Genomic DNA, 218254 nt, shown 5'->3' with positions numbered 1-218254 from the left:
GCCGAACCAAGGTTTTCGGTACGACGATCGTCGAAGGCTTGAAATTTGGGGGATTCGTTGGAACTTACGATGCCGTGGCGAAATCGAGGGCGACACGGTTCGTACGTAGGTACACCCCCGGTTCCATAAGCGTTGAGACACCTGGTGGTCTCGTATGAAACGTGATGGGTGATGCAGATTATATAAGTTTTACTAGTTTTATGACATCGTATTAGGACGAATATACAGGGTGGACCACATCAGATTAGATATTTCTGCTGCTAGGTGTTCGATCGAAAATTGTTTTTGCATGCTTAACTGTCGGGGCAGATGTCATAATAGGAATTAACACGTTGACTGCCACAGTGGAAAAGGCAGTACGTAGCCAGACACACTTTATTTCGTTTTTTAAGTCATAAATCTTTGAAAATATATGCGTTTGATTAATAGAGATTGCTTGTCTTGTTTTAAATTATAGTGTGATATTAATCTTATGTCAAAATTTTGTAGAGGTATTTAAATAATCCAGCATATTTTCAATGTTTCAACTACGAGTTGTCTCGTAGCTGGCAGTCAACGTGTTAAGCAGTCGTTTCTTAACCGTTTATGCGAATGAACTGCAGCTAGTGGATATCATTTTCTACGTTTTAGTTAAGGTAAATGGTGTTTTTTTAATGTTTTTTTGTTTAATTTAAATTTGTTCATTTTCAAGGAGCTATCATGTCCTCGATCTGATAGAAATACACTGCGTGGCATAACTATGCAACCACCCTAAAGTGTTCAATTCTTATGTACTGTGGTTGAAATAAAAACGAAGCAAGTATGCCACGTTTGAAATCATGTTGCAAAATAATGTCGGTCCAGAAAAGGATAGTTTATATTCCCTGGAAAAAGAAGTTGATTATTTTTATTTTAACCAGAATCCATAAGGATCGACAATTTTAGGTTGGTTTTATAGTTATGCCCCGCAGTGTAAATATACGGTAACTTTAATGTTAACTCTTTTAATATATTCGGAGAAACCTAAAAATATAATGAAATTCCATTTTACCTAGTATTTATTTTATTTACTTTCACATGTAACATAAGTATCATTGTTCTTATTTTCCTGTGTAGATTGAACAAAAATGGGTGAGCAACGAAATGATCGCAGTATCTTGTCCGTTGATCCCTATGTATAGTCGCGTCATCGGAGGCGCAATTGTAGAGTAGGCAACCATCTTTTTACAAATTTCTTGTTCTTCGATCTTCGCTTCCTCGTTATAGTGCAACAGTGTAACGCTTCGTAGAATACCGGTCGGATAAAATTGTACGGACGCGGAACAGGACCGCAGTAAATTGCCGAGGTTCAGGGGGAGGTAAATGTTTCGAGCGTGTCGAGCGTGTTACGGGGTTTCGCTTCATCGATTTCACGATTCGTTCGCGATCGAGTCAGGTCGTCGGAACCGTGGCTTTTCGATAGCCTGCGGCCGAGTTTCTTGACACTAGTCCGCAATAATAATGGTAAATTTTCAGTGAACTTGAAACAGCCATTTGCTAGCCGCCTGGAAAATATTCTTCAGTGCAATATGTTATCTCTGTAGAGAATCCGAAATTTCGAAGAGTAGTTCTACGTAGACTAGTAATTTGCAACGTCGACTCATAGCAAGAACCAGCCTTTATTTTACAGTTTATTTAAGAGTACTCTTGACTTATAGGAAGATTCTTCTGGCACATAGTCCTCAGGTTTTGATAGCATATTTCGATTTAACTCAATTCTGTTCGGAAATATGTGTAAAATTTTTATTGCATATATTTTTGCTTCGGAACACTTTACGATTAATACTAATCATTTAAACCTTCGCCTCTATTATTACCTTTAGTCATCGATACCAATTGAAATTCGTCTACTACTGTTGATAGTAGTTAAACTTGACATCAGCCATTACCCTACGAAGTTAAAAATGCATACTGTTATTTAAAAACAAAAACATGAATGACCTTTAAATAACCTTGGAGATGACGTCAAACAGAAGATCTGTTTATATCCTTATATTTGCCACTTTGAACAGCTCAACCTTCCTGTTCGACATTTTTTCCTATCGTCAATCTTCACAAAAGTATTCAGCCGTTCTGTTTCCCATGACTCACCCTGTATAATTTCAATCATTCAGCTTACTTTCCAGACAATCATACCGACTTCATTCACTTCACCCAGAACATTAACGTACACTCCATCTTCGAGCTGGCCACTTTGTTCCGCTTTCCAGGAAGTCGAATGCATTTTTCTTTTACTCGCTCCTTTAAAAGCCCGGTTTCGCTCACCTCCGCGTAACATCTCAATTTTACTCGCTCCCGTGAAACCCAGCTCTCTTTCTCACTCGTTCTCTCCGCCGGTTTTTTTCGGACCAGTGTTTTTCACCGTGCCTCCGCTAAACCGCAATTTTCGCTCACCCTTTCTCTCGTCCCCCGTCGTCCGCCCGTCCGCGCGCAGAAAGCCGCAGCTCTACACGCGTTTCTGAAACCACGATTTTTCACTCACCGTCCCATTTCGGCTCGGTTCTCTGAAATCCGCCTGGGCTGCCCGCAGTCAAGCCAGTCCGCGGCAATTTCGCGAGCTCTACCTTCCCATAAAACAAGCTTCCCGGGGTGCGTGTCGAATAATTTTTCCTTTGACCCGGCTTATTTTAATTTGGTTACTCTCGGGACCGAATTTTCTGTCCTGCGCGGACTGGAGGAAGCTTTGAAAACGAAGTTTCCTCGACGTGGATAGTACGGCTCGGAGTTAGTGACCAGAGTTCATCGGAGTTTTATGTTATGTCCGCGAATGAGAAAAGATATTTGCGCAAGAGTTGTACGATTGATGGCGATAAGTTTGTGAAAGCTTTATTTCAGTCTTGGGCAACTTAGGGACTCCTTATGTGCCTACTTACCGTTTCAATCAGAGTAGGGCTAACTGATTACCTAGATAAAAAATTTGGAATAATGAATGAAAGATAAGAACAAGTTTTTCGTGTTTTTCAATCGAGAAAGACGTGGAAATTTCAATTTTTGTAATAAAATAATATTTCTTCTTGGAATGAGTAGAGAATAAAATTGTGCCCAACTGTGCTTCAAATTTTTCTTTCGCGTCGTGTTCCCTCGTAGACAGAGCAACTCAAACTCTTGTCTCTGGTATTCCATGTGTCCAAATTTGATTATCACAAAAATGAATCTCGAATGATTTCCGTTTCATGAACCAATGGCAGAAATTGGCCCAAGCTGATAGGACAGTATTGTATATTTTCTTAAGTTGGAGAATATTGATGGAAATTAATAAAAATAGATAAAATTAATATTTACTTACTGAAATGTGAATGCACAAGTCAGCGTTCCCAAATTATTTGAACGTCTAAACAGGCCTTAACTTATTTCGTTGTCTGATGATTCGTCATCGACTATTTAAAATCTGTCGAAGCATACCCTGTACAAAATCCTCATTAGTCGCGATCTCTAAACTTGTCCAATTTCTACCATTGCAGGAATCGAAAACCCAGTGGAAAAGGATCCACTTATTTTCCCATGTAGAATCATTACCAGCCCCTCTTCTATCACCATTCACAGGATATTCTCTGTACGTTTCTAATCCCTTGCATGTCACGTACGTCGCAATCGAATGTGCAGACGTCGAAATGCGCGCTTCCTCTCGCTTCATCAAAGCTTCTCGACAGTCACGGTCGACTGTGAGCAACGAAAGTCCTTTCAAGGCAACGCTCGAAGAAGGGCGCGACCCTTCGATCCACGTATTCCATGCGGTAGCCGTGGATCAATCACGATCCATAGCGATCGATCATCCCCGGCCCGTGGACCGTGGCACTGTTAGGGAGATTTCGGTGCATATAAGTGTCAAATTTCGATGATCGATGACCGGCAATAATTTAGTAGTGAACACACACATCGTCCGATGAGGGGTGATGTGACTGAGGGGTGGGATACATCAGCCGGTGGACACACGCGGATCAACTACCGGGGGAATCGATCTTTGCCACCCCGCGAGCTCTTTTTTTCGTCCAAGGGGGCCGTGTGTTCGACGAAACGGCCACCTGGCCAGAGACCACCCTTTTCCTCGACGATCAATTCGCGGAGCAGTCGAACGTATACACATATAGGAAGGTCGCTACTGGTCGATTTCGTCGCGAGATACCGCTACCTTTCATTTTTCTTTCGTTTCTCGAGACGTTAATAGGATTTGGCGGGAAAGGCGATCGAGATTGGAGATTTAAATTCGAAGCGGATTCCTGGCCGTTTCGAACGACGCCGCTGCGAGGTACGATATAAGAATCGCTGGGGTACTTGAGTTACGGTGGTACTTGAATCGGGAAAGTAAAGTATTGGTAAAGACGCAAGTACTTGTAGTATATTACATGCTATTTTCACCGAAATCATTGTAGATATCAACGTGAATTTTTTTTTTAATTGAATGGTTCAGAGATTATTTAGGGTGCAGAAGGTTTGGGCGTGGAAACTTACTAGGGCGGAAAAGGAACCCCCTTTTTTATTATTCTATTACTTTAGAATTTTTTTTGCAATTTCACTCACTCCTGACGCATATCGTCGTGTAAATGAATATTCACAACATGTAATAAGTAGTAGATAGTAGAATATTCAAATTTAAGGAATGGAACGAACGTTTTGAGTTTATTTTTTTACTGAATTCAGAATAATCCAGGTGTCTGAGCTTTTCATCTGTATTTTGTTTATATTCCGAGAAACATCGGAATTTTCGGGTTTAGATCTATTCTATGCACAACTCGGTTGTTGTATAGAAACCCGAAACTGTCTAGTCAAGCTTCTACTCGGGTTTGCAGCCCGTGGCTGTAGCTCAACGTGAACTATGCTTACGGACCTCCTTGCACTTCGTATGACTTGTACAATGAGTAACTAGGTATGAGTTAGTAACACGACTTTAAAACGTTTACGTAACAATCATCACCTAACACCTTATTTTACTTACTCTGAATATATACATTTTCTTAATTTAATAATCTTCTAATACTTACAAAATTCGACAGAAATTTCTTGCAATTTATATTAACGATAATCATTAATTATCACTAATAGATTACGGATCTTAACGCAAAGTTAGACATTTGTAGATTAATTTACTAAATCGAAGTTATATCTAGATATAAAATTGTCTGGATAAATAAAGATTTGTCTCCTTTGTCAAACAGTTCCATTAGGTCCATCGTAAAGAAAAATTTAAACGAATTATTCTTACAAAAAATTCGACTTTATTGTAGTTTGCACATTCACGATAAATTCATACAATCCGTAGTCCAGCCGCGGGTGTTAAGTGATTTAACATTTGCATACAGTATAAATAGCATAGAGTGAATCGTGGCTTCTTTATCCTACAGGCCATTAATTGAATTTCGTTGTTAACGGTCGCTCGAGTGACTTGGATCGGGTGGAATTCGGCAACAATTATACGATTTCCCGCGGCTGTACGCTTGCTGGCGTGCAATTAGACACCGTACGAATGTAATTAAACGAAATCGTAGTCGGGCGTTGCCCGCGAATCTCCAGCAAGTAGCTGTGCCGCTTATCGCGAAAATTAATTTAGTTCGCGTGACACGACGCGCGACAGCGGTCGCGAGCGTCTCGTTACCCGGTTACGGATTGCAACATCGCGTTCGCCTCGAAGTGGCAAGCGTAGTTGTTCCACCGACGATCATACCTTGCTGTTTCCGACCACCTGTCCCGGCGAAATGAAAGGATTTTATTTTTTGAAGCGAAAGAATTGAATTGATTTACTCCACGAACGATAAATTCTTTCTACTTGAACTGAAATGTAATATTAATGAGTTGAGTGTTTATTGTTGTTTGAATCTGTTATTACGAAAAATTTAGAATACTGTAAGCCTGTGTTATTGACAGACGTGGGTCAGAATGCTGTCTATTGTCAGTCGTTTTAATTGTACTATATCTGATTGTTAATTCGTTGTAGAAACAGTTGAAGGTATTAAAGATATTTTGCAATTGCAAGAGGGACGATAGTAACCTTAATACATTCAAACGGCCATTTATTGTATTTTCCGGAAATAGTAGTTCTTATCGAATTAGGTGCGTCGTATCATAGATGAAAATAGCCATTGATTCACAGATCGGTTCACATATGTTCAAAGTCAAAAGACGTTGCGAATACCGTGACGTTATCTATTTCTGTTTCGCTTTCGAGCTTTCATATTCGCAATATTGATAATAGTAATAATGGTATTCTACATGATAATCGACACTAATTCATAGATTTGTTCATGATTAACACACATACCAAGTAAGAACAGAGTATAAAACAGTCGCCTTACTTTCGTTGCTATCCCATTTTGACTTTCATTTTTTTTTTAAATATTTTAAATAGTTTTGAACAATTCTAAAAAATTCTTTTTTCACTCTTCCATAGATATCTTAAGAAAAAATAACTGCACGATATTTGTTTCATTTAAATGAGGGAAACCAAAATATAAAAGTTATTTTGAATGTCATTATAGTTAATTCAGCGAATACTAGCGGTAATATTAATTCTAAAAGGCGTGCTGTTTGAATAAAAGAAATCACGTAGTCTGTAGAAGACAAGAATAGAATTCCAGAAGCCGAGGCGTAGCATCTCCCCATACTTTTGGAATGACTGCGCCGAGGAATTTCTGTCCGTCGTGCCGCGTCACTTAAACCAACTATCGCAACCTTGTTCACGTCAGCTTCATCTGTTCCACCCACATGTCGACACGCGCCACGAGATGATGTTTTATCATACCCCCGCACAAATTGCGGCGTCGGGTTCAAGAACCGTGAATTTCGTGCATCGTTCGTTGACATGAACACTCTTATTAAGGACCAACTTCAATAATTTTCACGTGTAAATAATTATTTTTTACTTAGGTCACCAATTACTCGTAAATGGTGTTGTTTCATCTTTATTTTTCTATCTTCGTTACCCCTTTGGCATCTGTCGATTATTCATTTTATTCCATATGAAAACGTGGTAATAATTTGGATACCGTATTGACTGTATTATAGTTTTTCAATTGAAACTTATTCATATTTGATGTACGTATACAAAAATTAATTGTTTATAAACGAACATTATCTAAAGTAGAAATTCTCCAATAGAAGATGTATCACATGTTATTCAAGATTTAATTAGGAACTAAGTAACTACTTTTTCTTTTTTTAAGCAGAATATAGTATTACTTTATTCGAACAATAGATTAAACGAAATGCGACAATTTAAAAAAACTTATTTTAACATGTGAATCATTCAGAAAATTTCTCTCCACAAAAGTTCTTATTCCTCGTTAATTGCACACACTCTCCTATCAAATTTCTTCAATAAATATTTATGACAACCATAATTCTCTTAACACTTACATTGCAAATAGGGCTAGATTATTTAAATACCGTTACAAAATTTTGCATAAAATTAATATCACAATATAATCTAAAACAAGACCAACAGCTTCTATGAATTGAGCGCATATATTTTCAGCGATTTATTCCTAAAAAAACGAAATAAAGTGTGTCTGGCTACGTGCGGCCTTTTTCACTGTTCAACATTAAAACCTTTTCATCTTGTATTAATACTGGGAGGGAGGGGGGTGGTCGATGTTACAAAATTTTGAAACAATACCAACAGCCTTTATATATATATATTTTTTCGAACATTTTAAAACGAAATAAATCGTGTCTGACTACATATGGCCTTTGTGGCAGTCAACATGTCAAAAAGCTGAAAATCGCTACATCGATTGTATACTGATCGTTAAAATAGGCAACACTTCACCCTCTAAATGCCTCTTAACGTGAAAGGTCGTGAAAATGCTACCAGCAACAGTTCCGAACGATTATCACCAAAAGGACAGGTTAGGCTTGTCAAACGACAGCGTCACCAAAATAGTATATTCACGCCTGACGAGCGTGAATTGCGTGGGGTGGGTGAGGCAAGGTGGAAGAAACGGGGTGAATTCAGACGGGACAGGCTGTTTACGAAGCCATGGGGGACCGATTGCAATGCCCGGGGGACATGAATGACTAGGGAGATGCACATGTCACGGTGAACCATTTATTAGTGAATGCCTGGCGAGGCGAGACGCAGTAGAATGGCTCAGTGTATTCCGTGCACCACGACGAAGGGAGGGTCTTGATTAATGGCATCGTTTTGTCCGGGCACTTATTATCTACAACTCACGCGGGACCAACATGGCGTCCAGTCACATCACGCGTGTTTACACACGGTCGTGCACGCGCGTTACGCTGCTTAAACCAACTTATTATACCTACGAAGACCGCGATACCGCCCATAGGCATGCTTGACAGACCTTGTCTAGCAGTCACAGTTGAACGAAGTTCCGTTGACAGATCAAGATATCACTTTATCAAACGATCGTACATATAATTTCTCTATTAATCCTTAGAGTGCCGGCATTTCATTATAAACAAAGGAGTCTTCTTTGGCCAAAAATTGATGCGTCAATACAGGGTGTCCCACCTAACGGGAGCACCTTAAATATCTCACTTGTTTTTGATTTGCAGAAAATTTATTTTACCAAATCCTCAAAGTGATGACCATTAACTTCGATACATTTTTACACTAATCTCTTTATAATAGTTATTTTATTATTGAAATCTACTCCCTTACATTTGTGAATTTTTCTATTACGGATCAACTATTACACCACGATGATAAAAATATATAGTCCCATTTAAAAAAGGCATCAATGATCTTGAAATTTCGAAAAATACGACCTTGAGAAAAATTTGTTCTTATCATAGTATTTGCTCCTTCTAACCAAATAATACTTTCGCCTCGCATTTTTTTTTGTATCTTCAAAACCAATTGAGATATTAAAGGTGCTTACGTTAGGTGGGACAACCTGTATAATATGTGCACTGCGCTGAATTTCGAGTTTTGTCAATGCCTCAAAAGGGATGCTCCCGACAGTCTAAAGCTTAACGAATCGAATCACTATCGTCGTCGTTACGTCCATATTTGAATGCTAGGACGCAACTGGAATTCCACTGACAATTCTTACGCAGGTTAATAATTCTCGAACCGGTTCGCTTAGACAATTATTACCGACCAATTAGCATTCGGCAAGGCATACTGACTCATCCCTCGAGCGTTCGTTGCTCGATCTTACGTAACGACGTATAAATACAGGCGAGTACGTGTGTGTCAGTACCGAATTGTAGATTAGTTACAGGTGAAGCTGACCGGCGGTTATTCGATTCGAAATCTGGTTGTTCAACCGTCAATTAAATAACCACCGCGTAACAAAGATGTCAGCTTTATGGGTACGTGCACGGGGCCAACCAATTAAGGGGGTCCGTAAAATATTCGACGAGTATTTGCACGTTACACGTTTATAGTTCCACGTCGAGGAGGAGGGGGGGGGGGATACCTCGTAGTCGGTACCGTGAAATATTTAACAGCTCTCGCTGTGCAGATTAATATACCGTTCCCTGTTCCGCGGCGGAAGCTCTGTAATCGAGCGCCGTTTGTCCGGAATCCGTTTAATTAATCTTTTATGCCGAACGTTTGCTATTAAATTCATCCGATTTCCCGTCTTTGCTGTATTTGCAGCTACGTCGGGTATCGTTGGTTGTTATGTCAACGGTAGTAAGTGAGATCCTAGTCGCTTTAGTTTCTTTTGAAGCTTTATGGTTCTACGGATATTAGGTATTTTATTGTTTTAAGAATAAGTAAAACAGAATTCCTTAACAATTTTTTCTAATAATAATAATTACTGTACGGTAAAACCAGGTAGTACGCCCCCGTCGACAAAATTCCTTGCTATAGTTTTATTGCTAATTAAAATTTTTGTATACTTTTTTGAAAAATCGTATTCATAGCACTTACACTTTAGCAGTGTTTGCGGGAGATTGAGACAGTTTTCAACTGTCATTTGCAGAGGTGTATCCTTATTTCCATGCATATTTTTCTATTAATTTTGTTTTTTTAAATCTCTTAAGACATTGTGCTAAAACTAGGTAATAAACATTTTATGTGAAAACAGTAGATTATTCCTGAAAAAAATTCTTAAAGAAGGCTTTTTTTACCCGACTGTCATAGTGGTGTTTCACCTCAAGAAACGGAAGGAAATTCAATTTTTACATTTGCCTTGACTTCGAAAAATATTATTTTGCATAATGTTGCGCAGTGTATTCATCAGTACGGATCGTTACGACTTTGACATATGCATATCTACAGAATTTGTTAACGAAAACGAAGCCTCGAACGAAATTTCGTCATTCTCGATTTTCGTGTCAGTTTGGCACGTAGAATCCACCTTGTGAAAGTGTCTCGCATTTTTTATTACCATCCTGTATTTAGAGCGTGAGGAGTGTTCCGGTCGGTTCAACGACCATTCGAACAAAGCCCTTTTGCCCGCCTCTTCCTGCCCCGGCTTTCATGCTTCTTTCGCGCGAGGGGACCGAGATGAACAACTTCGATTAGCGATTACAAGCGGACAGGGGTCGACACGGTCATAGAGCACGGATCGATGCAAGACGAATGCTCGTTTAGCCTGGTGGCCGGTGGGCGAGCCGCTTTCCTGACCGAGAAAACGTGACAGGATGATGAATTTCGGGGAGAAACGAGGTTCCACGCGTCCCAGATCTTTTTATTCTAGTCGCGTATTTAAGACTGTCTTCCAGTTAAGTGCCTTGTGAATTAATTGTTCCGACGGAAGGAATGTTTCGTTCGTTTTACTTTGTGCGAGAAAAAGTACCATGTACTTTTGGGCTTTTTCGTTCTGATGTCGTTGTGTTATATCGACGAGGAGGTAGACTTGAGAAGAAGATGTGAAATGATGATTTGGACATCTTGATTGAAACAAATCCATGCAACTTGCAGAACTTGTGGTATAAATTGATACAAGTTCTATGGAAATATCAGAATGTTTAAAGGAAATCGGCAAAGTGATAAGATTCCAACAGTGAATTATTGATGTAACGAAAATACCGTAGATTAAATATTTGATACGATTTTGTGGTCGAAAAATTGCGATTCGAGAGATAGGATATTGTACATACAAGTACGTAATTTTATCTTTCACATAACTACTGCGTCATTAATAGCTGTTTTAATAGCTCTGCATTTCCTCACGGTTTTACTGCCATGCACCTTCCGAAGCATAACAGCTTCATACGTGAAATAATAAGAGCTAAAATCATTTTACACTTGTCGACATACATTAAGAAGCAAAGTATACAGTCGTGAATTGTGCAGTGTATTTTCTCTTGGCATCTGCGTATATAATTGTCTGACTAAAATAGAATAAATATGTACCTACTGTTTATTCTGCAAAAACATGAAAAAGATGTACGAAGTCGAAACACGTTCTGTATAAATACAAGTAACAGATATGATGTTCATAAAAGTAGTTTGTTTCTTCATTTTTGTCGACGAGTGTATATGTAATTTAAAAATGAATTGAAATCAGTCGAAGGAAAAACCAAATGTATTCGACCGAAGTGAATCACTTAGTAAAATTCGAAGATAAATTCTATGTATCACTGATACTTCACATATAAATTACCGGTTAATTGAATATTCGCCGTCTAAACTGTAGGGTCAATCGTGAATCCATGGTAATTAATATTTCCTGCCCGCAGAAATGATGATGAATATTTAATTGTCTTCGTACGTGTTGACGTTTCTATTCTCTATTCGTAGCCTCTTGTATTTCATACAATGCATTATTCTGTGCGATCTTTATTGGTATTCAATTTTCATTAATTGATGGAATAATATCGTCTGGTTGGGAGACGACTGATTCGCGCCCGTTTTCCCATGGCGAAACTTAATTATAACGGACAGGGTCGGTCGCGTTATAGGTAAAATACTTCGGAAGCAATTAGGTTAATCAAACGTGTGCTGGCCGCCGCCGTGGTGCCGGGACTTTCAATAACTTCGCCATGCGACACGTAGTGCGTACTGTTCTGAAATTTGATGCTGGGTATCGTTTAATCAACCTAATCACGTTTAATAGTGGTTTTGCTGCCGCGGTAATCCGGTTGTTGTTAATTTAATGAAACGTTTGCCCTAATTGCGTCTCCTACCGATATCCCCATCGTTATTGTTTTCGTATACGTTACACGTTTTTTTTAATACGTGACAGATGTTTCGAAAGGTAAAATTTTTAATTCAATTCTATGTAATCTTATGTTTCTTATTTTTCTATGTAAAACTAACTGCATTTTCAACTGAAGACAAACGTATATAATATAGTGTTTCCTTTATCGTAATAGGTCGATATGAAATATATTTCTAGAAAATATTAATCTTTAAAAACCGATTTAAATCCAAATCTTAATACAGTGATGATCAGAAGTGAATAAATAGTTAAGAATGGTGATATTGTCCTGTTTAATTTTAATTTCTGAAACTGAAGAATATCTGTATTTACGATATTATGTATCTTACACCATTATACAAAAGTAAGATGTTTATGATGTAAGTACAATAACATGTACAGAAGGTTGAGTGATGGTGCTGCATCAATTGTCCAAACACCTGGAGATAAGCACCGTGATCCAACGTTCTAAAAAAAGTATTATTAACATTCCATGACCTTGAAAATAATGAATTCTGAGAAGTACAATAAAAGTTTCCAAACTAATATATTGGGTGATCTAATAAATTTCTGTCAAAGATCTTCTGTATCAAAGTACTTTTTTACTTACCGTGCTTTATTCGATCTCCATAAAAATTTATGGGGTGCTCCGTTTAAGAACGACCAGTAAATACAGTACATAAACAGTGTAGCAGAAAAAAGGACCTCTCGTTTAAACTTGTCGTGCGATAAAAAAACATACGACCATCCCGAAGTCATATCGTGTTTTTAACTTCACATACCAGAAACACCATTGATAAATCTTTTCCAGCACCTGTTGATGTCATCTTGCGTAATAAATGACGTTTACTGCCACGATGCTATAAACCGCGTGAAACAGTTCCATGAATAGTTCGATCGATCGAAGACAAGCAACGTGTGTTCCATTTAAACGTCCAAGCTGTTCAAGAGGCAACGATAGGTGTGTGGTAACGAACTGTACAGGGTGTCCTTCTTAACCGGAAACTAATGGCCTTTATAAGAACATATCGTTGAACGTATAATAATATAATATATAAGATTTCATAACGTATACAAAAAATATAGCTATCCATTTAAAGAAATTAACTTAATCGTGAAATCTCCCACACACCTGTATAAAAATAATTTATACCACATAATGTCTCCCTCCATATCAAACAACTTTCGTAAGAACATTTTTTTCATATCTTCACTTCTTCAGAAGATATTCCACCGTTTCCAGCTACAAAAGGACACCCTTTATATACAGAGATCGTGGAAATTCAACGGTTTTCCCAAGCTACGTATGCCACCTGTACAGTCCACAGCTCCAGAAACTGGCGCAAACTAGTTAACCGTGTAAAGTTATGAACGGTGGATTTATCGTTCCCCTATTAATCCCGTTAAAAATGGTACATACCTTTACGTGCCGCCCTCCGATCGATTACGCCCCCCCCCCCACCCCCATGAAATTTGATTAAACCAGGCAGGGAACGAGAAGTAGCCTCAATTTTCCATTATACACCGCGTTTTCACAGATTTTTTAGACCTGAGCTCAACTTTACACGGAGCACAGTCCCTTTTTTTCGTCGTAGTTCCCTGTAAAACCGTGTCAGCGAAGTTCCCCATGTTGAACGGAATACTTTGCGGATATTAAACGAGTTCCCTGTTTTTTTATATACTGGGATGTTTTATTAAACTGTTTATTAAAAATTTTCTGTTTATAAAAAATCGAAAATTTTAATACAGTGATGTTATGGTCTTAGATGTAGGTTTTTCGTAGGAATCTTGAACGAATTCAGAAGCTGTAATTCGTAGTAGGTATAGGTTTTTTTTAAGACGATAAATTGTAATATTAATTTGTTGCCACTCGCCCTTTCTATTTCCTTTTCTTCTGATACGAGCTTTATTAGTGTTCATGATTACGTTTTACCTGTTGGTACTACATACAACGGGAATTGAGAGAATAAACGAAGCAGAATGTACAGAATGGCTCGAAGTTAATAATACAACCGAGAACATGGTGTTTCGGTGAGTGCAACATAAATTAAACAGGCATTACGAAGTCTTTTCGTATGAATTCTAGAAATTCCTCTAGTTTATCCATTGTTTCTATGTACGGTAGAAATTTACATACTTCCACATACTTTTACCATTTGTTTAATCGATCAAATTATTTCAAACATTTCGCATTTATGTGAAATTGTTACAACTATTGTATTCCGACTGTGGACCGACCTTTTATCATCTCCATTCAGTTCTCCAAAGCTATATTTAAAGTATAGCACGAAAACATATTTCATGCAGCATTAGATCCTGAAATGTCAAAGAGTTAGCTCGCCTCGATGCAACGCTCGATTCGGTTATTTTCGCGCGGCCGTCGAACAGTGTCAAACGTGAAATATAAGAGCGCCGTCATACCGACCCCGGGGAAAAATCGCGAAATGTCAGATTTGTCGAGGGGAGGATCCGTAGAAATGCTTAGGAGCATGTGTTACGCCGAACTTATTCTCGACGGCGTGTGTTGGGATGCGTGAACTTTGTCCTGGTTATCGTCCGCTGCTCCAGAGATCGGAGCAGGATCAGAGCGTTGAAAACAGGAAGCTAAGAAAGATAGAACGGAGGCTAGAAATCAAATAGGAAGAAGGGAACTAAAACAGAAGAAGACTAAAGACGTAGGACAAATACAGAGGTAGCGCAGAGAAGGTGAGTAGAGAGTAGGTTTTCGTGGGTATCAATACGAAAAAAAGTAATTTGTTCGGTGAAAATTGGTATTTATAAGTTTGATCTTTAACACGTTCCGTGCCACATGTACCACCGGTGGTACACGCAGCCTGAATGGGAAATTGAACGTGTACCATCGATGATACATATGGCACGGAACGTCTTAATGTAGAACTGTAGTTTAAAACAAGACCAACAGCCTCTATTAACAAAAGACACACATTTTCGATAATTTATGACTTGAAGAACGACATAAAGATTGTCTGGCTACGTACGGCCTTTTTCACTGCGGCACGGAACGTGTTAAATGCTTATTTTAACTACAATTTTTTTATATATCTCATTACATTCATCGTTTCCGAATGTGATACACATTTAGAAAGCAATATACATTCGTTAAACATCGATATGAGGAATTTGATTTTTTCGCAAATGAACAGCTAACTCTTCGATCTGGCCCACTGTGGGGCCCCCGCGAACGACCTTGTTCCCTATCCAAATTAAGAATGTTCCTCGCGCGGTATCGCCGTTCCCGGATAATTTTATTTCCGTGTTCCGGAACAGAGCGGCCGGGAACTTTACAACGGCGGTGGAGTGGTGGACGAGGCTTATCTGCATCGTGTGTTGCATCGCTCGAGCAACATTCGAGCCGAGCGTGATTAAGTGGATACGTCTGCGCGCTCGCTCGCTGGCGGCCTCCCGCATGTAGGCGTGAGCATGCTCGCGGCCAGTTCCGCGGGATGGGGCGAGAGGAAGAAAGGAGTCGGCGAAAGATCGGCGCAGCTGTATCTTCGAAAAAGATTGCGCCTTGGGATAACGATAAATTGTCCGTTACTGGGGATTCGCGCGCGCGCCCCTATGTTTTTTGGGAGCAATTGCTCACGATCGGCGCGAGAAAGGCTTCCCACGATGTGTCGCGTATTGCGCAATTTTTGTTTTTGGCCCAATTTCAGTTCTTTAGGGTGCAAACATCCCTTGAAGGTAAATAGGTGATTCCATATTTCCCTGTATATCATTAAAACTATCGTAGACATAAAAAAATGGTTAGAATAAAAATTGAACGGTTTTTTATGCTGTATAAAACGATGCAATTAAATTTTTATTCGCTGTCTAGGTTAGATCACAATTCCTGATTTTCATTTAGACGTTTGTAGTAACTGCTAGGAACCTTACTTATGTTTTTTAACCGAAAGAATTGTATTAAAATGTAAATATATAAAGATATTAAAAGCTTATAATATTCATTGTAAAATCAATTCTTTCGGTTAAAAATCCCGTAGATTACAAGCAAATTAATGTACATCTTTATAGCCACTACACATAAATCGATAAATCCAGAAGTAAATATTAATATAATTAATGTAGTAGTATATCTGTATAACAATGATATATTCCCAGAATAAATGACGAGGGTAATAGTGACGAATAGGCGAATTTCTGACTGAATCAAATGGATTCTATAGTTGAGAAAACAGTCTGTCAAGAAAGTTTTAATCGAGCCCGAAATTCCGTACAACAATTACAATAGGCGGTCTCAGAAGCTGTCGGTTTCTCGAATTAAATGCAATTAAGCTTGGGTATCTGCTTTTCAGGCAGCTACAAAAAGCCTCCCTACGAGCTTTGCTTTTCCGAAAGCACGAGATCTCCTTTTGCTTGGCGATCATCCAACTTCTATTTCGAGCCGAGTCTTCTGTTCATTGATTCCTGGAATACCAAACAGGTGTTCGTTTACCGATAAATAGATCGTGCCGGATGAAATGTTCACGCGGAAGTGGTTAAAGCTTTCCCTCTACAATGCGCTTACATTTCCGTGAATGAACTATCCAAAGAACGTTCTTCTATAAACGGGGATAACTGTTGCATTTATGATTTTCTTTTCTTAACTCTCGATCAACACACCTATTTTTTCATACGTAAAAAGCCAATTTTCCATGAGCTGTTGTTTAAAAACTATCTGCTAAATTAAATCCGGAAAATTTTTAAATAAAGTTTGAACATTGTGGAATATATTTCATTGCAAAAAATTAGCATTTAAAGCATCATGATGTACAGTGTGAATCAATAAGAACTACAATCTAAAATAACTCGTTACTCGTTGGTTGTATCACAAAACGTGTTAATGAATTATGTAGCATTTTAAGGGACGCATAGGACGGATACAATTTGATTTTTAAAGACAAATTCAGCGACCTATGGCAAGGTGGTATTAAAAAAAAAGATATAAAAAATTCGAATTGTATCCATTCGATACGTTCCTGAAAATGTTCCATAATTCATTAAAACGTTTTTTAACGCAACCAATAGCTGACGAATTATGTTAGATAGTAGTTCTTAATGACTCATCCTGTATACAAAATTCCGAAACAAAATTTTTGGATACCTGAAGTTACTACCAGAAGGCGCCAGTAGTGCCATTTTCATTGATGCCTCAAAAATATTTAACCTGAAGGTTAAATTTTTGGTCATTTCGATCCCAAGGGTTAAAATAACAATTACGAAGGTAATCGTCGAATAATTATATTTCTTTATGTAGACGTAAATCGGTCGATTTGCTTCAGTTTAGCGATCCAGCGATCAGAAAAACGGTACACGAGACGCGATCGTGTTGCGGGAAAGGTAGTCAAAATTTAAACCTGGCACGGATCGTGCTCCAATTCCCCGCATTACATGACTCGAGGTGGCTGACCAACCTGTTGGCCGCAAACCACATGTAGCAAAATTCTCGATCAAAGTTCCGCCCGGCGCAACGTGGAAATCGCGGCAAAACGACCGACGATCTGTCTCCGATTCTTTCGTTCCGACGGAATTAACCTGTCACACACGCGGGCACGACAGTGCCGCCGGACTGTTTCTGACCGAGTTCATTATTTCTTCCGCTTTCGATGACATCTGAATCAGGAGGGACGTTTATTCCTGTCGCTGACTCGACCCGTAACGCGACCGTGGCTGTCAAGAATTTTCAATAAAATGTCGTTGCAATGAACCCAGTGAATTATTCGTGATGCATTCTAAATTTAGATTAATTATAAGCTGGATTCGCTAAATTGGTAATGGTTTGCTTTCAGATACGTATAATGTGTTTGTGCAGCTATGTTTTGATTAATGCAAGTAAAAATACCAAAAAACCATATTGATACTAGGTCGCATTTAATACGAAGAAAAATTCAGTTAATGCGAGGTTCGCGAAACTTCATTCATTTGATACAACTGTGGAAACAATTAATCTCTCGTTTCAACGGTCTTTAAATTGCTTCTGTTTCGTAGAGACGATTCGTGGACGTTTTTGAATTTTTTCTGTTATATACTTACGACGCGACGTGTTAGGCTTTATAATTTAGTAAAATACATATAAAAAGGTGTACCTAGAAAATTTTTATTGTATATTTTCTTTAGTTTTCTTAACGCGATGAATTTATGGAATTTATTAATTGTACTAATTGAAACTTACCTGTATCTTGTACAATAGTTCGAAGCATGATTTTGTTTATTGCACATTATTTTAACCCTGGAACAGCGTTGCCTGGGTCTATTCCGACCCCAGTGTTTTAGAGATTTATTTCTGTCATAAGCTTATGACAATTTATTTGAGCTAGCAGTTCGTTACAATAAGCCTATGGATTGTATGCATTTCATCATTATCTCAGTTCCATTATTCCTTTCTGGTCAATTTTTCTCAATTTTGAAGAAAATTTCGCAATTCGATCAAATACATGTGACTGCCTTCTGTGAACAAATTCGTGAGTCACTCTATGCGAGACGCTACAATTTTTAAAGTAGCATACCTACATCATTCGATAAAAGCAGAATGTACTTTGCAATATTCACCCCACATTTTATCTGATTTATTACCTCTGTTTTATGTCTTTTTAACCCTCCGTCGTTACACTTGGTCAACTTGAACCAGAATTTATCCTCAAAAAACTTTTCAACATTTTCTTTCTTTTCAAGAAGTTTTTCTATACACGATGAAACTTTCAATCTTAATTGTGAACCATGAAAATATAATCTGTAATGTTCAAACTTTATCTCAGAATTTTTTCGACTTAATTTAACAAATGGTGTTTAATACTTTCGCTGCGAGCGACGCACACGTTGCATTTAGGCAGTTGTTTCAATAATGCTGCTGACACACCATGTGCGTTGCGACGAAAAAAGACAAAAAAAAAACAGTGACCAATCATGTAAAAACCAATATTATTCCATAAAACAAAACCATTTACGACAATAAAGTTAAGCCGTCCCTGGGAAAGAAAATTAAATGTCGACCAGCAGTGGAAGTATTAAACAATAGCTGATTGAATATTGGCTCGAAACTATAGAACTACGTCAAAATGCACGGATTGTAGATTTCTTATTGTACGATTACTGAAATTATAATGGTGTTTTTGGTGGACTTAATAGTGACTTTTAATTTCCTGTAAATTTTATGTTATACTATATTAACCTAAATTGTACTGTAGATTATGTATATTACTATATTTTACAATTTAATTTAGTATACATTCAATACTGGTAATTATACTGTTAACATTCAATCAAGAAAGTAAGAACATTCCACTGAATAGAATGATGGACCCCGAGAGTGGTCCAATACAAACGTCTTCGAAACAATATAACGGTAGCGAACGTGTCCAAATCCATTGCTCACGATCATTCAGATTCTGTCTCCTACCCCTCTAGATTGCACCCAAACACCCGTCAAATGGAATCCCCCTTAAAACGTGCTCTTGAATGGTCCCAAGTCAGGGATCGGTATCTCTGCCAATGCCACGTTTAACACACATCCGTCCCTTGTGTCAATTTTCTACATTGTTCTCCTAAGAAATGATAATATTCTGTCATGAGTAGGTGATTTTAGTCGTGACTTTCATCTTAAAGAATTTGAAAATCTAACTATTATTATTTTCTTAGCACTGTGTTGATTTTACATCGAGGGATAAATTAAGTTGGGAAAATGACGGAACACATGAGTGTTAACGTCCAGGTCAGCGAGCTGGTTATCGCCTGACAAAGCATCTGGCTCTTTCACCTGGCTCTAACGACGAGTCCACATCCGCCGGAAACCGTACAGGCGGCCTCGAAGCCGTTCTGGAGGTGTGGGCAAGATGAAATGGGCGGAGGGGCGAAGCTTTCGTCGGGTCAGCTTGACACCTGCCGCGCTAGAGGGACGACAGGCTTTATTGCTCGCGTTCCTCGGGTCTCGTCACAATGAATTCTTAATGTCTCTGCGCTTCGTCGTCCGCGGAAAATAACGGGCATTAAACCTGGAGGATGGTGGGGCCGGTTAAGTTCCGCCCGGAAAGGAAACTTCGTTAAGGGCGACCGTCCTCTCCACGAACGGAACGACTTCCGGGGTGGCGCTAACGCGATTGAAACTTGGAACGATCACCTCCGCGCGCGTCCGTGCCTCTTTTTTTTTTGTCGTGTCCTCTTCCCCTGCTTCTTCTGTCGCCTCAATTTGCCCGGGCGACCGCGAGAAATTGAATGTACGCGATATCGGGCCGCGTAACCGAAGCCACGATCGAGGTTACGAAAAGGGGGCGCGCAGGAAGAGGAAGTTTCCTGCACCGTAATTTAATTCCTGTTGGCGTTTCTCCCTTCCTGGCGTCGATATGTAAATAGAATTAATTGTTTTTGGCTGGGAACGAATCGATCTGAGGCGGTAAACGGGAGGAATTGAACGGTGTCGGGGATATTGTTTGAGGTGGAATTATACGGATGCTATCTAACAATTTGCTTCCCACTGTTGCCATATGGCTACGTATTATAGATTATGAAATAAAATGTTGGTATTTTGTATTTCTTCAGATCTGTGAGTGTGTAATAGTTTCTTTTGGTATGGAACAAATTTGAATGGGCATTTAACGCTAGAACTAACAGCATTGAATGTATACTATGTTAAATTGTGTAATGTATAAATACATGCAATATAGCTTATTGTTAGGATTTTTTAATTGTAAAATAAAAAATCCGGAATCCTTCATTTTGACAAAAATTCAAAAATTCAACAAAATATTTCTTTGGTAATTTTTAAATAATTTTTAACTCAAAGGGTTAAGTTTTAAATGCATAATTTTTCCAATATATAGTAAAATATTTAGAAATGACTGATTTATGGAAAAAAATTCCATCTTATTTTTATGTATTATTTTATTTGAAGAAAGCGTTCGTTGCGAAATGGCTACACCATGTGCAGAACATATAAGCAAATCGAAAGAATGATTGAAAAAGTGAGAAATACTTTTTTAACTATGAAAATTTGAAACCATTCTGCTAGCTAACTAGAATGTTACAGATGTAACAATGGTTTGCTGGCGTAAATTCGTATGAGTGTAGTGTTTGAGGGATAAAATTTAAATGCTTAATTTACAACTGCACAAATTACAGAATGTTTTAAATATCTAAGAATATCTACCACGTTGTGGAGAACGAAATATGGCGAAAAAATGATTTGTTACATTCTTGTTAAATTGAACATAGATATAGCACATTTTGCATGACGAACGGTTCACGACCTCGCCTTAATATATCCATACAACGTAGCTTTGCTAGAGCCCTGTCAATTCCTTCTCCATGTCAGCAGGCAGCTCACTTCTGCTTCTCGAAGCCTGATGTATGCGTGCATTCAGGGGTGAGATTCCAAGGGATGATGATGCACCTGCCGTGCGCGTTATACGTAGAGACGCGCGCAGACGTGGCGAGGGATCACCGACGGAGCATTCGGGATATTTCGGGCAATTGTCAACCGTTTAATCGTTATGTTCCTGCAATCGGTGCAGTGTGTGGGGTTCGCGACCTCTTTGACGTTTCCTGGAAACGTAAAACTCTAATTGATAGGCTGACATTTGTTTGGGAACTTGAGTATATACGTTGACTCTTCTTCAATGTCGATTTCAGTAACTAAGAAAGTTCGTGCCTTTGTAATCAATGGAGATAAATGGTACAGAATGTGGGTCGAACAATACTTCAGAAGAATGGTGACCTTTGGCTTCTATTACATTTTCCCAGCGATTTAACAACCTTTCTAACCTTTCTTATAAAAGTTTTCCTTTCTGATATCAAAAGAGTGCTTTAACTCCCCTTCGAAGTTCTGCCGATTTTGGAACCGTTGATTTGGTAAATGTTTATTTATATCTAAGAAGTAATGATTGTTCGAATACGCGATTTCTGGGGAATATGGGGGATGGTCCAATTGTTCCCCGGTGCACAATTTGAATTCATAAAATAAACAACAGTCAAACTGAGGTCACTGTTTCAAAACTTTAAATGATTAATTTCCGTAAGTGTCATACACCAGTAAATTCCCTGTTAAATAAATTCTTGTTCAAGCATACATAACAGTACTGTCAATATTTCGAATATGCACATTTGACAATGACGACATGTAGAAACGGCAAAAACTTTTTTACTTACCAGATATTTGCAATTGAGCTACATAGAGGGCAGTGTACTCCTTCGAACAGTCAGTTAAAACTGACCGAATCGTCGATGCGAGTGGTAACAATCACGCACGAACAAATTCCCCCCTTGACCGTGCTAACCCACGTTTCGCCGGATGTCCGACCAAGCACCGCCCCATACCACTGCGCGCGGGACGGTCTAACCGCCGCGCGAGACGGTCTAACCGCCGTGCGAGAGTACATATCGATCTGTTTTACCAAGCAGACCACCACGGGTTGACATCGCGCACCGGTTCCCACCGCTTGCTGGCGGCACGGCCGTTGTCTTAGGTGGAGAAGGGAGGATGGAAAGTCCCCTTGACTTAATCGCGCGACGTAAGTTAGCGGTCCCGGGTGTCGGTGACGTCGGTCGACATCGTCTCGGAGGTTTGCGGTGTCTTGGGGACGCCCATTCCCTACCCTCGAAAGACCCACCCACGACCCCGAGATACTTTGACCGACCATGATAAACACGCGGTATCCTGAGATTAACACGTTACCCGCATTGTCTTCGCGGAGGTTCCTTCTACCCAGCGCACATGCGCGCGCAAACATCGGCGAAACTTACGCACGGCACGATCTTGGAGGAATATGGTGGGAAATGTTGACTAGAAGCCCTGATAGATATTGAGTGTACGTCTATGTGAGAACGGATTAATCTGACATTTTGATGCCACGAGCCTTCCGACTTGGCCAGGTCTTAGCGGGCCCGGTGTTTAATATTGAAATTCGTGGAATACTTGTTACTTCGTGGTTTCCTGCCTCTTGGTCTCTTTCGAATACATCGAGGCTTTGTTCGGGCCTATTTATCACAGGTTTTTATTCAAATTTAATTTAAGGATTCTCCTTGATTTACTTAAATAAAATTTTATTCATTTTTGATACTCGATTGAATGACAGATCGTAATAATAGATGACAGATTTGACTTCTCAAATCAGTTACTTCTACGGGTGTTAATATTTTCCGAATACAACACGAATATCTCATTTCCCGATGAAAATTCAATTCTACGTTCTACAGTTCGCAAATAACACGCAGCAACATATTCGTTGCTCGTTCGATACAAGAAAGTCCTGGTAGAAAATTGGATTCGATAAAATATAGTTTACCGACCCGTCCCGGAAGTTTATTTCTTGTTTTCCGGCGAATAATAGCATTATTAAATTGACCTAATCTTTCGAGAAAACGGAAATCCAATCTCCGAAATCCGCTCTCAGATTTACATCTATCGTTTTAGCTTTACCAATTTCCATTTCTAAAAGAAGACGATTAAACCTCCAGGATTCTCTTATTTTAACCTTCTCGGAATATTATTAATCATTCTACATTTTACCGTCCATCATTTCTGTCCGAAATAATTTCATTCGGTACGGGCTACAAAGTTGGATCGTCTGCAATTCTAGCACCAACAACAGCTATTTAAAAAAAAAGAAGAAATCCAAAAGATATGAAAGGGAATCACGTTTGGTACGGAGGATTCGAAAATTTCATTTCACGAGACACGAAACTTCCCCTCGGCGAATTGTGTAATGAGTAATGACTTGTTAAACCAGTTGAACGTGGCTCGCTCGCATGCTTCATTTGCAGCCGACTGAACACGGGCAACACCGTGAAGTTCGGCCAGCACTTGGCGGATCTTCGCCGCCGACACACCGTCCCGCAATACAATCGGGGAACCAAACTACCAACTTGTTTCCGTTTGCACGGTCCACGGAACGGAATGCCCGTCTACGAGCCACGTAAACTTGTTCAATGAATTCGGACAGCCTTGTTCCGAAATCGATTTAGGATGTATCAAATTCACTGGCCGATTGGAGATTCTATCTATACTAGAAACGAAATTTCTAAGTAAAATCGGACCGAAAGTGAATAGAATCAACGTCCGAGAAATTACGTATCTAGCAACTGGTGTCAAAATATGTACAGATATTTGAAGAAATAGTTTTAATTAAAAATAGAGGGATTTTGAAGTTTCGATTCATTATCTGTCATTTTAACATTTCTGTGGTGGTAAGATTACGAGGAATTCATGGACGGAATTGTGACACGTACAATGCAAATAGGGCTAGATTATTTAAATACCGTTACAAAATTTTGCATAACATTGATATCACAACATAATTCAAAACAAGATCAACAGTCTCTATTAATTGAACGTATATATTTTCGACGATTTATTACGTAAAAAACGAAAAAAGTGTGTCTGGCTACGTACGGCCTTTTTCACTGTGGCAGTCAACGTGTTAAATGAAAACTATTCAAACCTTTTCATCATGTTGTAATACTTTCGATTTAATTATTTGCATTTCGATGAATGTTATATTTTTACGAATATTTGTATCACTACTCTCAAATCAGTCTGTACATATACAGGGTGGGTCGCATAACTCGACGATTTCAAATCACTCGTATGGTATTCGCTATACGAAAAATTTGTTTGAAACGAAAGCTGCATGATATCAAGGGGGGCGCGTATTAAAATAGTTATTTTATTCCTGTATTGTTTATACATAAAGTTTTGAAGTTCGCCTTGTTTTTTTAGAAGGTATGCCCTATATTCCACTGCGGAAATTAAATAAGCATTAAAAACCGAGTAAATAATGGTAAATAAATAACGTGTTAAGTATAAAAACAGTACAAATACCAAGGATATATAAACAGTAATTTCATAACAATTATCACAACTCAATTGTTATTTGAAACGCGTGAGTCCATGTATTTCAAGTTTGTTCTTCCCTTAATTCCACCGTCATCGCCCGAACATTCTTCCGCATGGTTCCAAACCAATCCCATCTTATTACTCTACGTTCTCTTTCGTTTACATGTCCCCCTGTCGTTCGGGTCCCTCCTGTTTCTCCAGCTGACTGTTTAGCTCTTTGTTATTTCCCCGTCGATCCTTAATCCGTTTCGTCCCTCCGCTTCTTTTTCTTCGTCCCCTGGCAGGACTGCAAGCGCCGCGTCGAACCGATGCGCCGGCAGATACGACCTTTTGTGAGATCAGGCCCCGCTCGTTCGCCAGGTACAAAACAAGATCAAAAAAGTCTTCACCGTTACGATAAGGGGGGGAAAGGGCCTAACCGCCTCCGTGAATCTTCGCAGTTCTTCAAACGGGATGGGGTGGCGCGGTGTTGGTGAAACAACGTATTTCTTTGTAGTCCCACTCAAAGGAACTGTCGGTCTCCCTTAACGCGCTTACTACCGCGTTACTCGCGTCTGACGCATCGTTTTATTTGCCCGACGACGAAGGACGTTAATAAGGATATATGTAAAGCCGAACACGCCTGAATCGACGGTAAGAATATTATATTGGGAATAATATTAACGGTATATATTTTATCCTGGAAGGAATTTTTCAATTGGCAGCTTTTATCACTGCGTCAGACGAATTCGTAATTTCTATCGGTGACAAACGTTGATAATGTATTTTGTAATGAGAGTCACCAACAGTCACGGATTGACAGTATTTTTTATAGGTTCTGGTAAGTGTTTATGGGGGTTTAATTGAATTAAAAGGAATATGAATTGCGACAGTATATTGCAACAGTTTTTACTAGAAGTTTAATTTCATTTGGAATATGATTGTCTTGATTAAATATTCTATTAAGTGAATGCGGAATTTTAGTCATAAATGATCATGGAAGACCAAGTTACATCGCAACAATCATTGTTGACTATTTACTAAACCAGAAGGAAATCTGGTTAATGCATCTACCGAACTATCAGCTCAACTGAAATGACTGGTTCCATACCGAATAATATTGTATAACCCTTCAGTACTGCACTTAATTCAATTCAAAGCAATTAACTTCTTTCTATACCACATGTGTACGTCTACTTAACAATTAAGCTTCGCATTTAAGTCATATAGACCCAAACAATACATTCCATAAATCCTAGAAACCAATGTCTGAGCAAATTCGATTATTCTCACATCGGATCTCGTCACATGACTAACTCACGATCACAGTACTCCCAGAGAACTGTGTTACTTAGCCTTTAGACAGGGATTCGGCAAAAATCCAGCTACGATTGCCTGCCAACGAGATTACGGTAATTACCTGCCACGAAGAGCAACAGTTTCATTACGGATAAGACCGCGTGCATCCGGCCTCCGTTCGCTCTCAATCTCACTGTCTCTTTCTCCCTCGAAAAAGTACTTTCAACGAGAAGGAACTGTCCTTGCGCGGTTCGCGTGCGCATTCCGCTGCCCTCAGGAGAAACCGCATTATCATGCGTCAGCGAAGCGAACGAACGAACGTACGCGCGCGCAGCCCTTCGAACGCTGTTCGCTACAGATGCCGCGATGGAATTTTAATGAGATCTTATCCGACGTCTCAGGCGAATCTAATTAAGCATCGGCTGCCCCGTACGACGATGTTCCGCGAAACAAATTATTGCACGGGGCTCCGTGTTTCGGCCGCGAAATCGTAAACGGCGCCGCGGACGGATGCAAGAAACGGACAGACGTTGCCCCGCGGTGGCAATAACAACGTTGCGTGTCAAACGATGGTGTTCCCTAGCTATACAGGGTGTTCGATAACAGGTGTCAGTAATCTTCAGGGGCGAAAGTAAGACGAAAGTATTCTATGTGCCAAACTAGGATGAAAATCAAGAATAATGAAATGTTAAGAATAATTCTATATTCCAAAACAGTCAGAAATGAGAAAAATTTAATTATTCTAGATTTTTGTCTTACTGTGGCCTGTAGAATGAGCTTTTATATTTTTGACACCTGTTTTGGAACACCTTGTATAGTCACGATTTTGGGATCTCGTTATATTATAGGATGTTGACTATCGAAAACGTTAATTATTTGGAATACCCGTTATGGAAACAGTTACGAATGTTTTCTAGAAGAATAAGTTTAAAATATTGTGCCTACTCGGTGGACGAAACAAATTTGAAGTAAATTATTCAACACTTATATTGATAATGCGATACACTGAATTCGAAAATTGCAATTTAAATGACACTCGCGGAAGGAAATATAAATAATAGGTATCTACTGAACGGAAAAAGAAACTTTGAGATATCCGTTCAGCCAAGAAGTTTTCTGTAACGAATAAATATCCGTAGTGAGACTAACAGCGTTTTAATCGTCAATCCTTTGAGAAGTTCTTCGAGAAAGTTTATTCCGTTTCAAGCTAATTACTTGCCAGTAATTATGTTCTTGTAAATAGGTACTTTTTCCTTCGTTCACTCATGAAAATCTCAACTTTAATTCATGTCTCTTCTTGCTCGTTTGTTAATCATTCTTGCACAAGAATTCTTTTTTTAATTGCCAAGCATTTGAATGTTTTCTGCGTATAACGTAACTTTTCCCATCCTATTAATATTTTCTAATTAACAGTTTCATTTCAACGTATTTTATTTCAATCATAATGTCACGTTGCAAAGGAAATTGAGATGGAAACGTTCCAGTGCCGTTTGGTCTTACTAGGAGACACTTTAATTCCCGTAAATTGCGACATTCCGATGCTTATTAGTTTGTGCTTGAATATCCACTGAAAGATACTGTTTGCGGCGCGAGTTCGTTAATTAAATGCGAATTAAATATATATCGAAGAAAAAGAAAACCGACATTAACTCGTTCTTGATGGCATCGCCCGTGAAATGTTCTCCATTGGGTGTCAATGCATTTCTTCTTCAAGATCCAGTCGTATTTACTAAATGCTAATTAGCCTCGTACTGTCCAGAAATTAAGCCATTGTTATAAAACATACATTACAAGTTCTTAATTGACAAAGAAAATGTAACTACACAATTGAGATTCCATTTACACCCAGATTTAATTCTACACACAACAAATGTTTGATTAGACGACATTCAACATGTATACATTTCTGAGTTCCAGGCATATATCGAAACATTTCATAACATAAACATAACAGTAAAGAAACTGGTTTTCGTTTTTTAAAGTATTATATTAGTGCAAATCAAACACAAAAGCAATTTGCCACATTTCTGTTCTTCTGCAATACCTGTCCGCGTAAATCGACTTCAAACTTGATGAAATTAATGTGTAAAGTCGAACAATGTTATTAAAATCTACTGAACGTAAATTATTTCACACAGCTCGTTAACGAGAGGTATCACTGGTACCACCTTCTCAATATCATTTATAAAATGTTAACCACAAATTTTTCGATCACCCAGTGCATGGCTCGATCCCCGACAAGGAAAGAAATGACCGGGAAAACTCCATTTTCCGTCCAGCCCTCCTTTGAATTGCTGGGTGGTCGGGCATGTTCACATATGTGTCCATTCACGACGTGAATTTGCCTGGCTTTAAAGTACTTCCACCGGTCCAATTTTCCGCAAGAATGTGACACGTAGCAATCTTGGTAACCTCGGGGCCCTGGTGCACGATTTATTGGCTACCGAGTGTACCTGCGACGATTTATCTTCTTCCCTGCCCTCCTCTCCCCGCTCCCTTTCCCCCCGTCGCCCTTATTTCCTTCATGTGCCATCCTCTTTCGTTTTCTTCCCTTTTTTTCTCCACCTCCCTCTTCCACCCCCCCCCCACCACCCCTTCGATCTCACTTTTTTCCTCTGTTTTCAGGTATTTCTCGCGTCCTCCGACTGAGTTTTTCTTTCTCCTGATTGTCCTTTTCTTGATCCACGACTCCCTTTGTCTCTCATTGTTCCCGTCTCGCATACTTTTTGGAACGCGTCCACTCTTCCTGCTAATTGCCGACTCCCTTTTGTCCGTCTGTGTACGCTTCTTCGCTCCTTTTCTGCGCCCGTTTTTCAGACTTTTTCGTTTCCGTTGTGCCCTGCCCGTATCCACCCACCACGTTTCTTGGACGCCCTGTTTATGCGTGTTTCGTTAGCTCGCCGCTTCTTTCCGTTCTTTGGAACTGTTTATCGTGGAAATCAGGTTGAGAGAGTTTTTGTTCGCCGAGTTTAAGAGCAAATCTTGGTGTAAAGGAATTCTGAGTAGTTACAAGACTCGAAACTTGCAGCTGTTATTTCTCTTGTTCTATATATAAATTCTCAAAATTGTCCATAGCGTCAATTCCCAAAATATTCCATAGTTTCGATTTCTCGGAATGTTCCGTAGACTCAAATTCTCAAAATTTCCATAGCCTCAATTTGTCTAAATATTCCATAGCCTCAAATTCTCAAAATGTTCCATAGACTCAATTTATCTAAATATTCCATAGCCTCAAATTCTCAAAATTGTCCATACTGTCGATTCCCAAAATGTTCAATACTTTCAATTTGTCGGAATGTTCCGTAGACTCAAATTCTCAAAATTTCCATAGCCTCAATTTGTCTAAATATTCCATAGCCTCAAATTCTCAGAATGTTACTTAGACTCAAATTATCAAAATTTTTTAATTGCTATTGAAAAATTCTTTAAAGATCTACAATAGTTTGAATGTCATTAGTAGCTTGAATTTTATGTGTTCGTTGAACATATGATTGCCGGTTATATAACATTATAACTATTAATACGTTAATTTTAATCAGCTGTGAATCAGATGAAACCATTACACGAGGGAGTCACTTGAAATTGCATGTTTGCAATGTAAATTTACCTAATCGTCCGCAACCTACTAATTATCCGATAGAGTCATAAATGGAAGTAATAGCCAGACTGCAAGTACGCAAGAACGGCGTACAGAAGCGTGCAAAACACACTGAAACGAAATCTTTAACCCTCCTTAACCTTTTCGCTGCTGACAGTGATTAAGTCGCTTGTGGGTAATACATTCTCTTGCTATCGAGGTCGATTATATTCGATAACCTGATTAATGTGTGAAGCAAGTGACCAAATAATGCAGTGTTGCCACCATTGAGGTGAATGGTAACATTTATTCTATCCTGTCTATGATGAATTACTCGCCCAGATTTTTATCATATTCTCAATATTATAAGCCAAATGATACGCTTCATTGATTGCTGTTTACCTGAAATTATCATCCACACAAATTATTTCTATAAAGTCTATAGTATAGTATAGACAGTTATCCATGAAAAAAATGTTAGATCTATCTACACATTATATGTCAAAACCGTCAGTTCACAAAAGTAGTTAAGGACCGTACGGACACCTTGTATTCTCGACAGCGATACACGCGATTCACCACCGTGAAGCACTCGACCGCGTTTACCCTCGGGCAACCGGAAGTCCTGACCAAAAAAAAAAAAGTAAAAAAAGAACAACGAGGAACCACGCTCTAACGCCGTACAACAAAGCGTTAATTACCTGAGTTACGTTTCACCGTGGACCTCGATTCATTCTGAACCCGGGGATAAGATATCAAAGACCAGATGCAATTTGCGCTCCCATGTTCTTGTTTCTGTTTTCAACCCTCTTCGCCATTTTCGTGTCACGTGATCCTTCCGTCCAGCCCACCTACCTGTGAAAAAAAAGGAATCTTAGTTTCCCAGCCTGTCCCGTTACTTTAATTAAGGGTATCGCCGCGATTAAGCGGTTGTAATTGTGGATCTTGATAAGGTTACCTGACTGACGAGTGCCCTACGTGGTCTCCCGGGGGGTGGGGGTTGGGGGAACCGCCGCGAATCGGTTGTTACGCGATCGTGTTGAGAGCTTCGAGCTACTTCTGGTCGATGTTTTTAATTAGTTCGGGTATATTGGTCGCTGGCTACGCGGTTTAGGGTGACGTTGGTGGATAGTCGGTTACGTAACTGGAAGGGTTGGTCGGGGTAGTTTTGTTTGGAGTTGCTGATTAGTTGAAATCCTATGGGATGAGGCGGCTCGAGGCTATCTTTCGAGTGTATTTTGCGCGCAATTTAGTCGAGAAATTATTGTGGATCAGTGACTTGTTTTGCAGTGGGTGGGTGGGGTTAGAAAGTACCCCGTTTATTTGCAAGTTGTTCGTGATGAGAAATGTAAGATAACTCTTTTAATAAAGAATATTATTGGGAGTATGTGAGTGCAAAAAACAATATTGCTTAGTGTTCATTTACAAGCCATATGTAAACATTAACTCTCAGAAGGTTGGGTACTTTTACCACATATACGTTATACATTCGTATGCAAATGAAAATGTGCCGTGAATTCCTCAAATAAATTTTCATTTGATTTAGAGTATGTTGATATTTTTAAGAAAGACAAATCATGCATGTTACAAGAAGAGTATACGCTTAACCAAACCGTTCAAACAGTCCAAACAACTGTTAAAGGTTTAAAGGCGACCTTTAGTGTGGACATCTCGCTATGACCGAACTCAATTTGTACTGTTCACAAAAGACCAAACACGTTCAGATCCATTCGAATTCTTTATACTTCTCTTGTTCATAGAAGGATCACACATTTGGACACGTTTGAACTGTTCAAACTTCTTGTGTTCATAAAAGATCAAACATGTTTGTATCTGTTTGAACTCTCCGCTAGTCGTCGGTATCGTCGCGAATTCATAAAAGGCCAAATATGTTTGGATCCATTCGAACTGTTTATATTTGTGTTCGCCGAAATACGAAACACATTTGAACATGTTTGAACTGTTCGAACTTATGTTCATAGCAGATCAAACACATTCGGACACATTCGGACTGTTCAAATTTCTCGTGTTCATAGAAGACCAAACATGTTTGCATCTGTTTGGACGTGCGCAGCTAGTCGTCGGTATCGTCGCGAGTTCCACGAAAACCTCGTGCACAGGGAGGATCACGGGCCGCCTGGGAGGTGTCGGGACAGCGGCGTGGCGCATCCCTGTTCGGTAGCAAAAAGAACAGAAAATCGCGGGCTCTGCAGGTGTAACGCCCGCAGCGACCGGGTGATAAAATGCGAGCGGACTTTCGATGCAACGGTGTTCGGTGTGGACCGGGCCAGAGGAGGTGAGGTGGGGAGGGGGTGAGAAACCTTTCGCGATGCCCCGGGCTCGATAAAAAATGCAGTGATCACGTTTCGGCAGAGGCTTCGGAATCTCCAGTCTGCCTGCGCTCCTTCTGATTCGCGTTTCGCGCTCGCCTCGCCCCGATCGGCCGTATCGTTTTGTCGGTGCACTCGGCTCGATTCGGGACCCTCCCTGATTCAGGGCCTCGAGAGGCTTCGGACAGGTGTTTCTTTTACTGCGCCGCGTAACTTGTTGATGTATCTGATCGCGCCTATTTACGAGGGTCTGTTCTCAAAGGCGTGTAGATAACGAACTATTGCTTCTTCGAACCGGTTCTTGATAAGATTACAGTTATTACTAGACTGACTGACGGATATTTTTGCAAAATAACATTTTCTAAAGTAATTTTTTACGACAACAGCAAAGGCAGGAATTTAGTTCTTCTTTTAAATACCTTATTGGGTTCAGAAGAAAGTGGAAAAAACGTTGCATCTGACGAACTATTTTTCTCTTTGATATTACAGAAAGTCCTATCTATAAATACATAAAATCCGCAGTTTAATTATTATTGCATGGTTTTCACAGGTTCTCTAATGCGTGACATTCAACCTGTTCTGCTTGCTTTTCATCAATTCTTTTTGCTTATGATTGATTTTCCTTGGACAGATTATGCAGACCATGGAGAATCACGCCTGGAAGTGCGTATATTGTAGGTGGTTATATTCGATTCTGTTTCGTCATCATTTATTGATCGAATTAGATCATGGTAGAACATGTATGAGTCCATTTAGTTAGTTTGATTCTATGTGTGAAGATGATATTCTACTATATGTTGTCGTAATTGAAGCTAGATGTTCAAATTTAATTCGTCGTCATGGTACTAAAATCTGCTTGGGCAAGCTTAATTCTGTCTTGTTCTACTTTATTCCACGTAGGTAGATTTAATCCTGCGCGATCCTTCTATATCCTACTAGGATAATTTTGATTCTACTTTATCCTGCAAAATGAAATCAAATTGGTAAAACTTAATTCTATACTTTCTCACTCCAATTTGCTTGAATAAACTCTGCTCTATTTTACCTGCGATGATTTGTTTCTTCGTGTCTGAGTTTAACTTGGACTTGTCCCTGTGTGATCTCAATCTGAAAAGTAATTGATCATAGAGGGCCACGGATACTTTGATGACTTTAATCGATCGAGAAATTGACACCATAATTGTAATTAGTGATGAAAAGTGGTCTGCTCACAGAGACACGTTATTCACACTTAATGTTTTAATTTACACGCATTTCTGAGATGCAGATGAACGTTCAGTTAGGCTTTTCGCAGTACCGTACGTTACCGGGAACTGAAACGAAGTATAATAAATTTCGTCCCGCGATACATTTACATTCCGGTTCGCGAATATGCATGAGAGACGAATTTGCAACTACTTTACGTGTGGATTGCTTTTTAAAGAAATGCAATATGCATCGACTCGTGTTTGTACAAAATACGTGTTTACTCAAAATATTTAATATTCTCTCGTTCAAAATACTTCTGACCAGTATCGTTCGAAAAGTTATGCAAATAAATTTCTGTTGAACTCCCGTAGCAAAAGGTATAATATTCGACTAACATGTCAAGTAATTCTTTGATCCACATTTACTCCTTTGTTTTTATTGTTTCTCGAGTATCAAATGAAACATCAAAGTTCCGTTGAGATTCAATGGTCAAGTGTATGAATTTTCAATCTGGTTTAAGTGTATACACGTTATTATTTCTCTAACTACTGAAAATACGAAAAACTATTTCATATAAAAGTTGTTTATGGAGCTAAGTTACTAGAATTTTTGAATTTTGGTTGAATTGTTATTTACAGAGATTTTAATAACAATGTAATTTCTGTTAAACAGAAGTACAGATTTTTATTATTGCCGCATTATTAAGCATTTCAAAATGAATTCAACAACATATTTCAAAATTCTATGTGAATAATAATTTGTCAAATTCGGTTAGCGTCTTTTGCCAATAACGTGTAATCTGCCAGACAAGAAACAATGAAATCGTTTTGATATTATTGCTCAAACAGCCCTTTCAGATAGTCAATATTAAAAATATGTAGTTCCTTTTAAAAAACATACATTATCATTAAAATCTGTGTAAATAACAGTCTAAAAAAAAATCGAATATTTCATTATTATAAGTTTGCTCCATAAAATCAAACAACTTTTATATGAAACATTTTGTCGCATTTTCAATAGTTAGAGAAATAATAGCATCTACCCACTTAAACCGTACATACTGTAGAGAAATTAATTGTAAAGTCATAAATGCTGGTACCTTAGCGCCCTTTTCAGCAAACAGAGGGGAATAATTCCACGGTTTTCGGACCCCATCTTTAATATTCGACTCGATTTCAAACATTTCCAATTACTCCACGCCCCCATTCGTTCGTTCCTTTCTGAATTGAATTTTCCCGCTTGTAATGACCGTGCAACGTTTCCACCGATACACAGTTCGAAGAGTTACGGTCAGGGACGAGCTGCTCCGCTACCCGAATAACGCTGGAGGGGGCGACATTGTTCTCAATTAAAAGTTAAGTTGATAACCCGGCTTGATTTGTTAATTTGGAAATGTGATTGCCCGGTGTATGCGTGCGCCTGGTAATCGAGAAATACCACGGTGTTCGGGTGGAAGCCACTTTATAACACGCGAAGTGCGTTAAATGCATATTGGAAACGTTCGAAAATGCGTTTCATTGATGACTAGGCAATTACGCAACTCGGCTCTGTTCAGTGGTTCCTATTGTTTTTAAATACCTTTGGTCTCGTTCTCGCTTTTAATACCGACTGATAATTTAAATTCCCCCCCCCCCCCTCCTTTCTGTATCACCGTATCATTGTGTGCTTGTAAAGGAAATTGAAAATGGCAGGTAAAACTAGTTCTCTGATATCGAAGTGATATTTCATACAGTATTCATTGTAAGTACATCGGAATACTTTTACGGTTCACACAGAAACGTAATAAAATATTGCTTAAATTGAACACCCAATACCTTTAGGAGATCAATACAATTTGTATTAGTACAGCGAACTCGAGAACGTCGAGATATTATATCCAGAGAGTGCGCTATTTCTGTTTGAAGTTCGCAAATACGATAATGTCAGATTTTTCCATATCTCGTGACGGGTATTTCTATAACATGACGGTTTTATCGCGTTTCGTTAGAACGATCCCCGAACAATTGTAGAAGTCTATAAATGCCGCTTAATCTGACAGTTGGAATACCAGACAGGTTACGGAAACTTCCTGTTCTGAATAATTGCATTTCGAATCTCACTAGGAAGAAAAATCTATTCTATTATAAATCAAGTTTTATGATTGAGGAAGTGACCCGTATACAAACTAGGCTCTAAATATGGGCTAGTTGATGTATAGATTCATGTTAGATGCTTCATCTTAGCGGAAATAGTATGAAACTACGACTCAGAAACAAAACAAACTTATTTGAAGTCTATATCATAAAGCAAACATGTTTGAAAAAATCTTCAACGGGTTTAGCAATATGTAAGTCCTGAAGTAAAAGTACTAACTCAGATTTAGACTACCTAAGTAACAAAAGTGTTGTAGGTCCCTGAAATGGGTCACTCGTGAGATGCTTTGAAACAAGATTTTCCTTAACAAAAAAGTTATACGAAGCTTTGTTAACGAGATATTAACGAAAACCCCCGACCAGTTAGAACTCGGCTGGCAGACTAGCGCTCCGATTGGTCGGGGTTTTCCGTTAATATCTCGTTAACAAAGCCTCGGTTAACATTTATGCTAAGGAAGAACTTTTGTTACACCCTGTATGTATTTAAATCTCGCGAAATATTGAACGTTAGCTTAACGTTACACGTTAATGATAAGCTTATCCTCTGAATTAATCAGTGCGAATGAAGTTGTATTGTACGGAATCAATTCCATGCTGAAACATTTAATATCCAGGCACGTGGAACACAACAATGGGACTGTAGAGTCTCGAGTGTAATAAAATGGAAAAAGATCGATCGAACGCGAAAGCTTTCGTATCGCACGTAATCACGGTCGAAACGTAGTCGAACTCACGGAACGAGCGCCGGTCCAGTAACAAAAGAACATTTCCTTTGCGGTCGTTCCCCCGTTGAACACAATCAATCGTTTCTCTCCGCAGCTGCCAGCAATTTCGAGGCTTAACCAGACAGGCAGGCACCCGCGTCGTTGCGATCGAACCAGCGGGACGTTAGCTGAAAACCCGCGGCCAGCCGTCTGTTGAAGGCTACTTTAAGCGGTCGCCGAGCACTCGTCGCGGTGCTCGAATTACCCACAACAGGTGGCACACAAGTAAGTCGCTCCGATTTTCGCACCCCTGGTGATCCACAATCCTCGACGGGAACGTTGGTCGACTTGATGCTACGCGTCGACTCGAGATCGTTAATCCTGTGGCTAGATCTCTACAATGAACACTGACTCGAGCCTCCTGCGGTTTTGGTCTCTCTTTCGATTTTTAACTGTATTATAATTCTTCAGTTTTTTTCCTAATTGTATTTTGATTCCTTTAGAAATTACTCCTACTACAAGGAAACGTCCTGAATTGGCAATCGTTGATTTTTATGCAACTCTGTGAGATTGTAGTTTTCATAGAATATTTGAGATGGTTTTGTTTAGCTGCTTTTATCCACGTTGAAAGGGTGAGGATATCCCTCAAATTTAGAGGTTTGAACTGTATTCGGACGAATATCGCGGAAACTGGTAGAGATATAGAAACGATATAAATAGCAATATTGTGTGCTTTTTGATGAGGAATCTAGCTATATGGTTTGGTTCCAGAATAATCGATTTGTTTGAACTGGAAAGAAGGATCAACCAGCAAGGCATACTGTAACATAATTACCTAAGAATCGTAAACGTGCACTATCTGTTTGAGTATGCGCATTCAAGTACTCCATCGTACACAAATTGTGGGAAAAATTAAAATATAATAGCTGTTTTAATTATGGAAAAGTCAAAATTCCAATTTATCCGTATTTTATATTTGGGTAAATAGTTTTCATGTACAAATGTACGAGAAAATGGATTAACATTTAACCAGAAATATTAACAAAAAACACTATCTCTTAAATGTATTGTTTAATTCAATGAACTATTCTAGAATCCAATCATATAGCTGGATTCCTTATAAAAAAACACACAATATTGCAATGTATACCATTTGTATATCTCTAATAGTTTCCGATATAATCGACCGAATACAGTGCACACCCTAATATTTGAGAGCTGTTTTCGCTCCTTCAACGTGGATGAGAGCAGCTAAAAGAAAATACGTATCAAATATGTTTTTATAAAAACTACAATCTCACAGAAGTTGCATCAGAATCAGCACTTGTCAATTCTGGATGTTTCCTTGTGAGAAAGATGTAAAGAAGGTGCTACTATACTTGAGATCACAAGTTCTGGCTAGTCAAGGAAATTGTTGGCTAACTCCTACCTATAGTTAGCTCTACCTAGAGGCCTAATCATGTTTAGAAGAACAACCATGCATACGAAGAATATTGTATTGGTTAGTTTTGCACGAATGATCAACTGCATAAGACTCTTCTTGTGTAACTTGTATACTGTCGTAAGTTACACAAGTACTAAGTTGCTACAAACTTATCTTATAGGTAGAGTCAAGAAGCATCCCTGTTATCTCATGGTACCTATCGGATGCTCCACAACTGCATGCGATAAACACGAGTAAGACTACCGAAGAGGGACTTGATTTCCCCACAGTCGCTTCAGACGTGGCTCTAATCAGCCAGAACTGGTGAACTCGAGTATAATATGTTTGTTTCTAGTGTCTCAACATTATGATAATTGTCTAGATGTAGTAAGGGCCGCAGAAGTGTTAAGAGCAAGTGTCGAAGAGATATAGATATTGCTCTGGTATACTGGGTGTCCCACATAAGTGTCGCCACGAAATTTCACGACTTTTCTTAAACTTTACAAAAAATTCTGTCAAACGAAAGTTGAACTATGTTTAAATGTGTATAACTTTCGGGAGTCATTCCTTTTATTTTTTAAATAAAACTATAGCAATTTGTATATATTTTTCATTAAAACCAATTGTGACTAATCCAACGACTATATATATGTTATAAAAAAGATACAAATAATGTAAAAAAAGTCAACAGAAAAATTGATTTTTTATCTCATTCTATGTCGCATCGATGTATATTTCAATATTATGAAAGAACGTTTGATAATTACCGGCACAAATGTACCGTGACGTTGCTTAACTTCTGTTGACTTTCTATATGTTATTTGTGTCTTTTTGGTACCATATGTATAATCATTGAGTTGCTCATGATTCTTTTCGATACAAAATATTTAAAACATTCTATAGTTTTAAAATTTTGTGACGTCACTAACGTGGTACATGCAATATATAGAATTATATTTATCACTCTATTTAACTCTATTTTTAAGAGTTATGCTATGTCCATCTGGAAGTAGGACTTCTACAAATACCACTGTCATGAGTGAAGCACAATCACATAAACAGTGATACGAGAACACGTGCTCGATAGTTTAAGTGCTACAGAAATTACTCACATGACTATAGTCGTACTATTTTCAACTGGACAAAGACGTAGTAACTATTCTCAGGAATTAATGCATAACGAGTCACTGCGGCACTCGAAATAATCTCCAATTATCCCAAAATGTACTTTCGAATTCGCAATAACATCCAACCCTATCCCCAATTCTTCAACCACCAACAACCCTCTATCCCCTCACCCCACCACAAACATCCTTCTCCCTAGCCAAAATTCCTCCGAAAAACTCGCACCGTATCTACCCCCCGACCATCCCCCTCATGTACACGGACCAATTTACTCTATTCCGTTGAACGTTCAACAGAATCCCCCAGCACGAGCGTAGAGCTACTCCAGTAACCATCAAGCACTCGTGCGTCCCGTCGATCATCGAAGCACGTACACACCGAGTGTGAACGGGACGAAAGAACCAGAGAAAGATCGTGCAAAGTTGAAGCAAATAAAAAGAACCAAACACTCCGTGTCCCCTTGTTGGACGAGATTAAGAAAAGAGGATCTTTTTCCGGAGGTGAACGCAGCCCCGTCAATACGAGCGAAACGTCCGTGACTCCGGGCGGCTTGAGGTGCAGCAAGTGCCTGGACGACATGAGGCTGATGCAGAGACTAGCGATCAGCGGTCTGCTGTCCGTGATTCCGTTGAACCCGGCCTGGATGCAGAACAACGCGATCCCCGGCCAGGACGAGACACGAAACGAAGAGAAGGATCGACGTGTCGAGTTCTCGAACAGACAATCCGAGCAGTCCGCGGTCGGACCCCCGCCGGTTCCCGTGCCCGGACCGTACGTCATTAACCCGCCTAATCCACCCCTGGATGACGTGACTAATCAGCGCCGCGAGAAGATCAAAGAGGTAAGCGGGCTCTTTCGTTTTCTACACCCGGCTACCCGCACTTCCCATCCCTATTTTCAGCGTTGCGACGAGGGTAATTATCCATGCGTGCTTCAGACCCTCTCGTGACCGAGCGTCCGGGCGGGGGCTTATTTTGCGGTGGGTTTTGGAAAGTTTTGCGCCCGGATCGGATTCCTCCACGGGTCTGACGTTCGATCGTGGATGATTCTTTTCGGCAGTGATTGATGGAAATTGGAACGGGCACATCGTGTGCGCCGATTGTGATCATTGCGAGGGGCGTGTAGAGTGAAATGTTGAGTAGAATATTGCACGGGAGCTGATCTGGGCGTTAATTTGCCGATGATCGATCGTTCGATGGACATTTTCAATTTTTTGTGTTACAAGATCTTAGGGCTTTGGGGGAGAGGGGTTTATAGAAGGGTCATTTGTGTTGGGTGTATGCAATGGTAATGATTGGTTTTTTGTTTTGTGGAAAATATTTATTTATATGGAACCATTATTGTTGAGTCTGTTGTTTCATGTTGGTCCCTCTATTTCCTGTAACTTCTCGCTATTTACGTGGCAAAAGTTGAATTGTCTATTGATAGAATGGAATAAGAGGACGATTTCTTTTGCGTACACCTAATATTTCGATGTCACTGCAACAGATGAACGTTACATAAATTAAAGGTAAGGTTAAATGTATAATCCATTAAAAACGATCTCAGTAGCGTTAAGATTATTTTATCAACGGAATTATAAGTACGCTTCTTCGTTCAGTTTTCATCCAACGAAGGGATTACCAACCGGGTCTCGGATTAAAGGTAAGTCCGCCATTTCCACGGAGAAACGACTTTCTTCTCGTTGAATCCAGAGTTGGGCGAAATGTAATCTAATTACAAAATCGATATTGCAATTACGATGTAATTGCAATATATATTCATGTAATTGATTAAAGGTGAGTAATCTTTGTCCCCAGATTCTCCCGTTAGTATACGTAATCTTCGGAACCGTAATTGAAGCCCTGCTGGATCTGAAAACATTCCAAATTTTTATCCTAGCAATGATTTAGCGATTAATTTCCCTGTAGCTCAGATTTTTACGTTAGATCGCGCCTTCATATGAACAATGTTTATTTGGACAAAACGTGTTTTCACACTAAAATCTCATGTTAAAGCTGTCCATCGAAAAAGACGAGTTTAATTCGTCATTTGCATTCGATATCCCTCGATAATTATCAGATCTCTTTGTTGTTTTCTCAAAGATTTTCTACATTTGATTGCATTATAATGTCTGCAGTAGCATAAATTACATCGTCAATGCGTTTACCGCGAGCAAAGCAATCTGCAATTTTGTCCATATACACGGTGACCAATAAATCCTCGACACACTTTGGAAATACTTTGAGCAGACACTACAGTATTAAACAATGCGATTAAGGTGTTTATTATGTTTTCGCAGTTTATTTTAATTTATTTGCCGTGAGCTTCCACCTCAATCATTTACATGTGAAATTTTTGGTTCAAGGTCATTTCAAGGTCATTGTATGGTACATGGTTGAATTCCTTCTAAATCTCACATTTCTATTGGTAAACGAAAAAGTAGATCATTCCCTTAAAAAAAACACGTTCACTATTCGTAAAATTTCAGAAGATATGACCTTGATCTGACCTTCAATCTCGTACCTTAATTTCCCTCCTGAAATACAATACCTTTCTCTCGAGGCATTTTTTTTTGTATCATGACAAGAGAATTCTTAAAGGTCTTAAGTTGGGACACCCTGTTTATGAGAATTAAAACTTGATATGGAATTTCGTGTTCAGCAACCTTGTTCCTTCCAGAGCAAACAACTTCATTCTCGTCGTCGAACCGCACGGCTAATCAAACGCGGCGGCCGTTAAGAACACGAGAGCGCAAGACACAGCGCGAACAGTAAATTGAGATCTATCCCGAAACGCGGTTTGCTCATTTCGTGAATTATGCGAGTCCACTCGGAAAGCAAATTGCTTCGTTCGGAATGAACGATGTGTACAGGTGGTAGGAGAGGGGGTTTGGCAGCGGCGGAGGGGAGGGAGGAACGGCGCGTAAACTCCGGCTCGAAACATTTCGCAACTGCGAGGCGGAGTTTCCAACGGCGAACTCGGTGGCCACGCGCGACTGTATTCGCCCCGGATCCAATTACGGAACTAATTATATTTCGCGATCGTAAAAATAGCATCCTATTAGTCGAAACGGAGGTGAAATGGAACCACGGTTTACACAGAATTTACTGTTAACTTCCCTATAAAGGATGAAAGCGAAAGAGGAAAGGTGCGTATAGACAAACCCGTGAATCATGGATAATTAGCGTTAGTTCAGGAATAGAAATTTTTTGAAGTTTTTGAAACTGTAATAACGGGAGTTTATTCAAATCGTACGCGATTTATGGGTAACCAAAGTAATCGTGAATTTGATATCCGTGATGTAAAGAGGGATCGGAGTGTATATAAAACTTTACGATCGGAGTATTATATGTTAGATGAAGTTGTTGTTCGAGGAATTTTTTTTTTAAGAAATCGATTAAATGGGCTGCTTTTAGTGAGATTAAGAAAGATTGTTTTCAATGTGAACGGGTAATGGTTGAAATGAACTTGAACGCATTCCTTCTTAATTACCCGTTCCCTCTTAACTGCTTTTGATTAACCCCTTTGTGTTAGATATACAAAAAACAGGATTCCTTGGATCAATATAAATAAGGTTTCGAGATCTTGAATATTTCACTAAATGGATTCAGACTCCAAAGTAGACAAGTTTAGTTCCCTTTTATTGTAACTGGACGTCAGTTAGGTGCTATTTCATTCGTTAAAAGTATCACGTGACACATTGAATGTTTAAATTTAAAGTCAACGGATCATGGCGATTTCAAGATGACAATGATTGATACCGATCGCTGAGAATAAATCTGAAACGGTATTAAACATACTTGTGAAAAATTGAGCAATTTGAGAAGCTTCGAATAGAATGAAAACGTTCTTTCTACTTCGTTAACATTTCAGAAGTTCCCTGCAGATCCCGGGCATGATTGCATTTACCGGAGCCAATAAATCGGTTCGACAAACTAGATAATAGCACGGTTGACCGTTCTTCAATAAAGTCTGGCTAGGCAGGATATAGAGGGTATCGGGTAGAAGTCGATTAAATTCTAAATCAAGGAAGCTAGATTTGTCTATTCGTGCTCGATACACCATAGAGAGGATGCAATCGTGCCTGACTCGCTGATATGATCAATCCCCTGCCGTTTGCCAATATGTTCCTACAAAAGATATCCAGAACATTGACAGCTTGTTACAGAATTTACGTATAAAAGCAAACGATGAAAAATTGTGACATGTAAGTTGTAAAAATTCATTTTAAATACATCGAATCTGTAGTCACATTTGTTTCACCAAACTATTTATCAAACTGTAAATTCTACGACTTCACACTTGAGAAAAATTGTTCTGAACAGAATATTGGAACTAAAGATAATGAGGATACCCAAATAGGATAACGCCAGACCCCTCTGTCATGTCCATTACAGTAAATCCTCAATGAGTGTTCGAAGGCTCCTCAGCACTGAATATTAATTATTTCATAAACTAATAGCCATATACGGCTGAAACGAATATCATTGGCTTCAGAATTCCTAGTTCTATCACTGTGCTAAACCTCATTAAAAAGTTAAGATTACACCTGGAGACTTCTCCTTGTCAATGCCGAGAAGCTTTCGAACACTCATCGATGATTTACTGTATTCGTTTTTATCCTCTAGTTCCGTGATTTCTCGATCTATGCTAGTTCCAAAATAATCGAAAATCAGATCGAACGGAATTCGTTCCAATTTGTCAAAATCAGAGCGAGCGGATCAGACCGGACGTGTGCATAGCCGGGCACGGTATTGAACGTTTTCAATTAGCAGATTCGGCCCGAGACAAATCCATGGTCCACAGGCGATTGATGTGGACAACGATAATCGATCGGTCGAAATAGATTTACAGGGACAGACAAGCAGACACAGACGGGGACGTGCGCGTTGACGAACGGGTAAAGGCGGGCTTTCAAAGAGATAATCGTTCCGGCAGAGTTCCGAGGAGCCTTAATGTGATTGACTCATTATCGCTCGGATCTTGCTCCGCGAGCGGAATTATCGCCGATATCCAGTTTACTGCTCTTCGCCGAATTAAGCACGCGGAAATGCCGAAGCTTCGAGTTTCGACTTCGACTTCGCCCGAGCCACGCCACGAAAGTTTGCCGTGTTTCTCCTTCCCCTACATCCCGGGGATTCCCGTAATTCCGTCAATTCATTTTCAATGATACCCACGCCATCGATTTTCCCCACGATCCGCCGATCTCATCCTTTTCGCAGTTAGGGCACTCTTAATTGGCCAAAGGGAACTTTGCACCCCATCGCGAACGCTTGGGTACTTTGCGTAATATAATGGCGGTTTGCGTTCACGTCGGGCGTAGAATTGGTTGGAATGTACAGGGTGGTTCATTTAACTGTTAGAAATTGTGTTTGCTGTTAGAATCTGGGGATTTTAGAGGTGAGAGGAAATGGGAAAGAAATCTGAATGTGTCCTCTGCTATTCTGAAAGGTCTGCGTTGTTAGTGTCTAATTGTGCTTGGTGCTTTGTCAACGGTGTGCTGAAATTTCTTGATTAATTTTGTTTAGCTTCTGAAAGAGATCTGAACTACCAAAGTAGTCAGAACGAATACAGTAAATCATCGATGAGTATTCGAAGATTCCTTGGCACTGAGTGTTCAGACTTCATCCCCATCACTACGAAAGTCCCCCATGAAACCAGTTAAGAGCCCAGTGATGGGGATGACGTCTGAACACTTACTGCCTAGGAGCCTTCAAACACTTTTCGATGATTTACTGTAGTTCGTACATTTTTATAAACGTTATGGAAATGTTAGGACAGTGCGTCTTCAGAGACTCTTCGCAGCCTTTATCGTGAGATATGAAAATAAGAAAATTAGGTCATCTATAAATTTGTACACTTTCAGAAAGCTGACAGTCAATCTGAAATGTATTATGTACGTTCATTATTGGTATTCAATTCATAAGCCGAAGTTAGAATAAATAAAAAATTGGACGTGGCGAAGAATAGAAGAAATAGCAAAATTATAAGAAGAAACGGTATTTATTAGTTGTGAAAGTAATGCAAGCTCTGGATGTCCTCCACATCAAGTATTTCAGAGGTAGCTAAAGGTAATGCTCAAACATTATTGAAATCTTGGTACTATTTAAAAATTTAAATTCGCACTCGAGTAAATAGCAGCGCGAAAAGTTACACTAAACACAAACAGAGATCAAGGCAGTCAAAGCTTTCGAGACGGTGCTTCGGTTGAAACTCTTGGAAACCTAGAAGGCTGATCGCATAGTCTGTTTCGTTCCAAATTTCATGCCAGGTTCCTCTTGCGTTCCAAGACCCAGCCCAGTAAGCTTCAAGTAACGTCAGATTCGATCGAACGCAACGTCAATCTGATTACGTACTAATCCCTATGTATTAGGAATCGCGCTTGAAAGTTAGCTTTAATTATCGGCACAGGACCGTATAAACTAACTGATTCGATCGAACGCAACGTCAATCTGATTACGTACTAATCCCTATGTATTAGGAATCGCGCTTCAAAGTTAGCTTTAATTATCGGCACAGGACCGTATAAACTAATAGTAAACGACCACCTAAAATGTAGTGTACAACGCGAAAGGAGGCTCGCGTGATCTCCATCTAAAATATTTATCGACCCATTACTTAGTCAGTAAACGACCACCTAAAATGTAGTGTACAACGCGAAAGGAGACTCGCGTGATCTCCATCTAAAATATTTATCGACCCATTACTTATTTGTTTCACTTCGTTCTTCGTGTGTCTCAAATTAGTTCAGTCTCATCCTCAAAATTTCAACTTAATCCTGACGCCGTAAAAAGACTTTTCAAATTTCTGTTCCGACACACGTATTCATTATTCAACCGTTAAATAAACTTCCACCATTTTGCTAACCTCAAAGGGTCTAATTGTAACTCTCGAACACGATCCTCCTAGGGCAAACCTTAACTAGCTGCCTCTGAGGTAAACTTGCTACGTCTTCCTGCTATGATTTCACCAGACATATGTATGCTCCCCATTAGTCAAAGATGATATCCTTACCCTATCATACCACGGCCGAACAGTTATCTAAGCAGCCTGTACCGGCTGCAAAGAAGATCTCGAAGTTTCTCTTTTAATTATTATATCCGGTCCGTGATCCAAGGCGAATCAGTCCTCGCGACGATATTCGAATTGACGCACCTCCCGACAAAGTCGCTTTGTTCGACGAACTGGTCTGGTACAATGGAGGCGATTCCTTTTAATGAGACGCTAGTTAAAGGAGAGATGGTATACGGCAAGTTGGCCCGAACGAGGTGAGGGGATGGGAACTGGTACAGGGTGTTCCATCAATCGTGGACTCGTGGCTAATGAGACACTCGAAGGTACTGAAGCATAAGGACATCTAGCTAATGAGAAACTCGGCAGCACTGAAGGATCGAAAGAACGTCTGATCACTATTATTGACAAAATTATTCAAATTAAAATAATAGAATAAGAAGCTGCAATGCTGTAAAAATTTAGAGTCAGTAGAATACTCACGAACATAATTCAATATCCTGTTCATTTACGACTGAACAAACGATCACGAAGACATTTTTAATTTAAACAATATTATCATTGTATTAATTGGTATATTCAATATTGCAATCGTTACCAATTTATAATAAAACTAATAAGGCAGAATAGAACAAAGTAGATAGTTCTGTGATGTATAAGGAAGTCTTCATTTCTAGTTTTCCTAATAAAATCATGATTACAAGAAATTTACAAAAGATGCAAATTTGTGTAAATATTTGCAGTCTACTAATATCCCATCGGATCCGACACGTTCACTGCAGAACACCCAGTACACTCGGAACCATAGGGAAGCAGAAAGGGCGAGGCAACCCTATTGAGGCGGGCTCTCATTCACGAATCAGAGAATAAGATCCGCGCTGGAAGGACGGTGGTGTCGGTCTCGTCCCGTCAAAGAAATAATTCACGCTATTAGCCTGGAGACGGCACAATGCGGCTCGATCCACGACAATAAACAAAGACATAATTATCGTATACCACCGGAGGGTCGTCGTCGTCGGTGTAGAATTCCGGTCTTCTTGTCTTTTGCCTTCTCTCCGTCTCGTTCTTACGTTCACATATCGCAGTCAATCCGTGCAAGAAATAGTTGCCCGAGTCCCCGTTCCACACCTTCGAGGTGTTGCTTGTTGTGCTTGTGTGTGTGCGCTGCGCGGGCGTTGTTGTTGGGCATCTAAGCGCAAAGAATTCCGTGTCCCGCCCTTATGCCGCGTTCCCATGGTGTTGCCGCTCTCACGTCCCGCGTGACCGGTCTGAATAGCGTGTTCAGCGAGCTACGACGCTGAGCGACAGTCTTCTGCGTTGGGAGAACTCCTTCTGACGAGGATTTTAGCGAACATCTCGTTGTTCGTACGGAAAGGGCTTTTTGGTGCAGCTGAAGAAAGCGTTCTTGAGAATTCGTCTTTGTTGTTCTGTTTTCTGTATGCCAAACGATGACTATCGAGGGAGTTAGGGACTATCGAAGCGATTAGAACTGTTTTTGGAATCTCGATAGATTTATAACAGGAATTTTCTTTGCGATTTAATTCTCCGTATGTCTGTCCTTGTATTTTCCTGTTTTGGATATATCAAATTGTCCGCGTCTTTTTACTTATCCTCCTTTGACTGATTTTTCAACGAAGGAGACTATATTATTGATTAATTATGACGGAGAAAATTGGATTATTGATGAAATATATTGTTACTATTTAAAATGGAAAAAACTTTTCCACCAACCCAATACGTCATAACTATTGACTTCAACAAAAATTTGCACATTACAAGAAATACAGGTGGAATGACATATTTTGAACACTGTGATTTCGAACGAATGCAAGGAATTCAAAAAACTTTTATTTTTAAAAAATTATTTTGATGAATGTTCGTAATTCGATTATGGCCGTTATTCCTGCTCTGTATTTACTTTGGCCATGACGTACATATACGAAACAATCAGTTATTACTTCGACTGCCACATCGCCCAAATTTTGGTAACGTGTACAATGAAAATAATCTGGATTATGTAGATATCGTTACAAAATTTTTGGCGTAAAATTAATATCACAGTATAATTTAAAATAAGATCAACAATCTGTACGAACTAAACGCACATATTTTCGACGATTCATGCTTTAAAAAACGAAGTAAAGTGTGTCTAGCTACGTGCGGTATTTTTCACTGTGGCAGTCAACGTGTTAAAGGGTTAACAGACTTCCACTTCCCCTATCAAAAGAAAATTCAACATTCTTTCCAAGAAAAACGAAACAAATCTCGTAGTTTTGCATTCCTCGAAGTATTCCCGTTCACCCAACAGTTCCGCCAACTGGCGAGCATCCTTGACAATGAAGCGAACGATTTTCCAATCGAAGGCTCGCCGGGAAAAGGCAATTGCGGCATCGTTCCTCCTTGGATATCATTACATCCGGTAACGAGTTGACGCTATAATTGGGCTCGTCCTGCCGAGAAGATGAGTTCCCGCCTCGCTGAACAGGCTGATCCTTTGGGACGTCGAAGGAACCTCTCGTTGCACCTGTATTTCTGCGCCTGCACTTGCGCGCGCCCACCCCCGATGGGTGTGGAATGAGCCGAACGTAATTTTACGCTGAACGGGTAAGAAAAATTGGCAGTAGCCGGTGATCGAGTTTTTCCGGAACTCGATGCGGTAGGTACCCTCTCCTCTACGACGTTGCTCCTCGTCGGAAGGGTGAAAGTTAAATTGCTTCCAGGAATTAATTTACACTCCCAGTAGTCCACAAGTGTCTAAAAAAAATAGTCCAGGTCCGAGTACAGGTGTTACACACCACTTTATTCACTGCTAAGTAAAGGTATGAATTTTTTAAGCGAAGTCAGTGATGGGCAATTCAGCGCCCGCCAAACTCATTAGCGGGCAACACCGTGCAGATTTCCCGGTTTCAGGCGTTTCTATCCCCAATTTTTAACTGTTAATTACTTAAAAACGAAGCTAGGCACAAAGTTTCATCATTCTTACTTTTCGTTGTATTTTGACATGTAGAAACACCCCTTAAAGTTTCTGATACCGGTTTCCCGAACACTCTGTACAATCGTACAAGAAGCATAATACTATCGATACTTACCAGTCGAAGGTCCACGAATTCACCCTAAGCTCATTTTATACTCGGTCTGTGAATGTTAAGTAATCACGTCGAAGTTTTGAATATTATAAAGTAATTATGTCGAAGTATTGAATATTATAAAAATTGTTCTAAACTCGTAAATATTCGTTATATCAAAACTTCACAATATTGTGTATTCAATGCAATCATTTCATGATTATATCACGGCTACGAAGAACTAGATGGAATGAGTATTTCGTCAATTTTCTTCTAAGAACGTACCGCTGGACAATTTCTTCTTTTTCATCAGTTCCACCTTGATATCCTCCATTCCCGTTTACGTTGAGAGTTCGCTCTGGTCATTGGCCCGGATTGTACAATATTTGCGGAACATTTTTCTGTATTTTCATGCCGGCCTGTAATCTTCGAAAGATCCACCGCGATATTTTTAACGAAGATCTCCGGGGCTGCCGAGGCGGGATACGATAAACTTACAGTGATTCTGGAACAGGGAAAAAGTTTTCAACGGCGGTGGAAACAACTTGCGTTTCCATTCCCTCCGGATATAAGGGAACTGAAATTTTAAGTTCCTCCAAGCCGTGTCCAGCAAACAGAAACAAAATTCAAGGAATATTCCCGGCGAACAAGTCGTAGTAATCCTCGATCCTACGCAGTAATTTCTTGACATTTACAAGCAACTTCTTAAAAGAAACTTATCGAACTGAGAGCCGAACTTTCTGCATCTTTTCGAATGAAATATGGCTGCAGGTGCTTTTTATAAGAGTCCACGAAACTGAGGTACTCTGAAAGTAATCGAGTCAGAAATTAAAAAATTAACACTATTACTCAGGAAGGTAATAATGCTCCATTCTTTTTAAATTCTCTGCTCAATAGTGTCATAATTAGACGGTGGATATTAATGAAAATATAAACATTTATGTACCAATTTACAGAAACTGAAGTGAAATTCCTTCCTTTCGGTAGAAGACCTATCAAGTTCCCAATGGAATAGAAACCTCGCTAAATTTTTATTAAACATTCATACTATACTGAATTTAAAACAATTATGTATTTTATAAATGCATTCAATCCGCAGTCTAATGTTACGATAGTCTTCCAATTAGTTTTTAAAGACTTTTATAATCCTATCAGAAAAAAGGTTTCAATAATACTGACGATTCCATTCAAGTAAGAATTATTTAAATATAAATATTTGTTAAGTAATTCATGTATTATACAATTAACTGTTTACGCCCATCAGAAAGTTCGAATCGATGGAAGGAACTGACAAACCGATAAAAAAATATTTGCACCCCTATTTCCTCGCTCCAATTCGATCGCTACTTCTGTTCCTTCCATTGTTTGCTTCCAATGTCACTATCCTCGATCTTCGTCCGAAATTCATGTATCGGTGATATTTCTTCAAGTCTGATCAATTCGGTCCGAAGATCGAGATCGCGGAAGCATTCAAACAGTGGTCGAGTTCTTTGTATATACCGCATCAGACGGTTTATGATTCACCTGCCGCTGAGATATTACGCGAGTGCCCGACCCCCCTGCCTTCTCTTTGGCTCTATTAAATTTTGCAGGCATGCAGAAGAATACCAGTCACTCGCCCATCCCCCTACCCGCTTCCAGATACCCTCGTCGTAGTTTATGCGTTTCCGATACAGGGGGTTTATGACAAATTCGGGTCGAGTTCGTTTAGGTGGTATGAAGAGCCCCGGAGGATCGTCGATGGCGTCGATCTGGAAGATAGTACACTAGGTGTCTTGCTGATCCTTTAAAATTTGGCTTAAATCGGTTATTAATCTGTCGCGATGTTCGTAACTGCAGAGGCAAGTCGAAAGTGTACAATAAAATTTGCTTTCGAGTAAACTGAATTGAAGAAGTTAGCGCGTAGTGGGAACAACTTGAAGAAGGACACAGGAATGCGACACAGAGACGCAAATGGAGATAAATGAAATTCAGATGAGATATATACAGGGTGTCCCAAAAATATGGATCAGTCTAAAACATGGATATTCCTCATGCAAATACAAATCGAAATTGTCCTTTACCATTTTCTAATCTAGAGATATTTGCAGTTAAACTCATCAGGATTTGAAAGTAGGTCTGCGAATCCCTAAACCATGTATACTATTTAATCCCGACGCCCAGTTTCTTCTACGAACTCACAAGGAGAGGACTCCAAATGTACATCACAAATTTGGTTCAAACTCTTCTCACTTAAAGTATAGACTATGCACAAACAAACCCTACTGGGGTTCCGCCACATAGGCCTTCGTTGTTGAGAAAATTAACAATAAACATTTTGGAGACGGAAAATGAGACATAATTTGAAACACTGAATACAAGAGCGGTGTAGCTGAGGCGATTAAAGCGAGTGTCTCGCAATCCGGAGTTCGGCTCCCCGCCTACCCTGTTGGTTTTTTTCACAGGTATTATTTTTTTTTAACTTCTTACGTCATTTACATTTATTACTGTTCCGTTGAAATTATTCTGAAGTAAAAAAACATTTATAAAATTACATTTCATTTTTGTCAGTGTCTCAAGTTTAGAATCACCCTATACAATTAGAACACCAAAAACTCAATGTGGTCAATCTACATTTCGAACGAAATACTAGAAGAAGAGTGAATATATCCCTGAGTATGTTTCGGAATACCCAATTATCATTCAAGCAGCCAATAAATGTTATCATCAGCGATCTACATAAGGCAGTAATAAAGCGACGTGGTTAGTTCCGAATACCTGAAAACGTGAGATGACGCGTTTCCAGGTTGGTTTGAGAAAATCAATTCTACCCGCGAATCAGTTTTCATCAGTCGTATCCTGGCGAGATCGGATCACACGGTGATTGATTCCCGACTCATCGTCGCACACACGCTGAGTGTACCAGTTCGCGAACTCAAGTGATCTCGACAATCTTTTTTTTTTCATTCGATTTGCGTGCATGCCCAATCGACCGGGCGGCGTTTCCTCCCGTCTTCGTGTTTTTCCGACCACGCAGTGCCTCGCGTCTTCTTGTTTATTAATGGGGAACCAGCTTGAAAAGCAGATCTCCAGGGCTTTCGAGATCGAGAAGAACCTCTCGAGCCGACCGTCGAACCGTCTCTACCCACGTTACTCGGCAAATTGGTTGCAACTTTCACTACACACGCTTCTGGCTTTCTCTTGTACAACCCTCGTGTCTGCGAAAGGTACCAACAGGTGAATGTCGGACCTTGGATATTAATGAATTGATTAACAAAATTGGTGGACTCGATGGATACCCAGGGAAATCTCGGTTATTCCATTTTGAACTGCAGTTCTTATGCTATCGTTAGTATATTCCGAAAGAGTTGCTGTTTGAGTTTCAGCTTCCGATGTAAATCTCGATGTACGGGATCGATTCAAATTATAGCAGGACTTTTATGAAATACTTTTATTTAGAAACGACTAACAAGGTTACACTTGACGATTACTAGCAAATTAAACACTTGCATTATTCCGTAACTATTCTTCAGTAATTTCAACGTCAATTCAAAGTCTACGGATCGAAATCGATAACAAAAACGTTTCGTGATAATCGTTCGCGACCCAGTTCTCCCGTCGTAATCCACGTCGTCCTGGCGCAAACACGATCCCGCAAATCTTCCTGCTTTAAGAGTTCGCTGAAAGGGGAGAGAGACCAAGTGTCACGGGGAAGAGAATAGCGTAACAGAGGTAAAGTAATCGGACAAGACCGCACGTCGCACACCAGCAGTGCCTCCCTCCTCCCTTACCGTTGTTCTTCCTTCCGTGTCCTTTCCCGCCAGGCTAATGGTTTAATCCTAACACGGATGTTAACCAGATTACCAAGAACGGTAGAGAGCCCAGACGTGGCGGTCTTGGGTCCGGTGCTTCGCCTGGCTGCTGCGGTCGTCGTGGAACAAATTAGCCGCGATTACGTGGATAACGACAAAAAGGGTCGATCGTCGCGATCGCGCGCCACCGTTAGCCACGATGGCTGACTTCTGCAATTTTCTGCAACGTCGCTCCCTTCTACCCAGCTACCGGCGTACCCAGGATCCGCCCCATCCACCTTCTTCGTCCTGTTCTACCGTCTTCCCTGCCGGATTACCCTCAACCCACGTGCTGTCGACTTCGCCGAGAATCTGTAGGGATTTTCAGTGAAAAGGAAGACGCGTGAAACGAGGGAAACAAACTTTCTGTTACAGCTCTCGAGACGACATCCTCTCGCAGCCTGTTAGCTACTTTTTGTCATTCGGTGCTAAAAGGTCGCTTCTAGAACTCGTATCGATTATTTTTAGGTGTATTCGGAACTGATAGCTAGACGCATTTTAATTGGTGTGGCGATTTTCTTTCTTATCTTGAAATTCAATTTCTGATGGTTAAATAGCGCAACACTAGAGAAGATTACTGTAATTATCAATATTCATCGAAATTTTCGAAAGTGTTCAGAAGTATGCGATACAAGTCCCTGGTTTTCCGCAATTTTACAACCTACCACAGAACGAGAAGTGACTTACAATTAGTATGTCGCCCCAACGAACGCTATTATATTTTATTATGAATAAAAAAATATAGTATTCTGTTTCAAAAATTTAGTTGACCTTAAAATCTACCCGTCTACTCTATCTGCGAACAAATTATGTATACCACATTATGTCCCCGTTCATAGCAAAGAACTTTTGTAAGAACATTTTTATGATACCTTCAGTGTAGCATGAGATATTCCACTGGATCCGGTTAAAACGGACACCCTGTAGATTAATTTATGGTATAAGAACAGGATTTTTTTTTATATAATTAGAGGAACTGAATTTCTCGCAGGATGACGCCAGACGATCATAAATTAAGACGAAGTAGGAAAATTTTACGTTTTCTATAGGATGTCACTGTAACATCCTATTACACATAATTCACTAGTAGTTGCAGGATCATATTCGTTCATTTCCCAGTTATCAAATTTTATTCTGTTTAGGTTCCTCGCGATCTCTCTCTATTTCCCTCTCTTTTGCTCTCCGCCGTTCCACCAATTTATTGCTTTTTTTCCCGTGGCTACCGCAGAGCTGCAGGGAAGGACGCACTTCTGCCAGTGCCACCGGCTAGGGACCACAAATATTATATTGCCCCTGAATTATACCATCATAAAAACGTGATGAAGCGGCTCGCGGAGTCCGGCAAATGGCTCGAAAAATCAAAGGGAACGGGAATAATGGTCAACGAACGGCCGGACAGGTTAATATATTCGTTTTTCTCTTCGTCCGAGGATCCCTGTCCATTAATTCTGTGGCGACGTCGCGTTTAATCAATCTTCGACAGCGGTTCCTCCGTTTTCTGTTAATTGTTCACACGTGTAACCTATGGATCGAGTTCCCGGTGACTTAACGCGTCGACTGTTTAATTGTCATTGGATCGCAAGAACATTCTATCGAAATGTAGCTTCCATAAGCTGAGATTTCTTATAATTCCTATCTACTTTTAGCTTTACAGAATTTTATGAATCGTGAACAAGTTTACTTTCTTTACCTTCTCAGTTCGCAGCGTTAAGAGCCATGCCTCCCATATATTTAATACAACATTTCATCCAGGTCTACGAGATTAATTCTTTAATATTATCCAAAGTTTGACTGACGTTGATTATCTAATGAGTCTAAAAAAGAATTATTGTGCTAAATCTTAACGTAGAAAGTCTCTATTTTATTTGAAAGAAAAGACTCTAACTCTGATGGATGTTGTGTGAATATTGACATAAATGTCAACCTGATGAAAGGTGATTTATCTTCGTAACGGAAGTTCTGTCGCTAGTAATGTGAATGACAAAGGATTTAGTTTTTCGTGTTTGGAATGAGGTTAATTTATTGCAGAAATTTTAACTGATAATTGACACCTGCGTTATCCTTCGTGTCAAATTTCTCTATTGACGTGGAAAAATGAACACGAGTATCGCTCTTAGCAAACTATTGGCTTCCGAATACATAAACTCTGGTATTTTTCGACAGCCGCTTGTGCTGATCCTCATCAAGGGCTCGTTTAGCTCTGGATAATAGACACACCGAAAACAAACATTTCCCGTCTCTAACCGACCTACATCCGCAACACCACGAAAAGCAGGTACCATTAATCACAGTACGTGACATTCATTGTCGTTTTGTAAATTCTGTGAGCCACACGAACCCTATGTAACAACAGTATCAAATGCGTACCTGACAGTCACCTCTAACTTTCGATGAACCACAGTCACGTGCGTCGAGTAAATGTCACATACACTTGCAACAGTTTTGAAGTTTACAGTGTTTTCGTGATGCTTCAAATAAGTTTGTATCTGTAGCCCATCCTTCTAATAGTGACATATATTTGTGACATTTTCGAGAAAACCCTGAGTATACTAACAATGATCAGTTTCCTTTCAAAAGTTTCATTCTGGACGTCCATTAAACCCGAAACTAGAAAACCTTTCCAAATATTTCATCTGTCACTGGAGATATCTAAGTCTGTCTTATTAAAATAAAGAAGATATTATTTTTAGGAAATCAATTTATCCTTTTTTTTTTAAATCCAATCTATTTTCAAATTATGAAATGTCTATTACTCCAAATGAATCACGAGAATATTAACTGCACCGAAATACTTCAAAGATCAAATCAACTATATGGAGTAGAATGTCTGCATATACATATAGAGGGTAAAGTGGTCGAGGAAATCGAAGCTTGAAAACATTTCCAACCGTGTCGGTGTTCAATACGCGTACAAAATGCAGGGAAGCTTGCATAAACCGAAACTATCCAGCCGAGGTTCCCAGGCCCCGGAAAAGAAAAGGAAAACTTCGGAACTGTCATTAGCCGGTTTACAGTCGGCGAGGTATCATTCTGAGCCTCGATACTCGAAGTTCGAACGCGGCAAGAACACGCCCTCGGAACACGCTTCAAAAGCCAACGAGAAATAGACGTACTTCCTGGAAATCTTCGTGGCAAAATTCACTTCATTTCGAGGAACGAAATACGTTCCCCTTGAATCGCAAGAAACCGCGTCTGAAGAACAGGTTCGACGACGGGGAACGCGTATAACCGACCATCGATCGCTGAATCTCTCTGGAGACTGTTAGTTTTTCCTGGTGTCCCGCGCGGAAACTCATCTCGCCGCGTAATTATCGACGTGCACAGGTAAAAGCATGCAGACCCGTGGCTGTAATGGAACCGCTAATGCCGTCGCTTATCTGAGAACGTCGAGATCTATAGCTGTTATTAGAATACACAGGGGGATAAGGAGATAATGTGATGCGATCGAAGGATGTGTACCGGATGATGAGGTACAAGCGTTATATTAAAGAGGAATCTTTTTAAGAATTTTGGAAAAATTACTTACTATATGGTTTGTTGATAGTGTAAGCTTGCCTAGTGGTTAGAGAACTAGGTTTTAGATATTCATGTGATCGAGGGATGTGTAACAGACGATGAGATTAACGTGGTGTGATTGGAGAGGAATGTTTCTAAATGCTCTAGAAAATTACTATATGGTTTGTTGATAGTGTAAGCTTGCCTAGTGGTTAGGGGACTAGGCTTTAGATATTCATGTGATCGAGGGATGTGTAACAGACGATGAGATTAACGTGGTGTGATTAGTGAGGAATTTTTCTAAATGCTCTAGAAAATTTATTTACTATATGGTTTATTGATAATGTAAGCTTGCCTAGTGGTTAGGGGACTAGGCTTTAGATATTCATGTGATCGAGGGATGTGTATCAGACGATGAGATTAACGTGGTGTGATTAGTGAGGAATTTTTCTGAATGCTCTAGAAAAATTACTTACTATATGGTTTGTTGACAGTATAAGCTTGCCTAGTGGTTAGAGAACTAGGTTTTAGATATTCATGTGATCGAGGGATGTGTATCAGACGATGAGATTAACGTGGTGTGATTAGTGAGGAATTTTTCTGAATGCTCTAGAAAAATTACTTACTATATGGTTTGTTGACAGTATAAGCTTGCCTAGTGGTTAGAGAACTAGGTTTTAGATATTCATGTGATCGAGGGATGTGTAACAGACGATGAGATTAACGTGGTGTGATTAGTGAGGAATTTTTCTAAATGCTCTAGAAAAATTACTTACTATATGGTTTGTTGACAGTGTAAGCTTGCCTAGTGGTTAGAGAACTAGGCTTTAGATATTCATGTGATCGAGGGATGTGTATCAGACAATGAGATTAACGTGGTGTGATTAGTGAGGAATTTTTCTAAATGCTTTAGAAAATTTATTTACTATATGGTTTATTGATAATGTAAGCTTGCCTAGTGGTTAGAGAACTAGGCTTTAGATATTCATGTGATCGAGGGATGTGTATTAGACGATGAGATTAACGTGGTGTGATTAGGGAGGAATTTTTCTAAATGCTCTAGAAAATTTATTTACTATATGGTTCACTGATAGTGTTCCTAATATTTCAACTGGTTTCGCTGGTAGTCTGATGACTGGACTTCAGATGTTCATATCATATGGCCGACGGGTGTGAATCTGATAGTGTGATCCAACTGTTGCGTTGGAGATTACTCTATTATTGATTGAAGTATTCAGAAGAGCGTGTAGTTAATATGTCAGAACGTCTATTATCACTACTAAGTCCGTAATTTCGTACACAAACTGATAAGAACTATTGTGATAATCGTCTTTATTATGCAATTTCGTTATGAATAATCAATATAGAAGACAATCGTGAAAGTCAAAATCTATTTAAGGCGCTTTTATACAGGGTGTTTCATAACAACCTCCGAGATAGCTACAACTCGATACCAATAACGCAACACACATTTATATGACCCCTTTTCATTGGTCTTGTATCTTAAAATAAAGTAAATTCCAGGTGTTATGAAGTACTGTATATTTACACTGCATTTCCTCCAAAGTCAATAATACTAGAACATTCTATTATTTAATGATAATTTCAACCACAGGTGCATCCATCAAAAGTGACAGATAAAACGAATCCATTCTAATCGTTTATTTTTCATTTGTACAGATGATGAAGCATGGCTGGGACAATTACGTGAGGTACGCTTGGGGTAAGAACGAGCTTCGGCCGATCTCGAAAAAAGGTCACAGCGCGAGCATCTTCGGCGCCTCGAACATGGGCGCGACGATCGTCGATGGTTTGGACACCCTCTACATCATGGGTCTTCACGACGAGTTCAAGCAGGGCCGGGACTGGATCGCAGAGAACCTTGACTTCGATATCGTGAGTACAAACTTACTTTTATCTTTCCACGAAATCCAGCCAGAGCTGGTATTTTCACATCCTGGGAAATGGTTATGTCGACGATGGAGCGTTCCGAAAGCTTCTCGTCGTCAAAGGCGTGGAGCATCTTTGTACCGTGTCGTGAGAGCTACTCGAGGCTTTATACACAGCTTCGAAGCGGTACGACCCTCTTTGCGCTTTGATTAGAGGCATGAAAATCGTTTTAGCGCGGGTTGGTGACAAACGTCAGAGGTCACGAATCTAACGATTCCGACGATGGAGGTCGTGAAGATTTTAGCGATTCTCACACGACGATCGAGAGATCGTTGAAACAGGGCCACTAAGAGGATAACACTCTAGCTCTTGCGTGGGAATGATTACAATTACCTGCGGCTAAAATTTCTTATCTGCGAAATATTTCAATGGCGAAAACACTACAGGCGACAGAATCGCCGAATATAATTTACGCTCTGTATATTTTAAAGCTTGTCATTTCTTTCGACAGTTTGAAACTTCCTGTTCTATTAGCGTGTCCGGTTCAAAGGACTTCGAACAATTGGAAGAGTTATCAAATATCCAGTCGAAAATGTCGATAAATAATTTCGTGACTATGAAACGTATGGTTTTAATTCTTTTGCAGGGGATGTAATTATTACGAAGTGAATTTTCTTTTATTACAAAGTTATGCTTCAACACAACTAGGCTGTTCGTCTCGCTTTTACATCATTTAATAATATATTTTCGTGTTCTTCTTTCTTTTTATTTGTTTTATTTTATCTTGGTTTCCTACGGTTTTTTTGTTCGATATCCTATTAATCAGTTTACTTTTATTTGTGGTGTAATAAATACGGTATTATTATTATTATTATTAATCGGAAGACGGATTAAATGGTGTTTTTCCGTGGATCAAAGAAATCAGAGCTGTCTGGCGTTCAAACGATTTAATTTTGAGTGACTGCGAGTAAGGAGTTTTAGACAGTGGGATTCAAATGTCTGCGGGGAATCGTCGAAGGGATGGGGGAAATGGGGTTGAGCGAGGAAGTAGCAAAAGCAAGAGATTCGCCGTCAGTGCGCTAGATCCCACGAGGATTCCACGTAATCCTTCGAGAATCGAAACCGATTAAGCCGGTTAATCGAGGTCTTCGCTACAGATACTTCCTACTTTTAGTTTCTCGATTAAAATTTATTTCATGACAGGGACCGTTAATTACGTTCGAATTTTTTGCCTACGTTCGTGAAATGGTACGCGAAATTTTATCTGTGCTCCATTATGTACCAAGATCGACGAAAACAGGGATAACTGAAATTTCTATTCACATTTTGTGCAATTATCTTTTGAATTACAGGGATACTGATTGTGAGTGTATTTAGAAAAATGTTTTATCATAATGTTTGAATATATTTCCGGATTCAATAACATTTTACATTTCTGTGTTTCTATCTCAGTATCTATTTAACTTAGTTTCTCACTACATATTTAAAAAGACGAAGCTTCTTCTTCCCTGACAAATTAATTTTTTGCAGTTTCGCAACTTCATCATTATGTATTTAAAAGCGCCAAAAAATAAATATAATTGGCCTAACACATGGCTAAAAACAATGCAAAGTGATTTCGCATTAATCGACAAACTGGTCTTCTCTCCAAATAAATTAACTTTTTGCTATTTTGCAATTTTACCATTGAAGCAACAATATAATAAAAACCAGGAAGACAGTTCCAAAGAAAATATAAATTTTTGTATCAATCGGTGTTGATCCTCCTTAAGAGAAGACCGCCTCGACTGATTACAACCACCCCCATTCCCCCGTTATAAATCCAGCTTTGGAGAATTCCCAAAGGATCGCGACTCCGCACCCCACACCATCAGCCTTTAACAAACGAAGAACAACACTCTGGAAGGTGGAGCTCGTTTAACTTGCCCGTTCGCAAGTCAAACAGCCCCCCCCCCTCCCCATGCCCCTAATAATTCTCGTTTTGCGGGGGTTTGGCGAGTAACGCCACGGGGACGTTCGACGCGTCGCGTCCTTCCACGCCTGGGATTAACAATCCGCCGGCAGACCTCGTTAATTAACTTAATCGTTATGTAAATCAGTGTCTCTGGTATTTCTCAAGGGGTGGGGGGAGTGGTGGAGGCGCCGCGAGGGAGACGGAATAAACTTCGTCCTAGCGTTTTCGCCGTGCAGGCTCCGGTGAGCGTCAGCCTGTAAACTTAACTCGGTCTGTCCGAACTTGGTAACAGTCCTGTTACTTCCATCCCTCCCCTAACCTCGAAACTCCTTGTTATCCACCATTCTTCCCCGTCCACCAACGCAGGATTCGTATAAGAGGGTATTCCTGAGTGGATACCTCGCTGTATCAACCGGCGACCACACTGTCCGTCGGTTCACAATTCATGGCCGCTGTCGTGCCGGTTATCATAATCGAATTGGGATCGTACGTTAAATTAATGCTGCGCCATTGGTGAGAACTTTTAATGAGGACTCGAGAATGAAGCTACGAATTGATCTTAACTTGGTGTTTATTTGATGCTTTGCTTCATGTTTGCGTCATGTTTACTTCATGTCTACTTCAAATCTACTTGATGTTTACTTGGTGTTTACTTAATGTTTACTTGATGTTTACTCGATGTTTACTCGATGTTTACTTGATGTTTACTTGATGTTTACTTGATGTTTACTTGAAAGTTATCGAGGGTCTACTGTAGTAAGGAGTAGGGGAGGTGGTACACACTATATTAATCCTCGTATGGTATGCACAAGTCGTATTATTGATGTGACGTTAAATGACCTTTAATTTGAAGTCTTCATCTGGCAACCATGCTAGTAATAAACTAATTTTTGAAGAAGGTCGAAACGCCTTGAGAATTCGCTTTTCTCCCTGATTGGCGAGAGTCTCCGTCTAAGGTATTCACTGATGTACAAATTATATGATTAGTTGAGTCCTGAAGGTGGAGGACGAATTCTAGAGTTTTCGAAGTTGACATGCTGGAGGAATCTATCCTTCAGGACAAAGCCCATGCTAGAAACCAATTAAACATTTGGTCAAGATTTTTCTTTATAACACGTTGTGTTAACCAGAATAAACTAAAAATTGCTCGATCTTTTATTTGATGTGTTACAAGATGATCGAATAATTGTCGCGAATTCACAAGCATCCGTGGACCTTGGGAATTGGGGACTGTTTCCTCCGCGGAGTCTCAACATACGTATTCCACAGTACGGCTCAAATATTTGGCTTCGCCGAGCGAATACTCCCAGCGGATTTCGATTCCTGGCATGGATAATAGGACGTCAAACATTTTCTTGGTCCGCGCCAACCTCAAGTATTTATGGTGGATTCCTAAACGGATAACTTCCCGTATTAGTCACTTCACCGCATTGGAAACTCGTGCGTGGAAACTGCTCCGTTGCTCTTGCCAGAATTCCTCTTGCCCTGGGTAGATACTTCGCACTTGTGTAATTCGCTTACCACGTTCGTCGAGCTTTCTGTACTCGCGAAGGAAATACCATTTCTTATCGACAGAGGAATCGGTCCCTCCCGGTGAACCGAAGAATTCTCTATGTTGTGATGACAGTCACGAGAATTTGTTAATTGGATTGTCACGCGAGCTTCGTTTCCAGAAGAACAAATTCATGTTATGGAGATAGTTGAAACTAGAAATGAAAAGAGTGGACTGGACTGTTGTTTGTTGTTGTTGACTGTGTTTGGACTCCTAAACGGTTGGGAATAGAAGATGTTATAAGTGACGGTTAAATGGTATCAGACGGTGCATAATATGCAACTAATTTTATGCACTTTTGTGCATCGGTGCATTAGAAAAATGCAACTGCACTTTTTTTAAAAATGGTGACCTATGTTTTTGACTACACCAATCGATGCAGTCAAAAACATAGGTTTTCATTTAAAAAAAAATGCAGTTGCATCTTTCTGATGCACCGATGCACAAAAGTGCATAAAATTAGTTGCGTATCTCAGCTAAATAGGATCACCTAAATATCTGCCTTATTTACCTTTGCATGAAAAAACGTCTCAAGATAAAGTTGAACTATTTTAAGGTGCATATGTAACGAGGTTCCAATGTCATCGGTATTTTTTTTATGGAATCCTATACCTTTTTTCGATTCAATTTAATTCAAACAATAGTAATGGAATACTTAATTGAACAGTACAACGAAGGTTAATGTAGATGTTATTAACAGTGTTTCAACAGTTTATCCTTAAATACTGTTTCAATCGTGGCAGTGGCATCGAATATTTTCCTCATAATTGATAGTTTCGATTCTCTGTAATCAATGTATGGGTATTGCGTAACAAAGGCACAGTTACAAAACCATATTTATCAGGCGAACATGAAAATGAATACATTTTTTTTTAATATCGCGATTCGATATGCGTATGCAGTAACAGATTTTCATTGAATATACGCGAGTCAACCGGTCACACGGTCTCGGGAAAGACCGGTCAAACACGTTTGTTCCATTAACCCCCGTAACGAATGCCTCATTGCGTTTTCAGATTCAAATGCTGTGAGCTATTTTCGGCGAAACAATTTTTGCCCCGGTCAAATCACTTCGCCAAGCCCCGGACATTGCGTTCGGCGCGCCTCGGGCTGGAAAAATATCCATATAATTCTGCTTTAAACAATCGCTCAATAGATCTCGCGTTTGTCGCAGAATATAATACTCTGTTGCATTTCGGGAGTGGTGGGGAAAAACAGCAACATATACAGTCTGTTTCACAAGAGCGTTGCAACCGTGTCTGGAAAAACAATGGATATTTTTCAAAAATTCAAAAACAGGTTTATAGTACATCTAAAACACTACGAAAATTACCTAATATCATGTAAGTTTTGTATATGACATTTTTTCATATTATTACAAATAACGGCAATATTCAAAGTGGACATAGTTATTGCCCCACCCTGTATACATATAATGTATAATCCCCTTAATTTTCAAGTATAGCATCTATGCTCAAATTTTCCGCGTACCTCTCAAGGAATGTCCTCCATATTTGTTTAATTTCGCGGCGTAGCTTCTTGATACTAAGTATATACGCCTTCCACGAAGCTTAAGTTTGATAATACTCCAGACATTTTCAATCGGATTAGTGTATGGTGATTACGAAAGCCAGTTCAGTGTTTGGATACCATTTTCCATTTTCCACGAAGTACACAGCCGGCTCCGGTTTTTTGAATGATTGACTGATCCTGTAACACCCAAGACAAATTATCTTCACCAAACCTCTCTATAATAGACTTCAGTAGACCTTTTTCTTTTAAAAAATTTAAACTTTTTACAAAGTTTTTACAAATTTTAATATGTTTTTCTCGTCTCTATCACTTTGCAGCTCTATACTGTTTCACTCATTTCCTTATAAACTCGCGTGACTTTTTCATGTAACGAGCTGCCGCTGTTGAGAAGATCAATTTTGATCCTTTAGGATGTATGGAAAGAACTCATTTTGAAATTCGAGTGTTTACAGTGACAGACGAAGCTCAACTGACAGATTCTTAATGACGCGTGGTAGTGTTTTACACGTATTATAAGCTTTTTTTTTGAACTTTTAAAAAATATCAATTATTTTTCCAGATACCGTTCCAACGCTCTTATAAAACAGACTGTATATCACGTATTTGCAAATTGTTCAAACAGCGTCGTCCCTCAATCCATTACGATCCAGAAAAAAGGTTTGGTTTCCATTTCAATGTTTGTTAAAGAACATTATATATCCTAAAGTCGTAAAATTATTTCCAGTCGAGTTTTTACTGCTCTGCAAAGAACAGGGACATATTAACGGTTTCGTGTATCGATATAACAGCAGTGGTGTACATCATTAACCCTTTCGATACGGCCATATCTGCCGCGAAACGTATCACACGATACGACTGTACGAACCGCAAGCGTACTTCGAGGCAATATAAAAGTTGGCAATGCTTCCGTAGGTTTAGATATTAAATTACGAGGTCTGTCGGGAAAGTAACGGGAATGACAGCGTGGAAATTTGTATTGTCGAGTTACCTACAAATCAACGTTATTTTCTTCAAGATACTTTTCTTGGGAAGCCACAAACCGCTAGAGATGTTTCCATTTCTCGAAATAGTGTTCGAAGTCTTCAATGGAAGTGCTCTGAATTCGTGCGTCGCAAGCTATTTAATGTTGTCCACAGTTCCAAGATAACGAAGTTCATTTTTTTATGTTTTAAAAAGGAAAGCAGTTACGTGGACTCATAAGGATTTACAAGGAGGCTCTGGTATCACAGAAATACTCTTTTCGGTCAAAAATTCGCTTACAGACAATTTTCTTGGTTGTTGCATCGCGATAAGGCACTTTGTCATACTGCACTCTCTGTGAACGAATTTCTTTTGCCAATAAAGATATTCATGTGGTTCCACAGCCCCTTACAACGTTGAGTTCGTAGTGGATTCGTCATTATGCTCTTTTCGCAAAAATAAAAAACCATCTTCGAAATCGTCATCTTGAAACTGTGGACAACATCCAACAAGTTATAACAGACCAATTGGAAGCAGTAACAAAACAACAGTTGTACAGTACAAGACAACATCCCTAGCGGTTTGTACCTTCCAAAGAGTACTATCTTAAACATGATAATGTTAATTTCTAAGTAACTTGACAATACAAATTTCTACGTTTTAAGTCCCGTTACTTTTCATACAGATCTCCAAACAAATATTCAGTACACTTAATCGCAATTAAATTTAATATTAAACCTACTTCAACAGTTCAAGAATATTATTATTATTATTTATAGTATACGGATTTCGTTTCCAGGCGAACGACTATACTCGCCCATAGTACCAAAAGGGTTGAATATCATCGTTAAAAAATGAAACCATAAAACTGATATCGAAAGTCGCTCGCAATGGAACCGCATAGGTTATCCGACACCGAAAAACGCAAACGTATTATGAGCCACACGGCGTGCACCGAATAATATTTGACCCCGACTGTAGCCATAATGGAGCGGCTTGTTTTAAATTAACTCTAATACAGCCTCGTTCCAGTTACGGGCTCGTTCTCGTCCGTAACGTGTAGAAAAATTGATATCATTCGTGGTCGAGCGAACGAAACCGAGAACTGCCCGGGCACCCCGGGTATCTATAACACCATCGTTTCGATCACAGTTTCAATTAAAATTGCTGCACGTGTCGTACGTGTATCGTCTATTCCCCGGGTTTTATTTCAGCGCGCTGGGTTATTGTAATCGTTTCATGAACGCGATTGATTCCCCGGGTGTAAGGTTAGATGTTGCACCAGGAATCGAATGTCTTTTTTTTTAATTATTGTTATCCTTTAGTGACGGATATTAGAGGATTCTAACCGACGTGTGTAATTCGAATATAGGAGTACATATGCGTATTCATATACTTGTATTTTAATTTGTGTAATTTTTAGTAGGGGTCCAAATACAGGCTAGGATCTAAATGTGAGCTAGTTGGAAGTTTAGAATCGTATTTCACTCATTTGGGAATAGTGTGGAACAACGATTCGAGAACGACAGAAGCTTATTTTAACTGTTTACCATAAAGCAAATATGTTTAAACATTTTCTTCGCATTTCTATAAAAAGATGTTCTCGTATAAAGAGGTATATACTATATTAAGTAATACCTCATTTTTTTCAGAATTTTTAAATAATTGTTTCAGTCGGAATTCTCGACATAGCAATATGGTGGGTATAAAGTGCACCCTCTTGGTGTTGCGTGGATTAATACACGTGTACTTAAATACACGTGAAACAGAGACCCTCCGGTCCAGAACAGTCACAAGAAAACGTTCTTAAGTCGACGCTGTTAAGAACGTCTGGCGAAATAACCGTGGCGGCAGAACGTGTTAAACTACAGTCTGCCTCTGTGAACGATGTACTCAGAGCGTCAGACACCGTGCCCCTGGGGGCGTACTAGCCGAGCAAAGGGTTAAATCTCTCCCTTTTCCTCGGTGTCGGGACGTCACGCTAAAAGTCGCGGAATTTCACTTGTACAGGTGAACCGACGTGTGTTTCACCTGCGTGAACTCTTGGTCACGCGCAGGAAACCGTCGTATACCAAGGTTTTGTTCTAACATAATTAGAGAAATGGAAAATCCCCTCAGTAACGCGGTATTCCTACAATACGGGTGCGCTCTAACACGGTTAAAGAAGTGTGTTGGATAGTGTAGTTTATCGATAAATAAGTTACACCGTAGAAGTTAATGAATCGATAAATAAGTTACACCCTAATAGTTAGTGAACCGATAAATAAGTTACACCTCCTCTGTGCAAAGAATACAATCGAATATAAGAAGCCTTTTTCATTACCAATGGAAACTACTACTTCTCAACATAGTCACAGAGTCTCTGTAAAAATTTGTTACGAGATACTAGTTCGCAAGATTTACATTCAATTTCCTATCGTTGCAGTTGTCTGTTTCTTTCCTCTGGTCATACGCTTGGACGCACTTTTTACATGACGCGCCATGTTTAACACTAGAACTACCAAATCCGTCAAAACGACGAATCGAAGATTTCTTCTCTCTCAAATTATAATAGTGCTTTTGACAGAATTTTTGTTCATTTTTAAGTTACTTTACGTTTTATAATATACTATATTATGTTAGATTGTATTATCCACTTAAGGACATATCCTTAGGACATGTCCTTTATCCCCAGTTAACTCTAGCCTGCTGCATGGCTTGAATTTATACGAAACCGACTATATCACGTGACAGAACGTTTTTGTTTTCAAGACAGTAGTTTCAAGTTCCTGTAATAATAAACGTGAAATTTCTTCTTGTACAATGTTCCATTTTACAATTTTCAATACGAACGAATTAACTCGGTTACATTTTGGCGACATTTTTTAAACTAATAACTATTCTGCGATTCTAGTTATGTCATATTCTTAGGCATATTATTCTCTTAATAAATCATCAATTAAAAACAAAATAGCCGATTTGCTGTCAGGTTTTTCTAAATAGGCTGGTCTTTAAGTAGATAAATATAACGTATACTAATACAATTTAATTTAGTACACATTCCACGCTGGTAGTTCTACAGTTAACATACAATATGACCGACGCAATTGAGTTGGAACTTACCACGTGTCAACAAGAACGTTCTATCCGTCCAGCCACCTAGCGACAGCTCCATATAACACTTTTAGAACGGAACGTTGGCAGGGATGTGCAACTTGCTTATCGACCCACCCCCGCGCATATCAGTTCCTAGCTTCGTCTAACACAAATTCGCGTAACATGATTTTTTCGGGAACCGAAATACTATGTTCCACGGGGATTTTACCGTATATCCAGATACGGTGTCGCTCGTCTCTCCGATTTGGACCACGTGGTACCCCGGCGAGCGGCATAATGCGGGACGTAGTTTTTCGTTTTACCCGCGGGCCAGTTAAGGGGCTTCCTCCTTGAATTTATCGCCCGTCCGAATCACGGACCAGTCCATATAACCCGTTCACCGATCGGTTCCCACCTTGGGCCCACGGTAGGCGCTTCCCCATACTCCTCTTCCCCTCCCCTATCCACCGGTCCCCGCGCGCGCACTGTTTTCATTCTTTTATAAATCTCGCGGATGGTAATATATATCGGCGTTACGGGTGTATTCACTCGCGGCCCCGCGTTTTATGCGGGCCCCCGATATCCCCTTATGCATACGCGCTGCATTGAAATTGATTTCGGCCTGCGCGCCGGATAGCCACCGGAAGATTAATACCCGCTGCGTGCACCCCTCGATCGTTATTTTTTTTTTCTTTTTTTTAATCCGGCCTTCATTTCTTGGGGGAATTCCACGAAGTTCCTCGACGTGGAAAAACACTGTCTCGATCTTTTGTGTCAGACCAAACGTCAGTATATGAATCGTTAAGTGCAGAAAGGGGATACCTTAATTTTCGAGGGGCGGTTTCACCCCGTAAAGTCTCGTCTCAGCCGATAAAAAAAAATACGTATCCCTTACTTTTGACTGGCTAGCCGACATACCAAGTTTCATTAAAATCGGAGAGGGATACTTCTGTGCCTTCCTTTGTTAGTACTACAAGCCCCTAATGTAACTATTTTTTTCATTATCACTCCGTATATCCAGATAATGAATTTTCCCATCTCTGTTAGAACGCCTGTTTATTGACCGCCGTTATGTTACGCCAGTGCATCCGAGTGTGTTCCCTTCGTTTCTGTTTGAACGGTGCTCTGCATATTTCGTGCACGCATTGTTCCTCGGAGACGGTGCGCTCGCGCGCTCTGGTGCATTTTTAATGAAGTCCCTTTCGAGAGGAGACCCAAGGGTTTTTCGGCGCCTTTGTGACTAACCGTGGCCCCAGCACGCCTTCTCCCGGAGAATTTTGCTTTATTTGCCGGCCTCGAGAGACACCTACTGCCATTGAATGTCGACCTTGCTGCTTTTGCGTCCGACTACGCAGCTCGCGAACGGTTCCTCGAAACTCCCGCGAAATCCCAATCCTGTGGATTCAGTGAATAATTTCTCATTTTCGGGTATCCGTTTTTAAACGTTTTCTTCGTTGGTCCTTTCGTTCGATTCTGACGATGGTTTTCTGTACGCAGTTACAAACAGAGATTAACTTAGAAGGCTTGTATTTTAGTTACAAAAAGAAGTTTAAATGCGATGGTGGAAGTGACTTTGTTACCGTCTTTGGCGTCATTGGCAGGTAGTGATGTAGGACCATAGTTCGGTTCATCGATCGATCAGTTCAGTTGTCCGTGATTCCATTTGGTATCGCGTTGGTTCGATTCCCTTGAAAGTATATTGAAATATGAGTAATTTAATTTAAGGTATACTAACTTTAATTAATAAGATTCCCACGTCACATCCACAATGTTGCGGGACCTAACCTTGTGCCCTACCTGGTAACCTTGAAAACTTCGAAAAAACAAATGACTTACAGAAACTAGAGTAAAGACAGCGTATACAGGTCCCTCTGAATCAAGATATTTAAATACAAAGAATAATTTTAAATGGTCCAGCATTAATGGAAATAATTCTGGCGATCAAGTTACGTTCTCCCCCCTGTACAGAACCGAATCCAGATCCTGTCGAACCCCCGTGTCATCATACCCAAGCAACATCCCTCGAACCAAAGATCAAGGTGAAAAAGGAGTTAATCAGGTTCGAGCCTCGGATCTACAATGCTACAAGACAGGGTTAGGCTAATCGCGCAAGTTACGGGAGAGGCTGTAACAATAACCAGCTCTTCGGGGATCAGAGGTTCTTATCTCAGGCACTATAAATAGCGTGTGGCGTCGCGGGAAGCTTCCGTTGGAGCCTCGCGATTGGCCCAAATCATCCCACCATGTCTTCCCCTTCTTTTTTGCGTTTTAATCAAGACACACGCACTCGCGAAACCCGTCATCAGGCCCGATTCGAAGCGGCGGACTGGACGAAATTGCGCGTCAATTTCATTTATGTTTGCAAATTAGTCGGAACGATAATCCGCAAAACGACCGCGGCGCCCTGATTCAATGAGAATTGGGTACGACGCAACAGGGCGATAATGAACCCCGAGGTGACTCTCTCTGGGCCAGCTATGCCCGATGGGCCATCGCCGCCGCTGCGTTGGGCCTCATCGAATCGGCTCGAGCGAACGATAAAAGGGAGCTTATGACCGGACGACCACCGAAGGAGCAACGTGTCCCGATTGAACCGTTCAGTTTTCCGTTTTTCCTTCTTGGTCCCGCGGTCTAAATGGCCGTTTTAACGATCCTTCGACCGATTACTGAGTGAAGTGAGACCCACCAAGTTCATACCTTGTGTAATATTGTTTATAACGATTTTAAACCGCTGACTGTATTTTTTTGGTATCTTGTAAAATTTTGTTTCGTAAAATCAAGAACCAATAGTCATTTTAAGACTGTTTCAAACGTTTACAAAACATTTTTGTTAACATACACCGTTACACCGTTTTTCTAATGTTTCGATGTCACAATTTAAGTTACGCGAACGCATACTAAGCCTTCAATACATTCGAAGCATCGAACAGTAGATTATCTTTAACAAGGATCATTGCGATTTTCTCGCCATTATGTTTACTCTCTTAGTCATCAGAAGTCCAAGAATATATAGAAAATCGCGATTAATCGAATTGAATGTATAATTTCTTGACTGATGTAAATTTTAAATACAGACTTTTCCGGGCTAGTTTACAGAAAATTCGTTTGCTTTGATAAACGTTCTAATCAAATCCCAAATCGAATGTTAATCTCTTCAAGCTTTATTTGCACTGTGTCATAAATAGTGTATGTTGCAAACATATATAAATCCATTAACAACAATTTTAACACAGGAAAAACATTTAAATTATATTTAATTGTCAGTCAATTCGATCGTTACAGAGACTGTAAATTATCTTTTGAAATAGTATCGGTTCGCCTATCGATATCAGAAAACAATGTACGAACCTGAATGCCTTGTCAAACCTGGAAACAAGAAACCGTGCGTAAATCACGATCTCCCGATCGCGATCCTTACGGCGTCGGATACATAAAATGAAAACATCATAGTACTTACATGATAAAGGAACAGTCGAACGGTGGCCACAATCCAGCAGTCGTTAAGATGAGAAATCGTATCCTTGAGCCATGTTTGCAACAAAAGATCGGGCCCGATAGATCCTCTCGAGGGCTTTTCAAAGGAGTGTCATGATGCCGTTATTTTGTATCGATATCGGTACGCCTACTCGCTATGATTCCCGTAACTTCAAGGCCCTACACGTCCCCGTTCAAACTGCCGTTTACCTTCTAACTGGTGAATTAAAAAAATCAACAATATCAAAAGTTCAAAAACCTTGCGTGAGTAAATAACCGAACGTATTAATTTCTGAAATAATCGTGCACAAATGTTTCACAAAAAATAGGAAGAACAATTACACAAAATACTGTTTCATAATGTCAGGCCAGCATTACAAAATAATTTCAGACCCAGTACAGTACTTTTCGATATACTGCAAACAAGCACAGAAATTGATATTTGTTAATCAACGTAACGATTGTTTTAATAAATCCAAGATATTAACTCTTTTTAGACTTGAAGTTATTATTGGAACTATTAGTTTTTAAGTAACTTACACTTAGTCCATTATTAATGAGCTTAAAGTCGTACGATGTTAAAATAGAGCTTTCTGAGGTAATCCCACTAATGGTTTAATTTTTTTAATGAGAAGACTACTGACACTGTTGTACCTACCACTTCTTTTTGAACATTTTCAATGAAAATAATACGTATAACATGCATACAAAGAGAATAAAATATCAAATTTCCGTACCTGAATATAATACTTTCCGCATTGTAATGGATTTTCATTTACGTAATTCCCTTTACGAATTATTATTCGTATTACGTCCGCATCCTCGATTATCGCCACATTTCCATCATCATTGTCGACCCTGTAACAAATTAAAGCTCACAAGTTTAATATTACTTGAGATTTGCAGTTTGTTTCAGTTTTCAAACATTTCGACGCTAATCACATATAGTTTTTTGTTGCATAATCTGAAATTCCTTCCGTAATTTTTACACCGTATAGAATTCCAATGCTGCCAGCGATACCGTACATTCCGAGGGGATTTTATTAAATTACCACGTCACCAAAACTATTCTAAAATTGTATGGCAATTTTTTTTTCCTCGAAGCTTTTCACGTGGAAGGTTTATTAAAAGCAAATATTGGAAGGTTTATTAATAGCAAATATTAGATAGCTTCTTGACAGCGAATCTTGCAACTACATGGTATGTGCAATACTTTACCTAGTGGAATACACTTTTTGCTGTCTGAATGGAATTTCCTTTAGTGATAAGATTTCTATAATCCTGCAGAGCTAGTCTGGATTCCACAGGAGATGTCTCGTGGACAAAACACAATCCAAATTAATAATATTCTCATTGGAATTACACTTAGAGGATCATTCAGGATTAGAAAATACAGGGTTTTTTCAATTGCTTCCACGTGAAAACTGACTTGACAAAGCTTAACTCTATTCTTTCGATCTTCACTCTGATTCTCACTCTGTCAAACTACATGTTGGTTCACTCCTTCGATCTTCTGTACCACTACCGACAATTTTTATGCGTACATGAAGTCAATTTTAATATTTACTTTTAATATGTATTAAAATTTAATATGTATATGTAAGTAAGAAAGTGAGTAATTGTTGCATTCTTTTGAGCCAGGTGTAATTACAACTTCCACGTACCTCTCCTTCGAAAAGTGAAGTTTAAAATAATCTCCATGGACATGCGCATGCTTCAGTTAACAAATACTTCCGTACTTGTAATCTTTGTAACACTAATAATTCAACAATCATTTGAAGTGACATCCACGTTTCAAGAAATATGAAGCAAGGTCCGATATGTTCGGTGTCAACGTTGATTCTAAGAATTACCAGCAGAGGTTAAAACCCCGGTATCTTTTCTCCGCGAGAAAAAAAGAAAAGAATAAAAGAAACGTTTTATTTTCTCTTTGCGTGTCTCAATTTTCTCAGATTGCATGTTTCATGTAAACAATTTTCTGGATTGCGCCGATCAAATCGATCGGTTCCGACGGAAGTCTGTTGTACGAGCGAATTATAGACAATTTCAATAGGCAAGCTACATTCTGTAACTGCCAGCCCTGAACAAGAGTTGATGAATGAAATATGATGCGGAGGTGTTGTCGAATGGTTCCGCGAGGGTTGTGCGCACACGTTGTTCAGCGACGGTCAAGAAGATGGACGTGATCGAAAAAGAATGCTCTACGTATTATTCCACTTTCTTGTCTCACGATTCAGGTAATAAAAATTCGTCGTATCACCTAATTCTTATGTAACCTTTTAAATGATCTCTCCTGAAAGCATTAATGATGTACGTCAGTGGATATGCTTTTATGATATTTAGAGGATTTTTATTACTGACACTTCTGTCGTGCCCTGAGTATAATGAACGATATTTTACAGATATCATTAACTATCTCACACGCTACGTTGAAAAATATATTTTTGGCAGTAACGTTCGGTGACCCTATGTTCTTGTTCCTTTGCCGGTACATTGGATTTATCTGCACATTCCCAATCGTAAGTGACGAAGAATACAAATATTTTCGAAACTGTCAACGTAAATACCAACGCAATAGTAACGTCCTTTTTCTGTGTGACTTCAGATCAGGCTCATTTTCGAAAGCTTGCAAAACGACTACTATTCGCTCAAAAACCCGGTCGAACTGGAGATATTAATGAAACAGATCGATACGTCGAGGCGTATAATCCTGGCAGTCGTGTGTAAGAGTTTCGAATACAAATCTAGACCCTTATCGTCACTTGTCCCCTAATTTACTATAATTTGATTTGAACAATAGAAAAATGGTGTGGCACAAAACAACTTTATCTCTGTAATCATTACAGTCGTTATACCTTCTACAGATACGACCAATTTTCCTGAACTAGTTCTGAATTTTAGGTATATCAAGCGCAGGAGTATTTTACGTCAACACTATTCTTTCTGTCCCTGTAATGCTCGATTTGTTGATGCCTCTGAACGAGTCTCGGCCCCGCATGCTGCACTCCTTCGGGTTTCAAGTTGACGGTAACATATACGTCGATTTGATATCCCTGCATGTCGTATCGACGTGTGCAGTAGGAATGGTGATAATAGTCTGCACGGAGTCGACTTCAGTCATTTTTGTCTGTTACATTTGCGGACTATTTAAGATTGCTAAGTACGATAAAAGAATGAATGTGAACGTTCTTGATCGATTATATCGTGTTCCGTTCCGCGTATTATGCGGTATTCCTTCCTTGTAACAGTTCTCAATGTGTCCCTTTTGCGACTCAACACAGGTGCCAAAAATCGCAATGATCGTAATCATCCACTTTCTTTAAAAGAGTCATTTCTTTGAACTCGAAGCTGATTTTAAGGTATCCACAAAAAAATACACTTTTTGGCTCCACTTCGGTTTCACAATAAAACCACACCCACAATGATATACATTAACTAGAAATCTCGGCTTCCACCGGCACCCGAATTCGTACAGTTAATCCGAAACTAAACCGCACCGACGAGCGATTATTCATACCAACATTGAGGGGAACATATTTAGTACTGATTATGAACACATACGTCATTCAAAGAGAACACAACTAATACACACCCCGATTTCTGCGGTGTGTGGCTTGGAGAATTTGTAGGCTTGTCAAAAGTGTCAGACGAGAGCGAATTGGCGAGAGTACATACGCAGGCAGCTTGGCAACGAACGGCGAAACCTAGTTACACCGTGTCAGACCATGTTAAACCGCCTCAAACCATGTCAAACCGTGTCAAACCGTGTCAAACCGTGTCAAACCAAGTCAAACTGAGTCAATTCGCGACCACGCTGACTGTTCGACGTGAAAACCCGGTATTGGTGATGCAATTGTCGTATCGTGTCAATTGTAATGTTCTATTTATAAACGTTGTGCTGTTATAAAGAAGGAATACCGCATTACTAGATTGTACCGATCTTATGTGCAATATTCGTTGAATTTGATTAATTAACCTTTAATTCCGTAGCTATCGAATACGAAGTGCCGTCGACGGGGCGGCCAATTTGATCAGTGGTTCAAAAGAAAGTACCTTGATGCATTTACGTCTATGCGATGCCGTGGAAGCTCACAGAAAAGCTTTGGAGTTGGTACTTTTATTTTCTTGACTTCGCGAAAGAGATTCAGATTGATTTGATTGTTAAACCTACTTTGTTCCCCTGCTACTTGTTGTCGCCACGATTGGACGTCATAATCCGTTCATGAACAAAGCTTGGTGAAGCGGTACGGAAAGGATACATGCACATCTTACCTTCTTGCGATCATAGCGGTGATAATATCGTTCGCATTAAATCTATTCCGTGTAAGTACATCTGGATTGAATGTAAGTACCACTGATGGAGTGATTCTATGCAGGGTAGATTATGAATAATTGGCACCATCAATATTTCTGGCACTACGGGTAGTCGGAGGAAAATGTTGCAAATAAAAGTTATTCGGTGTAAAAGAAATCATCATATGGTTGAAGCAAATTTACTAGAGAACAACTGCTTTTTGACAGATTTGTCTCTGACGGTAATTTTGATTGGTTCATCCTTGATACAGAAGTTTGTAATTCAGTGGATAGTTTTGTTAATTCATTGGAGTAATTGATGATAATAATCAGAATTTCAGAGAGCCTTATGGTTTTGTTAATACGTTGTTTTCTGAAATTAATGATTATTTATGAACCAGATTCTTCTTACACTGTTGCAATTAATTCAAGCAGAATAAATGAAATTTTTTGTTTTCCTATCTGACGATAGAAATGAAGATGTATCAAATTCTGTGTTAGTTCTTTTTAGCGGTTTTAGCAAAGGAGGAGCTGAAAGAATTACTGCTGTGCTTCGTATTTGTCAACGTGCATGTTGCGATAGTGTTCCTGTGTAACATAATCGGTCAGCTAGTAATAAACGGTAGTAGGGAACTTTTCTCTGAAACGTGAGTCTTCGCAGACTTCGTGAAGTAAGATGGCAGAAGTTCTAGCGACCAACCTGACCAAACATGATATCTTCCATTAAACGATGCAGATACAATTCCAAATGGTACTACGTACCAGTGAGGACGCAGAAAGTGTTATTACTGATAATGCTGAGGAGCTCGGTCGATTGCATGATTGATCTCGCCGGTCTGTTCGTTCCTTGCTGCGAAGGTTTCGGAATGGTACGCTCTTCGTCTTCGTCGTAATGCTGCGTGTCCAAACGTGAGAACTCTCGGGAGTTTTTTATTTATAATAATTGTCGCAACATATTACAATTCTCACGGCTAGTTCTGCTTGTGGATGGACTTCTATCCTCGTGTATTGAACTCTACTTTCGTCACTTGAAACGTTAATGTCTATGTCTCTGTCCATTGGACACGTAGTATTAATCCACAATCTTTTCTCAGATATTTCGCTACTAGAATAACACTCACTATATTTCAGATGATGAGCTCGTCTTTCTCGTACTTCACTGTGCTCTATTCGCTTACGTAGAAAGTGTAGCGATCACGGTCCCAGCAGTAAATGGAAACTTAGGTGACACATAGTTTAGAAAATGGAAGTATGGCGCCGATTTGTAGTTCAGTCTAGTTTCGGTCCAGAGATTTCTCTACACGAGGTAAATATATATATATATATATTCAAGACCGTCTGTCCCAGTCAGCAAGGTTGATTTTGTACGCCAGTCTCCTAAAATAATTAAAATTGTCTCGATCAGTTTTATCGAGGTTAGAATGTATTTGACATTTACATTTGTACACCTGTTTCAAATTTCTTCGTCAGCTGATACTCTGGAATTCTTCTGTTTCGTATTTATAAATATTTTGCAGATGAAATTCGTAAAATGGTAGTTAACAACTGGTAGACAATTTCATGTCATATCATACTGCATGATAAAGGAACAGTCGATCGGTGGCCACAATTCAGCAGTCGTTAAGATGAGAAACGGCACCCTTGAACCATGTTTCCAACAAAGGATCAGGCCCCGTAGATCCTCCCGAGGGCTTTTCAAAGGAGTGTCATGGCGCCATTATTTCGTATCGAGATCGGTACGCCTACTCGCTGTCATTCTCGCAACTTCGAGGCCCTACACGTCCTCGTTTAAACCATCTTTCATCTTGTAACTGGTAAAATACACGGTGTTCCAGTACCAACTGTATCAAAAACCTTAAACGTTCCCTCAAATCCTCAGTGATCGACTCCGTTTTCTCTTTTAAGACTGGATTAGAATGTGAGTAAAAACCGAACATATTAATATCTGAAATTACCTCTGGAGGATAAAGTGTTTAAGAATCATAAGAAAATATTTCACTGTTTATTCTCTTTCTTGATTTATCGAATTATTATCAAAAAAAAAAAGGGAATGAACAATTTGACAAAATACTATTTCAAAATGTGAGACGACCGTTACGAAATATTTTCAGATCTAATACAGTATTTCTGGATATACTGCAATGTAACGATTGCTTTAAACAGTCCTGAATATTAACCTCTTTTATAATATTTCCAGAAATTATTATCAACACTATTGCTCCTTAAATTACTCGATCTACTATTAATGAGTTTACAATCGTACTAAAGTTAAATTAGTTCTCTGTAAGAAAATTAATGAATACAAGACAATGGATTCTTGCAAATGACGTTTGCGAACAATTATACGCAATACTAGTGGAAAGTTTGTTTTAAACTTGAATAGCCTGAAAAGTTATACGGTCCATTTGCTAGAACATCATTTCCGAACACTCTGTATATACGTTCGCAACCGGTTTCCCCGATCGCATTTCGAGAAACGGTGTAAAAGTGACAGAATGTCGTTTCGCGGTGCGACCAATATTTCGGACCGGCTTCTGATTGAAATGTATTGGATTTTCGTGTTCTCTTTCACGATTGTTTCGCTGCCCATAGATATGCTCCTCGTTTTCCCGTTTTCATTGTTCCACGTAGATTTACAACAGACAGAAACGGTTCTGAATCTCTTTCGCAAACTATCGCCCACGGATGACACGTGTTTTATAGTGTTTGCTTCCCGTGGACCAGATTCATGGGATTGTCGAGTCTCCTCGACTTCGGATTGTCCACTAGAAACACCACTTTGACGAGATAAGTATGTTGAATCGTCGATTGATGTCCCGGTTAAGTCAAGTATTCCATAATTGTAACGTTTTTCGATTTGGAGTTATCGAAACTCTTGGCAGTTGAAGTCCGGTTCTCTGAACATATTCAGATCTAGTTAACTGAAATTCATAGATCGACTCCATAATAAAAATTTCTCCGATTTTTTCATGCTGGTTCAAAAGATCGGATTAGAAGCTGCTAGTGAAAATATCACTTTTTAATCAAACATACGTTGAATCGAAGATCTCACCGAGATGAAACAAAATAACTGATTGAAGGAACGTTGGGCCACTAACATCCATTAAATTTTCTGTGATTTTCTATTGTCTTGAACCATATTAAACAAGAAACAATACACTGTAAAAATACATAAACGTTAAAACCTCGTTATAAGCCGTCGTAAATAATCAAAATATTCGTGTGATTTTCTTTACATGAATTTAATGTTAAGGAAAATGACGCCACAGTTGCTGAAAACATAAATTTATCATTTGAATCGCTTATCGTTTCCCCCTTTTTAATGCGACGACGAGCCCTCGGGACGATTTTGCGTTCGGTACCGGTTTCAATTAAGATTTTCTAAGTAAATGCACACGAAGGGCGTCTCTAATGAAATGGTCTCGCGATCGAAAAGAACCGGTCGCTCAACGAATTTCCAATGGCGGAGATAAGTGCATCCGAGATGCAACGGCTCGAAAAACGTGGCACGTCCCAGCGAAAGTAATTTCGAATGGGGGCGCGCAATTTGGGGTTGTTCGATGCGGTTTCCGGGCCGCGTAAAGGTTGCCGGGTTAGGTCCGAGTGGAACCGAGTGCATCGTACGTGAAAAAGTTTTGATTTTTATGTTAGCCCTTAAGTAGTCGCATTCAGAAAATCACATGGGGCCCCACAATACCCCAAATGAGTATTAAATCTTTGTTCATTTACTTTTAAGAATAATGAAATAATACAGTGGCCAATAATTAGATTTTTTATTATTACTGAAATTCGTAAGAGAACAACTTAACATAAAATTTAAATATAAAAAATAATGAAACCAAAGGCCTTCAAAGTAATCGTATTTTGTCATATAAAGAGATTAATTGTTGAAAAAGTAATTAACCAAATGATGAAAATGAATCACTGTCTTGCATTCTTTGCAGTAAATAGTGAAGCGATTATTGTACGGCAGCTTTCTGCATAATTTGACCCAATTAAGGATACTGTTTGCAGTGTATTCCGAATTTTTCCGACTGTATCACACTATTAATATTGTAGGAAATAAGGGTTAGCAATAAATGAGTGTTATAAAACAATAAGAAAGTATATTAAAAATTAATAACCAAGTAGATACAGTAGCTTTACACTTGCTCACTGATTTCTAATACGATCTCTTTCAAAGTTTCTCCATCTCTTCCAAAGTTCATTCAACCTTTCATTCTCCGAATCTCATGATTCTACAATATTGTAGTAATATTTTTTCCAGTAATACTTTGAATGAAGATAATACGTATGAAACGCGTACAGAGAGAATTAAATATTAAATTTCCATACCTGAACATAAACTTTTCCCCGTTGGAATAGATTTTCATTTGCATAATTTCCTTTATCAATTATTATTGGTATTACGTCCCATATCCACGGTTCTCGACTCAATTTAACGGGACCAATTCCATCGTCATATCTGTTTACACTGTAACAAATTAAAACACGCAATATATACTTTTTACTTTACTACTTGACCATTTACAAATTGTTTCAATTCATAGACTTATCGACGCAAATGTGTAGGATTTTTTTTCTGATATGAAATTCCTTCTGTAATTTATGCACCGTATCTTCTGAAATTATGAAGAATTTTTTTTTCTACACAGAAGCTTCACACGTGGAGGGTTTGTGACATGCAAATATTGTAACCACATATAGTGTGGTATCGATAATGAATGTATGTTCAGAAAAAAATTCTTTAAAATTCAAGTCAAATTATAACGGTAATACTCGATAAAATTCTCGATAAAGTTCTCGATAAAATTCTGGATAAATACCTATTGATGTCCCAACACTGCCTACCAGTTGTTACTAATAAGTCATATAAACTTTCAGTTAACGTTTAATCTTAAACAAGGCGTTTCATTTGTCTTGACTACAACATAGCTGTGTATAAATATATCCTTCTTAACTGTTGTCAGGAAGAGTATTTCGTATGTAATTGAATTATATGTACTACACTGTACACGTAAAATTTCACTAAACAGAAAATTAATATCCTCCTATTACACTGAAGAGCGTGATTTTAGGAGGCTTTGAAGATTTTTTTAATAATTCGATAGTCTCTTGTCAGTGGAAAGGACTGTGTTTATAGTGTTCAAGTTTATAGCTATTTAAAGTTTATAGATCGTTGTTTAAAGACACACCAAAGTCGACTGGACGAAAACTCACAACAGAATGCCAGCGACATGCTTCAGAAGTGTCTCCCACTAGAGTCCAAAAAAGGATCGATAAGCCACTTTTTGCACCGTGCAATTTGTTCAATTTCACCTGCGATGGGAAAACACAAGAGTGGTGCTGGACACTTGTGTGTTTCTCACAAGAATGCACACAATGTGCAAGACATTTTCCCAAGAACTCCACAAAAGCTGAATCAAAATTGAAGCTCAATTATCTCCAGGATCGAAAAGCTTATTTCCACCAGAAAATCTTCACCGACAGTGTGAAAATGTTTATACAAAGAATTTATAAAAATATGATAATTTATACACTCGGTTTTGTCTTCGTTGGTCTAGACTACCAATCGCCCGCATGAATGAACCGAATGGTTCACTTAGAAGAAATTTCACACTAGGTATAACGGAAGCCCGACCCTAAGAGAGTCATTACGGTGCTAAATTATTAATAATTTCAGTTATCGCTGCACTCAATTATTAATTATACGAGATGCAGATTATACTACAACGGTTGCTATTACTCGCAGAATATATTACCTCCGACCGTGTGCTGCTTGTTGTATTTTACAGAGGAAAATTATATATTAACTAGCTACAAACTGTCATATTAAACATCGCTAAGATGCTCCCGGAGGACAGAATCTGGAATTATTCCTCATTGGTGAACCCACGACATGTCACTCTTCTCTTTACAAAAAAAGTTAATTTTATGACATTAGAAGAACAGATAAATAAAACGATTCCAATGGCACATTCTCATTTTCTTCTCTTCCATTCGTCGAGATGATCAAGTCGAACATTCAAGAATATTTTAACGTTATTTCAGTTAGAATAACACAAGAATAATTTGGAAGCCCTTTAAACGTTCAAAAATATTCCGTTACACAAGGAAGGAAGTACCTGGAAGGAGAGTAGTCCATTCCTCGCGCTCTTCATGTTGTAACTGAGACTCACCATCGGCGATGACAATTACCCTTACCCCTTTCTTTCCAGGAAAATACGCAGGAGAGGGACGAGGAACTGCGGGGAATGTCTCGCGACCCTCAATTCTGCACTATATAGCGTATGATATGTATATTTTTTTAGCTTCTCTATTAAATTTCCTCGGTGGCGCGAATTATATCGATCGGTTCCGGGACGAAGACTGTAATTTGAGTAAATTATAGTAAAAATCTATGAAAAAAAGCGCTCCGGCGGAAATTTGAGGCGAACAACACGGAACAACGTGAATAAAATATGATGGCGAGGTGTAGTCGGACGATGTCTCCGATTATCCGCGCATATGTTCTTTGGCATCGGCCGAGATGGACGCGTTCCGGAAGAATTACAACTTCTACTATAAAGTGTTGCGCCTCACCGGACTATGGCCCTTCAGCAACTCCTTGCCGACAAAGATTCAGAGAGTTGCGCTGTGTGTGATAATATTGTGGTGTATGGGGATCCAGGTGACACTCAGTTCACAGTAATACAAAGATTCTGAAACAACTTCTCTTTCTGATGCAGTGAAATGGTCTGATTTATATCGTATTAGTTGTGCCGATAAGGAATCCAGCGTTTCTAATAAGTTCGAATTTACTTGCACGGAAATGAAAAAGTCTGTGCTGCCTCGAGAACTCTGGTTACCCACATCGTTCACATTTGGGAGAACCAATTTTTGGATCTGAATCAAAAATCAACATTTATTATAAAATACTGAATGAGAATAATTTGATGAATGTCTATGGAGATTCGAGAGATTTGAAGGAATAAATGCTGTTACAAATCGTGGTTCAGAAATTACTGTTTGACAAAAAAGTGGTTTGACCTGTACTCGTCTGGCAGTCGGACGTTCACATTACGCGCAAACGTGTTACGTAAATATTTTTTATTTAAATTAATCGCTAATTTATTAGAGAGATGACGGATTACTCGTTCATACAACTGATATTCATTTAACAGATACTCTTAAACTGACTTGTTATTTTCAGTGTTGGCCACTTCTTTGTTGGAAACAAAACACGTACAGTTTTCATTTGTTTCATCGTTTCTTTCTATTTCGTCACGTAGGGTTCAACTAGGCGATTTGCGTTGAACTGACTTCTTAAAATCTTACTAATTTATCACTTCCTACTACAGGGAATGATATCATGTGGCAGTTCGTTGTATTCGTCTCAACAAACATTATCGTAATATAAATAACAAAATACAGGGTTCCATTTAAACAAATTAATTTGACTTTGATATCTCCCCCACTACTACACTTATAGAAAAATTATTTATACCACGTAATGTCCCCCTTTGTACCAAACAACTTTTGTACGAACATTTTTTTGATAACTTTAATCCTTCGTGAGATATTCCACCGTTTCCAGTTAAACGAAACACCCTGTATGTTTTTTTTATACTACCTGAATTTTACTAATGCGGCAGTTTATTGGAATCGAATAACGTCAATGTTTACAGACACTTTAAGGAAACTATTAACATCTTATTAATTCGATGAAACAAAATGCATGACGTTATGTTTGAAATTCAACGTTATCGTCATTTATGACATTAATTTCGTGATTTAAAAATTCCGTAAAATGGCTCACACTCGTGTATTTCCACACCCATGTACCCGCGTTATTAATAACTACACGGACTCAAATATGGGTAGATACACGTGTAATCCAAATCTCCATATGTATAGTACAGAGCTGCATAATTTCTACTCCCGGAGTCAATCTCCCACTCTTGGGGTAAACCCACTACACGGCTCAGGCTGGTTCCCTCGTTCCATACGGAAAGTCGCATGCTACAGGCAGAGGTCTTTGCAACAGGCTAGACAAAGAGGCTGCCGCTGGCGGTCTGATCGGAAGCCTCTCCCCCTATCATGCGACTTTCCATACGCAGCGAGCGAAGCAGCCTGAGCCGCGAAGTGGGGGTGAGATCCTGGGAGTTGGAGATTGACACTGGGAGTAGAAGTGATGCAACCATGGTATAGTATCTGTACTTTTCCAGTTTGTGTTGTTATTGTTCAATATTAATTATACTACAACACTATCAACGTTAACAATCGTTCACTCAGAAGTATATGACTGTTGGTCAGATATATTAGGTAAATAGCGTAATTTTTAGAAAATGCACTCGAATGAAACAAATGCAGACTGAATTCTTTGTTTACCTTTACTCGTGTCTCGTTTTCCTTCCCGAAAGTTACTCTTTAGAAAGGGATCTTTCAAAACAAAATAAAATACTTTTCAGTTAAAAGGACTAACAACAGTCAACCTCTCGATATACAATTTACTTACGATGTTGTCGTACTTTTTCCCGATGATGTTGTACATTGTACGATACATTGGTTTCATCTGCAATTTCTCATCAGTAAGTTCGAAAGTCTGCGATCGTTGCTTACCTAACGCCAAACGAATGAACGTTTCTGCTGTTTAATTCGAACTATTGTAATTCTACAGTTTTCTTTGCATGTAACTTCAGATAAGATCTATTTTCGAGAATATAGGGGCCGATTGCTGCACGTTGAAGAATCCGATAGAAGTGGAGCTGCTTATGAAGCATATAAGAACGACGAGGAAAGTTTTTCTGACATATTTGGGTAAGAAATCTAACAAATATATTCCTATAACGGCCGGGGAGTGGACCAGTATTCGACCATACGATTTCTTCGTTCTTTATATTCATCGTAGCAGAATAATCGAAATTTCATCGGCTTAATTCTGTCAGAAGCTGGCAACGAAACTTTATAAGTGAAATCCCAGCTTAATCGGACATGTTACTCTTACCTGAGTATCGCCATAGAAATATCATAATTGCTATTTTTATAATCACGGAAAGAACCAATTTATGGCAAAATTTACAACGATGGTCGATAGTTTTTCCTTTACGGATTCGATTCAGAATACTTTGATCCATGCTACCTTGGTGGAGGAGTGTGTCTGTCAGAACGACTTTATGAAATTCGTTTCGTGTAACAACTTCTCTGGAATCGATTCGCCAAAAATAAAATGATTCCGTATTTTAGGTTTTTCGTGTTTGGGAATCTTTTTCATGTCGATTCTGTTGCTGACCCCTACATTGCTAGTGCCAAAATATCAGATACGTGCACTTCGAATGGTGGGATTCTTTTTCGACAAGAATTCAACACAGCTCAATTGGATTTGCGTGCATGTCACAGTGGTAACTGCGATTGGTTTATTGGGGATAGCATGCACGGAAGTCGCGCTCTCTGTCTTCTCCTTCTACTTGTGCGGATTGTTCGATATCGCTAGGTACGTTGTCTCGAAACTTTGGCTTGCTGAGATCACTAGATTAATCCCTTTACACTAGTCCACGAGAACACAGTGCGTTAGAAAATGATATAACCACCTACGTTTTCTGGTGTAACTCGAGAAAGAAATCACCGATCCACTTCAGTTGTTTTAGTTGGTGATTCTAGTAGGCGGTACATGACAGTGACTGTCAAATCTTGACTTGGAAATTCATACAATATGATATGTTTTTTAATAATCTTAGAAAAAGGCTATTCGGGCATAATTTTTTTCAGACGCTTTGTCAGTCACAACCGTATTATTTCGCCGGCCATAACATTTTCCACTATCCTTTCGTTGTCTTTCCATTTATTCTCATTACGAGAACGCTTCTTATTTCATATTTCTACATTATTTGCTTCATATAATAACTAATTAAATGCGCCAGATGTCTGCATGTTGAAAGCAATGCGAAAATTATTCTTGTTTGTTTTCAAGATGGAGGCAATGTAAATAAAAATGTTTCTCCCTCACATCACAAATCGAAATAAATAAAAAAGACGCAATCATACATCTCTATACAAAATTTTTTACCCGAATAACTGTAACCTTTTTCTTGGATTGTTAAAAACCGTGTTACATAATATGAATTTTCCAGACAAGGTTTGACAGTAATTCTTATTTAACCGACTAAAATAGCTACGAATTAATACCGAATTTCCTGAGAAAGTGAATTTTCCTAAAAGTAGTTGTGTAAACTGATAGTACTGTGATATGTACCCCTTTTCCACTGAGCCCCTCAGATCACAATGAATCATTGGTGGACTTTGTACAATTGCCATTGCAGTATCTAGCCAGCAAGAAAACAATACGTGAACATATTTTTGTATTCCCCCAGTTATCGAATACGAACCGCGATCAACAACGGGGTCAAGTTAGCCACGTCGAATCCCATTGACATCCGGCCAACCGTGTTCATGCACGAGAAAGCTCTTCGGTCGGTAGTGTAATTATAATTTTAACACAGATAACATTCACTGCATCCGTTATTATCACATTATTACGTGTTTTATTAATCCTTGGACGGTGAACACACGGACGATTACGAATTCGCAAACGAAGAATCGTCAACGAGGTATCGACCGCACTCATGCTCCCTTATTTATCGGCGATACTTGTAGTCGTCGTTTCGTTCGCCATCAGCATGTGCCGTGTAAGTATCGTCACAATTAAATTACAGCATTGATATCGTGTATTTAGCACATGCTCGAAATACGACAGGTGTTTCTAAAGTTCTGAGAAGTGTGTTATACACTGTTTAATTTATTAATTTTCGTCCATATGACACTGTAATTTTTCAGTATATTTCCTGTTTAAGTGTATTCATTTGTCCCAGCGTGAAACTACTTTTTTTAAGGCATTTGAAAAATCTTTTCGATGTATTATTCAACCAGTTCGTAATTCCCAATACTTTGGAAAGACCCTTCGTAGATGTGATACATTCGTGAGAAAAAAGCGTGACTGATTTAGGTTTGTGATAGCTATCCTCGACGATCACGGAAATGACGGAACCGGATAACATCGTCATGTCTATTGTAATAGTTCTCATACATCTGATTATCATGTTCCTGGATAATTATGGCGGGCAGCAAATGATGAACTGTAGTAATGAGCTTTTCGATGCAGTGTAAGTTCATTTTTTGGTGTAAATGGATTTTTTCGTCGCAGTCGTGGGAGTAAAGAAAGCTGAATACGGGTACACTTATTATACGAAATTTGGCTACAATCGAGTAGAGAATGGGTTAGAAAATGAACGATTGTTTGACGTAGTACCCCACGTCTGTCACGCAACGCACAGATGATAAAAGAGATTATGCTGAGAAAATAACGGGATGCTGCTATTCAATAATACAGATGGAATAGTTTGTGGTACGAAGCACCAATGAATACACAGAAAATGGTATTATACATACTGATGCGATGTTCAACCGAGGTGCAGATTAACTTTGCAGGTTTATTCATTCCATCGATCGGTGGCTTTTCAACGGTAATTTCTTACGTTTCATTCTCTTCTTGATAATGCTCGAATCCAGATTAATACAGGTTCCTGTTTCAGATGATCAGTTCATCGTTCTCATATTTCACCGTTCTGTATTCAGTCCAGTAGAGCGATCAGACGTAATGATCGTAACAGTAATAACAAAGCATCAATATTCAGAGACATCGATGTTAACAAGTTATATGCTGCATTACACAGAATTCCGACGAATTACATTACATCTGCAGTATTAAAAGATTTGAGATACTGACTTAAAGTACCTATGAATTGATTGATTATATTGTTTTGTTTTCATTCGCGCACCGTATCTTCTGAAATTATGAAGAGTTTTTTTTTTCTTCACAGAAGCTTCACACGTGGAGGGTTTTGTCACAAGCAAATATTGTAACCACATATAGTGTGGTATCGATAATGAATGTATGTTCAGAGAAAAGTTCTTTAAAATTCGATTTAAATGAGAACTATAATACATTCTACTTAAATAAATACCTATCGATGTCCGAATACTGTTTTCCAGTTGTTATTAATAAGTCATATAAACTTTCAGTTAACGTTTAGTCTTATACAAGGAGTTTCATTTGTCTTGACTACCACAAAGCTGTGTATAAATATTTTCTTCTTAACTGTTGTCAGGAAGAGTATTTCGTATGTAATTGAATCAAATGTACTACACTGTACACGTAAACTTTCACTAAAAACAGAAAATTAATATCCTCCTATTACACTAAAGAATGTGATTTTAGGAGGCTTTGAAGATTTTTTTAATAATTCGGTAATCTCTTGTCAGTGGAAAGGACTGTGTTTATAGTGTTCAAGTTTATAGCTATTTAAAGTTTATAGGGCGTTGTTTAAAGACACACCGAAGTCGACTGGACGAAAACTCACAACAGAATGCCAGCGACATGTCTCAGAAGTATCTCCCACTAGAATGCAAAAAACGATCGATAAGCCACTTTTTGCACCGTGCAATTTGTTCAAGTTCACCTGCGATGGGAAAACACAACAGTAGTGCTGGACACTTGTGTGTTTCTCACAAGAAACACAATGTTGCAAGACATCTTTCGAAGAATTCCACAAAAGCTAAGTCAAAATTGAAGCTCAATTATCTCCAGGATCGAAAAGCTTATTTCCACCAGAAAATTTCCACCGACAGGTTGAAAATGTTTATATAAAGAATTTATACAAATATGATAAGTAATACCCTCGGTTGTGTCTTCGTTGGTCTAGACTACCAGTCGCCCGCATGAACGAACCGAATGCTTCACTTACGACAGAAATTGCACACTAGGAATGACGGAAACCCGACCCTAGGGGAGTGATTCCGGTGCTAAATTATTAATAATTTCAGTTATCACTGTACTCAATTATTAATCATACCAGATACAGGTTATATGACAATGGTTGCTATTATTCGCAGAATATATTACCACCGACCGCATGCTGCTTGTTGCATTTTACAGAGGAAAATTATATATTAACTAACTGCAAACTGTCACATTAAACATCAATAAGATGCGTCCGGAGGACAGGATCTGGAATTATTCCTCATTGGTGAACCCACGACATGTCACTCTTCTCTTTACAAAAAAAGTTAATTTTATGACATTAGAAGAACAGATAAATAAAACGATTCCAATGGCACATTCTCATTTTCTTCTCTTCCATTCGTCGAGATGATCAAGTCGAACATTCAAGAATATTTTAACGTTATTTTAGTTAGAATAACACATAAATAATTTGGAAGCCCTTTAAACGTCCAAAAATCCTCAGTTACACAAGCAAGGAAATACCTGGACGGAGAGTAGTCCATTCCACGCGCTCTTCACGTTGTAACTGAGACTCACCATCGACGATGACAATTACCCTTACCCCTTTCTTCCCAGGAAAACAATCAGAAGAGGGACGTGGAACTGAGGGGAATGTCTCGCGACCCTCAATTCTCCACTATGTAGCGTATGATATGTATATATTTTTATTTTCTCTATTAAATTTCCTCCGTCGCACAAATCATATCGATCGGTTCCGGGCTGAAGACTGTAATTTGAGTAAATTATAATAAATATCTATGAAGAAAAGCGCGCCGGCGGAAATTCGAAGCGGACAACGCGTAACAACGTGAATAAAATATGATGGCGAGGTGTAGTCGGACGATGTCTCCGATTATCCGCGCATATGTTCTTTGGCATCGGCCGAGATGGACGCGTTCCGGAAGAATTACAACTTCTACTATAAAGTGTTGCGCCTCACCGGACTATGGCCCTTCAGCAACTCCTTGCCGACAAAGATTCAGAGAGTTGCGCTGTGTGTGATAATATTGTGGTGTATGGGGATCCAGGTGACACTCAGTTCACAGTAATACAAAGATTCTGAAACAACTTCTCTTTCTGATGCAGTGAAATGGTCTGATTTATATCGTATTAATTGTGCCGATAAGGAATCCAGCGTTTCTAATAAGTTTGAATTTACTTGCACGGAAATGAAAAAGTCTGTGCTGCCTCGAGTACTCTGATTGTCCACGTCGACAACATTTGGAATACACAATTGTTAGTACTGAATTGAAAATTAACACTCATTATGAAATATCGAATGAGAAAAAGTTGATGAAGGTCTATGGAAATTCGAGAGTTTGGAAGGAATAAATACTGTTACTAATCGTGGTTCAGAAATTACTGTTTGACAAAAAAGTGGTTTGACCTATACTCGTCTGGCAGTCGGACGTTTACATTACGCGCAAACGAAGTGTTACGTAAATTTTTTTATTTAAATTAATCGCTAATTTATTAGAGAGATGACTGATTAGTCGTTCATACAACTGATATTCATTTAACAGATACTCTTAAACTGACTGTTATTTTCAGTGTTGGCCATTTCTTTGTTGAGAACAAAACACGTACAGTTTTCATTTGTTTCATCGTTTGTTTCTAGTTCGTCACGTAGGGTTCAACTAGGCGATTTGCGTTGAACTGACTTCTTAAAATCTTTCTAATTTATCACTTCCTACTACAGCAGGCATGTCAAACTCATATGATATTACGGGCCACATGATCTATTTTGTATTAAGTTTGGGGCCGCATGTTTTCAATGTTCAAAAAATTAATAAAATACGATTTTTAGAATGATTATATTATGTATTATGTATTTATTAGACTCAATGTCAAGCTCAATGTATTGTATATTATACATACATAGTCGTTTTATATTTCATGTCATTTTTTAAACTAAAAAAATATTTTACATTTTATTGTATATTATATAATATACAATACATACATAGACATTTTATATTTCATGTTATTTTTTAAACTTAAACTATAAATATTTTATATTTTTTATAAAAAACAAAAATAAAAGTTATAATAAGAAATAAACAAAATCACAATTTAATATTACTTTTGAGAAGATATTTGACATCGTTTTTCGCAAAGCAAGTCATCAAAATTTGGTTGAATATATTGAGCTGATGCAATTTTTAAAATTGGTGATAAATGTTGATCGGTTAATCTTGACCTTTCTGAATTTTTGTTATTTTTCATTAAAGAAAATTGTTGCTCGCATAAATAAGTGCTTCCGAACATAGCCATTATACGCGTAACAAACGATAACATTTTAGGAAACCGATCTACAGATAAATATGTATAAAAATCTGGAATTCCAACTTCCATACATTTTTGCTTCAGCAAAGAATCACATTGGATTTCAATTAATTCCATTTGTAAGTTTTCATCAACAATTTCAATATCGATAGATAGAGGTGAAGTAAAAAGACGAAATTGTAATTCACAGCTTTTAAAATCAGAAAATCTTCGATCGAATTCCGTTTCTAACAATTTAATTTGGTGAGCATATTCTGTAAATTTTAATTTAGGTGATTTAATCTATAGATATTGACAGCTTTCAATGTGAGACAAGTTTTCTCTTTCTATTTGTTTTCGCCAAAGTAATAATTTTTGTTTGAAAGCGTTAATATTATCAAATAGCGTTGTAACAACATGATTTTTGCCTTGAAGCTTAAGATTAAGTTGATTAAGATGACTTGTAATATCAACTGAGAAAGCCAGGTCCTTTATCCATTGTCCATCTTTTAATTCAGCACATTCATAATTTTCTGTTTCCAAGAAAATTATGATTTCGTCCAGCAATTTGAAGAATCGTTTTAACACTTTATGACTCGAAAGCCATCGAACTTCCGTATAATATGGTAGATCGGTGTATTCACATTCTATATCTTCCAGAAATGAAGCAAATTGACGATGATTAAGTCCACGTGCTCGAATATAATTTACAATTTTGGTGACTATTTTTAAAACATGTCCGATATTTAAAACTTTGGAGCACAGTACTTGCTGGTGAATAATACAATGAAAATGTTCAAAATTATTATTACCATGCTGTTTGCATGTTTCTTTTAATCTTGCAACAACTCCTTTAGTAATACCGGTCATGGTAGGTGCACCATCAGTTGCAAGACAAACGAACTTTTCCAATGGTAACTTATACTTCTTCAAAACTTCCATAAGTGCATCAAAAATATCAGCTCCAGTGGTTGTATTATGCATAGGAATGATTTCCAAAAGTTCTTCACTTATTTTTAAATTCACATCACATCCGCGAATAAAAACGGCCAGCTGAGCGATATTACGAATATCTGTACTTTCATCAATTGCAATAGAGTAGGCTTGAAATGTTGATATTGTTGTATTATGCTGATTTCTCAAATTCTCGGCTATTTCATCAATTCTGCTGGTTACAGTATTTCGACTTAAACTTCCACTTTTAAATTTCTTTATTTGTGCTGGACATAATACTTCCGGCGCTTTAATTAAGCATTCACTAATAAATTCTCCTTCCGTAAATGGTTTCGATCTGCTTGCGATTAAATGTGATAATATATTTAAAAATTATTGATTTCAATTCCGACAATTTGTCTTCACGAAGTTTTGCAACGTATTGGTCATAGTTTGTTTTATGATTTGTGTCATAGTGCCTTTTAAGATTATATTCCTTAGCAACTGAAATAGAGTTTTTACATATCAGGCATAATATTTTATTCTTGTTTTGGACACAAAAATATTGCAGTTCCCATTTTTCTTGAAAATTACGATGTTCCTCTTCAATTGATCTTTTCTTACTCATTGTTCTTGAAGTTCGATTATATTTTTATTAAATAACTTTTTAGTTCAATATGAATAAAAACCAAAATCCACTTTAGATTTCAAAATACCATTCGCAAACGATTGAGCAAACACTGCACTTTGTGACGACTTGGACAAACATGTGTCGTGTGTCGCATTAGATCGCTCCGCGTTCTATCATGTTTCTCATCGTCTTGTGTTTTTACCTCCGTTCGGTTTCGGCCGCCGCTTTTCATTTGACGCCTCGCGCCAGCGTCAACCAAAAAGTTCAAACTTTCCAACTTCAAGCGTCAAAGCTTGATATTTAACAATGTTTAAAATGTCTCGGCGGGCCATGGACCTACCTGAATTTTACAAATGCGGCAGTTTATTGGAATCGAATAACATCAATATTTACAGACACTTTAAGGAAACTATTAACATCTTATTAATACGATGACACAAAATGCATGACGTTATGTTTGAAATTCAACGTTATCGTCATTTATGACATTAATTTCGTGATTTAAAAGTTCCGTAAAATGGCTCATACTCGTGTATTTCCACACCCATGTACCCGCGTTATTAATAACTACACGGACTCAAATATGGGTAGATACACGTGTAATCCAAATCTCCATATGTATAGTACAGAGCTGCATAATTTCTACTCCCGGAGTCAATCTCCCACTCTTGGGGTAAACCCACTACACGGCTCAGGCTGGTTCCCTCGTTCCATACGGAAAGTCGCATGATATAGGCAGAGGTCTTTGCAACAGGCTAGACAAAGAGGCTGCCGCTGGCGGTCTGATGGGAAGCCTCTCCCCCTATCATGCGACTTTCCATACGCAGCGAGCGAAGCAGCCTGAGCCGCGAAGTGGGGGTGAGATCTTGGGAGTTGGAGACTGACACTGGGAGTAGAAGTGATGCAACCATGGTATAGTATCTGTACTTTTCCAGTTTGTGTTGTTATTGTTCAATATTAATTATACTACAACACTATCAACGTTAACAATCGTTCACTCAGAAGTATATGACTGTTGGTCAGATATATTAGGCAAATAGCGTAATTTTTAGAAAATGCACTCGAATGAAACAAATGCAGACTGAATTCTTTGTTTACCTTTACTCGTGTCTCGTTTTCCTTCCCGAAAGCTACTCTTTAGAAAGGGATCTTTCAAAACAAAATAAAATACTTTTCAGTTAAAAGGACTAACAACAGTCAACCTCTCGATATACAATTTACTTACGATGTTGTCGTACTTTTTCCCGATGATGTTGTACATTGTACGATACATTGGTTTCATCTGCAATTTCTCATCAGTAAGTTCGAAAGTCTGCGATCGTTGCTTACCTAACGCCAAACGAACAAACGTTTCTGCTGTTTAATTCGAACTATTGTAATTCTACAGTTTTCTTTGCATGTAACTTCAGATAAGATTTATTTTCGAGAATATAGAGGCCGATTGCTGCACGTTGAAGAATCCGATAGAAGTGGAGCTGCTTATGAAGCATATAAGAACGACGAGGAAAGTTTTTCTGACATATTTGGGTAAGAAATCTAACAAATATATTCCTATAACGGCCGGGGAGTGGACCAGTATTCGACCATACGATTTCTTCGTTCTTTATATTCATCGTAGCAGAATAATCGAAATTTCATCGGCTTAATTCTGTCAGAAGCTGGCAACGAAACTTTATAAGTGAAATCCCAGCTTAATCGGACATGTTACTCTTACCTGAGTATCGCCATAGAAATATCATAATTGCTATTTTTATAATCACGGAAAGTACCAATTTATAGCAAAATTTACAACGATGGTCGATAGTTTTTCCTTTACGGATTCGATTCAGAATACTTTGATCCATGCTACCTTGGTGGAGGAGTGTGTCTGTCAGAACGACTTTATGAAATTCGTTTCGTGTAACAACTTCTCTGGAATCGATTCGCCAAAAATAAAATGATTCCGTATTTTAGGTTTTTCGTGTTTGGGAATCTTTTTCATGTCGATTCTGTTGCTGACCCCTACATTGCTAGTGCCAAAATATCAGATACGTGCACTTCGAATGGTGGGATTCTTTTTCGACAAGAATTCAACACAGCTCAATTGGATTTGCGTGCATGTCACAGTGGTAACTGCGATTGGTTTATTGGGGATAGCATGCACGGAAGTCGCGCTCTCTGTCTTCTCCTTCTACTTGTGCGGATTGTTCGATATCGCTAGGTACGTTGTCTCGAAACTTTGGCTTGCTGAGATCACTAGATTAATCCCTTTACACTAGTCCACGAGAACACAGTGCGTTAGAAAATGATATAACCACCTACGTTTTCTGGTGTAACTCGAGAAAGAAATCACCGATCCACTTCAGTTGTTTTAGTTGGTGATTCTAGTAGGTGGTAAATGACAGTGACTGTCAAATCTTGACTTGGAAATTCATACAATATGATATGTTTTTTAATAATCTTAGAAAAAGGCTATTCGGGCATAATTTTTTTCAGACGCTTTGTCAGTCACAACCGTATTATTTCGCCGGCCATAACATTTTCCACTATCCTTTCGTTGTCTTTCCATTTATTCTCATTACGAGAACGCTTCTTATTTCATATTTCTACATTATTTGCTTCATATAATAACTAATTAAATGCGCCAGATGTCTGCATGTTGAAAGCAATGCGAAAATTATTCTTGTTTGTTTTCAAGATGGAGGCAATGTAAATAAAAATGTTTCTCCCTCACATCACAAACCGAAATAAATAAAAAAGACGCAATCATACATCTCTATACAAAATTTATTACCCGAATAACTGTAACCTTTTTCTTGGATTGTTAAAAACCGTGTTACATAATATGAATTTTCCAGACAAGGTTTGACAGTAATTCTTATTTAACCGACTAAAATAGCTACGAATTAATACCGAATTTCCTGAGAAAGTGAATTTTCCTAAAAGTAGTTGTGTAAACTGATAGTACTGTGATATGTACCCCTTTTCCACTGAGCCCCTCAGATCACAATGAATCATTGGTGGACTTTGTACAATTGCCATTGCAGTATCTAGCCAGCAAGAAAACAATACGTGAACATATTTTTGTATTCCCCCAGTTATCGAATACGAACCGCGATCAACAACGGGGTCAAGTTAGCCACGTCGAATCCCATTGACATCCGGCCAACCGTGATCATGCACGAGAAAGCTCTTCGGTCGGTAGTGTAATTATAATTTTAACACAAATAACATTCACTGCATCCGTTATTATCACATTATTACGTGTTTTATTAATCCTTGGACGGTGAACACACGGACGATTACGAATTCGCAAACGAAGAATCGCCAACGAGATATCGACCGTAATGGTGCTCCCTTATTTATTGGCGATAATTGTGGTCGTCGTTTCGTTCGCCATCAGCTTGTGCCGTGTAAGTATCGTCACAATTAAATTAGAGCATGGATATCGTGTATTTAGCACATGCTCGAAATACGACATGTGTTTCTAAAGTTCTGAGAAGTGTGTTATACACTTTTTAATTTATTAATTTTCGTCCATATGACACTGTAATTTTTCAGTATATTTCCTGTTTAAGTGTATTCATTTGTCCCAGCGTGAAACTACTTTTTTTAAGGCATTTGAAAAATCTTTTCGATGTATTATTCAACCAGTTCGTAATTCCCAATACTTTGGAAAGACCCTTCGTAGATGTGATACATTCGTGAGAAAAAAGCGTGACTGATTTAGGTTTGTGATAGCTATCCTCGACGATCACGGAAATGGCGGAACTGGATAACATCGTCATCTCTATTGTAATAGTTCTCATACATCTGATTATCATGTTCCTGAATAATTATAGCGGGCAGCAAATGATGAACAGTAGTCTTGAGCTTTTCGATGCAGTGTAAGTTCATTTTTTGGTGTAAATGGATTTTTGCGTCACAGTCGTGGGTGTAAATAAAGCTGAATACGGGCACACTTATTATACAAAATTTAGCAACAATCGAGTAGAGAATGGGTTAGAAAATGAACGATTGTTTGACGTAGTACCCCACTTCTGTCACGCAACGCACAGATGATAAAAGAGATTATGCTGAGAAAATAACGGGATGATGCTATTCTATAATACAGATGGAATAGTTTGTGGTACGAAGCACCAATGAATACACAGAAAATGGTATTATACATACTGATGCGAACTTCAACCGAGGTGCAGTTTAGCCTTGCAGGTTTATTCATTCCATCGATCGGTGGCTTTTCAACGGTAATTTGTTACGTTTCATTCTCTTATTGATAATGCTCGATTCCAGATTAATACAGGTTCCTGTTTCAGATGATAAGTTCATCGTTCTCATACTTCACCGTTCTGTATTCAGTCCAGTAGAGCGATCAGACGTAATGATCGTAACAGTAGTTATTACAAAGCATCAATATTCAGAGACATCGATGTTGACAAGTTATATGCTGCATTACACAGAATTCCGACGAATTACATTACATCTGCAGTATTAAAAGATTTGAGATACTGACTTAAAGTACCTATGAATTGATTGATTATGTTTTGTTTTCATTCGCGCAAGTATCACGATTGTACCTTCCTAGTATCTCAGGATTCGGAGCTTTAACCAAGATTAAGATGGATCTAGATCAAAAGACCGTCTAGCTAAGTCCCCCTTATAGAAAAACTTTCCTTTATGGATCCGATCAGTTTACTACCTCATTATATCGTCACCTTTGGCCATACCTTCATAAAACCAGGAAACGGGTTAAATGAACTCGAGGACCAATCTTTCATTGAAATCGAAGAAGATTCAGTGAACGAGTCTTCCATATTTGAGGCACACGCAACTTGATGATCAATGTAGTCGCCACTTTTCCTGGGTCTAGTGGTGCCTCTGAAAACGTCTCGTCCGCTTCACATTGTAGTAGGGAATTGAGGGTGGGGGGCATGACGGGCAGCGAGTAAGATGGGGTATTGTACATAAACGCTAACTGCTTGTCGCCGACACTAATGACTGGGAGAGCACGCGTCTTTTATATATAGCTGTGAAAGTTGGTGAAACTGTTCGCGTGCTACGTCGATCGTATTTTGTGTGACAAATAATGTTACAGTACATATATATTCAAGAATGGTAAGTATATTGTTTTTCTTATATTATAATCTTCATTTCATCTATTTTATTGTGAAATATTCAGAATTAAGATATCTTTTGAATGAAAATAAAATGTATGAAACGGGTACAGGGAGAATGAAATATTAAATTTCCATACCTGAATCTAAAACTTTCCGCGTGGTACTTGATTTTCATTTGCCTAATTTCCTTTATCAATTATTATTGGTATTACGTCCCATATCCACGGTTCTCGACGCACTTTAACGAGACCAGTTCCTTCGTCATATCTGTTTACACTGTAACAAATTCAAACACGCAAATATATACTTTTTACTTTATTACTTGACCATTTACAAATTGTTTCAATTCTTAGACTTATCGACGCAAATTGTGTAGGATTTTTTTCGTCATATGAAATTCCTTCTGTAATTTATGCACCGTATCTTCTGAAATTATGAAGAGTTTTTTTTTCTACACAGAAGCTTCACACGTGGAGGGTTTTGTTACAAGCAAATATTGTAACCACATATACTGTGGTATCGATAATGAATGTATGTTCAGACAAAAGTTCTGTAAAATTCGATTTAAATGGGAACTACAATACATTCTACTTAATTCTCGATAAAATTCTTGATAAATACCTATCGATGTCCGAACACTGTTTTCCAGTTGTTATTAATAAGTCATATAAACTTTCAGTTAACGTTTGATTTTATACAAGGCGTTTCATTTGTCTTGACTACCACAAAGCTCTGTGTAAATATTTCCTTCTTAACTATTGTCCCGAAGAGTATTTCGTATGTAATTGAATTAAATGTACTACACTGTACATACACGTAAAATTTCACTAAACAGAAAATTAATATCCTCCTATTATACTGAAGAGCGTGATTTTAGGAGCATTGAAGATTCTTTTAATAATTCGATAGTCTCTTGTCAGTGGAAGGGACTGTGTTTATAGTGTTCAAGTTTATAGCTATTTAAAGTTTATAGGGCGTTGTTTAAAGACACACCGAAGTCGACTGGACGAAAACTCACAACAGAATGCCAGCGACATGTCTCAGAAGTATCTCCCACTAGAATGCAAAAAACGATCGATAAGCCACTTTTTGCACCGTGCAATTTGTTCAAGTTCACCTGCGATGGGAAAACACAACAGTAGTGCTGGACACTTGTGTGTTTCTCACAAGAGACACAATGTTGCAAGACATCTTTCGAAGAATTCCACAAAAGCTAAGTCAACATTGAAGCTCAATTATCTCCAGGATCGAAAAGCTTATTTCCACCAGAAAATCTCCACCGACAGGTTGAAAATGTTTATATAAAGAATTTATAAAAATATGATAATTTATACCCTCGGTTGTGTCTTCGTTGGTCTAGACTACCAGTCGCCCGCATGAACGAACCGAATGCTTCACTTACGACAGAAATTGCACACTAGGAATGACGGAAACCCGACCCTAGGGGAGTGATTCCGGTGCTAAATTATTAATAATTTCAGTTATCACTGTACTCAATTATTAATCATACCAGATACAGGTTATATGACAATGGTTGCCATTATTCGCAGAATATATTATCTCCGACCGCATGCTGCTTGTTGTATTTTACAGAGAAAAATTATATATTAACTAACTGCAAAGTGTCACATTAAACATTAATAAGATGCGTCTGGAGGACAGGATCTGGAATTATTTCTCATTGGTGAACCCACGACAGGTCACTTTTCTCTTTAAAAAAAAAATTAACTTTATAGTGACATTAGAAAAAAAGATGAATAAAACGATTCCAATGGCACATTCTCATTTTCTGCTCCACCATTCGTCGAGATTATCAAGACGAACATTGAAGAATAATTTAACGTTATTTTAGTTAGAATAACACATGAATAATTTGGAGGCCGTTTAAACGTCCAAAAATCCTCAGTTACACAAGCAAGGAAATACCTGGACGGAGAGTAGTCCATTCCACGCGCTCTTCACGTTGTAACTGAGACTCACCATCGACGATGACAATTACCCTTACCCCTTTCTTCCCAGGAAAACAATCAGAAGAGGGACGTGGAACTGAGGGGAATGTCTCGCGACCCTCAATTCTCCACTATGTAGCGTATGATATGTATATATTTTTATTTTCTCTATTAAATTTCCTCCGTCGCACAAATCATATCGATCGGTTCCGGGCTGAAGACTGTAATTTGAGTAAATTATAATAAATATCTATGAAGAAAAGCGCGCCGGCGGAAATTCGAAGCGGACAACGCGTAACAACGTGAATAAAATATGATGGCGAGGTGTAGTCGGACGATGTCTCCGATTATCCGCGCATATGTTCTGTGGCATCGGCTGAGATGGACGTGTTCCAAAGGAATTACAACATGTACTATAACGTGTTGTGCATCACGGGTCTGTGGCCCTTCGACGACTCTTTGCCGTCTAAGATTCAGAGGGTCGTGATTTCTGTGCTAACATTGTGGTGTATCGGGGTCCAGGTGACAGTTTTGCAGTAGTTCAATGTTTCTGACACAATTTTTCTTTATGATGCAGTGAAATGATATGCTTCGAATCGTATTAGTTGCACCGATAAGTAATCCATCATTTTGAATAATTCTGAATTTACTTGCTCGGGAATGAGAAAGTCAGTGTTGCATCGAGAACTCTGGTTGCCCACGTCGACAATATTTGGAATATACAATTTTTAGTACTGAATTGAAAATTAACATTCATTATGAAATATCGAATGAGAAAAATGTAATGAAGGTCTATGGAAATTCGAGAGTTTGGAAGGAATAAATACTGTTACAAATCGTGGTTCAGAAATTACTGTTTGACAAAAAAGTGGTGTGACCTGTACTGGTCTGGCAGTCAATGTGTTAATAATACTTGTCTGACGTTTACAGTACGCGCAAGCGAAATGTTACGTAAATATTTTTCATTTGTATTAATTGCAGGTTTATTAGAGAGATGACGGATTACTCATTGATACAGCGGACAATTATTTAACAGTTACTGTACAGAGCGCGGTCACAATAATGGTGCTATTATGAATAAATGCGAACCTGAATTCATAGTGCAGATTCAAGTGTTCTTCAATTCGAATACGATAAATTGTCATAATTTCGTCAGTACGCGTATTATTGATAGACAATGGACATTCATACGAGATCCCGGTCTCATGCACTACTTTACAAAAACCTTAGTCAAAAATATGTATTCGATGTATCAAGAAACATTCAATTTGACAATTCGATCAATGCTTATTCATTTTCTGGTTTAAATATCTCTGTCCCCATTGTGTGTAATATTAGTAAATAAAATTTCCTGCCTATTTATTCATTACGATTTAGCTAATGTGTCTGGCCATTGTAGCTCCTTTCTACTTACTGCAAATCTTGACTTTGTTATAGTATCTGTAATTTCCCAGTTTGTATTGAGATTGCGGAATACCAATTATACTAAAAGAAGTAGAGTGTGTAACTGTTGCCCAGATACATTAGGCAAATTGAGGAATTTTAGGAAATACGTAGTCTCGCATGAAACAAATTCAGACTGAATGCTGCGTTTACTTTTACTCAACGAATCATGTGTCATTTTTCTCAACGAAGGCTACTGTTTAGAAAAAGATCGAAAGTCTTTGAAAACAAAGTGAAATACTTTTCAGTTAAAAGGACTAACAACTGTAGACTTCACGATATACAATTTACTTACGATGTTGTCGTACTTTTGCCCGATGTTATTGTACTTTGTACGATACGTTGGTTTCATCTACAGTTTCCCATCAGTAAGTTCAAAGATCTGCGATCGTTGCTTCGCTAACGCTAAACAAACGAACGTAACTGTTACTGCTGTTAAATTCGAAATATCGTAACCCCACAGTTTTCTTTTCATGTGACTTCAGATAAGATTTATGTTCAAGAGCATAATGGCTGATTGCGTTACGCTGAAGAATCCGATCGAAGTGGAGCTGCTTATGAAACGCATGAAAGCGACGAGGACAATGTTTCTGATATATTTGTGTAAGACATCCGACAAATATATTCCTATAACGACCGGGAAATGGACAAGTATTCGACCATACGATTTCTTCGTTCGATATATTCATCCGTCATGGCATAACAATTGAAATTGCATCGGCTTAATTCTGTCAGAAGCTAACAATGAAACTTTCAAAGTGAAATCCCAGCTTAATCGGATATGTTACTCTTACCTGAGTATCGCCATAGAAATATCAAAATTTCTATTTTTATTGACAACGATGGTCGATAGTTGTTCCTTTACGGATTCGATTCAGAATACTATGATCCATGCTACCTTGGTGAAGAAGTGTGTCTGTAGGAACGACTTTATGAAGTTCGTTTCGTGTAACAATTTCTCTGGAATCGAATTACCAAATACAAAATGATTCTGTATTTTAGGTTTTTCGTGTTTAGCAATCGCTTTGATATCGATTCTGTTACTGGTCCCTATTTTTCTACAACCGAAACTTCAGAGCCGTGCACTTCGAGTCATGGGATTCTTTTTTGACGAAAAATCCAAACAGCTCAATTGGATTTGCGTGCACGTCACACTAACATCTCTGATTGGTTTATTGGGGATAGCATGCACGGAGGCCTCGCTCGCTGTCTTCTCCTTCTACTTGTGCGGATTGTTCGAAATCGCTAGGTATGTTGTCTAGAAACTTTAGCCTGTTGATATCGCTAGATTAGTGCTCTTCGACTGGATCACTGCGTAGGATTATACCGCTAGTACACTAGGATTTTACCGTAGTACTGTTTTTTAAAAGCGTGTATACATAATATACTTGTCACATTTATTGTCAGTCTTCTTGTCATCCATAGATTGAGTTCTAACTTGTCCCATTATTGAATATATAGTATATTTCTCTATCCGAAAATGTGGTATATTTAAAATTTTTCTCATGTATTTATCTATACTTCGTCACCCATGATCTTAACTGTTCTAACTCCATGTTTCAAAAAAATGTAGTTAATCGATCTACATACGTCTCATTTGTCCAAAGAATACTAATTCACCATAATATATACAAAAGTTAACCGATAAAACAACATATATTCTTTTAAGTCCGAAATCCGAAACTTTGGAAGTTGAAAAAATTTTCTCAGGAAATTCGTTATTAACTCGCAGTTATTTTAGTTAGTAATTGAAGTCAGTGGTACATGGCAATTACTGTAACATCTTGATTTGATAATTCATATTATATGACATGTTTTTTAATAATCTTAGAAAAAGGCTATTCAGGCAAAATTTTTTTTCAATCGCTTCGTCAGGCACAACCGTATTATTGCGCCGGACATAACATTTTCCACTATGTCTTAATATTTTCCTTTCGTTGTCATTCCTTTTATTCTCATTACGAGAACGCTTCTTACTTCATATTTCTATATTATTTGCTTCATATACTAACTGATGAAGCAATGCAAAAATTATTGTTGGTTGTTTTCAAGATAGAGACAACATAAAGAAAAATACGGAAATAAAATAAAAGAGACACAATCGTACGTCTCCATACAAAATTTTTTACCCGAATAGCTGTAACTTTTTCTTAGATTGTTAAAAACCGTGTTACATAATATGAATTTTGCAGACAAGATTTGATAGTAATTCCCATTTAACCAACTAAAATATCTACGAGTTAATGCCTAATTTCCTGAGAAAATAAGTTTTCCTAAAAGTAGTTGTCGTGTAAACTGATAATTTTGTGGCATGTGGCCCCTTTTCCAGTGGGTCCCTCAATTTACAACGAATCATTGGTGGACATTGTACAATTGCCATTCCAGTATCAATCGAACAAGAAAACAATACGTGAACCTTTTTTTTATATTCCCCCAGTTACCGAATACGAACCGCGATCAACAGCGGGGTCAAGTTAGCCACGTCGAATCCCATTGACGTCCGGCCAGCCGTGATCATGCACCGGAAAGCTGTTGAGTCGGTACTTTCATTCAAACATTAACACAAATACCATTCACTGCATCCGTTATTACGACATAATTACGTGTTTTATTAATTATGAACGGTGACCACACGGGACGATTACGAATTCGCAAACGAAGACTAACCAGCAATATAACGAACCAAATGCTGATCCCGTATTTATTGGCGATAACGATAGTCGTCGTTTCGTTCGCTATATGCTTGTGTCGTGTAAGTATCGTCAGAATGAACTTAGAGCATTGACATCGTACATTTGACACGTGCTCGAAATACGAGGGTCGTTACCAAAGTTCTGGCAGTTGTGTTATTAATTGGTCAGAATTTGTATCTGAAATCTTTAGGCATTACAGCTGCATTATTCAGTCAGATCGCAATTCCCTGAACTTTGGAAATACTCCTCGTAGATCTGATAAAATTCATGTGAAAAAACGTTACTGATTCGGATGTGTAACAGCTAATCTCGACGATCACGGATCTAAGAGAGCTGGATAACGTTGCGATGTCCATTCTGATGGTTCTCGTACATCTGATTATCATGTACCTAAATAATTATAACGGGCAGCAACTGATAAACAGTAGTATTGAGCTTTTCGATGATGTGTAAGTACATTTTTTCGTGTAAATTGATTTTTCCGTCGCAGTCGTGGGAGAAAATAGGACTGAATAGTGGTTCAGTTATTATTGTAAATTTGGCAGAAATCGTGTAAAGATTGTATTAGAAAATGAACGATTGTCTGGCGAAGTATCCCACGTCTGTCACGCAACACACAGATGATAAAACAGGTTGTGCTAAGAAAATAACGGGAGGATGCTATTCAATAATACAGACGGAATTCTTTGTGGTACAAAGCACCATTAAAAACACAGAAAATGCTATTATTCATACTGATGAGAAGTTCAACCGAGGTGCAGTTTAACCTTGCAGGTTTATTCATTCCATCGTACACTGGCTTTTCAACGGTACTTTGTTAAGTTTCATTCTCTTATTGATAATGTTCGATTCCAGATTAATACAGGTTCCTGTTTCAGATGATAAGTTCATCGTTCTCATATTTCACCGTTCTGTATTCAGTCCAGTAGAGCGATCAGACGTAATGATCGTAATAGTAGTCATCACAAAGCATCAATATTCAGAGACATCGATGTTAACAAGTTATATGCTGCATTACACAGAATTCCGACGAGTTCTCAAAAAAATTTGAGATACTGATTTAAAGTACATATGAATTGATTGATTATATTGTTTTGTTTTCATTCGCGCAAGTATCACGATTGTATCTCCCTTATAGAAAAACTTCCCTTTATGGATCCGAACAGTTTACTACCTCATTATATCGTCACCTTTGGCCATACCTTCATAAAACTATAAAACGGGTTAAATGAACTCGACTACCGATCTTTGACTCAAATGCAAAACCAGTCAGTAAACGAATCTTCTATATTTCAGGCACAGGTAACTAGATGATCAATGTAGTCACCACTTTCCTGGGTCTAGTGATGCCTCTGAATACGTCTTGTCCGCATCACTTTGTAGTACTGATAGAGTACACTATGGTTCAAGAAAAGTCCCTTTTCTTGTTATACGCACACTTACTTACGATCTACGTATTCGGAACCAGTATGGTTGCCGCAACAAATTCGCTGATTTTTCTTTTCATACATTATCGTTGTGCAATGTTTCGTATTATAAGGTAAATTATACGAAGAGCACGCAACTAAATCTGTCTCACATACACTGAAATATCATTTTTCACTTATAGTTACCGAATAAAATCTGTGATCGACGATTGGCCCAGAATGAAAAATCCAGCTTCTAAGAACAGCTGCCAGGTATACCGTTAAAACTTGCGAAGTGATAGATATTTACAGAAACGTCTCGAGGTCGATACAGAGGCTGCCACCTGGAACACCTGTAACATGCGATTATATCATTTATACCAGTGTAGGTGTAGCAATATTTTTTTCTTCAGGCATCTTCTATTATATCCCATCATTTATATCAATAATATTTTATTCGCAGCACATCTTAGGCGACGTAGTAGAAAAAGAGGTTCATTCTGTTCGTAACTCTCCTCTATTGCTTCCGAGACAATAATGAATGTCAAATACTTATCAACTATTCCCCGAACGTGTTTCATGCTCCGTGAGTCGTAACACATCCAGGCACTAATACTGTCCAAGCAGAAGTCAGACTTTCGTTAGAACTATTGTAGCAATTCAAGGTACAACCAGGGACTTCTATCGAAACGTAAATACCTGTATTATACCAGTATTTTCGGTTGTACGTTCGCCCTATATAAGCCTTACACTTATAGAAACCGAAAAAATACCGGTATTTATTTCGGTTTTCGGTAATATATCGGTTTCGGTCTAACTTTGATGGCATAATACCGGTATCAAAATCATACCTGTATAAGTCCCTGGGTACAATACACGATAGCAATCGCTCACGCTCAGACTAAAGAAACTACTGCTTCAGGTACGTCAGCGGTGGGCTGCGTAGGGTCTCCTCACGCGCCTGCTTCCCCTTCCAACCGACTTTTGACTCTGTTACTCCATGGAAACGGCGGTCGGTGGTGGGGACAGGTTTTATCTCCCGGGAGCCAACTTTGCCTACCGCTGAAGTACGTCAAAGAACATCGAAGGGCTGCATTTCGTTTGTCGTTTGCATATGCACACATCGAATCAGGGTTTCGCCCTGGTGAAATCTATGTCGTTTGATTTCTCGCCGAGAACGCCCATTGGTATCGTTGATTGACAATATTCCAACGAAATATACTGATTATTAGAACACTAATTTAATGAGAAAAAGGCAAAGATCTGTGAGCAAGATTTGCTTCTAGTGCTTTACTATTAACTCTTTTTATTTTAGACACTCCATACATCCTTCTTGTACTTCACTATTGTGCGTTTCATCGGATACAGTTCGTAACTTCAATATCTGTCAGGCAACATACGAGACGTTGAATGAGAATATATTGCTGGAAGAGCTGCGCCATCGTTATACATAGTACTGCGACTACGATACCATTGTCACAACTGATTAACGTGTAATGTCGTCGCAGATTAAAGAAAATAAACGACATTTCCATGTACTGAACTGGCTTTAATGATCTAGCTAATACTAGAAATAGCTGATTAAATCCGAACCCGTAATAATTCGAATTATGATGTGAAACATTCACATGTTTTTAATAACATCATATGTTATTATTTAATATGAGTAAGAAAACGAATAGTTTTTAGACTCTTTTGAGATAGGTGTGATTGAGACTTGGAAGTACCTCTCTTGGGAAAAGTGATTTTTAAAACAATGAACTCGCAGATTTTTCAGTGTACAGTAAATATTCGATTAATGCACGGTCCCGAGTTGTAAAGGGTTAAATTTCCAGGAATCGTGCAATTAACGAACGACTGTTCCTATGGATCGTCCATTTACTTGTTGAACGTAGCTATATACATATTGGGTGGTCTAGATATACACACTTCTTGACCACCTGACCTATCTCCGTTATTTTTAGAGATATCGGAGAAGTTTATTCACAAAATTAGTTAGTATTGAAACATTTTATTAACACAGTATTAGACACATAACTTCTAGGGTGACAATAAGTGCTGATAAACAAGTCGAAACATTAATACTTTTAATGTTATAAACAATTTTTTCTTCTGGATAAAGCGACTGACTTTAACGATACCGATGAATATTTCTGCACTTGTACACTTCATCACACTAATACTTCAACAGTCCTTTAATGTGGCATTCCCGTTTCACGGAACAAGAGTCAAGGCCCGATCCGTTCAGAATCTACGTTCTGAAATAGTATGTCGAGCATTCCTTCCTCGATCCCGTCCATCTTCTTCACCGTATCTGAACAGCGACTGCGCGCAACTCTCGCGGAATCATTCGACAACACGTCCGTATTATATTTTATTCATCCACTCTTGTTCCGGTCTCATAATTTTTAACGTGTCGCTGTCTATTGAAATTGAACATAATTCTGCCAAATTACGGACTTCCGCCGGAACTGATCGATTTGATCGGGGCTCCCAAGGAAGCGTTCAAACATTTAGTTGAATAAAATATGATAAATACGCGAATGAATAAAATATAATACAGAGGTGTGGTCGGATGATTCCGCGAGGGTTCTACGCAGTCGTTGTTCAGATACGGTGAAGAAGATGGACGTGATCGCAAAAGAATGCTCGACGTACAATTTCATGCTGCGCGTCGGGGGACTTGTGCCGTACGCCAATTCTTTCTTTACGAAGATACACAGGACAGTTTTCCTTTTTATTCTGTTTTCTTGTCTTGCTATTCAGGTAATACGAATGCTTCGAATCACTAAACAATTATGTAACGTATTAAACGAGCACTTGAAAGCATTAATAATGTGAATCAGTGAGTGGTCTTTTGAGATATTTAGAGGTTTAAAAAACGCCATGAACCCTCAGACAACAAAGTGATGTCTAGTGTCGTGTCCACGTATAACGAATATTCTTTTCCAGATATTACTAATTATCCCGCGGTTTTCATTGAGAAATATGTTTTTGGCATCAACGTTCGCTTGCCCTATGATATTGTTCATTTGCCGATACATTGGATTTGTTTCTACCGTTCCAATCGTAAGTGACGAAGGATACGAATCTTCTCGAAATTATCGACGTAATTACGGAGAGAATCAAAAAATAAATGACTATAAAGTCTATTTTTCTGTGTGACTTCAGGTCAGGCTTTGTTTCGATAGCCTGCAAAAAGACTACTATGCAATTAAAAACCCGGTCGAAATGGGGATATTAATGAAACAGATCGATACGTCGAAGCGTATAATCCTGGCCGTTTTGTGTAAGAATTTCGACTACATAACAGTAGTGTCTTATCGTTACTTGATCCCTATTTAATAAGAGTTGGTTTAGAAATTAACGAAAACGGTGTCACAAATCAATTTTATCAAATTAATCTTCAAAGTCGTAATTCCGTCTATAGATCGAGCCAATTTTTCTGAATTGGTTTCTGAATTTCAGGTACATCCATTGCTGGATTATTTTACGTCTACGTTGTCTTGTCGGTCCCCGTAATGCTCGATCTGTTGATGCCTTTGAATCAATCCCGGCCACGTATGCTGCACTCCTTCGGATTTCTTGTTGATGGTAGCACATACATTGACTTGGTAGCCTTGCATATCGCAGCGACAACTACCATTGGGGTGGTGACACTAGTCTGCACGGAGTCGACTTTAGTCATTGTAGTCTGTTACATTTGCGGACTGTTTAAGATTGCTAAGTACGATAAAAGTATGAATGTAAACGTTCTGAATCGATTATACTACGTTCCGTTCCACGCACTGCACGGTATTGCCTCTTTGTAACAGGTCCGTACAGTAAATCATCGATGAGTGTTCGAAGGCTTCTCTTTTAACTAACCAGGAGAGTTCCCCAGGTGTAACTTTTTAATAAAGTTTAGTTCAGTGACAGAACTTAGAATTCTGAAGCCAGTGATATTTGTTGCAGCCGCATGTGGTCATCAGTTTATGAAATGTTTAATGTTTAGTGCCAATGAACCGTCAGACACTCGTCGATGATTTACTGTATTGGTTTCCACTGCAGTCAAATGTAGGTGCCAAAGATCGTAATAATAGTCACGTCATAGGCTCGTCAATATGGTCGACAAACCGCCGTAAAATTTCCCTGCCTTTAAAACAGTTATTTATTAGAAGCTAATGTCGAGGCATTTAAAAAATAATACATGTTCTAGCACCACCTCGTATTCAAAATACAACCACGCCCACAGAAACATCCATAAACTAAAAATCTGCACTTCCACCAGCACCTAAGTACGTAGAGCTAATCTGAAACTAAACCGCACCGACAAGGGATTACACATACCAACAATGAGGAGAACATATTTAGCACTCATTGAGAACACATTCGTGGATTAGAGAGAACACAATTAGTGCACGGCCAGATTTTTGCGCTATGTGGCTTGATGAATGTCTAGGCCTGTAAAAAGTGTTGAACTAACGCAAATTGGCGATCGGTGAACATTCCGACGAAACCGTGTCAAACCGAATTAAACCTATTCAAACCGAGTGAAACCTGGATAAATCGAGGCAAACAGAGTCAAACGATGTCAAACCTATTCAAACCGAATCAGACCGAATCAAATCACGACCAAACTCGTCATTTGCCGTGACACATAACGTGGAAATCCGGCATAAGTGAAACACAAACAAGTGAAACAATTGTGGTGTCCTGTTTATGAACGTTGTGTTATTATAAAGAGGGAATGCCGCATTGCTAGATTGTACCGACCCGATCCAACATTCCCAGAATTTTATTAATCAAGCCTTAATACCCTAGCTATCGAATACGATGTGCCGTCGACAAGGCGGCCAATTTGGTCGCTGATTCGAAAGAAAATACCTTGATCCATTTACGTATATGTGAAGCTGTGGAAGCTCACAGAAAAGCTATGGAGTTCGTACTTTTATTTAGATTTCACCGAAGAGGTACGGATTGAATTTGATTGCTAAACCTACTTTATTCCCTGCTGCTTGTTATCGCCGCGATGGGACGTTATAATCCATTCGTGAACAAAGTTTCGTGAAGCAATACTCACAGGAGACATGCACATCTTATCTGATTACGATCGTAACGGCGATGATATCGCTCGCTTTAAATCTGTATCGTGTAAGTACCTATGGATTGAATGTAAGTACCATTGTTGGTGTTATTCTATATACAGGATAGATGATGAATTAGCACCATTAATATCCATGGCACTGGTGTAATAAGAGAAAATTTTTTTAAATAATACTTGTTTAGTGTAAAATAGGCGATAATACGGTCGGAATTATTTAACTACATAACAATTCTTATTCGAAAAATTGTCCTCTTTCCAAACGACATTTGGTGAACTGTTCTATTAATTCAGTTTAATAATTCCTTATTACCATCTGACAATCCTTTGCAACATTGCTAATGCATCACTGCCTGAAATTAATAATTATTTATTAACCAAATTCTCCTTCCAATGTTACCTTTAATTTACACTGTAACATCTTATTAATGTATATTTCTACTTGACGATTGAAAAGAAGATATTCACATACTTTGTGATAGTTATTTTTAGCGGTCATTTCAATGGACGACTTCAAAGAATTTATCATGTCCGTCGCTTTTGTGAACGTTCATTTGGCGATAGCGTTCATGTGTAACATAGTCGGTCAGCTAGTAATAAACAGTAGTGCGGAGCTTTTCTACGAAACGTGAGTCTTCACACACTTCGAGAAGTATAATGGCAGAAATTGTAGGAACCAACCTAATCAAACATGATTTCTTCTATTAAACGATGCAGATACAATTCCGACTGGTACTCCATACCAGTGAAGATGCAGAAAATGCTATTACTGATAATGGTGAGGAGCTCGGTCGATAGCATGCTTGATCTTAGCGGTCTGTTTGTTCCATGCTGCGAAGGTTTTGGGATAGTACGCTCTTCATCTTCATCGCCTATAATCCTACGTGTCGAAACGAGAGAACTCTCAGGAGTTTATATGTTTTTGATTATAACTATCGTATTGTATTACAATTTTCACGGCTATTTTTGCTTGAGCGTGGATTTCTACCATCGTGTATCGAATCTCCACTTTCGTTACTAAAAGCGTTAACTTTTGGAAAGTGAACTAACATATTACGCTTACATGTCTCTGTCCATTAAACAGTTTTAGTGAAACACACAAGCGACACGTAGTATTAACCTACAATCTTTTCTGGCATATTTCGGCCTCAGCATAAAACTCTCTAAATTTCAGATGATGAGCACGTCCTTCTCGTACTTCACTATGCTCTATTCGCTTTCATCGTAATAATAGTAGTCACGGTCGCAGCAGTAAATGGAATCTTAGGTGCCACATAGTTTAGAAAATGGAAGTATGACGCACATTTGTAGTTCAGTCTAGATTTAGTTCAGTGATCTTTCTACAGGAGGTAAATATACTTTCTACAGTGTCTATCTTAATAAGTAAGGTCGATTTTTCACATCACTCTTCTAGTACATTTTAAATTATTTCGATTAATTTGATCGAGTTTAGAATCTATCTAACATACACGTCGCTACACTTGTTTCTAATTTCTTCGTCAGTGGATACTCAGAAATTCTTCCACCTGTATAAATGTTTGTCACGTGGAATAATGAAAAAAAAAAGAAATAATATTTCATAAAATGTTTGTTAACAGTTGGTATGCTCGACGTAAACGGCACAATTATAACGAAATCAACATTACTTACAGTAACAATAATGCACTCTGATTAAACACCACTCGTGTCAACAGTTTCACAATTAAATATTAACCTTAAAATCACAGTAGCCAATAACTCAAATCAGCAAAATATGCACTTACCACGATACAATGTTGCAGTACTTTCAACGTTCAACACTAAACACCATTGGTATTAGTGGCGTGCCGATAAGTACTATCTACCAGATTTTTTTTAGAATTTTCACGCGTCGCTAACTAGGAAGAATGGAAGAAAATCCGAATGTTCCCTATTACTACCCTCCTGATCGAGATAGAGGCTCGAAACGTAACACAGGCTGTTTTTTCTTAACAGCTTATCGAATGGTATATCACAAGTCCAAATCGGTCTAAGGGCACTCTTGACCACATTTATCCTGCTATACCCTTTTCATAAATTGAATGTTATGTTCCGACAAATTCTTATTACCTTCGAGTAGAATAAAAATGAAGACTGTCCTCTGTTTCTTTGTAACGAACAAGTTGCTGTACGACACAACTCCCGCGTTGGGCATTCTGAAATAATACGTCGAGTATTTTTTCCGCGATCCCGTCCATCTTCTTCACCGTATCTCAACAGCGACTGCGCGCAACCCTCGCCGAATCATTCGACAACACGTCCGTATCATATTTTATTCATCCACTCTTGTTCCGATCTCATAATTTTTAACGTGTCGCTGTCTATTGAAATTGAACATAATTCTGTCAAATTACGGACTTCCGCCGGAACTGATCGATTTGATCGGGGCTCCCAAGGAAACGTTCAAACATTTAGTTGAATAAAATATGATAAATACGCGAATGAATAAAATATAATACAGAGGTGTGGTCGGATGATTCCGCGAGGATTGCACGCAGTCGTTGTTCAGATACGGTCAAGAAGATGGACGTGATAGCGAAAGAATGCTCGACGTACTATTTCATGCTGCGCCTCGCGGGACTTGTGCCGTACGCCAATTCTTTCTTTACGAAGATACACAGGACAGTTTTCCTTTTTATTCTGTTTTCTTGTCTTGCTATTCAGGTAATACGAATGCTTCGAATCACTACACAATTATGTAACGTATTAAACGAGCACTTGAAAGCATTAATAATGTAAATCAGTGAGTAGTCTTTTGAGATATTTAGAGGTTTAAAAAACGTTATGAACCGTCAGACAACAAAGTGATGTCTAGTGTCGTGTCCACGTCTGACGAACGATATTTTCCAGATATTCATAGTTATCCCTCACGCTTCATTGGCAAATTTGTTCGTGGCATCAACGTTCAGTTGCCCCATAATCTTATTCTTTTGCCGATACATTGGATTTATCTACACCGTCCCAATGGTAAGTGACAAAGGATACGAATGTTTTCGAATTTATCGACGTAATGATGAAGAGAATGTTCACCCTTATAAACGTTAAGTCTTTTCTTTTGTGTGACTTCAGGTCAGGCGTTGTTTCAATAGCCTGCAAAACGACTACTTATCATTCAAAAATCCGGTCGAAGTGGGGATATTATTGAAACAGTTCGATGTGTCGAGGCGTATGATCCTGGCTGTTTTGTGTAAGAATTTCGTAAACATAACAGTAGTGTCTTATTGTCACTTAATCCTTATTTAATATATGTTTTGAAAATTAACAAAACCGGTCTCACAAATCAACTTTATCAAATTAATCTTCACAGTCGTCAATCCTTCTACAAACCGAACCAATTTTTCTGAATTGGTTTCTGAATTTTAGGTGTATCCATTGCGGGAGTATTTTACATCTACGTTGTCTTTTCGGTCCCCGTAATGCTCGATCTGTTGATGCCTTTGAACGTGTCCCGGCCCCGTATGCTGCACTCGTTCGGATTTCTTCTTGACGGTAGCACATACGTTGATCTGGTAGCCTTGCATGTCGCAGCGACATGTACGATCGGAGTGGTGACGCTAGTTTGCACGGAGTCGACTTTGGTCATTCTAGTCCATTACATTTGCGGACTGTATAAGATTGTGAAGTAAGTTGAATAAACATACCAACATTGAGAAGACATTTAGCACTCATTGAGAACATGTCCGTCACTGAAAGAGAACACAACTAGTACACGGACCGATTTCTGATGTGTGTGTGACTTGGAGAATCTGTATACCCGTCAAAAGTGTTAGACCAGCGAAAATTGGCGATCGATGAAACCGTGTCAAACCGAATCAAATCGAGTCAAACCAAGTCAAACCAAGACAGATCAAGGTAAATCGAGTCAAACAAAGTCAAATCGCGAACAAGGTCATCACAAATCATTCATCATTCGCCGTGAAATCGGACGTGGGAACCCGGAGTAACTGAATCACAAATAAGTGAATCAATTGTGGTGTCCTGATTATAAACGTGGTGCTAGTATAAAAAAGGAATATCGCATTTCTAGATTGTACCGACCCGATGCAACATTCGTAGAATTTTATTAATTAACCCTTAATCCCGTAGCTATCGACTACGATGTGCCATCGACGAGGCGGCCAATTTGGTCGCTGGTTCAAAAGAAAGTACCTTGATCCATTTACGTATATGTGAAGCTGTGGAAGCTCACAGAAAAGCTATGGAGTTCGTACTTTTATTTAGATTTCACCGAAGAGGTACGGATTGAATTTGATTGCTAAACCTACTTTATTCCCTGCTGCTTGTTATCGCCGCGATGGGACGTTATAATCCATTCGTGAACAAAGTTTCGTGAAGCAATACTCACAGGATACATGCACATCTTACCTGATTACGATCGTGACGGCGATGGTATCGCTCGCTTTAAATCTGTATCGTGTAAGTACCTATGGATTGAATGTAAGTACCATTGTTGGAGTGATTTTGTATAAAGGATAGTTTATGAATAATTAGCACCATTAATGTCTCTAGCACTAGTGTAGTAAGAGTAAATTTTTTTAAATAATCGTTATTCAATGTAAAAGTGGCTATCATACGGTCGGAATTATTTAACTACATAACAATTCTTATTCGAAATATTTGTCCTCTTTCCAATGACATGTCTAGTTTGGTGGATTGTTCTATTAATTCAGTTTAACAATTATTTATTACCATCTGACAATCCTTTGCAACATTGCTAATGTATCATTGCCTGAAATTGATAATTATTTATGAACCCGATTCTCTTTGCACTGTTACCTTTAATCCAAGCAGAATGTGTGAGAATTTATCTTTCTAATTGACGATAGAATAGGAGAAGATCTTCACATACTTTGTGATAGTTGTTTTCAGCGATCATTTCAATGGACGACTACAAAGAATTGATCATGTCAGTCGTTTTTGTGAGCACTCATTTGGCGATAGCGTTCCTGTGTAACATGGTCGGTCAGCTTGTAATAAACAGTAGTACGGAGCTTTTCTACGAAACGTGAGTCTTCACACACTTCGAGAAGTATAATGGCAGAAGTTGTAGGAACCAACTTAATTAAACATGATTTCTTTTACTAAACGATACAGATACAATTCCAACTGGTACTGCACACCAGTGACGATGCAGAAAATGTTATTACTGATAATGTTGAGGAGCTCGACCGATTGCAAGATTGATCTCAGCGGTCTGTTCGTTCCGTGCTGCGAAGGTTTTGGGATAGTACGATCTTCATCTTAGTAACCTATAATGCTACGTGTCCAAACAAGAGAACTCTCAAGAGTTTATATGTTTTTGATTATAACCATTGTATTGTATTACAATTTTCACGGGTATTTCTGCTTGAGCGTGGATTTCTACCTTCGTGTATCGAATCCCCACTTTCGTCACTAAAAGCGTTAACTTTTGGAAAGTGAACTAACATATTACGCTTACATGTCTCTGTCCATTAAACAGTTTTAGTGAAACACACAAGCGACACGTAGTATTAACCTACAATCTTTTCTGGCATATTTCGGCCTTAGCATAAAACTCTCTAAATTTCAGATGATGAGCACGTCTTTCTCGTACTTCACTATGCTCTATTCGCTTTCATCGTAATAATAATAGTCACGGTCGCAGCAGTAAATGGAATTTTAGGTGCCACATAGTTTAGAACTACACATTAGTTCAGTCTAAATTTCGTTCAGTGATCTTTCTATAGGAGGTAAATATAATTTCTACACGGTCTGTCTCAATAAGCACATTCGATTTTTTATGTCACTCTTCTAATACATTTTAAATTATTTCGGTTAGTTTGATCGAGTTCAGAATCTATCTAACATACACGTCGCTACACTTGTTCCTAATTTCTTCGTCAGTGTATACTCTGAAATTCTTCCACGCTTATAAATATTTGTTACATGGCACAATGAAAAAAAAAAAAGAAATCAGAATTCATAAAATGTTTGTCAACGACTGGTATGCTCGACGTAAACGGCACAATTACAACGAAATCATTATTTACAGTAACAATAATGTGCTCAGATTACACATTTCTTGTGTCAACAGTCTCATAATTAATTATTAACCTTAACGTCACAGTAGGCAAAAACTCAGAGCAACAAAATTTGTACTTACCACAATACAGTGTTGCAATACAGTCAACGTCAATGTTAAACACTATCACAAGCACAGCGCGTATCTACTAGATCTTCCAACTTCTCTAACCTGACTCTTCAATTCTATCTTTAACAATTCTCCAGCTAGTATTCCGTCGAAGCAGTTCACACGGGAGTCAAAAGCGGAATGCGAACAGCTCCTCTAAGTTTCCTCTTGAATTCTTTTTCTTCAAAAACAAGATGTCACTACGACGTTCGGAATATTGTCCGTTCTGCAACCTATAATTTACTCATCATCTACCCACGGTAGGGTTGACCGGCGACAATGTTGCACACCGTGTTTTTCACGCGCGGCAATTATTTAAGCTCAGTTTTCCTGGAACACGTTCGAAAAGAGTTGATTCACGAATCATGGGAGAACCCCACAGGTGAGAGGCCGTAATTTAATGAATAAATTATTGACGGCGAGTCGTAGTCGGGCCGGTTCCATTGCTTTCCATCTGGCAGATGCATTTCGTCGGTCGCAAAGGTATGAGCCACGGGAAAGATTTCTACGGCTTGAGTCGGAAATTTCTAATGATCGCCGGACTGTGGCCGTTCAGTGGTCGTACGACGAAGATCGTGATAAGATGTTTGTGGTTCTGTACATTATTCTGTTTCGCAGCCGTACAGGTGAGAATTTCATTGTTTCGGTAAGTGGAATTTTTCACGATTCTTAACACTTTGCTGGCGGGAGGATTTTTATGTCTACAAATATAAAACTTCAGGTGTTTTAAAAATATTTAGAAACTACGACGTAACTTTTATTTGTCAAACTTTACATATAGGAAAAGTGATTTTTCCCTATTTTTTACTGTTCCAGTTCTTATTGAAGAAATATGTACTATGTACCACGTCAACTGCTTTCAGCTTTTGCTTTTGAAAAGACTTACTATTACGTTATCCGATATCAAAGTGTTATCGAACGAAATTACGTGTCACAGTGAAACAAAAATTTGTGAAGCTAGGTAGAATGGTGTACGAGTCGAATTTGTTTTAGGTTATAATGCTGTGCACACACGATGTTACAGTACTTGGTTTCACTATGTTCGTGTCGTCTATTGGTTGTGAAATAGTGATCAGTGCGAAGTATATCAGCTCTCTATTTTATGAGAACAGAGTGAGTCCGTGAATGATTGTTGAACACATTCTTCCACGTTAACGTCCACTTGAGAAATAAAAATGGAGATGGTTTGTTTCCTGATAATACTGCAGACGTGAATGGCTTAGCCATTTTCCACCGACCTAGTGCACAGTTTGTAAATTGTATAATTTACAATTTGTAAATCATAATTTACCCGTGATTCTAGTTAAAATTGACCTTGGAAAATATAGTTCGCTGGCACACTGTCAGTGACCAGAAAGAAGTTGCGATATTTAAAAAATTCATTAAAGAACAAAGAAAAATCGTGGTGATTTACACATGTAAGACAATACTTAATATAATCTGTTCTATCCAACCTGTTCTTTCGAAGTTTTCTTTTTCTTTTTTGAATACACCACTCTTGGAACAAGAGATTTCCCTTTCTTAGTGCATGATCTAGTTGTTAGACATAGTACTAATTAATTAATTGCTTTTATCGTGTATGAAATGCGTGTGTAATTGAATCGTGTTATTTCATTTTTTGCCCCTAATGAAAATACAGTACTCAAATTGGAGGATTACACGGTGGGTGATCAAATTATTCGATTCCTTAGATCAATTATAGAACCCTCACTCACTGATATTAATGAAATTTATATAGGAGATTGTTCTCCAAAAAGTATTCGACACACATTTTTTTATCGGCCATCGTCTTCATTATGGAATTGAAAACAGCCTCCAAGTTGAGGGATGAAATTACAGTTTTTGGAATATCTCGTAAACTAGAGGGAGTAGGAAGAAGTTTTTTTTTAAATAAATTGTGTGTTTTTGAATGAGGAATTCAGTCATGTGAAAAAAAACTAAACAACAAATCAAATTTTTAATACACTATTTAACCAAATAATTGTTTGTTCAATTTTCTAATAACCAAATTTCTCTTTCAAAAGCACACAATTTTATAAAAGAAGAACTTTCCTACTCCTAGTTTCTGAGTTATTCCAAAAACTATATTTTTCATCCCTTTGCTATTGTGGCTGTTATCACCCCCTAATATGGACGATGGCCGATGAAAAAAATACGTGACAAATATTTTTTGGAGAACTGTCTCCCATATAAATTTCATTAAAATCGACATTTGCCGGTTCGGTATGTTGCCTTGTAAGCTTCCTTTCTTTTCCGTATTTTTAATGGACAATCGTTAATTAAAAATTATCCAGCGTAATAACTTTGATGTTGTAATTTTGTTTCGACACAAACACAAAAAGAATGCATAAAACTCATAAATACCCTTGCGTTTTCGATCAACCATGTAATATTTTCATAACATTTCAGATATAGTTGCTGCAATGACAGTATTATCCTCCTCCATACTGTCATCACCATTAGTCCTGGATATCGTGTCACCTTTGAACACGTCCCGTTCGCTACATATCTTCCTGATAATAGAAATTCACAGCAAAGACAAATATTTTTTTCCGATATACGCCTACGTCATCTCGTCACATATCGCTGGGATGGTTTTGATCACGGCTGTAGACTGCACGAGCTCCATCGTGGTTCATTACCATTTAGCAATGTTCGAAACAGTAAGGTACTAAAAACACCTGCGAAGCAACTTATGACAGACGTTGCCACGGTCTCAGAAACTGTTTGTTCTTATAGTTACCGAATGAAGAATGCGATCAACGATTGGCTCGACCCAGAGAATCGAACGATCGAGAAAGATCATCAATTGTATCGGGGGATTTGCGAGGCAATGGAAATCTATCGTGAAATATCGAGGTACTAGAACTGCTGAACACTACTATTCTGTTACAATACCGAAGAAGTAACAACTTTTTCACTGTTCAAGCGAATTTGAGTGCTTCATGTCGATCGTATCGACACCGTATTCCATTATTATTGTAGCGATAATGGTGTGCTTGTGCGGTCATATGTTCCAAGTGAGTATATCATCTGTTTGAACGGCCGTACCCATTAAATGAGTGTTTCTTGTGCTTTGCAATCAGTGATCCACGCTGATATACAGTGTGTTCGATTTATCTGAGAACAGTCAAATATTTCGTATGGTATAAAAAAAATGTTTCAAACAAATATATAATGGAGAGTGGTGAGGTCATATTAAAATTTCCAAATGGGAACCTGCACTTTTTAATACATACTCTTATAGCCAACATTGATAGTTTGCAGAAGTGTGGAATAAATATTGTTTAGAGGGCATCGAAGCTTAATGAAGAAAGCTTATGCTACTTATACATATAGTAGGTAGTGGAAGTGCCCTAAAATATATCATTTTTACGAAACATCACATTTCTTTCATATAGACTATAGACCAGGTGTCCTAATACTTATCACCAGTAGTGTACTTTTTTTGTATTACCAGTTGTATTCAAGGGGATATTACTAATAATTTACGTATAGATAATATAATTAATGAAACAGGGCATATATCCTTCATTTTTACTACAAGAATAATTTTAAGCAACGATATACATTCCTTGAAAAGAACTTGATAGGTAGCCAAAACTAGTGTAATTAGGAATATTTTTCATTGAAAGAAACAAATTTTTTCTCATCGACAGCTCGTCGAGTTCTTTCATTCGCCTGGTCAGGCCGACTTCTCGGTCTTGTATGGTATTACAACGGTGATGTTGTTCCTCTATTCCTATCGAGAGAACTCTATATCTCAGACGTACATCGACAGTTCCTTGAACGTCTTTCATGAAACGTGAGTGAATTCCTGGGGGAGTTTTTAACCTTTAACTTACAGACCACTCGTCTCACAGACGAATTTGAATTTTTCTTTCACCTAGTGGAACATTTTGGAAGCTCCAGGTATTTGACTACTTTCAGTTGACACTAAGGCTGCGCCCTATTTCCGAAACGATAAACAGAAAATAACATTCAGTTGGTTATAAACCCTTTCATTCCCGAATTATTTAAAAATTACCAAGGAAATATTTTCCTGTATTTTTATGTATATTACATAACATATAAATGATTCCCAAGAACATGTTAACATTTTGAAACCGTCTAATGCAATTCTTCATTCGCTGCCATTTGACAACTTTTTTTACTTTTATCACAGCTATACGGGGTGTCCCAAAAATATGGGACAATCCGCAACATGCATATTCCTCGTGTAAATACAAATTGAAAAGTCCTTTATCGTTTTGTAATCTGAAGCTCCATTTCTGAGATATTAGCAGTTAAACGAAGTCCAATCAGCTGAGCGGTGGGCCACACGTACGCGCAGATACAGTAAAGAAGCGCAAGACTGAAGTCACTGGCCATTGCTATCTTCACTGTATCTGCGCGTACGTGTGGCCCACTGCTCAGCTGATTGGAGTTCGTTTAACTGCTAATATCTCGGAAATAGAGCTTCAAATTAGAAAACTGTAAAGAACTTTTCGATTTGTATTTGCATGACGAATATCAGTGTTGCGAATTGTCCCATCTTTTTGGGATACCCTGTATATTTACAGATATAAAAAAATTCATGATACTAATATTGTATTTCGTAATTTAGAACACGTAACCATATGGCAACAGTGAAAATGAATGGGTTAATAGTGTTACAGAATTAATCGATGTCGGATTTTCATCTCTGAGACAAGTGGTCTATAGTTACGTACCTTATGAAAGTGTTATTAACTATATAAATTGAAAGTCTATTCATGATTCAGATGCAGTATGCGATGGTATGAACTACCACTGAAGGCACAGAAACTATTAATACTTGTGCTGCAGAGGACCTCGAAGGGCTTTGTCCCAGTCTTAGCTGGCATTTATGTTCCATCGAGGTCAGGTTACGCATCGGTAGTACATTTTAACATTCATGTGTAATACTCAACTACATACAATAGGCGATAGAATTGTTCTACAAGAATTTACTTGAATTAACGAATCAGGGATGCAGACACGATATATGCAGGATGTTTATATGTTACGAAATTCAAAATTATAATCGTAAAAAAGATTTTCGTAGCTTAGAATATTTAAGATTTTCATCGTCGTGTATTACGAATGATCTTAATTTCAGATGCTAAACACATCTTTCTCCTATCTCGCTGTGATATATTCGCTTCGATACGGTTCCTAACCTCAAGATCCATCGAAATGAGTAACGGGGAAACATTTGTAACGCAGAAATGAATTCTATTCTCGAAGGAAGCTGTGTCGGCGATGTAATGTTACGTGACTTCGATAATATTCTAGAGCACTATTTTACTTACAACACTGTTAATGATTAACGCAAATAAATAGCATAACCGTATATCATACTGGTGTCGCCGTTTTGAAATATGAGAACGTCCAGAAAGCGCTTTTAATGTTACAGTATGCAAAGTGCACCTACCAATCAGTAATCCATTAGTCTGTAACAAATACAATATTTGTTACTAACAAAATCGAAGGTACATGTATACTGCGCCTTCGTGTTATTCGTTATTCTTCACTAACATCCAAATCCATTTTTCAGCGAGTACAAAACAAGGTAAATATGTTGAGTAGTAGATTAGACGGCCTATATGGGATTTTTACCTCACTAAAAACCCACCGGTGACCCTCTCGGGCGAATACTTCCTACCATGCTCCTATCTGTTGGTATTTGGAATTACTGATATTTATGCGAAATTAACATTCGATTTAACATTTATTTCAGTACCTGGAATAAATTTACCAAGTGGTAGGAGACTTTTCTTCTAAGCCGCTTTTTCCTCTAGTGGAAGCCGAGTTTGCTCGTGGGTGTACATTAGTTAAATTACCGCACCTCATAAAATCTGAGAAGCATACAACACAACCTAGTTGTAGGCATATAACTTTGTACACAATATAAATAAATATTATTTTCAAGTCTAATCGACGAGACTTGGCACTATTCATCCGAAAGTTCAAACGAGAGTAACTCTAATTCTTAGACCAGCACAAGGTATTTCAGATTCTAGATCGATTGAAATTGGTTGATCGTTTGATAAATTCTAACCCGACTATGTTTTCATTTAACTTCGACTTCTTCTTCGAATTTCAGGGCGAAGACCTTCACCTTGAGCTTGTTCATTGTCCTAGGAAGGCATATTGACACGTTTCCCACGTGACATGTTTTTTAGAAAAAACCACACAGAAAATTCAGTTTTACAGAGAATTGATAATGCCCCTTTATAGGTAACACAAGATTACCTTCTTCTTTTAATCAGGATTCACCGAATCCTAGATGGAAATAAGAATAACATACACTACTGGTGAAAAGTATGGGACGAGGCCCGATTATTAAAGAAAGTGAAAAAGATTATTCTACAGAGATTTGATTTAAAATTTCTAATTAGAAATGATATCTATATGTACTGAGTTCGTACCTTTTATTATATCGTAACAGAATAATGAGTTACTGTAACACGAATCGTGAACTCCGGTCCCATACTTCTGGCCGGTAGAATATAAAATAGTATAATGATTCACAGTAAAGTATATCATCGCCACACTGTGCCCTTGAATATGGCTTATGATTCCTATTATCGTATTAACATTTTTACTTACTTCAACCGAACGACATTACAGAACACTGTATAATAGTCTCTGAAAAATATGAGCAATTCTTTTTTAAAACAATCTCCACATATTCGTCAACTTCAGTTCCACAGAAACAGAGTCGATAATTTTTGCACACTCTTTTAACGCGTCCAACACCGAGCTTAGAGTCCATAAGCCCAATAGTTCAGACTGTGAGTACGGAGCGTGCGTTGAAAGTCAGAGGTCGACGAAATGTGAACGCGATACTCGTGATTACTTATCACGACATCCAAGAATTCTTCCAAGACAGTTCCAATATTTCTTCTCAACGAGTCACCTCGCTCGCATAATACAATCCACGTCTCACAATGGCCAACTTTAACGCCCATAGAAGTCATCAGTGTCTTAACACTCTCAAGTGTTCAGCACTATTCCTCGACGTCACGTCCACATATTTAAATACAAACGGCAAAGTCCAGGTATGTTCCTTTTGGTGTCAACCGATTCTGAGATTCACCACTGGATGTCAAGATTCTGAACCCCCACTACGATACGAAAAGGAAATCGAGAAACGGTATGGAAGGTGGTTATTTGTCAGCGACAATTTTCTAGAATTTACTGTTCAATTTTTAAAAACAATTTTCTCGCACTCTTAAATCGATCCGTCGCCGGAAGTCTGTAATTCGATCAAATTGTAGTCAATTTCTACAACCGAGCAACACTGACAATTCGCAATAAAGGCGGATGTAGCATGAATAAAATATGATCCGACGAGGTGTAGTCGGAGGATTCTTGAGGTTTCGCGCGCATTCGATCCTAGGTGTTGGGCCAAGAAAAAATGGACGTGTTCCGTGAACACGTACGCGTCTACTACGTCATGGTCGCCGTATCCGGCCTCGATCCTGCCGATGTGTCTGTCCTCACCAAGATCCATAGAATGACTGTCGTTCTCCTTATAATCCTCTACTTGATCACCCAGGTGAGACTGTAGCATCGAATTAATCTATTAATCCCTTCTGTGCTGGCGATTTATCGTTAGATTGTGGATGTCAGTGTAATTTTAAAGGTTCATAGTTATGTTAACCCTTTCGTTCCCACTGTTGGCTACGGATTTGAATTTATTAATTAACATATTAATATCATATATTTTCTCATGTCTGGGAGTATATACTCCATATTATATAATAGTTTCTTCTAGCCTTATATAGAAAATAAAAGTATTTGTATAATTATAACGGTGTCCACAGTTGCAGAATCTATAAATGCATAGAATCTGCAGTCTAGTTATCGTCTCTTTCTTGTTAAGTAGCATATTAGACTAATCGTTTTTGATCTCATAATATGTGGTAAAATTGAATGTTGTTTGTTTCAATGATGTTGACATTGAATAAAAAGATTACATTCTTTCAGTTCATGTCACTAGCAAAGACCGATATGTCATGGACGAATATAGTGAAGACAATGACCCTGGCTGGTCCTGTCACGTGCACCTTGTTACGTTATGTTAGTTTCATCCATAATTTACCAATTGTAAGTCGTGTCGAATCTTAGGGTATTTTCAATTATATTCTGGGTTTGAAAGTTTAAATAATTCTTGAAAACTGTATACGCGAAAGGTTTCTCTAATATCTCTATGATTTTCTTCTGTGACTATAGATTAAGCTCATTTTTAAGAGCATACAGTATAGTTTCGATACTCTGAAACATCCAGTCGAAGTAAAGATACTGACGGAGAATCTCACTGAAGCGAACCATATACTTGTCCTCCTCTTATGTAAGACAATTCTTTGATATTCTATATTACATGATTTCCCAGAATTGTTTTTTTTTTCGCGCACTCATGACATTGCTCTACGACTATAACGTAGTTCTGTTTAGTCGTTGTGCCTACCATGTATTGCAAACTCCACTATGGGCATTTATCACGAAACCAGTTTTTTTTTAATTAAACATGCCAGTATACTGAAGTGTATAGTAATTAATTTTGTGTATTAGAAATCTATAATTCAGACATTAGGAGGTCCATAATGTTGGATATTATGACTCCGCTATGGACATTATAATATCCAATATTATTAACGTCTTAATGCCTAAATTATGGATAGTTAAGACACGGTATAAATTACTACTCAGTTCATTATACAGATGTATGTATTTAATGAAAAGAAAATTGGAATATTGCATCACCAGATTACAGGTCTTCTATAAACATACTATGAATATATTTGTTTTACGCATTCAGAGCTGTAGAATGCACAGAAAAATTCTGCTACTACGAAATCACCATATAAATCATATTACAAATACTCTAGCAGATTGTATCAAAAACATAAAGGCGAAACAGCACCAAGCATGACTATTCAGTATTTTGTAATAGTAATCTCTACAAATACATGTCTCTATAAACACGTTGTCCACGATTTCGCACACAGAACTCATGCCTAACGTTTTCAATCGATCATTTTTAACACGCTCAGTAAAATTCTTTTTAATTTTAGACGTAGCTGGTTCGATGATGATCACCGCCGCCGGGATAATATCGAGCCCTATAATATTCGACATCGTAACACCCTTAAACGTGTCGCGAACACGTGCGCTCACGTTAATCGGTTTCTTTTACAATAACAGCTCCCATATTGATCTGGTATCTGCTGCAGTTTTATTGATAACTGGAATATCATTCACGATGGTATTGTGCACCGAGGCCGTGGTTACTGTCCTCTAGTACTACTGCTCTGCATTGTTCAAAATCGTCAGGTGTGAACCACGCGGCATTACTTTCTTGTTATTGGAATGCAGATCTTTATGCACCAATTGGACAGAAAATCGCTATTCCTATTAATGTCTCAAATGGATTAAATGTCAAATAAAGTGTTCTAACAGCAAAAGAAAGCCGATTGATAGGCCACCGGATCGGGTTATCAGCTTTGACCATTAATTTTGAGCTACATAGATATTCACAGCTTTGGGGTCGTCGATTTTAATGAAACTTTTTCTGGCGTATATAGAGTAAAAATAAGCAGACCCATATCCAAGCGTTTTCACCAATACCTATGCATTATTTACAAAGATATTTAACATTTATTCATCTGTTGTTCAAAAACAGGGTGCGTCAGAAACGGGAGTACTTATAGTCAGAAAGGGAATGATTCTAAAAATTTGTGTATAAGATTTTTTCTTATGTTTTCATGTAGAATCCGAATCACACCTTTCCCGGTTGTACTAGGATTTCGGACCCACCCTGTACCTATCTGGACATCAGAAAATTATATGCTAAATATCTTTACAAACAATGCGTATTCGTCTGCTTCATTTTACCCAGATTCGCTAGAAGAATTTTAATTAAAAACGACGACACCTATTACCCCTACTTTTCAAACTATCAGCCACTTTTCTTCTTTTAGTTCATAGATTGTTCACTGTGATAGTTGACATATTCTACTGTCTTGGCAATGTTCTCAAACTTTATCAAAATTATTCAGTATATTTAATATATTCGACGCATTCGAGTGTTAGAAAATTGAACTACGGACGTTTCATTTTCTCAGTTACAAGATACTTGAGTTATGAAACTAAGAAAATGCGAATCAAGGCAATGGCTCTTGCTGAAAGATCCAAAGACCCCGGATTTAAAGTTCTCCTGCGCGCCCCATTTTCCTACGTTCTTACGTTACATAATCATAAAATCTGCAATTTAATAATTATTGTCGATCGTGATTCATTAATCTACTTTTACCTTCATAGCTATCGAATCACCGGTGCAGTCGTGGAAGCGTCCAAATTTACTTCCACCTCGAAACAGTACAGGACATATTATACGAACATACAGCGGGCTGTGGATATTCATTTAACGGCAATACAGTTTGTACATTTCTTTGAATTTCACGTAAAAGCAGATTATTTCATACATTGGTAATAACATTATTGCTGTTTCCTTTGCGACGTCTTTTCTTATGTTCTTGGAACACCCATGATCCCGTTCGGGAATGAAGTTTAATTACCAAAGGGGTTCGTGACATGACGATCTCTTACTTAATTGTAAAACCTGTGCTACTGCTTTCGCTTGCTTGTACCCAGTATCGAGTAAGTATAGTTTAGATGCATTACTGTAATGACACTGCAAGCTTGATGAACAATATTTTCATTTTATTGTTATCGCGAATTCTTTTTTTAACATATTGACTGCCATAATATTAAATGCTGCTTACTTACAAAAAGAATGTACAAAGATGTTTTTTGTATATATAATCTATTTTATTGAAAGCACTATTTCATTGTACAGTAATGTCTCGATGAGTGCGACGTACTCGGGTCCGCTTCGGACAATTCACGGTAAGGCGGAAAGGTCTTTAGCCTCTCGTAAATTTGTTTTTCAACCTAATCCGAGTGTCTGCTTAGCTTTTGTTTACGATGTTTTCATTGATTTCAGAGGGGGATCCCCCCAATGGTGGGAATAACACCGTTGCTCGCGTCGCATTCATCGAGGAATCACTGTAATTCAATTTAGTTTTCTTGATTTCTGTTATGGTTTGTTTCTTAGCTCTAGACTAGAGTTCTTTGGTTTCCGATACGTCAATAACGTGGTGACCAATCTGTTAATTAACCCGAAATACTTTACTACAAGTCGTTAATCATGTTTCCTAGAATCACTGAAAAAATTATCGGTTTCTTTCTGATTAACTCAACATCATTATCCTTGATTTCGCGTTGTTCACGAAAATCCAGTCACTCGCATAATTTTTCGAATTCCTTCTGTGTCACATAAGATAAAAACTGCGACAAAATCGTTTTATGGTGTCTGACAGATCCTTCTAGCGATAACGGACGCGAACGAATTAAAAAATGTTATCTTTTCTATTCTGTTGCTTGTGACACAACTGATAATCCTGTTGGGTAATTGCCACAGTGGACAGGTTATAATGAACGAGAGCGTGGACGTTTTCGACCAGACGTGAGTTTTGATCATTTTATCAATGTAACATACTTATCCAGAAGTGGGAAGATCTTAAGTTTATGATACATGTCCAATTTCTATTCCCGAATATAACAGTATCAAGTGGATACGTAGCACTTTGGTTCACTTATAATTCACTTGGTGTTTCTCCAATAATGTAGTCTCTTGTACAGGTTAGACCCAGTAAACTCACCAATATGGACTGTTTCGAATTATAATCTCACGTTGTACAATACTCTGTATAACGTGGATGGTGTTTTAATAGATTTATCGATACCCACTTCTGCGTATACTCTTGTTTACCAAAGGAAATATCAGACAGTTAATATGATCATACTGGTAAGTTCTAAAAAAATATATATATACAGTTCCCCATGGTATTTCATTCCGCCAGAAATGCAAAAATCTCTGCTGATCATTATGCAAAGAAGCAGGATCGACTGCACGTACGATCTGGCCGGTTTCTTTACCCCATGCTACAACGGCTTCGCCACGGTAACTTGTTCTCGTTTATCACTCTGGAATCCGGAATTTCGAAACTGTTTTGCGAACTATTGTATTCTAGATAATGAGTACATCCTTCTCATACTTCACAGTAATATACTCGGTATAGTAAAAGATTGTAGCGATGACGCCGGCATTACACGTAGAAGGAACACTGAATTCCTCTGATCGATGCAGCATTATACTTAATGTGATATCGAATGTACATCTTGTTAATAAATCGTAAGTTATAAACGAATAATATCATTTCATTATATTATTTTATAATTAGTGGTATTTCATTTAATATATTTCTTGAAGTACAAACTGTTTGGATACTTTGGACTCTTATCTTTTTCTATTTCAGAGACGTATATCATGTTCTAATTCGATCGAACTTGATCGATCGATCGATAAATTGTCAACTCCATTATGTTCTGATTTAACGATTATGATCGATCATCGCCGTTACGATTTAAGAATTATTTCATTCGTATTTTTCTTACATTATGTAGATATATTGATACATTAAATGTTTTTTAAAAATTTCTCTGACCACAGGTATCACCAAAAACACCTACAGAATTTGTTCGAAGTAGTTTTCAGTAGAGAATTACGCTCAATCGCGATACTATGCAGCCATCAGTGTAAATCCGTCTGAATTTGTATTTACAGAACATTTTACCTACACATTTCGCGGTAAAATTACCATATTTATACTCTGAATGTGTTATAAATTCTCAGTTTCCATTGATCTAATTCTGTTTCGTGTTAAATAAAAAAAAATTAAATTAGACATGATAAAAATATAAAATCTTTTTTATTCCAAACGGATAAACTCGATTATTAAAAAGTCTTCATTTCTATATTTTTAATACCGGGTTACTGCGTGTTGTAAAAAAATATAATTATTATGCAAACACATACTTATGGAGTCACTTGTGAACGATGAAGATGCTTATCATATTTTCGATCGTGAAAAGAGCATTTACCTTTCGACTTGTTCTTTCTATTTAAGGGCGAAGACCTCCACCTTGAACCTGTCCATTATCCTAGGGTGGCATATTGATTTTCCCTTGCGTGACACGATTCCCTCGTTCGTGACATGTTTTCGCATTCTTTTACAGAGAATCGATAATATCCTTTTGTAGGAAATTGAAGAATGCCTTTTTTTTTTCAAGTATTTTAGACCTTCTCTTTATCAGGATTGACCACCAATGGGAATTCATTAGAACATTGGTGGGTAGACAAGTTTTAATTTTTAATTTTGCATCCATGGGCGACAAGGGGAGGACGTATTGATTATACTATTCGTGTCACGATTCCCCCATAACATACTTTTCCATCCCCTAACAAGGGGTCATTGCTTTAGCTTCCTGTAGATAAATTCTTTCTAGAAATTTATGACACCTTTTATATATACATATATACATTTATTTTTCAAAGGTGCATTAATATCTGTATAAATTCTGCATCAATAATTATTGTCAAACATAAATTTCATAATTACAGCAATATCACCGGTGTTGCACAAATTGTCCATATTCTTCTATTTGTAGAATATTCAATATGACAAATCGAAATAAAATGAAAGCACAAAACTAATAAAAAATGCAAAAGTCTATTCGATTCATATTTTTATAGAAAACCATACACCAGTCTGAAATTTCGGAAACATTTCCAATCTGTCAACAATTATGTACAAAGACAAAAAAAAATATTCGAATTTCTTCATTCACCAATATATCCATTCAATGGTTAGCATAATGTACCAATATACACACAACAAAATTATTATAATACGCGATTCCGTTAACTCTGATGAATAGTGGTATGAAGAATGTTTCACTGGTTTGGTACTTCAACGTGCATAGCGGAACGTTATTCATACCGCCTTTAAACCATGAAATTGATGCCATTGATGGAAAAAATGCACATAAACTATTTTTTCAATGACCATTTTACCACAGCTCTTAAAAAGATTGGTTTCAATTGCATTCCATTTCATTATCTTATACTCTGACGAAAACTTTGAAGCCGATTTTCTCGTAATAGCATTTCGGCGTATATGCCCTTTTCCCATCAATGTCTTCAAGTACTAAAAATAAAATACAAATTAAACTAAAACTATTTGTCACATTCCACAAAAATAAAATTTCTATGCAACAAGACATTCTTTCTTTTTTGGAAAAATTCATCCTAAGGAATCTAAGAACCTTACCCCTCGATCACACCGATCACTTATCCAGCATCGCCGAATCATCTTCGTCAAGTACACCGAATAGAACCGTCTAACGATCTCCAATACCCAACGTGTAGCATTAACGCCGGAAACGACAGTGTGCTCGCACCTCCTCTCACAACGATATAAAAATTCCACACGCTCGGATCGATCTTTCTGAAAAAAATAGTGGTGGGACGTCAAGGAAACGACACTGTTGCATTAGAGGTAATTTTATTTTTTTAAATTCCGCCGTTAAATGTATTTCCCTCGACCAACGACCGTGAACCAAGACACCGGGCAGCGAATCCCCCTGGAAAATTGCAACTCCTGTCAATCACACCGTTGCAACTTTCTCTCTGGTATGTTACCCCGGTGAATTCACGATGGGGGAGGGAAAACGTGGTGGGGTGACCGGCGACATTATAAAAGCGCGGGCAAATCGATCGTGTCGCAGTCCTGTTTCCCGGAGTCGCGTGAGGATGATCCTGGTGAAGTTCTACGACAACAAGATCCACAAGAGGCTACTGCTGACGTTGGGCCTGTGGCCGGGCTCGTGTCCGAAAATTCAGAGGCTACGACAGCTGATCGTTTACTTCGTGATATTGGCCGGAACATTGTCTCAGGTATAGTGGTTCTCCGAGCTATAGTGACTTTAGGTGTGACCCTCTCAGTTGGTGTGCAGTGTAATACCCTTGATGGTACAAGCCACTAAATGTGTCCTTTGCTACTTCTTCGGGGGCTGTACTTATTTTGTCCTATTTACTTTCTTTCACCAAACGTCTGGCATACTTCTTGTATCCTTCAAATTTAGAATATTTTTTTTTTAAGTATTTAAGAAGATAAAAAATGTAGTTTTTATCTGCCTGTTTTGGTAAGCAATCACTACCCCAAAAATGCATTAGCCGTCTCTGGACGCTTGAGTTGTCACCGAAACACTTGAATGCTGTTAATACGAAGTCACTATAGTTGGGAGAAACAAAATACTGTCTTCACGGTGGAACTACCAAAACGTACGAAACATTTGTGAGTGCTTCTAACGATCACGACAGTGTCGTTTCGTACCGGTAGCTAATTCGCGACGTGATGCTGTCTCGTGTCCGCGGATCTAGCCGAACTGCTCTCACTGGCAGATCAATGTCGACGATGCCAAGTGTAAAGAATGAAAGGTTACGTGTGAATTGTTCGCGGTGACTGTGAATTTTTGGTGATTGAAACCGGTGAGTGCTTGAGCCTGGACCGATCGAACATTTAGGCGCGATTGTTTTTTAGTTAATATTCTTTCAGTGGGGGTTAACTTTGTTCGTGGTGACTGAATTTTTGGTGATTGAAACCGGTGAGTGCTTGAGCCTGGACCGATCGAACATTTAGGCGCGAATGTTTTTTAGTTAATATTCTTTCAGTGGGGGTAAACTGTGCTGGGGGGGTTTTTCTTAATTGAGATTTATAGACGCAAATGGAGAGGGTAAGAATGGTATGTTTATGGGTTCTCGTGATTGGCCAAGTGATTGTAAACTCTGTTTCACGTAAGAATAACCTCGTTTCGCGCAAGGGGCGGGATCTAAGGCCGTTCATTGGTAGAAGATTGGCAGGGATAGTGAGCTACAAGCAATCGCATGCGTCCCGCAGTAGTGGGGTTGCGCAGAACGGTCGAAAACTCGTCCGAGCGTGAGGTTATTTTGATAGGAAACGGAGTTTAGAACGTGCGTGACGATACTTTTTCCTGGAATGAGTTAGGTAGGGATGGAAAAGGGAAACGGACGCATGCGTGTGTCGGTTCTGTATGGAAGGGAGGAGGTGTACGGGAACAGCGTGTGACATTGACGGAAGGGTGACAGTTGGGGGTGAGAGTGCAAACAGAGCGAACGGAGTGAACAGAGCCAGTGAAGTGCAGAGGACAGTGATTGTGGAAAGATAACCCTTTAGTTATTTTTGTTAACACGGTAACCCTTTCATTGCCAAATTATTTAAAAATTATTAGATACATATTTTGTTGCATAATATTGTATATGATGGAATTTAAAGGAAACTGGAGCCTCGGTTTAACGGAATAACTAGTGTTTCCCATTACGGTGAAGTTTTACAGTATAGTGTGTTTCTGGACCAGAGTTTGGCATAATTTTATTCGAATAACATAGTGAAAAGCAGCTGTATCTACGATCGTCAACGTGACCTTTAAACAGTTAAAGAGATTTAGATAATTATTTGCCAAGTGTCTATTTATTCAAGAAGTATTATTTTTATTATGAAAATTGGAGTCTCCGTTTTAAAGCTGTTATAAATGGCGAAGTACTTATTTTTATTTTTTATTCGTTATTCGAAATTCTTTATCTGGATAATGAATTTACCCAGCCTCTGTTCTGGCCAAGCGTTGATTAGAATCTGATTTTCCGTCGATGTGCGAAAAATATCGTGCGGGTATGTTTGTGCGTATAGGATTGGTGGACAATTCGGTGTGGCTGGTGTGTTATCAGTAAACTGTGAAAGTTTATGCAAATTCGTAATTTTAAATACAAATATTTAAAAATTAAAATTTTACTGAATTTGACATTCTGCACTGTTTATTGCGTTGGCAATAACACATAAATAGTATTAATCTTTATTAAAATTTTTATTTCCTTGCATTTTCAAGTTAAGGAGTGCTATAAATGGTTATGTTCATTTATGAATTGTGTTGCAAGGAATTTTGGAGGGAATCATAAAGTGGGCGGAGCATACACAAATGCATAAACAGTCTTGTAATTGTTATTAATCCACTTTTTCGAAACAAAATCAAAACTTTTGCACTCGATTAATATTTGTCGCAAATTTCAAGGGCATATTTACACACTTACACTCTTCCGCCGTGGCAACGCACGATCAACAGTTGGTATGTAAAAAATGTACAGATTTGTTGTGATGTCTATTTTAATTTAGGAATATTTAGTTTTATTTCCTTTTTCTTTCTAATCGTCCTTCCTCAATGTTCTAGTTGTTACTGTAAAGTAATATGATTGATATTACATTTATCTTTATCTTTTTATTAGGAGACGATGTATTATTATTTAATTTTCGTAATTATTGCTAAGCTGGATTGTAATCTGCAATGGTGAATATCGTAATGTTGTGCGAACAAATATGTGTGATACTCCATGCAGGTCCAGGATATCAGTGCCCAGTGACTATTCGCTTGTTTAGGGAATCTTTAATTGGTTATCTGCTTCCAGTTATCGTTGTTTTTCGCGCCAGACTGCGGTTTCAAGGGTACCGTACAAATCATGTCGGCTGTATTTCCGAATCTGATAGCGATCGTCAAATACATGAACTATCACTTGTCTCTCGGAACCGTAAGTGAACCTTTTGTCGCAAAAAAACTGTTGGATGTTTATGCAAACATTGATCTTTAAGTAGGGTAAATGGGGGTAATGGCGGTCACTTGAACAATAATTGTAACCAATTAAAATATGGGATCAAAATTTATTGTAAATTACTCTTTACAAACTTCATTTATTGAGTTATGAAATGAATAACAAAATAATCTCTTTAGGGTTAATTTCTTTAATAAAATTAGCAATTACACAAAAATGCTTTTGACCGCCTATTGTCCAAAGTGGTGGTTAATAACGATCACGTTGCGAACAATTGCACTCTGGAGTCTCAAATACCTTTCACATACAGGGTGGACCACGAAACGTGATCAGCTTAGATTGTTCTACTGCTAACTGTTCGATCGAATTTTTTTTTAACCAATATAACATAATTCAAGGAGAACTTTAAGATGATTGTATTACATTTTTTGTTAACTCTTTTTTTATAGAGTTTTCAAAGTCACCTTCAGTTTTTTTATAGATAAACCTATAATTTTTAACGCCCATCTTTTAGTGGATACTAAAACGAATTCGGAAAGCATAATAATAATTAATTGTGTTTTTTCTAAACCACAGAAACGTCAAAAAATATCATTTACATTACGCTGCTCAAAATAGCTACGTACACTCGCGTAAACGGTTGTTCAGTTGAGCCGTTTAGGGGTGCAGCTGTCAGTGTTATATGGCGTAAACATTAAAAATTGCACGCCTGAGATATTTCGTTTCGTAATAATAATACTGACCTTCATTACCTCATTCTCCCTTACTAACTTGGACGTACTAGAATCAAATAAAAATTTATTTACTCCGTTAAAAGTTCTGTCAAATTCCATTAAATGTTATTGTGTACTATATTGAATTTTAGACAATAGAATATTGCTATTAATGCATCAAATTTGCAGTATAGTAATAACTGCTTCAACCATTCAATATTCGACAGTGATTTGTTTGTTTAGATAATTTCTCTTCGATTAATGTCAATTTGAACCACGGAAATTATTCATTTATACCAAATAGAAAGTAGTGAAATACAATATAATAAAAATTTAATAGTATTTAACACGGACTTCATTTTCTTCTTTATTTATTGAAATCATTCATCGAGTCGAGAAGTTCCTATTTACTTCGAGTATACTAAAAAATTAGCTCACGAAATTTCGAAGTTATTCTATTTAACAATGACCACACTGTATATAAATAAAAAATTGTTGGATAAAAAGGAATCAATCGGTATTGAAAATTCAATGCTTGCCTCCTTTAACACGAATCACTGTCGACAAACGTATCATTTCTATCAAAAATTTCATATCTGAACGACGTGCTCGATGTCCAGGTTAGAACAATGTTCACCGAGTTTGAAATCGACTGGGAATTTCTGAAGGACAATGCTGAGAATATTGAGATATATCGTGAACACGCGAGGAACGTGTACATATCAACTCTAATCATTGGTAGTAAGCATAATAGAAATAAACATTGATAAAAGTATGACTCGAATAGAAACTGAATTTCTTCCTAACGGAAACCATAATCAAATAACTTCCTAATGGGAACCATGGTCAGATAATATACATTTTTACATTATTCCCTTCATATTGCATTTATTTCTACAATTACATCCACCTTTTCATCTTTAAACTACTAGAACTATTTAAACCAGTCAAAATGATGGGTTCGTAAAGTCTTGTAAAAGTGAATAAAATTTTACTAACTCTGCATTCCACGAGATTTTCATAATTTAACATCTATTACAGTACATAAATGAAGAAATTAATTAACTTGTAAATCTGTATAGTTTCGTAAAACTGACGTTTTTATCGATCTCATAGGAACAGGTATGTCCTAATGGTTTCAGTAATTCTAGTGTTCAACACTATACAGGCTTGTCGGTGACTGGTGGTACAACAGAAAGGGGGTAATTTTACATAAAAAGAATAAGTCGAAAATATAGAATAAAATTTTTTCTTTTGACACGCCGTTTTCGAGAAAATGTACTTTGAAAATCTGTTCATTGCATTCCGTTTCTACTTATTTCCTCGAAAACAAAGCCTCATACGAAAAAATGTTATTCTACATTTATGACTTGATTTTTATTTTATGTAAAATCACCCTCTTTTCGTTTGTATCACCAGTTATCGACCACCCTGTGTGTGTATCATTCTACAAAACTATGCAAACCGTCCATTTTAATGATACATTACTTTCAGTGTTAGGAATATTCTGGACGTTCGTCTTGTTGATATTGTTAGTTCTTTCATTACACGATCTGCCAGCAAATTTCGTGCGGATTCATGTGTTCTCGTATCTGGGCGAACATATCGATCGTCAAACGTATACCGACACCGTTGCCTTCAGTACGTTTGTGATCTGGATCGTTGACATTTACATTATCATTGCGACGGAATTTTCTATTTTCATTTTATTGGAACACGTGAATGTGTGCTTTAAAATCGTGGGGTAAGAAGTCTACAGTATTATTCACATTGGGAATCGGTTGAAACGGGAGCACAGCGTTCAGAGAGGTCATATTACAAGGTTTGGTAAAAAAAGTTCGGAGTCTTTATCTATGAATCATTTATTATTAATTTTTACGACAATAATTAAGAAACAAAAGGCGACTGAATATTTGAAGATGGTGAATAAATGATTTATCTACATATAGAGCTCCTAAACTGTTTGATCAGACCTCGTGTAATAAATATTATACAGCGAACATAGTCCATTCACGTACTCGGTTCTCTTGAGAAAAGTTTAACCAACGGTTTGCTACTAATTTTTCCACGAAAAATACAATTGCTTTGTCACACGTCTGCCACGTGCTCTTAAATAAAGAACGACTGATTATCCTCTTCATGAACACTATGCACCTCGAAAATACGGAGTTTCCTTTCTGTATCAGTGTTTTATAAGCACACAACCATTCAGAAGTTTGGAAACAGTAAAATATTCGTAAAAAATGTTGCAGTTTAAAAAAAAATCTGCTTATACAGGTACTATAAAGACTAAGAGATGTATATGTGTATATGTATAATAAAACCACCTTAACCATCTATTGTCATATTGGGTCAAATTGACCCAGAATTTGACTTTGAAGTAAAATATCTTTGAGGCATTATTGAAAATGGTTCTACTGGCGCCATGTAGTAGTGATATCAAGTATCCCAAAAAATACATTCTCACCATTTTTTTTACAAGAATTTTGTTAAACGCAATGAAACTTTTAATGTTAATGTTTAACCATGAAAATATAATCTACAATGTTCAAACTTCATCTCAGAATTTTTTACGACTTAATTTTACAAATATTTTTTAAATAATAGCTGATTATGTATTGATTGAGTCAAATTGACCGAGTATAACAATTACGTTTGAAAAAGGTGATTTGACAACGGAGGTCTAAAAAATGGTGGAGATTACCACCTTTATTTTTAATACCTTCCGGACAAATTTTGGGCATTTTATTTATTAATTTCTTATAATATTTTTCATCTCCGACAACTACTTTGTGACACTTTTAATAACTGAATATTATTTTTCGTTACCGTTTTTGAAATAATCTGCCACTTACTATCAGTTGAAGGTACTAAAACGTTAGAGCTTCCACAATTCTCCACTTGATTCTGATGATGAAATAAAAATTCAGATTCGTCTCTGTGACGAGTTGTCTAGAGTTAAGGGTTAACAAAGGATTATTTCTTCGATTAAAACATATGACTGTTTCCATACTTTTGAACGGTTGTGTACACAATCTTGATGTATATAAATTGTGAACATTTTGTATCGATAGACGTAGTTTGAAGTATGCAAGCGAGGAGGACGTTCTGAATGATTGTGTCTCTGAACATACCAGTAGAATCAGGCCAAGAGTCTGTCGGGCTGTTCGCGTCCACGCGATGACAATCAAGTTGGTAGACGCGTATATAATACACTAATGAGCGAAATATATTGTGTAATCAGCTCGTTTGCACGTACACGTTTGTTGGAGGTTCGTGGACATCATATGGGACACTTTTGGAACAACTTATTGGATAATAATCCCTCTTGGAATCGCTGGAATGAGTGCTAATATGATGAACGTGAGTTCCATTCCGTCTCTGTGTAATGGATTAAGGTATACTGTCCGGTTAAAAATATATAATGTATATGAATATTTATTTTCGTTGTATAATTTAACGCTGGAACGACGATAACTGTCTTATTGCACAGAATGCTACTGGTTTGGTATTTTCATGTAAAATTTCGTAGCGAGTTAAGAACTTATTTACACTTCTGTTTAAAGATAAACATTGGATTTGCATAAAGACTAGTCTCATATTCGGAAATATACGTCAAATACAATAAATAACAATACATACAATAAATACAATAAATTACTTGTGCATACACATAATAAATTAAATGTCGATACTTTGGTTTTAGTTAAATTTTTGTGAACGAAAGAAAAGTATCGCGAATCAATAGTAAATATACGAATGTGATAGAATGAACAGTAGCAGATATTTAATTTTTCTGTCATAATACAGTTTTGTAATCATTCGAATAGGTGGTTCAAGGTATCAAGTCGAAAGAACACATATTGGTAATCACATCGGCAGTGCATATCATCACTTTGATGTTTTACGCATTCGCTGGAACGTTCTGCGGACAGAGACTCATCGATTACAGCGTCAGCATCTTCTACGATGCGTACGTACACGAAATTGAAATAAACACTAGCAACAGCGAGAAAAATGTTTCTGTCGCAATTTACCTTGAACATAGAAATTTTGCAAAGTTACGAATTTCAAGAAATTTCACGTTACCACGTAGAATAGGTGGAAATAACGTTACTTTCCGCTGAAAAATTTTAGATACAATTCACGCTGGTACGAGATCCCCGTGGATATTCAAAAATTATACCTTTTTATACTGCAACGGAGTTTGAAATGCTGCTCTCTCTCGAACAAGAGCATATTCGTATCCTCGTTCGAAGGTTTAGTCGTGGTAAAAAAAGAGAATACTTCGTACTATTTGATCGTTCGATTCTGATCATAAATAACAAGAATTCGTATCTACCATGCGCGGATCGATACGAACTGAACAAGAAACATGGAAATAATATTTACACGTAGCCAGTTACTGTTTCGTAGATAACAATTATTGTTATCTCTTCGATGTTTTGTTGTCAGCACAATGTACAAAATGGCTCTTAATATACAGTTGTTTTGCAAACGTGTTTTCGATGATACAAATATCCCTGCAAATACCTATTTCACTTGTCTGACTAGAGACGGTTCATGTTACTTGTCTGACCAGAGGCGGTCCATTTCACTTGTCTGACTGGGGACGGTTCATTTTTCTGGTCTGACCGTACCAGTTTGGTACTACTTATCGTGGATGATCGGTTTCACTTGCCACACAACAAGAATCTTTATATGGACGTCTGACCATAAACGGTTTGTTCTACTTGCAAGTCACTAACAGAAGAAGGAATCTACTTACGTTGATATGGATGACGAACAGGAATCAAATGTTCATATTGTTAGTAATAATTTCAACAATATCTAGTAGCAAAATGGTGATGTCTCTCCTGAATTTACCCTATACATTCTGACCACTAGGAAAGCACACAGTGCGACTGTATAAGACTATAGCACTCGAAAGACAGTTGAATTGTATTTCACACTTGAAGTTTACGGTGCAACCGCTGAAACAAGACTAATCCCTTTTTCGTTCTTCGCAATACGCGACCAAGACTGCGTCTGCGTTTATTAAAAATTCATGAAAGGGGAATCGCTGGCGAGAAAACGCAGATGACGGGACTATGGAACGACATAACGGAAGAAAATCCACGGCAATTTCCGTTTTACAAAGTGTGTTCGAGGATGAAACACGCGTCTTGCCTGTAATAGTTCCCTTGAATTTCAACGATCGATCTGCGTCGCTCATTTCCGCCCGTACACAATTTTCCAGGAATGGTATTATGAATTTCCTCGGTGAATTCGAGGAGGGAGAACGGTCGAAAGTGGTGGGGGATAGTAAGACAGAGGGTGTCGAGTCCTCAGACGTACGTGGACCTTCGAACGATAATGGACTTCGACGGATATCGTTACTACGAGCTCAGCTATAAGCTTCTGAAGTATCTTAGACTGTATAATCTGAGGGCTAGTGGGCCAGAGATAGCTTTCAGATTTACTGTACTGTTTTGCTTCTTCATAGGGATAGTTATTCAGGTAAAATCACTGCTTCTTTAATAAATATTCACTAGAAGCATCAATTTAAATAAACAACGTATTTTATTTCATTTGTTTACTTGAAATAACTTTCTTCTCTCGTATGGTATTCTGATCTGTTCTAACAGTTCTGTCCTCTGAAGGTTGTTCTGTTTCAATGTTTCGAATTTTACGAGAGCGTTGTTTGTACAATGCCACTCCCTGTTTCACGTTTATAACCCACCTACAAACTAGCATTCATTTCCAATCGGAGCGAGGATATTTAGTATTTTCACAAGTTTAATCCAACATAATGAAAAAAGATTTTTTTATTGAAACATTAAATTGTGCAAAAATTTTTTTTAAAGAATTCTACAAATCCACGATCAAAACCATAAATGTCTCACATGTTTAACGTTAAGTATTATTAGAATATTAAATAGTACTATTTGGAGATTGAAGATTTTGTTTTCATCGATGACCACCACAGCAGTCAACGTGTTAGTTAGAGTTGTAATTATAAATAATAACGGGTAGAATAATTTTAGGTGGCTACGTTTTTCACGCATGAATACGATCGACGACTGTTATCGAGAACAGCAGTATTTATTCTGGCAATGACTGCGTTCCTCGATAAGTATGCGTTATTCTACGTTCATATGGAAAAAGTGAGGAAAATACGGATGAATATTATTTACGCCTTGAATCTTTCATTCGCCTATGTAATATGCCTGGATTTTCGAAACGATAGGTAAGGACCTTATTCGACCGAATCGAATACGACTGGAGCAGGTTGGCAAACATGAACGAGTATAACATATTGAAGTCGTATACCGAAAACGGTAAAAACGTTCAGAGAGGCTGCATAGGTAAGAAAAATATCTATATCTACCTAGAAGAATTCTGCCCCTTCGAAAGTAATATTATACAGAAGAATCTAATATTAGGTGCAACAATAAGTAATTCGCTATATATTGTCAAATTCAATGCTTATTTTCGAGGAAACCAGAAGCCCATGATATTTGAATGATATTTGACCTCGTTCGAAACTGTTGGTTGTCATTTTGAAAGAAAAAATGTGTAGAGAATTTTAGAACAGTTTAAGAATTAATGCATTACTTATTGGTACGTCTGATAAATAACTATAAGGAGGGAATTCAGTTATTTTTCTGCAATTATGTCAGACTTATAAAATAATGAATTCACTTTGATGAATTAAGAAATTTATAATTTATATTAAGAATTACACTTAAATTTAAAGAAAAAAATTAATCGAAAAGAATATCATTTTTTGAAATTTTCACGAAAATTAGGCTTGTTCTCACGGATTGTTGAATTTTAATCTATTCTTCGAAAATTACAGTATGCGTCATTCCCATCTTGATTGTTTTTCAACTGTACGAATATTCACCAATGATTCTTGACTTCGTGCTACCACTTAACGAGTCTCGATCCAACGAGTTGATATTCAAGGCTGAACTTTTCGTGGTGGATGTGGAAGAGCATCACATGTCCGTACACTTGTTCGCGACTATCGTTCTGACTATGGGACTCGGCACGCTGGTGCTTGCCGATGGGACTGTCACGATGTTTATATTGCACAGTTGCGCGATGTTCAAAATAACAGGGTAAGATTTTGTTTATTATGAAACAAACTGCCTTACGCGCGCCATCGACCTGCATTTCAGGTAAAAAAGATATGAAATTCGCCGCTTGCATAATGTTCCACGTGTTCTTTTTATACGCACAATGGTTCACTTATGGTTATGTAGTCACAAAAGTATTCGAACTCCCATTAAAAAAGAACAATTTTTTAAAAATTGGTCCAAATAACTTGCGTTCTTTGATGAAGTAAGAGACATTAGTTTACGAAATATGTAAGCTACGTGTAAAAAAAAATTGACAAAGTTGCAATTGGTCGAAATCGCGAAGAAAATAGTGAAGGTCGCTTGTTACAACTTTTTAATCTGAGGCTGTAATGAAAATTTAATAAACACATATCGAAGATGTATGTTAGTTATATACATACTGAAATTTTCATTGAAATCGGTTGATATAGAAACGAGCGACAGGCATTAAAAGATGTAAGAATTGTTGGATTTACTACAGTTGTAGGTCAAAAGTTGCGAAAAACTGTGATTTTCAAGATTGTTAATCATTTGTATCTCGTAGCAACGTTAACCGATTTTGATTAACTTTTCAACGTGTACATATATAACTAACACGTATCGTCGATGTATTTATTAAATTTTCATTACAGTCTCAGATAAAAAAAGTTGTAAAAAACAACCTTTACTGTTTTCTTCGCGATTTCGACCAATTGCAACTTTTCCACATTTTTGTTTACACATCATTTGGGAAACTAATGTTCCGAACTTCACAAAAGAACTCAAGTCACTTGGACCAACTTTAAAATAATTGTTCTGTTTTAAAGGGTGTTCGAATACTTTTGTGGCCAACTGTATATTTATTATCAGGATTTATGCAGACCAGTCCTTTTTATGCTATCGTGTCAATGCAAAAGTTTTGATGAATTTTCCACGGATAGTACGCGTCCTAAATACAGGACACAGAAATGATAAAGACAATTAATATAAGCATATGTCCGATATGACCCTGTCTTTCAGTTATAGCCTGTTTCGTGTCGCAACAATTGTGTACTTAACTTTAAAGGAAGTTGCTCAAAATGCATACCTAGAGTTTGAATACACGGTAGTATTTAGAAATTAATCAAACCCCATAACCATCAAGTTTTCGAGATGAATAGTAAATGAATATTCAGCTATGCTCGCAAAACAGGCTGTACTTCGAAAACAAGTTAAATTGGACATATATTTATATGAACTTTTTTTGTCATTTTCGTATCTTGAATCAACCACTGCAATACTTCTCATGTAGTATAGGACACCCTGTAACTGTCTATGCGACAAAGATTGTTACGACACAAAACAAACTGTGATTTAAAAACAAGGCCACATCTGGTGTACGTTCATATATACTTTTTGTTCATTTTACTATGTTGAATCACTCATCAAGAGACACCCTGTATAACACATACATATGTCTTTTTTGTAGATACCGTATACAATGTGCGATCAACACAGAAAACAAGCGTTTAGCCTGCAAAAGGTTAAAGGACGCGGTGTTGTTTCATCGGAGATCCATCGAGTTAGTAATTTTCTAAATGTGTCCTTCTCAGGCTTTACTCAACATAAGTCGTTGCGCTTTTGCGCAATATTATTTCTATGACGTTCAGGGAGGATTTTCATTGATTATCCGATTCAGTCGGAAATTAATTTTCACGTGTAATTTCAGTTTCAGCGTAAATAATTTCTCAATTATTCATTTCGCAAGGTTTGCCGATAGCGTAAAGGAATTCTGCTCAACGTCTTACTTTATTTTCCTTATATGTGGCTCGTGTTCTATTACGATGAATCTATACCGTGTGAGTAGTTGTGGTATTTTCCAGTGTTTTTAATTAATATATCATCTGCATATGTATCTGTCTTTAGTTCTCTCAGGCTATAAATCTGTGGAATGATAAGAAAGAGTTAGCGGAGGGGGTTTATTTCTCGATTTATCAATTCTTCTACCTGTTCGTGAGCAACTATGCGTCGCAAATGTTGATAAATCATAGTTCCCATATTTTTCCACTAACGTGCGTATTCAAATGAATTCAAAAGAAACTATAGATAATATACTATAAATTTTTGATTTCTTATTCATTTTGAAAGGACATTCGGAGAGCCTTTTTTTCACGAAAAAAACTCATGCTAAAGAGAATTGTTTTAAGTGTTGCATCTTTTCATTTAAACTTCGAGTGAAAATGATTACAAATACAAATTGCATCCTTTCAAATCGATTTCGGTTTTCGTTCTAATTTATACGAATTTTGTAGATATGACACAGAATGGTACTCGCTTCCTTTGCAAGCACAAAGATCGATTATTACAATTCTGGGAAGAAGCATGAAACCCAGCATACTCACGCTCGGAAAAATGTACGATCCATCGTGCGAAGGCTTCGCGAAGGTAATATGCAGAAATTAATAAACGTTGGATGAAAAGCCTTCGTCGAAATTAATACGTGCATTTTTCCAGATATACAACATGTCGATGTCTTACTTAATGTTCCTGTGTTCCATATAACGACACGGATCGTGACACGTAGTACAATCTAACAATTCTATCTGAAATTACGAATTATAAAGTCGGAGTGATAAAATATACCTGCACCCAAAAGAACCTGAATAACACATCAATATTTCCTATCGCAGTATAACAATTCTATTTTAAATTACGAATTATAAATTTAGAACGGTAAAATATACGTGCACCTAAAAGATCCTAAATAAGAAATCAGTATTCTGTTTTCGATACATATTCACAATTTATCGTATCTAATTGAGGACCTTGCAGCTAAAGGGATGCAATTCCATTTTTACCAACTGCAAGTAAATTAGAAAAAAGCGTTTATAAAATTATTGCTTTGATTTAAAATTAACACATGAACACTAATTGTAAAATAAGCAATAATTACTGAGTTGATAAATTTTTGTCCTTAATTCTGGGAAATTTTTCAAATCTTTAACTGCACCCAACTTGTACTAAAGTATACGAAAGATGATCGCTTTTTGTTAACTATGCACAACAAAGAACACAATTTCTTGATTGATTGTTGCTTTATTAATTAAATATGGAAAACATATATTAACACGTTTTGTAAACATAAAGAAAGAACAACTGTATTCAAAAATATAATATTGAGCAATCTTGAATCTCCTTCTTTCTGTATTAAAAATTACACATTTGAAATGACAGTTATAATGTTCACTAAAGTTAAGTCTTACACTTTGGTTAGCCATCATAACTTTAAAACTATTTAGAATCCCTGTTTAATACATTCACAGTAATCTGTAGTACTTTTAGTACAATATAATTTTGTTCTGCTTATTGCAAAACAGATGCAAATCCGGATCTGCATTCGTATTGCACAAAACAGTAATAGGTGCATATGCCAAATTTGCAATAAATCAATCATTTGTTGTCAGATTTGCATCAAACGTGCACCAAACGATGTAGATTTTTTTACGAACATTACACGTCATAACTAAAAAACTGTCAAAAATGGAACTGCACCCCCCTTGTTGCAAGGTCTTCAATTTTGATCATTTTTCCGTATCATAATTCAAAAAGCACACAAGAAATCAAATATTATTTCACTGCATTCACGTGGCACAATAATTTTGGGTCTTTCAGATACCTTCATGTTACATCGAAGGGAATTGCATCATTTACAAACACAATCAATTTGCAATTTTCCTTCATTATACACACATGCTTTGATACACTTACTAAAAGGAAGCCGAGTGACCAGTCGATTTCATTGGTACACTGTACCCACAGCACTGTTCTCTTCTTAAACGTCTCCTTTACAGCAATCGAAACATATCCGTACGTATTCAGTACCACTTGCAAAGACTGTTTGCGTGAACAGGGTGCAACTTGTTGCTCGGTGGAACGTGAACGGACAACTGACATGTAGCGGGGGTTGACCACCTCGCTTGTGACTTCGCGGTCAAATAAGCCGGGGAGACACGAAAGGAAAATTAGCGATATTAAGTTTCCATAACGGTGGGAAACGGTCATCTGTCTCGCGTCGACCATATTCGAATTCAGAGAGGAACGTGACACCTAGGGGTAGCTTCTACCTCTGACCGTGCAGTTTCTCGCGATTCTGTATTCACTATTTATTGCTACGAGAGAAGCAATACAGAGCTGCGAATCGATCGATAGACGGAAACCTACAATTATAGCGCTTGAACGCGAACCATTTTAGAATTATCTTTCTTCCGAGTGTTCTGTACCATGGTATGGCTCATTACTTATTCAAATGGCACTCGAAGGGAGAAAATGCAACTGAGAGGTGGGGACACGACGGTGGGGGGTAGAGCAGGGATTTGGAACGTCCCCTAGATCAGACGAGATCTAGATTTCGCACTGTGACGGAGGATCTGAAATATCGTCAGTCCACTCTGGGCAAAGTTCTTCTGTCGTTTATCGGACTGTGGCCGTACGAAGAGACATGGTTCGCATATGCCAAGAGAATGTTTTATTCGTTGGTAATATTCACGTCGTTTGTGTTCCAGGTAATGGTATCTCGTTAGTACAGTGATTCCTCGATGAATGCGACACGAGCAACGGTGTTATTTCCACCACTGGAGTAGTCCCCCTTTGGAACCAATCAAAAACAAAGTAGACAGAAGCTAAACAGACACTCTGCTTCGAGTAAAAAATAAATTTCTAAGAGGCTGAAAACCTTTCTGAAGTGGGTCTAACTACGTCGCACTCATCGAGACATTACTGTAATCAGTTTTCATATAGTCCGTTTAGGATACAAGGATTTACGTAGTTCTACTGAATGGATGTAAATTTCTTTTACGTGGAATGTTTGTAAATTTCTTGATTGTCGATTTCAGTTTGCAGCGCTTTTCCATACTGGTGTGTACACGCAGAACGTTATCATCACCTTCATGACAAGTGCCACGTTGTATACTATATACACGTTTAGATATTATGCATTCCTGTATAAGATCAAGAACGTAAGTTGTGTAGTGGTCTGAACAATTTTGCGACGACAGTAGAATGTTCGTGACGTTATTTTCGACTTAAAATACTGTGTTGTGACAACATTGTGTAATTTATTGGGTTGGCAAGAAAGTAATTTCGGTTGTGACACATAGATAGCGTTGTAAGTGTTTTGAAGGACTCTTGTCTGCGTTATGGTTTTTTCCTTTTGACATTTGATATCAGTCACATTTAGGTTACTTAAGAAGCAAGTTGTGCAAATTTTTGTTTATAGCTGTTAGTTCAGGGTCAATTTTAACATGGAGTGCAAAAACGAACATTTTCGACATATTTTACTCTTTTATTTTCGTAAAGGAAAGAAAGCTGCTGAGGCCCACAAAGAGATATGTGAAGTTTATGGTGTTGATTGCATAAGAGATCGCACGTGTCAGAATTGCTTTAAAAAATTCCGTTCTGGAGATTTTTCACTCAAAGATGACCAACGTTCTGGTCGACCTACTGAAGTTGATGATGACCAAATCAAAGCCATAATTGAAGAGGATCGTCACATAACTGTTCGAGAGATTGCAGAGAGGTTAAATGTATCGCATACAACAATTGAAAATCACTTAAAATGTCTTGGACTCGCTAAGAAGCTCGATATTTGGGTTCCGCATATATTGAAAGAGATTCACTTAACACAACGAATCAATATTTGCGATATGCATCTCAAGCGCAATGAAGCCGATCCTTTTTTGAAACGTATCATCACTGGTGATGAAAAATGGGTCATGTACAGTAACATTATTCGAAAACGATCATGGTCCAAGCGTGATGAACCAGCACAATCCACATCTAAAGCTGAATTGCATCAAAAAAAGGTCATGTTGTCAATTTGGTGGGACTACAAAGGTGTTGTGTATTTTGAGTTGCTTCCAAGAAACCAGACGATCAATTCAGATGTTTACTGTCAACCACTATTGAAACTGGATGAAGCAATAAAAGAAAAACGGCCAGAATTAGCAAATCGCAAAGGAATTGTGTTCCACCATGATAATGCAAGGCCTCACACATCTTTAGTAACTCGTGGGAAATTATTGGAGCTTGGTTGGGAAGTGATGTCGCATCCCCCATACAGCCCTGATATGGCACCATCTGATTACCATTTATTTCGAAGTTTGCAAAACTCTTTGAATGGTAAAAATTTTACAAATGATGATGACCTTAAGTCGCACTTGGTGTTTTTTGCTGATAAGGACCAGAAATTCTATGAGCGCGGAATCATGAAGCTGCAAGAAAAATGGCAAAAGGTCATTGAACAAAATGGAAAATATATAATTGATTAAAGTTTATTCTTTGTATAAAAAAAATGAGTCTTATTTCACACTACAAAACCGAAATTACTTTCTTGCCAACCCAATAGAACCCTGTAATACCTACTTGTATCAGATTAATAATAATTTATCCTCCGTTCAGTTAAGAAAGTCGTTCGATAGGATGATAAGTCATTGGACATACATCACTGACAAGAACGAGCGTAGAATAATGATGAAAGCTGCGGTTCAAGGAAAATTCTTGGAACGAAGTTTCGCATGTAAGAGCAAATACTTAGTCGATCTTGTTCAACCGTTTTACTCCTAAATTAGTTAGCAGTTACAAACGTACAAACAGTAAATGGTACAAAAAGAATGGTTCGGGAGAAAGTTAGTGTATTTTGAGGGGAAATTAGGCTGAGATTGAAGGTCATCTCAAGGTCATATCTTCTGAGATTTCTCTAATGATGTTTTTTTTTAATGGAATGCCTTATTTTTTTTGTTAGACATTACAAAGATAAGATCAAAACGTATCAAACGTATAATATAATTTTTTTGAGTGTGAACCTCCTGCGTGTAAGTACAACCATAGTCACGGGAGAATACAGATTATGTCTTAACGCTACTTTGATTGAACCTTGATCTCACCTTTAAAAAACATTTCTCAATCTTTAATTGACCCTGGGCCTGACCAAATCGGCCCATATCGACCCACTTTTTATATATTCATGGCTGCCATTACTTTGATTCTGTTCAGATCCACTCGGCATGTAATACAGACACGCCCCAAATGTATCCTGAGTCACCCTAGATCAGGCTTGGCCAAACAGTGACCCGCGGGGCCACAGAAACAAATAGACCAGCCCTCAAAACTCCCTTGTGCTGTGTTGTGATCAAGGGGCAAGTTGTGCATGCACATCATAGCCATAGGTATATAAGTGGTGACATCGGGGATGTCCAAAATCACAGCATACGCGCGCACCTCCGGCCCGAGGATGACAACAAAACACAAGCGAGTGGTGGGGGCTTGTGTTTTTGTTCATGTGGCCCTGCGGGACACTGTTCGGCCTGGCCTGACCTACATAAATCATCTAACATGTTCTCTACTAGAACTAGGCTACCTAAATCCACTGTATTATCATTTCCAATATTTACAGTGTATGTAGACCTAACTTAATTGTAAGTGCATGTTTTTGTGTCTTGTTTAAAATGCAGATGTCTCAGTCTTTAAAGCAACGTTGTGAATTCAATGTACTGATTGTGCAAATGGCGATCATCTCTATACATTTGTTCTACCTATTTTTATGTAATTATACGTGTCAAATAATCACCGACAGCAGTAACATGCTTTTTATGGAAACGTAGGTGACACTTATTTGGTGTATTCTTGCTCATTGAATACCTCAATGAGCTCGGGTCGTTGAGCATCATTGAATATTTCGTTCCCTTTTTAGATATAATTGCCAATGGTACATAGGGCCAGTACGTTCTCAAAAATTGTTGTTGTTCATCATGCATTGTAGTATGAAGTCCTATTGTTTCCAGTTAGGTGGTCTCTTTGTACCTTCTTACGAAGGATTTTCCACGGTAAAACATGACTCCAATATGTAAGAATTAACCATTCGCATGTTTTAACTTTCTCAAAGTGTCATTTGCAGGTTATCAGAATGTCTTTCTCATATTTCATGGTCATGTACTCCACGCAGCTATGATTCTACTAGGTTACCTGGAACTGGCTTGGAGCGACCGTAAAGACCAGCGTTTATTAAACCTTCAATGCAATTATTACATGTTACACGTTTTTGCTTATCTACCGTTAGAATAAAGACATAATGTACATATTCCTCCGGGGTTGAACAGTAATCTGCAGCTGCCACTTTCGTGTCTGATAAGTTTAATGTTTTCACATTACTACTATTCAGTTTAGTACTATTTCGGTACAACTTTTTAACGGATTTCGTCATACATTTCAATTAGCACATGCAATACGATTTGACTGCAATGTATTTTACGTGGATAAAAAACTGTTATGTTACAATTCTTCACTTTGTAAAAGCACAAAATATTATCTCTGCTACAGTTTGATAAATACCAAATGTATGAAATTTTGGTAATGAAAACAAAATATGTTACAATTATTCACTTTGTAAAAGCACAAAACATTATCTCTGCTACAGTTTGATAAACACCAAATGTGTGAAATTTTTGGTAGTGAAAACAAAATATTTACGCATATATTCATTTTGCTTACGTATAATTCCATTGGGGACGTAATAGCGGTTCTGGTGATTTCGATGCTTGCTGCGAATACAACTGGTAAGTTCACAGTATGTATTATTGCAAGTGATACGATAAGAATGAGTGCACAGTTTTTCACATCAAATCACGTGACATATATACCTAACCAACAACGCATAATTAACTGCATATTACGAGATTTATTTAACTGTACCAGAAGCAGCAAGTGTCGGTGCACTTTAAAGCCTTCTTTAACGAAATCCATCAGTTATCTTTTGCACTCTATTCCTTAGTTCTACTCATCACCTCTCATTTTTCACCCAGTGAATTCGTTAAAACGTCTTATCTGTAAAAAGGATTTTTATTTATCGTTTATCCCGAACAGTTCCTATTTTTCTGTAATGGTTGTTGCACGAAACAAGTCTGACGCTATTAGCACATACTGTTACGTGTAGGTCGTTTAAATTTAGCCCCCCCCCCTTGACTCTGTTATTTTTATTACTCCCGTCGATACCCTGGGCCTCTATGTCAAGACGTATTTTTCTATCTTATAGGCTTCCGAAAAAACGGAAAAGAATCAGAAATACTTCCAAAGTTCTCGACTATAAAATCTAATAGTCTTTAAACTTGAAGGATACTAGGTTTTTTTTTAATAACAATCATTACGTTTCGAAGATTTTTGAACGTGAATTTTAACTTGTACCATAAAAGAACCAGGGAGTTCACGAAGAGTTAAGTCACGCGTCAGACTCACACCCTTTGATTAAAACGGTTGCAACGTACACACGCACACGTAACAAGAACAACATTGCTACGGAAAGGTACTGGGTAATTGATTCATTACGAAATAATTAATCTGTTATGTACCTTCACATTTGCCTCGTTCACTTTTCGCATTACATTTGAAATGAATTCATCGCAGTATTCTCTTGATATCTATCTCAGGTATCAATCCGTACACTCATTACGATGCAACCATGATACTTTAAACAAACTACGTCCGGTAAATCGTAAGAACAGAGAGCAACTTGTTGCTCGACGGAGCGCCAGCGTACAATTGAAACGCGTCGGGGACGACCACCTCGCTTGTGACTTCGCGATCGAATAAAACATGTGGAGGCAAAAGTGAAAACGGCGACCATAAGTGTTCGTAATAATGGGAAATGGCCATCTGTCTCGCGCCATCGATATTTGTCTAGGTTGTGCAACGTAGCATTTTAAGGGAATCAAGAGCTTCCGTTTACCTCTATCCATATAATTTATCGTAATTTTAGTCTACCTGTTCGCCGATACAAAGGGAGACAATGTAACGTCGGACCGATCGATATAATCGTCGACTTGTAATCATGGTGTATGAATACAGGAAATCTTTGAATTTTCTCTCCCCTGTGGTGGCCACTACGATAATGTTGGTCGTTATTTATTCAAATGACACGCGACACGGAAAAATATGACAGAAAGGAGAGACAACGGTGTATGGAAGAGAGGGGATAGATGGGAAACCTTGGCCTTCCGCGAGCTCAGACGCGATCTAGCTTCCGAACAGTGATGGAGTCTGTGAACGATCATTATTGTAGGATAAGTAAGGTTCTTCTGTCGACTACTGGACTATGGCCGTACGATGTGACGTGGCTCACCTATGTCAAAAGAGTATTGTACTCGTTGGTACTGTTGTCGTCGTTTGTGTGCCAGGTAACATTCTCTTACTAATAATCAACTTTCGTGCAGTTCGCATAGGCTGTATCGGTCTCTATGAATGGGAATATTTTAGGGTATCGAATATACCGAAACGTACATTCTTGTAAATTTCTTGATTGTCGATTTCAGTTAGCAGCACTTTTACATAACGGAGTGTACAGTCAGGACGTTGTGGTCTGCTGTGTTACGCAGCTCACGTTCAACATCATATTTCTGTTTAAACATCACGCTTTCCTCTATAGGATCAAGAACGTAAGTCGAAATAATTTGAATGTTCTTACGTCTCACGAACGATCAGATTGTTACGATTTATCAACACGTTTATTACATGTCTACTCTCGAAGAAAAGAATTAAAAAAAAAAAAACAATTGCTCAGCTCACGTTACCGTTCCATTCCTGTGACTAACGATCTTTTCTCGTCCTATTTAGGTAAAGAAGATGATAAATAGACTTGCGTATCATTGGACGGTCATCACTGACGAGAATGAGCGGAAAATAATGTTGAAAGATGCGCACCGAGCAAAGTTTTTGAGTCGAATGCTTGCATGTAAGGAACAGTACTTCTTATATTTGGTACATTATTTCCGACAGTGTTGCATTCACCATTTCAGTGAACGAAATTTAATAATTTTCTTTTGTACTTATAATCACTCGAATTTACGATCTTTTGGTTGCACTTGAATTATTAATCGTTTGAAATATATTTACACTATTGCAGTCAGCTTGTATCTAGTGTTTTGTGGCTGCGTATGCCGCGCGGTCTTTGACCTCACTGAAACGTCCCCCAAAAACAACGGCAGTGTAATAGATAATCGTATACAAACATATTATTTTACCGGTGATGACGAAGTTCCATCTCACGTTATGTACTTACATGTATTCACATTTTTGTATCTCGGAATAACGGGCCTAGTAGGACCGGAATCTGCGACAATAGTATTAGCCTCTCATGGTTGCACCCTGTTTAACGTGATTCGGTAAGAAATGTTATATACACTTCTCGATCCTTAAACGATCGTTAATAATTTTTATTGGTACATATGCTAGATACCGCATTAAAAATGTATTCAATCAATCACCAGGGGCCTCTGTTTTTGAAAAAGAAAAATCAGTGGTAGACAAATTGATCAATGCTGTGAAGCTACACAACGAAACGATACGGTCAGTATGTAATATGATAGTAATTACTATCGTATTATGGTAGTTATATGTACTGTCATATTACTGCAATATTGATATATTATTATCATATTACTGTAATATTGCTATAATAATACTATCATATTACTATCATAATCTGATCTTATTATACTGCTCATATAGTAGCAGACTCATTAATATCGTTTCCTGAAATTTTCATTATCGATTACTCACTTGCGAATAAATATAAATTGGTTCCTGAAGGTATTGCAAACAACTGAACGACTCTTTTTCAACCTCATACTTCATATTGATCATGTTGGGAGTAATGTCGTTGTCGTTGAACCTCTTGTATGTAAGTAAAAGAATAGCAACGTGTCCATTTATCATGTATAATATCCTATTTAAACACGCAGATGTCCCAGTCCCTTCAGCAACACTGGCAACGGAAGGAATTAATGCTGCAAGTGATGATGATTTTCACACACTTGCTGTACATATTTCTAGCTAATTACATTTGACAAACCGTCACCGATAGTAGTTCCAAGCTTTTCACAGAATTGTAAGAACTAGTTAGTCGCTAAGTATGCTGTTCGAATTATTCAATGACCTCATTCGCGTTAAAATTTGAAGCATTCAGTGTACCAATAAGTAACACACCATATTTTATTAAATTTAATATCTACTTATTTTCAAGGAGATTAGAAGCCTGTGTATCGTCTCAGTGATATCTGTTTTCATCCTTCGATATTAGATAGTCGTCATTTTGAACGAAGAAAAGGGTCGATGTTCTAACTTTAAACTCTGTTACCGATTTATTCAGAAGAAATTGTGGATTATTTATTGGTACCTACACGTAATACTTTTAATAACACGATCATGATTATTCATGATCGTGTATTGTTTTCTCTACGTAGATATAATTGTCGATGGTATACAGCATCCGTACCAACTCAGAAGTTGTTGTTATTCATCATGCATCATAGCATGAAAACCTATACTTTCCTGCTAGGTGGTATCTTTACGCCGTGTTACGAAGGATTTTCCACGGTAAAGCACGATCTAAACATGTAAAACTTCACTTCTCATATTTCTTTTCTATAAACTTTATCGAAGTGTCATTTACAGGTTATCAGGATGTCTTTCTCCTACTTCACGGTTATATACTCGGCACAGTTATGATTCTACAATATTATCTACGATTGTTTTAGGGAAACGGCGATTGTTTTCCATAAACATTCAGTGCAATTATTACCTGTTACACTGTGCTCTGTATATAATCCTATCTGAGTAGAAGAATTAAAATTTACGTAAGCAAATGTAAAATCGTGAGTATAAAAGTAGTCAAAGCAATTCCTGTCCAAGGAATTAACCAAATAATTCTCTTTAACTCTTTGCACTCAACTGTCCCATCTGAAGGGATAAAATGTATGGAAAATTAGAAATTCCAAATGCAAAGGGTTAACCCTTGTGTGAGCAACCAAAATATTCACGGTTATTTAACAATCGGAGTACTGCTACTCTGACAGATTAGATAAACATAAATAATTTTACTTTCATACTATCCGAAATTCTTAGCTTTTCCTTTTTTAGACAAGAACGTAAAAAATTGTGAAAGGAAATTTAGAAATGGATACCTGGGTACCCGGGTACCCCAGTTGCCTACACAAGGGTTAAACTGTCAATTCGTTTGCTTTTCACAAAACGCTTCCTTTATTCTGCATCCACTTTGTTGCGATAATTCTTTATCGAATAGAGTGATATATTAAGTTGTCGCATAATAAATATCGGTTTTGAACTACAGAGTTTTAACTACCGTAACTTATCTTCGAAAGAAGTTTTTTAATTGAAATAAGATCCATCCGAATCGATAAGCTCTTCTCAGTGAGTTAGAATCTTCTTGATACCATGTGGAACGATTTCCGCATAACTGAAATGAAATATGTTGAGAAACGACATTTATTATGCAATGAGCTAATAGAATAGAACGGATAGGAACTTGTTGCACGGTTGTACATCAATGGAAAATTGAAACGTAGATGACAGTAAGATTCGAATCTATCTAAAGTGGTTCCAGAAATTTCAATCAGGAGATCTTAGCAGATGTATTGTACATACTACCTTTTGAACATCCATAGGAAATAGATGCAGATGATATAGGGTGAAAATTGTTGTAACTCATCGTATCATCACTGGAACATTCACAATGATATGTTCTGATCATATATTGTTGGAGTACTCCATTGTATCTAACAAAAAATGCAAAAATTTAATTATACGATGAGTAGCTTGCGGATTTTTATGCAAAATGGTATTTTCTAAAGAAATTTATACAGAGAATAGCAAATGTAGGAATATCTTTCTTTTCAAGTATCATATTAGGTTCGGAATAAATTAGCAAAGTGATTCGATGTGATGAAAGTTTTGTATTTTAATTAGATTAATTTGTACACCTAATAATTTAAAACCGTACCCCGCCGTAAATGTGCACTTTTTACTGTTATACTACGTTCGCACAGTTAAAATTATAATTGGGTTAAAAATTATAATAAACCACAAGAGTGTATGTGCACACATATTCTGCATTTAATTTACTAAAACACATAAATGTGCAAGCACAGATTGTAACACCCAACATAAAATTTTGCTGATCACAGGATAAGCTTACGTAAACAGCACACGCACCAAAACCATCACTCCAAAGATACCATTAGCTGTATCAATAAGTATGTAATTCTCTATTTTTTAAATTGTTAGTATCACCTGGATACACATCGGAAAAACATATTTCTTTTAAAATGTCTCACAAAGTATCGATATTACAAGAAACTGAGGGAGAAAATCATAAAACTCACGCTTTTGCGTACGATATTACAGCTATAGACTGCTCGATCGATTGACTTCTTCCCTCCGCAGTGTGTAATTTAAAAAAAAATTGCAGTCATCGTCGACATTTGTGTCTCCCTCGTGTATTGTCCTCGTAAATGTGGTTGAAATAGGGACTGTTTATTGAAACGTGTAGAAGGGATGTTGGGAGAGATCGTGACACTTGCAAGCAGCGGTCAGACTTGTCTCGGGAATCGTGCGGAATGGACTTCATCGGGTATCGGTATTATAAGACAATCGTATATTTCTTGAATCTGACTGGTCTTTGGCCCTACAACACGTCGCGATTTAAAGCAGCTCATACGATCGTCACCTACATTATACTGTTGAGCAGTTTTGTTGCTCAGGTAGTAAATATTTCGTTTTATTAGTATTTTTCTTCTTCTTCTCGCAAATAATCAACTCGCACGATATTATACGGGTGAAATTAATCATCGTTGTCTTTCTTTCTTCACGAAACTGGCGTAAATCGATTCCTGTGAAACGAAGCGCCGAGGATCTAGGAGAAATATTTCTTTGAAAATGTCATAATTAAATATGACAATGAAATATTCTTTGAAATGTGATTTGACTTTTACTGTTACACAGTAAAATTACCATCGCAATATAATTTCGAACAAGACCACCAACCTGTATTAACTGAACTGGCTAAATGACTAAGTCTGGCTACACACGGCCTTTTCGACAGTGGCAGTCAACGTGTTAATTATGGAATGCACTTATTACTAGCTGATGACAGTAAAAAAAATGCATTTCTTTCTTACTGATCTGAACACACCACTCGGATCATTTTAATTTGCCCTCGTTTATATAAGTTTCTCTTTCATTTCTGTGCGTTTAACATTTTTTTCATTAAACTTCGCTCATTTATCTGCGTTTTACCTTCGTATTAAATGCGCAATAGAAAGAACTATTAACTAACAATTCTGTACACGTGAATTCTTATAGATTACTCCGATGTTTAGAGATGCATACACCATAGACACGTTATTAACGAATATATCCACGACATTAGTATCCCTGGTGAACGTTATAAACTACCCTCTGTTCGCCATGAAGTCCGCGGCTGTAAGTTCACTTATTTTAATCGATTAACCGTTAACGTTCCTGCGATTCGAGTGTACTGTTATGCAAAGTTAAAGGAGGCGATGGAACAACTGAAACACCATTGGAATATATTACGGGACTCGAAGGAAGTGGAACTGCTGGAAAGATACGCTCGATTTGGAGCACGTTGCATGATCGTTTACATACGTGAGACAGATACTGGCTATCAATCGTACAGGATAATGAACGGGAGACGTTTAAGAATTATTATGATCGGGTTGTGTTTCAGTGCATTCTTATGTAATCTTCAGCTGTATGTTCGTGGGCATAGTATTTAGTACGGCTCTAACTAGTGATAAAAGTATCACGAACGTGTCACGCGCGTTCTCGATTAATATGGACTTTTTTGTGGATGAGGAGAAATACTATTATTGGATTATCAGTTACCAGTACATATTATGTTTAATGGCTGGAACCATTATAGCGTGCACCGAAGGATTATTCCTGATGATGATTTTACACACGCAAGGCTTGTATAATATTGCTAGATGAGTGCCAAGAGGAGCAGTGAACTTAATAGACACAATTCAGAATGATATAGGTTGATGACCAGGTTGAAGTTTTTAAATGCATCCATCTCAAAATTCGTAATAGGGTCAATGAAATTCTCCCATAGGATAAACGCACCAATAAATGAACAGTTAGGAGATTGTATAACTACTAAAGTCAAATTTTAAACGATAATAATATTAATAAATATTTGGCACATGAAAATTGAATTTTTTAATATCCACGTCTTTTTGAAAAAAATTTAGTTATTTAAATTAGAAGGATAAGATACACATTGCACCAGTGCATGAACAATATTAAATAAATGAACATTTCTAACCTTTGGCTCGCAAATTATTTAAATATGAGCAAGGAATTTAATCATTTGCTTATTTTAATAATTTTATTTATTCGTTTTTATATACAATGTTCATTCACTGGTACGTGTTCATTTACTGGTGCACCCACCCTGTTTCTATGACTAAGCTACTTTAAAGATCGAAACCATGAGTTCTTCGTGCGAAAGTAGAACAAAAAAAATCGCAGCGTTTTCGGCAAAAGATTTCACGAAAACTGTATCCATTCTATGCTTTTTTTCAGCTACCGATTAAGAAAGGCTATTGACAGTAGTTCGTGGAAAATCCCCATATCAGAGAAACAGATGCTATGTCATAAAGGAATAGCAAATTCAATGGAAATATACAGATTCATAGGAATGTTAGTATTTCTTCAGTGTATTATAAAAAATTATTTAATTTAATTAAATAATGGGCTGAAAATGCAAAAAAAACCTATTCAAAAGGATTATCGATTGATTACTTATTTTCTTTAAGGTTCGTCAAAGAAGTGAAGAATAGTTGTACGCTGCACTATTTCTTCATGTATGTTGTGTCATTCCTATATGTGACAGCCACTTTATTTCGCGTGAGTAACACACCTCCACCGTCTACGATATTTCACACTCGTGAACATAAAGAAATCGTCTGTGACAGATGTGTAATTCAATTTTCATCACCTATACTGGCTTTAACGATGTTTTTATCAACTGCATACTACTTTTCGAAGCTTTCCTACTTATATTCGTCACGAACAGTCTGATGCAACGACTGATAGACGAACACATTATGTTCTTCGCTACCCCGTAAGTATTGTCGACATTAAGTGTCGATTATTATTGTTAAAGTGTTACGCAAAGGGAGCACCGTGTTATTAACCAAAAATTTGCATCGAGCGACAACGAAGGTGTTGATTGCTCGCGAGTAATTGAGAAATTCCCCTGTGATCAATGGGGGTATTCTAGGCTAGATATTTCGAAAAATCGATTTTTGTCGATTTTTATGAAAAGTCTTATGGTTTCTTTGTAACCACCCTCTCCTCCACAAAAAAATGACACTCGAGGCTAGAGTATCCCCTTAAACCAAGAAAAGGATATTAATACTTTCTCTATTTCGATAACATTGTCCAGAAGATTTTCTCAGTTTTCAATCGTAAATGATCGATATTCTCAGATACGATACACCGTGGTACGATGCACCGTTGCCGATACAAAAGCTCTTGTTATTTCTCATGCAAGGACAAATGAAAATAATCTCGATCAAAATATATGGACATCTTCAGCCGTCGATGGAAACTACCACTATGGTGAAAAAAAAGAATAGTTATTGTGTAAATATGTTGTTCGTGGGTCAGTTCGAGCCAACATAAGATGCATTAACCAAATTATGTCTAGATTTCGTAGCTTAAAAAGTTTCAAGATCACTTGTCTGTTGCTTAATAGGCTTCCTTTATAAATAGGTATCTGAATAATGTTTTACAAAAATTTAGCGATAATTAGATTTTCATTGAATTGGATAGCTAATTCGACCGTTCTCGGTATGGTTATTATTTTAACCAAAACATGTAAAACGAAAAATTTGTCTACTTCGTTTAAGATAACTGAGATCACTGCAAGGTGTCAATAATTTTTTAGCTATAAAAAAACAAGGTATCATGTAAGATCGTTGAGAAACCAAACGTTTCGAAAGAAATAGACTTTCGGTGTTTTTTGTAACGGCTTATAATTTCAGTGTACTAAATAGGAATTCAATTACAGCAAATGAAACAGTCGTTTTCCTACTTTATGACGTTACACTCCACACGGCAACTGTAACTATCGTCGTTGCAATAATGTTGTACGACTTATTGCGAAATAGTATACACTTAGGACATTATATTGTCGTATCTTCTGTCGACAAAGAACAGTTTGGATCGACTACGTTACTACTCTGTAAAACGCTTCGAAAGAATTGGCCAGGATATTGACTAAAAGCAACTGAATATTCGACTCGCTATCCTATTTTAAAGTGAGTCGTAATATGTCAGAGAATTGTCATTTCCCAGGATGTGAAATATACATTATTTGCAAACTTACGTTTTTATGTGTCACGTAGAATTATATTAAAGTATGATTATTCTTTTTGTTTCAGGTAAGTACCAGCAGTATTCTAATGACAATGGGATAATCGGAGGTATCGTACGAAAAAAAACACAATTTCTTACAGTTATCGTATTCATAAAATGATTAAAATCAAATTAATAATATTGATGTAAATGTATAATTCAGACGATTTACGAGTACGTAAGTGGTAGAAGATATGTTAACATCATTTTATTGATGGCTTATATTGCGATCTACGACTTAAGGTGTGTATCCACTTGTTGCATATCATTGTATCGTATCATCGTTGTGCATCAATGTGGACGGGCAAGCGTTGCATCGTTGCGTATGAAAATGTATCGTATAGTGATCCGATATAATGATACGCAACGGTGATACGATACGAGCATACGCAACAAATGGATACGCACCTTTAGTAGCATTCGTGGAAACAAAAATATCGTTCAATATTATATGAACGATCATTCTTTTATTTTATGTAATAGACAGAAATGAAGATTCCCTTCAAGGAAAAGCCTTGTATTCCCCAAAAATTGGGAAAATTCGCAGCGTTCAGTGTCTCGTATCTTTTACACAAATTCAAAACGAGCAATCCGTTGATTTCAACCCTTCCCATAATTTCGCACGTAACACGTCAAGTTGGTTGCTTTTTTAAAATCCTTGTAATTAGGCGTCTAAAAGTTTTTCGATCCCAATATTGCATTTCGATTTTCGAACAGACCCTATATCAGTTATGTGGAATACGCATAGTCTCAAAAAAAAATATACAGAATTTCCTCTGACTGAATGTAAAAGCGAAAAGGTAACTATTCTACGCGATAAAATAGACCGACAGTATCCAGTGTAGTTTTATTGAGACGATTCATTTTCGAGATAATTGAGATTGAAATTGAAACATGTTTTAATGCAGTGAACAGTAATATAGTTACAAACTTTGATAAAATTTGTTACAGTATTTTAAATGTTTAATACTCGACAACGTCTCCTTACAGGAGCTTTAATCTTTCTAACCTCAATAAAACAGCATTAAACGCAATAATGCGTAAGGTTTATTAACACTCACCCCATATAATCTGAATTTTCCGCTGGTTAGTTTCCTCCTTGATCCATATAATCTCAACTGTAGTAGAAACGCAGCACAAAAGTGTACCAGTACTCCGTGTAAAAAATGTTAATACTTTGAAACTGGTACAAGCTAATTGCTCAAAGCTCGTCTCTTTAAGCCGCGAACTTAAGTATTTAAGTTCATCCGCGCTGGAGATACCTAGCTGCTTTGTAAACTGCTCGAGGATGTCCGACTAAATACTGAAAAACTACGATTTCTATGCGGTCGAGGCACCCCCGTGTCGCGTGAAGTAAAATACAGAATAAACAGGGATGAGAAGGTTTATCCAAGTATTTTGAGGGGAAAAACACCGTTAAACACGAGCGAGTATAATTTATTCATAGGAAAGCGTATATAAGAGGCAGAAATTCAGGTGTACGATGATTTGTAGCTACCACTTGATTATCGATCACCCATAAATTGTAGGCTCCGTCAATCATTCGCTCGAAGAAAATCGTATTTTTCTTCAACCTCTCTTGAATACTTTCAACGTCGTGTGAAAAGGGGTGGTGGGAGAAGGGACGAGCAGAATTGTGTCTTTAGACGTCAGACGTATTCGAACCATCGTTCCAAATGGACAAGCTAGACTTTTATTATAAACCGTGCAGAGTTCATCTTCTGTTGGTCGGTCTATGGCCCTACGGGACATCGAAATTATGCAAAATACAGAATTTCATCTGTTTTTCTGTTTTCTGTACCGCCATTGCCATTCAGGTAGAACGATTAAATAGCTTTTTGTTTTTACAAATCCGCTCTATTTAGTGACTTATTTGCAAAATAGTCGAATCATTTTCAGGAGAACTTATATCGGGTATCTGATGTGTTTAGTGATAAATTGGAGCTTCCTTTTAAAATATTACTCATTTTGGCGGTATTCGACCATCGTGACTTTTTTTCAATACATTTTCGTTACTACGATCGTATTCGAGAGTACAATAAATTATCGAAATTTACGATTTTGTAATATTGACTACACCTTACCGGTAGCCCAGAGTTACCTATTTAGGATCACTTTTGGCGGAGATATTTAAATACCAGTGTCGAACATTGAGTCATCAGTGAATTGTTTCATTATTTAATTGTATATTACAACATGATTTCACTTACCGACTGATGAAAATCTCAGGATTTCATAGTTTGCTGTTCCATTTATTGTACTCGGTTCGAACGCAACATTAAAACGTTCTCCAAGCTGATTTTCGGTATAGATCGAAACAATCATGGACTCCGTGTAGTACGATTGGAACACAGTACGGAACAAAACAGAATTGAACATACTAAGGGAGCACGCAAAAATGGGAAGATTTTACTGCAACATTTTCTTAGGTAAGGTTGTGTGTTTAGAAATTTATGCGCATTGCTCGCGGTGAGTCGTTAATGGGGTACTTAGACGGCTAAAATAAATGGTTTTCTTTTTGCTCGGATTGATGAATGAATAATAACTGAAATCATTTTCAGGTTTTAAAATAAAAATTATCCTGAAATAATTGTCTGAAAAATATTCAATAAAATTTTTCAAAGTTCCCCTATCTTAATGAATTAGTTCCACCATGTAGATTTTGAGTCGGGGATTACTCATTTACAACGATTTTCCTTTTAGTTGAGTCATTCCATTTTGAGTCATGTTCAACACTTGGTCGCTCAACGCCCACTTCGGCACTTTGTATTTCATTTTCCTAAATTTTAATATTCTATAAGTTTTCACGCTTTGAAATACGTGTTATATCCAGAGTAAAGAATTGCAAAACCTGGAAATGATTTGAGCTATTATTTATTCCTCGATCCAACGAAAAAGGAAACCGTTCATTTTAGCTGATACCTATTTACCTCTTTAATACAGCGTGCAGCTGCTATTAAATTCTTCCAATGATCTATTCGTGAAATTGTACGTAACGATAAGAGTTGTTTAAAATTCACTGGTTGGTAGAAAGTAATGCTGCATTTCTTTATGCGAAACTGTAACTACTCGAACATAATAATTCTTTCAAGATCAATTTCTTCAGCATTTTTTGTGTTAATTAACGAAGAGTATGGATTTCCATAAACGTTATTTTCTTAAATATTAATAATTTTAATAAAATCCGTGCTCCTCGTTAATTCATACAGAAAATGTTAAAGAAATTGATATTAATATACAGTACTGTATATTCTTATAAAGAGTTTATGCAAATTGCCTATTGTTTTCATACGGGAACAGAATTTTATCGTTTCAATTCATAGCAATAAACTTTCTCGTTTCTTGGACCTTTCAATTTTCTAACTTTCTTAGCTGAAGTAAACATTGTGTACATATTATATCCTTTGATATTTTGTTTTCCTGAATCGATGATTGTCATTAGGCATTACTTTCCTGCCAATTTAAGATCACTTTTGTTTATGCAGACTTGTACTATGGTACGTATTCTGCTACACTCGATCTAAGAAATACTTTATTTGTTGCACGTAATACGCTGGCAAACAGAATTCACTGTGAGTAAAGTAATGTTGAACGGTTAAATTATGCTATCCGAGTATAAAACTCGTGAACGCGACAGATCTAGTCGAAACAATAATTGTCATTGCTTGAGCATACAACTCGTCTACGATTACTACAGTCTTCATTCTTCGATGCAAAACGTTTACATTGCACCTGGACGTCTTCAAATGCTTTGAAAACCCATTAGAATCCCCACTTTTTCTAATGAAGTAAATTCTCTATGAGTGTTCAACGGCTCCTCGACACTGAACATTAAATATTTCATAAATTAATATCCATGTACGGCTGTACAAAGTAGCACCAGCTTCAGAATTCCTAGCTCTATCAATGTGCTAGACCTCATTAAAAAGTCAGGGTTACACCTGGAGACCTCTCATTGTCAGTGCCGAGGTGCTTTCGAACAATCATCGAGGAGTTACTGTAAATAGGTCACTAATCAAGTAATTCTTAAGAAATATAAAAAAAAAAGGAATTTGCCATTTTCCACTTATTCAACGTGGTAATGCCAATTTTTATAATAAATTAAATATTACGTTTTAAATGAGGAGACACTTAGCAAACAATTATTTCATCTCATTAATCGTTTAAAGGTTAGGATGACGATCAGAAATATTGCTGGTTTTCACTATGTACTATTCATATAAAATTCTGCCCAAATCTGGTCCTCAGATTGACTCACTCTCGAGTCGTGGCGGGAATCCTCAATCTGAGGACCATAGTGGGGCTAGTGCCGGATGGAAGTTCGATATGCAGATAGATATGCATTAGTAATCGTCTTCACACAGAATCAAATCTTGCTCAAATCAGTATTCTTAAACTTTAATCTATAATATTTGTCAGTCTAGCTCAGCGCTGGGCAGCGTAGGGGCACCTCACGCCCCTGTTTCCCCTTCCAACTTTCCATTCGCACCGTGTGCCTTCGTAGAAACAAAGAAGCCCAGATTCTTAACTCTGTCATCCCCACAGTGGTGGGGACAAGTTTTAGCTCCCGGGAGCCAACTTTGTCCACCGTTGGAGAATATATTAACGGTGGCTTGATGACTGATTATTGTCACACTTTACTGAATTGTCCATAATAATGTCTTGGCAAAATTTTTACTATTATAATCATACCGTGGTAAAATCACATCTGCTTATGTTTCTACTATTCTATATTACAAGATGAATCTGTACACATTGCAGATGCTGAAAGTAATAATATCGTACGTCACGGCGCTACGATCAATTCATAGAGCGGATTAGTTAGAAATGTCTGTATCCCGGAATCTGTAGTGGTTAAATAAAGCGTAATATTTATTTCTTGATACACGTGGGACCTGTTAATCGCAAAGGAAAGTAGTTACAACATCCTTAAAATGATTTCAATATTTTGCGAATGATATTGATGAAAGATTGCAATATCTTAACGAACTGTGTGACACTTTGGTAAAAGTATACTTCACATAGTTCTCCTAAAATTGTAGAATATTAAGCTGTTTTATGTTTACGAAGTACATACATATATTCTTTTACTATAAAGGAAAGGGGGAAAGTGGTGAACGCAAGGGGTCGCTGGGACATGACTTATTTATAATAGTACCTCGACCACCGTGAAAAATTATCGGCGTAAATTCACACAGCCGGAGGGCAATTTTTTAAATAACGTGTAATCTTCACACTTGCCAGGACTGGACCATGTCACGACGATATATCGATGGAACCCACCCTTCCGTTCACCAGAGCGCACACCGGTATAGCCCACATTTAACCCTTGTATGGGCAACAAAAATATTCACGGTTATTGTGTAATCGGAATACTCCTATTCTGACAGATTAGACAATAGATAATTTTACTTTCATCCTTTTCCGAAACTCTTAATTTTCCCTTCCTATAATATACCAAGTGATGTTTCAGACAAGAACATACAAAATTGTGGCAGGAAATGTAGAAATGGATAGCTGGATATCCGGTTGCCTACACAAGGGTTAAATTACAGTGTCTGTCATACGAGCCGCGATAATGTACCACGTTAACGTTATTCCGCGGTGTTTAACGTTGAAAAGGGTTGAAATCGTGCGAAGGAACGGAGGAGCAGTTGCTAATATTGTGGTGATCCAGTACGCGTGATAAAGAACAGCGATCGAGAGTGTACTTGTGTCAATGGGACTGGTAAATGTGAGTTCAAGTAAGTCTTAATAACTTCGAATAATATTATGGATGGTAAGCACGGACGCGCATCGTGAGAAATTTTGCACCAGTGCATGATGTGCATGATTCACAACGAAAGATTCTCTAACGTGCTCTTAATATTTGAGCGTTTGTTTTCTGTTGATAGGATATCAAAATATTTATTAGGAGGCATGTAAGTAGATACCCTTCGCTAGATAAAAAACATTTTCAACAACGTTGAACAACGTTAAAACAGAAAATTTGCAGAAATTTACACCGAGAGAAAATTAATGAATTAATGAAATTGAATAACCATTGTATGAATTGAATATCCCGTAAGAAAAATTCTTTGTGGACTAGCCTAGAAACCTGATTTCACTACGCGCAATGTTTACCTGCAAAATCATGAATGTTGCAAAATTGCTTCTGTTTTACTTCATGTTTTAATTCATGGGGTTTGATGTGTGGTCGTTGATTGATATTACAAAAAATCTTACTTGCGTATAACAGGACGAGTTTCTAAGAGTGTGGCTTCTTGAGTTCAGCAAATCTTGAATTCTCAATAGCAGAGAGTGAAAGTGATCTACTCCGTTCGACGTCCATCGACTGAATAATGTCCAGATTGTAGCCATATGACACGTACACCTCTTTGCCGAGAAAATAACCATCGGGTCTGTAATTTCGTAATAAATGCTTTCCCAGAGAAATGCTAGAAACAGAGGGAAGAAAATATTTTCCGCAACAATGTTGATTATGTAAACAGAGTCTATAGACCGCCTGTCACTCTCCGTGAGGGTTGCAACGTGTTATTATCCCCTCTTTGACCACTCCGTTTCTCTAGAATAATTTTCAACTTCCGTTTTCAGCCCCTTACGCGTCTAAACGGAGACTGGTGTTATTATCCATCGATTTTCAATGGTGTTATTCGTTCGAGAAATTCGAGCGTAGGAACACAAGGGTGTTTTGTTTAGCTATAGGTGGGGGAAAGCATCGGTCTGTTCAGTTTACTTCTGTCCACTGATGAAACATGTTCGGCTCCGCGGAGGAGGAAAACTCTCCGGGAAGTCAGTATTTCCGTATAAATCGACTCCTGCTCTACAGCGTTGGCCTCTGGCCACCGCAAAAGCAAATTATTACGAAACCTAAGAACGTCGTCATTCTTCTACTATTATTATCCGGCTCTGTCTTTCAGGTATTATTATTTTTTAATATATATTTCATTGGAATCGAATGTACACTGCCGATCTAGAGACTTCAATCGTTCGTCAGTTTCGAGGGAGTTTTTATTGTGTGACGAATTTGACACGTTCAACTATGGTCACCGAAGCTGTTAATATTTTTTTTCTGTGGTGCAATTGATTATTTTTTAATAAAACTCATGACATTCAGTTCATCGTGATAATTATGACCGCTTCGCTGTCAGTGTAAAAGTATGGGACCAGGTCTGTTAATTAAAGGAAGAGGAAAATATTATCAATACAAGGATTTTATAAAAGTAATGTGTTAAAATTGATTGTGAATTTTATATCCTAACAGAATACTGACTTACTGTTCCATCAATCATGAGTTCTACCATACTTTTCGCCGGTAGTGTACGTATACAATTGAACCTCGATATTTGAGACAGTTCTAATAGACTAGAACACAGTACTTTAGTACAGTATCTGTTTTCTACAATATCCTAATCTTTCTTCGGTGTTTTCTTCACCTTACATGGATTATGCAACATGATAGTGATCATATTTTTACTTCATATCACACTCTTAACTTCCTAAAACTAACAGTAACAAATTTAAATATTTTAAGTTTTCATTTTTTTTCAATCGTGTGTACGGTGGGGAACGAATACATGTGTCGCAAATGTTCACTATATTAAGAAACTAATATTCAAAGCAACTGTCGTGATTAATTTATTGACACTATTTGTGTTCCAGTTAAATGCGTTCGTGACGATCAAATTCAGCATAAAAACATGTTTGCAGAACATAGTGACCATCACGCTCTCGTTGGCTTTCACTCTGAAATACTTGGCGTTTCTTCTGAATATGAAGGAAGTCAGTTGAACGATAAGTGTTTACCGTAATATTAGACAGTAACGCCGCGAATTATGCCAGTGTGCAACGATAAAGAGAAAAATCAGAATGTTTTAATAACTCGGTCTAACGTGGTTCCTTTTAATATACGCAGGTGATAATCATATTCGAGGAATTAGAATACGACTGGAACTCTTTCACAAACGAGAATGAGCTTCGAATTATTCACGACTATTACAGGATGACGAAAAAATTGACGCCTCTCTTTGCTCGTACGCAAGTCTGCAATATATTTAAACAAATATTCTCTTGTCAATCAAGGACTTCCTCGCCGCTTTGTGTTATTTTTTGTTACAATTGAAGAAATGTTTATCATATCACTGTCGCATGATTCGTGAAATTTTCGTTATTCGGTATTACGGTAAAAAATGAAATAATTTTTCTATCGAAAAAGATTTTTTCTGACTTGCGTCACTTTTATGTTTATATTTTATTTTTATTTTTTTACCAATGTCAACACGTTGATAACGTTATGACGGGAACTCGGTTTAATTTTTCTATCGAAAAAGATTTTTTCTGACTTGCGTCACTTTTATGTTTATATTTTATTTTTTTTTTTTACCAATGTCAACACGTTGATAACGTTATGACGGGAACTCGGCCGGCAGACTCGCGCTCTGATTGGTCGGAGTTTTTCGTTAATATCTCGTTAACGAAGCCTCGAATAATATTTTTGTTAACGAAAAACTCGTTCCAAATCACTTCACGAGTGACCTATTTCAGGGCCCTACAATAATTTTGTTACACCCTGTATAAATTGAAATATTTCACAGGCCGATTCTTTACGAAGGACATGTAATTACTGTTACGTGCAACGTATCAATGTCGGAAAGCGTATTCATCTCACTTTTACCTACAGTTCTCTGGTCACTTGTTATGTGATCAACGCGTTGAGTGTCACCAAGTGTTATTAAATTTCATTATTCAAAGTCGATCGTGCAACGTTAATATTCAATTGAGATATTTCTGTCACGTACTACCTTTATAGACAACGAAAACTGTCATCGGCGATATGATTCCAGTTGTCGTGTTTCCATCGGCGTTGGCTGTCGCGTTCAATGGAATGAAGAATCAGATTCTAGACTTAGTATATCCCCTAAATTATTCACGCCCACGCGAGATGCCACTACCGGCCGTATACTTTGTTGATCAGGAGAAATATTATTACCTCTTGTGTACGCACGAATATGTCGTTATGTGTTTGGGGGTGATAGTATTACTTGGTACTGAATCGACGGCCATGATGGTTCTACGACATATTTGCAGCCTCCTTAAAATTGCTAGGTAAGCGAAATCAGAGTACATACCAGATGTGTACAATATTATCTGTGGCTAATACGAAATTCTTATGAATGTAATTTTTAATGAAAATTGCAGTTATGGTATAACTACATTTAAGAAAAATATATGAAACAAGATGTACTTGTAACAAAATTATTGTAGGTCCCTGAAATGGGTCACTCGTGAGGTGATTTGGAACAAGTTTTTCTTTAGCAAAAATATTATTCGAGGTTTTTTTTCTATTTTTTTTTTTTTTTGTTAACGAGATATTAACGTAAAACCCCGACCAATCAGAGCGCTAGTTTGCCGGCTGAGTTCTAATTGGTCAGGGTTTTTCGTTAATATCTCGTTAACAAAGCCTCACATAACATTTTTGCTAAGGAAAAACTTGTTCCAAATCACCTCACGAGTGACCCATTTAAGGGACCTACACTACTTTTGTTACACCCTATATACTAGTGTTAGATAGTTCTGATGGGACGACGATTCTCACCAAATACTCCAGACATTTTTTCAGAACATTCTGCTTTATTTAGACCACGCGTAACGTTTAATAAATAATTACTCGAATGTCACGTCTTGCGAGAGTCGTCATGTAACAATGTTTTAATTACGATTTCACACAGTAAACTAACGAGTTAGCTACAGGGCTTAGGGTATATACCTGAAAAGGGTCGGGATATTCGATGGTATATAGGAAAATTTTCTGCTGTTTCTACCAGGGCCGCATGACAAAATTTTTGGAACAACGTATGTATACTAAAATCTGTGTACATAGATGATTCCTTGTTAAACACAATTATTCTAAACTCACGATGTATTTATACTAATAACCAAAAGTACGTGACGTCATTTCATACTAGTATGACGCAAAATATTATATGTATAATATTATAGGGACTGATGAAACTGTCAGAAAATATTTCAGAGCTGCGTTACTAATAATATTAATAGATCAGTCAATTCCATACAATATTTTACTCATTCATGAACCGTGGAACCTAGCTTGATATTTTTATCATGTAGAAACGATAAATGTTAATTAACGAGTAATACTACACAGCTATCGGTTAGAACACATGTTCGATCCAATTACACCGGGAGCTTCGTTCGCGCAAAGGAGTTTAATCATTTACAGAAGAATCGTCTCGATCGTGGAGTTACACAGAAGAGTAATTAAGTTAGTATCTTTTATCAAACGGAGTATTTAAAACTGTCGAATTAGACGAAGAAGTTCGTAATATATCTTCTCGAAAAAGAAATTTTGAGCTTGAACCAACGACTGTTGATTGTTAAAGATATATCCACATTCTAAGGGCGAAGTTCTCCGCGCCGTACTTCATTTTACTCGGATGTGGTACTGTTTGCATCACCCTGACTTTCGTTCAGGTAAGTACAACGGAGCATTAACAGACACTTCTTTCATCATTTCTGATTCAAGCGTCGAGCGACATACGCGACTAATTAATTCATTTTTATTTCCCTTAGCTCCTCAAAGCTTTACAGTTAAAATCCAGCCTTTATGAGTTACTGGCATCTTTGTTGTTTGTTTTTAGCATCACCTGCTATATGTTTATTGCCAATCACTTTGCGCAGGACGTGCTTGAACATATTTCCTACATTTATCACCAATCGTGAGTGACTAAAACGCGAACAAAATAATGATATATGTATACTTATGAAAAGTTCTACACTTAGAGCACGTTTATTCACTATTAGATCTACGAATGAGTGATCCACTATTTTTCTGTAATTTTGATGTTTAGTTTCGAGAAAATCACCTATTCTTGAAGGAGGAAGTACATATTATTGAAATTTGAATTACTATCTAAAATAACTCGTTATCCAGTGATTGTATCCGAGAAGATTTTAATGAATTATGTCGCATTTTAAGGGATGCATCGAATGGATACAATTTGATTTTTTTATATATTATTTTTTTTAGATACCAAGATGACCATCTTTTTTTTAATAACCACGTTGTTTCCAATAGAAGGACGAATTCAACGATATATAGCATGATAGTATTAAAAAAAGATGCATTGATCTTGAAAAAACTCAAGGCCACCTTGATATCTAAAAAGAACATATAATGAAATCAAATTGTATTCATCCGAAGCGTCACTTAAAATGCTATATAATTAATTAAACCGATTTTTTAAGACACAAATAGAGAACGAGTTATTTTTGATAGTACATAGTTCATATTGTCTTACTCTGCATATTATATACATATATATTTTATGTCTTATATTTATATTGCATATTAATACATAAATCATAAAAATTCACAGATACAATTCACAATGGTATAATGAATCTACTGCCGAACAAAAATCATTATTGTTCATCATGCTGAATAGCTTTAACACCAATGTCCTGAAATTTGTTACTTATATCCCATCGTATGAAGGCTTCGGAATAGTAATCACATGAAATTATACTTTTAAGAGTTGACCATTCCATACAAGTATGTATTAAGTCTAAAATTTTCAGATAATGAAGACGTGCTTCTCGTACGCTATGGTAATTTATTCCATCGAATAAATTTCTGTCCCACTTGATCTTATAACAACCAGCACTCCACAAATTGTCATAAAGGAACATTGAATAGCAGAAATTATTATTTGAACACAAGAATGATTATTTCTTTTATCCACTTTCTCATCTATTTGTACTGTCACATTAAAGAAAACGTATCAGTAGTAACGACGTATGAAAAGCGTGGCATGTATTTCTTTCACGATGCATTTATTTATTTTTATTATGTTTTGACAATGCCTGCGTGACTATTTTACTAACAGGAAGTAGTATGAAAACAAGAAAAAAAACATTTAGTTTTGTATTAAGCGCCCAAAAGAAACACGGAGCCCCTCACCGAAGATAGAATTTCTGCACATCGATAGGTATTCAGGAAATCAAACACCTTTCGTGGAATTTATGAAGACCATATTAATTCGCCTTTTTTTTTTTGACCCCACTAGCGCACATTCACCGAGTTGTTGTAAATACAGGCGAAATATGCGCAAGTAAAAAATGTCTAACACAGCGGATTATTATGCTTCAGAGACGTGCCGCTCACTTGTTTCACGAGGTGGTTTTGTTCATTTAATTTCCATCATAAATTTAAGGTAGCTCACACGTTTGCTGTCGTATGTAGGACTTCATATAGCGTTTTATATTTTTTATCAATTTTACCAATTTGATTTCAACGATTAAAATTTTAAACTGTTTCACAAAACTGAAATGTAAAAAAAATTTACAAATAAATGGAAGAAAGAAACGTTTTTTTTTAATTTTTAAGAAAAAATTGAAAAGTACGTCGAACAAACGAGAGGAAAATAAGCGAGACGCTGTAACACATACATTACGGACTTTGCTTACCAGAGGTCCAGTCACAAGCTTGTCACTCGTCCATTAAAATTTCCAAATTTTTAGCACATAACATCTCGAAGATGAGAGACAGATTTCCTTACTGCTTCCAGAGATTGTTCTACATGAACTGCCATTCGTTTAAAAAATGAAGTCAATAAAAAAACTCAGGATACACTACTTGGATGCCCTTCGTAAGACTTCTTGAAAACAGCAACGCGACAGAGAGTGAAAGTAATCTACTCCGTTCAACGTCCATCGACTGAATAATGCTTAGAGTATAGCCATATGATATCTACACCCCTTTGCCGTGAAAATAACCATCGGGGTTGCAATTTCGTAATAAATGCTTTCCTAGAAAAATGCTAGAAACGGAGGGAGGAAAATATTTTCCGCAACAATGTTGATAATGTAAACAGAATCTATAGACAGCTTGTCACCCTCCAGGGGGGTTGCAACGTGTTATTATCTCCTCTTCGACCACTCCGTTTCTCTAGAATAATTTTCAACTTCCGTTTCCTGTCCGTTGGGCGAAACGTAGATTGCCGTTATTATCCATCGATTTTTAATGGTGTTATTCGTTCGAGAAATTCGAACATAAGAACGCGAGAATATTTTCTTTAGCTATAGGTGGGGGAAAGCATCGGTCTGTTCAGTTTACTTCTGTCCACGGGTGAAACATGTTCGGCTCCGCGGAGGAGGAAGACTTTCCGGGATATCAGTATTTCCGTATAAATCGACTCCTGCTCGACAGCGTTGGCCTCTGGTCAACGCAAAATCAAACGATTACGAAAATTAAGAAAGTCCTCATTCTTTCCATATTATTATCCGGGACTATCGTTCAGGTATTATTATTTTTAAATATATATTTAATTGTAATCGAATGCACACTGCCGACCTAGAGCCTTCAATCGCTCGTCAGTTGTGAATGAGCTTATATTGTGTGACGAAATTCTAAGCTGATACGTTTAACCATGGTCTCTGGTAATTGGTTTTCTGTCGTGTAAGTGATTACTTTTTAATAAAACTAGTGGCATTATCTCGTCGTAGTAATTATAACCGTTTCGCCGTCAGTGTACATACATATGTATACAATTGGACTTCGATATTTAAGACGGTAACTTAATATCTCTTCAGAGTTTTCTTAAACTTCTTATCAAAAAACAAATTTAAATATTTTGAATTTTCATTTTTTTTCGATTGTATGTACGGTGAGGAACGACTATTCGTATCGCAAGAAAGTGCGGTATAAGTAATACTCAACGCAAGTATCGAGATTGATTTGTTCACACTGTTTGTGTTACAGTTAACCGCGTTCATCACGACCGATATAAGTATGGTAACATTTTTACAGAACTTCGTAAACATCACGGTTACGCTGACTATCACTCTAAAATACTTGACGTTTCTCCTGAATATGAAGGAAGTCAGTTGAACGATAAGTGGTTACCTTAAACTTTAACAGTAACACTGCGAATTATGCTAGTGTGCAACGATAAAAAGAAAAATTAGATTGTACAACGTTTTAATGATTCGGTCTAACACGTTTCCATTTGATATACGCAGGTGTCAGACATGTATAACGAAATAAGGTACGACTGGAACTCTCTGACGAACGAGGACGAGCTTCGTATTATTCACGACTATTACAGGATGATGAAAAAGTTGTTACCGCTTTTTGTGGGTACGCATGTCTCAATTATATTTTAAAAAATATTTTCCACTTAACTTTTGGCTGTCTTCGCCGTTTTGTGTCACTTGCAGTGAAAGAAAATCATTTTTATGTCGAAAAGAATATTTTTTTGCTACCATATCTTCACTTTTACATTAAAGAACGTTAGTACTCAAAAATTTCCAAGATCCTGCAATTCTGATTACTACACCGCAGATTTTATGGATTTATTATAGCTGTAACTATGTGATTTATTCCTACAACAAACGTGTCTTTGATCGTCGAGTGAGTGAAAGATGATACTGACTTGTATATCCGTAAGTCTCGATCGATCCTATATAGAAGCAGATATATTGGTACGATGAAACTGGATAGATCGACATGTGCAACAGGTGCTACGAGTAGACAGGACATTAGTTCGGAGCACGTGTCTCGACAAAGTGTTCGCCGCGATATATCGATAGCATTGTTCAACAAAATTTTGGAAAACTCTAAAATGATGGAGTGAAACTCGTTTTATTTACTTGATTCCTAATTCCGTGAATACAATGGTAATCTTACTTGTGACCCTGCACATAAGGTTTTTTTTAAATTTAATTGTAAACATGATATACAGGGTATCATGTAACTAGTGGTACAATCGGGTAGAGGGTGATTTTATGGGAAAAAATAATTGGAAAATATAGAATAAAATTTGTTAATGTGACACTTCGTTCTCGATTGAAAATTAATTTGAAACGCGTGTAATTATAGTAGTAACTAGTCGTACTGTTTACAAATTTACTTACATCCTACAGTACCTTTTATTGTTACAGTACCTTTATTTGTTGAATACAGTAGAAATAAAGTCGAAAAAATTGTACTAGGAAAATAATTCAAGAAATAAATCAGACTGAACACCACCAACTTTATGTCGAAGAAGCTAGACTTTGTGGCGTGTAGAGGAAAAATAAAAGCAACATTTAATTAACAAAAAAAACTAGGTTTAGTTCCATCATTGGAACTTGTTGAACGGTGTAATTGGTCTATTGTGAACGACAAATTCTTTTCCTCCAGATGAGGACATTTTTATTCTAATATAGGAATGGACCCACGATATAAATTGAAGGATTGTGCGTAGTGACTTTTTACGGAAGACATGTTTTCATTCTTACGTACTAGATATATTAGTGCGACGTCCCAACTTTATAGAGAACGGAGACATTCATCGGCGTGGTTATTCCAGTTATTATTTTACCATCGGGGTTGGTTATCACGTTTACCGGAGTGAAGAGTCCGATCCTCGATTTTCTGTATCCTCTAAATTATTCGCGCCCGCGGGAGATGCCAGTACAGGCCGAATACTTTCTTGACCAGGAAAAATATTATTACCTCTTATGTATGCACGAATATACCGTTGCATTATTAGGGATGACAGTGGTATTTAGTACCGAAACATTGGCCATGCTTAACCTTCGACATATCTGCAGCCTGCTGAAAATTATTAGGTAAGCGGTATTACTGTACATTAAAAATTTCTACCTAACATATATAATTGCTGTATGGTCATTGTTATATCATTAGGATTACTCACAATATAAGTGTATTATCCCAAATGTGTTTATTATCAATAGCTAATATGAAATGCTCGTCAATGTAGTTGTAAATGATGATAGCAATTATATAACATTATTTAAGGAAAACATATTAAGCAGGGTATATTTTATTAGTCGTCTCGCTGTATATGTAGATCTACTAATACCAAAACATCCATTAAATTCACTATCCCTTAAACTACCAGTGTTTCATGGTTTCAATACTCATTTTAAAAGTATATTAAATTTTATGAAGTAGATCTTAAAGTTTTCGGTTGAGAAATTCAATTATTCCCTCTGAAAATAAATTAACAAACAAAAATGAATAAGAAATAGCTCGATTTAATATCGATATTTTCAGCTTCAAAATAACAAGATACAACATGTACTTATATCAGTCTCATAATTTTGAAATAACGATTTAAGAGTCTGAGTGTTAACTGTGGAACCTAGATTTATGTTTTTGTTATCTAAAAACATTAAATGTTATTTATTGATCATTACTACACAGCTATCGATTAGAACACGTGTTCGACCCACATATACCTGGAGGTTCTTTCGTGCAAGGGAGTTGTGTCGTCTATAAAAGAATCGTCTCGATCGTGGAATTACAGAGAAGAGTCATAATGTTCGTATCCTCTCACAAACGAAGCATTCAAAACTGTCGAATGAAACAAAAAAGTTCATTACAAATTATCTCGAAACAAGGATTCAGAGCTTAAACGAATGACTATTGATTGTTAAAGATATATCAACATTGTAAGGACGAAGTTCATGCCACAGTACTTTATTTTATTTATATTCGGTGCGGTCTGCATCACTCTTGCTGCCTATCACGTGAGTGCAACAATGCTTTCTGGGATACTTTTTTCAACATTTATGAAACAATCGTCCAGCAACATACGCGGCGAATTAATTCATTTTTATTTCTCTTAGCTCCTGAAAGCTTTACTGTTAAATTCCGGCCTAAATGAGGTACTGGCATCATTGATCCTTGTTTTCTGCTCCACCTGCTATACGTTTACTCTGAATCACTTTTGTCAGGACCTGATTGACCATATGTCCAGCATTTCCCAACAATCGTGAGTGACATAGTTCCACGTAACTGGAACGTGATCCGATTAATGAATAAGTGATTCACCAGTTTTCTGTAATTTTAATGTTTATTTTTGAGGCAGACACCTCATCCTGAAACAGAAAGAAAATTGTGAATTTGAATTATATCAGATTGTAGAAGAAAACTGGTCGATTACTAAGTGATGTACCCAATACTTATATTACATATTAATATTTGAGAATAATAATTCACAGATACAATATACAATGGTATAATGCGTCTGGAACCGAACAAAAATTATTACTGTTCATCATGTTCAATAATTCTAACAGCAAAGTTCTGACAATTGGTGGTATTTATATCCCATCGTATGAAGGCTTTGGAAAAGTAATCACAGAAAATTACACCTATTTCTAACAATTATGTCTTCTGATTAAGTGCTAAGTAAAAAATGTTTAGGTTCTGAGGAAGTGCTTCTCGTACGCCATGATTGCTCGTTCCATCGAATAAAAATCTATCCCTTCTGATCTTGTGGCAACCAGCAATCCACGAAAACAATCACAGAGGAACATTCAATCGTAGAAATTATTACAGTTTCTTTTATTCACTTTCTCACCGAGTTGTACTATCACGTTAGAGAAGAATTGTCAATAACAATAACGTATGAAAATGTGACGTCTAATTTTTCTCGCGATGCATTTAGAATTACGCGGAATTACTTTCGTAATTCGAAGCTCCACGTTTGCAAAATACAAGGTGATTGTTGTACTAGCAGGAAAGTAGTATCAAAGTAAAATAAGAATTACTTTTTCATCAAACGCCTTGGAAAATTATGAAGTCTTTACTGAAGCCAAAAATTTTGCATATCTATAGATATTCAGGAAAGCAAAATAAATTTGAAAAAAAATGTTTGCATCTTAAACTTAGTTTTCGACAAACTCGAATTTCCAGAATCATCTAAAACACGTGTTAGTGCTAGCAATAAGTGAAAACTGAGTGCAATGAACAGACACGTTAAACCGATCTTTGAAATTGATTTTGTATTAAAATTACCCAATAATTACTGGCGAATCCTGTTTAGCTACATACCGAAAACGGTCTTCGTTGAACTTTTTGCAATTTCTCGGTCCGTCGTTCGCACTCGTTTACTCGAACAATCTCTCTATGCACCAGAGATGTGATACTCGGTACCTACAGCATATAAATCACTGTGAAATTCATTTAACATAACACGATGAATATGTTTCCGCGGCACTTAAATTTTAAAACTTTCTCTTAAATAAAATATTTAATCTGTATTGAAAAATTTATTACGAAACATTGCCCAGAGTACTCTATTTGAAATCGTATCGTAACACTAAAACGGTATGTGATGGTAACGTTGAATTATGTTGCTTCAAATTGACAGCATATAATCGTCGAGTGACTTATATAGAAACTGTTTAACTCTACAGTGTTTCCCTTTGCATAATGATTTTCGGCGGGACAGCAACCATCGACACAAGAACCATGATCCGCACTGTTCGAGAAATTAAACAGGTATGGAGCAATATTATGAGTGACGTCAGGGTTGTGCCTGGGCGAGTGCAATGTATCAGGAATGAAATAAAAATTGTATGAGAAAATTACGTTTTCACGGAAACACCGCAGTTCCGTGAGACATCCGACTTGAGAAATGAATGACAGGTGTATAATAAAGAAATGTAAGGGCAGTTCCTGTCAGCTGTTTGACTGTAATTTATGTCTAACAGTGACATGTACATATGTGTAATTACATCGATCGTGAGAGATGTACTGCACATATATGCTTCCTTACCTATTATTATTAACTAAACTTCAATACCCGTCGATCAGTTTCTTTCGTTCGTCGGACAGTATCGGTGGCTAGAAGGTATAAGCTCGAAAACAGGAGATAAAATTTACGAATAAGTTGGTGGAAGAATTGCAATAAACACGTGACCAACGATCAGAAATGGATTTCGAAAAGCATCCGGCTTACAGGTGGATCGCGCGTTCGTAACGTCGCCTCGGTATATGGCCGGACCAGAAAGTTACCTTCATGGTCTCTGTAAAAAAGGTCTTTCTGAGCATTCTCTTGATGAGCGGCACAATCTTTCAGGTATGTAGGATGCTGTGTGCCCCCTTTTGAGATCGGTTTTATCATTTTACTGTACACTTGTAGACATAAACATAACACGTGTGCGCTGTCATTAGATTTTCCAGTGAATATTCAAAATTCTTCGACTTTGTGAATGTTGTAATAAACATTACCTCGTAGTAGTATAATATTATATTACAATATCTATATGTTAGCAAACAGGAACTTTATTGTTCTTCTCAACGAGTTTGACTACCACATTTTCAGGATCGAAATGTTTACTTTCTTCTAAATTGTCCCAAAAAAAAGGAGCTCGTTATATTTTTTAATAAGGGATGTAATATACTGAAAGGTTTTAATTAAAGAAAAAAAAAAACCACATCGCAGTTACTCGGTCAAGTCCGTGTATCGGGTATCAGCTGGAAATCGGTAATTGAAGTGGTATAACCCATTGTGCCAGATGTAGTAACTCAGAGACGAAGTCTCGAACGGAATTGCGTTATTCTCGATTTTCCTCTCAGAATCAGTTTAGCATGGAGGATCCTTCTTGTGAAAATATTCCACGTTTTTATTAACACGTTCTGTACAATAACAAGAATGATTATTTCAGGCAACCAATTGTATGACCAGGCAATGAAATACGGACTTTCTGCTAGAGATATTGCCGTGCATTCTGCTGACATTTGTATTTGCCTTCAAGTATATGCACTACGCCCTGTTTCCCCATACGGTGAGCGTGTAAGCTGTAAATGTATGTCGCTGATAGTTAACATTCCAAATTCCAAATCAACATATATATAATTTTTATTTTCATGCCCATCAATACGGATTCCTATAGATCATTCACTTGATAATTCGAAAATTCCAGATAACAATTCGTAAAATCACTTTATACTTTGATCTATTGTACACCATAGCTGGTCTTAAAGAAATATGCATATTATAATTAACACAAATTTCACTTGCATTTCCTTGTTACGTGATAGTACGATGCTACATATTTATCTTTTCAATTTTTCATCGTTAATCAATCACGCAGTTAAGACCACTCATGCGTCGTATCAACACCGATTGGGAGAAAATCACGGATGAGAACGAACGGGCAATAATGAATGAACACATCGCGTTTACAATGAAGTTCGCTTTTCTGTTCACGGGTAAAGACTAACTTACGTTTTTTCAATATGTACACACTTTCACGCTATTAAGATTTTCTAGTGGACAATAGAGGAAGCAACGTGCATCAGGTAATCTGTAGACGGATTAATTTTGTTATTCGCTCTAGAAATTCGTTTTTACAATTGAATTTTACGATCCGGTAGGTAAAAACAAAATTTTCACAAAAGGTCCAGGTACCTGGCTATACCTTTTTCAGGAACAATATTGTACATATCGTTCTCGAATTTCTGTTCATCATTTCCAAATCGAAAATATTGCCGAAAGAACGAAATTGAACTGTTGCAATTATACAAAATGAAATCTAATTGTACATGAGGATTGTGTATTTCAGTGTAGATCAGGAAATTTTCCTGTTGTATACGTAACTATAGTGATGGGGCTTGGTTTCGAAGTAATCCTGGGCTCCGAAACATTCATCTTACTACTTGTTTTTCATACTTGTTCGCTAATTAAAATAATGAGGTAAGAATATGTACCTACTTAGGAGCAAATCATAACTGAAGCGTAATTTAAAAATTAAACTATAATAAAGGGCTTTAAGATACAAATAAATCAATTCAAATAACAAAAATTATAATAAATTATTAATAAATAAAAAAAAAGAACAAATAGTAAGTAATTTCTTGTCAGCCTGCACACGTCTGTAACAAACGCTTTCTTTTTCTAGTCACCGTATAGAGATGCTGGGCGATTCTTGTGAACAGCGAGCGACAGACGTTGAGATTCACAGAAGAGTAGTGAGCATTGTGAATCTCCATATGAACGTCTTCGAGTTAGTATTTACTTCGTATTCCAAAAATGTTATTATATGTCTTTCTACTTTGTACGAATGTTTCTTCTGTCGTTCTTGAAATAGTTCATATTTTCGATCGGATACACAATATTTACGTAACGTCTTTGATTTTCCACCCATTTCTTTTATTATTCGAAAGAAAATAAAACGATTGTGAAACGCGTGTATACTACATCGTTACGCTTTATTGTGTTTAAAGGTATATAGACTTAGTCCAGACTGTCATCAACATTGCCTACCTTGTTCTCATCAATTGTGGGATTACTGGTCTCGCTGTAGCTCTCATACGAGTAAGTAACACTCTATGGAAATGCTTCTACAACAAGTAATCGAATCAGTTCATCGAGTTCTGTCGCAAAATTTTCTGTACTTCGTTCATTTTTATCTCTAAAAGAACTTCATCTGACCTGTTGCTATTGATCGCAATATAACGGAATGTTTCATAACGGAACTTATTTACGATTAGAAAAATATATTTTTATATTTGTCTCAGATACGTCAATCATTAATAGTTACGCACGATATGTCGGGAGTGGCTTTCGGAATATCGCAGTTTCTTCTAATCACGCTTTACGTGTACGGTGCCAACATTTGTGGTCAAGAATTAATTGATCTTAGCGAGGAAGCATTTCGCAAGCTGTGAGTACCTCTTCAATAGTACTGATACTGCTCTTATTTTGCCTAAGTACTATTTCATAGTGTACTATTTTACAAGCAAGGTATGTCGTTAGACATGAAAGGCTACCAATCGCAGCGCGTAGCCAACGTTACTGCGAGAGATCGGCCGGCAGACTGGCGCACTCATTGGTCGGGGTTTTTCCTTAATATCTCGTTAACAAAACCTCGGAGAACTTTTTCAATAAGGAAAATGTTGTTTCAAATCAACCCTTTCAAGGCCTTACACTTATTTTGGGACACCTTGTATACTAAAGTTCTGTGGAAGGGAGGGGATGCATGTGGGCCTTAGTACAGGATGAGTAACTAGAATTTCGGACTTTTGGACAAAATAAATGTGATTAAGTTGTTTTGAACAGACCAGCGCGGCCGCAGTTATTCATAGAGTGAATCAAAGTAAATAGGTTGGTCATCCAAGAACCAAACTATGTACTGACTAAAATACTGTGAAACTGTCAATAGACGCTAATAATCAAAGCCATTGATCCGACTTAAATTTTAATTAAAACAAAAAATTCTTATGTATTCTACAACTTCGATTTACTACTGCTTCTACCACAAGTTGCAAGACTTCCTGTTTATAAGTTTTAATTGACCTCTCTTTAACAAATTATCATAATGTTCCCTTTTGTGTGAGCCTCTCTGGAATTAGTCGTACAACGGTATGGCGCGTAACTCGTTGTGCAAAATTATTATTAAATGATTATATTTTCGTTATTTCTGGTTAGAGTAAATTTATTTTCGTTACAATAATTATGGTACACTCTATATTGCTAACGATCGGACACTCTCAATAGATACACCCATTCAAATTGAACTACTACTTCAAATGAAAGCTAAGGATAATTGTCAATACTCTATCGGCGGTGGCATCATTATTTCGTCTTTCGACTGTCTTGCTAATGTAAGAAATTATTACATTATTAAGAAACATCACTGTTATATGAGCAACATAATATAACGACACTGTTTCGGTTCTAGATTTTCAAAACGGGCTTCAACTTTTTCATGTTTATGAACTCCACACAATAATATTGTATAAAACCGTTGTTTTCTTCATATTGCCAATTTACGTTAAATCCACTTATTTTGCGAACACAATCTTTACTTCTTAACCCTCTGTGACCCCACTGCGTTTTTTATGGCAGAAGCAAAAATTCGCGCTGAAATATCTCCGAAATAAAGGGGTTGTTATTTAAAAAAAAAACCTTTCAACATTCAACTTTAAAAACTATTGGATCGTGTAGTAGACACCCTGGGAAGTATCCCTGAATTTTTTCAGATTTTTTGTAAGGCGATCACCTTCACTGAGTACCACTACTGATCGAGAACGTACTGACGTTTAATACGACGAATAAATTTGAATTCAAGTAAACTTTAACAAAATTCTAACAATTTTATCGCTGGCAAATACAAATGCACATCATGAGAAATTTTGCACCACTGCACTGTGTACATGATTCACACCGAAAGATTCTCCGACAAGCTTTTAAGTATTTGAGCGTTCGTTTTCTGTTGATAGAATATGAAAATACTGCGTATTAGGAGATATGTAAGTAGATATCCTTCGCAAATAAAAAATATTTGTATACATTGATCAATGTTAAAACCGGAAGCTCCAACACTTTCTTGTTACGAACGAATTTGCAGAAATTTTCACCGAGACCTACAGTGCTTGCCATAAGTTTCCGGCCCTACTGTAATTTCACCATATCTTCGTCCTAATTTTTGTCAGGCCTGTATTTGTACGATAATGACACATTAATAAGCGGCAGGTAACTTGGAAATACAGACGACTTGACGCATTATGGATATGTTGAATAAAATACTAATATCGGTTATATCTATTATTACGTTACTATCTAGAAAACCGAGTAGCTACGTGTCCACCGGTGGTCTAACTTTCCGTTGGTCTCTTCTTTCTGCCTAATGATTGTGGACCATGCGAAATTCAGGTGATAAATACATTCCCATTTTTTACTTATATCAGTCTGTAGACTTACCCCCCGAAATATTGACATGAATTTATGAGTCACCCTGTATAAACTGTCAGCCTGGGCCGGCGTCCCAACTTTAGAAATACATAGGTTATTTTCGGAGGACTTGTTAACTCTTTTTAATATAGCTGAGTAAACCACTCAAAACCTAGACCCCCAGAACCTGACTCCCCACCACATAGATTTAAAAAAAGGATGCCAAGTCCTCCGAAACCATTTTTTAAACATAGGACGCCCGTTTACAAAGAGATGCGTAGTCCATATTTCTATGTCTGAGGTTATACATCATCTAGACTGCATGCAGATTTTATGCATTTTATTGCAAACGTGGATGTGCATAGCGTAACCAAGTAAGAATGTTTTTTTTTATCATCTAGAAATACACAATACTTTTACCAATGTCTTCGTGCCCGCTTAATGACGTTTAAACACGTATTTGATTAGGTTACAAACAACAGTCGTGACGATTGGACTCTTCGGTCGATTAATTCCGTCGAGTGTTCCGAATGATGAGCGTTTCCGTGAAAGGAGAATGAGGAGTACCAGAGTGGCCGAATGCGAGCCTTGAAGCTCTCACGGCTCTGGTCCTTGCAGTTAATGCCGCAGTTCCAGGCTGCCCGGGTGTAAACCGTGACATTTGGAAAATGGCTCCGACGTTCCGCGCTAGCATTGCAGCTAGCTTCATTTGGGGTCTGAGAATGCCGCCGGACTCAGATCCTTGATAACGTCGGCTGCAATAGTGGCAAAACGTCGACACAATTTTCCAAAGGATAAGGTCTAGACCCGTGACCACCGAAGAGTGTACCTCGCAGAATCCTGGCCAGTAAAAGCTTGAATCTCTTTCTGTGCTGAGTGTTTTCTTTAAAATGGTTCATCCTCGAAAGAAAAAGTCCCTGGTATGTATAGAGTATCTACATACTTGAACATTGACTAAGAAATAAAATAGCGAATCGACAGGGTTTAATCATTAATGAAAGCCGAGTTATTATTGCTGCAATTATCATACTTAACCTGTTTCAAATTTTACGACGGTGAATTTTTCTTGACGCCTGCTTTCCCGTGCTATGTTCCATAAAAAAAAACCACAATTATAAGCATTTCAGCGGCAGGAACGAGAGCTTTTAGTGTAATGGAACGCACAAATGACCTACGGATGATACAAAATTATGAAACTGCGTGTAACATTGATTAAATATTATGTGTACGTAAATTTAATGTTTACGTTCTGCTTTTGAAAGAAAGAAAAAAGCCTGGTGTACTTACTAACGGAATATCATCCCTCCCTCGTACGTTTTCTGTCCACAGGAAATTGTCATTGAATTTTATTGCAACGATTTTCTTGATGTTTACAGGCTCCAGAATTATAATTACGTATACAAATAATTTATTCGAATAATTCGAATAGTACGAAGTATTCGAATATTTCTATATTCGAATAGTATGAAGTATTCTCTGACGAATATGCACCATTTTCGGAGGCTTCTACAAAAGTACAACCAGTTCGCATAAGGTTAAATATTACAATTCTTTTTAGTCCAATAATTTATTCAAATAATAGTCACTTATTCTTTGCAACAAATTATTCCCCTTACTTACTGGAATAATTCATAATTATTTATTCGAATAATAATACAAACAAATAATAATTTCTCTCGTTTCAAAACTTAAAACTTCACCACAGAATGACGAATATTCAGGTTTAATGTTTGAAAAACAAATAATTATAAAGGCCAATGTGAAAAGAATTTTACGACAAAGAATGAACAAATATATTATCTTCAAATTCCTATTCAATATTATTCAAAATTCAAATTCTACTGCTATTCGAGTATTCGAATTATTGGAATTATTCGAATATCCGTAACAGCCCTAGTTCGAACGCCACGCCGTGATCGTACTCGATCTGAACTGTTTCCACTCCACCCTCATCTACTTCGAGCAAGCCTGTTCGAAGCAGTCCGTTCACAAACCCACCGCTACTCGTATCGGTCCCGGGCGCCATTGCGGATACTTAAGTCGCCGCGGAAAAAGCCACGGCAGCGAGGCGAGATACGACGCGAAGCTCATTTTCCTGTAAACCACTACCACCCCGAAAACGAAGAGATGCCGATGGTCAGGGGAGAAGGAAACGGAGGGGGGAAGGCAAAAGTGGAGCATACGAAACGCGCTTCGAAACTTGTTACTCACGAAAGTGCTTCCGTGATGTTCCGTGACTATCTCCAGGCTGTACAGCCGTGGCACGCTCTTACAAGTGGCACGAAAACACGCGAGTGGTTCTCGTAGTTATGGATCATGGACGCGTTTCCCGAATCATCCTGTCGGGTAATTATATTCGCGTAATCCGTCTTTCACAGGCGTTGATCATTTACTCGCTGACCATTCACGACATCGTAACGTAACGTCGTGATATAATTAACTGATAATCGAACTGCGAACGCTGTATGGAAATATGATAATATTATGATGTAGGATATGGGGTCTGAATATCGACAAGGTGCCAAATTCTGTCCCCCATTCTGTGTGTAGTGTTAAGTGCAGCAGCCTGGTTTGCAATTGTTTAAACATATGTTAAATATAATTCTAATTTTGGAATTAATTAATATTATTGAAAGTACTTTGGAATGTTTTCAGGTTTTCTTAGAAGCTGACTGTAAATTTGGTAAACGAAGTGGACTGGGTTCGGTTAAAATGAAATCTTGCAGTCCTTAAACAGAACCCTAAACTCACATTGAACGGTAAATTCTGGTGTATCCTGGAGAAAGAAAAGGGAGAACGTTAAGTGCCACGTGTACGGTAACTTTGACCAGCCCCCGGAGTCGCGAGTATCTCCGTATCTCGTACGAATGAAAGGTAGTTCGGATAACTTCGCGGCGATGCACTTAAAACTGGAACGAACAATACGATATCGTGGTTTATATGCCTTACTTCGTGTATCGCGTTACAAACTGCGCCATAAAGAAGTAGTCTTAAACGCGTCATTGTAAAGTAAACCCGCTCACGGGCGCCCCCGTGGGCTCCCGCGATCGTGAGGATTAAGAAAGGAAAAAAAATAGAAGACCACAGGATAACAGGATTAACTGTCTACTGTATTGGGTCGTTCGATAAGTAATATCGTATTTTTTAACATTGTTTTATTATAAAAGTTACATGTATGATTTCACTTTATTACAAAATGTAATTTCCACCGTGATTTATAACTTTTTGCCACCTTGAGGGCAAATTTTCAATTCCCTTTCGAAAAAAGTATTCTTGTTTTGTGTTTATGAACACTCGTATGTCCTTTTTTTACTGCCAGTACGAAATTTTGAAAACCATCTTTGGGCTTCTCTTACGTTTATTGTTTCATTACCGAACACATTATACAAGTTTGCAGTTGCTTTTGTCGCATTATTGCCTTTTTGATATTCGTAAAGTAAACAATGACGTAAATGTTCTTCGCTCTTATCCATTTCGCTGCGTTGAATTATTATTTAAAACAATGTTTTCACAGTTGAAACTATAGCACTTTGAAAAAAGTATACGTCTGTATTCAACAGAGGTAAAATTTTGACTAACACATCTGACAGAACTGCATCAGCACAAGAAAAATGTAAACACAAAGTATACGACATTGCTTATCGAACGACCCAATATTTTCTTGATAACCGAAAGTACATCAAGCCGTTCAATCCCAATGAATTCGTGTATTAAATACAATACAGCTACATTTCTTCACGTAGATCAATTTTCCACGGAAGTCTCGTGTGTTTTAATAAAAATTACGCGAGAAACCGTAGTTCACATTCACATATATACCGATGTCACAGTGTATGACCGGAAGGAAACGTTCGATATTCGACGTGTAAAAGGTCGAGAACACTTTTGACACTCGCGAGTCCTGTTCGATTCTGACGCATCCTATTTACGAGGGACGGAAGACAGGGTAGAAAAAACATTGAACGCGAAGAGCGTTCTGGCGGGGAATGGAAGTTTCGTATCTACGTGATTCAATTGGGATACACTCGCTTCGCCGTGGACCTCTCCCGGGCAAATCGAAGAAGGCTGTAACTGAAGTGACACGCCGTCAGAGAGTAGCAACTTTGCGAGCGAGCACGACTCGTGACAATTTTCGCGAGGTCGGGTCCTGGAATGGAAACTTTATATTTGTCGTCTGAAAAATGATGAGGCTGAGGGAGACCGAAAATATTGTTTGCGCTATAAAAGAACCAACAAACGAAATTTATAAATGGAGAACGATGAAATATCCCGAAGTTGTTGCCGATGAATTAAATTTATCAACATCTTTGGCACTTCTACTTCTTCTTTCGTCTCGGGGCCGATCGAGAATTGCTTTTTAAATAATTGCAAGTTTGCGGCGAGCCCTTCCGAACGAAAGTTATTAAAGTATCGTTTTCGCGTGACCGGCTTGAAAGGGTGTCTCGAATTGTTATCGAATCGGTAGGAGACATGACGTTTTAATTAAAAGTTCTCGTGGGACAGAACACGAAATGTTTCCCGCGAGAGAGCCGGCCGGCGGAACTGTCGAAGAAGGAAATGGGCTGAATGAAATCGGGCAGATTAATCGGGCGAAATGGTGATATAAACCGCGGGTTGAAATTAAAAAATTCCTTCTCGAGACGAATCAACGATTAACGAGATTTACGTAGAATAAATTATTGTATATGACAAGAAGCATATACAGTGACAGTCAAAAGTGTCAAACTTTGAAAGTATACGATTTAGTCATATTTATTTCTGTCCATTTAGAATCTAATATTTCACATAGATGATCTATTACATTCAAATCTAATGACTGTGGAGGATGACTTAACCAAATGAAAGTGTTTTCCAGCAAATCATTTTTAATCACCTTTGCTGGTATACTTTGGGCCACGATCTCACCAAAATACCCATGAATACACTCGCAGCTGAATTTGATTTTAAAATATTTGAACATCCAAATTTTCCGATAATACCGTTAAGAGTATCTATCGCCGGTTTTTAGCCAAATCCAAAAGAATTGTTATTCGAATAAATCTATGTTATATCTTTAATTTGGTATTAACAAAAGTGCATAAATTGTAATAACATTAAATTACAATTTAACTTTTAAAATAAGGAGTGCAAAGGGAGCAATTTTTTATCACCTAAATCATGTATATGTATCTCACTCCGAGCTATCGAATTTTACGTATAAATTTCAAAATAGTTAATAATTATTTCGTAATTTTTAGGAACTAATTCTTTATTATAATAAACTTATTATATGATATCTATAGACTGAACTGATCAAGATTTGGATTCTGATCAGGAAGTGAACTGTCCAACACCTGAGGTTGCTATGCTGCCCCAAACCATATTAGTACATTCACCATGTTCAACGATATTTACAAGAATTTTCTGGTTACACCTTCGAATTTCTTTTTCTCGAATTTTATAGATACCTATTCATCCCGAATAGTTTAAAAAAAATCATATTCAACCATACCACTGCCATGATTTGACAATTGTAAGACGCCACAACAGTTTTATACGAACCTCAGCTTTGTAAGGTGTACTTACTTATTGTTAGTTTCGATTCTCACCGTACGATTACCGGGAAATGCCTCAAGAGTACGTGAAAAATTTCAACGATTTAAGATTTTTCTTGCAAAAACGAAAGTATAGAAAGAAGCATTGACATTTCTCAAGTCCACGGCAAGTGAACATATTTTTTTAGCGTCCCTCAAAGGATCAATCATCTTCCTCCTGAAACAAGCTAAAAATGAAATTGCAACGGCTCACGGCCGATGTTATGGAATCTCTCTCGATATTCCGTCGACTATAGTTTCGGCCCCGAAATTGCGCGCCCGAGAAACGAATCGAGACGGTCGCCGCGTAAAATTGAAAGAGCGCACCGTTCCCAACCGGCGGAAATCGGGTTAAAGGCCACCGAGGAGCGCAGCTACTTTTAACGAAGTTACAGGCTTAATAAGAAGGTTGCGCTATTAGGTCTTAAGTAAACGAGTTAATCCGGCACACCTGCCGAACCGGAAAGTGTAGCGACGTGCACCAACATCCGATAGACGTCTCGAGCCCTTTCAACTTAACGACCTCATAAACCAGGTATCGGCCTGGTAATATACGAAAGCCTTGTTCGTCGATTCCTTGCTTCTTCTTCTTTTCTTCTTCCTCTTTTTTTTTTTTCTCTGTTCCAACCGTTACCTTCGATCAATTTATAAATACTTACAACCACCTTGGACCACGCCAGTCAACGCGGCGTGTAACCCGACGTTATTATTCCCTTGTTCTCTTGCGTTTAATTGAAGGTTTCTTTGTAGGTGCAGCATGGTTACTTCATGTTCCATGATTACATCCCGCGTGAACGATCGTATCTACGGCTACTGATCGTTAATAATATTGAAGAGCTGATAGCGACGTCAGCCTATCATTTTTTTCCGATCATCGCTGAAACGTGCGTCTTATTATACCCAGTTTTCATGCTCTAACGCGTTGCGCACCCTCGTTTGACTCCACGATCGTCTTCATTCAGGGCAATCGAGGCTAGACGATGTTACGAGATCTTATCCCGCTTTGTCTCACTTGTGCATCCATTTAGTTGGATTATCTCTTTTTCTAGAGGTGTGTGTGCCTTGACGTGCCCTTGGATTAGTTAAAAAAAATAGAATATCTAATTTTAGATGCAGTCTGAACATGTGACATTAATATTTTTTAGAGGAAGATTCTTGTCGATCAACAAAATTGTATTATGTTATGAAACCGAGTCGTTAATTGAGGGGTTCAGTGCAAGCAGGAGCTATGCTACAACAGTAGCACTGTGAAATACTATGGCTTTTATGAAAAGTAGTGCACATCATAATACTATGATCGCATATACAGGGTGGTACAAGAAAAAGGTTCATAATTTTTGGTGTATATAGTACTTGCCTAAAGATGAAAAAAAATGCTGATAAACATAGATCGAAAAATTAATACTTTCAAAGTTATAAACAATTTTTTCGTTCGGTTAAAGCGACTGACTTTCTCGCTTCGGGAGCCATCGTACCGGATAGAAACAATGGATTATTTTATCATTTTTTCTTTTCCTACATACAGAAGGTTTTGGACAGTCTTTGTTAGCCTTTTTACAATTTTCTTCGTTGTTTCCATATAGCACGATAGCTCCCGAAACAAGAAAGTCGCTCACTTTAACGGAAACGAAAAATTGTTCATAACTTAGAAAATATTCATTAATTGACCCGTGTTTATCCGAACTTCTTTTCACCATTTGGCGAGTACTGTCTACCTAGGAGTTATAAACTCTTTTTTGTCTATGACCTGTGTATATATACAATCATAATACAGGGAGGATTCTGCCACATAGTTATAAATTAGGATATAATAACTAGACACCAAGAGGTGCCAGAATGAATAAAAATCTAATTTTTCAACATTCCATCTTGCACTGGACCCCCAAATTATTACATATTGTTCAGTAAAAGGTACATAAAAACACCAACAAATTGAACAGTATTTTCTAATTAACATTCTCGTGTTCATACGGGACATGCAACTCGATTTCATTTTTATCCGGATAATAAATTCCTTTGTACTTCGACACACATGTGCATAGAGATAATGTAACAAGAGTATCGTTAGGGTCGCATCGATTTCCGTTGAAAATCACGCGGCATCGCGCGGAATTGAATGTTCCGATCACCAGAATCATTGTCGGGGCGACGGCATACCGGTTACGAAGGCGATTACATATTTCCCCTTGATACCACACCTCTCTGTCTACAGTATCTCGCGTATTAGGATAAACTGCCGCGATTACGACAGGTGGAGCCGGTCGTATTTTGCAATTTTCCTGTCGGGCGTTACGGGCTGCGCGAGATGCAGCAAATTGCGGCGAGCTATTTATGACCGCCGTACGCACATTTCGTTCCATCCACGCCACATCTGACGCCTCGGAGTACGTGTACCGATACGACGAGAAGCTCAGTGATTCTCATACGTTCGATCTCTCGTTAACATTTCCCATTTCGAAAAAGAAAAAAAAAAACGATGGAACGTGACACGCTTGTTAAAAGTTTTCTTTTTCTTAGACGTCCACGGAATCATCGAAGCGATGAAACTATGCCATTTGTTTCGAAGGGATGAATGTAACGCTGAAATCGATACGTTTTGAGGATAGGTTTTGCGAAGACTTCAATGCCTCCGAGACATGAGCAGAGAGAGAGAGAGTCTGAAGTAACTATGTAATGATTAAAATTCTGGACCCATCAAGTTTCACGCTTGTTTTGTTAAGATTTATTGATCTATTCGTAATATTAATGATGCATACTTGTTTCTTATTTTGTATACTTTTAACCCCTTAAGCGGGAAAGAATTTTCGAACGCCGCCACTGTGGAGTATTTGACTCAAAGAGCTGGCCAAAATTCCAATTTTTAAACTTAATTATAAACAAGATGAGTATTTTTTTCTTTCTTGTAGTGTTATTAAAACTACCACGACGGCCATTTTTGTGACGTGAAATTGTTCAGGAAAGTATATGTCAAAGCGGATAGATCCGCTCTCCCCACTTAAGGGGTTGAACATGTATTTAATAACATAAATGGAAATTTTGATAAATATTGTTGACTTCTAATATTCATATAATATACAAATTGATGCTAAGATTTTCTATACGAATACATGAAGATAAGGCTCTTAACAACAACTGTAAAGATGAAAAATTCCCTCAATCGGTATACAAAAAAATTGTATAAATTGCACTGTTACTAAATATTATTTGACAAAAGTAAGGGTCTTTGTTAATCGTCTGAATTGAAAATTATTGGTTAAAATTTACTTCTAAAATTGATATACAAATAGACGAGTCTATGAATATAAACACTCAACAATGAATATGAGTTTTGGGCGTCGATTCAGTGTACGCTCGCCTTGACAAACAGCGTTTCGAAGCTTTCATCGTAGCGTGATGTCATAAATGTCAATTAGTAGCAGTTTGCTCGTCGAAAAACGAAGATCACAGAGGATCGACCTGCTGTAAGTACGACGTATCATTATCCCTTCATCTGTTGCCAATGGTACCCTCAGGTTCTTGCTAATTAGCACCTATGCGTCGTTGATTGTAGCCTGTAGGAGAAGTCTTAAGAGCTGCTTCATGCAAAGACACGTCGCGGCGTGGTTTGCTCCCACCATATAGCTGCAAGAAATTGAAGAGACACTTAACCACCGAATACTCTGAAACTCGCTAACTTTTTCCAATGAAAAAAGATTATTAATTATTCTAAATTCACATATTTCGTAGTAGATTGCTCAATATCGCAGAGTATATTATATTTAACAGGCTGCAGCTCTATACAGGGTACCTTTAAAAGCAACACTGAATATGAAAATTCTTTCAATCATTACTTCATAAATGTTTTCTTAAAAAAGAATAAGTATGTCGAAGAGCTTAACACACCATAGGTTTTGGCGTTTAATTATCATATTTACTATTTCTTCTTTCTTGCACTTGAGATACAGTAAATCCTCGATGAGTGTTCGAAGATTCCTCGACACTGGCACGAAGAGGTCAGCACAGTGATAGAGCTTAGAATTCGAAAGCCAATGATATTTGTTTCAGCCGCGTTTGGCCTACTAGTTTATGAAATATTGAATCGTCAATGCCCACGATCCTTCCAACACTCATCGAGGATTTACTGTACATTGTAAGAAAAGTCTTACTACCACTTCAACACTGACAGAACATTAGCCCCAAAAATGATACAATTTATTCCATTTCAGTCGATTGATTCATATTAAAATTCTGTTCATTGAATTTAATAAACGAAATTCATGGCCACGATACTTTCGAGTTCGGACTAGTGACGAGCGGGTAACAACTTCCGGAATCGCGAACACCGACTATTAAGCGCGAGCCCAGAACGAAGAGAGTACAAACACGGTCGAGTTGCGAACCGACACTTTGTCGTTTCGAACAACTTCATAAACTAATAATAATCTTAGCTCATTAAACACGACGGAAACTTAATTACCGAATTCCCGCCAGTCTCCCTAGACGTCTGCCCTCACGGCGCACAAACTCGGGATGTAGAAGCTACCCCCGCGAACTTTAAATTTCGGAAGTTTATCGCGTCCCGCGAAGGAACGTTATTCATGAACGGAGTTGCATTTCTCCGCGTTATGCCGACGTCCTTTACCAGTGAAACGATGCGCCGTGACGCGAATATGTACGCACACACATACACACACACACGTATAAAGACACACAGCCACAACAAGCAGGCGGGTAAAGTTCCCTAACGCAATCAAGCCGCATTGTCTTGCGCCTGGCGTCGTGACAATCGCTGATAAACCAACGTGCAACTGCTTTACGATTTACTTGAATACGTCGTAAATGTTTTCTACTTCATAAACTCGACAGTTTAGATTGTCTGGGGTTTTGGGAACTTTCAAACCAACAGTTGTCATTAAAGGGGGTACATACCTTTGTCACTGTGAAAAGAAGGAGTTTTCATTCAAGAATGGATTCAGGAAAAACAACTCGATGAATAGATGTAACTTTTTTTTATTAAAAGAGATTACATTATTAAAGGGGGCATATAGTAGATTATTTTAAAAAATTGTTAATTTGTATTTAAGCGAATATGGCTGAAAAATTCATTTCCGTTTGCATGATTCAGGTTCGTACTGTGGTTCGATCTGGTAATGAATGGCATTGAGACAAATAGCTAAATTGGAAAATTCTTTAAAACGGAAGTCCGCTGAGTCTCAGTTAAATTTACACATGTCAGAATACAGACTTTTCTCGATTATCGTCCCAAAATCGGGCCCGCACCGGGACAATAATCTTATAGGAAGAAATGCTTCAGACCCTCGTAAATTTGTTTTTTTCAAAAGTAACGCCTGGACAATAATCGTGTAGAATAAAACAGACGCTAATCGAAAGGAGTCTGTAACATTATTTCTTCAAAGAAACCTGTGTCAAATTGACATAAGGGAGGAGAAGGGTTAAACTGTCACAAAGACTACGAATAATCGATCCACGTGAAAGAAAGTTTTCATCGCCATTTTCACCGTGGACGTAATGAAGAAACCAGCGCTCCACGTACGTGATGAAAAAAAGCACGTTTTTTTCACCGCCTCGGTGTTACGCTAAGCACGTTCGCGAAGCAGTCTGCGGGAAATGCGCACCACGACGGACGCATCTCAATTCGTGCCAGAGTATTTACTTCAAGAGGATTTTTAAGGATTACCAAAGAGGGGAATGGTGTAGTCAGACCTGGACGTCTCGTTTTTGCAACTGTCCCTCTTGACACACGCATATTTAAAGTGCTTTTTCCTATTAACTGCGAGACAATGCATCTTTTCGTATGGAGATTAACCAAGCTCATGCGGAAAACAGTGCTAAAATGTAGAGAATACGCGAAAGTATTATAATTGCGAACCACATGGCTCCCAAAGGAATAAACATGAATGTAATGAAAGCTAATGGTTGTAAAAATTACCGAAGAAATATTTTGTTGTATTTTTGTGTTTATTACATGACGTATATGAATTTTTTGCAAACACAATTGTTTCATATGGAGCTCCGTTTTCGGGGAAATCGAGTTTGAAGATTAATCCGAAACGCGTGTATTCGTGCTGACAATACAGTAGTGTAGACAGACGTGTACAATCCTTCGTCAGCAATTATAATATAGTGTTTCGTTGATTGTATAGTGACTAAAAATACATATCTAGAATAACATTTATTTCTGCTTAGAGTGATTTGATGTTAATACAGGGTGCAAAATTCTAAAATTCTGAATATGTTTCTTTTTTAACCTGACCTTTTATATTTATTGTGTAATGTAAATTTTTTAATAACAGAACGAGACACTGAAGTAAAAAACTGAACGAATAAACTGTTTGTTCGATTCTCTTTGTCCTTTTTTCAATGGAAAAAAAAAGAATTTCCCAGGGAAACGTGAAATCGTGTGCAACGGGAACCAGTACGACAAACAAAGCAAAAATGCACGACGCACAAAAGGACAATCACAGTAACTTGCTTCACAAATCCATGCAACATCGCGCTTGGGAACCGGTCCCTGCCACCAGGACTCAGGTGTACAGTGCAACTCTGTTTCCCCTTGCTTTATTAATGCTCCCCAGTAATATTTTATTACACGTGTAAACTCTGTGAAACTGAAAAATGTTATTGTAAAAGGATATATAATATTTTCAAGCAACCACTCGCATTAAAACCGTGTGAGTGATATTTATAAGTGACTGAAACCTAGCTAGTCGTTGGGATAGAACGACACAATGGACAATCGAATGTTTCATAGACCACACAAATGTAAAAAATCATTAATCATCGGTTAAGAGTACGATTCCTCCAAGTACGACCCTGATAACGCAGACACTCGAAGCTCCCCATCGTATAAAACAATATAATTGTATTAAATAAGTCGAAAATATAGAATAAAATTTTCTCGTACGATGCTTCGATTTCAAGATATTCAATTTTCGAAATTCATCTGACACGTATGTATTTATGTTGACAATAAGTAGATACGGAATGTAATGAACAGACGCGGTAATCAAATTCTACTGAATCCAGTAAATTTTCAGATTCGATCGTCTCGAAAACGAAGCATCATTCGAGAAGTTTACTATATTTTCCGTTTATTTTTGCATGCTGTATAGGCTACAACTTTATCATTAAATATCTCATTAACTAATGGCCATGTACAGCTGAAACAAATATCATTAGATACCATTAACAATTCCTTGACAGTAAAAATCAAGGCTTCCAACTAATATTTCTAACATATATTATTATTCCGATGCAATAATATTATATGTTTATAAGTAAATATTATTATTATCATTATTATCACTGGAACTCGACCAGTCGAATCGGCCCCCTGTGTCGAAGATGTAAAACGTGCTAACGGAACAATTTTCATTTTTCTTTTTCCAGAACTCCGAGATATCTCTTTTCGAGACGAACATTCGGTTCATGGGAAGTCTGTTGGCCTGTTACGCTCTCACCGGGGACGTGATGTTCCGGGATAAGGCGGCTCAGCTTGGCGAACGGATGTTGCCTGCTTTCCAGACGGAAACCGGAATTCCTCATTCCCTCATCAATCTCCATACCGGGGTAAGTCTGGGATTTCGTGGTTCCGCCGGTCGGCCGCGGGGCCAACACCGGGCTGGGGGGCGTGTGTTTTAATGTTAATTATTTCTGATGTGATTGCGCCGCAAGATCAACGGTCCTTGAACATTCGTGGAGAAAACTCAGTATTCACAACGTTAAGGAGAGTTTAATATTATATCGAGGATATAGCTCTTCATCCTTAACGAATGAGGTAGAAATCTTACTTTTTGGGTCATTCCACATGAAATCGAACACTTTGGACTTTTTGTTACTGTGACCATGAATTTCTTCAGACACTTATGATCAATTTGAAGAATTGATATTTATTATTCGATGTTTTAAATGGAGTAACATTTCGGATTTTCTTGAAATTTGGAATTATTGTAATCTTTAGTGGTCTATAGTCAGATGGCAAAATGTAATATATTAATTCTTCGTAGAAATTGAGATATTTAAGAAATTTATTTACTGACTGAACTTTAATTAACAACCGCTTTTTACAAGCACTAATAAGAAAATGGTATTTTCAAAAACATTGTAATTGTTCACAGTTGAAAAAACTTTTAAATTATACATCTGACCCCAGAAATATACAGTATCTGTTTGTTATTAATTTAGATTTGCTTTATATTACACGTTAAATTGCATATAACAACAAGGATTATATAGCGTCCAAAATATCGCAAAACAAGAACAAAAACGAAAAGAAACCTTTCTCATCGTTAATCAATTATTTCATTAAATTTTTATACCCTCTGAGTATCTTCATATTAAATTCTTCATTTCATATTTACGAAATTCGAAACAATCTCAGATCCCCAGGAACTTCTTCATCCGTTAACACTACACCTTTAACGTGTCTCCATAACCTCATTCAAATATTAAAAATTACAAAGAATACATTTGTAATCGTAGATAACCGTCGAAAGAATAGTTTCTATAGAAAAGTTTAAATATTCCAGGAGATACGTCCTCCCAAAGGAAACACGAAAAATTCGAGTTTCGAGAACGGAAACGAACAAGCGCTGGTTTTTATATCACGGTGAAATTCATTCTCTTTTTCTTTTTCTCTCTCTCTCTCTCTCTCTCGCTATCATTGGCAGTGTATATGCCCGCAGCGGTGAAAAAAGAGCTTGAAAGATCCACAGAGAAGGAGGTAACTCCATCGGTTTTTGTGCACACATTAGAAACGCGGGGAACGACGTTGTATTCGCCGTTTTAATTGAAACGATTCCGTCAAGTCACGTTCGCCAAAGCGCTGGTCCGCGATTAATATGCAAAATTCTTAATTGGACGAATAATGAGGCCAGGAAAGACGGTGCCCGGTGACTCTAGATCCTTTTTTATATTTCTCTTCTTCCGCTCGTCTTCCCTCGTTCGATCGTTTCCTCTTCCTCGGTGCATTCTTATTTACCTATCTATATGTATACTAACTTTTTATCTAAATTTATCTCAACCTCTTATTATCATCTCTTATATTCCATTCAATATCACATAATTATTTGTTTTAGCACTCGTTTGTCTATTGATCCGAATTCTTAACTTTTAAACGAAGGTTTCTTATTGGTACTATCCAAAGGAAGCATTTTTTGTTGGTGTTATTGAAAATTTGAGAAATATTGTAGAATATTGACTTAATTGATTAAGTAACCCTCTAACTGTAATGAGGTTGACAAAACGCGATTAAAAAAAAAGAAGACCTTAAAATTGGTTTCTGGAATGATATAAAACTCTTAAAATCAAGTTTGATGAACCTTCCTACATTCATCGTAATTAGCCCGCGGATTTTATAAATTTATAATATACACGATTGTTTAGGATTCAGTATGATTAAGAGTCTGATAAAGTTTAACACTTTGATTGCCACGTCACCCAAGTATGGCTGACACAGACATTGCAAAGAGGCTGCATTATTTAAATACTGTTACAAAATTTGTGGGTAAAGTTAATATCGTAGTGTAATTTAAAAACCTCTATTAACTAAATGCATATATTTTCGACTATTTAAACCTTAAAAGAACGAAATAAAGTGCGTCTGGCCACATACGACATTTTTCACTGTGGCAGTCAAAGCGTTAAAAGGGATGTTTATTTCACTCGGAATCTAGTTAGAACAATAAACAATATAAATAAATTTCTATTTGACTCCAGTTTCTCTATACCCCATAAAAAATCCACATTTACACAAGCATTCGCAGCATATTTAATCAAATCATTCGGATCTTTATTAAACCTCCAAAGATTTCGATTTCGAATCCCTAGAAAATTCAATTAAATTCCGCCTACATGTGGAATTTTATCATTATTATCACATTCCGTGTCCTGTAATACCACGACGGCGGTTTAATATTTGTACTGTAAACTGGGCGAGTGAGCGAATTCCCTTCGTTTCTCGAGAATCGTCTGTAAGTATAATAGAAACGGGAAATCAGCTGTCTCTGTTATTTCGTTTAATTGGCCCGGTTCGATTCGATCCTTGTTTTTGGAACTCCTGTTCCGTCATGGTGTCATTTCCGCTTTTAGCTGATCGAGAACGGAATTTTCGTTTGAATTCACAGGCTAGCAAGAATTACGGCTGGGCCAGCAGCGGGTGCAGCATTTTGTCCGAAATCGGCACGATGCATCTGGAATTCACGTACCTCAGCGACATCACCGGTAATACCGTTTTCAAGAGCAGAGTCGAGAACGTTAGAAAAGTGCTGAAGAATCTGGAGAAACCGAAGGGACTTTATCCGAATTACATTCACCCGAGGACTGGAAAATGGGGACAACGTAAGTGTGATTCGTACCTCATATTTTTATCGTATAACTCGTTCTTTTGATCCCTCTATGACGATGGTTAAATACTACTCGTTCCGTATGCCACGATGTTTTGACGAAAGAGGATATATCTAATGCAAATTTGTTAATAGTTCTTTACAAATGCTTGTAAATGAATGTGAGAGTTTTGTATAGTATATCTGAACTGCAGACCCAGAGTGTATTAACACTAGAACTACCAGCATTGAATGTATACTAAATTAAATTGTATAATACAATAATATATAGAATATATAAGACAATCTAGCATAATATACTATAAAATAACATCTGGAGTAAATTAATAGCCAACATAAATTCCGTCAAAAGCACCATTATAATTTTAATAATGGTAAAATGGTAAAACTGTAATCCGTCATTTTGACGGGTTTGGTAGTTCTAGTGTTAAATCACAGTTATCAAACTTTCATGGAAAACAAATCAAAGGTACAAAAATCTTGTATATTTGAACCCGTTTGGTAGGAATTCAACGAGAACAATTGCTACCTTCGAATTATTGAATGGACTTAAGACAAGTCTCGATATCTAGAAATGGAGAATGTTACATTAAGTCCCCTATGTGGTGGTCTTTACATTCTTTGACTCAGAACAAGATATGGACTTTATATCATTATTACACTATTATATTGAAAACTATACGACGTAAAATGAACTAATTTTTACCATCAGAAAGAATGAAAAATTTAATACAAAGAACGTGTAGAATGTCATTTCTTTAAAAAAATGGACTTTATACACTCTGGTTCTGAAATCCAGAGATGCATCTATGTATAGTGCCTGGAACCAACAGTCGAAATTGTTTTTCGCCCAAAGTTCAATTTTCAAGAATTCTCAAACCGTCTTAAACTCCTTTAAATAGGACCGTATCGCTTACGGTTCCTTCCGTCTCCGATCCCTTCACTTTTCGTCCAAAAGAACCACGAACATAATGACCACAATAAATTCCCTGAACTGCCATGCAAGCGTCCATTCCTCGAAGCCTGTCGCGCCGATTTCAATTACCGTAATCAAATTACACCGGCAAAAAGAAACCCTCGGAAATTAATTATCCTCTGCTCACCAATACATCCTTATAAAAACGTCAAACGTGTTCACTGAACAACTTTCATCCGAAATCCCGGTAATAATAACTGTACCTAACCTCAAAACGAGAGAAGATCAACCAATCCCAGTCACTTCCGATCAGATTCATTCGAGCCGCGAGCAATAACCCAAAGAAAACGAAACGATAAAATGGAAAACGCTCCTCATTACAACCGAGAAACATTGACGCGGCAGGAATGAGAACGAAAAAAACGACGAAACGAACAACGGAGAGGGACAACCGAAGTTGGACGTAAACGCGCCCCGTGCATCGGTACTGTAATTTCATTTAATAAATCATCCTGAGCCCGGCGAATTTCAAGGCGAAATAGATTTTTAATCTGACGGCCATCAATTATGTCGCTGAAATAGTTTCGACGCGTGGTGGTTCGGCGGCGGGAACGGCAGAATGGAAGGGGTGCTCCCGTTTCACGGTCCTCCTCCCCTTCCTTCTGTGCCACGGTCGCCTTCCAAGGGGACACGTTGTAGCTGAGATCTCTTCGCGCGATCCCGAATAACGCATTTATCATGCCGCGCATCCCCTCGGGTGCTAAATCCTCCTCTTCTTCGTTCCTCGGCGTCGTCCCTCCCCACGTTTTCCCTGTATGACGACCCCCGCGAGTATTTATCATCTTCTGGGACTCGAGCGTCCATCCTCCGCCGGCTGTCGCCTGCCGTTTTCTTTTCTTTCTCGACTGGGGACGGTCGTCGAGTCGCGCGCTGTAGACTCGCCATGAAAATTTATAGCCCCCATCGGACGGAGTCCAAGTATCGCGGGGACTTCCTCGACTTTTGACAAGGCCGAACATTGTCGATCTCCGCTGCGAGTGATTCCTGGACGAACGGTGTCCAGCGAAGTTCGAATTTTGGGAAGCAAATTAAGTTGCGTTGGGCAAGATTGACTTGATGATGCTAATCGTAGTCCCTACCACCATTGGTCAATACCAGGGAGTAAGAAAGACAAAAATCTGTGCTTCTTTGTCTCTACAAAATGGCGCGAAAGAACGATTGCGATGGGATAGCAGGAGCATTAGGGGCTCCTATGGTACTCAGCACTGAAATAAGGGGAGGCTTCCAGTCGTCGTGGTTCGGTTCTGAGGGAAAGTACGAGAAGTTTGTAAGTGAATGACCAGTGCAGGTGAAAACGCAGCTAGGGTGAACCGTAATCTTGTTTCGTTGGTCGAAATGTGTACAAGGTGTTCCATTTAAATCGATCCACTTACAAGGGAAGGCACGGAAGTGTGCCCATCCGATTTTGATGAAACTTCGTATGTCTGTTAAGCAGTGAAAAATAAGGGATACGTATTTTTTTTTATCGTCTGAGATGCTACTTTCAAGGGTGAAACCATCCCTCGAAGTTGTATAGCACATATAATGACCAGAGGATGTTACACTATCTTTCTGAAGCAATTAAAATGATACAATTTACCTTTGTTTTATTCTTTAATTAATAAATACATATTAGTACGTATAATTAATTAACCAATAACGGAATTTAAGTTTACATCAATATTACGATACATGACTATTTCTTGCATTAAACATATTATACTAAGAAAAATCGTTGTCTGGGGGTTGTAATCAAGGTACGAGTTTCAATTGTTATTATAACGTACTCTGAAACATACCTGATATTTATTTGTTTAATTACAAATTACCAGATTGCAAATACTGATTAAACTTCACAGGTTTCCAGACTGATTTGCGAATCAGCGATAGAATCATGTTTCACGTCAAAGATCAAAACTAAAATGCAGGCTTCAATAAACTCCACTAAAATTATAATTTCTCAAATATACTATCAGACAACATTTCATACAGTAAAATCAAAGCTCGTTCAAGTGCCCGTTAAAAATCCTACAATTTCATTCACCAATTCGATCCCTTCGGTCGTATAAACTGCAACCATAAAAAATCTGCGATCTTTCCAGCATCACTTAATTCCAATTAAATTGGTCGGACTGGTGCTTCTCGCGGTAAATGGGACTCGTGGTTAATAACGTAGAACCGTAGAAAGGACAGAGAAAAAGTCATCCGTCTTCGTGGATCTCGGTGGGGGACAAGAGCGCGGCTGCCAACGATTGAAAGTTGCTTCGTTAATGACAGCGAGCAGCGAAATGGTCGAGCGCGGCTGGTGAAGCTCCACAGGTCTTCAGAAGTGGAAAAGAGAGAGGATCGTCCGTACGGTTTCCCGTGGATGTGCCGGCGAAGGTTTTTATGCCAAGAAGAGGGCTACTCCGACAACTCGTCTGAGAGCCCACCGAGACAAAGAGGAGAGAGCTCGAGCAGTTTTGCTACCCGCGACTCTGCCTTCCCCCTCAGTTGTGGGAAACCTCGAGTACTTTCGTTTTCCTGTTCCGCTGATGGTCACGACTCGCCACTGAACCAGAAATAAGAGCCCCGTGCACGAAGAAATTGCTATTAGAATCATAACTGAGGATAAATATGCGGACCCCAAAGTGTATTAAGTCACATTTTGTGAAACTTTAGAGGAGTGCAAATGTAAGGTGCAGAAACCTTGTAACTTTGGAACCAAGAATTCCAAATCGCTACCTTCGAACTACTGAATGGACTTAAAACAAGTCTCGATATGTAGAAATTGTGAACTTTGCATTGAATCCAATATGTGACAGATTTCGCATGAAAGAGTGAAAAATTTGATACGAGAAACATGTAAAATATCATTTTTTTTTTAAAGTTAACTTCTAGTCTAGCTGGGATTGTCCCATTATTTTTCTTTGTTTTCTGTCTGAATAGATAGGAAATTTTTAAATAGACAGAACCTGAAGGATCATTATCCACGTGTTAACAGCATTTTATTAGCTTTTTACAAATCAACCATAAAATTAATTAAATAATCTATTTTATGTGGAATACAGATCACATGTCGCTGGGTGGGCTAGGTGACAGCTTCTACGAGTACTTGCTAAAAGCGTGGATTCAATCCGGCAAGGAGGACGTCGAGGCCCGACAAATGTACGACGAGGCGATCGCTGCGATAGATCAGCACATGATCAAGACATCGCCCGGGAAGCTGCTGTACGTGTCCGATCTGAAATACGACAGGCTGGATCATAAAATGGGTCATCTGGCATGTTTCGCCGGTGAGTGTAAACACGATTTTTTTAAATAATTGCTGCTCATTCTGTGAAGAAATCAGTTTTCTCAAATTGACGTGATAATATCTTGATGTGAACGAAGATTAATCTAGAGAACCGTTTAATAGCCATAAGTAGACAGTAGATTTTATGCATTTATAGCATGTTCGATTCTTTAAAATTCAATGTAGTACACAGTTTAGTTACATTTAATGCAATTTTTATTTCATTTCAAACGTGATAGAAGCTTTAACACAGTAAACAATTTTCTGTTTGATTCCAGTTCTTGTAAACTCGATATTTGCATAAAAATCCGTAGTCCAGTCGTAAGATATAAACTTGTGTTCCCGTTGTGTTTTCATTCCTCTGATTTACTACATTACTACCTGTTGCACAAAGTATTGCCCAAAATCATCAGCTTACGTAAGTGTCAGTATTCCAAATCCCTAAAATATTCATATCGAAACGATTACATTTTATTATTAAATCAGATAAACAAGACATATCCTATATTTATCTTTTCATATTTGTAGAGATTAAATGAATATTTTGAATATTGTGTAATACCGTACTCAGAATAGTACACAAATTGCACGCGAATCCCTCAGGGATCTGTATCGCGATCCACTCGATATCGTATTTCACACTGCTTAATATAATTGAATTAATTACTAAATTATTAACGTATACATACTGCAACTGAAATATCAAATTGAAATAAAAATGAAATCTCATAATTAAAATTCCAGAACCATTAAATTCTATTTCAAGGATTTCGGTCTAGTCATTCTTACGTGATTCTCGTTTCTAAGAGGATACCCACCAGGTTCCAGATAATTCTACGGTGATCCATCGATCAGAAATAAATCACTGTCCGTCACGCTCGTCTACGGTGTCCGTTTCCGTGCCACGAAAGAATATCTGTTTCGTTCCAGGTGGCATGTTCGCGTTGGGCGCCAAAACTCTGGAAAACGAATTGTCTGAAAGATACATGACGGTGGCCGCCGGTCTGACCAACACATGCCACGAATCGTACGATCGAAGCTTCACGAAGCTCGGGCCAGAAGCTTTCCATTTCATCGAGGGTAACGAGGCGAAGAGTTTAAAGAATGGCGAGAAATATTATATCCTTCGACCGGAAGTAAGTGCCCTCCACACACACACACACACAGATTGAAAAAATTCCGCGGGAGTCGAGCCAATAGACGATCAGTTATAATTATAATTGCGATTATAATTAGAACAGAGTCATTTTTTGTATATTTTTATCTCGTATTGAAGTATATACGGAAGATATTCACGAGTATAGAGGACGTGTTGTTTAAGTGTCTTATCTGAGCAGAAAACAACAATAACATCAAATCGTTAAAAAACTTAATATGCTTCTGTGAACATCGAAATTTAAAATACTGCCCAGTTAATCTCCTAATTGTCAATCATACCCAAAGAAAGATGAAGAAAAAACAGTAAACATTATCAAACGCGTTGTAAAGTAATGTTCCCGCGATGTTTTCTTGGCGGGTAATGAAAAGTAAAATATTCAATCCGTCCGCTTTTCCATGTCGCTCGCCGAATAAAGACGGGCCAAATTCCGAGGTAAAATATTTTCCTTTCAGACCTTCGAATCGTATTTCGTGATGTGGCGGCTAACAAAGGATCCGAAATACCGTGAGTGGGGCTGGGAAGCGGTCCAGGCGTTGGAGAAGTACTGCCGTGTTCCGGGGGGCTTCACCGGACTTCACAATGTTTACATGATTGATCCACCGCAGGACGATGTTCAACAGAGCTACTTCTTCGCGGAAACACTGAAGGTAAGATTGAAAAGACCTTACTGTCAACGTTTAGCCGGAATTTATTGTTAAAATCCTTCTTCGAACGTTCGATGTTTTTATTTCGTATTAACAAAATCATTTACTTTCTGGGTGAAAATATGTAGAAAAGAATATTAAATAATGTTCAACTTCAATGTTTCAATTAAAAAACTATTATATTCGAGTAATTGACGATATGATGTCGTCTGATGAAAACTGCCTCATACTACTGCAGGAGAGCACACGTCTCGGATATGAAAGATTCCTCCACTTATCAGTGATCTCTCCTTCATCTCCACAGAATATGCAGAAATAAATAATCGTGTTTCGAGGTCATAATAAGATTGATAATGTTTAGAACCAAATTTACAATTATTTAATAAGTAATCGGGCAACTAATGTACAGTGACTCACAAATTTGTTAACGAAAAGCTGTCGCTTCTATTTGACCGAATTATTTACCGAAATCCGAATTTTATTTCAAAATTAAGAAAAAGTGATCGCAAAAGGATAATAAAAGTAATGATAAGGAGAATATCTAAATAGAAATTGCATAACAATTTTAACACCTAATTGTTATTACAGAAGTCTGTGAACGAATGTGTGAATCACTGTAATAGTAATCGAGCAGTTACAAAATTTGTGGATAAAATTAATATCAATGTATAAATTTAAAATAAGACCAACAGTCTCTCTATTATCAAAAACGAAATAAAGCGTGTCTGCCTACGTACAATCTTTTCTACCGTGGCAGTCAACGTGTTAATGCCACGCAGTAGATCCGTGACTGACTCGACTACTTTCGATATTTTCCAGTACCTCTACCTGCTGTTCAGCGACGACGATCTCATAAACCTGGACGACTGGGTGTTCAACTCCGAGGCGCACGTGCTTCCCATCAGGGGCAATCCCTTGTACCGGCCATCCCCCACTTTATAATTCGAGAGGAGGCCTCGCCGTTCGAGGAGGCGACACGCCCACGACGCAACAAGACTGTCGTAACGATCAACAACAATAACAACAACAACAACAACGAGGAAATCCTCCGTCGGACGCAAGCGAAAGCTATGTATATCCGGCTTCGGAACGGAAACAGGAATAACCAAAAAATAGAAACTTACTCCAGAAGAGGAACAAAGGAAAGGAAAGATTATTATTAAAAAAAAAAAAAAAAAAACGGGGAAATAAGAATTCGGCAGTGCACACATATACGGCAGGGTAAAGTGGACATTCGAGAATAAAAAAAGTATATATCCGTATCGTTTCACAAAGAGAGATTAAGGAACAGTGAAATACCGAAATGAAAGAAGGCTGGGGTGGGAGTGGTGTGAACGGAACGACGACATGTGGGAAGGACCTTCGTCTCGGCTCGTCGAACAGGAACCCACGTGTCGACGTCGGTTGATACGGTTAAAACAATTATTTTAGGTAAATCGTGTGGTGAATAATGGCCGGGGTAGATGATAACGAACGTTATTTAAACAAAACACACAGACATACACACATACACACATTGCACACGTACGTTTGTAAATAGCGAGAGTAAAACAACATACATGACCGCGTGACTATGTGAGATTATACATAATAGTAGAGAAGAAAAAAGCTAGGATACGGGGGCGGGGAGGGGAGAACTTCGTGTAGAGAGATACACCAGAAGCATTTTCTCGATGCATTTTCTTTTTTCGCCTGCGACAGCATACGGTTCGACCCACCTGGACCCAGTCAAATGGAATTACAAACGTTCAGTCAGATTTACCGGTGATTACCGGCTCGCCGGATTACGAACGGTGTTACTCTGTTTCCTCTTCCTTCCGTTCGAGCTTGAAACGTTGGCACACCGAGATTCGGAGGAAAAAGGGTTTTTTACGTGTATTTACAACTAAAATGGTAATCGGTTTGTTGAGATTTACGCAATGCGTGTTACATTATACTCGAATTTTATAACGAACACCGTGAACAGAAAACGTATAAGAGATTCGACAGAGAAGAAACCATGTGTTCTCACGAAAAACGATCGATCGATGGAGAAATCACGGGAATCGATCGGCCACTGTCGATTATCCAACAACTTTTTCACACTCCACCGAGAACGAGAGAACCTGTTCGCGGCATTTTTTCTAACAATTTTCTACTTTTAAATAAAGCCAATACTCGGCGATCTCGGTGGCGAAAAACTGCCAATGGGAAAATTCTTTGGGATCGATCGCGCCCGTTCAAAGCGACGATTCCTTGTTATACTTAGCGTGCAAAGGAAAAAAATAGATAACGGTCGTGGAATTGTTCGTTAGAGTCGACTTGTTTAGTGGTTCGAAATATGTTAATGTACAAGGAGGGTAACTTTCTGTTCTTCGGTGTCGTCATTCTTGCGTAAGATTTTTATTGTGATTGACTTGTTTTTAACTCATTTCAACGATATTTTCTTCCGTTAATACTATTTCACTTCGTCGATTACATTTACGGTTTTTAATATCTTTGAAAACACTTGATAACTCATTTTAATAGTTACTATAGAATTTGATCGTCAATTAGAACTAGCCTGAACAAAGTAGAACGAAGGACGTGTGGTGGACGTGAGATTATAAATTTCAACAATTTTTTTCTCAGTTGAAGATTAAATTTAAACTTAGACGATTAAATTGATTAATCCTAATCGTGTAAACAAAAACATTTGATTGGCGTTCTTATTTTATTTAATACGACATCCGTTATGATCGAAGTTTTTTCTCTACCCTGAAAAAAGTTTACACCGAGCTATAACAGTATCTGAGAATTCCCAGAAGAATGCACTTGCAAAGTTTACAGAAACATGAAACACTTGTCATAAATGCGTGGAAATTCGAACGGAACCAGGAACTTCCTTATGTCTTTTCTTTCTATCCCCTTTGAGTTTTCGAGCGAACCACAAATCCTGCGTGCTTCTGTGCGGCTAGTAAAACTTCGGGGAAACTTGAAAATACAGTTTGCAATGGGGGGCTCGTATTCTTAAATGTGATTCTGTGAACAAAGGAGATTTCGGAAACTTTGTCAAACTCGTAACTACAATCAATCGACACAGTACAATCGAATCAATTCTCATGTTTGAAGAGTATGCATAAGGACAACGAAAGTTGAACAGAGGGTTTCTCTCCCAAGAAACCGATTCGAGAATACCGTTGCATCAATCCTTGCGTTCGATAGCCTTCCTGTATCCTAAACAGAGCAGAATCAACCGTTCAGGGTCACTAGAGCAGTCTATCCCCACCGCAATATTTAATTATTCTGCAATTTTGTCGTAAAACTATTATCAAAGACGTTTCCCTTAAGCCCACTTACGGTTCACGACGCACATACAGGATGGTTCTAAAATAAGACATCAAATTTAGAAGTATATTCTACTTAGACTAGAGAAAAGAATATTTTCGGCAGACATGAGTCCATAAATCCTCTATTTAATTTTTATCTCGTTTGGCACCTCCAACCACAAACTCATCAAACGCCCATCGTTGATTAATAAAACTATTTTATAAGATCACGCAATTCGAAATACATACTAATAGAATTTTCACACAAATCCAACGATCTATGAGCTTACAGTACAAAGTGTCAATTCTTGCTCAAACAATCCATCTATCATAGACCTTCGAACATCTGCAATTTGAAGATAGAGGATTCACGGACTAATACTTATATAATACACAGACTAATCCATATTTTAGAAGTACCCTGTATATTTCGGGTGCTGATTAAACGTGCAAACTGTCTACGCCATTAAAACTCATTCAAGCCAATTCGTCAAATGAATTCGTCCCTTGGTATTCAAATAAAATTCTGTCCACTTATCTGAACAATTAATCGTAAGGGTTCAAACACGTGACATCAGCGACAACTGGTGGGGAAATTGACTTTGAGCGTAAAAACGATTCCGTTCTGGCTACAGCGCCCGGTCAGAAGGCTGTCGACCATCGAGCGCCCCGTTCTGTCCGCTATTGTTACGGGGGAGGGAGGAGGGGGAGGTGGTCGGCGTGCAGCCCTCTCATCAGAAGTGTCCCGTTGCGTGAGTGTGAATGCGAATTTTACTTCTGTTTGTCAGTCGAGGGTCGCTGGGCCGCTCGCGTTCACGAGCGTGCTGACGAGGGGGGAAAGCAAAAGGCAGCGCGAGTGAATTCGCGTCGTAGTTAGTAAACGACATAGCAGCCGATTAAAAACTAGCGTGTACATATTATATAAAGATTTCAGACGGAAAACAAAAAGTGGAAAAAAAGAAAGTCATATTCTATACGGGAGGTGTTTCGGAGGCGTAGGAACAGAGAGTTATAGCGGTACTGGTGTAATTGTATAGGCTTTTGCAACGAACGCATATGGGGAAGGCGTGTGTTTGCGTGCGCGAGCGTGTGTCCTCTGTTTTTTTTTTTTTTTCGTTCCGCGTGTGCGAGTGAAACACTGTACATTCGAGCGAATAGCGACTCCTTTGTGCCGGATATGCGTTTTTCGCCTGCAGCCGCGAGTCTGCGAATCGATTGCGGGAAACGACTTCTAAAAATAGAAAAAGAACAGAAAATACAGGAGGTATATTAGTCTCGGCAAACTGCTCAATAGTTTCGAACGTTGTATAAACATTCTTGTATTATTCATAGAATTGCAAATTGGCGAGACAAGGCACGTGGTTTCTGGAAAAGAAAAGGCTGAAAGCACTATCTACAGTGGCGATAGACGTTTTATAAAATCTGTTTATGGAATTCGTAAAAAAATATCAAACTTTTAGTACACTGTCCGCCATCTTGTGGAGTGCAACGCGTACCTCCCCTTCCAGAGCCACGCTTTCCTCAAGTTCAACAGGACTCATTATGCGCTACCGGTCAAACGTTTCGGAACATATACTGAACGAGACACATCATCAATCATTCAGAAAGTAATATATTTCTAGTGGGCGGAACGAGGCTATAGACTATATGTTATCTTGTTTTCGTCCCTGAGGTTATATCAGATAATTCTTCACGTTTGAACGGTACCGCTTGTTCGTGTATAAAGAGTAAATAAACATATAGACTGTTGAATAATCGATCGTAGAGAGATAATGTATATTTAGCGAACGTTTCTCGCAATTCGACGTGACTCCGAGGTAGGGAATACCAACAGAAATGGCGTCCGTTACGCCGACGACCGGTTTTTCGAATTTCCCGTGTCCAATTTTCAAACAATCAATGAGCATCGCACTCGTCGATAATTAAGACGGCCAGAAACTTACTTAATATATCACCACATAATCCACGTCGGCTCTTGCCTTTCGTTCCTTGACTTCGCAGTGACCCCTCAAAAAAGAAAAAAAAAAGAAAACTCATTCTTTTGAGCGTTCGTCTCGGGAACAGAAGCAAGACACCGTACACATATACGTATACTACATATTACACAGGCGTACATGCAGTTTGCGTGCATTTTTTGTGTTCGACTGGAGAACGAAGCGCTTGGAAATAAAACGAAACAGAGAAACTCCGTGTCGTAGTAGATATAACAAAACAATCGGATATATGGTTTTCAACGGGGAATTCTTTTATCGTTGTCGTACTTCCGAGCGATTCGTTTATTTCTACACAGTTACAACTGTCGTTCATTCATAGACGTTCACTGTTATATGGACGCGTTCGGAGCGATTCGCGAGAAATTATTCTTTAACTCTTTTTAATCGATTTTAAAAAGCGTTGTTGTTCTTTTCAAATTTTAATAGGATTTGTGTTCGGTGAAGGTTTAGAAATTATTTTAAACGTGAATAATTTACGATGTTTTTAAAAATTAATTGTGAATGTTATGCGAAACACAGTGTACAATGTAAACCATTTTATTAGGGAATCCTGCGTCTCTGTAATTGTTCATCGTTTTATTTATCGAAATGTCTCTGTAATCGTAGAACAAGTAATATTCGACCATTGGCGACGAAATTCTGTTACACGCAAATTGCTGTTCACGGAAATTCTGTATATTACCAGCGAAAATAGTGTATATACGAATGAACGCGATACGGTACTGGTGGAAAATCAATCACTTCGATGAATCAGTGTCAACGAACAGATCGGCAACTCTTAAGACCGCGTCCTCCAGTTCGCATCGGGGAACACCTTGCTCCGGTAGACTGGACGACCGGGAATCTTCATATCCCTCTCTTTCTTTACGAACAAATGATTGATTTTTCTTTCTTTTTTTTTTCTTTTACCGACGATCTATACTTACACATGTGTAAACAGCGAACCTTAGGCCGTTGTCTGTGTGACAAAAGTAGTATCGAAGACGATAATCAATGGTGATGGCGGTGACGAGGGGTTGAGAAATAGGTTGAACGTTGATGAGGATAGTAATAAAAAAAAGGAAGAGAGACAAACGATAATTAGCCTATACATATATTTGTGAATAGATATTTAATAATTTATTGTTAACTAGAGTATTTTATTTGAAGGATTTCATTAAACGGGGTTTTGGGTACCAATAAATATCATTTCTTAAGCTAGAAAGGAAGATAGAAAGAGAGAGAGAAAGAGGGCGAGAGCGTGAGAGAGAGAGAGAGAGAGAGAGAGAGAGAGAAAGAGAGAAAGTGAGGAAGAGTGTGTGTGTATGGGCGCAAGGTAGGGAGAAAACGAGATTAGAGAGAAAGAAAATGAGCGACAATGTCTACGTGAGCTTTTTTGTCAGTAAACCGAAAGAAAGATAGAAACTGTTTTTAGCTTTACTTACCTGATTTTTGTAAGCGAAGCGATACAGACACGTCAGAAAGAAACAAAAGAAAAATATTGAAAAAAGTATATATATTATATATTTATCGTTGGTCAAGAATGAGAGACGGCGAAATGGTGAATGATAAATGAGAACGATGACGCAGAACTATATACTTGTACATACAATACACGATTTAGTGATAACGGGGTTTTACTTTTAACAGCTTTATGTGATTATTACTTTGTCATGATCAGTGAAATAAATAAATGATGATAATACTTTAACTACCCCCTTCTTCTCCCCATCGTGACCAAGCCACTTCCTGAGGTAATTTTTATTGAAAAAAGCCTTATAAAATTGCCTTAAATCACTCCTATCATTTCTCCTTTCTTTCAGAAACATTCCTTTCGCGTATTTTGACAACAAACCCGATAATAGAATGACATTTCGATCAAAATGCTAGTGACTTGCGTTCATATACACATAATTTCCACTGAACTTTAAATTTATCTTTTTTTTTTTTTGACAAGACACCTCCCTCTGTATAATTACTGTTTACACCTTTTTTGAGATTTTTTTGTAAATCTGTTCACTTTTGACAATTTTCAATCGTCATTAACAAGATAAGCGTTCCCCAGTTTCATCCAAAATCATGCAAGATCTGTATACATATAGGGGCCGCGAGTATCGCTGGTCGATAGAATTATTGTGCAATAATGCAAATGAGACGCAGCTGCATCGCGTGCTAATTAAGGCCACAGGGGATGGAGAATATCCATTGACTTCGAAGTTACAAATCCCTTTGATGGCCGGCCGAATCCTCTTAATGGCCATGCCGTCGGGTACTATTAATAACCAATCAGAAATGGCCTGTGCACAGATCACGTTACTCGGTTAATTGTAAACCGATCGAAGCTCGTACACGATGAGTCACGCGATTCAGGCGCGATATAAAACTCGTGTTTACGTAGTTTCGCTATTATCCCCTTCGCGTATGGAAACGTACTGCTCGAGAAGTTAAACACGAATGGAGCAATATTATGAGCAAACTGAGGGTTGCGACTGCGCGAATGCGATGCATCGGGAAAGATATAAAAATTGTATGGGAAAATTACGTCCTCCCCGTTTCACGGAAACACTGAAATTACGTGAAATATCCGACTCGAGAAATGGAAGACAGATGTGTAATGAAGAAATATTTCTGACAGTCCTGTTTAGCTATCCGTACTGTGAAATTACATAAGTGTAATTACATCGATCGTAAGAGATGTCCTGTACATATATGCGTCCTTAACTATTGTTATTACCTAAATTGCAATACGCGTCGATCAGTTCCCATCGTTCGTCGGATAGTATTAGTGGCTAGAAGATATAAGCTCGAAAACAGGAGATAAACATTACGAATGAATTGGTGCGAGATGCAATGCTTAGAGTACGGTAAGAATAAACATTGTCTTTGTACGTTAAATTATGCTTGTTGAGGAATAACTCATCTGGATATCATTTACAGGTCATTATATCATACAGCTTGAATTTGTCTATTCAATGACTATAACGCTGCACTAATAAAAGTACGTCATCCTATTTAAAAAAAACGACATTGGCCTTGAAATTTCAGAAAATATAACCTTGAGAAAAAAATCTACTCTATCGCAATAACTGCCCTACCGAAACAAACATTTTCTTCCTAACAGATTTTCTTGTGTCATTAAAAGCAACGGAAATATTTTAAGTGACATTGTTTAGTGACTCACTCTATATGTACATATTAGGAACAAATGCACTTAAATATGTGTAGTTAAATGCCAATATTTTTTACCGTACATGTAATTATAACAATAGCTATCAACAACCTTCGCAGATAAAAAGAAACAGCAAGGAATGTTAGTGTTACGGTTTGTTTATTCAGATGCTTCCTTAGTAACAGTTTAAACGTAAAATAATTGGTGAATTTTACACAATGTTATTGTTAACGACCGAAAATTAGCATTACCTTCGCATCAAATGTTCCAGAAAAAAATGTGTCACTTGATAGATAATTACAGAGAACATTATCTCCAAGACAAATACAAGGTTGATATTTTGAATTTGCACAAAGGGGGAGAGAATGTTCCAGAAAAAAATGTGTCACTTGATAGATAATTACAGAGAACATTATCTCCAAGACAAATACAAGGTTGATATTTTGAATTTGCACAAAGGGGGAGAGAATGTTCCAGAAAAAAATGTGTCACTTGATAGATAATTACAGAGAACATTATCTACAAGACAAATACAAGGTTGATATTTTGAATTTGCACAAAGGGGGAGAGTATAAATAGCATAGCTCCGTAAGCTTTGGCATTAGAAACGAAAGTGATATTGAAAGCAGAAAATCGAAGCGCAAGATGTCTCGAGTGTTCTTATTATTCATGCTGGCCGCCTTGATGACGGTTGTCTGTAAGTCTTCGAAGAACTCCGTAAAAAAACCCCTATTTTCATACTACTCAACTATGTACCTTTAAAATTAACCTTTTTAACGTCTAAATAGTATACTAAAACGTAAAAATCATGTAAATTTGACTTTCAGGATTGAAAAATAACAATAAGAAACTATTTACAAATCGAATTAACGTATCAATTCTTCCATTCAACGGAAACGAAAAATCGAACTGGTTTCCAAAATGTAGCAAAAGAATATATATATAGTTTTTGTAGATAATTTTCAAATTTTTAATTTGACTTCCAATTTGGTTACCTAGGCGTTCAAATATTAACTACTGGTCGCAACAGAATATGCAACTTGCCCATGTAGTTTTATATTTATATCATTGAATAATTCATGTAATTGCTATTCTAGATACACAATTGACCTGTACACAGAACGAAGAATTGTCCGGCTGCGGAAAGTTATGCGAACCAAGCTGTTCCAATCCATTCCCTCTGATCAATATAAATTGCCTTGGACTTTTCGTAAGTGCATTCAGCGCATCCGTGTTACCAAACATATTATTACAATTCTTACAAATTTGCTTCAGCAATGCGGAACCATGAATAAAACCGATTGCCGGTGTCGGTTTGGTTACTTCAGATACAATGTCACCAACTGTGTACCACTTCTAGGATGTTTCAATTTGGGCTAAAAATATTCTAGAATGTATAAACAATATTTCTGGATAATTGTTCAAGCTTTACGTAATTTTGTATAGAGATCCCATACGTCAACAATAAATGTATTTTGCGACTAACCGATGTTAGTCTTGGAACTCAGGTAACCAAAGATTCGACAACAGGCACAGTAAGTCTTCAAAGGTAATGCAGACAACGTCGTGTACATTTGTACAAGAAGCTGTAACTAGAAAAATTCGGGTCGTTATACAATTTGATGTCAGAAACGACACGAGGGAAGCACGTATCCCGACATTAAAGGCAGCACTTATAAATTCACATCCTTAGAATTGTAAAATATTAGGAAAACAACGCATACAAATTGTATGTCCAACCCAACAGAGCATTCGAGTATCAGAGTGTTCGGATATCAGACTGTTTGGATAATAGAAGTTCAAATGGTGGAGGTTCTATCCTGCATTAATTTAAAGGGAAGAAAATATAAAACAAATCCACGATCTTATAATAAAATTTTTATTCAACCTTTCAAAGTTCATTACAAATACCCCAAATTTGTACTACCTGGATCACCTTTATAAATCTCTTGATTCTGTACCTTTGCCGATAAGGAAGTTACCGAATGACCTCACAGCGCGTTCGCCATTGGACCTCTGAAGGGGGTAGACCGTTCTCCAGCCCGAACATGTTTCTATAGTTATTTTCCGGAGGGGGGGGGGGGGTCAAAATCGTCGCCTCGAATACGAAAATATCGTGAATCTTCGCCGTGACGCGTTGGCAACGTGTAGTAGAAGGGGAAGTGTTCGTCGACGACGACACCGTCGATGTCAGTGGAGTAGGTGGAGGAGGAGGAAGAGCAAGAGAGGCGGACGAGGAGTCGACCGGGAACGAGACAGGGAATTAGAGACTGAACCAGTCGCCCTCTTGCCTTTCGTTTCCCCGTCATTCAAACAGCGCTCCAGACAAAACTCCGCGGCCAGCAGATATGTCTGGCACCGCGACCCGGTCGTTATTTCATTGGTAGATCCTCGTGGAACCTCGTCAGTGTCAGTTCATGCGTGTCCTAGAACAGCGGGCGCGGTGTCTTTGATCGTGTGTTCGCCTAGTTGCGCCGTGGTGACCAACAGGTACCAGTCCCCTTGAAGGTCAACTGTAACCAAATGTGAATATCCCGCGAGTTCTAAGTGTATGACAGTTCGAGTGAGATTGAATTGTACAGATTCTCATCATTTCCGAGATATATTCCTATCTGTTCGAATTGAACGTTCATTTAGTCGATGTGAATGACAGTTTCGAATAGTGTTCATTCCGATGATGTGCTAGTTTCAATGGCAATGGAATCCAATTCCATATAAATAAAAATCAAAACGGATTGATACGAAATGTTATTATTCGACTTGTGATCGGAATATAGAAATTATCTAGTTTCCAAAAACGTCTGTTAGTTTAGAGATAGACAAACTACTTCGTTTTATTGCAATCCAAACATTGTCGCGACGTGGTCTTGATAGTAGTCACGTGGTATCAGAAGGTAATCACTGATTGCTAATCAGTGATCCAACGGACGGTTCTGAGCATTTGAATGGAGTGTCGAAGAAAAAGTGGGCAGAACAGGTAGGAAAGCTCGGTAGAGTCACAGGTATATACGTGTCCTTGAATAGTCGCGGTTCGGTACCGGAAGAGGAAGGGGGGACCGTTTCGATTGGGCCGAGACCTGTCAGTGATTTGAACCTTGCTGCTGGAACGGCCACGCGTTCCTCTACTCCCGTTCTCCAGTTTCTCCCTGCCGCGACGTGGTTGGTGCTATTATTGCAGTGGTGCCGCCTAAATATAGGTGAGAGCGTACGCTTGACGCAAATCGAAAACAGAACCTGTATACGTACGTGTTCACCTTTTTATTTCCTCGACATCGGCGTAACGAATCTTGCTTGTGCGCGGCGCCTGACGACGACTTTCGGGTTTTATTTTCCGACCAGTGCCCGACGGGACGATCGACGCGATGAAGGGATCGATAAATTGGATTCTTGCCTCCGTCTGCATCCTCGGTGAGTTCATAATTTCTATTTGAATGTTTTCGCGTGAACACGGGCACGCAATTCGCTGAAATGCGTTTGGGATAAATGTCAGTGGCGCTCAGCGGGGAGGTTTTTAGTGAATTTTGCGCTTATAATTTTATTACAAATATTTACATACATTTGTAAAAGTGTATTTTTTGTGGTTTTAAAGGAATGAATATGCGATGAAATTTATTAACTTTTAGCTTGTCAAGCACCTGTCACTTCTGAGATTCGGGTGGAAATAGATACATGTTAATGATCGATAGTGCTAATTTTAATAATATTGAGAGAAACAGAGGTGAACAATTTTACAAAAGTTTTCTTTATCACTAAAATGTTGAACAGCTGGTAAAAGATGTACTTAAAAAATTTAGATTAAGTATTGACTTTTAGAAGTGACCGTTATCAATGTTTAATGAGAAAATTATAGTGTGTGAGTGCCCAGGTTCTTAATAAATTGGGTTGTTGTTAGAATTAGTTGCCGCGATAGTAATAGTAGATGAGTTTTTTCTTTATATTTTCACATTTTATAAATAAAAGTGTTCGATAATCAGGAAAATTAAAATAGCGGTCGATTATGTAGTTTTAGAATTCTCGCAAAATAATCGTGATTATAAGCACAATAGGATCCTACATGTATTATTAACGGAAAAGAAAAGTAGTTGCAAGGCAGTTCGTATTCCCCATTGAAAAATGGGAAGAAATTTAAAAGAGGTCGCAAAAAGTCGAAATAATACTGCAGAATAAGTGTGAGTAAATGAAAAGGTCGTTTCGCTCGGGAAATATTAGACGCGTTAAAGAAAATCCAGTTTCAGTAACGCTCGCTACGTTAATGAATTCGATGAATGTTAAAATTCATGAAAGGTTGCTAACTGAAAGGACTTGTGTCCGTCAATTAACCGCGGCCAGCGAGCTCCCTGATTAATTAAACGCATTTAATTCGTGTGTGAAATCAGGTTAACGCATTTTCATCAAACATAGAATAACACGACCACCGGTACTTTGAAATCTTCGTAACTGACATTTTCATTCAGAAACCATTTCGCAAAAGAAGTTCAGTGAAACGATCTTTTCAATCACAACGTCGTCGCTGTAACGTCCATCGACTACAGCCGCCAGGACGTACATAAAACTGAGCATCCCTCTTACGCTTCTAGCTTAACGAAGACGTAAAAGAACCTGGCTGCAAGCTCGGGCAAATTAATCGAGCTAAATGCGAGTGCAAACGACACGAAAGCTGTCTATTCGAGCCATGTGGCCAGTGTCACGCGATAATCGTCGTGCCCGATAAAGGTCAGCGAACCTAACCTACAAATCGAGTCTGTATAACCCATAGGTTCCCAAAGTGGACGCTGAGGAGACCTGGAGGGGCGTTCTAGTTACATTATTTTCTTCATTTTCAATCTAACTTTTTAAGATTCAACGATTAGACACACAACTACAATTAGGAATTTTAATAACAGACACAGTTTATCTGAAGGGGGAACAGAGAAAATTTGAAAACGAGGCGGTGAGTCAACAAAATTTGGGAAGCTATGGTATAACCCAAAACCTGAAGGTCAGTTCGCTGAGATTTCTGAACGTCGACGGAAACAGATGTTTGGAGGAACGCGTGAAAATAAACGTAGACAGGGTTGTTTCCATGATAGGTTCGACGAACTTATACAGCGCTTGTACGACGTTACTGAGAATTCGCCGTTTAGCTTCGATGATTCTCTTCGGAGATGAGAATTTTGGCTACGGTCCACGCACAGAATTGCCTCGATTCGGTTGTAAATCAGTATTCGTTGCTAAACTTAGACCGCAAGCGTAACCCAAAGGTATCTGGTGGTTATCATTACGGAACGAGTACGTAGTCAATCCGTATTGATCCTTTGAGGATCAACTGATATTTGCATGTGTGCGCAAACTGATGGCAGTGATGGATTTCAAAGGTTTATCTTCGGAGAACGATCCTTTCGATATGATAGTTAATGTTTACGAAACATTTCTCTTTGAATAATTCTATTCTGTTAGTGTACCAATCTGTACACATTGACTAGAAATCAACACAT

At 37.8% G+C, this 218254-nt stretch overlaps 2 protein-coding genes across 2 annotated transcripts; one reads left to right on the top strand and one right to left on the bottom strand.

Moving 5' to 3' along the window:
* Window positions 1–57902: 57902 nt before the first annotated feature.
* Window positions 57903–206191, top strand: LOC107188066 (mannosyl-oligosaccharide alpha-1,2-mannosidase IA). The gene is made up of 7 exons (XM_015576307.1): window positions 57903–57930; window positions 195366–195545; window positions 198101–198314; window positions 202325–202549; window positions 203479–203684; window positions 204160–204354; window positions 205171–206191. The coding sequence occupies exons 2-7, from the start codon at window positions 195405–195407 to the stop codon at window positions 205291–205293; spliced, it is 1104 nt and encodes a 367-aa protein (XP_015431793.1). The 5' UTR covers window positions 57903–57930; window positions 195366–195404; the 3' UTR covers window positions 205294–206191.
* Window positions 76508–91408, bottom strand: LOC107187973 (general transcription factor II-I repeat domain-containing protein 2-like). The gene is made up of 4 exons (XM_015576183.1): window positions 91375–91408; window positions 91194–91284; window positions 90660–91138; window positions 76508–76671 (listed from the first exon to the last, which is right to left on the bottom strand). Exons 1-4 carry the CDS (start codon window positions 91406–91408, stop codon window positions 76508–76510), a joined length of 768 nt encoding a protein of 255 aa, XP_015431669.1.
* Window positions 206192–218254: the final 12063 nt, after the last annotated feature.

The sequence above is a fragment of the Dufourea novaeangliae genome, unplaced genomic scaffold (assembly GCF_001272555.1).
Source record: "Dufourea novaeangliae isolate 0120121106 unplaced genomic scaffold, ASM127255v1 scaffold109, whole genome shotgun sequence".
NCBI classification, from domain to species: domain Eukaryota; kingdom Metazoa; phylum Arthropoda; class Insecta; order Hymenoptera; family Halictidae; genus Dufourea; species Dufourea novaeangliae.
The sequence above is the reverse complement of the archived record's forward strand: the minus strand, read 5'-3'. Positions and strand labels throughout refer to the sequence as shown.

Bases quoted from the DNA above. Each gene is read 5' to 3' on its own strand.
- LOC107187973 (XM_015576183.1), bottom strand. From the start codon at position 91,408: ATGAGTAAGAAAAGATCAATTGAAGAGGAACATC. The intron at 91,285-91,374 runs GTAATTTTCAAG...ACTCTATTTCAG, and splicing joins ATCAATTGAAGAGGAACATC to TTGCTAAGGAATATAATCTT. The intron at 91,139-91,193 runs GTCGGAATTGAA...AATCGCAAGCAG, and splicing joins AAACTTCGTGAAGACAAATT to ATCGAAACCATTTACGGAAG.
- LOC107188066 (XM_015576307.1), top strand. From the start codon at position 195,405: ATGGGAAGTCTGTTGGCCTGTTACGCTCTCACCGGGGACGTGATGTTC. The intron at 198,315-202,324 runs GTAAGTGTGATT...TGTGGAATACAG, and splicing joins GACTGGAAAATGGGGACAAC to ATCACATGTCGCTGGGTGGG. The intron at 204,355-205,170 runs GTAAGATTGAAA...GATATTTTCCAG, and splicing joins TCTTCGCGGAAACACTGAAG to TACCTCTACCTGCTGTTCAG.